This window comes from Monodon monoceros, unplaced genomic scaffold, assembly GCF_005190385.1.
Source record: "Monodon monoceros isolate NGI ecotype Baffin Bay Population unplaced genomic scaffold, NGI_Narwhal_1 Super_Scaffold_11, whole genome shotgun sequence".
In the NCBI taxonomy this organism is placed as follows: Eukaryota; Metazoa; Chordata; class Mammalia; order Artiodactyla; family Monodontidae; genus Monodon; species Monodon monoceros.
This window is the reverse complement of record NW_021703767.1, coordinates 120331860-120579993: the sequence shown is the minus strand read 5'-3', so window position 1 is coordinate 120579993 and position 248134 is coordinate 120331860. Positions and strand designations below refer to the sequence as shown.

At 36.9% G+C, this 248134-nt stretch overlaps 3 protein-coding genes across 8 annotated transcripts in view; 1 reads left to right on the top strand and 2 right to left on the bottom strand.

Annotated features, from left to right (window-relative positions):
- Positions 1–23604: 23604 nt before the first annotated feature.
- XRN1 (5'-3' exoribonuclease 1) lies at positions 23605–124877 on the bottom strand. Of its 5 annotated transcripts, XM_029214097.1 has the most exons (43): positions 124639–124779; positions 116832–117064; positions 113249–113346; positions 111963–112072; positions 111762–111872; positions 109729–109811; positions 107384–107471; positions 107133–107301; positions 106156–106223; positions 105700–105837; positions 103937–104003; positions 103621–103726; positions 100258–100347; positions 98067–98223; positions 96149–96268; positions 91274–91443; positions 89938–90058; positions 89740–89838; positions 85508–85611; positions 82981–83112; positions 80106–80268; positions 79215–79328; positions 76791–76889; positions 74252–74367; positions 73592–73738; positions 67711–67800; positions 67189–67324; positions 56299–56355; positions 56027–56159; positions 53398–53467; positions 50629–50836; positions 48986–49081; positions 42359–42461; positions 39353–39414; positions 37340–37462; positions 36764–36923; positions 34231–34412; positions 32275–32388; positions 32078–32180; positions 29751–29789; positions 29229–29389; positions 28448–28752; positions 23605–26665 (listed from the first exon to the last, which is right to left on the bottom strand). In XM_029214097.1, the coding sequence occupies exons 1-42, from the start codon at positions 124711–124713 to the stop codon at positions 28453–28455; spliced, it is 5115 nt and encodes a 1704-aa protein (XP_029069930.1). In that variant the 5' UTR covers positions 124714–124779; the 3' UTR covers positions 23605–26665; positions 28448–28452. The 5 variants fall into 5 exon arrangements, with proteins under 5 accessions (XP_029069930.1, XP_029069931.1, XP_029069929.1 ...); XM_029214098.1 differs by lacking the exon at positions 23605–26665 and having other exon boundaries at positions 27697–28752; positions 36776–36923; positions 124639–124877; XM_029214096.1 differs by lacking the exon at positions 23605–26665 and having other exon boundaries at positions 27697–28752.
- A 1181-nt stretch (positions 124878–126058) lies between these two features.
- Positions 126059–229184, bottom strand: ATR (ATR serine/threonine kinase). Of its 2 annotated transcripts, XM_029214126.1 has the most exons (47): positions 228971–229184; positions 218884–218975; positions 217603–217752; positions 215281–216158; positions 214285–214463; positions 213483–213674; positions 211939–212132; positions 211082–211234; positions 210150–210342; positions 209654–209916; positions 207940–208130; positions 207707–207807; positions 206889–207060; positions 206090–206260; positions 204298–204492; positions 202540–202725; positions 197904–197996; positions 196273–196403; positions 194721–194864; positions 192555–192648; positions 191433–191558; positions 183923–184129; positions 182735–182848; positions 178457–178572; positions 174644–174764; positions 173155–173292; positions 172113–172323; positions 169894–170072; positions 167877–168041; positions 166719–166810; positions 164197–164288; positions 163783–163960; positions 162420–162599; positions 161817–161976; positions 159472–159651; positions 155070–155212; positions 143846–143943; positions 143023–143255; positions 141952–142086; positions 140232–140432; positions 138723–138866; positions 136327–136477; positions 133542–133698; positions 133274–133427; positions 131888–132039; positions 127559–127664; positions 126059–126320 (listed from the first exon to the last, which is right to left on the bottom strand). In XM_029214126.1, exons 1-47 carry the CDS (start codon positions 229027–229029, stop codon positions 126147–126149), a joined length of 7938 nt encoding a protein of 2645 aa, XP_029069959.1. In that variant the 5' UTR covers positions 229030–229184; the 3' UTR covers positions 126059–126146. The 2 variants fall into 2 exon arrangements, 1 of the variants encoding a protein (XP_029069959.1); XR_003792307.1 differs by lacking the exons at positions 126059–126320; positions 127559–127664; positions 131888–132039; positions 133274–133427 and having other exon boundaries at positions 133608–133698; positions 138723–138862.
- A 13470-nt stretch (positions 229185–242654) lies between these two features.
- PLS1 (plastin 1) overlaps positions 242655–248134 on the top strand; it is a 105231-nt gene continuing 99751 nt past the window's right edge. Inside the window, exon 1 of the mRNA XM_029215411.1 lies at positions 242655–242713. The gene's annotated coding sequence lies outside the window, so the exon portion shown is untranslated. The remainder of the gene's footprint in view (positions 242714–248134) is intronic.

Sequence of the window (248134 nt, the reverse complement as noted above, 5' to 3'; positions counted from 1 at the left end):
TGAACATTCTCCAGCCCTCTGGTGGGGAAGAAGGGACAAAGCCAGGGGTGGCTGTTTTTACCATCAAGCTCCACCCCAACGACTGCCTTCTCAGGAACATGAAAGTCCCTCAAGGGCCCTTTACCTTTCACTCCTGCCCAAAGAGCGTGGGCTCTTCCACGCAGGGGACAGAGAAGGAGGCCTGCGGAAATTTCGAGTTTCCTGCAGCTCTGGTCACAGCCTCGAGCCCAGGGGGATTCCCATGGGGTGGTCCTTATAGGCGGGGAGTGCAGAGGCGTTAATGCCTGCTTCAGCCACCTTTCCACCATCACCACACCAGCACTCCAAAAAAAAAACAGTTTCTGAAAATATTCAATTTCTTCTTTTTGTAAAATTATGAAAGTAATATGGATATGTGCTCTTTGTGAAAAAGTTTCTCAGTGCAGAGTGGTATATCAATTAAAAAGTAAGGAAAAAAAAAAAGTAAGGGATATTCATTTTGAGCCAAATCGTTCTTTTGAACAATTTGTCATGTTAACCCACTTGCTTTCAGCCCATTTGACCAATGGCCTTTGACCAATGGTTCTTTGGCCATATTACTTGAAACTTGGAACAAGCACCTGGAAGAGTATGGTTTTTGTTTTTGTGTTTAATCTTTGTCTTTGTACCCTGTAACTCTCTAATAGTACTCATTCGTTCCAAATGGCCCTAGGACTGCCTTCACCAGTGGTGACCATTTTGGTGAGTCATATATACTATGTTAATCCCCAGTATTGTAATTTTGAAATAAATGACTAATGAGTCACGTAGTCTGGCCAGAGTTCTCCAGAGAAAGAGAACCAATAGGATAGAGATTGAGATTTATTTTAAGGAATTGGCTCACATGCTCGTGAGGGCTGGCAAGTCCCAGAAATCTTTAGGGTAGGCTGGAAGTCTAGAAATTCATATAAGAGTTGATGTTACAGTCTGAGTCTACATTCTGCTGGGCAGTAGGCTGGAAACGCAGGCAGTGTTCCTATGTTGCAATCTTAAGGAGAATTCTTCTTTGGGAAACCTCGATCTTTGCTCTTAAGACCTTCAACTGATTGGGTGCGGCCCACCAACATTGTGAAGGGTCATTTGCTTTACTCAAGGTCTATTGATTTAAATGTTAATCACATCTAAAAAATATCTCACAGCAGCATCTAGATTGGTGCTTGCCCAAACAACGGGGCACCTTTACAGTGTGCCCACTAGCTTAGTCAAGCTGACACATAAAATTAACCATCACAGGTCCCCTTTCACAAGAGAGAAAGCTGTTTTGTATTCCTGATATGAACATTTAGCATATTTCTCAAAGTGATAATTCTTGGGCTTCTTGGGCACCTACAGTAACTTCTTTTGTGATTCTTTTTATACATCCGCATCAAGTGATCTTGAGCATTATCAAAGAATCATAGACTGTGAAAACAGGGAGCTTAGCAACCACTTAGTCTAGTGTTTCTTAATCTGTTTCTGATCTTGAACAACTTTGAGATCCTGATGATGCTATCTTCCCAAGAACATGCTTATATACACAATACTTGGCATGAGGTTTCAGGTGGGTGTGGGATAAACTAAACATAAAGATCTCAGATTAAAAATCCAGAGTGAATTCCCTAACCTGGACAGACTGTTGCCTAGGAGAGGCCTGGGGGAACAAAGGGATACTGTGTTTCCTCCTCCTTCATTGTTCTCTGCTAGCGCCTCTCACCCTGCTCCGCCCTCAGGGAAAGGAGCAAGTGGCTACAGGGCACAGAGCTCAGAAACTCTGAAAGTCCCTTTGCTAGTGGGTCGGTTCATTGTTCTTGATTCAGAGGCCACTGCTGCTCTGAGCTCCATCACCTGATGGCCTTGGTCTGCCTCTGGCTTGCCTGCTGCTTCCCTCAGATTCTGGGCTTGGCCCAGAGGTGGCCACTGAGGCTTTCTCCCAGGCTCCTTCCCCACCACTGTCTCTCCTTACCCTTTCTCCTCTGGCAGCAGGCCCAGAATTACAACTTGCACCAGCCTCCCAGGCTCTTGAGAAACGTGGATGCGGTTACTCAGGGCTGGATCAGAAAGCGTGTGAGGCCAGCATTCCCTGGGACTCCCTGAAGGGAAATGGATGGTGCTTCAAGGCTGAGTCCAGGGACCTCACTCGATGCCCTCCTCCCTCCAAGGAAACAAATCACTGTCCTTCCCTCCTAGGGTGACCAACTGTACCTATTTGCCAGGGACTGAGGAATTTCTTGAAACACAGGACATTCAATGCTAAAACCAGAACAGTCCTCCTCACAACTCAGAGACTCTTGGGGTCCACAGGTGACTTCCTTTGGGATGCTGGCTGCTTCATGTTTAGGTGTCAGACACTGCTTTTAGACAGTGAGCTCCCTGAGGACAGAAACAGGGCCTTAGTCATTTTTCCTCCAAGAGGCACAAAGTAACTGCTGAATGACTAAATGAACAAACAAGTTAATGTTTGCAAGTCCTTATCAGACCTTACCTTCTGCCTGACGTGGCCACAGGACACAGAGGGCAGTGAACCCTTCCTAACGTCTGCTTTCATCTGGGCTTGTCGTCATCTGACCACCGATGCAGCCCTTCTGATGTGGAAGGGAGGTCAGGCTGCCTGCCCTGAGCCTGGCGCCTGGAACATCAGGACTGAGCCCCAGATCCCCACGTGAGCGTCAAACCACATCCTTTCTTTTCACCTTTATTTCATGAGCTCAGCTGAACTTGGGTTGGACTCCCTCTTCGGCTTCCTGCTCTGTAGCTCCACTCCTGACTGCATCTGCAGCCCTGGCCTCAACACAGGGGTAGACGTACCGTAGTATGTCTTCACGTCCCCCACTTTGCATGGGCTCCTACCGAGGCCCTGAGCAGAGCCCTAGCAAACTGTTCAGCATCCTGTGCTTTATGGCATTTGCAAAAGTGGATTCTTTCTGTATTATTTTCCTAAAGTGGGCCCTCCAAATTGTACAAGCTTCGATTCCCACAGGACCATAATCCTCCCACCAGGAGGGAAAGCGGGCAGGGGAGGGATAAATTGGGAGATTGGGATTGACATATACACACTACTATATATATATAATAGATAACCAATAAGGACCTACTGTATAGCACAGGAAACTCTACTCAGTACTCTATAATGACCTATATGGGAAAAGAATCTTAAGAAAAGGGTGGATATATGTATATGTATAACTGATTCACTTTACTGTACACCTGAAACTAGCACAACATTGTAAATCGACTCTACTCCAATAAAAGTTCAAAAAAACCCAAACACCGTAGCCCTCCCCACCTTTCTATAGTCCTCAAAGCCAGGAAGACTTCCTCTCTGGATCCCAGTGTGGTGGTCCGGAATGCCGTCGGCATGCACTCTGAGTAACGCAGTCCCCAGTTCACCGTTCGGAGCCGCCTGAATACCGTCATCAGCTGATGAAGGCTGTCCTCCCTACACAGCTCTGGGTAGTCATGGCTACAAGCCCTGGCCTCCTCCATCTGGGCCAACGTAAGGTCCAGACCCTGCCCATTTCTCACCATTGTTCTGCTGAGGTCCTTTCCAGAGCCACAGCTGCCACACCTGCCCAGGTCTTTGCTCATCTCCATGCCCTTCTGAGGCATCCAGTGTCAGAAACATGAGCTGGCTCGTTGCTCCGTGTCTTAACTTCTCCCCTCCTGAAGTGGATTAAGTGACAGGAAATCTTTTCCTTCACTCACCTGTCTGTATACATTGTGGGAGGGGAAGAAGCCTTATGTGGCCAGGTTTCTCATGTTTGTGAACACCCAGAGGCTGCAAAGTTCTGAAGAGAGGCCATGGCTTAAAAGGAGCATCCTAGGGCTTCCCTGGTGGCGCAGTGGTTGAGAGTCCGCCTGCCGATGCAGGGGAGACGGGTTCGTGCCCCGGTGCGGGAAGATCCCACATGCCGCGGAGCGGCTGGGCCCGTGAGCCATGGCCGCCGAGCCTGCGCGTCCGGAGCCTGTGCTCCGCAACGGGAGAGGCCACAACAGTGAGAGGTCCGCGTACCGCAAAAACAAAACAAAACAAAACAAAACAAAAGCATTCTACCTCCCTCCTCATCCCAATCATCCTGTTTCACTTGTGGTCAGAAGCCTTTATTCAACTAGGGAGATTATAAAGTCTCAAATGAATGAGTTCTGTGAGTTAAGATTTAAACCACATTACAGAATGGCTGAAAACACTTTTGAATTCATGGATACAAATAAAACTTTGTTTTTTGAGGAAAATTTTTGAATTTTTGTACAAGGCAATTTTAAATCCAAAATAAAGAATGGTACTGTGGAAGAAAATGTAGAAAAGTAACTGTTACTACTTTTGAGGTAAGTTTTCAAAAATAAAGATTTCTGTCTCGGCCTTTTGGCTAAGAATAACACAGAATAAAGAAGGAAACATCTCCTTACATATTGCTTAGCCTCTGTTGGCATTATTTTTTCCCCAGATCCCACAGGATTCTTTTCTTGAAGTCATACTTATTGAGATGCACAGTTTTATGACTTCTGACAAACATATGCAGCCCTGAAACCATCACCACCACCATTAATATAGAAAATATCTCCATCACTCTAAAAAGTCCCTTTTGCACACAGTACTCTGAATCCTTTACTATGAGCATAAGGTGATGTCATCTGCATACGTAACTCAGAACACTTGAATTTAGCAGATTGATCTCAGTAATTTGAGATGCAACCCATCCCAAAAGAAAGTTGCCCGTTCCAGACTGACTGTAAATGAGCTTGGTCCTCGTGACATGTGGGCCAGATTGTGGACTTGGGGTTTTCACCAAATGACATGCTTACATAAAGCTAAGTGTAATAGCTTGACACTTCCTGGTTCCTTTATATGTTTTGAGTAAATCCACACTACTTGAAGTGATTCTAAGCAATGAGAACATTCAGTTGGCAAGCTTACATTTTATCCTGTCAAGGAAGGAAAAGCCCTGTTTTGAAATACAGTTACTACAGGTTGTATTTCACAAATTGTAGCTCTAGATAGTGTGCCTTAATAATCTCTATTATGCTTTATTAATAAGATAGATCCTTTAACTATAAAGGAGATGAAACTCAGAATAAAATCTAATTAATTCAGAACACAAAGTAAAGAAACTAGAAATAAAGAGCCATAAAAAAACCCAGTAGATTTTGTTAACTGAAAAAGAATTACAGTTGACTCTCATTATTTGCAGTAGTTACTGTTCTATAAAGTTATGGCCAACACAATTGGCAAATACCGAATCATTTTTGCTGGAGGAAATATAGGGTTAGGCTCCTGCAGCCTCTGGTCACATTTCCAACAACTGATCAGTACGTAACCTTGTTCAATATGTGTTTCTATTTAAAGACATGTTACTTAATATATATTGTTGATTCATCAACATTGAATCTAGAGCTGACAGCACTATAATTTATGCCTGAATGAAGCTTATCTAACACATGTATTCTCCCTGCAGGGCACATCGTGGCCTTCCTGGGCTTAGAAACACTTCAGAACATTTTGGTACTATGCCGGGGCCATTTTAAACATGAAATCACCAAAAAAAAGCACAAGCATGTGAGAAATGCGGCACTAAATAGACAGTAGAAAGGACATCTGTTTACAGTATGAAGGCTGAAAGAAGAACGCAGAATGTCATCTTATTTGAGCTCAGCTGAGAATGTGCACATCTCTCTGTCTCTCTAAGTCTCCGTATTTAGATTTAGCAACATGTAGATCAATTTATTTTCCAAGCATTGCCTTTCATATCTCATTCAATTTCCATCTTTCTAAGCCAGTTTCCTTTCTCTCAGATGACACAAGTAAGTAGTTCTTTTCAGTTAGGATGCTTGGGGAGTGAACTTCCCCAGTTTTTGAATATCTACACATATATCTTCACTTTTAAAAGATAGTTTGACATGGTAGAGAATACTAGTTTACAGCTTTTCCTTTTGCACTTTGAAAATATTGTTCCATTGGCTTTTGGCTGTAATTACTAATGAGAAGTCTGCTGCCAGTCTAATTCTCATTCTTTTATGGGTACTCTTGTCTTCTCTCATGTGCCTTTAAGATTTTCTATTCAGATTCAGTGTTCTGGTCTTCACAGGTGTGGTCTTCTTTTTAGTTTATCCTTCAGACTGAAGACCTGGCTCTTCAGTTCTGGAAAATGTACTGCTTTGTACATGTTGCCTCCTCCTAGCCTCCCTAGTTTCTCCTATTAGATATTTGATTAAAAAAATGATTTTGACACAGTTTCAGACTTACAGAAAAGTTACAAGATAGCACAAAGAATTGCTATATAGCCTTTACCCAGATTTCCCAAACACTAACAAACATTTTACCACATTAAGTTTATCTTTTTCTATTTATCTATTTACCTGTATGTTTTTCTGAACCATTTGAAAGTAAGTTGCTGGCATGATGCCCATTTGCTCCAAAATACTTGAGTCAGAACTTCCTAAAAACAAGTATATTCTCTTGTATAATCAGACACAATCCTGTTAGCTAATCTAGAGTTCTTATTCAGATTTCACTGATGATCACAACAGTGTCTCTTACAGAAAAAGAAAATCCCAGATTGTGTGCTGCATTCAGTGTCATGTTTCTTAGTCTCCTTTCACTTGGCACCATTGCTCAGTCTTTGTCTTTAGTGACAATGACATTTTTGAAAAGTACAGGCTACTCATTTTGTAGAATGTCCCTCATTTTTTTTTTTTTTTTTTGCGGTACACGGGCCTCTCACTGCTGTGGCCTCTCCCGTTGCGGAGCCCAGGCTCCGGACGCGCAGGCTCAGCGGCCATGGCTCACGGGCCCAGACGCTCCGCAGCATGTGGGATCTTCCCGGACCGGGGCACGAACCCGTGTCCCCTGCATCGGCAGGCGGACTCTCAACCACTGCGCCACCAGGGAAGCCCGATTGACATTTTTATAACACAACAATTTGGGTTCATCAAACAACCTAAATATGTCACTATGACCTTCCTCTCCCAGATTTAGTACCAATATGTTAAATGAAACAAGTGTGCACCCTGATTCCTGAGATCAAAAGAGGAGTCCATTTTTTCTTGCCCTGTTTCTCATCTCTAAGGCAGTTCTCCAGAAAAAATTTTCCTTTAGGCCAAGGAACCTCTCTTATTTTCTTAAAAGAGATTTTGGTATAAAGCTTAGTTGCACTCATTTTTCTAGACTAAATAAATTTTATCCTTGTTTACATGATTTCTGTCCACCTATTTAGCACTTGAAAGAAGTCTATTGGATTGCTTTGGCCTGTTTTTCTACTTTGAGAAATTGTGGTTTCTAACTGGGTTGAATTCAATTAGTATTTACTAGGAGTTAGTTTTCGTGTGTTCCCTGACTCTTGGGTGTTCGCAATTTGGTATGTATGTGAGAAGTTAAATCCCTCAGTTGGTCATGTTGGGTATGATTTTCCAGGTTATGATACAGTTTGTCTGATGCAGGCAAAAAAACTACCTAGAATTATAGAGGCCAAGGCCTGTTTTTTGATTAATTTTAATAGTATTAAAATTTAGCTTTCTTACTATAGCTTGATGAACTTTTGCCCACATTTAAAATATTATTTTGGAGGATTAATTAGGTTTAATTGAGGAGACTCATCATTTCTCCATTGTATTTAACATCTCCTGTTACGTTCAAGAGTAGTGTTTTTCACCAGTCAGAATGGCCATCATCAAAAAATCTACAAACAATGAATGCTGGAGAGGGTGTGGAGAAAAGGAAACCCTCTTGCACTGTTAGTGGGAATGTAAATTGATACAGCCACTATGGAGAACAGTATGGAGGTTCCTTATAAAACTAAAAATAGAACAACCATATGACCCAGCAATCCCACTACTGGGCATATACCCTGAGAAAACCATAATTCAAAAAGAGTCATGTACCACAATGTTCATTGCAGCTCTATTTACAATAGCCAGGTCATGGAAGCAACCTAAATATCCATCGACAGATGAATGGACAAAGAAGATGTGGCACATATATACAGTGGAATATTACTCAGCCATAAAAAGAAACAAAATTGAGTTATTTGTAGTGGTGTGGATGGACCTAGAGTCTGTCATACAGAGTGAAGTAAGTCAGAAAGAGAAAAACAAATACCGTATGCTAACACATATATATGGAATCTAAAAAAAAATGGTTCTGAAGAACCTAGGGGCAGGACAGGAATAAAGATGCAGATGTAGAGAATGGACTTGAGGACACGGGGAGGGGGAAGTGTAAGCTGGGACGAAGTGAGAGAGTGCCATGGACATATATACACTACCAAATGTAAAATAGATAGCTAGTGGGAAGCAGCCGCATAGCACATGGAAATCAGCTCGGTGCTTTGTGACCACCCAGAGGGGTGGGATAGGGAGGGTGGGAGGGAGACGCAAGAGGGAGGAGAAATGGGGATTGTATACATATAGCTGATTCACTTTGTTATAAAGCAGAAATTAACACACCATTGTAAAGCAATTATACTCCAATAAAGTCGTTAAAAAAAAAAAGAATAGTGTTTTTGCCACCTGTTCTGATAATAGGATAATAAGGTTTGGATTTCAGTTTAATTTAATGCCTTCTAATCAGGATATTCAGTTCTTTTCTGAAAACTAGAATAATGTCATCTGAAAAGTTGATCCTTTTACATAAACAGTGCACATATTTTGTTTAACCGTGCTTTTAAAAATATTGCATGTTGGAATAAGCAAACCTTTATCTTTTATTAAGTTAAAACTACAAACGCAGGCAATACCTCCTTTTATTGTTTACACTTTGCAGATATTGCATTTTTTAGAATGAAGGTTTGTGGCAACCCCATATTGAGCACGCATATCAGCACCGTTTTTCCAACAGCATTATTTTTTTTTAAATAAATTTATTTATTTTATTTTTGGCTGCGTTGGGTCTTCGTTGCTGCGCGCGGGCTTCCTCTAGTTGCGGCGAGCAGGGACTACTCTTCGTTGCAGTGCGCAGGCTTCTCATTGCGCTGGCTTACTCTTGTTGCGGAGCACGGGCTCTAGGCGCGTGGGCTTCAGTAGTTGTGGTGCACGGGCTTAGTTGCTCCGCGGCACGTGGGATCTTCCTGGACCAGGGATCAAACCCATGTCCCCTGCATTGGCAGGTGGATTCTTAACCACTGCGCTACCAGGGAAGCCCGCAACAGCATTATTTTTAAATTAAGGTAGGTACATTGCTTTTTTAGACATAATGCAATACTTAAGAGACTATAGTATAGTGTAAACATAACTTGTGTATGCACTGGAAAACCATAAAATTTATGTGACGCACTTTGTTGTGATATTTGCTTTGTTGCGGCGGTTTGGATCCAAACCCGCAATATCTCTGAGGTATGCCTGTATTGAAAATAAGGGGAAATTATTTAGAAAAAAGAAAGTTGCCTTGTGGAGTTAAGATAGATTTCATGCAAAAAGACAAAAAACTCAGTTTAGGAATGGGCAAAGGACTTGAATAGACGTCTCTCAGAAGAGGATATACAGATGGCCAACAAGCACAGAAAATGGTGCTCACTGTCGTCTGTCATTAGGGAAATGCAAATCAAAACCACAGCGAGGGCTTCCCTGGTGGCGCAGTGGTTGAGAGTCCGCCTGCCAATGCAGGCGACGCGGGTTCGTGCCCCGGTCCGGGAAGATCCCACATGCCGCGGAGCGGCTGCGCCCGTGAGCCGTGGCCGCTGAGGCATGGCCGCTGAGCCTGCGCGTCCGGAGCCTGCGCTCCACAATGGGAGAGGCCACAACAGTGAGAGGCCTGCGTACCGCAAAAAAAAAAAAAAAAAAAAAAAAAAAACCACACTGAGATACCACTTCATACCCACTAGACTGGTCATAATAAAAAGGTGGAAAATAATAAGTGTTGGTGAGCATGTAGGGAAGTTGGAATCTTTGTCCATTTCTGGCAGAAATGTAAAATCATGCAGCCACTCAGAGAATGGTTTGGAGATTCCTCAGTACATTACATATCACCCAGCAATTCCACTCTAAAGAATATACTGGGAATATACTTTAAAGAATTGAAAATAGGTGTTCAAATAAAAACTTGTACATGAATGTTTATAGCAGCACTATTCCTAATAGCCAAAAGGTGGAAACCATCCAAATGTCCATTACATGGATGAAGGAATAAACAAAATGTGGTATATCCAGACAATGGAATAGTATTCAGCCATAGCAAAGAATGAAGTAGTGACACATGCTACAATACGGATGAGCCTTGAAAACACTGTAGTCAGTGAAAGAAACCTGACACAAAAGGTTGCTGTACTATAATATTTCACAAGTGCTCTCTTGACCCAATTTGAGTCATGGTGAAAATTCTCATTTCCCCTTTGTGGGCAGTTTGCTAAGCATCCACCCCAACTACTTCCCTCTGGGGCTCTGACACTCCTGGGGTATGTACAAACATTCCCAACTGCCAGAGGCTCCCAGATACCTAACAGGGGTGACCTCTTCTTCCTTAGACCTACATAATTCTTCAAAATTCCCACTTCCCAGGTAGCCCATAAAACCAAGCTCAATCCCACCCTGCTTGTCACACCTGAGCTGCCTCCTACGGCTCCGGCTTCTTGCTGCCCTGTCCCCTGCCAACCCAGTGCGTTCCTGCAAGGAAGCCTTCTCTCATTTGGAGCTGTAAGTAACAACATGTTCTGCCTTTCATCTACCCAGAGTGTCTTTGTGTTGTGTCCTGGCAACCAAAGAGTCTATAGTCATACCTACTATCCTATAATCATAGAACAGCCACATTTTGTAGTATCCAATTTATATGAAATATCCAGAATAGGAAAATCCATAGAGACAAAAATCAGATTTGCGGGTGCTGGGGGCTTGGAGGAAGGAGAAGGGTGAGTGAAAAGTGGGGTTTCCATTTGGGCTGATGAAAAAGTTCTGCAGCTAGATACAGCGATGAGTGCACAGCATCATACATGTACTTAATACCACTGTGTTGTACACTTTAAAATTGTTAAAGTGGTAAATTTCATCATGTGTATTTTGCCACATTTTAAAAAAACTACAGAAAAACGACAAAAAAAATAAGACAGAGTCTAAGAAAAAAAGAGAGACTGCATGTATATATTTTAAAGTATGTCAATTTCCTGTGAGTGCAAGAAAGCAAAGTCTTAACTTCTCTAAGTGAGGGTACACTTTTTTTCTAAAAACAGACTGATTTTAATGGTATTAATGCGTTTATCAAAGAATAAAGAATACACACCAACAGAATGGCTCATATTAAAGACGAAGAAGACAAAGGTTGGTGGACATGTGGAATAAATTGAATTCTCACCCATTGATGGTGAAAGTACGAGTTAGTATGACCACGTTGAAAAAGTCTGACAGTTTCTTATGTAACTAAACATATGCATATCCTATGACCCACAAATTCCATTGCTAGGTATTTACCCAATATAAATGAAAACAAATGTCTAGGACTTCCCTGGTGGCGCAGTGGTTAAGGATCCGCCTGCCAGTGCAGGGGACATGGGTTCAAGCCCTGGTCCGCGAAGATCCCACATGCCATGGAGCAACTAAGCCCGTGCACCACAACTACTGAAACTGTGCTCTAGAGCCCAGGCCGTGCTCCGCAACAAGAGAAGCCACCGCAATGAGAAGCCCGTGCACCGCAACGAAGACCCAATGCAGCCAAAAATAAATAAATAAATTTATTTTTAAGAAAAAGTACATTAAAAAAAATCTTTAAAAAAAACCCAACAAATGTCTACAAAAAGCTATGTACAAGAACATTCATAGTAGCTTTATTCATAAGAACCCGAAACTGGAAACAGATCAGCTGTTCATCAGTTGGAGAATAAATCTTAAGCTATCTTCTTCACACAATGGACTACTATTCAGAAATAAAGAGAAGCAAACTACTGATCCACACAACAACATGAACGAATGCTAAAACATTATATTGCGTAAAAGAAACCTGGCATAAAGAGTATATACTCTATACTGAATCCCTATGTTGTACACCTGAAACTAATATAATACTGTAAATCAACTATACTTCAATTTTTTTTAAAAAAGAGTGCATATTGTGTTTTTCCATTGATACGAAGTTCTAGAGCTGGCAAAATTAAGTTTTGGTGAAAAAATTTCAGAACAATGGTTGCCTCTGGGCAGTTGAGGATTTATTGGGAGAGGGTGTGAGGGAATTTTGTGTGTGTAATGTTCCTGTTCTGTGCCTTGGTGATGATTTAGGTTGCATGTGTGTGTATATTTGCCAGACCTCATGGCCCACTTAAAATTTGTGCATTTCACTTTATATAAATTTTACCTGTAAAGAAACAAAAAGGCACCATAAAATATTGAATTCTAGTTAGTGATATGCATGCTGAAGTATCTGGGGGAAGTATACTGATGTCTGCAACTTACTTTGAAATGCACACAAAAACAAGATGGACCGGTAAATAGAAAGAGAGATGGATATAGGTAATATAAGTAATAATGTAATATAGGTAATAACGTAAGAATAGTAGAATAGTAATGGTAGAATTTAGGTGGTGTGTATATGGATGTTCAGAAGTAATTTTTTTAAGCATGTTTGGAAACTTTTTACAATAAGATATAGGGGAAAAGAATAAAATATACATCGTCAAACACACCCTTATTGTTTGGAGGCTTAAAACGTGGCAAGGAAATTTTTTAAAACTAGCCAAGTACCCCAAATTCTAAGAACTGTTTCTCTTTGTCTAAAAATCTCACTGGTGACCACAAGCAGCAACAAAGCTTCATTGTCTGTCTTGACTGCGCTGACTTTTGACAGCTGGGCCAAACGTTGGGAGCCAAAGGCTTACAAGCTTCTTAGTATCAATTACTAAGCTTTAATGGTCAATTAGAGTGTGAACTGATGAAACCCTCTAATTTGGTAGAATGGATTCTTTACTGCCTGAGAGGGACCACTCTGCAATGTCAGTGTCAATTTCCCTTTCCAGCCAATATTGGACTGTGGTCTTTGTAGCCTCCTGGTTTTCCCTCTTCTCCCCTTTCACTGCTGTTGGTGTTACCGTTCTTAAGAAAGAGCACAGATCACTGCACAGCGGTGTACTCACTATGCAGTAATGGCATTCATTAGAAGATGAATGATTCATGGTACATAAAGGAAAGATTATTGGAGCAGAAGTGCGGCCACCCTAGGCCTGGCTCCGCTGCTACATACGTGTGTGACCTTGGGCAAGTCACTTAACTCTGCTGAGCCTCACTTTATTAATCTCTACAACAGAGGAGGCAGGCTGAGAGGTTCTCCAGGCAAGTTCCAGCCCTAAGACTCAACTGCTAAACGTAAAAAGTTCCAATTTCCAAATGACACTTATCAAAATTGTAATGTTTCTCCTGTTGGCTTTTTTTTTTTTAATGTTTATTTATTTATTCAGCTGTGCCCGGTCTTAGTTGTGGCATGCGGGATCTTTTACTTGCAGCATGCGGGATCTTTAGTTGCAGCATGTGAACTCTTAGTTGTGGCATGTGGGATCTAGTTCCCTGATCAGGGATTGAACCTGGGCCCCTTGCACTGGGAACACAGAGTCTTAGCCACTGGACCACCAGGGAAGGCCCTCCTGTTGGCTTTGACTGATTTTATTTTATTAGTTTTTATCTTTATCAAGGCTAAATATGTACTATGTAGATATGTAGATAGAGCCCATGCTCAACAAAGCTTATTATGAAACAATACCCCACCAATCCCCACATTTGTCCCTCCTCAGAAGCATTTAAAATCTTTTCTTTTGAATCTGCAGAGGAGTTGAAAGAATAGTCTTCAGTATTCTTACCTGAAGAGTCCTCATCGAAAAGGCTATTGTTGACATCTGATCACATTCCCTCCTTTTCTACACTTCCTTTATGCCAGACCATCTGAAAGTGGGAGGCAGGTTCATGACACTTCACACCTAAATACAACACTGTGTGTCTTCCAAGATTATGAACATCTCCTACATAACTGAGGCATCATTGCTGTACCTGAGAAAACTGACCCTAATTCAGTAACATCACTCATATTCAAAGAAGCCCATTGAGCCATAAAGTGCCTCATAAATGTTATTTTTTCCTAACCTAGATCCAATCAAGGTTCACACATTGTATCTGACCATTAGTTTTCTTGAATCTCTCCCAGCCCTCCCTGCCCCCAACCTCCCTTGGAGAGAACAGGTCAGTTATCTGGCCCTGATTTATGCTGTAAATCCCACGTGTCTCCCTCTACTAGAGTCAGGACAAGCATTTTTGGCAAGAATACCACACTGGAGATGTTGAGTCCTCAACAACTGGCATCACTTCAAGAAGTATAGAATGTCAGTCCTTCCCTACTACTCTTGCAACCGTTGCCAAGCTTGACTATTTGCTTAAAATAGTGACTGCTAAATCTCCACACTATGAAGGTACATTCTCCCCTTCTGTACTTAATAAGTAATCCATGCAGTGATATTTTTGAGACTGTGAGAATCCAGTTTGTGAGAATCTTAATTTAGGATTTTTTTTTTTTTTTTCTATTCACGGCATGCGGGATCCTAGTTCCCCAACCAGGGATTGAACCTGCGGCCCCTGCATTGGAAGTGTGGAGTCTTAACCACTGAACTGCTAGGGAAGTCCCTAATTTAGGATTTTTAAATTTCTAATCATTCTTTTTTTTTTTTTTTCCAGTACGCGGGCCTCTCACTGTTGTGGCCTCTCCCGTTGTGGAGCACAGGCTCCGGACACGCAGGCTCAGCGGCCATGGCTCACGGGTCCAGCCACTCCGCGGCATGTGGGATCTTCCCGGACCGGGGCACGAACCCGCGTCCCCTGCATCGGCAGGCGGACTCTCAACCACTGCGCTACCAGGGAAGCCCCTAATCATTCTTGAGGTGGAGGTTTCACTAGTCAAATGTAGAATTTTCCACCTATGGACCATGAGAGTAATAATAATAAGGTGTTAGGGCTGAGAAAGACGTGAGAGGTCTTCTCGGTTAATTCTTTTATTGTTTTATTTCATTTTATTGTAGGCAGTTACATTAAATCTTCTTTTCGTATTTCCATTAGTGACATATTTTATCAGTTTGGGACATGATCTACTGACGTTCACCATGGAAGAATACACACACATTTCCATCCGCCACCACATATGTGCACCCTTTCCATCTTCCTAATACAGTTATAACATGCGTTTGTTTAGATGACTATTTGGCTTCCATTATTATAATCATATGTTTTAACATGGTTATTATAACCATAATCCACAGTTGACCCAGCGTATCAGTACTATGCTGTGTCTCTTCTGTTTGCCTTTCCAGATTCACTCTTCATCCTTCTCCATTCTGCTGTGTCTTGGGAGGCTGATCTGCACGTACTCCATCAAAGGGTTCCCTTGCCCCATGGTTACTCAGTTGGGTTTGACCAATAGAAAGCACCAGCAGGACACTGGAGGGAGAAACAATGAGGTCATAGTATATGTTCCCCAGCTCCTGCCCAACTAGGTGGCCATGGGTTAGCTGCTTAGTTCTACAAAAGGTCACAGCTCTTGTCGGGCAACACCCTCCGTCTCTTTGGAGTCAAGTAAGGGCATGTTCTTTTTGCCTTTTTTGTCCTGGAGTGGTAACAATTCTTATGTTGTTATTAGTCTTTTTAGTTTTCTTAAGTCTACCTACACCCTTACAAGTTTTTAGTATCTTTATTAAGGTCTCCTGAATTATGCTATCTATTTTCTGCTAGACCTAAATTATGAATATTTTCCTTTCCTGCAAAACTTTTCCATTTTCTCTGGAGTTAATATTTAATCTGATATTTCTGGTTTTCTATAAATTTATTATTAATTCAACCCAAGTACCTTTTATAATTTTCTAAATCTCCCCTTAGGATGTTCAGAAACATCAGGAATTTTCTCAGTTTCATTTTCTTAAAGCCATCTCTTCTGGGGCTTTCTAACTTTTTCCAGTTTGTACTAGTCAACCTCTAGACCTAATGGACAGCTTCCATACTGAAATCTCCGTTTTCTATCACTGAAGAAATTATCTTGTGTTAATTAGATTAGAACTTCTCTTTCCATCTGGTTTAAATCGTCAGTCTTGGGTCACATTCTCACGTTGTTAGTGCATATCTTCTAATAGTTTCTTGAGAAAGGACAGTTAAAAGTTACATTATTTGGGGCTTCCCTGGTGGCGCAGTGGTTGAGAGTCCGCCTGCCGATGCAGGGGATGTGGGTTTGCGCCCCGGTCCGGGAAGATCCCACATACCGCGGAGCGGCTGGGCCCGTGAGCCATGACCGCTGAGCCTGCGCATCCGGACCCTGTGCTCCGCAACGGGAGGGGGCACAACAGTGAGAGGCCTGCGTACAGGAAAAAAAAAAAAAAGTTACATTATTTGAGGGAATTCCATGGTGGTTCAGTGGTTAGGACTATGTGCTTTCACTGCTGTGGGTACGGGTTCAATCCTTGGTTGGGGAACTAAGATCCCACAAGCTGCACAGTGTGGCCAAAAACAAAAAAAAGTGTTACATTATTTGAGACTTTTACGTTAGAAAATGTCTTTATTATATCCTAATATTTTATCAATACTTCGGTTGAGTATAGAATTGTATGTTAGAAATTATTTCCTTTCAGTATTTTGAAGACTTTGCTTCATTATTCTCTAGGTTCTGGCACTACCTTTGAGATGTCTTAAATCATTATTACTCCTAACCCTTTGTATGTGATTTTTTTTTTCTTGAAAGCTTTCAAGAGCTTCTTTGCCTCAGTATCTTAAAGTGCCATGATGATGGACCCTAGCATATGTTCATTCATTGCTGGGTAGTTGAGGAAAATTTCAACCTGAGGTGGTTGCCAGGGGTTGAAATTGAAGAATTTCTAGTTAATGAGCATAAAGGGTTTTTTTTAATGATTTTTTTCAATATATTTTTAAAAAATTACTTATTTATTTTTTTGCTGTGTTGAGTCTTCATTGCTGTGCACGGGCTTTCTCTAGTTGTGGCAAGCGGGGGCTACTCTTCGTTGCAGTGCATGGGCTTCTCATTGCGGTGGCTTCTCTTGTTGCAGAGCATGGGCTCTAGGCACGCGGGCTCAGTAGTTGTGGCTCGTGGGCTGTAGAACACAGGCTCAGTAGCTGTGGCGCACGGGCTTAGCTGCTCCACGGCATGTGGGATCTTCCCGGACCAAACCTGTGTCCCCTGCATTGATAGGCGGATTCTTAACCACTGCGCCACCAGGGAAGTCCCGAGCATAAAGTTTTAAGTTCTACATGAATTCAGTTTAGAGGAATAAATTCTAGAGATTTGCTGTACAATATTGCATCTACAGTCAACAGTATTGTGCTCTATATTTAAAATCTTGTAAAGAGGGTAGATCTCATGTTGTGTTCTTACCACAATAAAAGAAAAAACTTAAAAAATGCCTTTCTCACAACACCGTGGTGAGAGTTAAATGGCAGGATGCTATAAAGCACTTGGTCTGTAAACAGTACTTACTATTGTTGTTCTTATGGACTGGAGTCTAGAAGCAGGAAAAAAAGAGGACCATGTCAATAGGCTAAGCTTGAGAAGAAGAGAACCTGCATTAAGGTAAGGTAACCATGAGGATGGAGAGAAGAGGACAGATATAGGAGATGACATTGCACCACGACAAGCGAAGTGCGTGTGGCGGGTGAAGAAAAGGAGGAATCAAAGATGACTCATGCAGTTGTGATCTCTATTATTAGCAATAAATGTAGAAATATCACATGATGGCATTTCAGGCCAAAATGATGACTTCCTTCACTTAGTGGTGATAAGGAAGTGTCATTGGGAAATTATCATCTGACAACCCCAGAGACACTGGTTAAGACTGCACTGGTGTTTGATTAAGCTATTGAGATGGGGAAAGTTGTTTGCGTGTGTTGAACTCAGGAAGCATTTATCTAGCAATGGTGAACTACAGCTTAAAGAAGAAAAGCAAAGATCACAAAAGCTGCATTAATAATTTATCTCATAGGGACTTCCCTGGTTGTCCAGTGGGTAAGACGCCCCTCTCCCAATGCAGGGGGCTGGGGTTCGATCCCTGGTCGGGGAACGAGATCCTGCATGCATGCCGCAACTAAGACAGGGGGCAGCCTAAATAAATAAATAAATAATGCTTTCTACTTTAAAAGAAAAAAAAAATTGTCTCATAGCTTATTCTGCAACGTGTGCAGACCTGGCGGTTTTAGCTCCCAGACTCCTTGCTATGGACACCCTCATTTGTCTGATACTGCTAATTTGAGCTTTGCATTGTATTCTCAGTCAAGTCCCCTTATGAGGACTCTCTGATATCACCCTGTAATGGTTTTTTTCTTTCCGGGGGAGAAACAGATGAAATCAGTGAGCTGTGACTAATATCTATTGTGCTTAAGCAAGCTCTGTGTGCTCTTTCCCCAGAAGAGAAATATACATTATTTTGCAGCAAAGGAAGAGAGCAAAATTCCCTATCAAAAGTCCCTCTTTGGCTGGAAATCATGTCAGCTTACTTTTAAATGTTCTGATTAAAAAGAGAAAAAGAAAACTGACCTTGAGGGTCCTGAATGAGGCAGTGGCCTTGTGTGATAAATACACAGTCACCTCTATGTGAAGGGAATAAAGTCTGTATGCTGGCTGAGTCCTGGCTTCTCTTCTCCTTCCTTTGGAGTCCTTCCCTGGAAGCCTGGGTTTCCTGACAGTGCCCAGCCCATAGCAGGCCTTCAACTAATACTTGTGGAACAATATCAAAGCATCTCCTTCAAGCAGTATAGGAAGTTTTCCCTTCTGCACTGCCAGCTCCACTAAATCTATCCCTGGTCCCTGCTGGCACTCCCTCCACTAATTTCTTGCCCTCTGCCAGAAAGCTCACCTCTTCTGGTGCCATATCACCCCTTGCATTCCTTGAGGAACACTTCTGCCTCAGCTATGTGTGGGGATACCACAATGGCCTGTCTGTTAGTACATGTCACAGGCCCAATAACCCGAGTCACAGGGGTGGGAATATACTCCTGGAATAAACCTAACTCAAGAATCCCTACAGACAAAACTGCAACCAGAATGCTGTATGCCCCTTAAGTTTTGCTGCAAGTAGGCAAAGCCAGCTTTAAGATAATGCTGTTTTAAAAAACGCTGATTCATTCATTCACTCTTGGCCACATTCCTTAAAAAAATATCTGCTATGGAGGGACACAAAACCTGGCAAGTTCGTACTTAGAGATCTGTACTGTCTTTACAACCTGCCCCACTGTACTGCACAGTAAGGATCTTGACCACAAATTTCCTCATGTCAAATGAAATATAGACTTACTGTCATAAATGGTCGTTCCTGACATCCTGGTGCTGCAAACAGTTGTCTCTCTCAGGGCTGTTTCTCCAGAGGTATGAGTTGGATAGGGGAAGACCTGGATCCATTTGGGGAAGCTATCGACCATGATGGTTTCCTTGAAGTCAGTCTGGATTCTTGATGGAGCTCTTGGGGCCGCCCTCCCGAAAAGTAGGGACCCAGGATAGTTTGCTTTGGCAGGCTGATATGTAATCCATTCTCTTACAGTCTTTTCAACCTTAAGTACAATTCTAGGCCATTTTGAGTGATTCCTTCAGTCAAATCGTCTTGGATGTCCTGCAGGATAGGTAGTTTCTCCATAAAAGACATCCTTTCCAGGATAGAGAACTCTGCTGACATCTAACAAACTGGGTTCCACAGGTAGTTTGACCACTGCTCCCCGCTCATCCAGTTAGGTGTCATATGGGTCATTTGACAACCTGAGCAGTGCTGATAGCTCAATGAGGTGCTTCAGGGAGCTCTGCTAATGTGGTTGGATGGATATGTAATAAAGCAAGTATAGTAATATGTTAACGGTAGAATCTAGGTATTGGGTATATGCATGCTCATTGTATAATATTTGCTCTCTATTAGAAAATGTTCATAACGAAATGTTGGAAAAAAGAAAAAAATTCCCTCAAAGTGTCTGGTGCCGTCAGTGGTGATCAGCTGAGATCTTCATCACTACCTCTTGCTCTGCCAGGTGTTCAGAGAAGCAGGTGGGCCTAGGAAGGGGAACAGCATGAGTGGCAGAGCAGGCCAAGTCTCAGAGATACTTGCTGAGGGAAACAGGCAAGTTTCAGAATGATGCCTAAAGCATGATGCCATTTATGTAAAATAAAAAAGCAATTATAAGTAGTTGTATGTGCAGATAGGGTGGCATCAAAAAAGGCTAGAAGGACACACACCACATGCTCACAACAATTACTTCTAGAAGGTGGTCCAAAGATTTTACTCTTACCTGCCATACTTTCAAAATTTGTAGGAAATGCAGCCATATGTTACCTAAACAATTAGAAATTAATTTCAAAAGAGAAAGTAAACTAGAACATGGGTTTGGGGATGCAACAGATCTCTTCTGAATTCCAATTCAGCTGCATATTGTATCTTTGGGCAAGTTAGCCATTTTTGTGTCTTACTTTCCTTATTTGTGAAATGAGTTAATACTATTCTATATTACTGTTGTTTTGAAGATTGAAAGTGTTATATAAAGTGGATGGTACCTAGCAGATAGCCCGTAAGTGGTAACTGTTATTATCACTGAGCCTGGAGCACAAACCTTCAGTGCTATATTCATAGAGACATAATTAATGATGTGACTTGTGCCTGTGAACAATACAAATTGCCCTGCAACCGACATAGTGGAGAAATTCCCAGCCTTGGCCATTATGCGAGGGATATCTCCATCAGTTTGTGCCCAGTTGTCTTTTGTAGAACATAATGTACTAACATAATGAGCAAAGAGTACCTACTGTCATTCAGGATTTTGTGATTGAGGCTAGCTCTGACTCCATGTGATACATTCTTGGTAAGAAATGGGAGTTTGTGGGACTCCCCTGGTGGTCCAGTGGGTAAGACTCTGTGCTCCCAATGCAAGGGGCCCGGGTTCGATCCCTGGTCAGGGAATTAGATCCCACATGCATGCCGCAACCAAGAGTCTCCATGCTGCAACTAAATCCACACACTGCAACTAAAAGATCCCGCGTGCCGCAACTAAGACCCAGTGCAGCCAAAATAAATAAATATTAAAAAAAGAAATAGTTTTTGCTCCTGCTAGCCACGAATATAGTTGCAGAAGTCATGTTTGTTTGACATTCTAGGAAGTGTCATCAGGCTGAGAGAGACTTCTTGGAAAGAGCTCATATTTCTTAGATACTAAAGTCAGCAGGTCATACACGGGAGGATGTGGGAGAACGTAATTGTCCTCAGGAAGGCTTGGATCTATTGTGTTGCTTCCAGACCAGCTACACCATGAATTACAACATGCCGGAGAGGATCTCTGGTAAAATATTAATGGGTCAGCCTGAGAGGGTGATGCTGGAACTCTGATTCCACATTTCTTGTTTCTCTTTGACATTCAACATACTGAACAATATAGGAGCTTCTAAGAGTTAGTGCAGCTACATCATTCTTACCTGGATGACTGAAACAGCTTTCTGTTTGTGTATGATTTCCACTCTCTCTAATCAATTCTCTGCAATGCCACCAGTTTTCATTTTGAGAGCAAATAACCCCTACTTAATTAAAATCATGTAATAGCTCCTATGAGAATAGCTTTTAGGGGTATCTTCACATCCTGATCTTTCTTGCTCCGAAGAACATCGCTCCACATGAATGGGCCTTGGCAGCCATGTTTGTGTTAGTTGATGTTAATTGCTTACATGGAGGTGGACACCTGATACAAACTTAGCCCATTTGGAGTGGAGATGGAGAGATGCTAGTCCGAGGCTGGTTGCTAGAACTAAAGCAATGTACAAAGGGAATATGGAAGGCTTGAGTGTTAAACAGAAAGGCAGAGGTAAGACTGGAGAAGTTAGGTATCTATGTTTCTGATAGCTTTCTTGCTCTTGGCCCAAGCCCCTTTGAAGCTCAGCCGTGTTTCTGCTTTCGGATTCTAGGTGGTTTCTGTACATCCTGGACTACGAGAGAAGTCCCTGCAGGCCTTCTTTTATGTATGAACTATGAGGACTGACTGTCAGCCCAGAATGTGGTTGTTTCTTAAGAGCCTACCTTTGATAGGTCCAAATTTCCTCATCAACCCACAGTTCAGCAGGGGTGGCCCCTCAAGGTGACCTGTCCCCCACCCCCAAATATAGATGTCGGAGCAAAGACCTGATCTACAGAGAGTCACAGACACTATAGAGCCCATGGCCCCATGGAGAGGAGACAGAAAGTGAATTGGAAGGTGACACCTCGACTAAGGTTCAGTTCCTGAGAAGCCTGCTTGGATTCTCTGAGATAGCCCCATATTCTTACAGCAAATTGCCTTTTCTTAAGCTAGCTTGAGTGGGTTTTGGTTTGTTTAGTTTTGATTTTCAAGTAAAAAAACTGACACCAAGGTTGGGGGAGCCCAGTGATGCTACAGAGTTGGGGTAGACAGGGGTGGTTACTGTGGGGGGCTGGCGGTCTGGGGGATGAAGTGGAAAAGCAGTTGGCGATGTCTCCACTGGAGATCCTAGGCCTCGTGCCTTCTGCTGGATGAAGGTGGCCCAACACCGTATCAGAACGTGACCACTCCTTGGGGTCTTGAGTAAAAGTACAACAGTAGAGAAAGACTCAGGTTGAAGGGGCAGAGCTGGAAGCAGATTTACTAGGTAGAAATTTTCTTCCCTCTTTAAATTAACCCTTTCTTTCCAACTCCTTCCCACCCCTACCATAGAGAGATTTTGGTAATATGCATAATAATGCATTGGAGTTATATTGTGAGACATGGCCAATTAGCAAGATGTTAGTATTGTAGGTTCCCCAGTCTTATGAGTAAGAATGAAAGCCTCTTCCAACATGGCTCTGTAAGAACCTTCCCCTTGGTAGAAAAGATAGAGGGGATCAATGGCAGGGAAAAGGAAGAACAGAAAGAGAAAAGTCTCCCAGATGCCTAAGTGAGGCATGGGGACTCTGCATGAATTGAATACTGGAGAGGGACTCAGTGGGAAAAGCACAGAGGTATTTGGCACCATACAGGACTCTGTGTGTTTGGGTTCATGTGACAAATCCTTGTTTACTAACATCTGTAATATACCTGCTATGTACCCAGTGCTTTAAACATATTAACCATACAAGGGGTGTTGTTTTCTTCCTTTAGGAGATAAAGAAACTGAGGCTTAGGTATTACATAACTTGCCAGTCCTAAAATGAGAATGATTTATTTACAATTAGAAGTAGAGGTAGGATCTGAACAGTGGCCAACAGAATCTATAGTCTGACTTTCTCCACCAATCATGCTGTCTAGTTTATGCTAACTGACATAGTTTCAAAATACCAATATAAAAGGATATGGAGTTTGGGACTTTCCTGGTGGTCCAGTGGGTAAGAATCCGCCTTCCAACGCAAGGGATGCAGATTTGATCCCCGGATGGGGAACTGAGATTCCACATGCTGCAGTGCAACTAAGCCCGTGCGCCACAACTATCGAGACTGCATGCTCTGGAGCCTGCGTGCCACAACTAGAGAGAAGCCTGCACGCTGCAACTAGAGAAGTCTGTGCACTGCAATAAAAGATCCCACATGCCGCAACGAAGATCCCACGTGCTGCAACTAAGACCCGACACAGCCAAATAAGTAAATAAATATTTTTTAAAAACTTGCTAAAAAAAAGGATATGAGGTTTAAGTGAATACTGTAATGTTTCTGCTTTTAATATCACTGCAAACATACAAGAACAAACAACTTATGAAATCATTCTCAAAGGTTTAATTAAAATCCATATAGCATTTAACATGTATAGATGTTTAAACTCTTTCAGTGATTCATATATTTTAAAATCCTTTTGCACATTTTGAGGCTAACTTCATGCTAGAAATCTACAAATGTACAGCTTAACACAAAAATACATTCGGAGTCCATTCCAATGCAAGTTTAAAACACTTTAATTGCGGACAATGTAAAGATATTTATAAACCAAAAACTACAAAATGAGCACATAAAAGTCTTCCCTTTTGAACTTTTAATAAAATACTGCTCTGTATAAGATCTAATGAAAAATTCCGGTTACTTATAAAATACTTATGTGAGGAAAGAAAGGAATTAAGATATATATGTATGAGTTATACTTACTTACATTGTTTAAAAGAACAAAACGTTGGAACACTCTGATGATACAGTACACTATCTATTACTCATATATCAAAATAGATGAAAACACTCAAAGAAGCATCTGGGTGCAGGCAAAAGAAAATGTATGACACTTCAGGCAAAAAAAAGCCCCCAAGCTCCAAAACAAACAAAAAAGTCCTTTAACTGTAAGGGAAAGAAAGGAATAAGAGAACTTAAAGCAAACTGAGGACCAAATTCTCATTCTTTATGGGAAAACAGTATGAGGATTTGGCTCGAATTACTAAAACATCTACAGAAATTTAATTATTTGGCCTGGGCAATTTAATAGTATACCAATTGCTGAAATAATAGCAATAGGTGTACTGTTGAAAAAAATTAATTTTTACAGGTTTAACTATGTAAAACTTTATCTGTTGGAAACCAGAGTCTCCATCATGAATTGCACTTGAGATGGCTGAATGCGACTGAGCAAGGCATTACTGCTGGTTCACTCTCTCTCTCTCTCTCTCTCTCTCTCTCTCTCTCACACACACACACACACACACACACACACACACACACACACACACACAAAAGCAGCTATGGATTGTGATATTCTTAACTATGAAAACTATTTTATACCTGTTTTTTCTCTCCCTCTAAACAAAGGATCAGTGGTGCTGGAGTTAAAGTCAGTGAAACTTCCGCCTGCCCCCATTCTGTCTGTCTCGCCGCTGTCTCATACTGCTCCCTGGCAGAAGATGGAGTGGTCTGATGGAAATTTGAACCAGCTCTGTCTGAAACACATTCATTTCTGGAATTTTAAGCATTATCCTAACTAGGAAAGGAAGCTCCTGCAAAAAAACACTGTTTCACTGACAAAACTTATGAAATAAGAACACTGCCAGTTTGAGTTCTATATCACTGTCTCTAAAAAAAATAAGGGAATTTCTGTGATTCATTTCTTTTTAAAGGTTGAGAATGTCTGTCATGGTCATTTCTCTCCAATAAATTAATTCTCCTCCACAGTAAAAACACAATTTGGAAGCCAGATGGTACTAAGAAATATAGCAAACTCAAAAAGCTGGGAGATTGTACACAGTTGCTTTAAAAAAGAGGCTCTGGACAATGAGATGAAGCATATTACAATGAACTTCAAAGGAGAGCTGGACAGTCCTAGCTATCTTAAAGGTAAAAATTAGACAACCACTATGAAAATGTATGATTTATTAATACAAATAAAACAGATGGTTTAAAAGTGAGTGAATACTAATATGTATAAAATAGATAACTAATAAGAACCTGCTGTATAGCACAGGGAACTCTACTTCACTTTGCTGTACAGTAGAAACCAACATAACGTTGTAAAACAACTATACTCCAATTAAAAAAAAAAATCATAAAAAAAAAGTGAGTGAATAAAAAAGACCCTGCAACTTATCTATTTCCTTGAGCTAGAAAGATATAGTCTAAAAATGCAGTGTTGGATAGGTCTTATTTAACTGTTTCCTTCTTCCAACTGCCTCCCTCTCTGACCCCTCCCCCCAAAACCTAGATTAGTTGGAAAAATATCAGTCTAAAACCAAAGCAAGCACCTGATTATAGAAAAGGAAATAAAAAACAAAAAACCTGCATCAGGAGTTTTTCATCTCTCCCACCAACAGGAAAAAAAAGATCTCCTTATCTTTTTAGTTCTAAAAGAACTACTTATCCCTCTGAACAGCAAGGAAAGTCTTAAACTGAAACCAAGATACAGAGGTGAAATTAATTTTTCAGGCAACTGAGTCTCAGATGTTTAAGACGTGAGTCTACATGATGTTTCAGTCAATTAATACAGTCTATCTGTAAAATTATAAAGCTCAGGTAATGCAGGAAATGGTGAAAAGGAACAATGAGACTGAAGGACCAATCTTCAAAATTCACTTAATTTGCTCAAAAAAAAAAAAGAAAAAAAACTTTATTGAACAAGGATATTTAGAAATAATGTTTCAGCGAGGAGAAGAAGGTTTAAATAGATTTAACTGCTCTTATTACGTGGAAACATGAAGCATTTTGGGGAATCTGATCCTCTGTGCCCTGTACAACCCATGGTTTCCACAGAAAGGCCACAACAGATTCAACAGTTGAATGGGTGTATTTCTAAACTTCGGGGTATTCTGAGTCTGCACCATCCAAAAAAGGAAAAACTGTAAGTTTCCCATTCTATTAGTGGATCTAGTCTCCTCAAGATTGTCATGAGAGATTAAAAACAGTCTCTGCCTCTTACATCCTCCCCAGGGAGGGCACATCTACTGCTCTCAGGCCCACATTTAGAATAGGTGTACAAGGTAAAGAGAATACAGATGAATGCCTGACACTATCTAGTCATTATGGAGCTCTCTCCCATTTTAATCTCTCTTTAGTCTTGACTTTTAGAATAATACATTTTTTAAAAAGAGAAGAAAGAATGAAAAGAAAACATTTTTACTGCCTATCCACCTAGAATTGTCAGCTTGCTTTGCTTGAATACTGAGGAAACATCCGTATATGGGTTCAGCGGCACTGTGCTTACCGAAATTTCTCTTGGAGTTTTCAGAAGACGGCACGTGCTCCTTCTTCTGGGCTTTAAAAAAGATGTGGGCTGTACATTGTTTATAGAGTGGTCACAGAGCAATGATGAGTGAGGCAATTCTTGAATGCTGGAGTTTGTAAAGTTACATAAGGTGAAAAATATTATACACTTTAAAGTAGTAAGAGGTTGACATAATCTTATCGTCACAATTTAACTTTTTTGTATTGTATGCCCCAAATAGACGTTCCCTTAAAAAAAAAAAAGGTCGTGAGGCAATAAGGACAAACACTGAGAATTCCTTGAGCCTCATTACTCAAGATCCCATTACAGAGAAACAAATATTCCCCAAAAAAGAAATTCTGGGAACCAAGGAACATCTGAATCTAGGAAAATTAATAGAAAATAAAATCACAGAAACTCACATGACTGTGATAAATGACAGATAATGAACATTTATCTCTTACACTAAAGGCACGACTAATATACAAATATCCTATTAACATTTAGAGAAACTCTAACATTTAGCAGTTAGAGAAAGAAATCCATTGAATTCAGTACTAGCATTTTTAAAAACAAACAAAGACTCATGGCAGAGTTTTCAATGAGCCAAATGAAACTAAATATAATAATAAGCAGTTCCATACAAAGGCTGTTGTTCGTACTTTTAAAAAAGTATGATAACTTACTTCCTTAAAAATACAAGCATATCACAAAAATGAAAGCACAAACATATATATAAAAACTCAGGCCCTGGTACCACTGAGACATTTTCATAAACTCTAAAATAATTTCAACAGCTACAGCTTGAACAATACACACCCACACATGACATGCAAAGACAAAACGCCAGAGTCCCTGGGCAGTTCAGCATAAAGCTAAAAATATGGAACGAGAATCAGACGGGCACTTGTCACATAAATAATGTACAGTATACACTGATGGTGCCTGTGCACACCTAGGCATTTTTAAAAAATTTAGAATTTCATCAGTTTCAGGAAGCACTACACGTGGACCAACAACGGAGCTCTCATGTATGTTTAAGTAAGCAGGTAAAAAGCTATACAAATTGATAACACAATTTATTTTAACATGATTAATATTTTGTACTTTATTCTATTAGAAGATTAATTTGTAATCATTATATCCTGTAGATTTTGAAACTTAATTTTATTAGAAATTACTAATGCTGGTTCTTGAATAATCTAAAAAATTGTAATTATTTACTCAAATCTAGATTGCTATTTATAATTCTAAGCAGTTAAATGAAATATTCTGATCAGTATTCTGAAGTTGCTTTGGTACAAAATTGAGAATAAAGCAAAACTGGCAGCACCACCACAAGTGTGATCACTTCACAACAGGTCCAAAGGACCCTCAGATATAATAAAACGTAAGTTAAAATACCTATAAATAAGAGCCATTCTCCTGACACTTCTGTTACATCATTAAAAAGAGAAATAAAATCCACATTCAGTAAATTATACTTGAGGCCCAATTTTCATGCTCCATTTAATTATCCCTCAATGATAGTGTAAAAAATGTTTATAATTATTGCAATATGATGTCTAATTCATAGTTTAGGGTGCTTCTAATGATGAGGCCAATGATTAGAGTGGTACATCTGAATGCTTAGTCCGTTGATATTATTTTAAAACAAGGTTGAATTTAGTCTTTTTTTACAGCTTTATTGAGGTATAATTGATGTAAAACAAATTGCACATACTTAAGATGCACAATTTGATGTATAGTCTTTTAAATAGCATGAAAAGTGCCTGACAACTAAAAATTTAAAAAATTTTAATTGAAATATATTGTTTTAAAATAGTACACTGTAATTTTTTATGAGACACAGATATGGATTTATAAAAAGGTGGGAGGAAAGGAATGAAATTAACTTAATTCCAAGTACCAAATTTATTCAGAAGGTTTAGAAACTCCAAAATTGACAGCCAGTTTTCTTGATTTTCTTCTTGAGGAGCTTGGTGTTGACTTATGGTGAGACATACTATGGCCTGCAGAGGCAGCTTCAACTTGAAAAGGAGACGCAAGTTGAGTAAGCTGAGGGGACTTTAAGGAAGCTGATAAACTCTCCTGTGGAATCACTTCGGTGACATCAGAAGATGCTGACTGGCTAGTCTGAAGTAGGGTGGCTTGACAACTCTGGGCATCCTTGTTCTCAAAGTTCTTTTTGTTTGCAACCCTTTTTTTAGTTACCTTTGAGGAATAAAAGCATCATTAATTAACAGTGTAGACCAAAAAAGCTAGTGTCAGAAAATACCATAAACCATGCTGCTAATACTTGTCAATCACTGCTGACTTGTGACTTCCACTTATAACCTCCAAACCAGACTTTAGAAATTCAAGGAATATGGTTACAAATAAAATATTTAAAAATTATCCATAACTTAAAGAAAATTGATATTCCTGATTTTAAATCCCTTTGTTCTAGAAAAGGATGTTATTACTTGTTGCAATTATTATTATCTATTAGAACACAAACTCAGATAGCAGGGAACAGGTCAGACTGGTCACCACTGGTCAAAATATATTCTCAGTACCCAGACCAGTACTGAATGGACCTCTAGTTGGCACTGAATAATTACTGAATAAACAAAATTTTATCAATGGTCTTTGAGCAGTGAGAGGCTAATTCTGTTAAAAAAATATAATAATTCTCCTTCAGGTCTCACCTGTAGAGGTATGAACTGATTGTGCACACCAGCTGGCATTCCTCCAGCCATGGGCATGGTCCCAGCGTATGAAGTATGATGGAAGGGCTTCCCAGGAACTGGTACTGGTGGTGCCCATGGCATTGAGCCAAAGAGATGAGATGATGAGGGCATTATATTAGCTGTTAAAAATTATGGAAAAGCTGTTTTAGTAAAATGGTATCATAAAAGCCTTGAAATTTAAGACCTCCTTCTGCTACCCTTTTTTGGCTTTTTTTGCTTTGGCAAAGGGCATATACACTTAATTTCTGATTACCCTTGCTTACAACGTTCAACCTCAGGAGCCCCTTAAGGACTGTGAATCATCTACAGAAGTCAGCTTATCATTATGCTGTCTGGCATACGAAGGCCAATAGTACCATATACTGATATAAGCTTTAGGAATATTTGTAATAATATTTTAAAAAATAATAAAAGGGTCATGAAACTGTCCCTTGGGGGAGAAAAGCCAGGGCACAAAGAGAGAAATCTTAAGAATCTCACCTGCCCCCAATGCTAAGTTGCTTCCATAGTGATCCCAGCCTACAAAAAAACCAAAAAAGCTCAAGTCTTGAAATCTGATCACTTTCATATAACAGTAGAATCTTTCTCCCTATCCTAATATTTGTAATTCAAGAATTTTAAAAAAATTTACATTTTCTTATTAAAAGCACATTGAATCAGTGGTTCCCAAGACTGATTTGTGTATCTGAATCACATAGGGAGCTTATGAAATACAGATTCCTGGGCAAGGCTCCAGACCTAGTACATCAGACTCTGAGGGGCCCAGTAATCTGTATTGTTAATAAGCTCCACAGGTGATTCTTCCACAGTCAGCACCAGTGCAACATTTGGGAACTACTGCACTAAACAATGACAATCGAGACACCAGCACATTGCCACCAAAGAAGGTATGTACTGTGCTCAAACCTTCTTTTTAAAGAGATAAAAAGGCAGCCAGAATTATAAGACAGTATAGCTTAACTAAAACTCAGCTACTTAAAAAATGTTTGGATCAGGAGAGAGAATCATAATATATTTCAATGTTATGAATTACACATGTAAAAATTCCAGGATAAAGAACAGTCTTAATACAAAACACACTAGTAAGATTTAGAAATTTATGTGCAAGTTTGGTGGCAGTTATAAGACTAAGAAGATCTATTTAAAAGATGCTACAGTAATCTTATGCATAGGTCAACTCAACAATTTCCCAAAATCACTGTCCTAAATATAAAATATATTTTTCTCCATTGGGACCCTTTCATACCGTAAAGTGGAAATCTACAAAATAACTTTAAAATCTTAATCTGATGCATAAGTTGTTTTCTCCTGATTAACATTCAAATCTCATGGCTTTTATATCATATATTATTATTGGAACACTGGAGAGCACAAAACCAAAAGAACTCCAATTAAACTTTAAAATTCTTGGTAGGTATGAATACACTAATAAACATGATATAATAATGAACGTAAACATAATAATCAACATTAAAAAGGTAAAATATCAAGCTATAAAATATCGATAATAAATGGGAAAACAATCATTCCTTTTAGATAATATATTCTCATAAGACAAATCCTTTTTGAGAGAAGCTTGTGGGTAGACCTTTAGGTAACCTGCATGAACTAATTACTTAAAATTAATTGATATATAGTTGCTGGATTCATTTTTGAAAGTGAAAAAGCAGTTAAATTAGATTTTCCAGGTTATAGTGGACTTACTACCTTGGGCTATATGAAAACTTCAGATCCACTGTGTCATAAAAATTTTATGACTACACATTGTTTATACAGGCAAAGGAATGCCAGTGTAGTACAGTAACAAAATTGTGGGCTTTGTAATTAGATATATTTGCTTTTGAATGCTACTCCTGCTACTTAGTAACTTATGACCTTAGACAAATTACATTTTTAAACAAATCAAAGTAAAGATAATTATACACATACATATCGTAATAAAAAGGGTTTTCAACATAATATAGCAGTCATCCGGTCCATCCCAGGTTTAACTGTTTTAGCTGTTTATTTCCAAACTGTTCAATAATTTGCTTATACTGCTAGTTGATTTTTCAATTTTAGGCATTTTTAGACTTCCTGTTATGATAGATCAGAATTCAGTTCTTTCATACCACCCCTCACTACTTACCCTGTCCTCCCAATGTAAGTATATTACAATGTTTGTTTAAAATTATAAACAGTGTTTATGATATGTGACTGTATAAATATTATTACTGCAAAGCCAAGTAAGGTACTCTGATTATGTTTTTTTTTTTGTAAAACTTAAAAAAAAATTCTTTTAAGAGTAATTATCTTTTAAAAGCTCTTTAGTCTTCTATGTACCTATCCTTAATGTGAGAGAATATTAAGAAACATACATAGAGTAAGCTCAAAATCCCCTCTGCTCTTCATTTCCCTCATCACCAAGGGCAGTTTCTTTCAAATCCACAGCTTCTTATTCCCTTCATCTGTTTTTTCTTCCCACACCTCCCCCAACTCCCTACAACCAACCCCCGCCCCCCCCCCCCGCCCCCCGTCCCTGTGTTTTTGATGTCTACCTTAAACCCAAATTCATGCGTTGGCAGCTACTGGGCTGCCCAAAACGGAGAACAGTCCTACTCTATCTAGCCACACTAGAGACTGTAGGAGGGCAAATGGTATTTAGATGAACCTGCAGGCTCTGGTTTCAGGCTTACTTCTCACAACTCCTTAAATTACCTAAACATTTAGGTAATTTTTTTTGTTTCCTCAAAATGATGCTTCTTAAAAGAAATTTCTAAAAACAATATAATTCAATAACTAATATTGAGAAGAGCAAAATACCTTACCAGTAGGTTGGGGAAAAACTGGAGGAATGGTTCCAGGTGGTACAGCAGGAGGATAACTTGGAAATATTGGTGGAGGCAAAGGGAAATTCACTCCTAAGGAGCCCTATGGAAGTATTTAAAAGTTATAAAACAATGCAACAAAAACATCCAGAGGGATTAATTAAAGAGTTAGTAGAGAATTCATGGACAGTTCTCACCAATTGTTGTAAAGCAAAAAGTGCAGCTTTTTCCTTGGCTTCATTTTCAGAATGGCACTGTGGCCCATGTACCAGTAAGCCGTTAGATAATTTTACCTGGCAAACTGTCATTGTCTAAAAAAAAGAACATGAATGGTTATGAAGTTATCTGTCCAGGAAGTCGACCTCCTCCTCCAAAGCTTAGTTTAAACAAATGGAATAATTTCATCTAACATTTTTTAAAAAAAAATTTAAGAATTCAAAAAGGGACTATCAGCTTAAGTTCTGGTTCATGATGCAAAAACTTTACAATTGTTGCCTTATCTTTCAATGTTTACAAAGTTAAAATGATCTCTAAGCTAGCTGAAGGACCAACCATCATAATGTAAATGAAAGCCAGCAAAACTTTTTTCTTTATATCTCGGATCAGGAAACTAGGTTTTCTACTTGTTTTGTATGTAAGATTTTATTGGAACACAGCCAAGCCCACTCTTATGTATCACCTATGGCTGTTTTCATACTGGAATTGTAGAGGTGAGTAGTTGTGACAGAGACGATATGGCCCACAAAGCCTAAAATATTTACTATCTGGCCATTTATAGAAAATACCTGCTGACCCCTGCTTTCCACCATCCTTTACATAGCACATATTTCGCTAATATGAATTAACTGCTAAAATTTAAAAGACTCAGAGGTTCTGACTGATTTTATATTTACATTTAAATGATAACTCTTTACAGTATGCGCTTTTCTTTTATAAAAAAGATTTTTAAAAAATGTTACTTTTTCAAAAGGTAGCCATTTTTATGTAGTATTATTAGCTTAATCATGCTTTCTGCTTTAGGTGAGAATGTGTCAAGAATCTGGATGTAAAAAGGAGAAAACAGCCTTCCTGCTGTGGTTCTCAAGGTGCAGTGTGGGGATCCTGGAGGTCTCTGAGCACCTTTCTGGGGATCCTTGAGGTTCAAACTATTTTTATTATAATATGAAAATGCTATTTGCCCTTTTCACTCTCATTTTTTCATAAGTATACAGAGAACAAAAAGTTCATTGATATAATTTCAGATTCTACATTGCCCTAACTTTTAAGAAAATACCATGTTTTAATGTAGTATCAAAGAATATCCACAGTTATATGAAAAGGCTATTAAAATTTTCTTCCTTTTTCCAACTATCTATTTGTGTGAGGCCAGATTTTCTTCATGTAATTCAACCAAAACCACGTATTACAAGAGATTGATAGTAAGAAGCAGATATGAGAATCTAGCTTCTCTATTCAGCTAGAAGATGGATAAGACTTGCAAAAATGTAGAGCAATGCGACTCTTCTCATTAAATTTTTTTCCAAGTCCTTTTTTTTTTCTTTTTTTTTGCGGTACGCGGGCCTCTCACTGCTGTGGCCTCTCCCGTTGCGGAGCACAGGTTCCAGACGCGTAGGCTCAGCGGCCATGGCTCACGGGCCCAGCCGCTCTGCGGCATGTGGGATCTTCCTGGACCGGGGCACGAACCCGTGTCCCCTGCATCGGCAGGTGGACTCTCAACCACTGTGCCACCAGGGAAGCCCTCGAAGTCATTTTTAATTAACAACATTAAAAATTTTTTTCAGTTTTAATTTTTAATTTGGTAAATATGGATATAACACAAGTAAACAAAAGTTCTTTGGGGTCCTCAAAAAAAAGATGGGGAGTTTCTGAGACCAAAAAGTTTGAAAACTGCTGCTGGAGACCAAGATCCCTAGCTCTATCAGTCTGAAGAATCTTGCGAGGCTACCTGCGGCCCAGGTTCCTCTACCAGTTTCTCTGAGGGGTCTGGTTATGCATAAATGGAAGACCCAGAGTGAGAGGTATTAATCTATGCTGCTCATAAAGTCAAAAAAATCAGCTCCACTATATTATTTCTAGCCAAAGAGTTTCAGTCAATTTATTTAAGCTCAGTGTTCAATAAGTTATGTAAATGGAAGAACGGTAATATACAATACCTGTGGTGTTCTCAGAAAGGAGAAATCTGGTTGTGGCATTCCAACAAGGGAACAAATTCGAGAAAGTTCAGTTACTGGTGTGGACACAGGAGGAATCTGGCTGGCAGCAGGCCAGCACACACTGTCCATAGACTGAACATTACAGTACTCACTAGCACTGTGAGGCTTGTTCATATAAGATGCTGCCAAAAAAGAGAAAAGGACATATCCACATTAAATGATATCTCAAACTATGCAATTATGGCAGGGCTTTACAGAATAGCAAGGAGGACATTGTTAAAAAGTGAGAAGAGGAATCTCCCATGAAGCAAATATAAGAACTATTTAGTTTTGCCTAAAATGACTAAATTCAATGAAGATTTTAGATGATTATAATTAATTACTGATATATAATTAAGACAAAGATTTAAAAATATAAGTAGATGACTGCCAAAAATTAGCATTGTGAGAGATTAATGACTACTTAGTTATTTACAGGCAAAATCTACACATGCAAATGGCTTTCTTGAGCTGATTTACAATTAATTCTTAAGTTCTGAGGCTTTAGCTTCAGTCTTCTCAAAATTCCATCCTATTTTCTGAGACACATGGATGAATGTTTCTTTTGCTCTAAAATAATGCTTCTTAAAAGTTTTTCTGAAATTGAGTCTTTTAAGTGCCTTTATTATGATATAAAAACTCTGAAAGTTCACATTCTTTATAATCAACAAACTCACCAACAGAACAAAAAGCACACCCCAGTGAAGAATGAATCTAAACCTCTTACTGTTATAGATTAAAAAAAAAAAGTGGGCTTCCCTGGTGGCGCAGTGGTTGAGAGTCCGCCTGCCGATGCAGGGGACGCGGGTGCGTGCCCCGGTCCGGGAAGATCCCACATGCCGCGGAGCGGCTGGGCCCCGTGAGCCATGGCCGCTGAGCCTGCGCGTCCGGAGCCTGTGCTCTGCAGCGGGAGAGGCTACAGCAGTGAGAGGCCCGCGTACCGCAGTTAAGTGGCTTGCCTGAAGTCACACATTAGTTCTGTTACATGAGCTGGATTCCGAGTTCTTGACTCTAAGGTAGATGATATTTTTTACTATACTGAAGTATAGTAAAAGTTACTTGTTTTTGACAGTGGGACCATATTTATCCAATATTGTTTTAAAATTTTATTTTGCTCTATTTCAAGAGCATATCTGTCCCTATGATAGATATTGTTTCCTGATAGTTACTGGAATTTAAAATTATTTATCCCAATACTCAGTGGAGTATAAATGAAGTTAGGCTCTGATTTTGATACTTAATAAACACAGATTAGCTTATTTCGAAATGTCTTTTACCTCTCTGAGAAACTTCTGTCCCCAACCTACTTTTACATGAGTCATTTTTCCTGGTAGGATTTTGCAGATAATTACAGTCAAAATATTAAAGTACAGGGGATGCAGAAGGTAGGGGTAATGATGGACATCTACTGAAATCCAGCTATGTGCCAGATGTTATGCTATAGGCTTCTTAGACTTTAGGTAAGTGCCCACTTTCCAGTGTGTGTGCCTCCATTAATTATTTTAAATTGATTTTACAGCTTCTTCAATTTTTATGTTGGTCAAGTTATTTTAACGTAATACTAATATCAATTATTCGCACCTATGATGTGTCAGACACAGTGCTAACTGCTTTATATATGTCATACAATTATCACAACCGTCATTTGCAATGTTATTTTATAGATAAAAGAATTTATAGAAAAGTTAAGTAATGTATTTAAGTTACATAATCATTTTTAAATTACTGAGAAAAAGCTAAAATGTGAAAACCTTTCCAGGTTTGGGATCTCCAGAATGAATATCTGTAATAGTATAATTTAAGTAGTCACAAGGAGGGACTTCCCTGGTGGCACAGTGCTTAAGAATCCGCCTTCCAATGCAGTGGATGCCGGTTCGATCCCTGGTCAGGGAACTAGATCCCACATTCATGGAGCCCGCTGGTCGCAACTAAGGAACACACGTGCCACAAATAAGGAGCTGGCGAACCGCAACTAAGGAGCCCGCCTGCCACAATTAAGACCCGGTGCAACCAAAATAAATAATAAAATAAAATAAAATTAAATTAAAAAAATAAACTTATTAAAAAAAAGAAATATTGAAAAAAACGTAGAAGACATTTAGGGACTACAGACCTATTGGTTACATAGTTACATTCTTATATAAATGACACAAGTATAAAATTGTACTCTTATTTGTTACTCTTTTTTTTTTGTGGTATGCGGGCCTCTCACTGTTGTGGCCTCTCCCGTTGCGGAGCACAGGCTCCGGATGCGCAGGCTCAGCGGCCATGGCTCACGGGCCTAGCTGCTCCGCGGCATGTGGTATCTTCCCGGACCGGGGCACGAACCCGTGTCCCCTGCATTGGCAGGCAGACTCTCAACCTCTGTGCCACCAGGGAAGCCCATGTTACTCTTAATTATACTTAATTATCTTTAAAAATCACATGATTAAAAAATAAATGAACTGGATTTTTGAAGTGATTGGTTATTAGTACTAGTACTTAGCTTACTTACTTAATTTCTTACTTTGTTTAGGCTGTGAGGAAGATCCATATTCATCTCTTCTATTGGAGGAAACAGTGACTTCATTACCAAATTGTTTCGTCTCATTCTTATGGTCCACAGTGTCAGAGCCATCAATTTTTAGAATTTCTTTAAGCATCCGAGTTCCCTTCTATTTTGAAAATGATTGGTATGGAGATAGTAGGGATAAGGGAGAAAAGTTAAAAGCTACAGACCTTACTGATGTTTCTTTTAATAAGTTCCATTGTTAAAAATTAAGATGATAACTACATTCAGATAGAGAATAAGGAAAATAAGAGTTGAAAAAAAAATTCACATTTCCTGGCAAAGAAACAATACTTATCATTCTGCTTAACTTTTGACCAAATTGTCTAGTGGCAATGTTTGAAAAGCAAGGGAGCTATGGTGGCTAAATTGCCCAGGGCAGCCCGATCTTTCTCACAGGATGACAATAATAATGCCACACACCAGTCTACATAAGAGAAAGTGTTTTAACTGTTGCACAGGGTATGTGTGGCTAACAGTAATGAAATTACCATAGTGTACAAGCTCTTTCAAAATACGAACCATAGCAAATGACTGTGGTGACAAATGTTCTTCGCTTGGAGGCTCTTCATGATAAGATGACTGTACTTCATTTTCTTTGGAGATATTCAAGGATGCTAAGAAGTTCTCAATTCCAGGATTAGGCTAAAAGAATAAATATTTTGTGCATGAAGATGAAAGTACAAGGACACGAAAATAGCTGAGAGTTTTATGTACAAAAATGATCATTTAATTTTCACTCAATCTTCTTCCCAGGTGTTAAAGTTTGGGAAGAGAGCTTGTATAAACCAGTCTTTTAGCTTATCAATGGCATTTGGATAACTAGTTTCAACCTTTCAGTTTTCTGAGACTTCTGCACTCTCATTTCTCTTCAAAAGCTTAACATTACATTTGGCAGGCCCTTCAAACGCCTGTAAGAGAGTACGAATGAGTTTTTGTGCAAATAAAATTATAATGCCGACTTAACAGTATTCTAAATAAATTGCTGCAAACTTTTTAATGTGTTATTTTCTCTTTTATACCATGAGAAAAAAGGGGGCCCATAAACTTGACGAGGGAAAGAATTCCATCTTTATTTTCATTAATTTCTAAATGAGACTTAGTATTCCCTTCAATTATGAATGTAGGCAATATAACACAATGGTGGTGATTCCAATGGTATTTCAATATTACTGGTTTTCTTTCAAATCTTATGTATTTTACTGTAGCATTAAAACTATTATTCTGAGAAAGAGTCCATAGGCTTCACCAAAGAGGTCCACGGCACAGAGTTTATGAACCCCTTCTCTAGAAGAAAGGAAATTATAGCATAAGAGTTGCAGAAAGAGATGACTCTGAAAGTCATGCAATTCAACCCTTTATTGGTATCTAAAAATTAATGGGCTGAGAACCTGTTATGTGCCAAAATATCTTCTAAGGTATCTCTTTTTTTTTTGCGGTACGCGGGCTTCTCACTGTTGTGGCCTCTCCCGTTGCGGAGCACAGGCTCCGGACGCGCAGGCTCAGCGGCCATGGCTCACGGGTCCAGCCGCTCCGCGGCATGTGGGATCTTCCCGGACCGGGGCACGAACCCGTGTCCCCTGCATCAGCAGGCAGACTCTCAACCACTGAGACACCAGGGAAGCCCTAAGGTATCTTTTATAAATGTAATATATTATAGCTTATAAGAGATCTAATTTTTAAGAACTTTGTGTTATATAATATGCATATAAAATGCACATAAGTATACATAAATATTTTTAGACTTAAAATGTTTTTTTGATTATAAAATATATACGTACTCCTTATCAATCAACAAACTATATAAAATAAAACATAAATGATCTCAGTTTCCCCCATTAACCTAACTCCACAGAATTAACTGTTAACTTTGCCATGTTGGTCCATATACTTTCACTGAATATACAAACATACTTCTACATATTTTATATATATAATGTACCCACATATATTCATATATGTAGGTATGTTTGTATGTATTTATGTATATACAGACTATATATAATGAGAGACACAAGTGATATATTTTTATCTCCATTTTAAAGATGAAGAAATTGAGGCTGTGAGAAGTGTAGTGAACTGCTCAAGGCCACCCAGCTGTTAAATGGCAGGACCAGAACTTCAGGTCTCTCTAGTTCCAAATCCTGGACTCTAGCTGTACAACCTCCCATCCAAGTGACTGACAGGCTCAGCAACCCTCCTGTCATGCACTTTATGAATCTGGCTGAAAGGGCTGCAAAATTCAGTCAGATGCCACAGAGCCACCAACTACAATAAAAAGTGGGCTACTAGCATAGTGCAGGGAGATCAGCTCGGTGCTTTGTGACCACCTAGAGGGGTGGGATAGGGAGGGTGGGAGGGAGGGAGATGCAAGAGGGAAGAGATATGGGGACATATGTATATGTATAACTGATTCACTTTGTTATAAAGCAGAAACTAACACACCATTGTAAAGCAATTATACTCCAATAAAGATGTTTAAAAAAAAAGAAAAAAAAAAGTGGGCTACTAGAAATGTGATTTTAAGAAGCTTACCTGCCTATTTGATATTTTTTGTGACCAACTCTCAGTTTTAGGACTCTTACACTCTTCTTTAACTAGAGACAAGAAAACAGAAATTTTGTTAAATGAAATTTGCTGCACACCAATTAAATTTACCAAGTATTTACCATAGCAAGGCACTGTGTAAAAAATTCACAGAATTCCAAGGAGACAAAGGCCCTGATCTTGAGGAACTTATAATTTAGATGAGGGTGAGAAGAGAAACTCACAGATGACAACAATAAGGGAAAAAGAAAGGTGGCATCTAACTGAGCCTTGCAGGACGGCAGGTTTCCAAAGGGCAGAATAAGAGGCTAAGTACTCCAGCAAAGGAAATAATAGGAGAAAGATAAATAATAGTAGAAGCAGAAAGCAAGGAATATTTGTGGAACTAAAAACAGACCAGTTCTGCTGGAGGTTGAGGAGTATAATGCAGCTTAATTTAACTAGAGAAGCAGGCTGCAGCCACAATCTGCAAAGGACTGAAGACTACGGAATTACACTGGCAGGCAATAGGCACAATCACAGAAAGGTTTTGAGCTGGTAGGAATCTGATCAGAATTGTGCCTTAAGAAAATTATAATATGGCAGTGGCTTATTAGCTAGGTAGAAGGAGTAAGAGACCAAGTAGGACGCTATTTTAGTATTCCTGTTAAGGGGAAATGACGGGAACAGAAAGAAAGTGAAAAGGATGGATTAGAAGAGGAAGGAGGAAAGGGAAAAAAGAAGAAAACAAGGAAGGAAGAAAGGGAGGAAGAAGGGAGAGAGGGAGAGACAAAAGAGGAAAGAGGATGAGGAAAGAAGTAAGAGGGAGGGAAGGGATGGAATGAGAGAGGAAGGAAGGGACAAAGATGGGAAGGAAAGGGAAGAGAGGGAACAGAGAGGGGAAAAGAAAGGAAGAAAGGAAGGTAAGGAAGAATTCTTGCAAAAAGGAGGAAAATAAAAAGTGACACCACTGCTATTCAACACTGTACTGGTGGTTTTATCCGCAGCAATTAGGCAAGAAAAATAAAAGGCATCCAGATTGTATAGGAAGAAGTAAAACTATCTCTATTTGCAGAAGCCAAAAAAATTAGGGCAAATAAGTAAGTTCAACAAGGTGGGAGGATATAAGATCAATATACAAAAGTCAGTTTTATTTCTATAAGTAGTAATGAACAATCTCCCCCCCCCCACCAAATTAAGAACACAGTTCCACTGACAATAGTATTACATAGAATAAAATACTTAGAAATAAATTTAACAAAAAAAGTTCAAGACTTGTACACTGAAAACTACAAGACATCACTGAAAGAAGTAGAAAGGCTTAATATTGCTAAATGACAGTACTACCCAAAGTGGTCTACAGATTCAATATGATCCCTATAAAAATTCCAGCTGCCATATTTGCAGAAATAGACAAGCTGATCCTAAAATTCATATGGCAATGCAAGAGACCAGAACAGACAAAATAATCTTGAAAAAGAAAAACAATGTTGGAGGATTCAAACTTCCCGATTTCAAAACTGATAACAAAGCTCTGGTAATGAAGATGGTGTGTTGTTCCAAAAAGATGTCATATAGATAGGTGAAATGGAATTGACAAACTAGAAATAAACCCATACATCTATGGTCAACTGATTTCTGACAAGGGTGCCAAGACAATTCAATGGAGTGCAAAGAGAATTCTATGGGGAAAGAACTGTCTTTTAGCAAATAGTTCTGGGACAACTAGATATCTACATGCAAAAGAGTGAATACGGACCCCTATCTCATACCATGTATATACTTATTCAAAAATGAAAAAAGGACCTAAATGTTAGAGCTAAAACTATAACACTCTTAGAAGAAAACATAGGTGTAAATTTGTGTGACCTTGAATTAGGCAATGGTTTCTTAGATGATACCTAAAGCATAAGCAAACAAAGAAAAAGTAGAAAAAAACAGATAAATCGGACTTGATGAAAATTAAAAACTTTTGTACTTCAAGGACACCGTATAAAAAGTTAAAAGACAACCCAGAGAACAAGAGCACATATTTGCAAATCAAATATCTGCTCAGCATATAGGATATAGAATATAAAAAGAAGTCTTACAACTCAAGAATAAAAAGATAACCCAATTTTAAAATGAACAAAGGATATGAATATATATTTCTCCAAAGAAGATATACAAACAGCCAATAAGCACATGAAAAAATGTTCAACACTATTAGTCATTAATGAATTACAAATGAAAACCGCAAGGAGACTCCAGTTTACATTCACTAGGATGGCTATAATAAAAAAGATGGATAATAACAAGTGTTATAGAGGATGTAAAGAAATTGGATCCTCATATATTGCTGGTGGGAATGTAAAATGGTACAGCTACTTTGGAAAACAGTTTGGTAGTTCCACAAAAAGTTAAGCGTAGAGTTAACACATGACTCAATTATTCCATTCATTCATATATACCCAAGAGAACTGCAAACATACGTTCACACAAAAACTTGTACATAAACATCCACAGCAGCATTATTTATTACAGCCCAAAGGTGGAAACAATCCAAATGTCCATCAGTGGATGAATGGATAAACAAAATATAGTATTCATACTATAGAATACTGTTCAGCTGTAAAAAGGAATGAAGTGCTGATACATGCTACAACATGGATGAACCTTGAAAAGATTATGCCAAGTGAAAGGAGCCAGTCTCAAAGGTCCCATATTTTATGGTTCTGTTTACATGAAATATCCAGAATAGGTCAATCCACAGAGGCAGAAGTAAATTAGTGGTTGCCAGGGCTAGGGGAATCACTACTAACAAGTATGGTATTTCTTTTTGGGGAGATGAAATTGTTCTAAATTTAGACAGTGGCACTGGTTGTACAACTTTGTGAAAACACCAAAAAACACTGATTGTATACTTTAAAAGGATGAATTTTATCATGTATGAATTATAACTCAATAAAGCTGTTAATTACAAAAATAAAAGGAAGCAGTTAGCACCACAAGTATACTTTCTAACTCATAACTTACATTTTCTGTGAGGCTCATGTTTTCTTTGCTTAACACTGTTCTCATTAAAGCCAGATTTGTGATGTTGAGTTACTTGACTTATTTCTTGAGGTAGAACTGCACCCTGAAAATTAAAATTCTTATAAATGATTTAAACAAACTCTTAATATTAAAACTACTTCTCTTCCTCAATGCTTAATAAATACTTTATTATTTTTATAAAAGTTATAGAGCTCACTAGAAAAAGATTTAAGGAATGCAGAAAAGTATAGAGAATTTAAGAAAACCACTCAAATTCTACCGCCCCCAAAATAACCATTAACATTACGATCACCACTCCAGACGTTTCTCTATGCATTAGTTAGATAGTAAGGTACACAGAAAACAATCATTTTACAAAAATGCTTTCAATAGAAATAATTCAATCTAATTTTGTTTGAAGTTAATACAGAAACTAAAGATTAAACTTTAGGTGAATGTTTCTTCATAACAGAAATATCAGCCTCTAAAGATCCCTCTAGATTTGCTTCAGAATAATCCTATCTCTGGGGTATGTGGGGATAGGAAATGAATAGGTATCATGGAAGAAACAGAACTGGACATGTTCAAGGTAAAGGATGGGTACATGTAGATTTATTATACTATTTTCTTGACTTCGTGATTTTAAAAATTTCCATCAGAGTTTTAAAAAATTCATCATTCCTGTCCCTATGTTATAAAAGTTGAGGATATTATTAGCCCTTTCACATCCTTTCCCCTAATATCTGATTTTTATTAATTAATATTTATAATGTCAAGGTTTTCAAATGCTGGAAGACTATTACTACTACCAGATAGCAAGACTGATTATAAAGCTGCTGTAATTGAGACAGTGCATGAATGGACAAAATTAGCAAATGACATGAGTAAGTTTCATATAAAGATCACAGCAGATCCTTTTGCTTTCTGATAGGGAGAAGAGACCTGAAGGCAAAAAGAGACAGATAACTTGCCACAGCTTAAGTGGGAAGGGGAAGCAGAAGTAGGGGCTGGAGATGTTCAATACAAATTAATCACTTTACAATGATTACACAATTTTGCTTTTGGTGGGCTCTATTTAATTTTTTCTGAGCACAGACAAATGAACACTGGGTACATGTGGGCTCTTTACTAGGGCTCTTTACTCTTTTAAAAAAAGGGCTCTTTACTCTTTAAAAAAAAGGGCCAAGAGATTTCCATCCACATAGCACAATGGCTTGTGGGGGATTCTGACTCTAAAGAAGGGAATTAGAACAGCAGGTTCAATAAATTGGTGTGAACGAATACTGTGTGTCTATTATGTGCCAGGCATGGTTAAGATGTACTTTGCATCCATTATCTTAACATCATTATAATAATGCTATAATCATAAAACTGCTATGGTGTATTTTGATTCCATGTTATAGAGGAGTAAACTGAGGCTCAAAGTGATAATGTAACTGGTTACAGAACTAAATAGGAGAGCTGATATCTGAGCTCTAACTCTAAAACCCATGTTCACAGTACCATTTCAGAGAAAAAGTGCCCTAAGTTTAATTAGAAAGAAAATATCCTACTTTTAAGTATGTTTTTTTGAGTTCTTCTGTTTGATGTCTACATAAAGCTATTTGTGTCACTCACATTGTCATATTCTGCTAATAAAGACTTGAATATTTTTTTTAAACACTTTTAAAAAAAAATAAATTTATTTATTTATTTTTGGCTGTGTTGGGTCTTTGTTGCTGGGCATGGGCTTTCTCTAGTTGTGGCGAGCGGGGGCTACTCTTTGTTGCGGTGAGTGGGCTTCTCATTGCGGTGGCTTCTTTTGTGGCGAAGCACAGGCTCTAGGCGCGTGGGCTTCAGTAGTTGTGACACACGGGCTCAGTAGTTGTGGCTCGCGGGCTCTAGAGCGCAGGCTCAGTAGTTGTGGCGCACAGGCTTAGTTGCTCTGCGGCATGTGGGACCTTCCCAGACCAGGGCTCAAACCCATGTCCCCTGCGTTGGCAGGTGGATTCTTAACCACTGCGCCACCAGAAGCCCTTAAAGACTTTTTGAAAGAGCAGTTTTAGGTTCACACCAATACTGAGAGGAAGGTACAGAGATTTCCCCTATACCTCCCGCCCCACACATGCATAGCCTTCCCCATTATCAACATCCCCACTGGAGTGGTGGATTTGTGACAACTGATGAACCTACAATGACATATAATTGTTACCCCAAGTCCTTATTTTACATTGGGTTCACTCTTGGTGTTGTATATTCTATGGGTTTGGACAAGTGTGTAACAACATATATCCATCACTATAGTATCATACAGAGCATATTCAATGCTCTAAAAATCTTCTGTGCTCCACCAATTCATCTCTCCCATTCCCAATAATCTCTGGCAACCACTGATATTTTTACTGACTCTATAGTTTTGCCTTTTCCAGAAGCATGAATACCTTTTTTTATAAAAAAAAATCATGTTGAGTTCTCTATAATTTGCTTATCAGATGAATTCCAGGCTGCTTATTAAGGCTTCATGGATATAAGTGTTATATGTGGTGGCTCATAATTCTTAGAATATACAAGAGATAAAACATGGGAGTGTTCAGCTGATATAAATAATGAAATAGCACCTAATAATAAGAGATGCATACAGAAGATTCTGAGGAAATATAATATCAAGTGTGGCATTCCATCTCAAGGAAATTGGTGGTCATAGCTAGTAGACTTTTTGGCAGTGAGAGAGGAAAGGGCATCCTAAGTGGAAGGAACAATGCAAACACATAATCTGAAATGGAAATTACCTGTTTATGGGAAAGGGAAAGTTAGGAGACCAATCTGATTAGAACAGACCATTTTACCAAATAGTTGACATACTTTATATAAGAACTAGGCAGAGTTGGATTATAGAAGGCCTAAATATTAGTTTGAGTTGAGGTTGAATTCCACTAGTATTAAACAGGAAGCCCTATACATTCTAGAGTATTTGAACAACACTATTTGAGGGCTGGAAAAGACCTCAGAGTTCATCTAAGTCCAAGCCTTAATTTTATACACGAGGCCACAGAAGCCCAGGGAAATCAGATTTGTGCAACTTGAGGCACAAAACCCGATTTCCTGATTCTGAGTCTAATACCAGATTTATCTTCACTACACTGCCACAGGGCATAAACAGTTCAAAAGCAGGAGTCCGTATTAATTAGTAGATATGTTGCTCAATTATGCCATGATTGAGCAACACTGGTGAAAGGCTCTTTAGGAAAGATTAGGTAGGAAGTACTATGTAAGAAGGACTAGAAAGGAAAGACATAAGAAATAGGAAGCACAGATAGGAGGTTAATCTAGGGCTGGGATGACAATTTAAGGTCCAGTTGTAAAAACTGAGAAGGGGTAAAAAGATTTGGGGACTCAATGCAAAAAATGTTAGAGAGAAGAAGCAAAAATTTTTGACTTCATGCTTTTCAGATTATATGCCTGAGTAAATGGTTGTGTTAGAAAATAAGGATAAGAGAAGAGGCTTTAGATGAGGTCAGTTGTGAGATATCCTGAAGTTGAGGTGATGGCGGAGCATCCATCTATACCTGTCTTCTAGAAAGTTGGAGATACTGGGTTAGATCTTGATTGAAAGGTTGGAATTAGAGACATAGATTAAGTGGTAATTAGCAGAGAAGAAAGACCCAAAGTCACCAGTCAAGGAATAAGGCAAAAGGGAAAGAAAACTGTTGCGTTTTAGGGAACAGCCCCCAGTGAAAGGCTGGAAGAACAGAGGTTAACAAAGAACCTGAACAAATAGGGAAAGGAAAGAGGAGAGACTCGGGGTAATGTTTTCTCTTAGAGCAAAACTCCTTGAAAGAATTACCCATATTTGCTGCCTCCAATTTCTCTCTTCCTCTTTTCTCTTAAACCCACTCAAATCAGTATTTCGCTCCTATCACTTAACTGAAACTGTTCTCGTCAAGGTTCCCAATGGCCTTTGTGTGCTAAATTCTGTGCATAGTCAATTCTCAGTTTTCATCTTAATTGATCCATCAGCAGCGTTTGACACAGTTGATTACTCTGTTCTCTCTGACGTCTGTTCTTCACGTGGCATCTAGAAACCACCCTTCCCTGGTTTTCTTCCCGTCACCAGCCATTCCTTCTCAGTCTTCTTTGTTAGTTCCACCTAGTCTCACTGACTCTTGAAGGATGGAATGCTCTAAGGCTAAGTTGTTGAACTTTTTTTCTATCTATCCACTTTCTTGGATATAGATAAATATAGATATATACACATATATACACACACATATGCATATATACACACATATATGTATATGTGTGGGTGTATATACATATATATGTATATAATGATTCCCAAATTTCTCTCTCCAGCCTGGACAACATTGATGACCTTCAGACTCAATGTCCAACTCTACGTCTCCACTCAAATATCTCACTCCAGTAACTCTTCTTAAATGTTTAGTATACATCTCAAACTTACCAAAATTGAACTCCTGATCTTCCCCCACAAACCTACCAGATCTGCAGTCATGCCCATCTCAGTTAATAGCCCCTCTATCCAGACCTTAAGAGTCACGTCCTTTAATACATTCTTTCTCTTTTACCCGCATATCCAATTCATCATCAGCTGGAAATCCCTTCCAAATATGTTTAGAATTTGACCACTTTTCACAGGGTCCTACTACCCTGGTCCAAGTCAATATCAACTCTATCTTGATGATTTCAGTAGTCTCTGAACTAGTCACTGTTTCCACCTTGGTTCCTCTACATTCTATTCTCAAGATAGCAGGCAGAGTGATCCTATTAAAATGTAAGTCAAATCATGTCACTCTGCTGTGCAAAACCCTCTGCTGATTCCCTATCTCACTGAGTAAAAAGCCAATGTCCTTATAATGGTCCAGGAGGTCCTACATAGTATCAATCTCTTACCTCTCTAATTACATTTCCTACAACTCACCCTACTGATTCAGCCAAATGGTCTCCTCATCCTTGTGTATGCCAGGGGTCACCACCCCCAACAGGGCCTTTGACTTTGTCTTGAATACTCTCCCCTCAGATATCTGTATATCCACTCCTCATTTCGTTCAAATCTTTGCTCAAATGTTACCTGAACATTCCACTTAAAACTGCAGGGCATTTCCCTGGTGGGGCAGTGGTTAAGACTCCACACTCCCAAGGCAGGGGGCCCGGGTTCGATCCCTGGTCAGGGAACTAGATCCCACATGCATGCTGCAACTTAGAGTTCGCATGCCACAACTAAGGAGTCCATGTGCTGCAACTAAGAAGCCAGTAAATCGCAACTAAGGAGCCTGTGAGCTGCAACTAAGGAAACCGCCTGCTGCAACTCAGAAGCCCATGTGCCGCAACTAAGGAGCTGATGAGCTGCAACTAAGGAGCCCACCTGCTGCAACTAAGGAGCTGATGAGCCGCAACTAAGGAGCCTGCCTGCTACAACCGAGACCCAGCACAACCAAAATTAAAAAAAAAACCCAAACCAGAAAACAAATCAACAAAGCAAAAAAACAAAAACAAACCCCCCCTAAAAAACCAATAACAAGAAAACAAAAACAAAACCCTGCAAAACCTTGCCTTCCCCCTCCCCAAAATTCCCTATCCTGCTTCCCTGCAATTTTTCTCAAACTTATATTATCATCTAATATACCATTTTTTTTTTTTGGTCTTATTTATTGTCCTTTCCTCCCTACAGTACTAACTGTATGAGAGCCAGGATTTTTGTTTTGTTTGCAGCTATATTCTCAGTGCATAGAACAATGCCTGGCACATGGTAGGCACTTAATAAATACATGTTAAATGAATGATAAAAAAGCACTCTTGAGGAATTAGCCATATTAAATAAATAAGAGAGGAAAAGAGGGTTAAAAAATCTGGTTATGGATTACATTTATGTAGAAAGATTTATGAATGATCTAAGGAAAACTTAAAAGAGCATATTGGCAGAAGTGACCTGTGCGTTTTAACTCTCACTTTTTTTTTTTACTTTGTTTAGATTATTTTTCCCACTTTATTATTATTTATTTAAAAACTGAAGTACAGTTGACTCACAGTGTTGTTGTCACTCTCACGGTTCACGTTTACTTTACGAACATTCCCTTTGCTATTTTCCCCTCCCTAGCACTGATGATGCCACCATCACGGGAGCACATTAGAATAAATGAGGCCCTCATGGTGCAGGCTACTGGTTTATAAACCTGAGAGGACATTCCTTTTTGACCTAAGCTGAGAAGTTAGGTTAGTAATTAGCAAAAAATGTAGTAGGAATTCATTCCTTTTCTTTTTCCTTTTTTTTTGGTGCCTGAGTCTACTCTTTTAGCCGAATTTCTTTCCTTTTCTTAAACTCTATCAAGGAATGTGAATTTGCTCATTCACATCTAAGACAACCAACTGCCGGCATAAAGCTATATATTCAAGTGGAAGTGAGGAAGTTAATGAGTGCCATTAAAGCCTTTATTAAAAAGAAAAATTGTCTACATTCTTACTCATTAGCCCAAAAACACATGTAGCCTAAGAGAATTATGAAAATTCAAGATCAAAGTGTTATTTCTATTTTATGAGATTTCAGGAGGAAAATTAATCACTGTATACCTAAAATAGAAATATAAAATAAATTAAAAAAAATTAAATGTCCATCAAGCAAGGTATACTAACCTTCTCTTGTAGAGGTGGCTGAAAGTGTTGAACCTTTCCAGATCCCTGTAAGGATTGCCAAATGTTGCAAAATTCATCATCATCTTTAGCAGGTACCTGGGAAAGTACAAAAAACTTCTTAAGGAAAACTGAAACATGAAAAAATAAAGATTCAGACTAAAAATCAAATAATTTATTTATTAAAGCTATTTAGCAGTAGACAGGATATTTAAATTTCATTATCTGTTATCTTAGTTCTTTTTTTTCTGGAGCTCTGTATAGTAACCATAAAAGTATACTGCTGGAGTGAAAATGTTCTTCTACAGATGTAATTGGTTATTAAAAAATATTTAAAGCATAACAAATGCTATAAAAGATTATACTGAATCAATATCCCACCAAAAGATTTTTTTTTGGTCTTCCAGTGTACTGGCATATTATCTTATTCAAGCTAACATTTAATAATATTTATTTAAAAAATTTTTGGGACTTCCCTAGTGGCTCAGTGGTTAAGAATCCACCTCCAATGCAGGGGACACAGGTTCGATCACTGGTCCAGGGAGATCCCACATGCCGTGGAGCAACCAAACCCGTGCACCACAACTACCGAGCCTGTGTTCTAGAGCCCATGCACTGCAACTATTGAGCCCACGCGCCGCAACTACTGAAGCCCGCAGGTTCTAGGGCCCACGTGCTGTAACTACTGAAGCCCGTGCACCTAGAGCCTGTGCTCCGCAACAAGAAAAGCCACTGCAATGAGAAGGCTGTGCACCACTACAAAGTAGCCCCCGCTCGCTGCAACTAGAGAAAGCCTGCGTGCAGCAACGAAGATCCAATGCAGTCAAAGATAAATAAAATTTTAAAAAAATTAAAAAAATTTTTATCTTACACAAAAATAATCTGATTAAAAAAATCAGCTATTACTTATGGAGAACTGATTTCATGCAAATTAAAAATCTAGAAAAATATGCAACAAAATTTGACAGTGGTTACCTATGAGATTTGAGAGGATTTTTGCTTGTTTCCTTTGTTATCATCTACTTATCTGTTTTCTAATTAGTCTATAATAAACATGTGCTATTTGGATTAAAAAGTTTGGCTAAATGTAAAACAGATAGCTAGTGGGAAACAGCTGCATAGCACAGGGAGATCAGCTCAGTGCTCTGTGACCACCTAGAGGGGTGAGATAGGGAGGGTGGGAGGGAGGCTCAAGAGGGAGGGGATATGGGGATATATGGGGATATATGTATACGTATAGCTGATTCACTTTGTTATACAGCAGCAACTAACACAACAACGTAAAGCAATTATACTCCAATAAAGATGTTTAAAAACAAAACAAAACAAACAAAACAAAAAGTTTGGTTAAAATTTGGGGCCATGGAATTAAATAAAGTTAAGTATCTCACACAAAACAATTCAAGTTTTGCCCTCAGGAAGATGAAATAAAGGAAATCACTCATGAGTTATATGGTGGGAATTTGAAAATTGCTTTTGATAAACATGATATAGTCCTCTCCCTTACCTTTCAAATTAATGTCATTTTGTAGGAGATAATATAGGACATTTGGGTGATATAAGACAAAATAAGTGTTAGTCTACCAAGTAAATATACAGAGAGAAAACAGATATTTTCAAGATCATTATTTAAATAAAAGTCTTACTTGAGTAGGAACAAAAAGTGATTGAGGGGAATGGTTCAGACCTCCCAAATGCCCAGATGAAATTGATGAACTTGAGCTATAGTGATTCACAGCTGGCTGTGGTTTCACAATGGCTGTCAACTTCTGATTTCCTGTTTCAGAGCGACTCCCATGAGAAAGGTTCACCAAGGCACTTGTTGGCAGTCGATAACCTCTACCAGGTGAGCACCTAAAGGTAAAAAGTTTTATCAGGGTCAGAGGAAATTAATACTAAAGGGAGCTAAAAGAATCAAATAATTTTGGGGTGGACACTCCGTAATCCTAATTAAGAAATATTACTTTTAAATTCAGTAGAGGAACTTGAAATCATAGAAAGAGCTCAATTTATAAGATTTCTGAAAAGTTTCCGAAAATGTTCTAGAGGTATAGTTGTATGTGTAGAGGTGTGTGTGTGTTAGTTTGTCCTCAGAAGGCTTGCAACATAATAGCTGAGTTAACCAAAAATTCATGAATTAAATGTCAAACTTCTTTAAAAGGTTATGAAGCTACCCTGTGTGGAGCTAGTGTGGCTCTACCTATGCAACAGGGCAAATGTTAGCTTTGATCACTTTTGTCTCCTGATCAATTGTTGAGTCCAGCTCTTTTTATCCTCATCTTCCCATCTTAATGTTCCAGAACTGGGAAGCCTAAGAGACAAGTATTTGCGATTTCCTTCCTTCCTGGCCTTGATAAAAGTGTTCAGATATTAAAATAAGCCTTCTCTGGTCAAAAGTTTTCAACTCTATCACCTCTTTAGAAAGTAATTTTCTTATATTCTGAGATCACGGGGAAGAATTCCTTCATGAGAAATCTTTGTAAGATTTCTAGAAAATATTTTTGTGAGAACTATAGTTTAAGATTCTGCATTACAGAAATGAATATATGGCAGGCATGTAATCTTTTACACAGCTCTCAGTCAGTCAAGAAATCCGGTGTCTCTACCTAGGAGAGGAAAAAAAAAACCCTGAGAAAAAAGTTAATCATCTTAAAAATATATCTCAAAGTTATTTTGCCTGAAGTTATTGGTAATCAAACATTTTCATGAAAAATAAAATCAGATATGGGATCCAGACCCTGCTGCTGCATTTAAGAGTGCAGACAGTAGGGCTTCCCTGGTGGCGCAGTGGTTGAGAGTCCGCCTGCCGATGCAGGTCACGCGGGTTCGTGCCCCGGTCCGGGAGGATCCCACATGCCGCAGAGCGGCTGGGCCCGTGAGCCATGGCCGCTGAGCCTGCGCGTCTGGAGCCTGTGCTCCACAACGGGAGAGGCCGCAGCAGAGAGGCCCACGTACCGCCAAAAAAAAAAAAAAAAAAAAAAAGAGTGCAGACAGTAAAGTCTTTGGGTAATAGGCACATTCAAGTTGCAAAACAATAATAGTATTCTGAATGTGATCACTACTTGTAAGGACTGAAGATTGTGATTTTATGCAAATAGGCTAAATAAGAGTAATTAATTTTTTATTTTAATTACCACTAATCAAAACAGAGGAGAAAAAGAAACTAAGCTAACTTCAGTTCAGTTTTCCAGTTGGTGTTTAGAAGGGAGAAAGGAAAACTGGAAAGGATTTCATTTAACCCTCACAATCACCTAGTGAAGTGCACATCTTCATTATAGATGAGGAAATTGAGGGTCAGAATGCTTTTAACTAACCTACCTAAGGTAACACAAAGGTTAAGTGAAAGAGCCCACACTTTCTAATATTCCATGGCACCTCTCATTCTAACATGATCTTTTTCCTATAATTTTAAACTTTCTTTCTATTAATGCTCCCCAAAATAGATTTGAACAAGTCTCTGCCACGTTAAATTAAAAACAAACAATCCAATCCTCTTCCTTTAAACCTCCTCACCCCCAGTTATCTTTTCTCCCCTTCATGGTCAAACTTCTCAAGGGTCAGCTCAGTTTCTTGCCTCCCTTGTTACACCTGCCATTCACTCCTCAAACCAACCCAATCTAGCTTGAGCACCCACAACTCCACTAAAACGAATGACAAAGACTTAAAATGTCACTCAATTCAAAGAACATTTCTATTCCTCAAGTTATTTAACCATAAAAAAAAATGCAAATCTGATCATGTCCCATTTCTGATTTTGATGGCTTCACATTGCTTTAATGATAGAGACCATGATACCAAGATCCTTAGCATGTCCTGAAAGTGGCTTACCAGTTCCTGCACAGTGTGGTCCTTGCTCTTCACGCTTACTCTAATCTTACACAGTTGCTGAAGTTGACACACCTGCATTCTTTTAGTTTTTAAATGAGTGAAAATGTCCTCTGTTGCATATGCTATTCTTTCTTCCTGACCACTTGCCACTCTTCCTCCAGTTACCTATTCTTCATGTCCCATTTTAAACGTCACTGCTTAAAGCCTTTCTAGAACTCTCAGGACAGATCGCACTCTTACAGACACCTGAAATACTTCTTCCCAGCACTTGTCACATTTTAATTAAAAAATTAATATTGTAGTAAGTTAATTATTGGGTTGGCCAAAAAAGTTCGTTCGGGTTTTTGGTACCATCTTACCAAAAACCCAAGCGAACTTTTTGGCCAACTCAATGTATCCCCCCTACTAAAATGAAAGCTCCATGAGGGTAGAAACCATGTCTGTCTTATTCACTGTTACACTCCTGGTAGCAAGTATGATGTCTTGTACATACTAGGAACTGAAATTGTGGACAAATAAACAAGTAATGTAGTTATTGGCCACATGGGCATATTTACAAAGTATAATTATCATCTGGAAATACAAACCTTATTGTTAAACCTCCAGGAAATTCTTCATCAAATAACACTTCAAATAGTACATCAGCTTCTCTATTAGCTGTTTAAAAAAGAGAGAGACTGAAAAATCATACGATAAAAGAAAAATCAGCATGTAAGTTTTTGGGGGTATAAGAAGCACTACAACCATCAATACAGAGAGTGAATGAAAAGAAAATAAGCTCACAGAGTAAAATAATACTTTTAAATTAGATGCTGTGAGAATTAATTATATTTTTCTCTCTGTTTTGGTGTATGTTGGAAATTATTCATAAAAAGGGAGTTAATAAGAGATAACTTTGGAATTTGCGGTTTAGAAGGTCTTACAATCAGACAGAGGAAATGAAGATTTGAAGACACGGCAGTAATGAAAGGAACAGAATGGAGAGAACGGATATACTACTAGATAGAACTGGCAGGAGTTTGTGACCTGTGTAGACAAAAAGAACAGAGATGTCAAAGACTACTCCAAAGTTCTGGCTGAGATGACTTGGTAGATAATGGATGGCATGACTGAGACATGAGACACGTGAGAAAGACTGTGGTGCAATAAACTTAAGGAGGAACAGAAAAGAATAAATTTTGGCAGAGAGGATGATGGGATATAACTGGAAAGTTTAAATTTACTAAAATGCCAAGATAAAGTGAAATAATTAACTATAATAATATTTGAATTCTAAGCCCAAATTAATAAAAGAGTCTATCACATAACTTCAGAATTGACTCTCTCTCTCTCTCTCTCCCCATCTCTAACCCCACCCCTTTCCATGCTATTGGTTCTGTTTCTCAGGAGAACGCTAATACCATACCTGATACTATGTTAGGGGTTGGGGGATGTTTCCCTCATTCTTGGTCCCTCATTGCCCAAATGAAACCAGGCCTACAGAGCTTACTCATTCTCCCCCATCTGGCTGTACCTTTCACCTGACACTTTTACCTAAAACCTAAACCCAAGAAAGTGGGGCTCAATGGGAGGTGGGAGTTTCTCCTCTGAAGGCTTAAGGTCCACTTTCTAAGTTCCTGTTTCCCGTCTGAGGGAGAAGCCACTTACTCAAAAGATTATTGACAAGAGGATTGTTCACCCCCTTTAGTGGAGATGACAACGGAGATGAGGTATCAGCTGAAGGCAGTAAGACAAATATTTCCCTTTATATTCCATGTCCATGGCAGACATGGTTAATCAATGACAGAGCTTTTTCCACTCAGAGTAGATGTAGCTTTAAAATTTTTGTCAAGACAAAATTCCAAGTGGTCACTACTACTGATAGGGGTTGTCAGAAGAAAGGAAACTTCTATGCTATCAGAGTCCTAAGGCTTTTTCAGGACAATCTAATTAGAGTACAATCCAATAAGCTCAACATTTGAACTGCCAATGCCTAAGGCTGAACAGATAGCAGCAGGAGGGTTGCTTCATTGCACCCATCTGACCCTTACCATACTTAGCCTGGGCTTAACCTACTTAACCTTCCCGCCTCCATTTTCAGCACCAGAAATGTATCCAAAAAAATTCAAAGAAAAATCAGGGAAGAAAATTCTCTTTTTAGAGGCAGACCCTAAGAAGATGTGCAAATGTGGAGAACCACTGCTCAAAGTTAGAAAAGAAACAGGGCACAGAGTTCAAATCCCAGCTCTGCCACTTATTTGTGTAAATTCGGGCAAGTCACATAAACTCTTAGGCGAGGAAATAATATCTCCCTCTCAGGTGGTTGGGAGGGTTAAATGTAAAGTGTAAAAGTGCCGGGCACACTGTTGGCAATAAATAAGCAGCTCTCTTAGGCTCATGGCCTGTCTGCTCTTCCTTCTTTCTGGCAGTGAGACCAAGGCTGAGTGCCTGGGATATGGAGGGAGAGTGCTGCCAGCGCTCTGACCTCTAGGTACCTGATTTGCTGCTTCATGTTGGGTTGACTTTTTTTGGAATCTATGCTGCAAAGCTACTCGCTCCAGGCATCCCTTTGAGGCATTTTTAGATCCTTAGCTAATTCTTCCCTTTTCTTTCCATACTCTCATTTTTCTTTCTTTTTCTTTTTTTGTAAAAAACATATAAAATTTATCATTGTAACCATTTTTAAATGTATAGTATTGTAGTGTTAACTATATGCACATTGTTATACAACAGCTTGATAGGTCTGTTTTACATACAATATCTAGTTGTGTTCATAAAATTCAAATAAATATGCAAATCTTTTAACCACAAATAAGCTGATGCATCATGTTTGTTTATTTCTCCACAGATATCAAGAGATTACAATGACAATTAAGGTAAAGCCCTGAACAAGGTTAGATGAAGCCCGATGAAATGTTTGTCTTAGTTTCATGAAAACATGAGTATGTATTCTAAGGTTTTAGATAATTTTAATGTGCTACACATAAGCTACCAAATTTTCAGCAGCCATTCCTCAAATTCCCCACGTTTTAATCACTTCCCAGATGATTACACAAGATAGAGAAGAAGAATTTTCTCTGAAAACCTAAAGCTGGAAAAAACTTAACTAAAACATAAAAGGATTTAGTGTTTTTCCTGATTTATAGTTGCTTACTGCTTACGTATAAGACACACAAGTTTGTGTTTCACTCTACAATATAAACGCAGTTGGAGACACGTCAAATATTGAGTTATTACCCCCTTTAATTCCTATGATGGTGCCCCGAAGGCCAACTGGAACGGAAAAGTTCTCTCTCACATTTACAACTCGGTCAAAGAGACGAAACTCTGCATCCCGATCAGGAATGACTCCATGTTGCTGTTCTAAAGGCTGAAGAGAAGAAAGATTTAATTATTATTATTAACTCTAATTTTAAGAAGTTTTTCTACTAATGTATTGAAAACATTTTGTTCCTTCTATACTTTCAAAGCAAAAACAACAACTTTGAATTCTCTGACAGGAAACTTACTCTGTATAGCAAATGGGGCTTCACTGTCACTCGAACCTTCTTATTATTCTTTCTTTGCTGAGGAAAGAAGAATTTGAAAATATTTTTAAAATATTAAAATTTTAAATTATTTTTCAGTATGTGGACATGCCTGAATGTTAAAAAGCCAAAAGAAATGAGTAATTTTAAGATTTGTGAATTTCTTTAGATGCAAGCAAGGATGAATAAATTCTTACATTTTTTAAAGTAAAATTTTTTGTTGATATATAAGACATATAGAAAAATGCAAACTTATAAGTATAAAATCTGACGAATTTTTATAGTATGAGCATATGTATGTATATCCACACTCAGTTCAAGAAACAGAACACTACTAAGCACAACATAAAAGACCTTGAAAAAAGAAATTAAAAATAGGGAACCCTTGTATTGTCTTCCAGTTACTACCCCTCCCCAATGTAACCTTATTTCTAACACTAAAGATTATACTTGTCAGTTTTGAACTTTATGTAAATACTATCCTATTCAAATGCCTTTTTATCCTAAGAAGAATTGTATATAATGGTCAATAAAGATTAATAGTAAAGGAAAAACAGGTATAAAGTATTGATCTATGTCAATACTTTGGGTTTTGTGGCTACTTATAAAAATTAAGGTAACATTCATACAAAGTCCTTGCTTTTGGAAACTGGCTTTGGTGTTTAAATTTTTGACTATCTAAAAATGCCGGAAGAAGAGTTTTCTCCTCTATTTGCTACTTGTTAATTCTGTGACCTCACACTTAAGCACCAGCTTCCTTCAATCTGTAAGATGGAAATAATATTACCTGTTCTACCTAATAAAAATGTGAGAATAGGAGTCAAGATGGCAGTGTGGGAAGATGCCAAGTTAGCATCGCCCCACAACTAGGGTGCCTGCTGGCCACTGGTGGGGGACCCTGACGCCCAAGGTGGGGGAACTCAGGGGGGAGGAGAAGTGGAGGCCTGACAGGATGGGTGCCTGAGGCCAGGGAGATCAGGAAAGGCAGGCAGGAGGGGCCCTCCAAGAGGAGCAGGAAAGGAGCAGAGGGCGATCACCCGGCCCACTCTGGCCCAGGGAGCCTGCTGAGCTCCCAGGCCGGTAGCCCCCCCCACCAATGCCTCCTTCAGGTCACGTGGGTCCTAGAGGCATAGGAGGGAGGCTGGGGAGAGCAGGATAGGCAGGAGGGAGGGGCCCTCCGGGAGTAATGGGAGAGGAGCAGAGGCTGTTTGCCCCACCCATGTGGGCACAGGGAGCCTGCTGAGCTCCCAATCTGGACCCTGCTCTCCAAAGCCCCCTCCAGGCTGTGGGGGCACAGGAGGGAGGCTGGGGAGATCAGGCGAGGCAGGCGGGAGGGGCCCTCCAGGAGGAGTCGGAGGGGAGCAGAGGGAGTTTGCCCCTCCCAATCAGGCTCAGGGAGCCTGCTGGGCTCCCAGGTGAGGCCCCTGCCCACTGAGACCAGGGGTGGGGGGTACACCTGGGTCCCTCCTGTTCCTTTGAGCCTAAGCCCCACCCCCCACCCCACACAGCCCTGAGGGCCTTTTCCGGCCCTGTGGATCCTGAGCACAGGCCCCACCCACTGCCCAAACCTTGCCCTTGCTTAGGCCCTGCCCTCCACAGCCAAGGCCTCCACCCCTGCCTTTTTTTTTCCCTCTTTTCCCTCCGCCTCCTTTTTACAATTGTACTGTTGTACCTTCCAGTTGTTGATTCATCTATATTTTTATTTTTATATTCTTTCTAACATATCTGTTAGCTTCCTAGTCTAATTTTATCTTTTACTTTGTTATTGTTCTCTCTTTTTTTTTGCCACCCCATTTGACTTGCGGGATCTTGGTTCACGAGCCAGGGGTCGGGCTGAAGCTCCTGTGGTGGGAGTTCTGTGACGGAACCACTGGACTAACAGAGAACCTTAGACCCCAGCGAATATTCATTGGAGTGAGGTCTCACGAGTTCCTCCTCTCAGCACCAAGACCCAGCTCTACCCAACAGCCTACAAACTCCAGTGTTGGAAGCCTCAGGCCAAACAACCAGTAAGACAGGAACACAATCCCGCTCAGTAAAAAAAAAAAAAAAAAAAAAGGGAGAGAGAGACGGCAAAAACATATGTCACAGACGTAAGAGCAAGGTAAAAACCTACAAGACCAAATAAATGAAGAGGAAATAGGCAATTTAGCTGAAAAAGAATTCAGAGTAATGATAGTAAAGATGATCCAGAAGCTCAGAACCAGAATGGAGGCATGGATTGAGAAAATACAAGAAATGTTTAACAAAGATCTAGAAGGACTAAAGAACAAACAAACAGAGATGAACAACACAATAACTGAAATGAAAAATACACTAGAAGGAATCAGTAACAGAATAACTGAGACAGAAGAACAAATAGGTGAGCTGGAAGACAGAATGGTGGAAATAACTGCTGAGCAGCAGAATAAAGAAAAAAGAATGAAAAGAATTGAAGACAATCTCAGAAACCTCTGGAACAACACTAAATCCACCAACAATCGAATTATAGGGGTCCCAGAAGAAGAAGAGAAAAAGAAAGGGTCTGAGAAAATATTTGAAGAGATTATAGTCGAAAACTTCCCTAATGTGGGAAAGGAAACAGTCACCCAAGCCCAGGAAGCAAAGAGAATTTCATACAGGATAAACCCTAGGAATAACACACGAAGACACATACATACTAATCAAAGTAACAAAAATTAAATTCAAAGAAAAAGTATTAAAAGCAGCAAGGGAAAAACAAAAAATAACATAAAAAGAAATCCCCATAAGGTTATCAGCTGATTTTTCAGCAAAAACTCTGCAGGCCAGAAGGGAGTGGCAGGATATACTTAAAGTGATAAAAGAGAAAAACCTACAACCAAGATTACTCTACCCAGCAAGAATCTCATTCAGATTCGATGGAGAAATCAAAAGCTTTTCAGACAAGCAAAAGCTAAGAGAATTCAGCACCACCAAACCAGCTTTACAACAAATGCTAAAGAAGCTTCTCTAGGTGGAAAACACAAGAGAAGAAAAAGACCCACAAAAACAAACCCAAAACAATTAAGAAAATGGTAATAGGAACATACATATTGATAATAACCTTGAATGTAAATGGATTAAATGCCCCAACCAAAAGACACAGACTGGCTGAATAGATACCAAAACAAGACCCATATATATGCTGTCTACAAGAGACCCACTTCAGACCTAGGGACACATACAGACTGAAAGTGAAGGGACGGAAAAAGATATCCATGCAAATGGAAATCAAAACACAGTTGGAGTACCAATACTTGTGTCTGATAAAACAGACTTTAAAATAAAGACTGTTACAAGAGATAAGGAGGGACACTACATAATGATAAAAGGATCAATCCAAGAAGAAGATATAACAATTATAAATGTTTATGGGGCTTCCCTCATGGCACAGTGGTTAAGAATCCGCCTGCCAATGCAGGGGACACGGGTTAGAGCCCTGGCCCGGGAAGATTCCACATGCCGTGAAGCAACTAAGCCCGTGCACCACAAGTATTGAGCCTGCACTCTAGAGCCCGTGAGCCACAACTACTGAGCCCATGTGCCACAACTACTTAGCCCGCAAGCCTAGAGCCTGTGCTCCACAGCAAGAGAAGCCAGTGTAATGAGAAGCCCATGCACCACAACAAAGAGTAGCACTCGCTCGCCGCAACTAGAGTGAGCCCGCTAACAGCAACGAAGACCCAACGCAGCCAAAAATAAAATAAAGTAAAAAAAAATGTTTATGCACCCAACATAGGAGCACCTCAATACATAAGGCAAATGCTAACAACCACAAAAGGAGAAATCGACAGTAACACAATAGTAGGGGACTTTAACACCCCACTTACACCAATGGAAAGATCATCCAAACAGAAAATAAATAAGGAAACACAAGCTTTCAATAACACAATAGACCAGGTAGATTTAATTGATATTTATAGAGCATTCCACCCAAAAGTGGCAGAATACACTTTCTTCTCAAGTGCACATGGAACATTCTCCAGGATAGATCACATCTTGGGTCACAAATCAAGCCCCAGAAAATTTAAGAAAATTGAAATCGTATCAAGCGTCTTTTCTGACCACAACGTTATGAGACTGGAAATCAATTACAGGAAAAAAAACTGTAAAAAACACAAATACATGGAGGCTAAGCAGTGCATTACTAAATAACCAAGAGATCACTGAAGAAATCAAAGAAGAAATAAAAAAATACATAGAAACAAATGACAATGAAAACACGATGACCCAAAACCTATGGGATGCAGCAAAAGCAGTTCCAAGAGGGAAGTTTATAGCAATTCAATCTCACCTCAAGAAACAAGAAAAATCTCAAATAAACAATCTAAACTTACACTGAAAACAATTACAGAAAGAAGAATAAAGAAAACCCAAAGTCAGTAGAAGGAAAGAAATCATAAAAATCTGAGCAGAAATAAATGAAATAGAAATGAAGAAAACAATAGCAAAGATCAATAAAACTAAAAGTTCATTCTTTGAGAAGATAAACAAAATTGATAAACCCTTAGCCAGACTCATCAAGAAAAAAAGGGAGAGGATACAAATCAGTAAAATTAGAAATGCAAAGGGAGAAATCAAAACTGACACCGCAGAAATACAAAGGATTATAAGAGATTACTACAAACAACTATATGCCAATAAAATGGACAACCACGAAGAAATGGACAAATTCTTGGAAAGGTACAATTTTCCAAGACTAAACCAGGAAGAATTAGAAAATATAAACAGACCGATCACAAGCACTGAAATTGAAACCCTAATTAAAAATCTTCCAACAAACAAAAGTCCAGGACCAGACGGCTTCACAGGCAAATTCCATCAAACATTTAGAGAAGAGCTAACATCGATCCTTCTCAAACTCTTCCAAAAAATTGCAGAGGGAGAAACACTCCCAAATTCATTCTACGAAGCCACCATCACCCTGATATCAATACCAGAAAAAGATATCACAAAAAAAGAAAATTATAGATGAATACACTGATGAACATAGATGCAAAAATCCTGAACAAAATACTAGCAAACAGAATTCAACAACACATTAAAAGGATCATACACCATGGTCAAGTGGGATTTATCCCAGGGATGCAAGGATTCTTCAATATACGCAAATCAGTCAATGTGGTACACCACATTAACAAATTAAGGAATAAAAACCATATGATCATCTCAACAGATGCAGAAAAAGCTTTTGACAAAATTCAACACCCATTTATGATAAAAACTCTCCAGAAAATTGGCATAGAGGGAACCTACCTCAACATAATAAAGGCCATATATGACAAACCCACAGCAAGCATCATGCTCAATGGTGAAAAACTGAAAGCATTTCCACTAAGATCAGGGACAAAGAAGGATGTCCACTCTCGCCACTCTTATTCAACACAGTTTTGGAAATCTCAGCCACGGCAATCAGAGAAGAAAAAGAAATAAAAAGAATACAAATTGGAAAAGAAGAAGTCAAACTGTCATTGTTTGCAAATGACATGATACTATACATAGAAAATCCTAAAGATGCCACCAGAAAACTACTAGAACTAATCAATGAATTTGGTAAGGTTGCAGGATACAAAATTAATGCACAGAAATCTCTAGCATTCCTATACACCAACAACAAAAAATCAGAAAGAGAAATTAAGGAAACAATACAATTTACCATCACAACAAAAAGAATAAAATACCTAGGAATAAACCTGCCTAAGGAGGTGTAAGACTTGTACTCAGAAAACTATAAAACACTGATGAAAGAAATCAAAGATGACACAAATAGATGGAGAAATATACCATGTTCTTGGATTGCAAGAATCAATATTGTGAAAATAACTATACTACCCAAAGCTATCTACAGATTCAATGCAATCCCTATCAAAGTACCAATGGCATTCTTCACAGAATTAGAACAGAGAATTTTACAATTCGTATGGAAACACAAAAGATCGCGAATAGCCAAAGCAATCTTGAGAAAGAAAAACAGAGTTCGAGGAATCAGGCTCCCTAACCTCAAACTATATACCACAAAGGTACAGTAATCAAGACAATATGGTACTGGTACAAAAACAGAAATACAGAGCAATGGTACAGGATAGAAAGCCCAGAGATAAACCCACGCACATATGGTCACCTAATTTATGACAAAGGAGGCAAAAGCATTCAATGGAGAAAAAATAGCCTCTTCAATAAGTGGTGCTGGGAAAACTGCACAGCTACATGTGAAAGAACTAGACTACAACACTCCCTAACACCATACACAAAAATAAACTCCAAATGGATTAAAGACCTAAATGTAAGACCAGACAATATAAAACTCTTAGAGGAAAACATAGGAAAAATACGCTTTGATATAAACCACAGCAAGATCTCTTTTGATCCACCTCCTAGAGTAACGGAAATAAAAACAAAAATAAGTAAATGGGATTTAATTAAACTTAAAAGCTTTTGCACAGCAAAGCAAACCATAAACAAGACAAAAAGACAACCCTCAGAATGGGAGAAAATACTTGCAAATGAAACAACAGACAAAGGATTAATGTCCAAAATATACAAACAGCTCATGGAGCTCAATATCAAAAAAACAAACAATCCAATTAAAACATGGGCAGAAGACCTAAACAGACATTTCACCAAGGAAGACATACAATGGCCAAGAGCCACGTGAAAAGATGCTCAACATCACTATTAGAGAGATGCAAATCAAAACTACAACGAGGTATCACGTCACACCAGTCAGAATGGCAGTTATCAAAAAATGTAGAAACAATAAATGCTGGAAAGGGTGTGGTGAAAAGGGAACCCTCCTGCACTGTTGGTGGGAATGTACATTGACACAACCACTATGGAGAACCATATGGATGTTCCTTAAAGAACTAAAAATAGAGGGCTTCCCTGGTGGCACAGTGGTTGAGGGTCCACCTGCTGATGCAGGGGATACGGGTTCGTGCCCCGGTCCGGGAAGATCCCACATGCTGCAGAGTGGCTAGGCCCATAAGCCATGGCCGCTGAGCCTGTGCATCTGGAGCCTGTGCTCCGCAATGGGAGAGGCCACAACAGTGAGAGGCCCACGTACCGCAAAAAAAAAAAAAACCAAAAAACTAAAAATAGAACTACCATATGACCCAGGAATCCCACTACTGGGCATATACCCTGAGAAAACCATAATTCAAAAAGAGTCATGTACCAAAATGTTCATTGCAGCTCCATTTACAATAGCCAGGACATGGAAGCAACCTAAATATCCATTGACAGATGAATGGATAAAGAAGATGTGGCGGGTTTCTCTGGTGGCACAGCGGTTAAGAATCCGCCTGCCAATGCAGGGGACACGGGTTCGAGCCCTGGCCCGGGAAGATCTCACATGCCGCGGAGCAACTAAGCCCGTGCGCCACAACTACTGAGCCTGCGCTCTAGAGCCCGCGAGCCACAACTACTGAGCCCACGTGCCTCCCACGTGCCTAGAGCCCATGCTCCGCAGCAAGAGAAGCCACTGCACCACAACGCACACCACAATGAAGAGTAGCCCCCGCTCGCTGCAACTAGAGAAAAGCCCATGTCCCAACAGAGACCCAATGCAGCCAAAAATAAAATAAATAAATTAAAAAAAAACAACCTTTCACTTTATAAAAGAAAAGATGTGACACATGTATACAATGCAATATTACTCAGCCATAAAAAGAAACAAAATTGAGTTATTTGTAGTGAGGTGGATGGACCCAGAGTCTGTCAATAGAGTGAAGTAAGTCAGAAAGAGAAAAACAAATACCGTATGCTAACACATATATATGGAATCTAGAAAAAAAAAATGGTACGGATGAACCTAGTTGCAGGGCAGGAATACAGATGCAGACATAGAGAATGGACTTGAGGACACAGAGGGGAGGGGGAAGCTGGGGTGAAGTGAGAGTAGCATTGACATATATACACTACCAAATGTAAAATAGTTGGCTGGTGGGAAGCAGCAGCATAGCACAGGGAGATCAGCTCGGTGCTTTGCGATGACCTAGAGGGGTGGAATAGGGAGGATGGGAGGGAGGCTCAAGAGGGAGGGGATATGGGGACATATGTATGCATATGGCTGATTCACTTTGGTGTACAACAGAAACTAACATAGTATTGTGAAGCAATTATACTCCAATAAAGATCTATTAAAAAAATTAACAGGGAAAAATATACTGTGTAAAAAAAAAAAAGTGAGAATACTTTATAACCATTGCAATCCATTACTACGATCTACATTAAATATTTTCAAAAAGTGAATTCTTACCTGATAGGAAAAATGGCAGCAGTTTACTTGTAATGATAGTTTTTAGACTGATATTTTTAGACTATAGCTTATGGACATAAGTACAAAAGGGCACAAAACAGCCCTAAGCTACAGAGTCCATGTACTATAGAGTTCTTGTATTTATATACTGTAAAATGCTCCAGCCTTTAAACAGAGTCTATTTTCTTTTATTATAGAGATATTTCATTTCTATCTATCAATAAATATTTACTGAGTTCTATTTATGTGCCATTTATTGATTTACGTACTGGAGATAGAACAGTGAACTGTTTTTTTATTCTAGTTGCGGGAGACATACAAGAAACGAACTAAGGGAAAAAAAATAGCATGTTTGAAGATAAAAAGCATAGAGGAATATAAAGCAGAGAAGGGGGATCAGCAGTGTGGGGAGAGACTGAAATTTTAAATAGGGTGAAAAGTGAAGGTCTTACTGACAAGGTGTCTATGTTTCCAGGGCATAGCAGACTAGAAGTACTGATAGAGTACAACTGGTGCCTACTGACAATAGCAAGAAAAAGGAATATGAGAAAAGATTTAAAGTAATTTAAAAAAGCAGACCCAAGAACTGTGCCTGGAGGATTGCATATGAAAAAACAATCCATATGATCTAACACATCCCTAGGCATTATTACTATAATTACAGCATTGATTAGAAAATATGGCATTCAAACCTGACTCATTAGGCAAATTAATAGACTAGGGCATTTTCACTATAGGCCCCAACCCACAGCTACTAAAATGAGAAGTTCTGGGGAATGACTACTGAAAGTGTGATCACCTGGGAGCTTGCTAGAAATGCAGAATATCAAGAGCTGCTCATCCTAGAGCTACTGAATCAGAATCTGTATTTTATCAAGATCCCCCAGTGATTCATTTGCAAAGTTCAAGAAGTACTGCTCTGAGGGTGGAATCCAGAATGCATGTTTTTTAAAAAGCTCCTCCAGTAATTTTGATAATTAGCTGCGTTTGGGAACCACTATCAATAAGAAAACTAGGAATACTTTTAATGATGACCCTGCATTAAAAATAAAAGTTTAAATTATATTCAGAATGTTATGTTCATTTTTTAGTTTTTTCTCCTTCTTTTCTTTATTACTCTAATAACATTGTAACACTGAAAAGGGAAAAAAAAAAGTCACTCATAACTGCTCCTCCTTGACTCATTAACAGGTTTAATAAAAAAGTCCTGTCTTATCTATATGTACATACATTTTAAAAATGTTGTAATCAAAATAATAGACTACAACTTTGTATGTGTATCTTCAGGTTGCAAAGTAAGGGGAGAATGTGTAAAACATTTTAGAAAGCTCTGCATCCAAATGGGTTCAAATAAAATTTGAGGGCTTAAAGCTATAAACTTTTGTTAAGTGGAAAACTCATTTCAAAAACCATACTGGACAAATAGACTTTACATTGAAAGACAATTAAAAAGAAATGCAGGCTTTCTATTCTCAGCTGAATATCATTAACCTTTCAAAATATCAAACTCTTGGCTCTGAGCCTTACATTTTTTCTTAAAGAGTCATCTAGTGGTGATTTTCCAGACCGAATTCATAGCTCTTGAGCATGTGATAAGAGAATTCAAATAATAATAGCTAAGTATTATTAAGCATTAATAATAGCTAGGCATTATTAGGAGTTTATATGTATTAACTCAGTTAATTCTTTTGAGGACTATATGAGGACTATTTTATTCTTATTTTACCAATCAGGAAATGGAGGCATGGAAAGGTTAACTATCTTGCCTAAGGTTTTAAGTACTGAAAGAGGGATGGGGGAAAATGACGTGAGAGACCAGTTCTTAACTTACTCTGCTATTAGTTCAAACAAGAGAGCACTGTGTTAGGAAAGCAACATCATTTTAATAAAAAGGCAGATATATGAAAAATAAAATTGTAAGTTAAAAAAAGGAATAAAATTAACCCATTTTCTATTGCATCAAGATTGGGAATCAAAACAGATAAAACAGTTAAGCCTACACAGGTTACTGCTTTTTAAAATCAAGACATAAAGGATAGTTTAAGTGGGATTTCAAAAATACTTAGTAACTGAATGAGTTTATCAGTGGGAAATAAAAGTGAAATAAATATAATTTTTATGTTCTATAAAAAGATGAACTGTATCTTTTAAAGAACTTAGAATAGGAAAGAATAGGGAATTAACCTTATTTCTCAATCACAAACTTTCTATTGACTAGACTCAAAAAATATTAATTCTTAAAATTAGAAACACTACAAGGACATAAAATTTAAATGCTATGGCTTTAGGGACTTTCCTGGTGTTCCAGTGGTTAAGACTCCATGCTCCCAATGCAAGGGCCATGGGTTCGATCCCTGGTCGGGGAACTAAGATCCCACATGCCACAGGGTGCGGCCAAAAGAAAAAAGATGTGCATTTATATTTATTTAGACAAACTTAATGGACACTGGAAAAGGCTGGAATATTTTTTTAAATTACAGAATATTTTGACATAATTTAGAATCACTGAGTATATGTTTTATCTGATTGAAATACAAATAAATTATTTGTAGGATAACATGTAGTTCATTTAACTTCAAATCTCATCAGTAATCTTCGTTATTGAAAATTAGTACCTTGCACTTTTCAACTTCTTCTTCAATTTTCTCAACAATAGCTGCATCCAGAATTTGTAAATCACAAGAAGAACGAGACAAAGTACTGACAGGATGTCCCTTTAGCCAAGTAATAATTTCTTGAACTTTCTCAGCACTATATTAAAAACAATAATTTTTTCACATTAATTGAAACTTTCTGAGGGTTTATATAAAAGGCCTGATATGAACTTTCTGAGGGCTATGAATTATAAAAGATATCAAATATATAATCAATCACACCACTTAATTGGGGCTAATTATGAATCCAATATAAACATGGACATGTTATTTCTCAGTAATTATAAAGAAACACAAAAATTAGTTTAAAAGTACTTTACTGATATAAATGAAATAAAAAATATTAAGATCTTAAAGCAAGAACAAAACAATACAAAACCCTCCCCCCAAGAGTAATATAAATTCTTGATAAACTAACTACTACCCTTCAGTAGAACCACTAAGTTGAACTATGCGGCAATAAATCTCATAAATTTTGCTTACCCGTTCTCATTTTCTCCAGGCCAAATGTCATCTTCATAGAACACATCCTCTTGGCTATTTTTGGCTATATAACTAAACAGTTCTGGAGCTCTAGCCGAACAAACAAACAAAAATACTGCTTTTAAAAATATGGCTAATTTCATATAAACTTCCTATCAAATTTCTGGATCCTAAGGGGATATATTAAATATACTGAGGACTAATTATGTACACATATAAGGGATAGAGACCAAAAGATTGAAAGTATTCATAGCTCCTCAAAAAAAGATGAGGGAGAAATGATTCAATTCTTAAGTATAATTAAACTATGATTTTTATAATTGAAATTTTTATAATTGAAACTATGATGATTCAATTACTGACTCTATCCCTCTTAGACTATAATGACAGGTGATAAATGGACAAAAATAATGTATACAGGTTCATTTTCTAGTTTTCACAATAAAGCTAGAGCACTCCACAAAAGAGCAAATGAAAATCCATTAAAAGTTTCTTCTGATATTCCTCAAAATTCCACTGTTCTCTAACAGTGTACTGTAGTACTTTCAAATACACGTAGCAGACTGAACACATGTGCTTATTTCTGCTCCCTTCCCAGCCTGCTAAAAGAATAGTAAAGTAGAAAAAAGGGCATGGACCTATAAAGACAGATGAAGAGAGAAGCAGAGAATCTGATAGTACATGTTGAGTTAACAAAATTTTAGAAACTGAAAACTGAATAGATATGTATGAACTGACTTGACAGGTAGGAATAAGCTGTACCCTAAGTCACCAGAGTGGGAAGTCAACAAGAAGCAAGTTGATGTGAACTGTGGAAGTCTGCAAAAGCTCAGGAGATATGGGCTCCGTACATTTTGATGCTGCAGTATGGGGTGGGTTTAACAGGCTTTTAGTTGAAAATTTTGTATAATAAGCAGTTAGGCAGTCACCTCCACCTCAGCGTAAATCATGTAGTTTACTTTCAGAGAGGCTAAATGGGGGCTGCTCGAGCCTTGGGTAATCCAGGCACAGGAAACTGGATGGGTGGGGCATGAGGAAGAGAGGATAGGTGCCCTACTGAAAACAGGGGATCAGTGAAAATATTACTATACAACATGCCACTAGGAAGCAGGCTAGGAAGTATAACATCTTTAAGAAGCAAACTCTGAGATGGAGATAAACATGGAAAAAGTTTATTAGTGTGTTCTGTGGAAATAACGCCTGTGGAAGGGAAAGAAGGAAGGGGAATTGGGCCCAGGGAGAAGTTGGGCTGTGGTTCAATCTTAATGAACTCCTTGGCCAGTAGCACAGAGATCTCAAAGTAGGATGGCTCCTCAGACTTATCCTGAACTGGGGCAATCAGGTTGGCTGAGCCTTTACATCTTCTTGTTGATGAGGTACTGGATGTGTGGCTGTTGTGGGAAAGGGACATAACTTTAGGTGAGGCAGTTCTCTTCTGTCGGGCAATTCCTGAAGAGGGCTCACTGCTGAGGGCTGTGAGACAGCAGCATTCCTGCTGCCCAGGGAACAGGTCCTGAGTCGTGAAGAGACATCTGGGTGTGTACCACAGTATCCACTATGTAATGAGACCCCCTTACTCTAGTTAATTTCCAGAACACTGGAAGTCAGTTTTGTTCTCCATATCTGTCCTCCAAGAAAAAGGCTGCAGAATACCTTTCTAGGAAAACTACCCAGCTCAAGAGAAAAGATATACATATAGGTAGTGATATTTGGAGATGCTCTGCTGAAACAGCCAAGTCCCACCAGAGAAGCCTCACTGAAGCACATTAAATTTCCAGTCAGCATTTTTTTTTTTTTTTTTTGCAGTATGTGGGCCTCTCACTGTTGTGGCCTCTCCCGTTGCGAAGCACAGGCTCCGGATGCGCAGGCTCAGCGGCCATGGCTCATGGGCCCAGCCGCTCCGCGGCATGTGGGATCTTCCCAGACCGGGGCATGAAGCCGTGCCCCCTGCATCAGCAGGCAGACTCTCAACCACTGCGCCACCAGGGAAGCCCATCCAGTCAGCTCTTTAATCACTGAATAGTAAATATGGTAAGACACTAAAGAACCACAAGACCAAAAAAAAAAAAAAAACTTTAACATGAAAGGAGAGATCAAATCAAACACGAAAGGAAAAAAAAGCAATTTGTAGTAAACAGAAAGTATTAAGAATAGAAGAAAATCTAGATTACTATCTTCAGAGAAATAAAAGAAGATATTTCATTCATTATAAGAACAAGATGCTACAAAAAAAGGAATGCCAGAGAATAAGGAAACACTTCTAGAAATTAAAAATGATTAAATAAAAAATAGTTAAAGCTGAAGAAATCTCCCACAGAGTAGAACAGGAGTATAATACAGAAAACGGATGAAAAGAGATAAGAAAATTAGGAGAATTAATCCAGAAGGTCTAACATCTATCAAAAGGAGTCCTAGGGCTTCCATGGTGGCGCAGTGGTTGAGAGTCCACCTGCCGATGCAGGGGATGCGGGTTCGTGCTGCGGTCCCGGAAGATCCCACATGCCGCGGAGCGGCTGGGACCGTGGGCCGTGGCCGCTGAGCCTGAGCATCCGGAGCCTGTGCTCCGCAATGGGAGAGGCCACAACAGTGAGAAGCCCGCGTACCGCAAAAAAAAAAAAAAGAGTCCTAGAAAGAGAGAATGACAACAACAAAATGGTGAGGAGGAAATTATCAAAGAAATAATACAAGAAAGTTTCTCAGAATGGAAGGGCATCAGTTTCAAGTTTGAAAGGGCTGAACAGCAAAATGAAAGAAAAAAGATCCATTCCAAGGCACACATCTTCACATTATTAAATAGTATTGGTAAAGGGAAGATTCTAAAAAGGTTTCAGAAAATGAAAAACAGATCATGCACAAAGATTAAGAATCAGAATAACACAAGACTTCTTGACAGCAAAGGAAACATGAGAATGGAGCAGCGCTTTTCAAATTCTGAAGGAAAATAATCTGCAATCTAGGATTCTAGACCCAGGCGAGCTATCAACCAAGTATCAGGGAGGTTTAAAGAAATTTCCAGACATGTAAGCTTTCTCAGGAAGCCACTGGCATAAGTGCTCCATCAAAATGGAGACATAAATCAGAAGGAATAAAGCATGAAAGCCAGGAAATAAAGGAATCCTATACAGAAGAATGGTGAAGGGAATTCCTAGGATGAGAGTAAAGAGAAACTTGAATGAAAGCTGTACAACAGCCCAGGAGAGCAATTAGTTTACACTGAAGCAGGAAGAAAGACAGTTTTAAGAGGAAGTATACAAGAAGAAAATGGAACTGAGAGGTCACATGACCTGTTTGACTGTATTAAGTTTTCCAGCTATGGCACAGAGTTTGGGGCCGCATTGGTTACGTGAACATAGATAAGAAACAAATGAATAAACAACACAGAAAAGAACAAAAATGTGTACAAGAAAGGAAATGCAATACTCTACAAGATCCAGAGGTGACCATTTACATTTACCTTAATCGACTAAACCTTAAGAACTGATTTAATTTAAAAAATTGTGATAAAACTATAATGAGAGGGGAAATGTGTTCATGTGTGTAGGGAGGTAAGGGAATGGGGAGTGGGGCTAGTAAAAGAAAGCTAAAGCTTCATCATTCATGGTATGAAATCAATGCATATGTCAAGTTGAAAAATCAAGAAAAAGCAGTCTAAATATGACATTTTTAAGGAAACATGGAGGTAAATAGAAGAAATTATCTAAATTTTTAGATGGTAATATGCAGTTGAAATGTGTCTCCCCCACCCCCACCCCAACATAAGACATAACTGAAGTCCCAACTCCTAGTACCTCAGAATCTGACTTTATTTTGAAATAGGATTTTAAAAGAAGTAATCAAACTAAAATGTCATTAGGATAGGCCCTAATCCAATATGACTGGTGTCCTTATAAAAAGGGGAAATTTGGGCACAGAGACAGAAACAAAGGAAAGATGATATGCAGCAAAGGAAACCATAAACAAAACGAAAAGACAACCCTTAGAACGGGAGAAAATATTTGCAAATGAAGCGACTGACAAGGGATTAATCTCCAAAATACACAAACAGCTCATGTAGCTCTATATCAAAAAAATAAGCAACCCAATCAAAAAATGGGCAGATCTAAATAGACATTTTTCCAAAGAAGACATAAAGATGGCCAAAAAGCACATGAAAAGATGCTCAAATCGCTAATTATCAGAGAAATGTAAATCAAAACTAGAATGAGGTATTACCTCACATGGGTCAGAATGGCCATCAGCAAAAATTCCACAAACAGTAAACACTGGACAGGGTGTGGAGAAAAGGGAACCCTCTTACACTGTTGGTGGGAATGTAAATTGGAACAACAACTATGGAGAAGAGTATAGAGGTTCCTTAAAAAACTAAAAATAGAACTACCATATGATCCAGCAATCCCACTCTTGGGCATATATCTGCAGAAAACCATAATCCGAAAAGACACATACACCCCAGTGTTCATTGCAGTACTATTATTTATAATAGTCAAGACATGGAAGCAACCTAAATGTCCATCAACAGAGAAATGGATAAAGAAGATGTGGTACGTATGTACAATCGAATATTACTCAGCTATAAAAAAGAATGAAATAATGCCATTTGCAGCAACATGGATGGACCTAGAGATTATCATACTAAGTGAAGCAAGTCAGACAAAGACAAATATATGATATCACTCATATGTGGAATCTAATTTTTAAAAAAATGATACAAATGTACTTATTTACAAAACAGAAACAGACTTACAGGTATCCAAAACAAACTTATGGTTACCAAAGGGGAAATGTGGCGGGGAGGGATAAATCAGGAGCTTGGGATGAACATACACACACTACTTATATAAGATAGATAACCAACAAGGACATACTGTATAGCACAGGGAACTCTATTCAATATTCTGTGATAACCTGTAAGAGAAAATAATCTAAAAATGAATGAATATATGTATACGTATAACTGAATAACTTTGCTGTACACCTGAAACTAACACAACATTGTAAATCAACTATACTCCAATAAAATTTTAAAAAAAGATGATATGAAGACACATAAGGAGAAAACCATGTGAAGATGGAAGATTGGGGTGATGCATCTATAGGCTAAGGAACAAAACTCGTGAGGCTACAGGAAGCTAGGAGACAGGTATGGAACAGGTCCTTCCCTAGCACCTTCAGGGGAGGCATGGCCCTATCAACATCTTGATTTTGGACTCTGGTGTTCAGAACTGTGAGACAATAAATTTCTGTCGTTTTAAGCCAACCAGTTTGTGGTATTTTGTTAAGGCAGCTCTAGGAAACTAATACAGGGATCCTCAAATATAAGAAGGTTAGAAACCAGTGGAACAATGGACAGAACATTCAATTGCTAATCAGAAGTACAGCATTTCCTATGAATCACTGACACTAATTCAGTAAATCTTGGTACTCAGATTTCTCATTTTTATAACGAGGAGCTGAGACCTGTTGATTTCTTAGACTATTTATTTCAGCAATTAAATTCAGTGATTCTAGGATAGTAATCTATTGTCCAGCTGGGGTTTTAAGAAAATTCACTATGCCAAGAGTTGTTTTGTTTATCCATACCAATCCTCTTACTACTGACACAGACATGCAGAGTAGTGAATAACTTACGATAGTAAGTTAAGGAAATTTTTAATTAAAAGGAGGCCAATTCTCATCATCCTTTTTAATTTTGAATAATATAAGTACAGTATTTTTCTACTCTATTGTAACTAGTGGCTATGATGCTTCATGACACTAAATTAAGTTTATATTAACATATGTCACATTTTACTAAAGGAAACATTTTTCTTATCAGCAAGGCAAAATAGTTATCACATTCCTACGTTTTTGGATGCCTAGCAGGATCTTGCTAGGCACTTACCTCTCCAAGTACTCTGCAAGAAGTTGTTCTGCTGCAGATGAATACATCCATTCACTTCCAACTTTCTTAGTATATCCAGGTACCTCCTCATTTTTTTTGTTGAACTTGAGATTCAAACCCACATTTGCTTTATGGTCTCCATGAGGGCTGAATTTAAACCACACACACACATACACACAAAAGTTTTAAAATTTTGTTCAAAGAATAAAAAGCTTTGCTTTCAATTTTCAGAAAAGTTTAGTCTTGATTGGTTTTCTACGTTTTAGTTATCATGGTTATTTCCAAAGTAGCAGTAGTGGAAAAACTAGAGGAAAGGCTTCAAAACCCAAGTCAACAAAGCATACAAATAGATTATGTAATTGAGAGGAGAATGAAATAAGGAAATGTAGGGAAATATATAATTGAGATTCACACACACCATCTGATACCTTTTTTCAAGGTTCAATTTGTTAGCTGCTAAAAATAAGAACTGTCTTTCCAACCACCTAAAGCATGTGCCATTTAGATAAAAGATCACCATCAGAGGAATCTATGCATGATTTTTAAAGAAAATTCAGAGCAATTAATAAGAGAAAATAAATACTGAAATATTAACCATTTTATCTTTATTATTTAATTTTTTTCTGCCACTTTAAGTAAATTTCTCTAACATAAACTTACTTTCTCCTAGATCCTCTTCCAATAAAAATACTTCCTGTAAACCTTGAAACAAGGTATCCACTCACTCCAAGGCGACTGGCCAACACATATCCTGGGTTGTACTTTATAGAATATTTCTTTAAATATAAAAACAAAAAGGTCAATTATGGAAACACAAAGCATTAAAGCAGCATTTCTTTACCTTTAAAATCTGGAGATAAGACATCACTAACATTTTGGATTGTGGCAATGTAAGGATTCTCAAAAGTAAGTGACCTATTACCCCCCACCCTGCTTTTTGTTAAAGGATTTATAGGAAGAATATTTCTGCTCCTCTCTCTCCTTAAAGAACAGAATTCCCAAGGATGAATGAAAGGGGGAGGAAACATACAGTTTGTGAAACTCCCTCAAGAAATAAACTCTACAGTAAGTATTAAACGGCAAACTCTGTAGGCAAGAACGATTTTTAAAAAATTAATTTTCATGTTCTAAGAAGGACCTGGTAAAATACCTGGGAAAAATTGAGGTCTTGGTAATTATTACATTGAATTAAAACATGAGTATGTCATCAAAATAGTTGCTACTGAGCAAAAGTGAGTGTCCTTCATATATAGATTTAAGTAATATTTGTTTCCCCGAATCATTTATCATATGAAAATAAGTATGAATAGGCTCATAATTAATACATTGTTAATATAATTCAGTCAATGAAATGTAACCTTTATTTGTGTACTTACGGGAAGAAACTATGAAGACAGTCAAATTAAAAAAAAAATTACCAGATCATACAATTTTTAACCAGGAAGTAAATTACTCACAAATCCAGTACCAACTATGGTAAGCTACCATATACTCCTAACATTATGTATGTAATAATAATAATACATACTTATTTTATATGGATTTCATATACTATGTTCATGTAAATGAACATATAAATATAATAAATATACTATATTTAATAAATTATACAAATATTTTATATTCTTATTTCATGGGAATGTAAGGATATTTTATCATCAGCAAACAAAATTTACAGAGAATGGTAAGGAATTATTTTCCACCATTATTTTTTTAATGATCATGTCTACAATGACCCCTAAATGGATAAATTTTTTTAGTGGCCTGGTACATAAAGTCACTATTAAAATACATTAATATGCTAGTAAAGAATGCAACACAATCAAAACTATTATCAGATATAGAAATAATTTCAGAATATAAAGGAAGAATTAAGGCAATAGTTCTCTATCACAGGTAGTACCACTTTTCTAATAAGTATCTGAAAATGTGTTGAGGCACATTCAGTTACAATAATTGACACAGGTTAAGAACACTTAGTGTCCAGGCACCAAGATGCCAATTGTCTTGCCATATACAGGGCAGTCCTATTTAACACACAGTAGTCCTGCTCAAAATACAATTACTACTCCTTTTGAAAAATATTGGATTATGGTATAGTTAAAGTTAATTAAATCACCACAAATACCCTAGAAATTATAAAATAAAAAGTAGAGAAAGAAGGCTTGAGTAAAAGATAAAGAAAATACGTAAAGAGAAAGAAAGTATACTGGAGAAGGCATGCCTAGCAACACTGTACCTTTAGAATTGGGTAGGCTCTGTCAGATCTAAAAAAAGCCAGGGATGAAGCAACAAGTTCTTCTGCCTCCACTGACTCCCAAACAGAGTTCCAGCTTCTTCATCTAAAGGAACACTCTCCGGATTTCCTGACTATGCCTTCTGAATTATTTCTCCAAAAGAGACCTGACGGCAAGATTTTAGGGACTTCTCTGCTTTCCATAAAGGTTCCTCACGGGTATGCTGATGCCTAATGCCTTAAACTCATTTCACAGGAAACGAAGTTTTAGATTTTTACTACTAGCAAAAATAAAATATAAGTAGCAACGTCTGGCTGAATGTGAATTAATTTCAGTCAAGTTAATTATCTAATCAATCAATAAAAACAAATGATAGATATCGGGATTATCCCCTTACTTTAACAGAGAAAAATAAAAGGGTGCCATGAACTTAAGTGCAGTTTCCCAATTTTCTCTAGGGACTGTTCATCTTTAGCTGAGTAGAGACATATAACCTTTGCAAGAAGGTCATTTGTTACTTGTAACTAAAAATGCAGACCTTGATTAATTATGAAAGGTTTAAAAAAACCCAAGTCTATTCCCAGAGGGTATGCTAATCAATGTGCCACTGGGAATTCCCTGGCGGTCCACTGGTTAGGACTCCGGGCTCTCACTCCTGAGGGACTGGGTTCAATCCTTGGTCATGGAACTAAGATCCCACAAGCCACACTACCAACAACCATTAACAACAACCATTATAGATTAATAGTGGGATCTCAGCAGTTTTTTCCCCCAAAGATTTGCATGAAGTTTTGAGCACAGATTCCACTTATTTTTAACTAATACTAGATGCAACTGTGAGAGAATTTAATCAGTGTTAAATAAAATATTTGCAATAATTCAAAGGAGGTACCAAAAATATCTTTCTAACATTTTTAAAGGTAATCAATTCTAAATTAAATCACATGGACTATAGTACTCACATGCTGGTTTTGTATTAAAGCATCAAGATTGGGTTCACATGGAATACTGAAAACCACACGAATCCTGCCTTCTGTAATCACATCCCCTGAATCCTGAACCTTGGAGGGAAAAAAAAAAAAAATCACAGTATGTTTTAGTCTCTTTCACTACATTTTATTTACTTTTCTACTTATTTGAGTAGTGTTTAGTATTTCTGAAATACAGTAAGACAATAAAAGTAGATAGTGGAAATTTTCTTCAAATTTGTAAGTGGATGTACTTATAAATTTGAGTCATTGTACCTTGCTTTAACCAGTTGTTAACCAGCCTTTTAAAAAAAATTAACTTTAATTTGCAAATAATTTCAAACTACCAAAAAGTTGCAAAAATAAAACAAGTCAAAGAACATTTACCCAGATTCACCTATTATCGACATTTAACTCCATTTAACATTTGTGCTCTATGTGTGTATTTACATACACATAATTATTTTTTGAAACTTTCTGAGGGCATATTATATATATCATGTCCATTATCCCTAAATACTTTGGTGAATATTTCCTAAGAAGAAGGATATTTTGTTATATTACCACAGTACAGTTATTAAATACATAAATTTACGACACAATACTTTTATCTAATCCACTGTCCATACACCAGTTTTGTCAGTTGACCTAAAAGTGACCTGTATTTATAGAAAACTCTTTACTCCCTCTACTACAGGATCAGGCTAGGATCAGATATTGTATTTAGTTGTCATATCTCTTTAGCCTCTTTTAATATATCCAGAGCCTTTGTCTTTCACACACTGACATTTTGAAGAATATAGTTCATTCCTCCCTCTCTACCCTGACTTTTTTTTTTTTTTTTTTTTTTTTGCGATACGCGGGCCTCTCACTGTTGTGGCCTCTCCCGTTGTGGAGCACAGGCTCCGGATGCGCAGGCTCAGCAGCCATGGCTCACGGGCCCAGCCGCTCCGCGGCACGTGGGATCCTCCCGGACCGGGGCACAAACCCGTGTCCCCTGCATCGGCAAGCCGACTCTCAACCACTGCGCCACCAGGGAAGCCCCCTACCCTGACTTTTTAAAAACATTTCTACATTTGGGATTTGTCTAGTGTTTCTCGTGGTTAGGTTAATGTTATATATCCTCAGCCAGAATAGTGCACAGAGGATGTATCCTTTGTAGAGTACCCCATCTGGAGGTACATGATGTTCATCTGTTCCTCACTATTATATTAATTTTGATCATACAATCAAGATGTTGCTAAATTTCTTTACTGTACAATTATAGTTTTTTGTTCTCCTTGCAACTAAATAAACAATCTGTGGGGAGACACTTTCTAAGACCATGAAAATATCTTGCTCCTGATCAAAAATTCCCCTTAGATTTAGCTTCCAATGATGATTGTTGCCTGATTCAATCTGAATCATTATGCTTGTTAAATGATGGTTTTCCAACTCCCTCATTCCCTCCACAATTATCCCTGACATGATAATATAGGCAAAAGTCTTTCCTTTCTCCATTTATTTACCTATTTATTATCACTATGGAATCACGCATTCCTATTCCCCGCCCCTGATGGTTTATAATTCAATATGTACTCGATTACTTTGGTACTTAAACAGTCCCAGATTTGGCCGGTAGGAGCCTCTTCAACCTGCTACCTGTGTTTGTCATATGCTCACATCATTCTTGTGAGTACCTCCTTGCTTTCCCGCATAACTAGTAGTTCTAGGCTCATCGTGTACTTATTCTGCCTCAGCCCTGTAATCAGCCTTCTCTGAGAAGGCCAGTTCCTTTTTGTGGGATATGGTGTTAGAGATCAAGATCAGAGTGTTACATGCTACCAGGGTATCTTTGCTTCCAATCCTTATGAGCAAATAGGGCTAGAAAATATATGTACGTATAGGCACATATGCATTCATATATCTACAAACATACATAAATATACCCATATACATGTGCCTATATACATACACATACACACGTATAAAGTATTTTAGCAATCATGAGTTCACATTAATACCTCCAATTCTAATCTGTCCCCACAGGTCCTTTCTTGCATTCTCCTGTTCTATACTTACAAGTACCTTTTCCCATGTGAGAGCTGGAGTTCCCCAAAACATCAACACATTTATCAATTCATCAGCCCAATAATACATTGAAAATAATTTCAGAATTGCTTCATCCATACTACAATAAATAAACCTATGAAAAAAGAGATTAGAACCTGAATTCTTCTTCCACCACCTCCTGATCTCAGTGTGCTCAACACTAAAGATATATAGCCAAATATTGTGTTTATAAATTAGATGAATGAACTCTTTCTTTTTTCCCCTTCAGTATTACATTTTATTTTATGCCTAAATGAAGAGAAGTTAAATAACTGTATTAACTTGAAACCATAAAGAAATTTAATAGTAAAAATAACAGGTACTAACTTCTCCAGTGCATCCATAATAGGGTGTTCCCAGCATAAAGACCATACTCCTAGGAGGAAACAAGTCATCCAATGTTTTAATATTGGAGAAACGGGAGTCAAAAGCTCGGATGTCCTATGTAGAATGAAATATAAAAGTGATTCGTTACAGTCAAAATTTCTATAGACTGCATATCAAGATTTTTTCCTATGGGATTATGACTATGCTGTCTACAAATGTCAAATGTAAAGATTTTCTACATAACAATACCAGAATCTAAAATTTATTATCTCCTTATATGCCAGACACTCTTCTAGGTACTTTACACATTTATTAGTTCATTTCCTGAAGTTCATTTCATTAGTTCATTTCATTAGTGAACTTCACTAATGAAGTTCATTAGTTCATTTTATTTTCTTCATATCCTGAAGACAACCCTCTGTGGCAGAGACCATTACTAGCCCCACTTTATAGATGAGGAAACTAAAGCACAGAAAGGTGATCTTGCCCAAGGTCATATGGCTAAGAAGTCAACTCAGTCAGTACTCTTAATCACTATGCTATACTGCTTCCCCCAAATTACATGATCACTACATGCATTTAAAAAAATTTGCCCCCTTACAACATCTAAGATCACGAACACAAAAGCAAATGCTTTTTGTATTTACTAATTTATTTAAAGCAAACTTTTTGTGAGAATAATAAATAAATACAAAAGAAAAGTTTCCTAACCATGCACAGAATGAGTGTCTGAGCATGTTATACTCCTTTTAAACACTACAGTATTTTGCAAATTACATTAAATAATAATATCTATTATATATTGCTGCATATTAATATGATACAGTGTTTTCTTTATACAGTGTGCAACAGTGTACGTTAAGATAGAATTGAGACCTGAAGGAGACTTACTTGGACAATAGTTTGATAAACAAATGGAAGAACTTGTTTTGACCACTGTTTCTCTAGACGGACTTCACCATTTTGATTTACTTGATATTTACGACCTGTGAGTAACTGACCATATACAACTGCAGATGTTTCATTTATTATTATTCCTTTTCTTCTCAGGTAGCTCAAAGAAAAAATAAAAAATAAATATAGATGTGTATGAGTGTGCATATATTCTAAGATGATAACCATCATTCAAACTACCAACTCATAATCAAATGCTTAAATAAACTTTAAATAAATATGCTAGCAGTTCTGAGTACCTAACTTAAGACTTTTTGCATTATCCTGTGGCTAACTTTCCCAAAGTCTGTAAGATTAAATAAGAACTCACAGAGTTATAAGAAACTCCTGTGTTTCATACCCACTAGGCTGGCTATAACAAAAAACTGAAAACAAGAAGCGCTGTGGGACCTCCCTGGTGGCGCAGTGGTTAAGAATCAGCCTGCCAGTGCTGGGGACACGGGTTCAAGCCCTGGTCTGGGAAGATCCCACATGCTGTGGAGCAACTAAGCCCCTGTGCCACAACTACTGAGCCTGTGCTCTAGAGCCCGTGAGCCACAACTATTGAGCCCGTGTGCCACAACTACTGAAGCCTGTGCGCCTAGAGCCCGTGCTCTGCACCAAGAGAAGCCACCACAATGAGAAGCCCGTGCATTGCAACGAAGAGTGGCCTCCACTCGCCACAACTAGAGAAAGCCCACGTATAGCAACGAAGACCCAACGCAGCCAAAAAAAAAGGGTTGGAAAGGATGTGGAGAGACTGGAACACTTGTATACTGCTGATGGGGATGTAAAACAGTGCAGCCACTGCGGAAAACAGTTTCACAGTTCCTCAAAAAGTGAAACAGAGAACTGCCAAACAGCCTGGCAATTCCACTCCTAAGTATGTAACCAAAGAACTGGAAACAAGTAATCAAACAAATATTTATAGGCCTATGCTCATAACAGCACTATTCACAATAGCAAAAAGGTGGAAAGAAGCCATATGTCCAACAGATGAATGCATAAACAAAAGGTGGTATATCCATACAATGAAATATTTGGCCATAAAAAGAAATAAGTATTGACATATACTACAATGTGTATGAACCCCCTAAACATGCTAAGTGAAAGAAGCCAGACACAAAAGGTCACATATTATGTGACTCTATTTATATGAAATATCCAGAATAGGTAAATCCAGAAAGACAGAAAATAGAGATTGACAGGGAGGGGCATTCAGTGGGCCTTTTCAGTCTCAAGTAGAGGTTGGCAAACTATGGTAACGGGCTAAATCCAGACTGCCTCCTATTCTTATAAATAAAATTTACTGGAACACAGTCAATCATTTATTTAATATCTATGGCTGCTTTTGTGATATAACAACAGAGTTGAGAAGTTGTGACAAAAACTGTAAAGTCTACAAAGCCTAAAGTATTTACTATTTGGCCTTTACAGAAAAAGTGTGCTGATTCCTGATATGAAGATGCAATCATTCTTCACGTGAGGGATATTTTCTTGTCTCCTCTCCATTTCCTCTTTCTAGAATTCCTCTCAGCTACATTTCAGAAATTCTGACTACACTATTTTCATCTCTTTGTGTACTATGTGCTGAAGGAATTCCTCAGCTTGATCTTTTAGCCCACTGATTCAGTTTTCAGTATGCCCATATTACTATTCAGACCATCTACTGAGCTCATTATAGAAATCATAATTTTATTTTCGTATGTGTTTATAAAAAAGATATGTATTATATAATATACGTTATATATAGTTACATAGTATATAGTTAAATAACATTATTATATATACATATATTTTATATAGCAAAATTAAAATTATGGTGAAAAAACCAGATATGTTCCCTACCCTTATGGAGCCTACTATCTATGAAAAGAGTCTTAAAGTAACCACATTCATAAATTTATTATTATGATTCTATTTATGTGCTATAAAAGAAAATTCAGAATGATGTGAGCTATGACAGGGGTATCTAACTTACACTATTGGGAGGCCAAAAATGCTCTTCTCCCCCTGACAGCTGTGTTCATCTCCTTTTATGTTGGATAGCTTTTCATGGCCTTTTAACATATTTCCTGTTTAATCATCTTTGAATAAGGATACTATGGCCTGGTATTAGCTCCTATAATTGTAGAAGAGGTGTCTCCTTGAGTTCCCATTTATCAATGGATGCTACTACAGTATGAACAGGAGGGCTGACGGATATACATTTATAACACCATTTCACGTGCCACTGCCAGCTTCTATTATTCTGTTTTGGTTTAGGGAATTCTAGTGTTTGGATGAAAAAGGAGAGGTACTGTTAGGGTGGGATCATGGGACACAAAGCACCCTGAAAATTAGCATTCCAAGGAGGGTTAGCTTCTTCTTTACTTAGTTGGTATAGACCTTGCATTTCTGAATTCAGAGCATAAGGGGCTTGGGCGTAGGGAGGAGGGGAGTAGGGAGGAGGGAAGGGTGAAGAACAAAGGAGAGTATGCCCTCCTATTTTTATTAGTTACATGTGGCCAAGAAATTCAATGGCCTTATGGTTAGTGAAATTAACTCTCAAATTCAGGCAACTTATGAACTGTGTATTTCTAGTGTAAGTGATTAGGTCTTTTCTTTTTTTTTTGTACATCATGAAGTATTTTAGTGACAAACTGGGCAAGGCTCTAACTGCTGCTAACCAGATTTTATTTTAAATTAGAACTCATTACTTTTTTAGACCATAAAATGAAGATGCAGTCAGTATTCAGAGTAATCACACTAAGTGGAAAATAAGTTAAAAAATAAGTACATTAGACCACCACATTCTAGTTCAATGACATTAAATACTATTTATGACACTCACTATTCTGAAATTCCTTGTACTTCTTTTGTCCAGTTAGATTGTTCTTTGTCTCCAAGATGGACCACTTTAGAGGGTGGTGCAGTTCTTCCCAAATAAAGCTTCTGTGTTCCTGCAGGTTCTTCCAAGTAAAACCTTAAAAATTAAAATTATAGTACCCGCAAATTTGTGGTTTAATATAGAGTTGTAGTAGTGTGAGTCTTCAAAGTGAAAAGATTTCTACATGGTATAATGGCAAAAAACCAAAAGCCTCCTTTTTTAAAATTGTAATATGAATTTCAGAACAAGCACTTGTAAAAAATTTTAATCAAAATTTAAAACAAATTACAATTCTTTCTCTATAAGAAATTAAACTAAATACATAATAAAAATATAAATTTTTAAAGAATTAATACTCTCAAATTCAATAAAGTAGTTTTTTTTTTTTTTGGCGGTACATGGGCCTCTCACTGTTGTGGCCTCTCCCGTTGAGGAGCACAGACTCCGGACGCGCAGGCTCAGCGGCCGTGGTTCACGGGCCCAGCCGCTCCGCAGCACGTGGGATCTTCCCGGACCGAGGCACCAACCCGTGTCCCCTGCATCGGCAGGCGGACTCTCAACCACTGCGCCACCAGGGAAGCCTCAATAAAGTAGTTTTGCTAAAAAAGTTTAACTTGATTCTAATCAAGCCACTATACCTAACTCCCAGTTTACAGGAAATATGTGGGATGGAGGACCAACTTAAATGACACTAAGAGGAAACAACTAGGTAAATTCAGAATTCTAAAAAATAACTGGCTTGGACTTTAAGAAAAAAGGCAGGGAAGTAAGTTTAGCCAGATCCTAGGATATAAAATCAACATACAGAAATCAATTATATTTCTATATACTAGCTGGGGAAACTGAAATTGAAAACATAATACTATCTATAGTTGCTCCAAAAATTTTTAAATACTTAGGTAGGTATAAATCTAACAAAACATATATAGGTTCAGTATGCTGAGGAAACAAAATAGTGATAAAAGAAATCAAAGATTAAAATAAACAGAGAGATAAATGGATCTTCATTTATCCATTTGGATCAGAAGACTCAACATAGTAAAGATGTCAAATCTCCACAAATTATAAGTTTAGTACAATTCCTATCAAAATTTCTCAAAGATTTTTATAAATATAAAAAAATTTATTCTAAACTATATATAGAAAGGCAAAGGACCAAAAATAGTTAAAACAATTTTGAAAAAAAAAAAAAGTAAGGAATCGCTCTACCTAAGGTTAAGACTTACTACATAGCTACAGTAACAAGACAATGTGGTGCAGGCATAAAAAATAGACATAGAGACAAATGCAACAAAACAGAGAACCCACAAGTAGACCCATACAAATATGCTCAACTTATTTCTGACATAGGTGTAAAAGCAAACTAATGGAGGAAGGAGAGTTTTTTCAACAAATAGTACTTGAGTTAATTCAATATTCATAGGTAAACATATGAAACTTGACCCAAACCTCATACCTTATATAAAAATTAATTCAAAATGGATCATGGATTTAAATGTAAAAGGAGAAGGTAAAACTATAAAACTTTTTGGAGAAAATCTTCTTTGGGACCTAGGGCTAGGTCAAGAGTTCTTAGACCAAAAGCATGATCCATAAAACTAAAAACTGATAACTGGACTTCATCAAAAAGGCAGGGGAACTGAATTTTGATGATTAAAAAAGAATGTTCAATACCAGTTCATACTGGTACTGACTTCTCATCAACAAAATTATGCAACAAAACACAACTGAAATACGTTTGCAGAGACCTAAGGAAAAAGGATTAGGCCTCTAACTCTAAACCTATGAAAACAACAAAAAAAACCTTTTGGATATGTAATAATTCAGAAAACATTAACATCCTCACATTTTCTCTGAAAAAAAAATTACTTTAGAAAGTTCTAGACATGAAAAATAACAAAAGAACAAGATATCAGACCAAGTAAAAGATGACAAAGAATAGCTTGTCTAAATAATCACTGATAAAATGATTGTGAACTTGAATAAAATGTTAAGAAATTATTTTTAGAATAGAAGATACGTGTTTTTTAATATATTATTTAAATGAAACCTGGGAAAGGCATGGAAAAGGTAAGGTTACATATGCTATTTATTCTTGTCAGAAAGAAATATATTTGCTAATTTATATAATGATAACTGGTAGAAAAGAATTAGGATATAGAACTTCCAAGCTATTGAAAGGAAAAGAAGGCAAAAGGGAAAAAATAATATATGCATCTAAAATATGCATCTCAACATTATAAAGCAACTATACTCCAATAAAATTTAATTTAAAAAATAAAATAAAATACTAATAAAAAATATGCATCTCAAGGTATGTACAATAAACTGTCAATAAGTGGTTGAACCTGGAGTGGTATGATTAGAGGACTTTCATTTTCACTATAGAGTGTAAATATTTTACAAATATTATATCAGTTAAAATGTATGAATAAAAGCCAACAAATAGCAAAGCACATATAAACTTTAAAAATTATAAATAAAATCTTACTTAGTTTCTCCATCTGATACACCAACAACTCTAGCTTCTTCAAGATGAGGCCAATTAACAAAGAGAGACTTCCCAAGCACTGATGAAGCTATATTTTCTACACTCTTAAAGTAAAAACAGAAAAGTTCATTCATGTTTTAGGTCCAAGAGAGAATTTTACAGAGGCGAAATTAAATAATTAAAACTGGCTTGTGTTTATAAGTGTGTTTAAAATCTATAAAAACCATGCCTTAATAATTAAAACAGATATAAAATATTATTTGATGGCTCAGGCCAATTATTCCCTATTAGTAACTGCTCTTCTCAGCTTTATTCCCACTTAATTATTCCATCCACTTGAATTCAGTTTTTAAAATTTCTCTTCTCTAAGTTGTGCCTTTATTGCCAACTACTCTCTGTCTTTCTAGTACATTTTCCAGGATTTCTGTTCTTTTAGATTTTTGTTTTTTTCCCTTTCCTTTAAGTTTATTTATTTATTTTTGTTAAAAAAATTTTTTTGGCCACGCCACGCAGCATGCAGGATCTTAGTTCCCTGACCAGGGATTGAACCCTAGCCCCCTGCAGTGGAAGCGTGCAGTCTTAACCACCGGACCACCAGAGAAGTCCTCCTTCTTAAAAAAAAATTTTTTTTCAGTTGTTTTTACTTATCTGCCTTTCTTTATTCTTTAATTTATTATGAATCTGTGTAAGTTTACCAACTTTACCTTCCCCTCTGCCAATCTCTTCTTATTAGAAGGGAACTATGACCAACTTAAAAGTAATTTTCTGCAGTATAAACATCTCAACACTAGGAAGCTTGCCTCCTCATTTTTTCAACAGCACTGGCAGTTATTAGTGAAGGATGGCCCACTGATTTTAATCCTAAATGAAATTACTTGGCGAGAAAACAGGTTTCAGTAAAATCAAACAGAAGAACACTGACCTATAATGTGAGTATTACTGTTCACAATAATAGCCAACATTAGTAGAAATAATGTTCAGCAAGAAATCTAGGTTCTTAGTTCTGCTGCTAACTAGCTGAGTGAATGTCCCTTTTCCAATCTCCATTTAAGTTTTTTAAATTGTAAAATTAATGAGCTGGATTAGTTGCCTCACAAAATTCCATCCAGTTGTAAAATTCTATGATTCTATTATTCTCATGATTATCAGCTTATTTTTCTCATGGAAACTGAGAAAAGTGAAAAGAACAGCATAGATGTCTAGAAAAGGGCTACTATTATTTCATATCAAATAATCAGATAGCATAAAACAGAATCTAAAATATGTAATTCATTTCAGTTTGTGGCTGGTATAATTAAATAAGAACACTAGACTTATTTCAAGTTAGAAACTATGGGTCCAAAATTGGGTTCTGCCTTTGTTCAGCTATGGACTCTTAGGCAAATCCTTTAATCCCACTGAGTCTCAGTTTTCTTTTATGAGAAGAAGTTATAACATCTACCTCACAATATTTATTTAAGGATAAAATAATATACACAAAAGCTTTTTTAAACTATAAAACGCTGCACAGTTGGCCCTCTGTATCCATGGGTTCCACATCTGCAGATTAAACCAACTACTGATGGAGAATATTTAGAAAAAACTCCAGAAAGTTTCAACAAATGCTGGCAACTATTTACATAGCATTTGCATTGTATTTACAATTATTTATACTGTATTAAGTATTATAAGTAAAAGAGATGATCTAAAGTATACGGCAGGATGTGTGTAGGTCATATGCAAATATTACACCATTTTATATAAGAGACTTGAGCATCCACAGATTTTGGTATCAGTGGGGAGTCCTGGAACCAATGCCCCATGGATACTGAGGGACAACTGTATAAATATTCTGTATGAAATAATACCTTAAGTAAAAATTCTTAAAAGGAAACATTATTATTATTATTACTGTTGGTAAGACAACAACTTTGTGGTAGAAACTGAAGTTGAAATATAAATTTTGATTCACATTTTTTCTTTTCATTATGCTTAATCATTATTAGCAAATACTTCTTTAACAAATAGAGATGACTATTTTTAGACTATTTTGGGGGTAACTTTTTATTTTATTTACTATATTTAGACATCTCTTACAGTGAACATATAAAAGAATAACTATTCTGATAAATAAAACAAGTTTCAACATTAGAACTAGGCTCCCTTAATTATCCTTTTCCCTTCTTTCCTAGATTAATCCTTTCCCGTAAGCCCTAGAGGCAATCCACTTCACATCCTTTCCCTCTACAGTGCCTTTAAGAGCTCCTTTCTTCTTTAGCTCTACCTCTCTTCTTTTGTACGGATTTGCTAAATGAGCTGCCTCTTCTTTACCTACAGTTATGTTTCTAACCCTCTTTTCAATAATAAACTTCTTAACCAAGGGCTTAAGACTTGCTACCTCGACTTCCCACCTAACGAGTCCCTGATTAGTACTTAGGAATTGGACTTCTGCCTCCAACAACCTATGGGAATGGAATCCTCAAAGTCCAGTAATGATGCCCAAAGGACAAACTCACAGACCTTATTTTAGTTTTCACTTTTCTTGAACTGTATGTACCATCTACTCCATGCTTCTGTGACACTACTAAACATGGAAATTATTCTCTTTCTTCTCTGAACACTATGTAACCTTTACTGGTTCCTTTTCCACCCTTTCCACCCATGGGTACTTCCTCATGCTGGGACCTTGAACCCTGAGAATCCCCTTTCTTCAAGGAAATGAGCCCCGAGGCCCCAGCCATCACTTCCTTGCTAATGCCCTACATATCCCTATTGTCTTACAAGCTCTAGCTCCAGGTATTCAACTGTGTATAAGTTGCCTTTCTTTTTTAATTAATTAAATTATTTATTTATTTTTTCATTTATTTTTTTCGGTACGCGGGCCTCTCACTTTTGTGGCCTCTCCCGTTGCAGAGCACAGGCTCCGGACGCGCAGGCTCAGCGGCCATGGCTCACGGGCCCAGCCGCTCCGCGGCATGTGGGATCTTCCCAGACCGGGGCACGAACCCGCGTCCCCTGCATCGGCAGGCGGACTCTCAACCACTGCGCCACCAGGGAAGCCCATAAGTTGCCTTTCTTGACTGAAGTTTTTCATCTGAACCACAGAACACAAAAAACAATTTGACTATGTATTTCCCCAATTCTTCCAAGGATGGTACATAACTAGTACCATTCTAAATGCACAAAAGGTAAATTAATCTATTATAAATGAATGGATGACTTAGGGCAAGAGGGCTTAAAACTCTTGTGGAACTCTGTTGAGAAAGGCTGAAAGGGCGGCTCCAGTTAAATGTCCTAGCACCAACTTAAAATTCTATTACTGATAATTAATCCCCTCAAGCCAGTGCCTCTCCCATTTTAACTTCTTTATTCCAATAAACAGTAACTGTTTTTCAGTTAATTAGTCTGATATCTAAGAGTGATTCATATTTAATATTTTCTTTTTCTTTTCATCCCCTATTTTTGAACAAATGATGAAACTTGTGAATTTTATTTAGTCCTGTTCATCTAGATCTATTACCACTCCCACAGTTTATGTCCTTATTGTCTAAGGCTTCTATAACCACAACCTCAACTTGCAGGCTTTTCCATTTTTTTGTATGCACTTTAGTCTACTATATTGCCACCAAATTAATCTTTATGAAAATACCAATTTCAAGATAACAGTCATGAAAAATAAGTCCAAACTCCTTAGCCTGGTATTCAAGGTCCTCCATAATCTGGCCTCAATCTGTTTTTTCAACCTTAATGTCTACTATTTCCCAATACAAGTCCTCTGATTCAGTCAGGTTTATCTATTCCTTCTCAAATACATCACATCTACTCTAAAAAAAAAAAAAAATTCAGACATACAAAAAGGTTAAAAGAAATGATAATGTATCACATTTATTTTTTACTATAACTCCCAGCTCATGTTATTCTTTTCAACTGGAATACCTTTCCCCTCCTTTTTCCTCTTTGTGATAATCTTTCTTTTAGCACCCAGCTCAAGCCTATTTTCATTTACAGATCTGTACTTAATCTTTAGCTCACACAGCTCATCTCCTCTTCAAATTCCTACAGCATTTTTTTTGCTCATTATGTCACAATTATATATGTCCTTTAATTTGTGTAAATGTTTCTTTACTTCATCCTTATTTCCTGTGAACTTCTGGAGTTACTACATGTTATACCACTTTGGAAAACACGTTGCAGCTAAAACAGTTTTATGCATAATAAGCACCTAAGAAATATATAATGAAGAAAATACTTACAAGTTCATCTGATTCTGCATTCACTAATATTTCCAACATCATGTTTTCTCCACGACTGCTTTGCTGGAATACTTGAACCCCACTTTTCTTCAAAAAAAACTTTAAAAGAAGTCATAGAATTTAATTTTAATTTTTTCTCCATAATCACTTCACATTCAGTAAAGTGAAAAAATTTTATGAAAATAAATAGCCACTGACTTTGTGTTTGATGTGTTTCAAAGTAGGAAATCCACAGAAATATAATGCCTTTTGGTCAACCCTGGTTATTTTGTTTTTGCTTATGTCTACACGCCAAGCATCTAATGATATTATTCTATACCTAGAAAATAAATGGAGGCATTTAATTTAAAATTCATACATTACAAGCAATCACAGGTTTTCAGCATTCCCTTCAGTATTTTGCCAGAGTCCTCCTTGCTTTTAACAGGAGAATTAACAATTCGTCCTTTAAGAGAAAGAAAATATAGAGCAGCAGATTCTTCCTTGGTATTGATCCAGACACAACCATGCCTGTAAGATACTGAGTGGACGTCCTCCCCATTAATTTAAAAAATATATATAATATATAAAAAATATAATATATATAAAATATATAAATTATATATGTATATATACATGATTTTTATACTAAAGGAACATACAAAACGTGCTACAAATCTCTGTATCGTCCATGTTCCAAAACCCAGAATGGAAAATAAACATTTTATAATGTCTATTTCATCTTTCTCTTTGCTTTAACAAAAGGAAAAATCATAACTGAGAAACGTTTACTTTATCTGCAACACAACTGCCATCTAGATATTATTTGCAGAGAAGATGAGAGAAGAGAAAAAACAAGGAAGACATCTTAATGAAGAAGAGAAAGTAGAAATAGGTTTGAGGCAAGAAACAGAGGAGCTCTTTTTTTTTTTTTTTTTTGCGGTACGCGGGCCTCTCACTGTTGTGGCCTCTCCCGTTGCGGAGCACAGGCTCCGGACATGCAGGCTCAGCGGCCATGGCTCACGGGCCCAGCCGCTCCGCAGCATGTGGGATCTTCCCAGACCGGGGCACGAACCCGTGTCCCCTGCATCGGCAGGTGGACTCTCAGTCACTGCGCCACCAGGGAAACCCCCAGAGGAGCTCTTTTATTTCTTGTTCTCCTTCTTTCCAGTTGGGTGGTTGGGGAGTATAAGAGGCAAAGTCATAGCATGTCAAATAATGCTGAGAGCAGACACTGGCAATGGAAACAAAAATTCATACAACTTCTTGAGGGACAGAACAGATATATACGGGGGTGGGACAACTTTAACAGAAGACGAAAACAGAGAAGCAGAATTGGACCAAAGCAGAGAACTACAGAAACAACTGTGAGAGAGAGAGAGAGAAAGAGAGAGATGTTATGATTCTTGGCAAGTTGAATGTAATTCATTATCAATTGACTACAACTGTCATAAATTATTTGTTAATTCTCCAAGTAGATATTCAAAAGCTTGCTTTTTTTTTTTTTTTTTTTTTTTGAGCTCTCTGTTGTTGAAAAATTACCAAACAACATTACCTTGCGCAGCATCGTCCTATGGCAGGGAACTTTTCTGGCCATGGAGAGGGGTACGTGAACTCTGTCTCGCTATCATACCAGCACATTAGGCACTCACTATGTTGGTTTCTTTTCCTCTCTTCTTTTTTCAGGGAGTGGTTGCATGTCTCCATGGCTTCCAACAATCGCTTCTGAATATAAAGATTGGAGAGAGGGGTTAAAAATACAAAAATTCTGTAATCTCAACATACAGAATAAATATTTTCCCTCAGAATACAGAATTACTATTTGTGTTCTTGAAAAACAAAAATCTTAACTAATACAATTCTTTTCCATTTCATTACATGAAAAACTGATGTGCTATTCTTGTTTCAAAGGGCCCTAGAATATTGCTTGTCACTACAAATTCCTCTGAAACTATCACTCCAACAGCAATCACTAACGTGTGGATAAAATCAGCAGAAAATCAAAATTTAAATATGAATTGATCGTAATTATAATTTATCTTAATTCACTGCTCATTGATCTCTTACTTTACAAATTGTACAATGGTATAGGTATGTTCATCTTTCCAATTATCTTTTGTATTTAACATAATTCCAATCAAATCACAATGGTTTAAAATACTTGTTTTTAAAGGACAAAATGATGTTAGTGTTCATATTCGAAGGATGAATGTGTGAGCTGCACAAAGTTACCAGGAACTTGTCTTACCAGATCCTATCACTTTTTATAAAACTACCTGTAAGTAAAACATTTAAGTATTGACACCACAAGAGACCCACAGACCAGAAGAACAAAACAGAGTTCAAAAACAAATCCAAATCTACGTCAAACATGGTATTTCAGATATTTAAATAATGCTTTTGTCATAACTAGCTATCCAGCTAGGAGAGAAAGCACATATACTTTCCAATATCATACCGTATACAAAAGCAAGTGTCAGAGTAATGAGACAACAAAAATAATGGGAAAAAATCTAGGAGATTATTGATAATTTGGAGTGAAAAACTCTTAAATAAGGCAGGAAAAAGCTGAACAGCTTTAAGAAAAAAGACATTTTTCAAGTAAAAGAAAATGTATGTGATAAAAGATGTCACAAAAAAATCAACAGGCAAATGCCACACTGGGGAAAAATATTACTAATATAAAAAGAGTTGTTCAAAATCAAAAAAAGAAAATGAGGAAAAGGATATAGACAGACAATTTACAAAAGAGAAAATGCAAAAGACAAACGTACATCAAAATATACTTAAATTAGGAATCAGGGAAAAATAAATTTGAATGAATGGCATTCTTTATCATCAGTAGACTTTATCATCAAAATTAAATAAAGCAATAATATTCAGGACTAGAAAAGCAGAGAAGTAGGCACTTAAATATTGCTGGTGTAAATTAGACCAGTCTTCTTGAAAAAGAAGACTGGTAATATTCATTAAAACAAAAATACACATTCCCATTAACCAAGCATTCCTGCTTTGGGGATTCTACCTTACAAATATAAAATCTCTGATATATAAGAATGCATTAACAACAACAACAAAAAAGAATGCATTAACAAACAAACAAACAAAAAGAATACATAAACACACAAGTCCTTTTTTCATAGCATGTGTACAGTGGCAAAAAACATTAAGATTCATAAGAATTTGCAGAATTAGTATGGTGTGTTCCCATGTACCTTTCAATGATAACATCTTACAGCCACAGTACATCATCAAAACCAGGAAATTGACACTGGTACATCACTACTACAGATTTATTCGGATTTCACTAGTTTTTATATCTAAATTTTGTGTGTGTATACAGTACTATGGAATTTTTATCATATGTAGAGATTCATGTAACCACCACTAAAACTGGAATACAGAACTGTCACATCATCATAAAGAAACCCCTTCATGTTATCCCTTTATAGTCACACCCTATCCCCAACCCTAACCCCTAACAACCACTGACGTGTTTTATACTACAATAATTTTGTCATTTCAAAAATATTATATAAATGGAACTATATAAAACCTTCCAAGATTGACTTTTTCACTCAAATGAACTTTTCTCCATCCGTTGTTTATATCAATAGTTCTTTTTATTGCTGAGTAGTATGCCTTTATATGGATGTACTACAGTTTTTTTACTCACTCACTCATTGAAGGATGTTCGAATTTTTTCCAGTTTGGGGTTATCACAAATAAGTTGCTCTGAACATTAGTGTACAGGTTTTTTCAACATATATAGCCAGCTGTTTCAGCACCAATTGTTGAAAAGCTTTTTCTTTACCCATTGAATAGCTTTGATGTCTTAATTGAAAATTTATTAACTGGACAAGTATAGATCTACGTTTGGACTCAATTCTGTTCCACTGATCTGTCTATTGCCATGTAAGTAACATACTCCCTTGATTACTTTAGCTTCATGGTAAGTCATGAAATCAGAGAATGAAAGTCTTCCAGTATTGTTTTTCTTCCTATAGATTGCTTTGGCTACTCTAGATTCTCTGCAATTTCATAAAGACTTTAGGATTTCTGATTTCTACATAAAAATCTGCTGGCCTTTTCATTGGGATTATGTTGAATCCAAAGATCAATTTGGGAAGAGGGTACATCTTAACAATACTAAATCTTCTATTCCTTGAACATGGTATGTCCCTCCATTTATTTAGGTTTCTGTATCTCAACACTATTGTAGTACTCAGTGTGCATGCTGTTAAATTTGTAACTGTATTTTATATATCTTAATGCTATTGAAAGCAGAATAAAAATCTTTTTATTTAAAAAAATTTATATTTTCCAATTGTTTACTACCAGTATATAGAAACAATTGAATTTTGTATAGACTTTATACAGATTTTGTATAGATTTTCTGTGACCTTGCTAAATTTCCTTATTGATTAGAGTATCTTTTTGAAGACTGCTTAGAATTTTTAATATATGTAATAGTGCTATGTGCATATAAAAACAATTTTTCTTCTTCCTTTCTAATTTGCATGCCTTTATTTCTTTTCCTTGACTTAATACACTGGACTTCCAGTACAGTAATAGAATTGGTTAGAATAAACATCCTTGTCTTACTCTTGATTTTACAGAGAAAACATTCAAAATTTTACTATTAAGTATACTGTTAGCAAGTTTTTTTAAGATGCACTTTATCTGGTTGAGGAAGTGTCATCTTATTTCTAGTACTGTATGTTGAGCATTTCTATTAAAATTGGATGTTGAATACTGATAGTGTGGTAAATCACATCGCAAATCAACACTGTGTTTCTAAAATAAATGACATTTGGTTATGAGTATTATCCTTCTAACATATTATTGGATTCCATCTGGCTTTATTTTGTTAAACGTTTTTGCATTTACTTTTAGGAGGGATATTAGCAAGTAATTTTCTTTTCTTGTAACATCATTTACTATGGGTATCTGCATCATGCTGGTCTAATAAAATATACTGGGAAGTGATTATTCCTATTCTATGTTCTCAAAGTTTGTGTAAAATTAGTATTATTTCTTCCTTGAATGCTTGCTAGAATTCACAAGTCAAGACATCTGAACCTAGAATTCTCTCTGTGAGAAGATTTTAAATCATGAAACTAAATGTCTTTAAAAGATATAGGACTACTCAGATTTTTACATGTTTTTTGGTCAGTTTTGCTAAACTGTGTCTTTAAAGAACTGTGTTCATTTCACTTAGGTTGCTGAATTCGTTGCCATAAAATTGTTCACAATATCCCTTACGGATTCTTTTAATAGCTGTAGAATTTATAGGACACCTCTTCTTTCATTCCAAATATTGGCAATTTATGTGTTCTCCCCTCGTGCTCTGGCTTTTCTCAGCCTTTCTTGATCTGTCTAGCTAGGATTTATCAATTTTATTAATCTTTTCAGAGGACCAACTTTTGGTTTCATTGATTTTTCTCTATTGTTTGCTCATTTTCCATAGATTTCTGCTATTTTTATTTCCTTCATTCTGCTTAGTTTGGACTTAAATTGCTCTTGTTTTTCTAGCTTCTTATGGTAGGAAGCTTAATTTATTTTAAAATGTCTTATTGCTTAGGATAAGCATCTAGAACCTTAAGTCTCCCTTTAAGCCTTGCTTTAGCTTTATCATAGATTACGATACGTGTTCTCATTATCATTCAGATAAATATTTTCAAATATCCCTTTTAATTTCTTTAATCTATGGATTATTTACAAGTGTGTTATTTAATTTCAAAATATCTGTAAGTTTCCCAGAAAGTTGTTACTGATTTTAAATTTAATTCCATGTGGTCAGAGAACATTCTCTTTATGATTTCAACCCTTTTAAATTTATTCAGACATTTTTTTTTTTTTTTTTTTGCAGTACGCGGGCCTCTCACTGTTGTGGCGTCTCCTGTTGCGGAGCACAGGCTCCAGACGCGCAGGCTCAGCGGCCATGGCTCACGGGCCCAGCCGCTCTGAGGCATGTGGGATCTTCCCGGACCGGGGCACGAACCCGCGAACCCTGCATCAGCAGGCGGACTCCCAACCACTGCGCCACCAGGGAAGCCCCAGACATGTTTTATGTCTCACCAAATAATCTTGGTGAATGTACTTTCACTTAAAAATGTGTATTCTTTAGTTGTTGGGCACAGTGTTCTACATATATTAATGAAGTTGAGTAGGTTTACAGTGTTATTCAAGCCTTTGATTTCTGGTAATGCTCCTTGTTCTGAAGCCTACTTTGTCTACTATTAGTAAAGCAATGCCAGCTTTCTTATAATTAGCATACCTACAAGTTTGGATGCACATAATGAAGATGAGAGTAGTTAAAACTCATTAAAAAAACACAACTGGTGATTAAAATCCACTGCTTATTAATTTATGTGAAATAATATCTGATTAAAATATACATGTATATATAACTATTTCATGCACTGACCTCATCAATGAAAGGTATTAGAACCACAGCTTCCCATTCCTGTTGCTTCCCATTTAGGTCAGTTTTAAAATCAGGTGGATAATATTCTATAATTGGCGAGTCTTCATTCGTCATCAAATGCTGTGAAAATATAAAATAGCGTAATAGAAATGTAACAACTAATATCAATGTAGCTTTTTGCTAATATATTTATAATATTTCCTCAATTGTAACAGTTTAAAATTTCTAAGCAAAGCAAAAGTAAATTTTCACATCTTAGATATGTTCTAATATACTTGTTATATTTTGATTTTCAAGTATGAGGCTTCTAATTTCACCACCGTTCACCACTTTCCTGTTCCACTAAGCTAGTTATGTAGCAAAACTATCTTTACTCTGAATTTTATCATTTCTATCTTCTATTGTCTTTTCACTTTACAAGGCCTATCTAAATTGTTTTCCCATTCAGACTTCAGTTCATTTCACACACTCCATTTTTAACCTTAGGCAATTTATTTTCATGTCCTAATCAACTGATTTTATTAAGTTATATAAGAACTAAGATAATTAAAAAGAAAAAAAATCCTAAAATCCAAAATCTCTTTACTACCAATAGCAAAGATAAAAAGTTCAATACGACGTTTTTATTAGAGATTTTATAACAGAAGTAGATAAAGAAAGTTAAAGATGTCTTCTAGGAATAGAATATGGAAGATTATGATATAAAAAATTTAAAGAAATAGCATATTTCTCAAGGTCATATTCAAAGTATTTAATAATCAGCAAGTCATGAGCACAGAACAATCAAAACAGATGTGGCTATAAAAACCTGCATGGTTACTGGTCCAGAGTGGTTGAGTATCAATCCTTAATGTATGTGAAGGTAGGAAAAAACCATCAAAGAAACTTAAGAAAGAAAGGCCAGGGGTCAGGATGAAGGACAGGTTAAGTTTCAGAAAGATACAGAAGGAAGCCTGATACTGTTCAAGCAGTGAAGGCAGGTGTGTGTATTTGTGTTTATATGTGCCTATTCCAGTTCCTTGTACCAGACCATGGAATTAGAAGAAGAGATTGATGCTCTAGAAGAACTAAATGAAGTTTACTCTCAGAATCAGCTTAGCAGGCTTGGCATAATTTTGGTGACTCAATCACCCCTGAAATATCTTTTTCCTGTTACGTGAAACACGTTAACCAGAGAAAAGCCTTTTATTCCACAATTTGATAAATGAAATGCTTAAAATCCAAATATAAATGGAGGTAATACTTTTGTTGATATAAATAACTTATTAGAATCATCCGTATTCTAATAGGTAGAGGGTAAAAGAGAACTGAAATGAAATCTGTAAACGTTTGGACAAAGTAGATGGCTTCGGATTTTGCCTGGCTCAGTTTACTTTCATCAGTGCAGAGACAAATTGAAGATGTGCTTAAAGATACTGAAAATAAAGAAGCTATGCTCTGAATGGCTTATGAAATTTGTTTGCCTTTTTAAAACAAAGCTAACTTGGGGACTTCCCTGGTGGCGCAGTGGTTAAGACTCCACGCTCCCAATGCAGGGGGCCCAGGTTTGATCCCTGGTCAGGGAACTAGATCCCACATGTATGCTGCAACTAAGAGTTCGCATGCCACAACTAAGGGGCCGGGGAGCCACAACTAAGGAGCCCACCTGCCGCAACTAAGGAGCTCACGTGCTGAAACTAAGGAGCCCACAGGCTGCAACTAAGACCCGGCACAACCAAATAAATAAAAATAAAATATAAAACAAAGCTAACTTTAAATCAAGAAACTACTTTTCAAGGGATTTGTTTAAGGAATCCTGTATTTGAAACTGAATATAAATATATTTAGCTATTAAAGAAATTTGGGTATGATGTTTCTAAGTTTGCAGGAGCTCCTAAATATTAAAAAGACCGTAAACACATTTAATTCTAAAACTCACCTGGTAGCATGTAGGAAGTAAATTTTTGCTAGCTGCTGGAAGTACAGCAAGAAGCTGTTCAAATGGCTTAAAAGGTTTTCCTAGTTCAAAATGGATTTTGAGTGTACTGATGTTGCGGATATCAGATAGGAAAGGTGCATAATGGTACGGATAAAACCTATAAAACAAAACTGAGTTTTAAACAATTGGCAATTTTATGAAACAGGTCAATGGTAAGCATATACTTCTCCATATTCTATTTTAACAACACATGGCAATAATTCTAAAGACAAAAAATCATTCATAATTCTGCTACTTGAATATAAAAAATCAGCAATGTTGGAGAATTTAGGTCATTTGATGGCAACAAATATTCTATTTCCTTAATTTTTTAAGTGCAGTTTCACACTCAAAATCTGGATGTATGCAAGGATATATATATTAATAATATATAAATATATATAATATATAATTTATTATTTATATATATAAATACGATAATGGCTGTTCAGTTTCGAAAATGTTGACTGTGAGTCTTCCAAACAATAGGTTCTTAGAATGAAGTAATGAGGTAGTCAGAAGACGTTCAGTTAGCTCATGTGGGCCTGAGCTTCTCTTGTAAGGACAGAGGGAACAGTGAGTCTGAGCTCATATGGTTGTTACTAGTCAGTTCTAAGAACTTTTATCTTTGCATTAGTATATATATATTGTGTTCGTGGTAAGGATTAAACCACTTATCAATCATACACACCAACTATTTTTGTTTTTAATACCTTCCCATATTTAACTACAGGAAAAATATTTTTACAAAACTTGAAACATACAATTTTAAAAAAACTTTCAATGTTCTTAATGTTTGACTAAAGATACCAACAAAACAATGAAGAAATTTTTTTTTTTTTTTTTTTTTGCGGTACGCGGGCCTCTCACTGTTGTGGCCTCTCCTGTTGCGGAGCACAGGCTCCGGATGCGCAGGCTCAGCGGCCATGGCTCATGGGCCTAGGTGCTCCATGGCATGTGGGATCTTCCCGGACCAGGGCACGAACCTGTGTCCCCTGCATCGGCAGGCAGACTCTCAACCACTGTGCCACCAGGGAAGTCCAAGAAATATTTTTATATTCCACAATTATGTCATACTTCAAAAGGGTGGGAAAGTTTAGGAGGCAGAATGGCATGTGAGACAAGGCAAAACGTATAGACTTTGGGAATCAGATAGCCTTGGACTTGATTCTTGGGTATATGTCATCTTGGAAAGATTACTTAACCTCTCTAATCCTCATCTGTAAAAGGCAGAGAACAATGCTTACTTTAAATAGTTGTGAGGATTATATGAGAACATGCTTTTCAAGTGCCTGGCCTTAACGCCTGGTAATATAATAGGGATAACTTATACTCACCCTCTTAAAAAATGGCAAATCAAGGATTTTTGTCATAGAATACTCTTCAGAGACGCCCTGAGAATCATGTTAGTTATTGCAAAGATTTGTAAAGGCTATTAGTAAGTGAAATCATGTGAAATTAATGCCACATTATTTTGCACTGGTCTGTTTTGCTGTTGGTGCTTTAAAACAGAGCCTAGCAGGTGTTCTGAAAACAAAACAAAACAAGCTATCTCATCACTTAAAAGTCTCTGCTTTTCCCTGCAGCATATTTTGGCTTGTTATTTTTTCTATAACAAGTGGATGGTTTGGAAATGTAGATGGAACTTGCTGGAATAGGAAACGAGACAAATTATTATTATTTCCAGGAAAAGCAAGTAATTCCTTTCTCCTTTCTTCTTTACCCTTCCCAGTCTAACATTCATATAACCCATTCTTCAATAATTACTCCTGATAGAAAAATTTTTTCAAACACATAAAAATGTAGAGAAGAATATAATAAACAATCCCACTTAACCACTGCTCAGACCCATTCATTATCAAGACTTTGTCACACTTCATTCATTATAACAGAAAATTTTAAATCCTTAGATTAACAGAGAGCTTTTATTATGGGCCATCTGCTATAGCTGGAAGTATCTTTGTTATAAAAGGGTCTTTTTAAAGTATTTTCATATAAAAAAAGATTACCTGTATTTCATTTAAACTTGGCTGTATGTATCTTTTAAAAAATACTATCATAAATAGAAATAAAAAGAAAAGAGATTCTCAAATGAGCTTACAGTAGAATGAACCATTATAAAAGACAAAACTTTTTGTTTTTATTCCCTCACCAGCTCCAGGACTGAACTCCATGATAGTAATAATGCAAAATCCACTGTATTGCCTGAACATAACATGCAGCTTGATCAGCCAGAAAGTCACTGAAAACAGAAAAGAATATTTTCATTATAACATTATTTTTAGAAGACAGGCCATTGTGTTTAGAGCATATCTCCTGATATCACATTCTGTCTCACGTTTTAGTTAATCAATGAATAAACCAAAAACTGCAATCAGAAAAACTCCAAAATATTATTTTTTAAAAATTCCATCATGCCGGATTAAAGGTTTGCCTTATAGTTTTCCTAAACCAACCATCAGAATACTTAAACATGCTGTGCATATTTATTCAGTCAATGTACTGTGCCTTTGGTTTAAAGTTTGAGGATTTAGTTAATGAAACTTTCTATAATGTGGCACTACCAATTCCTTAAATATTCAGGGTGTGATGAGAGATAGGGATGGGAATCTTCTTTATTTGGGAGGATGCCTGACAGAATCACAGGAGGAAATCAGAAGATCTTAAAATCTGGTTATAGAGCTAGAACACACTTTGAAAAGTGCGATATCCACTGAACAATATTCCCTCTAATCCCTTTTTCTCAAAAACCATCATTTAAGGTAAAATAATGACACACACATTACACACGCGCACACACACACAGAGCAAAAAAGAGCACTCTAGGTTAAACCCCAAAGTAGCTATAAACCTTGTTAGTGTCTGTTACCAAAATTCAGGTAGAGATACACTTAGAAATTCTAGAATCTACATTATTTCTGGGAACTACGTTTTTTTTAAAAAAAATAAATTATTTTATTTATCGATTTTTGGCTGTGTTGGGTCTTTGTTGCTGCACGCGGGCTTTCTCTAGTCGCGGCGAGCGGGGGCTACTCTTCTTTGCAGTGTGCAGGCTTCTCATGGCGGTGGTTTCTCTCATTGTGGAGCATGGGCTCTAGGCTCGCGGGCTTCAGTAGTTGTGGCACGCGGGCTCAGTAGTTGTGGCTCACGGGCTCTAGAGCACAGGCTCAGTAGTTGTGGGCTTAGCTGCTCCGCGGCATGTGGGATCTTCCCAGACCAGGGATCAAACCCGTGTCCCCTGCATTGGCAGGCAGATTCTCAACCACTGGGCCACCAGAGAAGCCCTTTTTTAAAAAAAAAAATTTTATTTATTTTTGGCTCTGTTGGGTCTTCGTTGCTGCTCGCAGGTTTTCCCTAGGTGAGGCGAGCGGGGGCTACTCTTCACTGTGGTGCACAGGCTTCTCATTGCAGTGGCTTCTCTTGTTGCAGAGCACGGGCTCTAGGCGTGCGGGCTTCAGTAGATGTGGTGTGTGGGCTCAGTAGTTGTGGCTCACGGGTTCTAGAGAGCAGGCTCAGTAGTTGTGGCACATGGGCTTAGTTGCTCCACGGCATGTGGGATCTTCCCGGACCAGGGCTCGAACCCATGTCTCCTGCATTGGCAGGCAGATTCTTAACCACTGTGCCACCAGGGAAGTCCTGGGAGCTATGCTTTTTAAAATGAAATGCATTACTTTTTTATTATAAAAGAAATATTTCCTCATTACTGAAAATACAGATAATGACAAAAAGCATTTTTATCACCTTATAGCAATCACTATTACCTTTTGGTATTTTTCTCAATCTCTTTTCTATGCCCAGGTTTTTTTTTTGTTGTTTTAAGTATTAATGAGAGGATACTGTGCATTATTTTTGTATCCTGCTTTTAAAATTTGTACTTAATGATATACTGAAAGTATCTTTCTGAATTGTTATGAACTTTCCATAAGTACCAGTTTAACAGTTCCGCATATTCTGGAAACACTGGAAATGGCAGAGATAGTGACTAATGAGGAGGAGGTGGAGACAATTATGATGAACATTCTTACTGGACATGTACATTGTTTCTAATTTTTTACTTTTAAAAATCTTTGTAATAAACTTCCTTGTGTATAAGGATCTTCTGTGTTTAACTTTATATTTTTAAGATATTTTAACAATTAGAATTATTGGGTCAAAGGGATGACTATTTTAAAGGCTTTTGGATATGTAGTTTCCAAAATAATTTTACCAATTTATATTTCCACCAGTAATTAAGGGAAGAAATCTACTACCACTCCTGGACTAACACTGAATATAACAACTTAAAAAGATTTGCTTATTTGCTAGGCAAACAAATAGTATCTCATTTTCATAAGTCTATATTTTACTATATAAAAGGAAAAAGAAATAAAACAGAAGACTAGTTTCCTATCAAATTAAGCATTTAATGTCAACTGCATGTACTACAGTTCTATCTAACTGTAATCAAGGAAATACAAGAACAAAGGAAAAAAGGATTAAAAGCATAACTATTTTAAATATGTTATTTCTCAAGTCTCAGAAGTCCTACTTTCTAATGTAATAAGGGTACATAGCATTTCATGAAACTCTTATTTCACTTATAGATAAGCAGCCTCATCTGGTGGTTAAGCATAGGCTCTGGAGCCAGACTGCTTGTGTTTAAATCCTGGCTCTCCCACTCACTACCTATGCATGTCACTTCAAGCAAATCACTTAAACCTCTCATTCCTTAATTTCCTCTATTTTAAGGTAATAATAATTCTACTTATCTTAAAGAATTATTGTGAGAATTACAAGTTAACATTTTCATGTTATATATATATATATATATATGTTTATATTATTAAAATATAAATGAGTTAATATTTTTCAAATGTTTAGAATAGTGCCTGGCACTTGGTAAGCACTTTATAAGTGTTTGTTAATTAAAATAAATAAAATACGAATATATGTAATTCATACTGTGGGCTGTAGTTTAGAAGTGTGGACCACCATTCTAGAGGTCAAGTTGTTAAGGAACTTTTGTACTAGTTATTAACCTGGGGCTGAGCTAGGTGCCCTTTGAGATCCAAGTGTGATGTGAGCTTTTGAAGATGGGAAGCAAAACACTAACCATTTTCTATTTGGCAATTTTTATCATAGGACCCTTGAACAATGCAGGAGTTAGGGGCGCCAACCCTCTGTGTAGTAGAAAATCCACCTATAACTAGTTGGCTCTCTGTATCTGCGGTTCTGCATCTGTGAATTCAACCAATCGTGGATTCAACCAACTGTGAATCATTAAGTATTTAGTAAAAACAGTCCGTATATAAGTGGACCTGTGCAGTTCAAACCCGTGTTGTTCAAAGGTCAACTGCATAACACATGTCAATTAATGTTACCTTGTCCAAAACGGTACTAGTTGAAAGGCTTACAATAATTTATGAAAACAAAAAATCCTTTCCACCCATTACCATAACTATCAAAATTATGTTGTTTTCGCTGCAAAGTCTAATTTTTTTTCTACTTTAAAGTAAAAGCATTGGCAAAAACGTACTCAGAAACTACGTCAACTCCCATCTTTGTCATGTAATATGTTCTTTTATATTGTCTGAACTCGGTTTCAAACAAGTCATCGTCTTCAGTCTCATCTTCTAAATTGTCTGGAAAAAAGACACAAAGACAGTGGCTGACAATTACGAACATTCCGTTTTTACATCTAATGCTTTGATACATATCAAAGCAGATGCTTATAAACTACCACAGACATCTACTTCATCCAATATTATTGAAATAGTACTAATAAAGGAAAGATATAACAACTATTCTGTCAAAAAAAATTGCATCTATTAAAATACATAGTTTGTACTCACCCTTAGAAGTTACCACTTCTTCTCCATTTTTGTCTAAAGCAGCCCAACATATTGAGTTTTCCTGGCCCTATACAAATTATAAATCAATATAAAATTAAGGCAGGATATACTTTAAGGTGAGACATTTAACAGGGAGATTTAAAAAATACTAAAGATAACTGAATGATCCTTCAGTGACACACTGCAAAAGTTTGTTTTAAAAATATTCCTCAAATGCTGTGTAAATGCTTTTGGTTTTATATCACTGTTTCCTGAAGCTATAAATCTTTATTATGTAGAACTTAACATTCAGACCCCTCAATGATAAATAACAAGTAATGTTCACCAATATAAAAGATAAATATATTTAATTATATATGTGTTCCAAAAACAAAACACTTCAAGAATATTTCATTTACTTAGAGAAAAGTACACAATCAATATCAAATTCTTTCAACTTTAACATTTTTATATGTCAAATTCTGGGCTATTGTTAACACAATCTGTTTGTTTATGATTGAATCCAATAACTACAAACATTACCTATTTTTTTGTATCTCTGGATCCCATCATTCCTATGATTCTACCAGCCACTTCTAAATTTTCTTCCATGTAACTCATCTGCTTTTCTAAAGTTCTTCCATTTCATCACATCCTTCATATCCTGCCCATCTATTCTTCCTCCTTGTGATTTCATCCTTTCTCTCCTCTACTTCTAACTGCCTATCAACTGCCGGTGCCTCTCATTAGTTCTTCCTACTCCCTTATTCCCAACTTCCTTTTCCTCATCCAAGCTAGGGCCTCTGCCAATTTCCTGCGTCTGGGCTGTTTCTCCAGCTCCTTTCAATCTACGAGTGTCTCTAATGTTAACTACACACCCATGGATGACTGGTGAAGCTTAAGGACTGAACTGAGGTGGGCGGAGTCATGGACTATTGATATTTAAGTTCGTGGGTATGGGTCCCCCAAAAGTTGCAGAGCCTGTTTTATTAAGATAAGAAACAGAGTAGAATGCAGGCTGACTACTGCTAAGCTCCACTGAGGAAAAGTTAAGCAATTAGAAAGACTGCACTAAAGAAAATCAGGACAGTTGCCCTTCCTGGAGCAAGAGATATTGGGCTTGAGCCTGAATAAAACCAGTACAGCAAAGAGAGTGCAGGAAACTCATCAGTTTCACCAGAATCCAATAACTATGGGTTAGCTGAGGAAAATTTCAGAAGAGGTTTATTTTCCAAGCTAACACACATAAGACATTCTTTAGGGCTTCTTGGAGGTGCTTTACAGTGTACTAGCATATTCTAACTGACTCTAGTCACTTATTGAGGACCTAACAGTTACCACATATTGTGCTATTAACTACTCTTAGCCTAGCCTATCACTGTATTTTACACACGATTTTATATATAAATTACTTTTAGAGAAAAATCACTGATCTAGTTAATGTCTCATAACATTAAATGCTATAAATATCCACACTTTAACTAATTTTCTGGCCTCTTATATTTAGAAATGTTTTATACACTTATTAATAGAGTGGAAGAACAAAGAAAACACAATGTTCTTCGATGGTAAAAATAAACTGATTTTTAAAGATCAGATTTAAATGATAGGATCTAATAGAGAAAAAGAAACCAAAACAATTTTTAAAATGTCCATAGAGGAAAAGAAGAAATGAAACTAAAATGAGGCAACCCTAAAATCATAAGAAAGAAAATGAGAAACAAGGAATATCAGTTTTACCTTTACAGCTAAAAAAATGAAAGGACATCTAAAAAAATGGACACCTTTGATTTTTTCTTTTCCTTGTAGTTCTTGGCTTCTTCTGCTGCGACACCTGCTGCTTCATTGAGGTACTTGTTACCAACTTTGCTTTCAAACCACTTTAGGTCCACAAAAACTTCACTGAAGTGCTCTCGATCAAACTGTACAGAAATATTTACATTTAGTTTAAAATAACTTAAGTATGTTTAGAAGAATACAGACCAAACTTTTAACAGTGACTACTTCTAGGGCATAGGAAATCAGAGGATATTACTTTTTTACATGGGGACTTCATCTATTACTCTGAAAACTAAAAATGAAAAGCAAATAGAAATGAAAATAACTTAGGTGAAATTACTTATACAGAATGACCAACCTGAGTAGAATCACAAAAACTTTTTCTTCTGGTATTATGTAAATGGTTACTGACCATTTATAGCTACCCTGGGACAGGAAAACAAAAACTTCTAGTTACTTACATCTGATAGTTTCACAAGGTATTTCTCAAATCGAGGTAAGTTGAGATGTCCACTTTCATTAATATAACCTAAAAGGAACAAAATCTAAACTTGTACTAAAAGCTGACATTATTTTTTCTAAACAATTCTACAAAAGTTTTACAAAACATTGAGTTTTGACATTCTACTAATCAAGAAAAAACACTCAGTGTTGGACTATGTAAGTGGCCCTAGTTTCTATGAACTTGATGTTACTATAGTACACAGTATGTAAGAACTGAAGGAAAATATAAAAAATTCCAGGTTTACATAGTAATAATCTTCCCAAATTTCCAAACAACACTGGGAGACAGTTAATTAAATTAAATATGTTCTAGAATCTATCTAGGTCATTCATTTGATATGTTAACTTAAGAAAGAAAAGACTAATGTCCTGCTACTCTGTTGATTGACTGATTGATTAGCTGATTGATTTGCTGTGCAGTGTAACTTGCCGGATCTTAGTTCCCTGACCAGGGATTGAACCCGCGCCTTCTGCAGTAAAAATGCGGAATCCTAACCACTGGATGGCCAGGGAATTCCCTGTCATCTGTTTTATTCAGCATCACCACTATCTGTCAGTTTCCCATTTTAACTTGAAAATCTCTCCCTCATATTAAATACTCTGATGATTATCCATTCAGGAAACTAAATTTCTATGCTTAAATACGAAACGAGCTAAGTGAAACGAGCAACCTCTGCTGGCTTTCTTAAGCCATTTAAGGTGGAGATTAGTTAGGTATCAATAAATGAGACTGCTTAACTGGCGTCATCTTCTTTGCTTGTGAACCATTGAAAATTACAACTTTAGAGAGCTTGGCACCTTAGACTAAAAGAAACTCCAAATTCTTTTCCTACTTTAGTTGTGCATGCCATAATCTAATAAACTGAGTGACATTTTTAGGGTTAGTTGAGTGCTAACTTAAAGTAGCTTCAAACAAATATTAAACTTTTCTTACCCCCAAGTTCTGGCAGGATGGTAATATATGTTCCATAAAGAAGAGGCAGTGCATCATGATTAATATGTAAATGAGGTAGATGAGGGATAAAATCATTGCCAACAAGAAATCCCATCAAAATCCAATCATCTATTATCCTTTCAATATCATATTTAAATGTGATCTTGTCCTATGCAATATGAAGAGAAGAGTCAAATCCTATGGAAATTTCTGCATATTCATCTTTGGCCCATGGTTATATTAATACTTACTTTTAATGCTGAAAACTCATAGTCAATATACTCTCTCATTAAAGACAAGTGTAGAAGGTGAAATGTGGTTTCTTCTGGTGCGCATACCCTGTAATTAGTCAGATGATCAACACAGAGCTTATTATATTTTTAAGGTTCAAGTTTAAAAACGTAGCTTAAAATAGAACATCATTAGAAAATAGTTAATTCTTGTCATTAAGGCATGTAATTTATAGGCAAGCTGCAGGGTAATGTTAAGATAAAAATATAACTACAATTACAACAGAGATAAAGTTCATAATAATTGGTTTACAATATGCTTTCTGTGGAAGGACTCTCAGAATTGAGAAAGTCTAAGTAATACATAATAGATGTAATAAACCAGTGGGATCTGGTCCATTTAAGGCTGGCCACCAGCAGAAAGCATATAGATAAGTGAGTACATATACTTTTATATCTACTGCAGTACAGTCCAAGGCTTCAATGTTGAGGCACCATCACTTCCTCCTCTTACCTTTTCCGGGCTTGGTATAGGGGTCTATATTCCTGGTTGTGGCCTATACTCCAGGATTAATTACAAGTAAGAATATAAGCTGTTAACAGCATATTAAAAGCATTTATACACCATGAACAAATGGGATTTTCTTCAGGAATGCAAAAATAGTCCAACATAAGAAAATAAATCAATGTAATACACCATATTAATAAACAAAGGGAGAAAAACCCCCGCATAATCATTTAACAGAAAAAGCATACGTCAAAATTCAACACTCTTTCATGATAAAAACATTCAGCAAAGTAGGAACAGAAGGGAATTTCCTTAATGTGATTAAGGGAATTTATGAAAAATCCACAGTTAATATCATAATCAATGGTGAAAGACTGAAAGCTTTCCTCCCAAGGAAAGGAATTCTTGTTCCTAAGATCAGTAACAAGACAAGGATGCCCATTTTCACTATAGTTATTCAACATTACGCTGGAAGTCTAGCCAGGGCAAGTAGGCAAGAAAAGAAATAAAAGGTATCCAAACTGCAGAAGAAGAAGTAAAACTCTATTTACAGATGGTGTAATTCTATATGTAGAAATCCCATAGAATCTACAAAAAAAAAAAAAATACTAGCACTAAAAAATGAATTCAGCATAGGTGCAGGGTATAAGGTCAACACAAAAATCAGTTGTGTTTCTACATACCAGCAATAAACAATCCAAAAAGGAAATTAAGAAACAATTCCACTTACAATATCATCCAAAAGAATAAAACACTCGGAAATAAACTTGACCAAGGAAGCAAAAGAAAAAGCCAGAGGCAAAAAAACTGAAATCAAAGATACAGAGAACAGACTGATGATTCACAAAGGTAGGGGATGGGGGTGGGTGAAATGGGTGAAGGCGATGAAAAGGTATAAATTTCCAGTTATAAGATAAATAAGCTCTGAGGATGTAATGCACAGCAGGTAACTATATTTAAAAACATTATTTTCAACTAAAGGAAAAAAAAGAAGAAAGGAGGCAAAAGACTTGTACACTAAAACTACAAAACTGAAAGAAATTAAAGAAGACATAAATGAATGGAATGACATTTTATGTTAACAGACTGGAAGACTGGATATCAAGATGTGAATGCTACCCAAAGGGATCTATAGATTCAATGCTGTCCCGATCAAAATCCCAACTTTTTTACAAAAAAACCCAGAAAACCTATCTTAAAAATTATTAACCTCAGGAGACCCCGAACAGCCAAAATAATCGTGAAAAAGAAGAATATAGTTGGAGGTCTCACCCTTCCTCATTTCAAAACTTACTACAAAGCTACAGTTATCAAAATACTTGTGGTACTGGCATAAAGACAGACATATAGACCAACGGAATAGAATACAGATCCCAGAAACAAACCCTTGCATATATGGTCATGTGATTTTTGACCAGGGAGCCAAGATCTTTCAATGGGGAAAAGACAGTTTTTCAACAAATGTTGTTCAGAAAACTGGACATCCACATGCAAAAGAATGAAGACAGACCATTACCTTACACCACATATAAAAATTAACTCGACATAGATCAAAGACCTAAATGTTAAGAGTTAATACTTATAAAACCCTTAGAATAAAATGGGAAAAGCCTTTATGACATTGCATTCAGCAATGATTTCTTGCATATTACACTAAAAAGTACAGGCAACAAAAGAAAAAAATAGATTGGAATTCATCAAAATTAAAAATTTTGTACATCAAACGACGCTATCAACAGAGTGAAAAGGCAACCCACGGACTAGGAGAAAATATTTACCGGTCATATACCTGTTAAGGGATTACTATTCCTAATTTAATTTCTGTTCTACCTTCTGATATATAGGCAGTATGATTTACCTTTGTGTCTTTTTGCCACCAAACCGAACCTCTTCTCTTAAAAGAGAGAAATGTGCTTCATGACTTGTTAATCCAAGCATAATCTGTTGAAAAATGATGAAGAAATGTTTCTATTCTCTCATTTTTTATAGCATCGGGTTCACAAAAGCAATCAAAAAACGTTTCTATATAGAGAACATGCTTATTTAAGGAAAATAATTCATTAGCAAATTAAATGTATAAATATCAAAATATGATACATTTACAGGTTATAAATTGGGTAAATTCTGTGTACTTTTCTAAGAAAAAAATGTTCACTTTAGACTCACATAACCTTTATAACCACCCCACTGTACCCCTATAAAAAAATCCCAAAAATGTTCTCTTGGTTTTTACACCTTTCCACTTGCCACAGAGGAATGGGTAAGGAATTAGGGCAACAGCATTTCCATGACAGAAGAATACAGGACTCTTCTGGAGGCCAAGATACCTTTAGTATGTGAAAACTCAGAAAAAACTGGAAAAGGATATTTTCAGTTAATATTCTCACATAGTATTCTAATCCCCAAAGTAAGTCAAATAGTCTAGTGAGCCATATCAACTAATTGCAATGTATATTGTTTATTTTCATTTAATCCTGATTCAAAGAAAATAAAACATTTATGAAGCAATCAGGGAAATGAGAATACTAAATGGTTATTTATATATTAAACAGTGATTTGTTAATTTTTGTTTTATGTGGGATATCATTGGGGTTATCATTTTTAATATTCTCCATCATGAAATATTTATAGATTAAATAATACATGTCATATACTTCAAGAATACAGGGGATGGGCTTCCCTCATGGCACAGTTGTTAAGAATCTGCCTGCCAATGCAGGGGACACGGGTTCGAGCCCTGGTCCAGGAAGATCCCACATGCCCTGGAGCAACTAAGCCCGTGCGCCACAACTACTGAGCCCACGTGCTATAACTACTGAAGCCCACGTGCCTAGAGCCCGTGCTCTGCAACAAGAGAAGCCACCGCAATGAGAAGCCCGCACACTGCAACGAAGAGTAGCCCCCGCTCGCTGCAACTAGAGAAAGCCCACGCGCAGCAACGAAGACCAACGCAGCCAAAAAATAAATAAATACATAAATTTATTTAAAAAAAAGAAAAAAAGTCTTAAAAAAAAAAAAGAATCCAGGGGAGGAGAAGGAAGGAGACAGATGATTAGGGAAAGGAGCTGAAGGTTACTGAAGACAGATGAAGGACACAAGGAGGTTCATTATGCTCTCTCCTTTACATCTGTTTATATTTGCAAATTTCTGTAATAGAAAGTTAAAACAAAAAGAGTCTAGCAAACTTGGGTTATGGAGTCATCAGATCAGGTGGTATTAAAAATCGTGTATTAAGAATGAGGGTAAAAAGGGTCCTCTATCCTGACGTCAGCAGAGTATTCATAGCACTAGGGTCAGTCAGGTGTGAACACTAACTATAGAGACCTGTTGATCATAAACTATGGCAAAAGAACTCCTTTTCCAAATGTTTTAGAACTTTGGTAATAGCAGAAGTAGCAATCATTATTATATCTCTGATATTTGTTCCCATAGCCAGAAATCTTCTTAAATGTTTTTTTTAATTTTTTTTTTTGGCTGCGTTTGGTCTTCATTGCTGTGCGTGGGCTTTCTCTCATTGTCGCGAGTGGGGGCTACTCTTCGTTGCGGTGCGTGGGCTTCTCATTGTGGTGACTTCTCGTTGTGGAGCACAGGCTCTAGGCGCACGGGCTTCAGTAGCTGTGACACACGAGCTCTAGAGCTCAGGCTCAGTAGTTGTGGCTTGTGGGCTCTAGAGCACAGGCTCAGTAGTTGTGGCGCACGGGCTTAGTTGCTCTGCACCATGTGGGATCTTCCCAGACCAGGGCTCGAACCCACGTCTCCTGCATTGGCAGGCGGATTCTTAACCACTGCGCCACCAGAGAAGTCCAGAAATCTTCTTTTATTAAGACCAAGTTTCCTAGATATTTTAACTACAATGGCATAAGATTAGAATACAATAAACATTATACCTACCAAGTCAGCATCTAAGCCATAAAGACAGTGTCTGGTGTTTGGATCATGATCTGGCTTTGCCTTCTCGGATCTGATAAATTCCATGATTTTATGTTCTCCTTCTCCAGGAGTCTAAATATAATGTTTAAAAAAAATGCGGTAATATGCTATATTTCTCAAGATTAAATTTAAAAAACTCTTTAAATAAAATAAGATAATAACCTCATGGCCTGAGAAATAGATGGTAACTCCTTGCCACGACTTGTCTGTAGAAATTTTCATATTTACAAAATACTTCAGATGTTCGTGTAACCTGGCCATGAATTCAGTCCCTAAAAATAAAAGGTTTTTAAAAATTTAATCTGAGAGAGATATAAAAACAGTGAGTTCCCAGTGACAACATGAAATTGGATCTGGGTATCCAGGGAATAGCTAGGTATAAGATCTCCCAAGGAGGTCGAAAGCTCTCTTGCTTATCTTGAAAAGCGAGTAATGTTGTATCTTTCCCAACCAAATATCACAACTATTTCCAATTTTACCAGGCACCCCAAAATGAAGTTAATGTCAGATGGGGAAATTCAAAGAAGGTTACTGCTGCCTCAGGACTATGCTTCAAATATTTTCACACAAGGGCAGGGTTTCAACACTCCAACAAACTTCAATCTTCTATTTCTCTGCTGGATTCTAAAGTTTTTTGTTTTTTTTTAAGGCATGTAGCTTCAATAAGATTGCCAGTAACAACAACTATTATCATTACTATTTTTAACCTGAAAAATTACTATTAATCTGGAAACTGAGTCTACAATGATTATGTTTCAGGAAGAGCCCAGATAGTCAATAGTCAAAGGCAATAAGTCTTAAACTGTGTAACGATAAAACTGGTTATTAAATTGGGCAATGTGTCATTAGGGGACTTAATGAAAGAGAAAACTACCATAGTAAAAATTAATGAGATAGTATGATTATAAGATTTTTTTTCAATGTAAAGAATTATAATAATGTTAGACAAAACTCTAGGAAGGGCAGACTGTGCTGTTGCATATAAGATTAAACTTGTAATACTGATAAATTAATTCTTCCTTAAAGTCACAGAAATCTTAACAGCCTCTGAGAAGAAGAGTAAGCACTCTAGACGAGGAAAGTGGGTTTCTTCTCCTGAATACAAGCTAGCTCTATGAACTTGGGTGAACCACAACCTCATTGAGTCAGCTTTCATACAAATAAATGGCAGGAGTAGGACTGATCTTGTAAGTTCCTTCTAAGTCAGGAATTTTGTGCATCTGGGAGAGTCCTGTCCATAGGTGCCCTTATCAGCATCTGTAAATCCCTACAGTGGGTCTCCATAGGAGCATTTATGACCAAGGTGACCAAACCATCTCATGAAGAGACATAACTGGGAAAATAGAGCAAATATAATCCTAAGGACAAAATAAATAGAGGTTAGAAAAGAGAAATAAATTTACATTTACATTTTAAATCTGCCAGAATTTTTCTCTCAGTGAATTTACCTGGTGTAATGCAGTTGGAATCAAATCTGGCCTCTGTAGGAAGAGTTTCTCCTTTTTCTATTGCCTTTTTAATTTTGTCTTCTGCCTCCTTTGCTGACCTTAAATGTTAAGGGGGAAAAGAAGTGCTCAACTTTCTGGAAAAAATAGAGATCTCTACATAAAGTAAACGGTTATTTAGAAGTTTTTGTAACTAAAATACTAATTCTTCAATTTTAAGTTCAAAACATGTAAGTTTTGAAATGTCTATAATCAATAAAGATGAGCCTCAGAATTGTTTCTTTTCATTTAAAGAACTGAGTTTTTCAGCTAGGGACTATAGAAGTAGAACATTATAACAGTATAAAACTGACAAAGAATGTTACAAATACTTATTATAAAGTAATTCTTTTCTAATCACAAATATACAGCATATTAGTTCTAGAAATAATTTCAAAAGTATAGCATAAACATTCATTATACACACTACATTTAATAATATCAAATAAGTACATCATTAAAATGATCTCTAAGAATATTATATAAAAATAATTATAAAATTGTAATGTATATCTTTGGGTTTCCTCATGAAAACATCTAAAGCGAAAGCCTAATAACATTAATGACATCAGTAGCCAAAATGATCTCATTTTTGAGGCAACAGGATTTACTAAGAAGAACATGATTTTTAGAGTCCGATAGACACAGGTTTGAATACTGGCATCCCAATTCCAATCTGGCTTCTCCAGTAACCCATGTGTGGCACACAAATATGCCACATGGCATACAAGTTAGGAAGTCCTGCTTTATGTACATTTTCTACAGCCTTGTTATTAGCTCTATCTACTGTGCCCTGTGGAATTCTATTTCTGCGATAAACAAACTCTTCTTCGTATTTAACCTCTCTCTCTTACCAACCTCTTCAATATAACAAAGACTCTGAAGATATCAACTCATTTGTAATCTCTCCAGTGGAAGCCATTCTTTCCTCTTTTCTCCCCTTCCTTCTTTGACTGAAGAAATGATTATTCAATGTTACTATGTGACAAGTTCTTGGGATACAACAAAAAAGAAATGATTCCTCTTCTCGGAATTTACACTCTAGTGGGGAGACAGAAATTAAACAGCCATAATGTCTAACGTAGCTGCAATATAGAGAATGTTTGGGACAGGGGCAAGGCAAAACTATTAAAGTAATCTAGGTAGAAGATTATGGTGGCCTAGGCTGACAGTAGCAGTAAAGGTGAAAAGAAGTAAGTAGATATGACTTAGATGTGAGGAATAAGGAAGAGAGAGAAGTCCAATTACTCTTGGACTTTGGAGTTGAGCAGCTATTTACATGATGTTATTCACGAAACATAGAAGGAAGGCAGGTTTGAGGCAAAGATGAGTTCAGTTCTGAATATATTAAGCCTGAAATGTATCTATGGAATCCAGAGGAGGCATTTAGCAGGCATTTGGATGTATACAAGCTCTGGAAAGAGATATCCACCAGAAAGATAAGTTTGGGAGTCATCAGTACAGATTCAGTACTTAAAGTCATTGGATAAGATATCTTAGGACCCAGGACGGAACCTTAAGAAACATCAATATTTGAGACAAAGCAGAGGAAGAGAATATAACAAGGAGATTAAGAAGGTACAGTCAGAAAGAATTCCCTGGTGTACAGTGGTTAGAACTTGGCACTTCCACTGCCGGGGCCCAGGTTCAATCCCCGGTCATAGAGTATAGTTACCTGAAGGTCATGGGAAGGAAGTTCAATAAAGAAATAATGGTCAACACTGCTAACTACCAGAGATAAATGAAGTAATGTAAAGACAGAATTACTCTCTACATTTAGCCCCTTTAAGAAGTCTATTAATAATCTTGTAAGGAAGTTTCAGTGGCACGGTGGGGATGAAAGACAGATGGCAGCAGATTTAAAAGATGGCAGAGATGCGAACTGATGAGGATTAAAGGTTATGAGCGAAGAAAACAGTCGCCATGGAGAATGAGGAAAAGCTGACTGGGGGATTTGGAGGAAACATGGCACACTCGATGCCGCCACAGTACCGAGCGAACGCTTGTGGTGGTTAGGGTCAACTGGCCCTCGACGCCCATTCCTCTCTCCTAGTCTGTCTTCTGATACTGGAGAGGTTGGAAGAAAGCTATAAAAAAATTAAACTCTCAGGCTTCCCTGCAGCTAGGCTTCTGGATATGACTTAGCTTCTTAACCTCTGGATCAGAGCTAAAGGAATAAATTCCTAGAACTACCTGTTCTGGTCAGGGCCTCTGAACTCCTCACCTTCCTGAATGTTGCAGTAGTGATGCCATCAGTGGGTGAGTTCTATGGTGTTGTTCTGGAAGTCATTCTTAAAGGCTAACCTAAATGCACAACCTTTTGGCTTTTACAATGACTTTTATAAGCACCCAATTCTCTGTATTATACTTCTTTCTGCTCAGAATAGTTAAATTTCTATTACCTGCAACTGACTGACACAGTGGGCTTATATAACCCTTTCTCAACACTAGATTATCTAGCCCAGCAGCATCCCAAAACTAGTTTAACAAATACCAGGGGAATCTGGTAAACATAGTTTCCAGGGCCTAGTTTTTAGAGGTTCAGATTAAGTAAGTCTTGGGTGGTACTTGAGAATCTAAATTTTAGTAAGAGATGGCCCTTGTCTTCAAGGATTTCACAGTTCCAATATCTTCAGTATCTTTTCTCTTTTGATATTTAAATTAGTAGAGTTTACCATCCTCTACCCATTCTCACTGCTAGCCTTCTCCAAGGTACTCTCCCACCTTCCTTGATGATTTCCACATCTGATTCATAGGTGCCCTTTCTACTTCTTTACCTGTCATTGTGATGAAAGGAAAGGATCTATTAGGCTAATGACCTGTCAAACTCACTAGACTCAGGGTTTCTTTCCTTCAGTTCCAACAACCCTCTTAACTTTACTCCTGTTACTCATAACAAGGACACTGCATGTTTTCATTGTTATTTAGAAATATTCCACAGGTCCAGGATTTTGACTTTAAAATCCTCTCTGTATACAACTCATTTTCAACCTTTTGCTTCTACTACCCAAGTCATACACTGGGCTGATAATATCTCTAGTGTCCTAACTCAGTTCTCTTCTCATACTCTATCCATCCCCTTCTAATTTAATGTGCCTTTCTACCCAGTGGGGACCCATGTTCAAGCAGGGTCAGCATCTAGCCCAGGGTCAAATTAAATGTCAGTGATATTCTCATTAGAACAATCTCTCAGTTCACTCTGCAGTTCCACAGCTCAGGATGAAATACTCTAGGAACTTTCTCTACTACTACCATTTCCAAATTACCAAGTTTTAGGAAGTCTGAAAAATTTGTGACAGAGAACAACAGAGTAACTTTATACAACCCATCATATACGTTGAGAAATGACACCTCATTTGAATTCCTAATTCATTTACTTGATTGATAAAACATGACATTGTAAGTCTGAGATACTTCCACTTCTGGGGGGAAATTTAAGCAGAAAAGAAACATGAATGGGAGATGCACTGTGTTAAGTCAATTACCTTTGAAGTAGTATATTTTATTAATCTAAATAGTGTTCTAAAATAAACCATAAATGTTTTACCTAAAACGCCTCCCACGCTGTTGGTTCATCTTTGCTCGAGGAGCCACACCGTCAACGGCCATGAAGAACACTTTCCTAGGTTTAATAATGCGAAACAACACCTCCAAGTAGTGAAAAATATCAGTAAAGATTTTATCATCTGAAATTCTGAAGTGAACATCATCATCATTAGGATGGGAACACTGATGTATAATACCATTCATATCCAGGTATAAGTTATCAAATTCAGGAATCTAAAAAACAAAGAAAAATGATCAAGATCATTATTATAATCAAACACAGATACCTAGACATCTGATCAAAAGCAGGATATAGGGGCTTATTCTTATTATATAAAAACTGAGTAAACAATCACAGTTGAATAAAGAAAGTAAACAGGAGGAATAAGTAAGACAGAGACATATTATGTGGTTACATTATGCACCAAAAGCTTGATCACATTTACTGTCAGGAAATTATCTACTTATTTAAAATAAGATAACCTGAGAAAACACCAAATAAAGCTCTTGGTTGATTTGGTACTCAAAATATTAGTTTCCTTTCTTCCTACAATTTGACATTAACTCCTCAAAGCCTCAATTTCCTCTATAAATGAGTAACATAATGCCCATTTATATCAAAAGGCTATTTGTACATGGTCATTAAAAGGTTTTACAAGTGATTTAAAGCCTTATTGTATATCTGGTTTCACTGAAACAGAATCATTAATTTGGTTATATTAACTTAAAAAGCTTAGATTATGCCAAGAAATTTAGGAAACTTTGAAAACTGATTTGTTTTTTATAGGTGGATTAAATAGTTTCTAAACTTTGGCTAACAGGCATCTACTTTTATAGAAAGGCCTTCATGGTTCTGACTCTGATTGACGTTTCCTCTATTTAAATGTCTGTGAACAAGTACTGGGAACACTACTGAAACAAATATAAACTAACAAGGAACTAAAATGGGCACAACTTAATACCTAGTGTAATTAAGGGATCTGAGAGTAGTCTGCCTTACAAACTAATTGAAGAAAAGTATTTTGAATTTTCAAACATAAAAACATAATGGGCATTTTTGTATAAACTTAATGAAAACTATCTCTGAAACAATTATTCAAATTTTACCATATGCATAGGTAACAATACATTTTCCTGTTACTGAGAAAATAACATGCCTTTGAGTTTTAGGAGTAAAAAGTTTTGGTCTTTGAATCAATGAACACCATAAAAATACATTTATAAAACACCTATTTACATAGGATTGGACTAAGTAAAAAAAATTTAAATGCCCTTAGTGAGTATTAGACTCGAATGAAATGACAACTGTGATCATGAGGTTTTAAATGTACATTCAAGATTTACTGTTTGTTTCAAGAAATCTAAAAACCTCAATCAAAATCTCAATGTGATTTTTTTTTTGAGGGGGTGGGGGTACTTTACAAAATGATTACAAAGTTTCCTTAGGAGAATAAAAATAAACATGTAACAGAGCATATTAAAGGGAGCGTAATGAAGGAAAACCTGCCCTATATGATATTTTTAATTATAAAATAGACAGTTTAATTGAACCAAATAGTTTAGAAGTGGTCCAAATGTACACAGAAATTTAGTATATAAGAGACATTTCAAATCAGTGAAAGAAAGGGATGGGGCACCTAGGTAACTATTTGGAAACAAAACTGTATTTCACCTTATAAAAAAATAAATTCCAGAAGGATTAGAAATTTTAATGTGAGAAATGTAAGTAAAACAATTATATACAAATATTTTGGCAATTTTCACGTGGGAAAGTTAGAAATCATAAATCAAACAAATGATGGAGTTGGCTACCTAAAAATGTATTTTTAAAATCTTGTAGGGAAAAAATAGTGCCATAAACAAGCCCAACTGAAAATGACAAAATGCAGGAAAATACTTGCAAATTAGGACCAAGTCAACATTCCTAATGTATAGAACAACCCTCAAATATCAAGTAAGAAAAAGAGCATATGTTAAAAGTAAGTATGGAAAATGCAAAGCAATTCAAAAGAAGAAACACAAAAGTCTAAATGATATGAAAAAAATGTTCAACATTCCCAAATTTCTAATTAAAATGATACATCATCTTCCCCATCATGTTAGCAAAGATTAGAAAGATGGATGTTACCCAATATTGGTAAGGATTTGGAGAAATGCATATTTCATGTTATTAAAAGCAATAGCTGGCATTTATTAGCTTATTAGGTGCCAAACATTGGGCTAAACACTTACATTCATTCTCTCACTTAATTATGATAACAATCTTAAAAGAGAGATATTTCGATTCCCCATTTTATATTAGAGGAAAATCACAGGGCTAAAAGGGAGAGAGGTGGCATAGACATATACCCAATAATCTCAGATGGGAATATAAACTGGTGTAACTAATATGAAAATATATATCAAAATTTGAGGTGTGCACATCTTTTGTGTGTGTGTGTGTGTGTGTATGTGCACATCTGTGACCCAGGACTTCTACTATTGGAAATTTATCCTGAGAAATAATCAGAAATGTGCACAAAGACATAAGTACAAGATTATTCATGGCAGTATTGCTTGGAAGAGATAAAAAATTATATTATGTAACAAATGGGAAAAGAATTTGAAAAAGGATACGTGTCAATATATGTGTAACTGAATCACTTTGCTGTACACCTGAAACTAACACAACATTGTTAATCAACTATACTCCAATATAAAATAAAAAGTTAAAAAAAAGAAAAGATAAAAAATGAAAACAATGCCTAATAATAAAGAAAATTGATAATGGTACATCCACACAAGGGAATACTACAAAGCAATTACAAATTATAATATAGATTCATATTTGGCATGGGATAATGTACATAATACATATGGTCAAGTGACAAAAGTAGTTTATAAAACAGCAGGTAAATTATTATCCCACTTATTAAAAATATTTATCTACATATGTATCTGCATAGAAACTGGACCATAGTGTATGGGCAATTTGTGGTTTCTTAGAATGGTAAATGTTATTGGTCAGAGGGTTTAATTCTTTTCCCCCATCTACCTCCAGTAACCTAGGACATTGAGTAAGCATATAGTAGACGTGCAACTTCCCCTTGGATTTTTTGTATTAGGCTTTGTTTTTTGTTTGTTTGCTATTTTATAATCTTTCTGTAATTTCCACATTCTGGTCTAGTCTATTGTCCTCAACTTTAAGGAAAGTGCTTTTTTAAAAAAATAATGTTTTGCTTGGTTTCATCCCTCCTCCCTCTCCTTTCCTTCCTTTCTTTCTCCCTATTTACTTATTTACTTAACTCCTTACACTCCCAAGCCTTCACTGAACAAGAAATACGCTAACAGTAAGATAAGACTGCACAAAGTATTATATATCTCCGTATTTTTGGATCCTATGGTACATAATTTTTATATTCAATACAGATTTATGAAATAACTATAATTTTATAGTCATAATATACTTCTACCAAACTACTGGACCACTTGAACAAGGCATCAAAAGTAGTTCTAGGTGTGTACACATTCAAATACCAATATAAGTCTTGTATGTACTATCCATGTCAAGAATTCTCTAAAATAGGAATAGAGTTAAGCTCTACTATTTGTTTGTGTCACCTTTCTTTCTTTTTTCTAATATTACCAGCCATTGGTGCTTAATGCCTATTTCTATTAACTTATTTGAGGTTGCAAAATGGTGATATTCTATCACTTCTTTTTTTATTAATTGTAATACTTTTATAAAGGGGATCATTCTGCCTCTTGGTTACCCAGTGGTACAGGAAAGGTTTTCAAAATTGGGAACTGTGGAGCTTCCCTGGTGGCGCAGTGGTTGAGAGTCCGCCTGCCGATGCAGGGGACGCGGGTTCGTGACCCGGTCTGGGAATATCTCACATGCCACGGAGCGGCTGGGCCCGTGAGCCATGGCCGCTGAGCCTGCGCGTCCGGAGCCTGTGCTCCGCTACGGGAGAGGCCACAACAGTGAGAGGCCCACGTACCGCAAAAAAAAAATAAATAAAATAAAATACCCTTTAATTAGGTATTTATCATATCACACACACGAGTTTCAGAAAAACAATATTAATATTACCACTAATATGATTAATGGTAATATAATTTTTTTGCATAACTTTTCCCCATTCTCTCTTACTCCCATTTATTTTATAGTTGTGCTATCTAAACATTGTCAGAACACATAGCCATCATATACTAAACTCTCTCTTCACTCTTATTTTGATTTTGTTCTACAGGAAATTATATTTAATGTTCAACACTGGTATTTATGTTGATATTTCCCCAGTCCTTTTGATCGTCTGAAGCTCATTCTCTAGCAGATTCCTCAAGAAAGTGCTCAAAGGAACAATATTGCCTGACTTCTCCTACACTGATCATTTGACCCGCTTATCGTTTATACTTAAAAGTCAGTTGAGGGCTTCCCTGGTGGTGCAGTGGTTGAGAATCTGCCTGCCAATGCAGGGGACACGGTCCTGGTCTGGGAAGTCCTGGTCTGGGAAGATACCACATGCCATGAAGCAACTGGGACCGTGAGCCGCAACTACTGAGCCTGCGCGTCTGGAGCCTGTGCTCTGCAACGAGAGGCCGCGACAGTGAGAGGCCCGCGCACCGTGATGAAGAGTGGCCCCTACTCGCCACAACTAGAGAAAGCCCTCATACAGAAACGAAGACCCAACACAGCCAAAAATAATAAATAAATAAATAAATAAAAATTAAAAAAAAAAGTCAGTTGAGTATCTTTATGTTACTCCACTTTTTTCTGGCATAAAGCACTACTGTGAAAAACTATGATGGGAACCTGATTTTCTTTCCCTTACAAGTCATATGTTCCTTTCTTGTAGGTGACAAAAGCTTTTTTCTCTTTTTCTTTAAAGTCCATGAATTTAACTAGAACATGTCTTGATGTTGGTCATCTGAGTCAATATTCTTGGGTACATGGTATATTCTTTCAACATGGCTTCAATGTTTTTTTTTTTAATTTCAGGAAAGGTTTCTTTAATTATAGTTTTAGTATTTGTTCTGTTATATTGCTTTGAACCTTTTTATCTTCTAAAATTTTCTCTTATTTCCACCTTCTATCTTTTTCTTATGGCATCATTTGTTTTTGCCTTGCTACTACTTTAGGCTTCACTTCTGACGTGATTTTGCCATTTATGTCTAATTTTCTTTAGGTTCTGTCACCTTATTCCTGAGTTTTTGTAATTGATATATGTTGTTCTTTCATGTCTTATTTTCTTAATGCCTTTAGCTCATTCTGAAATAGTAGGTTGTAGTTTTGGTCTGTTATGTGTGCATGTTTTTATTGCAAGCTTTTACTGTCTGTATGAATATTATTTTGTTCCCCTTTTCCCCCATAATAACTTTGTATACTATTTGACCTTGACACTTTTCTATCATTCATTTTTATGTAAACTTAATTTTCCTGAACTTTTGGAATGAGAAGGGGTTCAGGAAAGCTTTAACTTTACAAAGCTCCCTCTTCTGCTATTTTGGGGTAGTATTAAAAAATATGGTGGCTTGCCTGGTTTGTTTTCTAAGATTTCTTGACTCTGTAACCCTCCCTCACTTTTACCTTGACCTTCTTATCTCTCTTGTCCCCTTCCTGATAAAATTTTATTTCACTCCCAGCACTTTCTCCTTAGGGTGGGCTCTGCCTTAGAATGGTACCTTGCCAAGTCAGTTTTGTGGGTTCACAGGAGTTAGACTGCTCCTGCCCTTTAAAAACCCCCAGTTACAGCTACTGCTATCTAATAGGCCTGTAGAGCCTTAGTGAATATTCTGGAGTTCTGCTCTCAGGTTCATCAGATGTTGCCCCATTTCTCCTTCTTCCTCTTGCACACATGCCAATACCAACTGGGTCTAGAGGCTATCGGTAGTCTGTCCCCACCAAATTGTATCTTGGGGTTCATGGGGATGCCCTGTCACATGGTTTTGTTGTAATTGTTCTATGGATTTTAAATTTAGCTATCTAGTTTCTCTTTCTGTTTTCAAATGAGGATTCAGAGAAACCAAAAACTATGCTATGTCACCACTGCCACCATCTTCCCAGAACCCACCCCTCCATCCAGTCCCTTTCCCCAAGGACTAGCTTTTGAACTGCTGTGACTTAGGAACTACCATGTTTTAAGTACTGCTTGAGAGAGTAGCTGGTGATTTCTTTTTGAAAGACATCACTTTGATGAACCAAGTTTTAAACCTATTGTTAGTGTTCGTGTCATAAAATTGCCTTAAAGCCATTATTTTTGTTCAGTAACAAAATTCCTCAAGATGGAGAAAATCCAAGATCCTTACACCAAACCACATTCTGTGCCAAAGAGTACAGAGTAAAAAGATTACTGAACAGATTGTGCATTGTCAAGTTAGTCTGAATTTTTCAATTTAGAGATAAAGTGCCTGATGCATGGCAGGTACTCAAATATTTGAGTGAAGGATCCAGGAAACGCCTAAGTTAGTTGTCACCATTTTTATCCTCTTCTCTAGAAAGAAATGTTTCCCTAAATCTAATTCAACCCATGCTTCAAATAAATTAAAGACAAACCACCATTCTGGAATTTTTGGTAAGCTTTTCCTCATATACCAAACCTGACTGGAATCCAACAACAAAGAATCGTTTCCAGAAGTTTAACCCCATCTTCATGCTTACAGTACTTTTTAAAAATAATAAACCATAATTTAATAGACAGCATGATGGTGTTCACTGTATTATTTCCCTCCATGTTAATACAATGCTATCCATCTCAACTAACTCAATTAGCTGTACAAATTTCAAAAATGACTTTGTGTGTGTGTGTGTGTGTGTGTGTGTCAGAAGTGGGATTTGAACCCACGCCTCCATTCGGAGACAAAAATGACTTTTTTCTGTAAAATATAAAATGGGCAAAAGAGCTACCAAAACCATTAAATGTGACAAACACTAGACCCAAAGTCCACTTTACCTAATAGACGACTGCTTACTATTTTTTTTCCGCAGTTCCAATACCTAAACTACATTTTTGAAGTCTGCACATAAACGTTGCCCTGGGGTCATTATATACCGAATATTACTATTCCTAGTATTAGTGCTCTAACAATCTGTTTCTCTCTCCGTTCACCCCACGTCTCCTTCCTCCCTCATCTCCTTCCTCCCTCTCCCTTCTCTCTTTCACACACACACACGCACATTCACACAATGAAGCTTCCAAATAACTGCCCCGGCCCCGTCCAAATGTATTTTTATTTCTTTTGGAACAGGGGATTGGTACGGTCCTTGGGGTAATAGAAAAAGAGTAACGAACTGTATCATAAATATGAACCATCAGCCACGTCAAAAAGTCTACGCGTTGGGGGTAGGGCGGGATGCAGCTCTAGATAAGGGAAAGTAAACAAGGGGATTCAACTGCGTTGGCCGATATTATTGTTTGTACGTAGGCCTGTTGCTCTGGCTGGGGATTGGGGGAAGGTCCTAGGAGGACAACCATCCCACCTCCAAAAAGAAAAACGAAACCTGCAGCTCCCTGGGGAGGAAAGGGAAGCACTCCCGAAAGCGCTCCTCCCCGGGACTTGATTGCGAAGTCGCGGCAGGCCCGGGCCGGGCAGAAGCTGTCAGAACAGCCGCATCCCCGCCGCTCTGCCCACAGGAAAGCGACTTGCGTCTTCGCCCCCACTCAGATCACCAGGGTGTCCTCAAACGTTCTGCTCCCCTCCCTTCGCCACTCAGCCAGCTGACGACGAGCAAGAAGGAGGCGGCGGAGAGCCCCGGTACCAGGGTGGAGAAAGGGCCGCCGAGCCCCGGGTCCTCCGCCTTCTGGGCCTCTGACCTCTTGCTTACCCACCTGATGCTCCTTCACCACTTCGCTGAGGCAGGGATACCGCTCCGAGATCCATCGATAAAACTTGGGGACTCCCATTTCAACCGTCAGTACTAACTCAAGTCAGGGCCAAACCGAAACCAAACGCCCCGCCGGGGCCTACGCTGCCCCCTCCGGCCGTCGCTCCGCAGATGACAACACACCGCCCGGCCAACCATAGAGAGCGGCCGCCGGGCCTAGAGCGGCCGGCTTCGAGACTGCATCTCCGGGGCGGGGCTCTAGCCCCGGCCCGAACTCGCTGCCGCGGAGCTGCTTGGTTACATTTAAGAGCGCCAGGTGTTTTTGAACGCGTGTGTGAAATTCAGTTCTGAAAATGTCAGTTGACAGACCTGAGCGCTGTTAAGTGGATTTGGAAGGGGGTGAAAACCTCACGAGACGACTGGAAGAGTCCTGGCTGCTTCCGTCTTATGGGATTACTAATCTCTGTTTTTCAACACAGATTTGGAAAGGTCTGATGATTTATTTGGTTTAGTTTGTTTTGTGAGCGGAAATTTTTTCTTTCAGGATACAACAAAAATTTCTCTTAAAAACGTTCTTTTCCAAATTATTTGCGTAAAATGATTTCCTAACTCCCCTCCACCCAGCTTCCTCTTTAACTCTTAACATTAGGCCTTCGATAGGAAAGTATACGTTTAGTTTTCACATTTATACCTCTTGGGTTATTATATTTTCCCCCATCACACTTCAGCTGTACAAAAAGGCAGAATTTTGTAAGGTAAACTTAAGTGAAATTATCTGTTACAAAAAGATTATGTTTTCATTTATTTGTATGTAATAACCTCTTTGCTTTGGAATTATTTTAAATCTTCTGCAATAAAATGTACCCCCAAATTTAACGTTAAAATTTTTTAGATTATAAAACCTCATGAAATCTTAAGTAACGCTGTTTCCCCCAACCACTGGATTCTGCATTCTGGTACACTTAGTATGGCAGCATCTTTAAAATTACAGAATGTTTATATAGTTTTCATATTCATGTTAATTGGCTAATTTTTTTTCCCTATCACATTTTCAACAAATACAAAAAGAGTATTACTAAGTGAACTTAATGATGTGCTATTTATGTTTACATCTCTCTTACTAGAAAGTTCCCAGAGGGAAGGGGATCCGTGCTTTGTCTACAGTATTTATTCAGTATGATTTTTTGTTCAAATGAATCCTTATGTTAGTACTTAAAATCAACGAAAGTTGTAAAATGAAATTAGGCTGGCTTGTTTCTCGCAAATACATCTTTTTAAGAGCATAAGAACATATGATATTCCATTTCTCCAGTTATACACAGTATATGTTAAGAAAGCAGTTTATTTAACAACATATATTATTTTAAATATTGTTAACAATCAGAGAGAAATATCAGTTACTGTGAGAACATAAACATGTTGTACTTTGGAATTGAATAGATACAACCACAGATTAATGATCCAAGTGCATTAATTTTAGATTATTAACATATTCTTTGAAGTAACTCCATTTCACATATATGGGGTCCAACCAAGGTACATCTGGCATAGCAAGTTTTCATCAGTTGCTTCTTGTATAAGGTAATGCACATGTCCTTCAATAGATAACGGCAGTCCTGTCACTCTATTTCGGGTCTTGATTACACCTTGTAGTCTCTGCTCAATGTCAAGAACATGGGTTTTGGCCTAAAAAGAAATTGAAAATCATAAGGACTAAGGACCCAATGACATGTAGATGTTTATAATTTGGAATTACTGCCTTTCTTTTATCTAACAAATATTAATGCCATTTTACTGATCATTACCCCTTTTGTAAGAGCAAATGCAGACAAAGGAGAGAAGCAATGAAACAAATACAATAACTTGAGATACTGATCTCGAGGCTTGCAATGTTGATCTAACATCAACTGTCTGGACATTTTTCAGGACTCTGAAATACAAGGGAATCTCTTCCATGTTAGGAGTCTAGAAAAATAATAATATAAAAAAATCTACTCTGAAAAATGTTTAGGACTTAAACATTTGAATATTAGTATTCTAATAACAGCAACAATACTCTAATGCCTAATGTTTAGATTATGTTATATGCAAATGGGAGTTCTAAGTGAGCTACTTGGAATTCTACATATTTTTCTCAATCAAGAAAGCATATCAGAATGCAAAAGTGAGAATGATGTAATTAGAAAAACAATCCTCAAATCTATTCTAACTTATTTAAAATAACTATCTGGAAAATTTGAGGATTCGACTAATATAGTCAGCTCTCTGCAGCCAATGATTCAACCAACCATGGACTGAAAATATTCAGGGGAAAAAAATTCCATAAAGTTCCAAAAAGGAAAACTTCAACTCGCCATGCACCAGCAACTATTTACATAGCATTTACACTGTATTTGCAACTATTTACATGGTATTTACATTGTACTAGATATTATAAGTAATCTAGAGATGACTTAAAGTATATGGGACGATATACACAGGTTATATACAAATCCTACAGCATCTTATATACGGGAGTTGAGCATACCAGGATTTTCGTATCCACAGGGGGGTCCTGGAACCTATCCCTCATGGAAATCAAGGGGCAAGGGACTACTTATGTTAGTAAAGAGTTCTACATATTGAAGCTGAGACCTGCTGCTCTATAAATTCAGGCAATTTGTGTTCAAGTTTTTCCCACTCTATATCATAACTGTGATTTGTTTATGGTTAAACAAGCATGTGTTGAACTCTGTTTTTACTATACTAATGATAAGAATGTTAACATTAGTAATGACAATAAAGAAAACTTATGGCATTGTCATACTAGACAGAGAACTAAATTTCAGAGTATTCAATGGTCAGTCACTGACAGTATTTAGAATTAGTTCCCATTTGTAGAGATATACAATATCAGTTCATATCAAGCTACACCTTCTACTAACCTTTTCGTTGACAACTTCCCCTGTTTCATTCAGTGGTGCTTTGGAATGCCCTTTCACTGGTTTACTCCATTCCACAAGAGGATCATGTAGAAAAGTCTTTAAGACACTAAAATGGAAACAAATATTATGGTAATAATACAATGTTATCTTTGTAAAAAGAACTCTCATTAAAGTCAACACTTAGGTGAAGGATAACTACTGAAGGATGAGAAGCTAATGGTAATACTCTTACAAAACACATTACTACCGTTTCAGAAAATGCTATGCTTCCTCCTTCAGAGAACTTGCCTTTGCCTACATCTAACTATCCAATGTATTCTACCATAATGCCTGGTAGACAGGTTTTAAATAAAAAAGTGAATAAGTGAGCTTTAAATGTCCTTTCGAAAAACTACTTCCCACAGCTAACATCATATTTAATGGTAAAAGACTGGCTTCTTCACCCCTAAGATTAGGAACAAGACAAGGATGTAGATGTCTCACCATGGCTATTTGACATTGATCTAGCTAGGGCAATTAGGCAAGAAAAAGAAAAGGCACTGAGATTAGATCAGAAAAAGTAAAACTATCCCTATCTACAGGTGACCTGTTGTTGTAGAGAGAAAATCTTAAGGTATCTGCAAAAATAACTATGACAACTAACAAATGAGTTCATTAAGGTTGCAGGATACAAGATCAATATAAAAATTTAGTTATATTTCTATACACTAGCAATGAACAATCCAAACATGAAATTAAGAAAAAAATTCCATTTAGAAATACTTAGGAACACATTTTAAAAAAGTTAAATACAAGATTTGCAAACGAAAAATTATAAAACGTTGAAAGAAATTGAAGAAGACTTAAATAAATGGAAAGATATCCTATGTTCATGGATCAAAAGACTTAAGATGGCAATACTCCCTAAATTGATTTACAGATTCAATGCCATTCCTATCAAACTCCAGGCTGGCCTTTGCAGAAATTGGCAAGATGATCTTAAAATGCATATGGAAATGCAAGAGACTCATAACAGTCAAATAGTCTTGAAAAAGAAAAAAAAGTCAGAGGATTCACACTTCCTGACTTCAAAACATACTACAAAGCTATAGTAATCAGGAGAATGTGCTATTGGCATAAGGTTAGACATACCGATCAATGGAATAAAACTGAGTATCTAGAAATACACCCTTACATGTATGGTCAATTGATTTTCAACAGAAATGTCAAGACAATTAAATAGAGAAAAATAATCCCTTCAAAAATGGTGCTGGCAAAAACAGAAATACAGATCAATGGAACAAGGTAGAAAGCCCAGAGATAAACCCATGCATATATGGTCACCTTATTTTTGATAAAGGAGGCAAGAATATACAATGGAAAAAAGACAGCCTCTTCAATAAGTGGTGCTGGGAAAACTGGACAGCTACATGTAAAAGAACAAAATTAGAACAGTCCCTAACACCATACACAAAAATAAACTCAAAATGGGTTAAAGACCTAAATGTAAGACCAGACACTATCAAACTCTTAGAGGAAAACATAGGCAGAACACTCTATGACATAAATCACAGCAAGATCCTTTCTGACCCACCTCCTAGAGAAATGGAAATAAAACCAAAAATAAACAAATGGGATCTAATGAAACTTAAAAGCTTTTGCACAGGAAAGGAAACCATAAACAAGACAAAAAGACAACCCTCAGAATGGGAGAAAATATTTGCAAACGAAGCAACTGGCCAAGGATTAATCTCCAAAATTTACAAGCAGCTCATGCAGCTCAATATCAAAAAAACAAACAACCCAATCCAAAAATGGGCATAAGACCTAAATATACATTTCTCCAAAGAAGATATACAGATTGCCAACAAACACGTGAAAGAATGCTCAACATCATTAATCGTTAGAGAAATGCAAATCAAAAGTACAATGAGATATCATCTCACACCAGTCAGAATGGCCATCATCAAAAAATCTACAAATGATAAATGCTGGAGAGGGTGTGGAGAAAAGGGAATCCTCTTGCACTGTTGGTGGGAATGTAAACAGATACAGCCACTACGGAGAACAGTATGGAAGTTCCTTATAAAACTAAAAATAGAACTACCATACAACCCAGCAATACCACTACTGGGCATATACCCTGAGAAAACCATAATTCAAAAAGAGTCATGTACCATAATGTTCATTGCAGCAGTATTTACAATAGCCAGGACATGGAAGCAACCTAAGTGTCCATCGACAGATGAATGGATAAAGAAGATGTGGCACATATATACAATGGAATATTACTCAGGCATAAAAAGAAACAAAATTGAGTTATTTGCAGTGAGGTGGATGGACCTAGAGACTGTCATACAGAGTGAAGTAAGTCAGAAAGGGAAAAACAAATATCGTATGCTAACACATATATATGGAATCTAAAAAAAAAATGTTCTGAAGAAACTAGGGACAGGAAAGGAATAAAGATGCAGATGTAGAGAATGGGCTTGAGGATATGGGGATGGACATGAGGATATGGGGATGGACATCTCACTGGGATGAAGTGAGAGCGTGGCATGGACATATATACACTACCAAATGTAAAATAGATAGCTAGTGGGAAGCAGCTGCATAGCACAGGGAGATCAGCTTGGTGCTTTGTGTCCACCTAGAGGGGTGGGATAGGGAGGGTCGGAGGGAGACGCCAGAGGAAGGAGAAATGGGGATAAATGTATATGTATAGCTGATTCACTTTGTTTTACAGCAGAAACTAACACACCATTGTAAAGCAATTATACTCCAATAAAGATGTTAAAAAAAACAAACAAATAATCCAATTAAAAAAAACGGGCAAAGGATTTAAATAGACATTCATCCAAAGAAGTTATGCAAGTGACCAATAAACATGTAAAGATGCTCAACATAACTGGTCATTAGGGAAATGCAAATTAAAACACAATTAGATACAATTTCATACCCAGCAAGATGGATAAAATAATATAGATAGACAATAACAAGTTTTGGTAAGGATGTGGAGAAATTGGAACACTTAGACATTGCTAGTGGGACTATAACATGTTACATCTGCTTTGGAAAACAGTTTGAAAGTTCCTCAAAATGTTAAGCTTAAAGTTAACATATCCACAATCCTACTCATAGGTATAACCAAGAGAACTGAAAACATATATCCACATAAAACCTGTACACAGATGTTCACAGCTACACTATTCACAATAGCCAAAACAATCCCAAATGTCCATTAATTGATGAATGGATAAACAAAAGGTGGTATATCCATATAATAGAATATTATTTGACAATAAAAAAGAATGAAGTACTGATACATGCTAGAGCATAGATAAACCTTAAAAACATCATGCTACTGAAAGAAGACAGACACTAAAGGCCAAATGTTGTATAATTCTACTTATATATGAAATATCCAGAATAGGCAAATCTATAGAGACAGAAAGATTCATGGTTGCTAGGAGATGGTGGGGAGTAGAGTTAGGGAGTGACTGCTAATTTCTTTTGGAGGTGATGAAAATGTTTCATAATTAGATAGCAGCGATGGTCACACAATCTTGTGAATATACTAAAACCACTGTAGTATGTATATTAAAAGACCAAATTTTGGACTTCCCTGGTAATGTAGTGGTTAAGAATCCGCCTGCCAATGCAGGGGACACGGGTTTGAGCCCTGGTCTGGGAAGATCCCACATGCCATGGAGCAACTCAGCCTGTGCACCACAACTACTGAGCCTGTGCTCTAGAGCCTGCGAGCCACAACTACTGAGCCTGCATGCTACAACTACTGAAGCCCGTGTGCCTAGAGCCTGTGCTCCAGAACAAAGAGAAGCCACTACAATGAGAAGCCCACGCACTGCAAGGAAGAGTAGCCCCTGCTTGCCGTAACTAGAGAAAGCAGCAATGAAAACCCAATGCAGCCAAAAATAAAGAAAAAAAAAAAGACTAAATTTTATGGTATGTAAAATATATCTTAATAAAAGCTATTATTAAAAAACATCTACTTCAGGGCTTCCCTGGTGGCGCAGTGGTTGACAGTCCGCCTGCCGATGCAGGGGACAAGGGTTCGTGCCCCAGTCCGGGAGGATCCCACATGCTGCAGAGCGGCTGGGCCCGTGAGCCATGGCCGTTGAGCCTGCGCGTCTGGAGCCTGTGCTCCGCAACGGGAGAGGCCACAACAGTGAGAGGCCCACATACCGAAAAAAAAAAAACAAACCCCAAAAAAACCCCCCAAAAAACATCTACTTCAACCAGTATAAAGTAGCTCTATATAAAGAAAACAACTTAGAAACCAATAATCACATTCAAAGTTACTACTGTTTACGAAATATAGATGATTACCTCATTAAAGGTTCTCTCTGATCTCGCATCAGCCTCATTGTAACTTCACAAGCTCTTCGAAAAAGACCTTCTGTTCCCATAGGACCCATTCCATTAACCATATTATGAGTCATGCGAAATGGAACAATTTCTGGGACCTCAAAGGTTTCTCCCTTAAAACAATGCATTTTATTAAAAAGTAAAGATGCTGGAATTTAAAAATCTTTATGCAAAACATTAAAAGCTTTTAGGAGAGAGCAAACATACCCTCAAAATATTTGTATGTGCAACTTATGTTAGAGGCCTACATCCTGAAGGAGCCATATGACTCTACCTTTGCTTTTGAGGAGCTGAAACACAACTCCTTGTATAAGATCTAGAGGATGGATGGATTCATCTTTCACTGAATTACTAAAGTAATTATAGAGAATTATAGAGCAATATTTATGCATTCAATATTTAGCCTTATATTAACTCCCTTAATATCCTTCTTGAATAGTATAAAGTACAAACAAAATACTCTCATAATTTTCTTCTTTTCTTTAAGACTTTCACTTTAAAACAGGACGGGAAAAGAAATAGCCAAGTGTTAGATGCTCACAATCCCTGAGACAGGAAATGTAACATGTAATATAATGAAGTCCAGTTCATTTATTTTCTTCCATTCTCTAACACCTGCCTTTCCTAGGGCTTTTTCATCCCTCCAATCAGTTTCCCTAAATTCCTCTCTTGTATGAATCCCCTATACCAGTGGTTTATCTTTGATTTGTTTTCAGTTGGGTCTGTGACCTTTCTTGGTTTCCTGTGATAGCAGACGGCAACCCATAGAGAACTAAGGATGAAGGAAAAAATGGGTTTAATAATTAGTCTGCCTTTCAGGATCATGACATTGGAAAACTGGAGGGGGTCCTTAAGGAGAGCTAAATGACCTCAATTTATTCCCAGACCCCAGCTGGACCTACACAATCTGAATTTCCTGTGATGTTTCCTAGGTACCTGCATTAAAAAAAAAAAAAAATTCTTAGATGCTGCTGCCAGGTTTGGAAGCAATCACATTAAACTACTCTGTCTCTCTAAAACTGAGTCTCAGTAAAATGAACTGTTCATATATTATATGAACACCCCATGTTCATATAACCAAGAACCAATAAGTCAGAACTTGGATCTATGCTTTTGGACTTCAAGTTCAGTGCTAGTTTTCCTATATGACTCTTCTGAGTTCTCTCCAACCTAAGTTGCTTTACTGAGGGCTATGGGATCCACTGATCAAAACCAGTCAACACACTCTCAATGTGACTCAACTGTGACTATAGCTGCTACTAACAGGTATGTCTAGGAAGAACAGTTGTTGTGGAAAGGAAGTTAGGAGAAAACATACAATTAACTACAGTAAGTCATATCATATACCTTATTGAAGAGACAGTTGAAATCCACATGTACACATTCACCAGTCAAAGAATCAAAGAGAATGTTTTCACCATGACGGTCTCCAAGGCCCAGGATATAACCAACCATTGACATAACGGCAGTGGAACGGCAGTATGCTGATCTGCTGCTGTACCTAAAGGAAACACAATGCCTATCAAGTATCCTTGTATCATATGGGGTCACATACATCTAAAATATTTTTTAAAAAATCTAACCATAACAATGTATTATATTTTTGGTAACTTACCATGATGTAGGATCAGGGAATGTTCTCAGAAACCACTCATGAAAAACAGGAGGATGCCTGGGCAGGAGAAATTCTTGGAATACTTTGAGTTTTTCAGACAAAGCTGCCGATTTTGGTAGCATACACTGGCGAAGTTCCTTCCCTGTCATATAAACTCCTGCAAGGTAGAGTGATTTCCATTAATCACACAAGCCAAATGAGAAAAGGGGCAATGTATTTTTTTTTTTGGTGAAAATAGGACAGGAAATATCTACTTTTATTCAAAAGCAAGAATAAATGGAAACATTTCAATTATGCATAGGTAAACTTTCTTCTGATACTATATGAAAATAATAAACACATTATCTTCACTTAATACTCATCTAGAGTGAGGCCTCTTGATGATAATCAGTGCCAAGTAAGACCACACATACCAGAAGATGCCACTCAGAATAAATCCAATGTGAATAGTGCCCCTGCATGTAAAAATGCTACAGCCCTCACTAAATTTACAGTGATCTCTCTGTTAATCAGCAGGCAGTATGGGTCCACACTGAATCATTACTAAGAAACCTACAATGGTGCTCTGAAATAATTTACTCTGTGTGAAGGCTAGCCTATAAGATTCACAGGATACGTGATTTTAAAACTAATCTTGTACAATTCAAATCATAAGTGGAAGCAGAAGAAATTTTCCTTCTGATGTATTTGTGAGTTCATATTATATGGTTGACATGACTCCAGTCTATAAAGTGCCTTTTAGGCCCACCTTGGTTTGGTGCTTTTTGGACCCAAGGTTCAGCTAAAATTTCCATAGACAAGTTTTGAGATTAGAGATTTTTAGCCTCAAATGTTGCACAGTTCAACTATGTTCATGATAGGATGGAAAATATATATATATTTTTAAAAATCCAATAGCAATAACTAACACTTATATAATATTTCATCTTTAAATAAAATAGTCAATAGCAAGTTCCTTGAAATCAGATTCAAGTGTGCTTGAACTTCAGCTCTACAACATATTAGTAACTTGGATTAAGTTACTTCACTGTCCAAAAATAGTGATAATTAGGCTTGTTAACAATAATAAAAAAATGATATATACAAAATACTTAGCATAATACCCATAATATAGTAATTTATCAATATTACTTAATGCTATGGGTTGATTGTATCCGTCAAAAAAATAACCCTTGTACCTGTGAATGTGACATTATTTGAAAATAAGGTCTTTGCCCATGTAATCAGGTTAAGACGAGGTCATTACGGTGAGCCCTTAATATAGTATGACTGATATTTTTATTAGAGAAAACAGGGACATACAGACTTAGGGAGAATGCTGTGTGATGACAGAGGCAGAGAATGGAGTGAAGCATCTACAGCCAAGGAATGTCAAAGATTGCTGGCAACACCAGAAACTTACAGAAAGGCATAGAAAGGATTCTCCCCTTTGGCCTTGAAAGATATTGTAGCCCTACTGACACAGTGATTTTAGACTCCTTGTCTCCACAACTGTGAGAGAGTAAATTTCTGTTGTTTGTGAACAGTTTGTGGTAATGTGTTATGGCAGTCCTAGGGAACTAATATTTTTTACTTTACTCTAGTAACTTGATCTATTTGTTTTTAATGTATTGCATCATAAACATTTTTTTATCATAAACATTTTTAAAACTTTTTATTTTGAAATAATTTTAGTCTTACAAAAAATTGCAAAAAATATACAGATTTCCCATATATTCATCAGCCAGATTTTGTCAGTGTTCATCTCTTTCATAATAGAATACAATTACCTAAACCAAGAAATTATTTTTTCATAGTATTATTAACTAACTTTCAGACTTTATTCAACTGTCCCACTATCATCCTTTTTCTGGGTCAGGATCCAATTCAGGATCCCTTACTGCATTCAGTTGTCATGTCTCCTTAATGTCCTCGAATCTGGGAAATTTCTGTTTTTGTCTTCCATTACCATGAAATTTTTAAGGAGTTCTGACCTGTTATATTTTTGTTTCTTCATTGTAAAGTTACTACTTTTTCCCCTTTGTAATTAATAAGTATCTGGTGGAGAGATACTTTGAGACTCTGCAAATAACCTATTTTCCATCATACTTTTGCCAACGAATTTCAGCAGTCATTGCTAATCACTGTCTGCAACAATTATTACTGTGATATTTACTAATTAGCAATTTTCTGTTTTCATCATCTCTTCTACATTAATTCATTGTAATTCTACTCTAAGGAAGAACTTGTTCCTACCTTCCTACTTATTTATTTATTAATTCAAGTACTTGTTTACATAAGTGTGGACTCCTGTCTATTTTATTCCATGGGTTATAATCTAATACTATTATTATTTATTTTGGTGCTCAAGTTATCCCAGGTTTGGCCAGTGGGAGACTCTAACTCTAATCTAACACTTTCGGTTTCATTCTAGCTTTCCCTTTCTTTTTCTTTCTCTAATATGAAAAACTAGCTCTCATTAGCCACAATGTATTTGCTGAAGTCTAGTTTACACATAAAGTAGTTTCAGAATTGCTAACCAGTAACTCCTAGAAAAACACATTTTCATATACATTTTTGTAAGCTACCTCAAATTCTTTCGGGATAAAGATAGAGAAAGAATTAAAACGCAAGGAAGGAAAGAAGAAATCACTTAACTACTTCTGTATGTATCAATAGTACCAAGAAATTTTACTATGGCTTATACCCCCAAAATGTACAATGATAATAACCATTATACCTATATTATGTTAGCAGCTATTATACACATATTACATACTTATATTGTAAGAATTAATTTTAGTACCCTTTTCCTTATACAGTTTGGTCAGAATAGGTCTCAAGCCAGCAGTGTTGTTAACCCATTCAATAATCCCACATTCATCATTCAGTGGAATAACTGCATATGTTCTAATATGAAGTTCTCTTCTACGAGACTCAGCATCTTTTCTTAAGCACTATAAAAAAAAAACACACATAAACTTAAAAGTTAAAAATTTCTAAATGTTATATCAAACCTATCTAAAGATTGTTCATTTCATAGCAAAATAATGTCCATAAAAGCTTATTATGTAGTATAGATGAATAATTCTTCAGAAAGGTAGAGCAGGAAACTACTGGGACAATATCCTTAATTTATTTCCAAATCATTAAAAATGCCTTGGGTAAGTACTTCTTTTAATTATTCAGTACTAATGTGACAACAATACTGGGTTCAAAAATGTTATAGTTATATATTTAACAATGACAAAATACTCTTTAAAAATTGCTTCTAAGATATTACTGAAATAGTAAGTCCTTGGGCGCAGGGAATGCTGTTTAATTTTATCTAAAACAATGCATGAACAGAAAAGTATGAGTCTCATGATATCCCCAAAACATATATCTTATTCTTACAGTTTAATATTATAGCTTCATTTGAAAAATTATCTCCTAGCAGAAGAAAGCTTTACACATCTCATCTGATTAATCCTGAAATATACTAGGTAAGGATAAACAGTATTTTGTTTAATTCTGGAACTGTATGAAATAAACAAACTAAGCACACATCTATAATTGTAACCTGTCAAATTTTAAAGCACAATCACTGACCAAAAATACATTTTAAACTTTAGGAATAGATAGGCTACATAAATGTCAGCCAAATAGTATGGCATGAGAATCACATGTAAATATCAGTATACGGCCTCCTAGACCAACGTAATGAGAAGAGTTTTTCACAATCAGGCTATTTTATTTGACCATGTTAATGTGGGGGAAAGGTAATGAAACAACTTAATTGGTAACAAGGCTGATTAAGATAAATTTATAAATTAAAGCCAGGCCACTTGATACTCCCAACTAGAAAAACACTCCGGGAGCTTTGGGAATTAAGTTACCAATTTACCAAACAACATTTTAAATAAAAATATTCTTTCCCTTAATACCTATGAAATGGGTTTTTATTGTGGTATTAATTTTTAAATTACTTTTGGTTAAACTAAGCACAAACCATAATTCTCCTTTTTAAAAAATGAACTCATCTGCTGCTATTTATTTTCTATGTTAAAGGTCCATAACTTTTTCCTGTTAATAAAAGAGGTACCAGTAAAATGCAGGAAGGGGATAGAGAGGCAGAACAAAGAGCTTATAGGAAAACAATAAAGTTTTCACAGTATGGTTTAATTTTTTACCAATGGAAAAACAGATGCTATGCACTTATAAATACCTGGCTAGAGAATAATTCAAAACCCCTAAGACTATACATTTATAATAACCCTTTAGTGAGATTTCTCATATCATCTCTAAGATAGAAATCAAGCACTTACCAACAGAACTGAAAAAAATACTAATGATCACCTCTAAAAAGTGTGTTGGTAAAAACAGAACCTAACATTTTTTTTTCTGGCATCAAAATATAAAACATAAATCTGATAGAAAAAGTATATTATAGATAATTTAAACATTAAATAGAAAATATTTTCCTTTGTTAATATGTCTTATACATTTTTCTCAATATAACAAAAGTATCTTATTTTTTAAAAATTAAGTGAAACCAGCAATTCCACTTCAGGGCACATATCCAAAAGATTGAAAGCAGGGACTTGAACAGTTATCTGTACACTTATCTTCATAGCAGCAATATTCACAATAGCCAAAAAGTGGAAGCAACCCACATATCCACTGATGGGTGAATGGATAAACAAAATTGGTATACACATGCAACTGTATATTATCCAACCTTGTAAAGGAAAGAAATTCTGATGTGCTATAACATGGATGAACCTTGAAGACATAATGCTAAGTGAAGAAAGCCAGTAAAATACAAATACTGTATGACTCCACTTATACAAGGTATCTAGAGTAGTCAAATTCATAGAGACAGAAAGTAGAATGGTGGTTACCAGAGCCTGGGGGAAAGGGGAATAGGGAGTTACCGTTTAACAGATATACAGTTTCAGTTTGAGAAGATGAAAAAGTTCTGGAGAGGGATGGTTGCACAACAGTGTGAATGTACTTAATGCCACTGAATTGAACTGAACACTTAAAAATGGTTAAGATGGTAAATTTTATGTTATGTATATTTTATCCCAATAAAACAAATTAAGTGAAAATGAAAAAGGCAGTGTACTTCATTTCCTCTTTTTAAGAGAGATCTATTTGCCCATATCTCATTGATAGTAATTATGGCAATTCTAAAATAAAAGCAAACTATATCCAAACCTTATTAATCAAGGAATTGAATTCCATTAGTCTACAATCCTTTCTCAAGTCATCTTTTGGCTTACACATCATAATGTAGAACTTTCCATCAGATCCTTTTAAAGAGATCTTCTTTGGTTTCTGAAGAGAAGCAAGAATTTCTACCTAAAAGATGATGAGTTATATATAAATAAAGGTCAAAATTCTTTGTTTAAACTTCTATGTGTATTATAAATATTGTGTTACCTAACACAATAAAAAGGAAAATATAATAACCTATATTATGTAGCAAATTTACTATTTTAATAATTTATCTTAATTATGATCTATGAAAAGAATGGTTGGACATAAATAGAGAAACATTTTCACCCATTAGAAATGGCTATTGAAGTAAAAGGATTACTCTGTCTGGGGCTTCCCTGGTGGCACAGTGGTTTAGAATCCGCCTGCCAATGCAAGGGACACAAGTTCGATCCCTGGCCTGGGAAAATCCCACATGCCATGGAGCAACTAAGCCCGTGCGCCACAACTACTGAGCCTGCGCTCTAGAGCCCATGTGCCACAAGTATTGAAGCCTGCGCGCCAAGAGCCCGTGCTCTGCAACAAGAGAAGCCCCGACAATGAGAAGCCCGCGCACCTCAACAAAGACCCAACACAGCCAAAAATAAAAACAAACAAATAAATAAATAAATTTATTGAAAAAAAAAACCAGGGTTATTCTGTCAGCAGTGTAAGTAAATATATACACATTCAAATTTAGGCAGCCTCTTAAAGCAGCCGTAATGTATAAAAGATTTTTGAAACATTTTCTTAGGACTTTTCTGCAGAACCTAAGATGGTTTTTAATTTTCTTTAATGGTAAGAAATGTTTATCAATGGAAAGTAATTTTATTTTTGACAAAAGAAATGCCTCCAAAATCATGTCCAACTAAAGATGTAAGTAAATAAGTTGAATAATATTAAGTTAAAAACAAAGCATGACTATAAGTAACGAGAATGATTTTATTATGTGGCTTATTAACTGGTCTGAAGCAGTTAAACAAATGTTTTGAGCCACAGAAGTACTGGAATAAATACAGAGTTTTCAAAAGTATTTACTCAGAAGTGCTCTGGTACCATTTCTTTAAGATAGTAACAACAGCAACAAAAAAGAATCAAGCTCTTCCTAGCTGAAATTCACTTCCTCCCAAAATACAAATTACAAACAAAAATTGTATTTCGTTCTCTTTCTGTTCCCCATTTTTAGGACAAAGATGAATATGGAAAAATCAAATTATGGAAAAAATAAAGATTTTAGTCATATTAAAACAATATGAACATCTGAAAAAATCAAAATACTAGGTTGAACATGAGATTTTTATCACTTAATTTTGTCCCATCACTATATAGTTTTACTTTTCTGTATTTCCAATCATTTTTTCTTTGCAAATAAAATCCACTTAGTCTCTGAGAAAAACACTTTTAAACTTAATTTGAAATTTCAACTTAATTTTAAAAGCATAGTTACAGTTATATAAAATTGCAGTTTACCATATCATCAAAGCCTGCAATATAGGCCCAATGCCCAGGAAATGGCTCATGGTTAGCATGGGCTCCCGGAACTGATGGAAGAGTGGGTATCATGACTGATTGTAAAGGAATGAGGATTTCACTAAATGTTGCTTCTTCTACCAGCTTTTTAAGCATTTTAAAATGAGTGCTCATGCTCAGCGTGGAACTACTTCCATCCACCTGGGGGGGAAAAATAGTACATTTTAATTTCTCTGTTTACCTTGAATTATAGAATGCTTACTTTTACTCAAAACAAAAATTTCACTTCTATAATATCTTAATTACAATAGCTCAGCAGTCTGTACTTTTCTAATTTTTAAAAATACATCACCTCATTTAAACCTCTCTGTACTCTTTTACTTATCAATAAATAGTACCTACATTATACGATGTTAAATGACTAAGGTAGGTAATAGCGGCCTACAATTTGTTATCACACATTACAAATTCCAAAGAGCTCTGTAAATCAAACTTTTTTTTTTTGTACCAAATCTCATTTGGCAGCAAAAAGATATCTGAACTTCTCACTTAGTACAAAGATTAATATGTTTCACTGAAGAAATAGCTATGTATCTGATTACAGGATACTCTACCAGATTACTCCTAGTGATGATACTTAATAAAAAGTACATGTACTGCATTACCTTTAAAAATCTAAAAATCCTGAATTTCTAAATGTAGTTGGCCACAAAGGTTTCACATAGAGAACTGGAAGTTTGTACAAGTAAAGCACTTAGAAAAGTGCCAGTGTTTAATAAATGTTGGCCATTATCATAACACTATCTTTCATAATGTCAAGAGTGTCAGGGGACAAACAGGATTAATCCAGATAGCAAAAACAGATTACTCTTTCAAGATGTTTATTGGAAGGGAAGGTGAGAAATAGGGTAGTCTCTACCTTCTCACCTGTAAATAGATGATAGAGTGAATATTTGTAAGGGAAAGTCTAGTTATTTACCTTATAGAGTCTGTCCCTCCTTATAATTACTCCTACCCCCACTTTTACCCTTCCTACACATTCTTCAGGATTTTTTCCCCTCCAATTTCTTGGGTAGAATACTAGTTCATTCCTATAAGCATGTCTATACTCTAGTCATAAACCTACTGAAAAAAGTAGTTATACAGTATATGATAACCATCTGAGTGGCTTCCTATGAGACTGTGAGCACTTCAAGGCAGGAGAACATGTCTTACTCATCTTTGTTTCCCTTAGGCACAGTGCTTGTTCCCTGGTAGACAATGAAATGTTACTGAAAGGATGAAACCCAAAACTCCAGTCTTCTTTCCTATCATGTATGTAGGTTAATGTATATGAGCTTTGAAAGTTCAAAGATAAGACAGAAAACAATCACAGAGAGAACTTTAACTGAGTATCTTATATTCTTATATTTCATATCCTCTATTTAAAAAAACTTCTAATAAATATGGATAATTTACTCTCAGAAGAATTTACATTAAGAAGAACTTTTAGAAATTTAGAGGATATTTGAGAGAGGGACATATGTTAGAAATTTTAAAAACAGCTTTATTAAGGTAAACTGCACGTATTTAAAGTGTACAATTTGATAACTTTTGATATATGTGTATACCAACATATATGAGAATTTAAATTTAATTAATCAAATGAAATACAACCAGCTGAAATCATATAGAAGTTTCATCCAACTTAGTCTATAAGTAGTAAGATTTATGATAGTACCGATTTATTGCACAATTCTAGAAGCTTATCTGTTAGGCGAGTTGCATCTCCAACAAACTTTTCTAAGGATTTTTTCATATGAATAGCTTTATTTAGGATTTCCTTGCATCTGTTTACACGCATGGGATAAGAAGACTGTCATAAAAAAAAAGTTAAATGCAATTGTTAAAAGATAACAAAAGTTCTGATTGACAAAAATCAACTTAAACAGTATGCATGATGAAAGTTTACAGTGATAGAAATTTCCTGGAAATCAATTTGGCAATACTATCAATAGCCATAAAAATGCTGCTATCCTGCGACCTGATGAGTTCCCTTCTTAGGGTCTATCTTGAAGGAATAATCAGAAATGAGAATAAATATAGATGTGTCTAGATGTTTTGCAACAGCAAAGAAAGTAAACAACCTTAATGATCAACAGCAGTTAAATAAATTATAGATGGCTAACCATTATAGAATTTTATAAAATTTTAAAAATTGGTTCTTCAATGAATATTTAACATGGGAACATGATTATGGTAACAATTTTAGGTGAAAAATATGAAATTACATATCTATGCAATACAAGTTTAGTGTTAAAATATGCATAGATAATAAACATACAAAAATACATCAAAATATTAATGATATAAACAGTGAATTTTAATTTTCTTTTTTATATTTCTCTGTATTTTCTAAATTCTCTAAAATATTTATTAATTCAATATATTTACCAATTTGTACATTCCTATTAATAATGCAATAAAATTTTCTAGTATTAATAGTTCTGATACTTTGGATTAAAAAACTTGGAAAAAAAATAGGTTACTGTTTTATACCAAGCACTAACACTTTACTATACTTCATAAAGAAAACACATGATAAATCCTTCAATCTTAAACATACTAGTCACTTCATTTGATACAGTAAATATTTCTAAATCTTATAATGAGACATAGTACTATAGTTTCTTTTTAAAAATACTTAAAATTTATCTTCTTGCTACAAATCTAACATAAGAGAGAAAACCTGGAACTTGTATCTACATATTAGCATTAAAATGGAAAGACACTATTGTGATTAATATATCACCTTTGACACAGCTGTCATCATCCACATTGCTTGTTGAGGATAGGCCAGAAACACTTTGGCTATAATTTCCATCAAGACAACAAAAACTTCATCATGAGAATGACAAATTCGGGAGATCAATTGTGAAAAGGCAGTCAAAAATTGATATGGAGCTAAGTGATTTGTGTGCTCTGTGATAACTTTGTTTATCTTAGCTAAATCATTTCTCATTTGTACACGATCAGAGCGGCCAGCTGGAAAAAAAAATCAAAGTTAAAAATATCAGTAAAAAAGTATATCAATTTCACAGAAAAAAAATTTTGTTTTAAAAACAGCTTTAAGATATATGTTATTCCCATGTCCAAAGCTAGATCACTTGCCTATTTGTGAAAAGATGCTTTTCTCTGTCCAGGTAGGAAAAAATATTTAAGTCCACTGAAAATCTCAAGGCCCATTTCTTTTTAAAATTTTTTAAACAGACTTTATTTATTTATTTATTTAACATCTTTATTGGAGTATAATTGCTTTACAGCGGTGTGTTAGTTTCTGCTGTATAACAAAGTGAATCAGCTATACATATACATATATCTTCACTAGAAGCAAACAGAACAAGCCACAATCCATTGTAATTTTTAACGTAAATTATTTGGCTTAAACTAATATTTTTCAAAATGTGTTAGGTTTACCAAGGAACGAGCAGGTTTACACTTCCAGGCCCTGCAACTCCAACTACTTTAAAAAGTCTATGCTTAGTCTTTCTCCTCTTTTTTAACATTTCGTTTCTTGCTCTCACATAAATCATAATTCTTCTCAGTCCCTTAAAAATTTTACCAAAAAATTATACCTTTTTCCCATTCATATGCCTTAGCACCAAAATCAAGCCATAGTGATAACATTCGTGGCATTGATTGATATATGAACTGATTTCCATACTGTAAAGACCTGCAATTACATAGAAAATATATTAACGTAGTATTCTTTCTTACATTATATGAATTAAATATAAAGATTTAAACTATCACTTGAGAAATATATGGCCTCTGAAAAAAATTTTTATAGCATCAGTATTTCTTCCTAGTACACATTATCTTTGACTCCTCTCTCCCCACTTTTTTCTTTCTTCACTCCTCACTAACCTCTATAGTATCAATACACTGACCAAAAATAATTCAAGTTTTGACCTGGTCAAACTCCTGTCAGTACTTCTTTTAAATTGTCCTTAGGATCTGTGCCTTTATTTGTATTCCATGGTCATAAGCCTAGGTCAGGCCCAATCACTCAATTTCTGGGAAATTACAGTAACTTGGTCTCCCTAATTCCACATTTCTTCCCTTCAATAAATTCCAGGCTACCATTTCTGAAATTCTAGCTTTATCATACTCCCCCCGTTTAAAAACAGCAATCACTTACCTTTAGATTAAGACTATATGAATGACTCTGCTCGGGATTCAAATATATACAACCCTTTTTCTTTATAACTTTGCAATCTTAGTCTCTCACTATTCACCACATACATCTTCCATCAAGTTCAATTTCCTCGCCATCCTCTCAACAAACCACTCAACCCTGTGTCTCTGCCAAATCTGTGAAAAGTTAGTACAGGCATACCTCGGACATATTGCAGGTTTGGTACTGGACCACTGCGATAAAGCGAATATCACAATAAAGGGAGTAACACGAATTTTTGGGTTTCCCAATGCATATAAAAGTCATGTTTACACTATACTGTAGTCTAATAAGTGTGCAATAGCATATGTCTAAAAAAAGCAATATACATACCTTAATTGTAAAATACTTTATTGCTAAAAAATGCTAATCATCACCTGAGCCTTCAGCGAGTTGTAATCTTGTTGCTGGCGGAGGCTCTTGCCTCGATGTTGATGGCTGCTGACTGATCAGGGTGGGGGCTGCTGAAGGCTGGGTGGCCGTGGCGATTTCTTAAAATAAGACAACAATGAAGTGTGCTGCGCTGACTCTTCCTTTCATGAATGATTTCTCTGTTGCATGCAATGCTGTTTCATAGCATTGTACCCATAGGAAAACTTCTTTCAAAATTGCAGTCAATCTCTCAAACCCTGCCACTGCTTTATCAACTAAGTTTAGGTGAGATTCTAAATCCTTTGTTGTCATTTCAACAGTGTTCATAGCATCTTCACCAAGAGTAGATTCCATCTCAAGAAATCACTTTCTTTGCTCATCCATAAGAAGCAGCTCCTCATTCGTTTTATTGTGTTTTTATCGTGAGATTACAGCAATTTAGTCACATCTTCAGATTCCACTCCTAATTCTAGTTCTTCTGGCTACTTTCACCACATCTGCAGTTCCTTCCTCCACAGTGGTCTTGAACCTCTCAAAGTCATACATGAGGACTGTAATCAACTTCTTGCAAATTCCTGTTAACGTTGATACTTTCACATCTTCCCGTGAATCACAAATGTTCTTAATGGCATCTAGAATGGTGAACCCTTTCCGGAATTTACTTTGCTCAGATCCTTCAGAGGAATCACTATTTATGGCAGCTATTACTTGTGGCAGCTATTACAATACGAAATGTATTTCTTTTTTAAAAAATTTACTTTCATTATTTATTTATGTTATTTAGGTTAACATTGGTTTATAACGTTATACAAGTTTCATGTGTACGTTACATTTCTACTTCTATATACCTTATAGCATGCTCACCACCAAAAATTTAGTTCCCATCCATCACCATACGGTTGATCCCCTTTACCCATTTCACTCTCCCCTTCCCCTCTGTAACCACTACTCTGTATCTACCTGTTTGTTTTTATTTGGTTTGTTTTGTTCATTTGTTTTGTTTTTGTGTGTCTTTGTTTTTTTATATTCCACATATGAATGAAATCATACGGTGTTTGTCTTTCTCTGTTTGACTTATCTCACTTAGCATAATACCCTCAAAGTCCATCCATGTTGTCACAATGGCAAGATTTCATCTTTTTTTAAGGCTGAGTAGTATTCTATTGTATACGTGTATACACCACAACTTCTTTGCCCACTCTTCTGTTGATGGGCACTTTGGTTGTTTCCATATCCTGGCTATTTTAATAATGCTGCGATGGACATAGGGGTGCACATACCTTTTCAAATTAGTGTTTTCATATTCTTTGTATAAATAAATTCTTTGTATAGTGGAATAGCTGGATCATATGCTAGTTCTATTCTTAAATTTTTGAGGAATCTCCATACTGTTTCCACAGTGGCTGCACCAATTTACATTCCCACCAACACTGTAGGAGGGTTCCCTTTTCTCTACATCCTCTAACACTTGTTATTTCTCTTGCCTTTTTGATAACTGTCATTCTAACAGGAGTGAGATGATATCTCATTGTGGTTTTGTTTTACATTTCCCTAATAATTAATGATGTTGAACATCTTTTCATGTGTCTGCTGGCCATCTGAATGTCTTTTTTGGAAAAATGTCTATTCAGCTCCTCTGCCCACTTTTTAATTGGGTTGGTTTTTGTTGTTGTTGTGTGAATTCTCATATATTTTGGATATTAACCCCTTATTGGATATACCATTTGCAAATATCTTCTCCTTTTTGGTAGACTGTCTTTTCATTTTGTTGATGGTTTCATTTGTTGTGCAGAAATGTTTTAGTGTGATGTAGTCCCATTTGTTTATTTTTGCTTTGGTTTCCCTTGCCTAAGGAGTCATATCCAGAGGGATATTACTGACGTGGATGCCAAAGACTGTACTGCCTAGGTTTTCTTCTAGGAGGTTTGTGGTTTCAGGTCTTACATTAAAGTCTTTAATCCATTTTGAGTTGATTTTTGTGTATGGTATGAGATAGTGGTCTAGTTTCATTTTTTTTTTTTTGCACATGGATGTCCAGTTTCCTAACATCATTTATTGAAGAGACTACCCTTTCTCCATTGTATATTCTTTGCTGCTTTGTTGAATGTTAGTTGTCCATAGAAGCCTGGGTGTTTTGCTGGTCTCTCAGTTATGTTCCACTGATCTATGTATCTATTTTCTGCCAGTACCATGCTATTTTGATTACCACAGCTTGGTAATATAGTTTGAAATCAGGGCATGTGATACCTCCAACTTTGTTCTTTTTTTTTTTCTTTTTTTTACGGTACGTGGGCCTCTCACTGTTGTGGCCCCTCCCGTTGTGAAGCACAGGCTCCAGATGCACAGGCTCAGCGGCCATGGCTCACGGGCCCAGCTGCTCCACAGCATGTGGGATCTTCCCGGACCAGGGCATGAACCCGCGTCCCATGCATCGGCAGGCGGACTCTCAACCACTGCGCCACCAGGGAAGCCCCTGTTCTTTTTTCTTAGGTTTGCTTTGCCTATTTGGGGTCCTTTGTGGTTCCATATAAGTTTTAGAATTTTTTGTTGTATTTCTGTGAAAAATGTCCTTGGGATTTTGATAGGAATTGCATTGAATCTGTAGGTTGCTTTAGGTATGGGCATTTTAACAATGTTAATTCTTCCAGTCCATGAGCATGGAATATCTTTCCATTTATTTGTGTCTTTTTCAATTTCTTTCAGCAATGTCTTATAGTTTTCAGTGTACAGGTCTTTCACCTCCTTGGTTAAATTCACTGCTATGTATTTTATTCTTATTACTGCAATTGTAAATGGGATTGTTTTATTAATTTCTCTTTCTGCTAGCTCACTGCTAGCATGTATAATAGAAATGCAACAGATTTTTGTATACTGATTTTGTATCCTGCAACTTTACTGTATTTGTTTATTATTTCTAATAGTTTTTTCGTGTATTCTTCAGGCTTTTCTATATAAAAAATCATGTCATCCACAAATAGTGACAATTTTACTTTTTCCTTTACAATTTAGATGGCTTTTATTTCTTTTTCTTGCCTATTTGCTCTGACTACGGCTTCCAATACTATGTTGAATAAGAGTGGTGAGAGGGGGCATCTTTGTCTTGTTCCTGATTTTAAAGGGATAGCTTTCAGTTTTTCATGGTTGACTATGATGTTAGCTGTGGGTTTGACATACATGGCCTTTACTAATTTGTGGTATGTTTCTACTATACCCACTTTATTGACACTTTTTATCAAAAATGGATACTGAATCTTCTCAAATGCTTTTTCTACATCTATTGAGATGATCATATGGTTTTTATCCTTCATTTTGTTAATGTGGTGTACCATGCTGGTTGATTTGTGTATGTTGAATCATCCTTATATCCCTAGAATAAATCCCACTGATCATGGTGTATGATCCTTTTAATGCATTGTAGCAGCTGGTTTGCTAATATTTTATTGAGGATTTTGGTGTCTATGTTCATCAGAGATATTGGCCTATAATTTTCTTTTTTGTGTGTTGTCTTTGTTTGGTTTTGGTATCAGGGTGATGTTGCCCTCATAAAATGAGTTAGGAAGCGTTCCTTCCTCTTCAATTTTTTGGCAGACTTTGAGCATTAAATCTTCTTTGAATGTTTGGTAGAATGCACTGTGAAGCTGTCTGGTCCTTCTATTTCTTCATGATTCAGTCTTGGAAGGGTGTATGATTCTAAGAATTTGTCCATTTCTTCTAGGTTGTCCAATTTGTTCATAATATTCTCTTACAATCCTTTGTTTTTCTGTGGTATCCGTTGTTATTTCTCCTCTTTTATTTCTGATTTTATTTATCAGACCCTTCTCTCTTTTTTTCTTGGTGAGTCTAGATAAAGGTTTGTAAATTTTGTTTATCTTTTTAGAGATCCAGCTCTTATTTTCACTGATCTTATCTACTGCCTTTCTAGTCTCTATTTCATTTATTTCCACTCTGATTGTTATTATTTCCTTCCTTCTATGGACTTTGGGCATCATTTGTTCTTCTTTTTCTATTTCCTTTAGGTGTAAGGTTAGATTGTTTGAGATTTTTCTTGTTTCTTGAGGTAGGCCTGTATTGCTATAAAGTTCCCTCTTAGTACCGCTTTTGCTGCATCCCATAGATTTTTTTGGTATGTCATATTTTCATTTTCATTTGTCTTCAGGTAATTTTTAATTTCTTCTTTGATTTCTTTGTTGACCCAATAGCTCTTCAGTAGCATGCTTTTCAGTCTCCATATACTTGTCATTTTTCTACCTTTCTTCTTGTAGTTGACTTCTAGTTTCATACCATTGTGATTGGGAAAGATGCTTGATATGATTTCAATCTTTTTAAATTTATTGAGATTTGTTCTTTAGAAAGTTCCACGTGCACTTGAGAAGAATATGTATTCTGCTGCATTTGAATGTAATGTTCTGTATAGATCTATCAAATCCATCTGGTTCTGCTGTTTCCTTGAATTTCTCTCCAGATGATCTATTCACTGACACAAGTGGGATGTTAAAGTCCCCTACCATTACTGTGTTGCTGTTAATTTCCATTTTCTTGGTAATTCCTTCACTTTCAGCCGATGTTTGTCTTTAGAGCTGAGCTCCTGGAGGCAGCATATAGTTGGGTCTTGTTTTTTTTAACCCATCCAACCACTTTGTGTCTTTTGCTTGGTGAATTCAATCCATTTACATTTTAGGTGACACATGAGGACTTAGCACTGCCAGTTTAGCTTTTGTTTTCTGGTTGCTCTATATATCCATTGTTTTGTTTTGTTTTGTTTTTTCCTTGTGTTTCTGTCTGCCATTTTGGTTTGGAGGTTTTCTGTTTTTTGTAGTTTCCTCTTTTTTTATGTTTCATGTCTCTACTCTATATTTATGTTTTGTGGTTACCATGGGGTTTGTATGAAATCTCTCATAGATAAAATAGTCCTTTTTCTGCTGGTAGGATCTTACCTTCATTTACCTACATAGGTTCCATCCTTTTCCTCTTCCCCTTTTATATTTTTGTTGTCTCAAATTATCCCATTTTATGTTGTGAGTTTGTTACTGAATTGAAGCAGCTATATTTGTTTTTTCAACATTTTCCCTCTTTAACCTTTACGCTATAACAAAGTGTTTAAAAACCTGTTGCGATAAAGACTTGCAACTTTTGATTCTGTCTACTTATCACCTTAGTCAAAGTTTTGTGTACTTTTTGCCATTCTGTTTCTGGTAGAAAAGCTCATTTCAACATTTCTTGTAAGGCAGGTCTAATGTTGATTAACTCTCTTGGCTTTTGGTTGTCTGGGAAAGTCTTTATTTCTCCTTCATATCTGAATGATAACTTTGCTGGATAGAGTATTGCTGAGTGATGACTTTCAGTATTTTGAGAATGTCACTCCACTTCCTCCTGGTCTGTAGAGTTTCTGCTGAGAAATCTGATGGCCCAATGAAGTAGCTTTGTGGGTTACCATCCCTTTTTCCTTAGCTGCCTTTAAAATTCTTTCTTTGTCATTGACTTTTGACAATTTTAATACAATCTGTCTTAGAGAAGGTAATTAGGTGTTCTCTTAGCTTCATGAACTTGTATACCCAGTTTCTTCTCCAGGTTTGGGAAGTTCTCAGCTATTATCTAAATAAATGCTTTGCTCCCTTCTCCCTCTCTTCTCTTCGGGGATACTCATTACCCTAATGTTGCCCTTCCTAAAAGAGTTGAATAGCTCTCTAGAATTTCCTCGTTTTTAAAATATCTTCTCTTTCCTGTCCTACTTGTACCATTTCAAGTTTGCTAATTCTCTCTTCCATATGGTCTGCTCTATTTCCAATGCTTTTAAATGTACTCTTCATCTCATTTATTGAGGTCTTCAACTCGAGAATTTCTGTTTGGTTCTTTTTTAGAGTTTAAGTACTCCTTCTGTTCATTAATTTTATTCCTGAGCTCACTGAACTGCCTTTCTAAGTTTTCTTGCAGCTCACTGGGTTTCTTCATGACAGCTATATTGAATTATCTATCAAATTGCAATATTCTGCATCTTTAAGTTTGGTTTCTGGAAAATCATCATTTGCTTTTTGTGGTACTGTCACTGTGGTTATTCATGGTGCTAGATGAGTTGTTCCTCTGCCAGTACATCTGAAGTAGGGACAGGTTTGAGATTAGAGGCCTTTCTTTTGTTTTCCAGTAGGTGGCACTATAGCATAGGTTTTTGGTTTCTTTTACCTGAGGTGCCTCTGGCTCTATTTGAGTCGGCCCTTTCCACCTTCCACCTCCTCTGTTAGAGGTGTGACTCCCTGCCCTCATTATCGCACCTTGTGCCTCTGGAGTCGATGGTAGCTCCTTCTCCTACTGTCACTGGTGTTGCTGCTTGGTACATCTAGATGGTAGGCTCTGCCATCTCATCTGGGATCCCATGAATTGCAGGCTCCACTGCCATGGGGGGAGGGGAATGAGGAGAGTTGGGAGGTGAGCTGAGGTTGCATGGGCGTCTCTGCTGTGTCTGGTATTGTAAGGTTCATGGGGCTCTGCCACAGTGGACCTGGAGTTGTTGGCGCTTCAGTGGCTGGAGGGACAGGTTCTCAGGCCCCACTGCCACTGTTTCCCAGTTACCCGTGGCCACAGGAGCTGCTGGGGCCAGGAGGCTAGAATCATGTGTACCTCCCTCCTCTGCCACTGTTGGGTTCTCTGGGGCTGCAGACTCAGTTGCTGTGGCTGGAGGGCTGGGTTTTGCAGGCACCACCTCTGCTGATCCCTTGTTTTCAACTTCTCTATGTGTTTCAGTACACCCACCTTTAGATGTACCAATGTGTGGATTCTCCGGTGTGCTGGTGTATTGAGCGGAAGTACCCTTGCTGTACTGTGGATGTTTTACTGGTTGTAGATTGATGGGGTGAGACAAAGGTAGCTTTTCACTCTGCCATAATGCTGACATCACTCCAATCACAAAATGTATTTCTTAAACAATAAAACTTGAAAGTTGAAACTGCTCCTTGATTCATGGGCTGCAGAATGGATGCTGTGTTAGCAGGCATGAAAACAACATTAATCTCACTATACATCTCTATCAGAGTTCTTGGGTGACCAAGTGCATTGTCAATGAGCACTGACATTTTGAAAGGAATCTTTCTTTCTGAGCAGTAGGTCTCAACCGTGGGCTTAAAATATGTAGTAAAACATGTTGTAAACAGATGTGGTGTCATCCAGGCTTTGTGGTTCCATTTACAGAGCACAGGCAAAATAGACTTAGCATAAATCTTAGGGCTCTAGGATTTTCAGAGTAGTAAGTCACTAGCTGCATTAGGCCCTAATAAGAGAGTCAGCCTGTCCTTTGAAGCTTTGAAGCCAGGCATTGACTTCTCCTCTAGCTATGAAAGATGGCATCTTCTTCCAATATAAGGCTGTTTTGTCTACATCGAAATTCTGTTGTTTAGTGTAGCCACCATTAATGATCTTAGCTAGATCTTCTGGATAATGTGCTGCAGCTTCTACATCAGCATTTGTTGCTTCACCTTGCACTTTTCTGTTATGGAGACGGTTTCTTTCCCTAAACCTCATGAACCAATGTCTGCTAGCTTCAGACTTTTTTTCTGCAGCTTTCTCACCTCTTTCAGCCTTCTTAGAATTGAGGCAAGTTAGGGCCTTGCTCTGGATTAGGCTTTGGAAATATGGTGTCCAATTTGATCTCTGTAAACTACTAAAATTTTCTCCATATCAGCAATAAAGCTGTTTCACTTTCTTATTATTCATGTGTTAACTGGAGTGGCACTTTTTTTTTTTTTTTTTTGTGGTACGCGGGCCTCTCACTGCTGTGGCCTCTCCCGTTGCGGAGCACAGGCTCTGGATGCGCAGGCTCAGTGGCCATGGCTCATGGGCCCAGCTGCTCCATGGCATGTGGGATCCTCCCGGACCGGGGCACGAACCCGCGTCCCCTGCATCGGCAGGCAGACTCTCAACCACTGCGCCACCAGGGAAGCCCTGGAGTAGCACTTTTAATTTCCTTCAAGAACTTTTCCTTTGCATTCATAACTTGGCTAACTCTTTGGCACAAGAGGCCTAGCTTTTTGCCTGTCTCAGCTTTTGACATGGCTTCCTCACTAAGCTTAATCATCTCTAGCTTCTGATTTAAAGTGAGAGATGTGTGACTCTTCCTTTCAACACATCCTTTGAACACTTAGAGACCATTGTAGGGTTATTGATTGGCTTAACTTCAATATTGTTGTCTCAGGGAATAGGGAGGCCCAAGGAGAAGAAAAGAGATGGTGGAATGGCCAGTTGGTGGAGCAGTCAGAACACACACAGCATTTATGGAATAAGTTCGCTGTCTTGTATGGGTGCAGTTCATGGTGCCCCAGAACAATTACAATAGTTAACAGCAAAGATCACTGACCACAGATCACCATAACAAACACAATAATAATGAAAAAGTTTGAAATATTGCAAGAATTACCAAAATGTGAGTATACAGAGACCTGAAGTGAATAAATGCTGTTGGAAAAATGGAACTGATAGACTTGCTCAACACAGGGTTGCCACAAAACTTCAATTTGTAAAAAACACAGCATCTGTGAAGCTCAATAAAATGAGATATGCCTGTAAGGTCCTCTCTTTTTTGAATTTAATTACCTTTTAAATCCTACCTCCTTCACAAGGCCTACCAAACTTCTCTGGCAATGCAGTGCAAAGAGATACTTTTGATATCATGAAGCCAGTGGTTTGAGTTTTGACTTCAGATTTGCCCCAAATCCATGACTCCTGGACTTGTTTGGTTCATTTTTGGTATCTTGCTAATATCAAAAAGATATTTCTAATATTTGTACCACTTATTTTGATATTTGATCACATTCTACTATGTACCATTATTTAAATATTTTGTGTGCTAAGGTTTCTCTACCCAGTTGGACTGTAGCTCCTTGAGGGCAAACACTAATGCTTAATTAGCAATAACACAGTAATTCAATGACTCAGAGGAAAAGCATCGATAGCTGAGCTTATTTACTCCTTTAAGCATCCATATGTTTTATTTTAACTACTATGGATAAAATATATTCTAAAATAGTCTTACTTTCTTAAACTGTACTTTTAAAAATCTCACACTATACCTAATAGTTTTATGCATATCAAGGACTCCAAATAACTCGTTTTAGAAGAAATGTATTAAATAAATTCTGTATACCAATGCATATATGTCAAGACTAAAGAGCAAATGAGAGGTATTATTCATTTTAGAAAAGAAAAATGAATTTAATAACTGTCCTCTGCTTATGCTTCCATTTCAAAATGCCAATATGCCAGGAATTCTTCCTCAATAACAAGTCATTAATAATCAATAATAAATTAAATTAGGTTTGGATTTTATAAAACTTGAATTCCAGGGAGTTCCCTGGTGGCCTACAGGTTAGGATTCCGGACTTTCACTGCCGTGGCCCACGTTCAATCCCTGGTTGGGGAATTGAGATCCCACAAGCCATATGGCACGGCCAAAAAACAAACAAACAACAAAAAAACAAACAAGCAAACAAAAATTGAATTCCATTTTGGGAAGAAAGGCTTGGCCAAATCTTGCAATCCTAACACTGCTGATGAACAAAAATATATTGCTTTGATTCCTGAAAATATTGAACTGAGAAGTCAAAATACCTGATAATAGGCAACTTTAAATAAATTTATTAGTATGAAGTAAGTTATTCATCAGTAAAGCAATGGTCCACGAGTATGACAAGAAAATAAGTGGAACGTTATTATTACTTCTTAGGAATTAATAACTTGTGATAATATAAACAGTAGGCATGAGACAATACACTATTTGACTATAATACACTAATATACGAAATTAAGTTACATTTCACCTGTTACCTAGTTTAAGCAATAAGCTCTTTCTACAAGTCTAATGTCAAAACCATTTTTATATATACTACTTCTTAGAGAATGGGCTGGAAGGAAACATTCCACAGCAATTAAATAAAACCATTAAATGTACTAGATTTAGGGTCTTCTGGAATTCTAGGGAAGGGGACTCAGAGGATGAGGGTCCAGAATGGGAAGGACACTTAATTTTCATTGTATATTCTTGGTACTACTGAATTAAAAAAAAAATGCATATATTACTTATTCCATTAAAATAGTTATTATTTAAAGGGAAGGAAAAAATTGTACAAAGAAAAAATTTATATCTTATCTAAGGTGATAATCATAAAGCAGAAAACATCCTACATATGCTAAGATCTGTGATAATAGTTCAACATCAACAGAGTCACCTTGATATATTTAATCAGCAAACATGCAGTTCTCACTCTCACCTTCCAAAGTGAAGGACTATATACCGAATGAGATCACCCTGCTTTTCCATTTTGTTGTCTGTGACCATGGGCATCAATTTGTCATAGTACTTGGCAAGGTAGAAATGCCCATCCTCCCACTCTGGCAGGAACAAGGTCACATCCTGTAAAAGATAACAGAGAATATCCACTTAATAAAACCCCCCACTATGCTGGGAAGTAAAGTATAAATAGATAATTAGGGATCAAAAGTATGAGACCGACATCTAGGCAGAGCAAAGTCAAAGGCAGACTGACTCTGGTGTAAATAAGGAATAGCTACTTTCTTACAAAGGTTTTCTCAGGATAGCTGGTGGGTTCTGGTGGGTTGCCCGCTGATCAACATGTCATGCTAATTTGCTATATAGGGAAAAACACTCCACTTACATTGCCACTTTACATGATACATCAAAATAATTTTCAGATGGATTAAGGTATTTCATGTATGTGTGTACAGGTATATTTTTATTGTTTTAAAAAAAAACCTCAGAGAAAGAAGAATATCAAATCTCTGAAGAGGACAGGACTTTAAAGGCATTCAAATATGGTTTAAAAAAGAAATCACATATCATTTTTCTCTAAGATCTACAAGTTATTGCCCTCTCTCTCAACTCCTTCATAATCAGGCTTTTGAAAAGAATTCTCCAACTCACTGTCATTCCTCAAACTATTTCTTTTTGGTTCAGTAGACACCACTCCACTAAAGTAGCAACTTAAACAGACATACTTTCCAATTCTGATCTCACGTGAGTGACCTCTCTTCAGCATGTTTCTGTTGTCCATGCCATTTCTTCTTTGAATCACTTTCTTCCTTTTGCTTCTGTGAGGCCACAATGTTCCAAGTTTTCTCCTACCTTTCTGGCCACTCCTACTCAGTCGCCTTTGTCATTTCCTCTCCCTTTCCTTTATATTTGTATATTGTGTGTGGTTTATTAATTTTTAATTATATTACTTGAAATGTGATGGAAAATACATAGAACAGCTGAGTAAAAAAAATTTTTTAAATACAGCTCGACTCTTAATTCAAGCAAATTTGAGAACACAGTTTAGACCAGGAACCTTAAAATGAGATTGTAAGTTTCCTCCAAATCTACTCCTAAAACCTTACAGATACAAACCTGCTTGTGGATAGAGGACAGAATGACATGATTAGATATATGGAACAGATGCTGGATTCATGTGCCTAAAACGGGCCACAGGGACGAGGCTCCCAGTGTGCTTTTCTCATCTAGTCAAAGGAGAAGCAAATGGAATGAAGGAAAATGCTAATTAAGATTGCTTCTAAAAAGATATTTTCAATCTGGTTTCATCATCTTTCTATCTCCCTTCCTTTCCTTTCTTCCTCCCTCCCTCTCTCCTTCCTTCCTGGTTTAAGTTAAAATTTTATTTTAGAAAATAAAATCTACATACAGAAAGATAAATCTTATATGCAAAGCTTGCTCAATTATCACAAAGCGATCACACTTATATAAGAACTCCAGAAACACGAGCCTCCCCTTTTGCCCTCCCAAACACTACTCCCTTTGTTCTCCTCCCAAATAACCACTACTACAGATTAAATATTTGTGTGTTGTCCCCCCTCCCCCCTCGCCCAATTCATATGTTGAAGCCTAATCCCCAATGTGATGGTATGTGGAGGTGGGGCCTTTGGGAGGTGATTAGGTCACAAGTGTGGAACCCTCATGAATAAGATTAGTGCCCTTATAAAAGAGGCCCCAGGGCCCTCCCTTGCCTCTTCTGCCATGTGAGGTCATAAGGAGAAGATGGCTGTCTATGTAAGCAGGGCCTCACCAGACTGAATCTGCTAGCACCTTAATTCTGGACTTCTCAGCCTCCAGAACTGTGAGAAATAAATGTTGCTTAAGCCACCCAGTATATGGTATGTTTGTTATAGCAGTGCATATGGACTAAAAACAACCACTATCTCCATTTCTGATACAATAATTTTGTTTTGCTCATTTCTGAACTTTATATAAATGGAATCATACTACATGTATGATTTTTTCATATGACTTTTTTCCTTCAACATTAAGTTTGGGAGAACCATTCAAGTTGTTGGATGTAACTTTGGTTTGTTGGTCTTCATTGCTATACATACAGTATTCCATTATAGGGATATGTTATAATTCGTTTATCCATTCTATAATTGATCGACATTTCTACTTCCAGTTTAAAATCTACAAATAACGTTGGTATAAACATTTTTGTACATGTTCTATGGAGACGTGTTGAGCATTGATAAAGTGGCTGTCACAGTATTATCACCTTTAGGAGAAAACACCAAACTGTTTTCCAAAATGATTGTAATAACTTATACTTCCAGCAGCACTGTATGAGCGTCTAAATGCTCTATAGCCTTGCTAACACTTGAAAATATCAATCTTTTAAATTTTAACCATTCTTGTAGGTATATAGTGTTAGCTCATAATACTTTCCTTTAAACTGAATGGCAGTTGATTTATAATATTGTATTAGTTTCATCATAATACTTTTTAAATTTGCATCTATTCCTGTCTACTACAGTGAAGATATTTTCTTTTTTTGGGTCATTTATATATATCCTTCTGTTAAGTCTTCTATTCAATTTTAAAATTGAGTTGTCTGTATTTTTCTTATTGACTTTTAAGAGTTCTTATTATATTCTGGATATAAGCCTCACCATTTATGTATTGCAAATATCTTGTAATCTATTGCTTACCTTTACATTCTTTTAAAAAATATTTATTAATAAATATATATTTTTATTTTTTAAGTAAAAAATAAAAGCTGATGTACAATATGTTAGTTTCAGGTGTACTACATAATGATTTGACATTTGCATACACTATAAAATGATCACCATGATAAGTCTAGTAACCACCTGTCCCCATACTAAGTTATTACAATATTATTGACCATATTCTTTATGCTGTATGTCTCCATGACTTATTTATTATATAATTAAAAGTTTAAACCTCTTAATCCTCTTCATCTATTCCCCCCTACCCACCTCCCGTCTTTCTTGCCTTTACATTCTCAATGGTATCTTTTGATGAACAGAAATTCATAATTTTAAGTTAGTCAAATTTATTAATCGTTTCTTTTATAGTTATTGTTTTTGATCTGTTTAAGATGTCCTGAGCTACCTCTAGGTTTGAAGATACTCTCCTATATTCTATTTTGGGACCTTTATTATTTTGCCTTTCACATTTAGATCTACAATCTACCTGAAGTTTATTTTTGTTTATGTTGTAAAGAAGGGATCAAGTTTGACTTCTCCTCCCATAAGCTATCCAAATAACACAACAATGTTTACGGAAAAGATCATTCTCTCAACTCTACAATACCACTTAGAATCTGTTTCTGGGTTCTCTCTTCTGTTCTACTGGTTATTTGCCTAGCCTTACATGAACACAACATCATCTTAATTTCTATACCTTTATAATAAGTCTTGAAACACATCCTGGTTATTCTCAGTTTGCCCCTCTAAAATACACTTGTCACTCCACTCTTTTCTGCTCTATAATCCAAAAGATTGACATTGTTGATTTCTATCAGTAGGCCTATTTGCCTTCTGGAAATTGTTGTTCTTATAGTTCCCCCATGATTGTTCTTTCCTTAGCAGCTGTTTCCAGCGGGGCCTCATAGTTTTGAGTTATGCATGTGTATCGTGGTATTCAGTCAAAGACTCAGTGGTGATTCTAATGCAGTCTAGATCTAGAACTTTTTGTCTAACTCCTTTTTCCAGGTTAGTCTGCTTCACAATTCTAGCCATCCACTCTTATTTTATTATTTTGTATCTTCTATATTCCATGTTTTTAATTTTTTTTCAGTTCCTTTTCTAACTCCTTGAGATGGATTCTTAGCTTATTAATTTTGAGCCTTTATTTTCTTCTAACATATGTAAATAATACTTCAAATTCCCTGTAAGAATGGCTTTAGCTAAATCCAAGTTTTGCTATGTCATATTTTTATTATCATTCAGTTCAAAGTATTTTTCAATTTCCATTGCAATTTTTTCCTTGACCCATGGGTTACTGAGAAGTATCTCTTTTCTAACACCATCTATGTAAGGCTTAATACGTAGTAAGGAAAGTATATACTGTGTTTGTTCAAAAATTTTCAGGCCAGACTGTGGTTAACTTTGGGAAGGAGGATGAAAGGGTGAGTTCTAGAGCATTAAGAACATTCTACTTCTTGATATGGGTGGCGGTTTCATGACTATATTTTGTGATAATTCCTCCAACTATACTTATGTTATATATTCACTAAAAAGTCAAAAAAGCTTCCTGGCTATTTTTATACATGTGCTCTTCCCATATGGACCTTAAAATAATTTTATCTATTCTCAAAAACAACAAAAAAAGTGAGTTTCTAACTGAAATTGCATTATACATTCACTTACCTTATATTTTTTCATAACTGCATTGCTTTCAAAGTTAGCTGTTTCTTCCATAAAACGGCCCACTAGTAGCATAGCTCGTCCATGGATTAACATGTTCTTACTTTCAGTTGGGGTTTTATTTTCAGGAAAACATAACTCAACACCCTTCTGAAGAACAATTAGTGCCTGGTGAACATCACCCTGAAAGAAAAAAGGCAACAACAAGCCTTTTAATTTAAGACCATATTTCCATTTTCTGAAAAGCAAATAAAATTGTTAGAATTTAAAGTTCATAAGGTATTTTATGTATAAATCTATTTGTAATTTCATGCTCATCTCTCATTTTCCTCCTATGAAAGTAAAATCCTAAACAGGAATCATTGCTTCATTTCATATAGAACTCCTGTATTCATTCATTCACTTGTTTTTTACAGTCAGTCAAAGTGCAGGGAACTGAAGATATATGTAGGTGATTAGGGATAATCAAACATAAATATGTCAAAATCTCTAGCTTAAAAAAGTTCACAGTATGGGCTTCCCTGGTGGCACAGTGGTTAGAGTCCATCTGCCGATGCAGTGGACGCGGGTTCGTGCCCCGGTCCGGGAGGATCCCACATGCCGCGGAGCGGCTGGGCCCGTGAGCCATGGCCGCTGAGCCTGTGCGTCTGGAGCCTGTGCTCCGCAATGGGAGAGGCCACAACAGTGAGAGGCCCGCGTACCGAAAAAAAAAAAAAAAGGTCGTAGCCAAGTGAGGAAATAAACTATAAAACAACAACACAATGTGCTAAGTGTTATTAACAGAAGAATATACATGCATATTATGTAGGAAAGAGAAGACAGTCTGCTAAATCTACCTGAAGATATAGGAAAATGGAGTTGAGCAGTGGTCAGGCAAAGTAATCACGTAAGGAAAATCTAAGTTAGGTCTTAAAAAATGAGTAGAAATTTTCCTGGCAAAGAATTCAGTGAAGGACACTCTTGGTAGAAGAGTGTCTCAATTTTAGTTGAGAAAAAGGCAAGTAGTCTGGTTTTAGCTGAAGATTAAAGGGTTGTGAGATAAAGGGTTTGTGAAGACCAAAGGGTTTGTGAATACTAAAGGGTTTGTGACAACTGAACCTGAAGAGGTAGGCTGAGACTCGATGAGAAAGGGCCTTGTGTACTTTCTAAAGTTCTGACTTAATCCTAAAGCCATGAAGAATACTTTGAAGGATTTTAACTGGGGGAGTGACATGATTCAGTGTACATTTTAGAAAGATGACAGACTGCAGTAATGAACACCAAGAAATGGTGAGACCTCAAAAAAAACTTAATATTGCCAGAGGGTGTAAATGCTAAGGGCATGAAGGAAAGCAGCAAAGATAAATAAGAGGGAGAGGATTCAAAAGATATTTCTAAGGTCAGTTTAGTCTCCAACTTGATGTGGAAAGTGAGGGAGAGGAAGAAGTTCAAGATGATGCCCAGGATTACTGTCATAAATGAGAGGATGTGATAGAGTCCTACTCAGAAAAATAAGGAATATGGGAGGAGAAACAGGCAGTGAATTTTACATGATGAATTGCATTTTGAGCATACTGAATTTAAGGTATTACAATACATACATGTTCTAGCACTAGCTCTGAAAATGACCTGACTAATGCGGGCTGAATTATTACTTTCATCTCCCATCCAGGAAACATCTCCTCCCCTGTCCTTTCTTAGCCACCATAAAAGTTGGTTTAATCACAAATGGCACCAACTATAGTTGCTAACCGTCAATTTCAGAACATGCTATGCCTACTACTAATTCTAGACTGGTGGCAAGCATGAGGAGATATGAAAGTAAGAGTCCTTTAAATCTGTGGCATGAGCTTTTCAAGGAGTTTGTGTATTTTAAAGCCCCCTTCTTATAACTGTAGCTTTAATCTGAGGATTGCTGAGGACGTTTGTTCTGAAGCTAAGCCCTTTCTGACAGGCTAGATTAGAAATGGATCTTTACAGCAACAGTGGCAAGTCTACACAAAACTAATTATCTGCCAAGAATGTAATAAGGACAGTGTTATGTTCACCTAAACATTTCTTGAGTGCACTCATGTATATATATATGTGTGTATATATATATATATAGTAAAAAAAAAAGGAAAAATTGGTCATTTCCCTCAAGAAAAAAATGGAAGACAGATGAAAACAGAGAGAACTGCACTTTCAGTCTTGAAATTGGGGACTTCAGGATAGAAGGAAGTTTCTTCCAGATGATAGTAGATAAATGATGCAGAAAGGTGACAGAAAAAGAAGGTTCTGAATTTAGATTAGGGATCTAATCTCTGTCATGCCTTTGTAGGAAGTACCTATGATGGAAGTACGTACAATGACGTCCCCTTGGCCATTACCTTGGACCACAGCCACTTTGCCCTTTCCACATACAGTTCAGCAAGTCGTGATTCTCCAGCATTAAGGAGAGCATTGTAGGCTGTCTGGTGGTGACCAGCCTTTCGAGCTACTCTGGCACTCTGTAGCCAGCATTCTCCAACCATGTCTTTGTAATCTGGTCTAAAGGAATGTGACAAAATGGGCGGGGGGAAAGAGCATTTTTAAGTATATTCAACAGCTTAATTAAAATATCTCTTCCTAACATGGAACCTTCTCAATATATCTTTTCAAAGGAATCAAAGAATATTTATGTTAAAAAACTAATTTTAATTTTCTTAAGAGTTCTCCATTGTTATCAATTACAAGCCTATGAAGACCTTACTATTGACTTATATCTGTACCTCCCCCAGATACGTTTTCAACATTAAAAACATGATATATTGCACATAAAAGTAATTTTTAAGTTCTAGGCTCATTTTAACTATACAGTGTAGACTTGACAACTGACAATAGAAAAATACAGATTCAGAGAGAAAATTAGGAAAGATAAATACTCCCAAGTAATATGCAAATATAACACTGAATTCACAATAACTGACATGCAAAAAAAAAGTGTGTAAAACCTTTTGTTGAGGCTTAATAAAGCTCTCCGGAGAGCCAGTATGGGCTCCTTTGCTCTGTAGGAATTCTGGGTCATTTCTAGTCGAGCTACCCAATTTAGTGAATCTTCTTGAGTACTGTCACCTGGAGACTGGTGAAAAACTGGTTTGACGCTATGCTCCAACTCACACAACATGTGCAATCTGAAGACACATAGAGCCTATGTTAATATGTTATAATAGTCAGCCATATTAATCTGACATATAAAGCACGTACTTTAAATTAACCATAAAGAATATGAAATGTGCAGTTTTCTTTGGAAGAACTTTAACCAATATATATTCTTGGTATATAAACAGTAACATTTAAAACTTTTCAAATTGGGTATAAACACTAATTTATGTTGATTTGAATAGTTAGTGCTTTGTTATGATCCCTAGACCCCTCTAATTAAATTGGAGAAGGGTATATAAAACTAAATTCAAATGTATGAAAGCCAGACTTTACCACCTGTATAAAGATAAAAGAAAATATAAATCAATGTAAATATTTGTATATATTGCTGGTGCTATTGTAAGAGGACCTGGCATAGTAGATGCCAGTAAAAAATTGTGAAATGAATGCAATTTTAATTTTTTTTTTTCCTAAGGCTGATGGAAACATTTGTGATACATTCAAATTAACTTTTTCCCATGCCTACAACCCAGTGTTCAAGCATGCAGTTGAGTAGCTACATAACTGAATTAATCCCAGTGGTCCAATCTCTGGTTTCATTAAGCTGTTACCAAAGGGGCTGATACAAAATATAATTTAAAAAATAGCGTATTTTTCTTTTTAATTTACTGTTGTTCAATTACAATATATGTTTTATTCTTTTCTTCAGGTAAATTAACAGACCTAAAATGTTTTCCATCATTTTCTTCCTTACCTCTAAAAATTAATATTACTTGTGAGTAATATTAATATTACTTGTGAGTAATGTAGTACCTACATTTGAGGGGGGAGTGGGAAATGTCAAATGCATTTCTCAAAGAGAAAAAGGAAAGGGAACCAACAAGTACTGAGTACCAATGTGCCAGGCAGAGTAGACGTCTAGTTATTTAGGTTATATAGAAAATAAACTCTGACATCACAACAAGACAAATGTAAGATATTTTTGCTATTTTTTAGAAGTCTCATATTTGCCTTTCTAATTAAAAGGATGTATGTTAGGACATTTTAAAAAACTATAGATAGGGTGATTGTGAGGTAAAAAAATGAAAAGAGCCATTTTGTGAGCTCTGCGTAACACCAAACACACTATCACTTATTTAGCGAGCACAAAATTCCAAGCCTGTCATATGACACCTACAGACCAGGAATATAAAAATGGAAACCTCAAAATACCTCACAATATATTCATATCCTCGTTGGTAAGAGCCTCTTTCAAAGCTTGCAGCTGAAAGAGGCACAATTTGTTCTGCTCTCACTAGTTTCAATGTGTCATAAAAAGCTGTGATATCTTTTTTTTTAGCTGATAATAATAACTGTCCCAGTCTGACACTCCATGTTGTAGATTTCCCATCTGAAAAACAAATGAAGAGTCAAGGCATGCCATGATAGCTGGATTCCAGAACAAGCTTTATTTCATTTGATAAAATGGTCAACAGAAATCCGGAACAGATAGTTTCATTCCACTTTGAACTTAAACAAGGCAATCATAAAACAAGCTGAGAGATTAATTACGAAAGTTGCTTAGCTACTTAAGTCTAAATATTTATGGCATATTAAAACTGCTTATATTTTAAGAAGTAATTTTACCTGCTGCCAAATAGTTTTCTACCAAATCCCACTGTGACAATTTCCAAGCTGCTTCCACTCTGTATGTGTTTAATTCATCTGTCCATTCAGACCTGTGAAAAGAAATACGTATCACTTAACCATTTATTTAAAGTGGCATTTAGAGGTTTTTTCATTGGTTTAGATACTCTATTTATTGTAGTTATTTATTGCTCTATTCATTGTATTTGTATGGTATTGTATTTTGTATGTAGGTACAAAATAATTATCTCTAGCCAAAACAATCCCCCAAATTTTAATGTTTCCAGTCCCCCAAAACATTTTTTTCAATAATTACTTCTGATACAGCCATTTAAAAATGCCATTTTTTTGGACAAATTTGTCATATATTAGAGCAGAATTAATGCCTGGATAATTACAAAGAGCAGTTGTAAAATGAGTTGCATGCTTAACTTGAACAAAGAGCAGGGAGAAAAAAGAGCCAACTGAACATACATGCATTCAGAGGTAAGCAATTCTAATAACTTGGTATTTTGAATTAAATTTAAGACAAAAAACATAGAAGCTGGTGGGGTAGGTTGAGTACTGGGGTACATAGGACACTCAATAATAAAGGCATAACAATGTTACAAATTATGTGTCAATAGTATGACAAAGGATACAAAATTAGCTACCTAAAATACATAACTATTCTTAAATTATTTTCAGTTACTTTAAAATTGGGGTTTTTAAAAGCAGCATTATATAGGTAATTATTTTTTCTAAGTATCCTACTTATGTGACACTAAGATGGCTAGTGATGTTTAGATCATGACTGTATAGAAGAAGCTATACTTCCCCATGTTTCTTCTTTATTAAATCATATCATTTGAATACCTGCTATATACTAGACCCTCAGCTAGGCACATTTTTCTATTTAATTACCTAATAATACCAAAGGTACACATACTATAAATAAGGTAACAGACTCAGGGAGGCTGGGATCAATGCCCTTAAAAGCCCTCCTTGTTCTTTCTGTAGTAAAAACACATAAAGAAAACATAACAAATGAGTCAATTAATTTTTATTAAAAAAAACTAAAGTAGTAGCATAAATATCGAATATTCTCTAATGTCTAAATACCACCAAGAACAATTTAGAACAAAGCTAAAAGAAATACAATAGAAATATAATTTTCAAAAGTCCAACTTTGAATAACTTCACTAGCTTATCACTCGATGCCAAAGTATCAAAATTTTAGGATACAAATCTGAGTAGAATTAGCAGGAGTTGCTCTCCAGAGGGGATATATCACACCAAGAAGTACCAAATGGCAATGAGGATCAGGCTGTGAGAACTTACTTCCATAAATGTATTAAAAAAATGACTGTGTAGGTTAAGCACAGTCAATAATTTTGGAGAAATATTTGTTTAAATGCAAATATTCTCCCCAAAGAAAACTCGTCCCCTCAATGACCATTTGCTTCAAGGATACAGTATCCTTCATTGAATATTGAAACTTGCCTTTCCACAAATCGAACGATCAGGAGGCTCTATGTATCCCAGATCCAAAGAGAAGACTGTGCAGTGTGCATCATAAGGAAACATGACACCTCGGCTTGAGCTAAAACAAACCTTCCCAAATTTCTGCAACCCCTTTATTCACAAGGTCTCTCAGTTAATCTGGAGACACATATCTAAAACATATAACAAATCTTTCCTTGCTTCTGTAAAGCTTCTTTCATCATTTCGTAAATCCACTAACCATCCAACTAACACTGAGCTTCTCTACTCCCAGACACTGTAGAACAGTGGTCTTTAATAAATCAGTTTGGAATTTATAGAAATTATAGAGCTGTTTTCAGCGTGAACTAACTAAAAACAGTGGCCTGTGCTCTTTGGCAAACTAAGATCCCATCACTTTTGACCAGATCTCACTGTCCAGAAAAGTCAACTGGGGTCTGGTAAATACATTAAGGAGTAAGGCTTTTTCAAGAGCACAACCAACCTTCCTAGTAATTCTCTAAACTAGAAGAACCATGCATGTCTTAATCTCTGCCACATGTAAGTACTTTTTTGGTGGGTATCGTTTGGTTTGCTATAAGAAACCATTTTCTTTAGGAAAGGAAGGCTAATTTCATTTTTACTAGTCTTTTAGGAGAAAATCAACCCACACATTCTAGAGTGGTATTCCTTAGTTCAGTCACAAAGTTTCCCTCTCCCCAGCACAGAAAATAACTGGTGCTGATAATGTAGGCAGAGGTTAGATAATCTTCTGGAAATACTAATATGAGCTTCACCAATAGTAGGTGAAGTCTTGCAGGTTCCTGTTATAAAGCAAATTTAATTCAAGGATGACTCTTTGCATAGATGATAAGCTGTTAAATGCTAGATTGACTTAAGAGACAGCAGGAAAAATTATTTTTTGGTGTTTATCTCCAATACCATGAAAACAAAAAAGATTTCACTACTTTAGTAAACATTACTTCAACCCAATTAATTAATTAAAAATTTCCCATTCCAAACTAACAACAAAAGAAAATCATTCTTTTAAAAAACATTACCTGTTAGCATGCACTCCATTCACCTGAGTGATTACAGTAGACAGCTGACCAAGACCTAACATGGACTTCACTACGCCATGATAGTGAATGATCTGGAAATTTAAAAGTATTTAAAATAGCAACTGTTACTTCAAATACATCTTAGGAACCAAAAAGTGTTTAACTGATATTCATTAAAAAATGCTATTTACCTCACTGAGCCTACCTTTCTTAGTTTAACAACTGACTTGCTTGGCTATATGGCAGAGCCCTCTAGTGATGTCCTAAACACAACTGAATTTTTTTTTTTTTTAATGGAGATAACCTATAAAAAAATCTCAGATTGCATTCATTATCTTTTCCAGATACGGTCTGATTTTTGGTTCAGATCAAATATAAAAGTAACAAGTACTCCTTAATACTTTGTTTAAAGATTATTTGTCATATTATTTCTCACCTAAAAATTAAAACTCAAACGTCACAATATTATTAATATCGATTTTGGGCTTCAGTAACTGAAAAGTTAAATAGGATTGTGAAATATTCTTTAAAATTGAAAACAAGCCTGTGAAAAATAAAGGCCCTACACACTGAACTTCTGAGAAAATGAACATGTCAATTATGACAAAAAGGAATACCCCGAGATTAGAGAGGATCTAAGTCAAGATTATAAATCAATGATTCTAAACCCCTTTCCTGTTCCAACATACATGAGATATGCAACGTCCCCCCGTTAGCAACTGTAGCCCAGTGATTCTAAGGGACCATTTCAGAGATTCCCAGATGGTGATAGGGGGCATGTGTAATCTGAAAAAGTTTCTTAGGCTGTAGAGAATCACTATTATTATTAAAAATTGATGCAAGTCTTATACTTTTAATAGCAATCTAAAATTATATCAATTTTAGAGTAATGCAACATAGAGTTTAATGTAAGTATACTTCACAGTAAATCTCATTTATTTGGGAGATTTGTAAGGTCACAGAAATTTGGTATTGGAAGGGATCTCTGAGATCCTCTAGCATGTCTCTAATTTTATCAATCAGGAAACTCAAGTTCAGAGACGGTTAAATATTTTCCAGACACACTGTGACCCTGGTAGAGACAGTATTGAAATTAAGGTTTCCAAAGTTCCTAGTTCAGAGTTCTTTTTGTTACAAGGCCTTTCATTTATCTCTTACCTGGTCTGGTTCTAACTGAATAGCCCTGTCATAACAAGCAGTGGCATCCCTTAGTAAGCCGATGCTTTCATGTTCAAGGATCTGTTCTTTTAGAGATGGTTCTGCCTTTCGAATTGCACTTACTCCAGCCACTCCATCTGGTTCATGCATAGCAGCATACAATTTCTTTGTTCAATCATTAAAAAACAATCAAGGGAGGAAAAAAACACAACTGGAAATAAAACTATAAAGCCACCAGTTTATGTAAAAAAATATATAAGAATTTTTTTCTCAAAGCAACAATATGTATTTGTTTCAAGATAGATTCACAGTGAAACTGCAAACTTATTTCCAGGCATTCTGTTCCACTTAAATATACTCATATTCCGCTTAAATACAAATCTATACTAATAACTGTTATTGATAATGAGAGCTGTAAAGAACCTCAAAGTCCTGAACTCTTTTAAAAATCCAATATATAATAAATTCTGTTGAGTATAGTTTATAAGTATTTTATTGCATTTTAAAACTTAAAAACATTTTAAACAGCATTTTAATATATTCATATTGAGATGCTTTCAAGAAACACAAGAGACTAAATCTGGGTTCAAAGGAGATATTCAGGATGAAGATAAAAATTTGGGAGCAATTAGCACAAAGATGGCAGGGGAAAGGATGAAATGATTTAGGAAATGAATAGAGGGAGAGAAGAAAAGAGGACTGGGGAAGGACATCAGAGTACCTGTATATTTATAGACAAGGAAGAACTAACAAATGAAACTGAGAGAAGCCAGAGTAGTTTGAAGAAACCTGGAGAATGTGGTATCCCAGAAGTTGTGAGAGAAAAGAAAATACCTTAATAAAGAAGTGGTCAAATGATGCCATGAGATTAAGAAAATGAGGACTGGGAAGCATTTATTGGATTTGGTAACATGGAGGCCACCAATTTTCTTAGCAAGAGTAGTGTCAGTGCAATGGAGAAAGAACTCTTGTTGGAACGGGCAAAGAGTAAATGGGAAGTAAAGAAGGAATACAGAGAAGATGGGCAATTCTTTTAAAAACTGACTGTGAAAGGAAACAGAAAGATGGGAAGTATCTGAAGAAGATACTGTAAGATCAAGGGAATTATAAAAAGTTAAGATTTTTTACAGGCGACACCAGAGCATGTCTATATGCTCTATGTACTCTGGTTGAGAAAGAAAAATTAATGATATTGGAGAAAGCAGGAATATCTGAAGGATTGAAATCAAGAACAAAAGTAGAAGAACTGAATTTTGGCAGGAAGGGATCCTTCCTTAGGAACAAGAGAAGGGAAGAAAGAGAATATGGTACAGAAGCCAACGTATTTTCAGATTTGGTAGACATCTGGCTTCTACTTTCCTAATGAACAATGAAGCAAGATCATCTCAACAGAGTAAGTGAGGTGGAAGCAGAGAAATGAAGAGAAGGTAAGAAATAGTCATCTTGAAGAGTGCGAAAGTAGTCTTTACTAGAGAAACATAGAGTGACTGAAGGCAGTGTTAAAGAGTCCCACTGATGTTTGAGATTATGAGTTGAAAGGAAAACCAGTTAAAAATCCATTGTGTGATTTTTCTCCAGTGATGTTCAGCTGCTTACATGCAGACACTGGGAAAGCAGATGGGTGAGTTTATCCAGCACTGGAGTCTTACAAAGTGAATACAACACAGAGGGAGAAAGATGAGGGAGCTGAACATCCTTGTAAAGGAATGACTTTAACAATGAACAAGAGACTCAGAGCTAGACAAGGGAGAAAAAGACAGGATAGGACTAATCATCCAAAGACTACAAGCTACTCATTTTCCAGTTCTCTCACCACACTCTGCTTTTTGACCTGAAAAGAAGCCCAACAATCTTGACCTCTTATTTAATCCATTGTATTAGGCCCACTGGCCCTTACTTTCTTTTCTTCCCTACACAGTCATAGTATTATTGTCTAAACCAATAAAATGAACAATCTAAACATAAAAGACTGGCAATATTAAATGTCATTATTAAGTTCACTATACTAATATCAAACCTGTAAAAATCCAAGATGCTCTTGAATATTTTGCTTCTTTTCTGTAATAAATGATTCAAAGTGCATTACAGCTCGTGTGTATGCTTTGGAGCGAAAGGACGCTACTGCCAGAGTATCCTGAGGTATGAGGTCTAGAAAACGAGTTACACTCTGATAGTCTTCATAATCCACAGTAGGTACTAGATTATAAAAAGATAATTGAGTAATTAAAGACTGAGAAGATGAAATTTTAAAAGTATCCGTTTAAATTTCAATTTATTTATTTTTAATTTATTTCATGAAATAAATTAATCTAAATGTATTAGGGTATCTTACTTAGAATGTAACTACCAACAAGAAGATTGCTCAGAAGATTCCTGCTCCAACAGCACCATTATGACTTATTTTGCCTTGAACAGTCATTTAACTTATTTGAGCTTCTGCTTCCTCATTTATAAAAGGGAAATATTAGTATCTGTCTTGCCTTACTTAAAATTCTGTTGTGACAATTAAATGTAAATTTATATTAAATGTTGAGGAGATATAAAGATGATACAAAAGATACAGAGATGAGTTATTTATTATTAATAACTATAAAAACACTGATAAAGTATAGCTATTAGTAGGAAAAAAGCAGAATTATAGAAATAGCCTTCTTTTTAATTTTAAAATTATTTGTTAACAATCTATTTTTTTCCTGTGTTGCTATATATACAATATTAACTAATACAATGGAAATAAAAAGTAAAAGTACCTTTCAAGTAAAATCACAAATACTTTAAAATGGTAATTTTTTTAAAGAGTCTAAGAAAAGATCTAACTGAGGAGCTTCTGGACTATCCAGTTTAAGAATTCTTATTTAAAACTTATAAATTTTAATAACGACTCATAACAGCATGTAGAAAACAGGAAACAAATAAATTTCATAATCAAGATAGTAAATTTAAAAGAAATTATATTTAAAATAAATTCTTTACTTCCATCAAAATTTGTAAATCATTTCAAATTATGAGAAATGTTAAAGTATTGTACTTTTGAAACATTACAAATGTTACTCTTAAAAGCTAGAATTTTCATTACTATGTTAGTAAGAAATGGTAATAACGGAGTTCGCGTTTTATTTTTTTGTTATCATTTTCACATGCAGAAACAGAAACAAACATTCAATTGTTGAAATAATGTAAAATATATCAATAATTAGTCTCACTGCAGAGAAAAACATTCCCCTAAACATAATTATTTGCAAGTCCAAAAAATCTTAGAAAAATAACAAACTGTTGTGCTTAACAACAGGAATGTATGTGCTTCCACAGATATAGGAACAAGAGGGAAATGCTCACAAACTGAGAACTTGGTGTAAGTGAAGGCCTCTTTAAGGGTCTTAGTCAGTTTTTCCAATTAGCCTCGAAGCTTTGGGGGAAAATCATGTGATCCCACTAAATGGCTAAAGTATACAAGAAGCAGAAGTATCATATACTTTACCCACTTGCTGCAAGAATGAAAAACACAAAAGTTCAAAGACATTAAGAGTATCTATTAATGTCTGATGAATATAATTCTTCTCACCAAGTGCTTGTATCATAGGGGCAAGTGTCATTTTAAACTCTAATGAGATTCTTCTTTTAGACACCTTTGTGGGAGTTGTAATATCACAGGGAAAGAAATAGCACGATAGTAGGTGTAGCAGAGTATAGTATAGTAACATATATTAAGCATATTTGGAGAGCCTGCTGGATACCAAACACTACCAGAGAAAGGGAAAGAATAATAAAAAGAATGAGATGAATTTAAAAAAGAAAAAAAAATAGGCCATGAAATGAATGAAAGTAAACTCTTTGAAATTTAAAACTTAAATGTGAAAAAGACTGCAAAGAGTATCTTATAAGTGAAAAAGTATAAAGAACACTTCACTATTCATATATATACGCACTTAATTTATATCATCACCATCCCAATTAATCCTCAATCTTCTAAGGGAGATAAAATCAACCCTATTTTATGCAAAGAAAAATTAGGTATATGTTTTGCTTAAGGAAGTGACAGTAAGAATTTAAAGAGAGGTTTTCTAACTATAAATTCACTGCTCTTTCTCAGTAAAAAGGCCATCTTAAAGGGGAAAAAAAGGCATGCAAGAAAACATAGGTCTTTTAAAAGCTAATGCTTAAATTACAGAACTGATACAGAAAGGAGCTAACTTGTTAATAATTAAGAGAAGGAAGTATACAGAAGTTATGACTTACTCATGGAGTCCACCTTATTTCTGATTGATTTGCCTTGTGGAAATTTTTCAGCATTCAGTGCCTGAAATTTGTGCCTTGCCCACTGTGTGAGATGGTCAAGCATGGAGAACACAGTCTGTGTACTGAGCTGACACAGATCAGATGCACTGTCTTGGGTACTTATGGTATGCTGATCATCATGCTTTAGAACTGCCATAATTTCTGCATAAACCTAAGAAGAATCATTTTATGGTGAATAATATGTCTGCATAATATCATTTTACAATTACCTGACATATAAGACTAACCACTTTAAGGCAATAATTTTCAAAAGAAAAAAATCCATCATACATTAATAATAAATCATTTTTCTCATCTATAATTAAGCCAATAAAATGTTTCCCTGAAAAGAAAATATACTGTAAAAGAGTCACGAGAGTAAATATAAAAATATTTTAAAATTCTTCTAGATTATTCAATAAATGATCACGAAACTACTTGTTAACTAGTAGAAAATAAAATTTTAAACAATATCTCACAGTATCTGTAAAAATCAATTTCAGAGTAATTGAAGGGCATGTTAAAACAAAAGGATCAAAAAGATGTAGGAAAATATGTTCATGACATTGGATAAGAGAAGGCATCACATAAAAGGTTTAAATTAAAAAGCTATAAAAGATTTATAAATTTGGCATTTATATTTAAAATTTCTGCATGGCAAAAGGTATAAACAAAGGTTAAAAAGAAAACCACTAACTGGAAAAAATTTCTGTGAGATATGACTGGCACAAACTGGAATCCAGAATACATATCAAACTACCAATTATTTAAAAAGGACACACACATACACAACCACAAATAGGTAAAGGATATGAACTAAGCATTATATAACTCTTTGATAAATAAAAGTATAAGAAAAGGATTTTGTAAGCATTTTCATATGTACTTACATATTATAGCATACCTTGATCTACATTTCCTACTAATATGTAGCCTTTTTAATACTAATCATATTGCATAAATGTTTGGACAAACAGAAACCAAATAAAATGATATTTCTTACCTCCTGCTGATCTTCTTGATTACAACCCAACAAAACATACACTAGAATATGTGGAAGAAGATAGATGGTCACCTTGAAATCATGCTTCATCATAATGCTACAGCAGGTGAAGATTTTACTGGCAAGATCATGCCGCACCTATAAACTCCAATGGTTTAGAGAGAGTAAGTAGTTTTATTCATTTTATTCTTTTGATTAATGCCAAAAAATAACATGTGAGCTAATTTAACATTGCAGAGTGGGTATTCTATGGAGAAATGCACTCAAAGCAGGGAGAATTTCAGATCACCATCCCTTTGGTCAAGTGCCTGAACTGCTGACACCCCTACAGGCAATGTAGCTACCTGGGCTGCCGACTATCTCAGCAAAAATGGTCTTTTCCCCTTACAGTTCATTTTAAAATGAATCACGTTTTGTTACAGATTAACTTCCCTAAATACAGTATATTTTACTTAGCTAACTTTAAATTTAGTATATTTATTCCTTGAGCACATAGATGAGGAAAGTAACCAGAAGGTATTCTCTGGGCCAGCACATTAAGTACAAGATCACATTTTTATTAAGTAATAAACAGTGATTAACTATAGGAAACAAAATGAAAGAAATAAAAAAATTAAATTACTTGGTGTTAGAGTCAAATTTTATTGGTATAATCTAACCTTCAATTTACCAACATTACTGTTCTCTTATAAAAATTTAAAGGCTTTTTCTTCTTCAAATACAAATCCTTCACTTAAAAAAAAAAACAAACTAAATTACAACTAAATAAAATATTCCATAGCTGAAAATAATTAAAGAGTATTAATTTAATATTTCACATATTTTCAGTATGTTCATTAAAAAACGAGAGACACTTTCTTGAAATTACCAGGTACAAATTATAGTAATATTTTAAAACACTAACAGAAATATGAATTAAAAACAAAAGTTGTGAAATTTAAATACACCTTAAACATTTTGGGTGAACACAGGGTACCTTTTTGTTTGTCAGGTATGTAAAAATTTCATATTAGGAAAACGTCAGAAATATACCTCTACTTTTCCATGAAATTTCATTTTTAAAAAGCCTCTACTTTTATTTTGGAGGAAGTTCAGATAATGTATCCTCTTTTAGAAGTAGCCACTAAGGGATAATATTATCTTTTTATTACCTAAGAAATCGTTTTATTATGTAAAAAAGTCTGATAAAGCATTTATATCCTTTTAAACAGTATTATTTTACAACCTTAAATGAACAGACATAATAGACATTTTACAAACACATGAAGAACATAGCAATTTGCTTGATAAAACAACTACCTTCTTACTCAGAAACTGTTACTAGTAACAACAGAGAAATTGTTACTCTCTAGTAGTAAACATTTCCTATGAAAACTTCTATATCAGCACAAATATTACAATTCCTACTGTGTGTACTATGCATTCAGATAGATGTTCTCGCTTCCTTTACAATTTCTGTTCAGTTAAAAATTCTGAACAGAGTTCTTACCTTTGTTATAAGATAACCTGCCCAAGATGCTGACCATTCTGCAAAGTTATTACCTAGTTTACTTAAGTAAATTGGCTTCTTTACTCCAGACCAATCTGTTGACTTCTGCGAACTCTTATATCTGTAATTTTAAAAATTGTTTATTAAAAAAATATATATATTTTTTATAATATAATATATATATATATATCCATCTGTTTAGAACTTTAGTAAAGAAAGCATAAGAAACGACATCAACTCTTTCACTGACTACCTCACTACTGCCTTGCCTTTATTGAAATCTGGCTAAAGACATTACTTTCCCTAAAGCCTTCTTAATGGCAGGGCAGTAGGTCATTCACGCACACCCCAAGTACTTCAAAGGATTTAAGTCTGCTTCCTCCCTTCCTCAATGCTCCTTTCAGATCCTTCCAACCCCATCATTGTACGAGAAAGATCTGTTCCTTTGAGGTTCAAGCCACCCAGGTATATATACTATTCTCTACTCCTCATTATGGGCATCTACTAAACCCATTGATTACCAAACTCACTGATAAATTTAGTAAATTGCTCTGCATTTTCTTTCTTCACCAAGTTTTATCATCCTGAGTGACTTCAATGTCTGGCTGGACCATCTAGTCAAAATGAAAACTTCTCAATGACTTTCCCCTCTACTTCTTTATCGGGACTCCCTTCCCAATACAGAGAAAGTTCTTTACTTCCAAAATGTACTATTTAGACCTCACTTTATGGCCAGTTTCCCAAAGTTCCAGTTCTTTTGCTCAGTTACTCTGACACATCTGTTCTCTCACTGAAACCTTTTGTCCCTTGGCTCTGCTAAACTCTCCTGATCTATAATACCCTCCTTTCATTACCTCTCTCCCTAGCCAGCTTGGTCTCCACAGTGCTTCACTTCAAGTACTCTCTTGGTAATATCCTGTATGCACTCCACTCCCACATTTTCTTTACCAGCTGTACCCATCCACCAAGCTCCCAACCTTGGATCAGTCTAAATGCCTGCCTTCACTGAAATGATACCTAGGCCACTGCATTGATAGAGGAAAAATCATTAAATTGCTTATGAGATTAGTACTACTACATATCTTAGTCTTCAACCTCAACGGACCTCTACGCTGCCCAGAAATCCTTTTAAGTTTTCCTTATCAGCTCTCTCTTCTCTTTCCACAGTGGCTATTTCAAATCATCACCGCTCTCCTTACATCACCTATACCAACTCCACTGCCACTTTCAGCCAATAATCTCATCTCCTATACTTCTTACTTCATGAAAAAAAAAAAAAGAAGAAACCATTAACACAATCCCACAACTAAATCTGTAAAATTTGCTGAGTTCCATCCATTATTTTATCTTCCCCTATTACAGAGAAAGAGATTTCACTTCCTCTAATCTAATCTCCCATTAGATATATGGCTACCATTTTGGATGCCCCTCGGGGTCCCTATTATATCAATTACCACTTCTCTCTTCCATAACTTCAACATGATCCTTTCTATTTGCTCCTCAGTGTTAACACTTAAACATGTTCAAACAGGTCTCATCTTACCCATGTGTACAGCAATTTTTTGAGGTGAGTGGGTTCCTTTTTAATCACCAATGCAAGGTTAGGAAATGACAAATATAATTAATGCCCTATACTCAAGGTTCTCGGCAAACATTATATATTTCACTGTATCACAAATTGCTAAAAACTGAAAAACCCAATAATCTCTCAGTTAACCATCACTATTTTGAATCTTCATGAATTCTCTAGATGATTTTACCAAGTTTTATGGTAAACTTAGTTAGAAAACTACTGATATTGGGGTACAAGTCAGGTTCTGTCAAGACACATCCTGATATTTTCTCCTAAAATTATTTCTGTGGCAATTTTGAACTGTAGTTGATCTATCTAGTTCTAAAAATCAAATCTCCCAAACATAGCCATCCCTTTGACCTAGGTTTAGTGACTGCGTATAAACAGCCCAAGTGAAAAAAAAATAAATTAGAGTATAGGAGTGTAACTTTAAAGCAGCAAAAACAAGGATATGGTTTTAGGAAGTCTTTTATTTCTCCTAGGCCCTGTGGAGAAAATATCAAGCAGTCCAAGCTATAAAACTGCCCTACAGGCTAACCTGGTATCTTGGTGTTTCATACGAAAGTGAGTCAATTCCATTAATATTGCTCTCTATTGACTTCTTACATTTATGAGGTGGTGATTTCAATGAGCAGATTCCAGCTAGATAAATTGAACTTCTACCATTGAGGGACCATCTGAGAGGTTCCTTCAAACTCCCAGATATAAAAGTAGAAGGATCATAAGAATTCTCATTGCTTTGCTAAGATCACTCTTATAAATGACCACTTAAATATTCTTCTTATGAAAGAATAAGAAGTTGGCAGAAAATGTTGGCTTCTTAAGAAATACTAAATTGAATAACAAGTGGGCAGAAATGGTGGCTTCTACTTCACATGAAGTAGGGAATAGCCACACTACCCCTTCCAAAAAAAAGCAAAATTCAACAAGCTGACATTGAATAAGCATTTATTATTGAGTCTAAGTCAAATGTCAGGCACTCTGTTAGGTACTTTTTAACATTATCTTCTGTATTCCTAACAATCATATAACGTAAGTAAAGCTATCCACATTTTCAAGATGAAAAAAACTGAGACTTGGAAATATTAAGTAAATTGCCCAAGATTTTTAGAGTGAGCAAATGCAGTGTCAAGATTCAAATTTCGGGGCTTCCCTGGTGGCGCAGTGGTTGAGAGTCTGCCTGTCAATGCAGGGGACACGGGTTCGTGCCCTGGTCTGGGAAGATCCCACATGACGCGGAGCGGCTGTGCCTGTGAGCCATGGCCGCTGAGCCTGCACGTCCGGAGCCTGTGCTCCGCAATGGGAGAGGCCACAACAGTGACAGGCCCGTGTACAACAACAACAAAAAAAAAAAAAAAAAAAAAAGATTAAAATTTGGGTCTACATGACTCTAAAAACCATAAACTTTCCACGAGATCACAGAAACTCTTAAGCATCAATATGTGCTATAAAATATAGATAAATGGAGAAGTATGGAATCCTCAAAAAAGAAAACACAAACATTTATTTTACATCTTTAAACAATGCTCTTCCTAAGAAATAAAATGATGTTTAAAAGGTTTCTAAATATTAAAGGGTATCTAGCAAATAAGTATGCATACTTAAGGGCTTTTATATAGGATTTTACTACATGTCTACTAAGGCTCAAAGACTACATTTATGCAAGGTCACATATCCAATAAGCTTGTGACTTAGACTACCTAAAATTAAAGTTTCTAACTAAAAATTATTTATGGCCTTCAATCAGTCCTAACAAAGTTATTAAAATGGGGAGGAAAAAAGGTAGAAAATACTTTTTTTAAAAGTAGAAGGAGAAAATATTTTCATGAGGAGAAATTGGTAGGGCTAAAAATCTCTAATCTCTAACCGGGATTACTAAAGGCTTTGGGACTAGCTTTAAATTCTTAAATTTCTGTGTTAATTAGACCCATCAAAAATTTCAACTCACATTCAATTTAAAGTAGATTTTTCAAAGTACTACTGACAGTTGAATTAAAAAAAAAAATCAATCCTTTCAGCTTCAATGAATTTGTCTAAATACTAAATAAAGTTACAGAATTTAAACAATGAGCAGACTATACTTCTCATTTTGACAATATTATAAGCATAAATCTTAGTGCAAAACACATATTAGAACATACTAAAAATACTTTTAATGCTAAAAAGTTATATCAAGGATAACATTTAGTTTATAAAATTAAAAACAATTTTATGAAAATAGTTTTAATGAGTCTACAGACCTAGTATTTAGATGAGGTTCCAGTATTTCCCGAACATGCTCGGGAAATCTCTTCCACAATTGGTGACCTGGGCCATCGGTCTGCATCTCTCTACAGTCATAAATAGAAAGCAACTCCTACAAATACATATTTTACAGTTGTAAATCGTCAATGAAACAGATAAACCTTTACATCCGTCAACATTCTTCACATTACAGCCATAAAAATACATAGAAAAATACATAAAATGATAAAATTTTGGAGTTGTCTCAATGCTTAAAACCATTTAGGTGACTTACTCAAGGTCACAAAGCTGTGGTAATATTTGAACATGCAATTTCTGTGTTGTACATAACATGTATTGAAACAAATGACTAAGCTATTTGGAGGAAAAAATTGGAATTTTCTATATTTGTAGAATTTTTAGAACTTAACCTTTTCTGAATTTTAATGAATGTAACTACAAATCCAAAATAGTTCAAAAATTCAAGATATCTCAAATTCTATATATAAAGTACTGAGCTTAAAATTCTGAAAATAAGATGCAAATGTTAAAGACCAATTTACTATTCAAGTCCATCAATGAAATGGTTATATTTTACTTTCCTGAAAATAAAACAAGTGGGATTTTATAAAGAAAAAAAAAAATCTTTGTCTCCAATATCAATCTTTAAAACAAGACAAATATGTTAGGGTATTATATCTCCCATCATCTACTATTCTTTCTTTCTAATTTCACTGAAAAGGACCACATGCAATAGATGTATTCCTAATAATTACAAAGTATAAATACTGTCTAATAGAATATGTACTTTATATTTAGCATTTTTTAATAAAAGTAAGGAAGTTTATGAAAGTTCAAATACAGAAATATTCAAAACATTTTCATTTAACTTTAAAATGTTATTAAAATTTTGTTTGAAGCCAGCTTTTTCTGATGCTTGCAAAGTCACTCTGGCTACAGAAGTCCTCATAATCAACCTCCAATAACAGACTTAGTAAATCAGCAATCGGCTAACTTTTTGGTCTTGGGACCATTTATACTTTTAGTGTTAGGGGAGGGGAATTAGATAAAGGCAGTCAAAAGGTACAAACTTCCAGTTATAAATAAATACTAGGGATGTATTGTACAACATGATAAATATTAATTAACACTGCTATATGTTATATATGAAAGTTGTTAAGAGAATAAATCCCAAGAGTTCTAATCACAAGGAAGAATATCTTTTTTAAAATTTAATTTTGTATCTATATGAGATAATCGATGTTCACTAAACTTATTGTGATAATCATTTCACAATGTAAGTCAAATCATTATGCTACACGTCTTAAACTTAGACAGCTCTGTATGTCAATTATATCTCAATAAAATTGGAAGAAAAAACAAAAAACACATATACTTACAGTTGTAGATCTTGCTTCCTATTTCACTGAGAAAACAAGCAATCACAAGAGATCTCCACAACTTCCATGCTAATATCTCCCCAGCCTGGCAATATCAGTATCAGTGCTTATATGCTCTGCTTTCTCTTTTGTTACTACAGATGAGTTGGTTTTTCCTTTTTAATTTACTCTAATTTAATGAGTCACAATTGTATGTTTTATTTTTTAATTAATTAATTAATTAGTTAATATATGGCCGCGTTGGGTCTTCGTTGCTGTGCGTGGGCTGTCTCTAGTTGTGGCGAGCTGGGGCTACTCTTCACTGCAGTGCGCAAGCTTCTTTTTTTTTTTTTAACATCTTTATTGGAGTATAATTGCTTTACAATGGTGTGTTAGTTTCTGTTTTATAACATCAGCTATACATATGCATATATCCCCACATCTCCCCTCTCTTGCATCTCCCTCCCACCCTCCCTATCTCACCCCTCTAGGTGGTCACAAGGCACCAAGCTGATCTCCCTGTGCTGTGCGGCTGGAGGGGGAAGGGTAAGCTGGGACGAAGTGAGAGAGTGGCATGGACATATATACACTACCAAAGGTGCACGGGCTTCTCATTGCGGAGGCTTCTCTTTTTGCAGAGCATGGGCTCTAGGCACGTGGGCTTCAGTAGTTGTGGCGCATGGGCTCAGTAGTTGTGGCTCGTGGGCTCTAGAGCACAGGCTCAGTAGCTGTGGCGCATGGGCTTAGTTGCTCTGTGGCATGTGGGATCTTCCCGGACCAGGGCTCAAACCTGTGTCCCCTGCACTGGCAGGCGGATTCTTAAACACTGCACCATGAGGAAAGTCCCTTGTTTGTTTCTTTTTCTTTTTAAATTTTTTTTTTTGGCTGCGCCAGGTCTTAGTTGCAGCATGCAGGCTCTAGTTCCCTGGCCAGGGATCAAACCCAGGCACCCTGCATTGGGAGTATGGAGTCTTAACCCCTGGACCACCAGGGAAGTCCCAAATTGTGTTTGTTTTTAATTAAGGCTACTCTTTCCACTGGTACACTATATTCCACATCTCTTTACCTATTTAAAATAGTATTATACCAATTCTCTTATACAACAACGCTGTTCTCCTCCCACTGAACTGTTCCCAAGCAACAGATAAACATGTTGTTTTTTTGCCATCTTTACGCCCTTTCCTCCCCAGCTACTATCTCATTCTTTCGCTCTCCTTGATAGCAACACTTCTCAAAAGAGTTTCTGTAATTTCTCTAATTCTCTCTTCCCACATGTTCTTAAAAATACTCTAATGAGGCTTTCTAAACTACACTGAAACTGCTCTTGTCAAGGTCACCAATGACCTTTATGTTAATACAGCCAATGGTCAATTCTCAACCCTGAAATTATCAAACCTATGATCAGCATTTGGATCACTCCATACTTCCTGAAACACTTTGTCTTCCAGAACACCATATTCTCCTACCTTATTGGTAGCTCCTTCTCAGTTTTCTTACTTTTTCCCTCTTCTCACTGAGCTCTCATTTTCCAGGCCTCAATTATTAGAAGCTTTTAATCTATACATACTCCCTCTCTTGATCATCCCATCCAGAATCACAGTTGTAAATGCTATTTCTACTATGAACTATGAAAACTTCCAAATATGTTTAAATCATACCTCTAACCATGAATTTCAGACCTGAATATCTAACAAAATAAAAAATCTTTTAATTAAAAAAAATATCATGAAAAGGGGCAAAAAAAGTCAAACTGGAAAAATATTCATTACACGTATGGTAGACATAGGGTTAATTTCCACTACATCAAAATAGGTCTTAAAAAATCAGTTAAGGGCTTCCCTGGTGGCACAGTGGTTGAGAATCTGCCTGCTAATGCAGGGGACATGGGTTCAAGCCCTGGTCTGGGAGGATCCCACATGCCACGGAGCAACTAGGTTCGTGAGCCACAACTACTGAGCCTGCGCATCTGGAGCCTGTGCTCCGCAACAGGAGAGGCCACGATAGTGAGAGGCCTGCGCACCGCGATGAAGAGTGGCTCCCGCTTGCCACAACCAGAGAAAGCCCTCGCACAGAAACGAAGACCCAACACAGCAAAAATAATAAATAAATAAATAAACTCCTACCCCCAGTATCTTAAAAAAAAAAAAAATCAGTTAAAAAAAAGACCAATACCAAGGAAAAAATGGGAAAAGATCATGTAGAGAAAATTCACAAAAAAGCAACAAATGTATAAAAGATGTTACACCTCTCTCATAATTAAATGTAAATTAAAATGAAACAACATCATTTTTTATTTGTCACTGGCAAAGACTTAAAATTTTAATTAAGGGCAGGTTTGTCAAGGGAATATAAACTGGTGAAACTTTTTTGATGAAATCTATCAAACGTAAACTCTGTATCTGCTCTGAGACATTTTAATTTCTGGATATTTATATTATTGATATATATTCACTCAAGTACTTAGAAATTATGCATGTTTTCAAAATCATTTTTTTGTAAAAACAAAACATTGAACACAACCTAAATGTGTTAAATAAATTTCTTAAACAAATTATGGCACGTTCATACTGAATATTAAGTCATTGAAAAGAATGAATTAGAGATATATGTACTGACATGGAAAATTACACAAGATAAGACTATTAAGCACAGAAGAAAATCAAGTACTATGATCTGCTTGTTTGGTGGAGGAAACATATATATTTGTATATGCATAGAAAAAACTTCAAAGTACATATAATAATCTGTTAGGAGGGTACACTTCTGTACTCTTTGAAATTTTTGTTTAGAACTTGTATTACTTTGATAATAAAAATGACAGTCAAAAAAAAATAGGAGTTTCTAAAGCATAGAATTTACAACTTTCTTACTAGAATTTAATAACATAAAGCCAGTAATGTCTATATGCACTCTTACCTGAATGGCATAAGCAGCTGAATCTTGAGCTCGGCTGTTATCTGCATATGCGAGGTAAGCTCTTGTTAGTTCCATCAATAATCCATAGGCAAAGTTTGCATCTTCTACTCCAGTCTCAATAAGAACAAGAAAAAATTACAGGCTAATTTGTATACATTTTCTTAAACTGTACCTCATTCCACGGTGAATTTAACTTAGTCACCTAAGTCAATTTAACTTAGAAAAGGAAAGCTCAGTAAGGTTTAAACAAAGTTTGGTACCAAGACTAAAATATAATCTGTAGCTAAGAAGCCAAATCTAAGGCTTTTCAGACCATTTATAAAGTGTTAGACTCATTCAACTTTTACATAAATCCAGCAATTTGCATTTTTTGTTTTTTACCTCTTAGAAAGAAAATTGTACATATAGAATTTCCTAACTTGCATTCTGTAGAACCTTGGTCAGCTGAGAAGCTCCAAAAAATAATTTTCACACACTCTTCTCTAGGAGATTCATAACATTCCCCAATATATTAAAAGTTCTGTTTAATTTTGTTTTACAAGATTTCCCACACTCATTCGACTATGGAAACATTTTTATATACACGCTATTAAAACACCCTGGGAATCAGTTTCCCATGGAGACACTTAGCAATTGTGTTTAAATAGTAAAATTTAAATAATTAGATTTTAAGTATCTGTCGTGATTAGGTTAGAAAGCTTATTTTTTTTGTTTTATTTATTTTTGGCTGCGTTGGGTCTTCGCTGTGGTGCGTGGGCTTCTCATTGCGGTGGCTTCTCTTGTTGCGGATCATGGGCTCTAGGCGCGGGGGCTTCAGTTGTGGCACGCAGCCTCAGTAGTTGTGGCACACGGGCTTAGTTGCTCCACAGCATGTGGGATCTTCCCGGACCAGGGATCGAACCTGTGCCCCCTGCATTGGCAGGCAGATGCTTAACCACTGTGCCACCAGGGAAGTCCCTAGAAAGTTTATTTAAAAGAACATAGCACACTAGACTGGACTCCAACTTTATAGTTTTTGGCTAAAGGTCTCTGCAATAGTATTAAGGAATAAACTCAGAAATTATCTAAATTGTCTAGTTTAGATCAAGCTGCCACTAAGGATAACCTGAACAGTTTCTTGTAAATGCAATATAGAAACCCCATTAGGCCAGTGAACTCTTCTGGTCATTCCAAATTACCAGAACTTACCACAAATGTAAAATCTTTTCCTTGGGTTTCAGTGGTTGAGAAATCTAGCCGACCTGGATCTATTGCTCCCAATTCCCCTAAGCATTCCCCACAGAGCAACCGAGCTTGAGAGTTTGCATCTTGGCAACCTTTCAAAAGCACTGTCACCAACTGTGAAATAACAGGTTCCACTGTTTCACTATCTGTTGCATATCTGATCAGTTTTTCCTAAAATAAAAGTAGAAAGTTTATATATAACTTCTACAAACTAGTATATTGTCCTAACCAGAAAGCTTAAAAATATTAAGGAATATCTGACAAATATTGACAAAATTAAATTACTATATCTTTAGTCTTTTCACCTAGTTTTTGCTGAGTTCACATAATATAGTCCACAATATGTTCTGTGGGATTAGAATCATTAAGTGTGCTTAAAAGTTTTAATCATTAATCCATTAAATAAAGTTACTGAGTATTATTACATCAGTATACAGAAATAAGACATAGTCTTATCCCAGTGAGTTTATAATCTAAAGGGAAAATAAACATGCAAACGAACAGATAAAATATCATACAATATGTACAATAACAAATATGTGTACAAGGTAAAGAAGAAATGAAGAAGATGAAAAAGAGCTCAGAGTATATTTTCAAAGATAATAGATATTTTAGTAAATAAGTCAATAAGGAAGAGCTATTAATTAAAATAAGAAAACTGAGGAGTGTATAAAAAGCTAGTACAGCAGAAAAAGATATGGGAAAAGAGTCCTGTGGGGATGATTTTAAAAAAAAAGACGTAGGAAGAAAGAGGTAGGCTTTATGAAAAAATATGTTGGTTCAAGTAATCTTTTTTCATCTATCTACTGAGGATGCTGTAAGAAAAACTGTTAGGCATAAGAAATGACTATTCTCAAGCCAGTTAGATTTAGATATTGTACCTGTGTGACCACTTTAGAACTACTTTGTTTACATAATTTTCCTTCTAGCAAAAGTAAAGCATATACGAGCATCTCAAACTCCATGTTAAAACTGATTCAAATTAGAGTAATACGTTTCAAAAGAAAAATAAAAAGACATTTTATGTCATCCAGAAACTTCAACATTAACTCATTTAAATAACATTACAGGTTTATTCAGGCATACTTAAAATAGATGAACTAGTAACCAATAAACAGCAAAACTAATATAATTATAGACATACATTACCTTGCTAAAACCAGAAAACAATAAGGAAAAGAACATTTTAGTTGGCAAAGATAAATGCAGTTCATACTCAAGACGATAAATACATGAACACTAAATGAAAGGTAATTTTAAAATATACCTCTCTCCTAAGTGCTTAAAAATGTTTTTACTTCACTTCTAGGTTAGATAAACTGGGTTTCATTTTTCAGCAAAAAATATTCAATTCCAAAAGAATTTATAAAATGAGTGTGTGTGCAATAAATAAAGAAAGAAAGCAAGAAAAGAAAAGAAAAAAAACAAATCCATGTTTTTATCATGTCCTAAATGTCCATATACACTTGGGTCTATTTCTAGACTATTTTTTTCCCACTGGTCTGTCTGTTTACTCATGTACCAGTATCACACTGTTATATAGAGGCTGTAGAGTATATTAATGTCTGGGAGGGCTACTGAACTCCCACAGTTGCTTTTTTTTTCAGATTTTTCCTAGCTATTTTTTACATGTTTGTTTTTCCATCTTAACATTAGTATGAACTTCTCTAGTTAAAAAAACAAACAACTTGGCATTTCTTCGGGATGGCATTAAATTTATAAACTATCCTAGGGAGAATTAAAATCTTTGTAATATTGAGTCAACCTACCCAATAAATAAGGGGTGTTTCTGTTTGTTTAAATCAATTACATTTTTGTGTCTTTCAGAAGTGTTTCAGTTTTCCTCTTATTGGTTTATACATTTCTTGTTACGCTTACTCCTAAGTATATTATCTTTTTCTGTTACTACTGTAAATTGGGTTTTCCAACAAGTCTTCCAACTGGTTATTGTTGCTAAATGAAGATTATGATTTTTATATTCTCCTATCTTACTGAATTTGTTTGTTGTCTGAGCTAGTTTATTGATATTTTCTAGAGTTTTCCAAGTATATTAGCATGCCATCTGCAAATAGAGATAGTTTCATGTCTTTTCCAATTCTTATGCCTCTGATTGTTTTCTCTTATATAAATTCATTGGTCAGTATTTCCAACTGAATGTTAAATTGTAGTGGAGATAATGAGCAAGCTTGCTTTCAGTGGGAATGCATCTTATTTCCCTATCAAGTGTGCATGCGTGCATATGTGTGTGTGCACGTGTGTATGCAGTATACATAAACACACATATGTATATGTATACATTTATAATATATTAGTACTATCCATCGATTCCTATTTTCTTTAGTGTTTTTATCTGAAATGGATAGTACAGTTTGTCAAAGGCTGTTTCAGCATTTATGAAAATAACAGTATGATTTTTTTCATTAATTCTATTATTAGTTCACTCACCATTTCCTCCTAACCTCCCAGGCCCAGGCAACCACTAATCTATCTTCTGTCTCTATGGGTTTGCTTGCTCAGGAGTATATATATTCATAATGTATCATCTTTGTAAGTTCCATATCTTCTATTGTATTTTTGTGAATTACGGCTTTTAGTATTATAAAGTACCCTTTGTCACATTTCATACTTTTTGGTTTCTATTCTACTTTGTCTAGGGGCAGAATCAGAATTCTTGCTTTCTTATTTCAACTTAAAAATCTGCTCACTCCTTTATTTTTAGCCTTTCTAAATAATTTATTTTATACGTGTGTATTACAAACTGCACAGAGTTGTTTCCTGCTTTGTAAGTCAATTTGTAATATTTTTTCTTTTAAGGTCTTTCACATTTATTAATATGACTGATATGCCGGGCCTCAATTCTATAAGTTTTTTAAAATTATAATTAGTTCCTAAAAATTAATTTCTTTTGGTATAGAAGAAAATTTATACTTTTGTTCTAGAGGTGCCCTTTACACAAATATCTTTTGTAATGTCTCTGGTCTCTTTATTTAACCTTCTTTAACTGTTTACCAGTTTTAAATAGTATATTTTGATTCCTAGTTGTTGCCTACGCAATAGTGACTAAGCTCACTTAATTTATATCTTAGTCTCTTCTTCTCCCATTTAAAAACTTGCATAATTTCTATTTTATTAAAATATATAGCATTTACATAGAATTCTCCCAAATTTGTCCCCACCGTTGTTTCAGTTAAATATATAACTAGTAACCATAAGTTCTTTTGCCAAAGTCTCCCCAGTCATCTCTTGATTGAGTGAAGCCATTCTCTAGCATACCTCCTAGGAAGGGCTTGCTTGTGAAACTCATATTTCTTCAATTCTTTTTTTCATTGCGGAGAACAGGCTCCGGACACGCAGGCTCAGCGGCCACGGCTCATGGGCGCAGCCGCTCCGCAGCATGTGGGATCTTCCCAGACCAGGGCACGAACCCGTGTCCCCTGCATCGGCAGGCGGACTCTCAACCACTGCGCCAGGAAAGTTCATTTCTTCAATTCTTGTATGTTAAAACTGTGTTTCTTATCTGTGATATTCTAAGGACAGCTTGGCTTATTTTTGTGTCCCTTACGTTTTTGAAAATGCTGCTATCCTCTAGGCTCACTCTGTATATTGCTGTTGAGAATTCTGATACTAACTTACTTTTCTTGCCCTTTTAAGTGATTTTTAAAAAAATATTTCACCTGTAGGTCCTGAAGATTTCTTATTATTAAAGTCTAAGATATGTCTCAGGGTTGACTATTCTGGCGTCAATGTTCACAGGTACACAATGGATCCTTTCATTTTATGAAATGAAAGTCTTTTATTTCCAGAAATTTTTCTTGGATTATAGTTTTAAATATTATGTTCTATTGTTTTATTTTTCTTTTTGAGAAACTCTATTTGTATGTGAAATCTTTGCCGAACTTCTATTTCACCTACTTCTTTGATCCTTTGTACTCCTTTCTCTAATCTCATTTTTGTTCTCTTGATAATTCTTCTGCCTTTCGTCAATGCTCCTTACTAAAGTTTTAGTCATATATATTCTCCCCCCATGGTCCTTATAATTTAATGTTCATTTCTTCAATTTCTTCAGTTCAGTCACCTCTTGTTTCATATCTTGTTTTTTTATCCATTTCTGTTTAAATTTCTCACTTAATTCTTTTTTTTTTTTGGCCACGCCACACAGCTTGCAGGATCTTAGTTCCCAGACCAGGGGTTGAACCTGGGCCCTCAGCAGTGCAAGTGTGGAGTCCTAACCACTGGACTGCCAGGAAATTCCCTTAATTCTTTTTTTACATCTGCAAATGCTTGCTTGAAATATTTAATTCAGGTTGTAGTGCTAAGTCTAGTTTACTTATGCTTTATGATTGGTTTTGGGGTAGAAATTGTCATCAACCAAAGATTTAATTTTCATTTTCTGTTTTTGTCTTATAGTAACTTAGTATATGTATAGAACACATATTTTTTTCTATTTATATTGTGGGCCCTTCATAATAGCTGTATGCAGTTAACAGTAAGGATTTTGTAGTGGCTTACAAGATTCTGATTTTGTAAGTACTCTTTTCTGTCAGCATAGCTCAGTGTAATTTTTTTCATAAGTAGCTTTTACTGGCAGGAGAGTAGTATGGGGAGGTATATCTTTGATTTTGTGGATTTCTTTTTATTTCTGCAGGACCCTTAACATTCTCTCTCTTACTTTCTTCCTTCTGTTTACTACTGTCTCCAAAAAGTGCCTTCCCCTACCTATTCTTTTACTTCTCCCCAGAGATAATAGCTTCCAAAGACTGCAACCTTAGGATCTACACACTTTCAAGTACCTTCCCCATAACCAATTCTCTGATGTACCACATCTTAGGCCAACTTTCAGTATCATTGCACCTAGAGTGGGATCGTCTCGGTTGGTGATTTTGTCTTTGCTTTATCATCATCCATAGTTCCTTCAGTCCACTTCTTTTTCATAGGGTCTCCTCGGAATCTAACTGCTCTCAACACAAGCTTGTGGCATGAGCTCCAGAGATAGCTCTGCTGATTACATGTAATTTGAAGTTCATAGTATTCTCAGTCTCACAGTTGTGCTGAAGGTGTGACTTATGTGTGGTTTTATTTGCTCTCCTTTTTGCTATTTATGACGTTTTGCAGGGTATACAGAGATTCACATTTAGACATCCACCATTATCCTAGGATAACTTGGAAGTCCCTAGCAGCTTTATTTTCAATGGGCTCATTCTCAGATTTTTAATTATTAGTAAATATATCTTTTTATTATTTATTCTGCATTGTCATCCAAGTTTATTTTGGTCTCAACACAAACAACTTGTCCTTCTGGGATTTTACCATAGGGATTCACTTCAACCTGAACAGCATCAATTTTCATAAAGTGGTTATACGGTTGCTTAGTTTGATCTATAGCCTGATTTTTTTTGACACAGAAGTTAAATTTTTCTGCTATCCACTGAGCTTAGCTGCCCTCTATTCCTTCAAAAATGTATATTCCTCCTTAAAAGTAAGGAGTAGAAGCTGTCATTTCTTTAATGTCAATGAGCCTCTGGTGACTACCCCAGAGTACAGCACTTTTGCAAGGTCAGTCCATCAAAATAGTTACGCATCCAAGGCTACATTAGCCATCACCTTATTAACTGTCAAACCATCTTTAAGTGTGCTTTATTACATTATACCAAATTATTTGTTTATACAGTTATACAACTTTAGATCTATTTTTAGATAAACACTGTCTTTCAACGCACTCCTAAAGTATCTTTTCCTTTCTCTGTGGCTAAGATTTGAACTTTTAAAAGAATATCTTTTGTGTTTGTTCTTTCACGGACTCTCACAGCATCGCTACAAAGACTCTCTTGATCTCTAACCCTGTTATCTTACATCATTTTCCTACTCTGGTTATTGCTGTAGGTTCTTCTAGAGCTGCACTAAGATAGTCCAATAAGATAGCCACTATCCACATGCAGCTGTTTAAATTTAAATTAAGCAAAATTAAATAAAATAAAAAATTCAGTTCTTCAATCATACATTTCAAGTGCTCCAGAGAGCCACATGTGGCTAGTGGCTGCAATACTTATACAGTGTGGTGCAGAACATTTCCATCCTCGCCAAAAATTCTTTTGGATAGCACTATTCAAGAACTTAACTGAACTGCTTTCAACTTTGATGTTACCTTCTTGCTATAGTTGGAAAAGAAACCATTTCCTTCTCTCTTTTTTCCTAGTGTTTTGGGCCAGTATACTGACTGTATTATCTACTGATAATCTAGATCTAAAGTTAGGAGGGTGTGAAACCTACAGTGAAGGAGATTCAAGGCTCCTCACATGTGGTAGGATCATCTCCATGTTGGCTGTTTCCCACACTGGTTACACAAGTGCACTGACTCTGAAGCATGTACTTGTTACCATCATGTATATCTTTTGTCCTAAGTAAATGCTTCCTTCTATCATGAAAACAAATATAACACAGTTTTGCAATTCAGTAACTCCCGAGGGTCTTAGGCTCTCATATCTTATCATATGGGTTCTTTTTCCTTTTTTTAAGATTTTTTTTTTTTTTTTTTTTTTTTTTTGCGGTACGCGGGCCTCTCACTGTTGTGGCCTCTCCCACTGTGGAGCGCAGGCTCAGCGGCCTCCGCGGCATGTGGGATCCTCCGGGACCGGGGCACAAACCCGTGTCCCCTGCATCAGCAGGCGGACTCTCAACCACTGTGCCACCAGGGAAGCCCTAAGATTTTTTTGATGTAGACCATTTTTAAAGTCTTTACTGAATTTGTTACAATATTGCTTCTGTTTTATGTTTTGGTTTTTTGGCCACAAGGCATGTGGGATTTTAGCTCCCTAACCAGGGATTGAACCCGCACCCCATGCATTAGAAGGCGAAGTCTTAACCACTGGCCCACCAGGGAAGACCCATCATATGGGTTCTTGATATGCAAAAATGAATACCTCATTTAAAATTTTTCCACTTTATGATTTATAGTCTATAGTGATCTGGTATTTTAAATACCAATTCTCACTCTTACCAAGGTTAGGGATAATCTACATTATGCTGACAAGGAAAAGAATAAAGTTCATGGTCCCATAAAAAAGGAAATTTAAAAATTTAGCTTCATTAAAACACAGTTAATTCCATCAAAATGTAAAATGGCATAATTACTGAAATTGTATACGAAAGATAGCTACAGGAAGTTATATGAGAAAACTCACAAAAACTGCTGCTGTACAAACACAAACAACCCTTCCTCAGGAAGATGCAGTAAACCTAAAATATAACCGCCAAATCATGACAATTCAAAAACAACAAAAAAATACGCAAAGCTCTTCAGTCTCAAAGGGTATCTCATGAATTACTGATTCTAAGTCACATCTGATAATCTTGGTAAAATAAAAATCACTTCTTTCATTGAACCTACTGAATCTCAAGCAAATACACCAATCGGTCATCTTTTCTTTAAACTTCCAACCTTTCTTTTCTATAGCTCTTTAATTATATCTTGGTATACCTGATTTTTATACAAGGTTTCCTTCAAGCTTGTAAGAGCATGAATACGAACATCTACATTTTCATGTTGAATTGCTTTCATTGATAGCTGAAGAGTTGTCTGAAGATCAGTACTCTCAGAGGTCTCCTATATAAAGAGCACAGAGAGATACACCTTATCAATTAACCACTTCAGGAACCATTTCAGAAGGCCTGTATTTCCTACATAGTTACCATTAAAGTAGTTAAACTGTACCCCAATTGAAAGCAGTTTTAAAAAATAATTTCTATCTCTTCCTTTGTATAGCATATGAACTTTTAGTAATTCTCAGGGAAAGGGATTTCATTCAAAAATCTTTAGATCTGGAGAAAAATTTTATTTCAACTAAAGACTTTACTTATCCAAAATAAATCCTTCTTGGTAAGAAAGGCAAGTTTCCCTTAATTTACAAAGGGCTACACAATAGCCTTGAACGAGGTCTACAGATTAAGCAGATAATTCACCCCTTATTTTGACTACTTACTTTCTTATGACTGATGATTTACCCAGTAAAAAAGCATATAAAGTCCTCAGAATCAATCTTGCGATCTGTAGTCAATACATCTGCTATTCTGACCCAAGGTCAGGTATCCCACTTCCTGCCCTAAAATTCTATGGAATCATCACTAATATTTTTATAATTTCAGAGAGTTCACTGAACTTCAGGATGTTGGAACTACAGATGATTCCCCTTGTAATCAGATCTAAGCTCAGAATCAGATCTGACACTCCCATAACATGGTTTGTAGCACAAAAAAATTGGAATCCTCCCACAGCTTTTTTTCTTTACTCAGAGTATACAGCTACAGTCACTTCTTTTAGGGACTGTAAGTAAGAACATAGTGATCTGGGTAGTAAAGGCATAAGAACTGTATCCTTTGCTCTCTGTTCTATCTAATCCTATTACATCTTTGATCTAGATGAAAACTTCCTTCTAAAAATCATGGACTCAAGATAGGATTATCTAGTCATCAGAAATTACCCACCAGAATATGACTATAATATCCTTAGATATGATTCTAAAGAATCTCTACTCAGTGCTCTGGAACTCAGGAATAATTTTGTATCAATGATCTCCTAAACCATACATAAAAAATTAAATACCTTTCTGTATTCCTGTAGAACTGCTTTTATTTTTTTTAATTCTGGATGATCAGGTAAAAAATATATTTCATGAAGAAAGTCTTGCACAGCATCCCTAATAGTTAGGTGGAAGAAAAAGAATTACTTGCCAAATATGAAATAAAAAAAACCACAAAGCAGAGGTTGAAACTAAGGCCAACTTAATTCACACTTGAAAGTGCTAGTTGACTGTTGACATGCAAATTATTTTTCCTAACCATGTCTAGGATTCTCAGGTAATAGTGACAAATAATCAAATCTAACAAAATCACCCTGTGGCAGTCTGCTACATTGGTGGCCCTGAATAATCTCTATGTCTTGGTATATACTCCTTTGTGTAGTCACTTCACCTTCAATTTGGGCTAGGTGTGTGACTTGCTTTAAAAAACAGAATGTGGCAGAAGAGATGTTGGGCCTATTTGGGGTCTAAGTGTTAAAAAGGTCTGGAAGCTTCTGGTTTTGTCCTCATGAGAGTCCTGAGTCACCATGTAAGAAGTCTGCCTACCATCAGAGACAGGTTACATGGAGACAGAGAGAAGCTCTGAGACTAAATGAAAGAGGGAGAAGCCCAGCCAAGTCTACCTGCTGGCTGACTGCAATGACCATTGGTAACAACAGCAAAGGAACTGACCAGCTGAACCCAGCCCAGACTGCAAAATCATGAGTAAATAAAAATGCTTGTTGTTTTAAGACACTAGGTTTTGGAGTGGTTTATAATGCGGCAATACAAACCCAACCCCAAAACACAAATTCTCACAAAGATATACTAGAGAAAAATACGTAAGTAATTCTTACTGAGGCTGCAATTTTTAACTTGCTTCAAATATAAAGCCCTAATATTTCTGGGTCCAAATAAAAGTGTTTCTAAATTCTAGTCTTCATTAACTCATGCAACAAACAGGTATTAAGTAACTACTGTGTGCTACTATTTGCTAGAAACTGGGGATGTAAAAATAAAGAAAGCTGCGGTAACTCCTTCACTCAGAGAGCTTAAGGTCTTCTATCTGGCAGAGTGAAAGAGAATTTTTTTATTATATGAAAAGGCAGAGAAATAATTCCTCTAAAATAAACAGCAAAGATATGTTATTTGCTTAATAATCCAAAAGGTATTTAAAAAGTGATCTAGATCAGTGATTATATTGTTCCATTATGTACAAAATACCAAAAATAAGAGTATTTTAATTGGAAAAAAACTCCATTAACCTTTTCTTCTGTATTTTCTCCCTGATTGAACAGTTACAGAAAATGATTAATGGAACTGCAACAGAATAAGGATAAGTAAGTAAATAAATAGTACTTAAATCCTAATTTTTCAGAAGTAACTATGACATACAACAGTATGTGTAAAAATGGACAAAAAAAATTTCAGTGTATAGAAAGACATTCCAGGCTAAAAAGCAGCCTGAGTGAAAAATAAAAATGGGAAGGAGTAACGTATATTCTTGCATTAGCAGTCTGGATTGGCTACAGCCTAATATCTGCTTTGAAAAATCTTGGGAAATGATTTTAAGAAATAAGATGTGGCCAGATTTTAGAAAACCTTGAATATCAAAATAAACAATTTGGAATTTATCAGCTAGGAAGCGGAGAAACACAGAGTGTCTCTGCACGCTGAAATGATACAGATAAAGAGATGTTTTAAAATATGAACAATATGAAGAAACATAATAAAAGCTTAAAGGAAGGGAGGCTGGTTAATGCAATGAAGTAATAAGGGTTTCAACTAAGGTAAGCTGTAGAAAAAAAGTTATTAGCTCTCCTAATCTTTCTCATGCATTCAATTGTCTGCCTTTTAACTGTGAGAAGAAAGGTAATATTAGTCTCACCCCTTTCAAAATTGATGAAAAATAATTTTGAGTTATTGACATACTAACAACTAAGCTTAAAATATAATAATAATAAAAGCCATGTCACAACTGAAAGAGCATCAGTTTGGTATGTACTGACTTAAAGCATGTCAGTTACTTCTGTTTATTAACGGACTCTAAATTAAAAAGAATGTGAACAGTTCCACACTACCAACAGTAACCTTAATACCCTGAGACACAAAAATGCAGTAATAGAAAGCTGTTATCTTTATTAATTTCATTTAGACATAAAAATGCAATAATAGAAAGCTGTTATCTTTATTAATTTCATTTACAATACCTGTTTTCAATTATGAGGTAGTGAAATATAGCTGCAGTTTCTTTAGGCTGGATGTGTATGAGAGGTAACAAAGCTACTATTACATGACTGAGAAGGGAGCCTAGATAAGCGTGATCCAGGCAACGAACAAAGCAGTCCCAAGCCCTATGTGAAAAAACAAAAGTTAAAAGTCACATCATTTTTATTATTTGCAAAGCTCCATCAGTTAATTATTAGATGAACAAACAATGATACATACAAGCAAAAAGATTACAAGGCAGCTGTAAAAATGGAATAAAGATCAGTACTGTATACTCAAATAGAATGATCTCTGTAATACACTAAGTCAAAAAAAGCAGGGTGAAAAACAATGCTTATAATATGCTACCTTTTGGTGCAGGGTTAACATGAAAAAAAAAGTATCTGTGAGTAAGTGTGCATTTGCTTATACTTTTAGAAAGGGGGGGATTATACAAAAATTAATAAAAATAGACACATCTATTTTTAGCAATTCAGGAATGAAGGCTAGATTCTCTGAGTGTTACTTGTTACATAAATTTGAATTTGGGACAAAGTAAATGCTTTATATGATTTTTAAATTAAATAAAATAGAAGGAAAAAGCAACCTCTAAAAATTTTAAGCAAACTTAAATTGAACCTAATAATACCAAGTAGATGGCACAGCTATATAGGAAAGAATTCTTTCACATGACTTTAAAACATATTATTTTTAAAAATTCTTTCTAATATTCTTTTCCATTATGGTTTATCACAGGGTTTTGAATATAGTAAAATATATTATTCTGACTGTACATCTCCAATAAAATATAGTCAAGAACAAAAAGAAACTCTCAGAAGCTTAAACTGCATTCAGTAGTTTTATTGTTAGCAGTATTACTGAAATTAAATTAAATTAGCAATCAGCTAAATCCTACACGCCAAAATCTCAGTGGCCTAAAAGAAATGTGGAGAGGAGACTTAAGGGACGAATCTGTTTCTAAGAGTTACTTAGGGGGTCAAACAACCAAACGTGTGACATGTGCATCTTATGTGGATTCTAATTCAAGCAAACCAACATCTTTGGGAAAAAACATCTTTGAGACAATTGGGGAAAGCTGAATTAGATAATATTAAGGAATTCCTATTAGTTCTGCTAAGTATAATAATTTATGATGGTTATATAGTTTTTTAAATGTCCTTATCCTCTAGATACATCTGAGGTATATTTAGAAGTACAATGATATGATACTGGGTTTTCTTTAAAACATTCCAAGTAACAATAAAAAAGGTAGAGGTGGAAAGATTAAATAAGATTAACAATATTGATAACTACTGAGGCTGGGAAACGGGTATATAGGGGTTCATTATATTATTCTATTTCCCAATATATTAAAATACTTCACAGAAAAATGTTTTTAAAGAAGGAAACACAGTCCCTTTTCAATACAAATAGCCTTTCTACCTTAACTATTTCTTATTTCTGGTTTGAACCCAAATTCCCTCAAAGAGATGAAGAAATCAAGTTAGTATTGGGAAATGCAAAAAAATCTAATGAACTCAGGCAGTCATTTACCTGCAACACAATTCAGGAAAATCATCCTTGAATCGAAGGCCAGTTCTCAGTGTGGTCATCATCTTCACCCTCACAGAACTGACATGTTTGGGTCCCATTAATTTCATCAAAGACATCAAACTGTTCAAGGCCTATAAAATAAGCAGGGTTTCAAAATAAAGCCATAAAGAAGCTGGCAGGAGCAGATGAGCCTTAAGGACAAGTGCTTCCCACACTAATCTCAGAGTACCTATTCTCTGGCAACACAAGGTCTAATAAATGTTGGCAGTTTATTCTGTCCAAGTGCTTATGTAAGAGTTATAAATTTGAAAAACACGAGTTGAGTTCTTTTTTTTTCCCTCTTTGAAGGTGATTTGTTATTTTGGTTCTGATGGTCCTCTTAAGCAGTAATTTTCCAATTTATTAAGAATCTAATACCTACTGTTTAATCTTCTTCATATCCATCCCAAACTGCTATGCAGCACATGCATTTTTGTCCTAATGGTACTAAATTCAACATGCTCTAATTTAGTAATAAAACAAATAGGTAACTAATGACATACTCAGAAAATAATACACACATTTGTATTGGTGTGGAATACAGAATCAGACTTGTATGAATAGCTCCAGATTCTAATGAAGAGGTAAAGAAACTCTCCAGTCAACCTTAACTATGTGCCAAAATATGCAAACTCTTTATGGTTTAAAACTAACTCTAGTATTCTTAGATTTGAGGTTATTCTCTCACTTGGGATAACAGTAAGAAAGATTTCACATAGATATGAGTTATTTGGGGGATTAAATTTACCAGTTGACACCAAAAGGACAAGTATTGGTTGCTGAAATTTTTAGAGGTTAATTAATTAAGAGAAGGGAAGTACAGACTGAAATAAAAGCTTCCATTCATGGGCTTTCATTATAATTTTACTGACTGAAGAGTGGAGACAAATAAAAAGGGAAATTTAATCAGTACCTAAAATTCTATCCCAATCTACAGACAAAAATTTCCAGGGGTGACCAATTGTGACAGCAATCATAAGGAAATTTCACCGTGCCAAATGCATTTAAACATACACTGACAAACACTGAAGTTACTTTACTTTCTGTAACTTAACATTTTTGGTATTCAAAAGCACCATGGGCCATGACTCACATGAGACCAATTTGGGCCAATGCATTCAATAATGCAACTTCTGTTTGAGCTATCAGGGAGTGCTGGTCTCTTTTCTTCCCACTGAGCTAGATGTTGTGACGATGTGAGCCTGAAGCCGTTGGGGCCATCACCTAGCACTTAAGTTAGAGACAATCCAAAGGAATTTGAGCTAACTGATTAATTCTGAGAATACTGTGTCCAAAATCAAGCTATGCCCGAAGCTATATTATCCTTACACTTTTAGTTACAGAGCCAACAAATTCCTTTAAGCCAGTTTGGGTGAGTTTTCTGTCCCTTATAAACAAAAGAACAGTAAATGATATAATTTTTCTTTTTAGATTCCCCGAAAGCTTATGTGAGTTGTTCAGGAACACAGAATATCATGTGTTTGATTATTTTTCATCTTTGAATGTCTGCAGCTAGAAGGAGAATTCATGTCTCCTGCATATTCTATATGAATTCTGTTCTGGCACTTTGCAACTCAACTATCACCACCTACCATTTTCTTATCTTCAATGCCAACACTGGAGCTCAGTAACTGCATGTTAAAAAAGGCCAAGATGCCCAACAACTTGGGTTGCAAATAATCAGCCTAAGGGAAAAAAAAAACCCACATAAAAAAGGTACTACATAAGTTTTATACAGATCAAATTTCATAAATCAACAATTTATTTATATTATTTCTATTTTATCTAACTATGTTAGAATATTGGAAATAAACAGTCGGTGAATTAAATTTTTCCCAAAGCATATATTTTCACATGTAATACTTTAAAAATTAGTGAAACTGATTTACAATCAAAATATGATTAAACAGTACTGTACAGTGAGAAAATCATAAGCTTTTGAATCACAGTTGAGCTATGGTGGGATTTTCAGGATCTGACTCATGTCAGCATCCAGAGTGGAGAGGATATTTATCTTAAGGAGAAGAAGAATAGAGAAAGACAAGTGAATGTCCTTATCTAGAGCATTTAGAGCTAAGGTGGAAAAAAAAAAAGTACTTGATTACGGAATAGGTACCCTGCCAGAATGAAGGTCTGACATAGAGGTCAAATCCACTGATGTAATAGTAATAAAGGGGTACAAGCCTTGGGCATCAACAATTACAGGTTAGGTATCACTGTCCATGGCACTTTGGGTCTCCTGAAGTGGACAGGGTTAACTCTTTCTTGAAAAAGGGTCCTAGAGGAGTGGGTATGGGCTTTAAAATCAGCCAAACCTGGGTTTGAATCCCAGTTTTGACACTTCCTAGTATTTGATGCTGGATAAGTTACTTAGCTTCTCTGGGTCTGTAAGATGGGACAATGAAAGCACCAACTGCATAGTTTGTTGTAGAGATTAAATAAGATATCACGTGTTAAGCCCTTAGAATATAGTAAAGTGTTAAATAAACTTAAGTTAGTATTATTAAAAACTGGGAATGTGAGTACTCTGCAAAGAAGAATTTCCCCCTCTTTAAAAATCTTTATGTATAGGCAAGAAAAGGGACCAAAAAAAAAAGCGGGGGGGCTGGGGAGAAGTAGCAATTAGAATATTTTCCAACTCCAGGAGAAAGTTGCATTGTTTGGCATTGAGGCACCTAATTTAAGTATCTCTAGGTTACACACACTGCCAGGCTGGGGTCGGGGGGCAGTAAGAAGGGTGTGCACTACCTCACAGTAGAGAGGAAATTAGGTGTCCAACATGTTCTCCAGGTTAGATGTTGGGATAAACTTTTTTTCTCTTCCAAAGCACAGAGAATCATCAGTTTTACCAAAGCATAAAATTACATTTAATTTACAAACTTCTGATTTGGATTAAGACTCAACTTAGGTTTAATAAGCCATAATTCATTAATCGCATGGTTCCAGCCCATTCTTAAATGAAAAGCAGATATAGATGATACTCACATAGTCCGTGTCAACATTCTAATTTTAAAGCTCTTATATTTAGACAAATAGTTCGTTCATCTGCCACTCACCAAATATTTATTATGTATGCCTAGAATACTGTGCCAGGTGTACGAGATAAGCTCTCCCTACTAGTTTACATGGGACACTGATATGAGAAGAAGACATTAAACAAGTACATACATAAGGTTGTGATAAGTGTTATAAAGAAATAAACGTGATCACATGAGAGAGAACTGGGATGAGGTGATCAGGAACTTAGATAGGGTGATCAGGAAACTCTGAGATCTAAAGAATGAAAAAGATCCAGGATAATATTCCAAGTAAAGAAACTACGTATTGCAAAGGCTGTAAAGCAGGAAAAAACTTGACATGTTTAAGAAACACAAACAAAACAATGCTGAAATACAGGGAGAAAGGAAGATAAAAGTTGCACAATATGGGGCCTCCCTGGTGGCGCAGTGGTTGAGAGTCTGCCTGCCGACGCAGGGGACGCGGGTTCGTGCCCCAGTCCGGGAAGATCCCACATGCCGCGGAGCGGCTGGACCCGTGAGCCATGGCCGCTGAGCCCGCGCGTCCAGAGCCTGTGCTCCGCAACGGGAGAGGCCACAACAGTGAGAGGCCGCGTACCGCAAAAAAAAAAAAAAGTTGCACAATATGAGGGTGGAAAGATATACAGACCACGTACAGCCTTATAAGAGCAATGAAAACAACAGAAGGAATTTAGGCAGGGGATAATGTGAGTATAAGTTGTAAGAAGAGTACTTCAAATGCTGTGTAAATAACTGATTAAAGATGCAGGAAAGGAAGAGCAATAGGAGAGAACTGTTAGGAGGTTTTTATAGTATTCCTGGAGAAAGATGACGGTCACTTGTATAAGGGTGGTGGCGGCAGAGATGGAAAGATATATTTTGGGGCTAGACTTGGAAGGACTTGTTGCTACTCAATTTTAAAGGATATAAGAAGTGAAGGGCTCATGAATACCTTCCAGGTTTTGAAGCAACTGAGCTTCTAGGTAGACACTGGTACCATCTCCTGAGAAGGGAAGACTGTGAGAGAAACAGGTTAAAGGGAAAATAAAGATTTTTTAACGGACATGTAATGTTTGGAATTGAGATGTTTAAAAGACGGACAAATAGAGATTACAAAGAGGAAGCTGGACAGTCTCTATCTGTCATCTTCCCTCATCCTCAGATCCATTCTCTGCTCTTTCCTGCCTTGCTATGTGCCTAGGAGGCTAACCAGATTTCATCACTCAAGGTATCTTTCCCTCTGTCTTCCCACTAAATTCAGTCAACAGGAGGCACCAACAAGGGAACAAAGGGCAGGAGGAGAGCATGTGGTATTTATACTTCCTGTTCTCTCTGCGTTGTGAGGTGGCCCTGGCAGTGGTTATATACAATGAGAGCCCTTCCCCCACACCATGATTCTAGCTCTCAACCAGGCTCTGGTAATGCCATTTCTTCCTGCCCAGGACTAAGGGGAGCATATGTTTTCTGCCGTTTCTAGTCCCTGGGCTCCTTAACATTCCATGCTGGTTCTCTTAACCTTGCCCATATCAATGAAAATAGTCCCTTCATTAAATTCTTTTCAGTGAAACATTTTTGTGTATTCCATCTGTTTCCTGCCAGGACCTAACTTGCATAAGCCCAAAAGTCCAAAGCTCAAGAGAGGTCTGGACTAGAACTTCCACTATGAAATCATCAAAATGTAAATCATATTACAGGACCAGATGAATTCAGATTCTTTCTCATTTAAAGAGAGAATATTTATAGAGAAAAAGACCCAATTACACAGTACTGAACCAATCTAACATTTAGAGGATAAAGTAGATAAAGTAAAGATTAAGAATGAGTGGACAAAAAAAAGAAAAAAAAAGAATGAGTGGACAATCAACAGATGAATGGATAAAGATGTGGTACATATATACAATGGAATCCTACTCAGCCATAAAAAAGAATGAAATAATACCATTTGTAGCAACATGGATGAACCAAGGGATTATCATACTATGTGAGTACTATGTGAAATAAGTCAGAAAGAGAAAGACAAATACCATATGCTATCACTTACATGTGGAATCTAAAATATGACACAAATGAACTTTATCGACCAAACAGCAACAGACTCACAGACATAGAGAACAGACCTGTGGTTGCCAAGGGGGAGGGGGTGGGGGAGGGATAGATTGGGAGTTTGAGATTAGCAGATGTAAACTATTATATATAGAATGGATAAACAAGGTCCTACTGTATAGCACAGGGAACTATATTCAGTATTCTGTAATAAACCATAATGGAAAGGACTATGAAAAAGAATATATGTATGTTAACTGAATCACTTTGCTATACAGCAGAAATTAACACATTGTAAATCAACTATACTTCAATAAAATAAATTAAAAATAAAGAATGAGTAGACAGTGAAGCAAAAAGAAAACCAAGAAAATGCAGTGTCACAGATGCCACATAAGAAAGGATGGTCAGTTGTACTGAATGCTACTGGAAGCTGAATAAGATAGGAAAAGAGAAGTGACCATTAGATGTGATAGCAGGAAGACTGCTTTTGACCTTAAGATGAGAATTTCAGTAGAATATTTAGAACAGAGTCAGGCTAAAATAAGCTAAAGAATGAATGGGAAATGAGAAAGCAGAGATAGAAACCTCTCAAGATATTTTGCTGATAGACAAAATATCAGCAAAATATCAGCAAAATTTGAGTCTCTTGAAAGAATGAAAGCAATCAAAAGAAAAAATAGTAAGCCTCAGGATTTATGTTTTTTCAGGTGAAGAAATAAAATAGTAAGATGATTTCAGATACGAATTTAAGACAAGGAAAGAAAAAGGAATAACATATTTTCTAACTTATCTTAAATCTAACAATGGATTTAAATATAGTTAGAAGTGATAAAGTTAGCATGTCATGCCACGGAAGGGGTAGCGCGGGGAGCTACAAACACACTCTAATCTACAGTGAAAAAGTGGTGAAGAAAAATGAACATTTTTACCGAATGAAAAAATAAAGTCTAAGATCATATGAAAATGCATATTTTTCAATGCTAATATGTATGCTGTGACCATGTAATTTAAATCATCAGCCTTTTCAAAATAAAAATCCCAATCGAAAATTTAAATAAATCTCTAGCATTTGGAAAATATATAAAACACCTGTTTCTCCAATTTCATAATTAAGCTACAAAAAGGAGAAAAACCAAGCAAAAAACCCATACAACATATTCCTTACCATTAGTTCGGGTGACGTGATATCTCTTGGGCCCTGATATGGATCATCACTAGATGCAAATGAGGCAAGTATTGACAAACCATTGAAAACCTGTTGATAGTGTTCTCCAATACGTAGCAATAGTTCATTATGCAGTCCTTGGAAATCTTGTCTCAACAGGCTCCCGAGTTCAATTTCTGTTTCATTCTAACCCAAAGACACATTTCAAAAATTTAAGAAAAAAGTTTTTTTTTCTCCATACTAATACCTTGGAAATAAGTATACTGATTTTAATACACTATTAGTTAATCAGGAGCTCTAGATCAGGTGACAAGAATTACTAATGATATAAAAAAGTCATTGGAAAAGGATTCTGACCTTGATTTCTCCTGGTAGGTCTGCCATGGGCTACAGGTAATGAAAACAAGTGATCAGACTTTATTTTGAAATAAAATTTTTAAAAGGGAGTCTAGTTTTCTATAAAGGTTCAAAATGTCATTCACTCATTATTCATGGAAATGTAACCCTGACAGGAAAATCAGTGGCTCAGAGCACAGTCTTTCTGGACAGACTGCTGATATCTAAATTCCAGCTTTATCATTTATTAGTTGTGCTGTGACTTAGACAAGTAACCTAATCTGACCTTCCTCTGCCTTAGTTTTCTCATCTATCAAATGGAAAAATAGTACTTTTATCTCACTGGGTAACTGTGAGGAGTTATCCAAGTGAAATGATCCATAAAAATTGTTTAGCAAAATTTCTGGCATGTAGTAAGAAGCACTGAAATGTTATTATCATTCCACCTTTACAATAAAGATTTTCTTTCTCAAAATGAATAAATATACTCAATATTCAAAAAGTCTCATGTGGAAAGAGATCTATAGCTGGCATATCATGAAATACGTGAAATAAATTAACATCAGAGAAAAAGAGTAGAGTTACATATGCATATCTGATAGGTTCTCTTGTTCCCATACAGCCTCTTATTCCTCAGATATTGTTGCTACTATAACACCAAAAAAAGAAGCACAAGCTATAATTTTAAATTTGAAAACTAGCAAGAAACTGGGCCAAACTGTAATCAGAGCACTAAGTAACTAAACTCAGTGCCAACACTGTACTACAGTTGAAGGATACTGCCTCTTCCAATAGATGTAATTACTTGCATATCATTAGTCATTTTACAGCTCCAATCAATTAATAAATTCTAAAATGAAATTAGCTGGGACTTCCCTGGTGGTCCAGTGGGAAGGACTCCATGCTCTCAATGCAGGGGTCCCAGGTTTGATCCCTGGTCGGAGAACTAGATCCGACATGCATGTCACAACTAAGAGTCCGTGTGCTGTAAATAAGAAGCCCACATGCCACAACTAAGAAGTCTGCATGCTGCAACTAGGAAGTCTGCATGCCACAGTGAAGATCCCGCATGCCCCAACTAAGACCCGGCACAGCCAAAATAAAAATAAATAAATAAATAAAATTAAAAAAAAAAAATGAAATTAGCTGAGAATCTGATCCATGAATGGATGACTACCTATCATATACCATTATGGTAAAACAATCAAAGAATATAACAAAAGAATAATTCTATTTAATACTCTCCTTGGCCCAGGGCAAAGCTTATTTACGTACCATTTGAACTTATATTACCCTAGGATAGATTATAAACTACGGATAGACTACAAACTACTCACTCTATTTCCTATAAGAATGTCACAACAGCTTTCCTATAATGCTAATTTAAACAAAAGAGTAAAATATAAACAAATATTCAATTACCTTTAGATAATGAAGGGCACGTTCCAATTCATCCTTGGAACAGGAACAGACCAAATGGGAAAAAATATACTTGAAATTATTTATTAAAATCTCTCTACGATTGACATTTAATTGTTTTCCTAAAGTTCGAATGAGAGCAGAAGCTGCAGGGCTTGCTTTGGCAGCAAGGTCAGGTAGCAGAACTTGTAACGTTCTCTGAAAAAGAAACACTACAATTACTAAAAAGTACATTTGTCCAGGTGATAAAATATTCATATAAGCTATGTTCAAAAATAATTTAAAATGCCACACAAATTTGGAGTCCACATACAACATATCTGAATTCAGATATACCATTTATTCATTCAACACATATTTAACGAGCATCTATTATGATTCAGGCACTTCAGATACAGCAGTGAAAAAACAGACAAGGTCCCTGATGGCACAGAGTTTACACTGCAGAGGGGGAGAGACAGACAATAAATAAGCTAATGTACAAGTAGCAAAGAAAATAATTTCTCATGAGTATGTGTTAAAATATACTCATGCTCTTAAGGCAGTGGTTCCAAGCCTGATTTACTATTTGAGCTAACTATAGTATTTAGACAATAAGCAAGAGTAGCCATAAATGCAATATTTTAAATTTTTTAAATTAAAAAGTTGATGCTGCAAAATTAAAGAAAACCTTTTTAACACACCCACCATTCCAACATGGCAGCAAATCTACTTTGATTTTGGTCTGTTTCCTTTAAGATCTCGTTCATAAAATAATACACAAAATTCCAAACATAAAATGGTTGATCTTTCATTTATTATGTATCTAATGAACAACTACTACATGTCAGCCACTATCCTAGGCACCGAAGATGTGACAGCAAATAACACTCAGGCCCTGCCCTCAGAGACACTTAAACCTTATTTCTGTTATGCCTTTCAACTTAATATTAATCCTGTAAGACTGTTATGACATTATAAGGTAGTTTCTCTAAAGTATTTATAATTATTATGTTAAGGTACATAATATTCTAGGACCTAAATATTAGACACCTAGTTTCTTCTCTGGGTTTTGTCTATTTGCTACTTGGAAAATGTTGCAATAAACATCTGTGCTTTGGGGCTCCCAGATGGAACTACTGAGGGAAAAAGTAAAAATATCTTTGTGGTCCTTAGTGTATAGTATCATATTTCCTTCTAGGGTTTGTCCAATTTACATGCAATTTAACTTTGTTAAAATATGATAATACTGTAGAGAAAAATTCTGCATGGGTCACTATTATAATATTAACTAAGAAAAATAAACTTTGCCTTCAGGAAAACATAAGAAGATAATCTACACCATCCATCTTTCAAACCTCAGCCCCACTAATGACTTTTCAAAGGCTTCCCAAACTACTTCATACTACAAACTCTATCATCTGAATTCACAGGTCATCTATAGCACTAGTTTGTACTATATTACTCCAACTCCTTAGGGCTAGGTAAGATCATATTAGACTTTCCATTACCAATGGAACCAATCATAGCACTAAAGACATAAGGGCTCAGTAAACTGAACTCATTAGCATTAATTAAATAGTATGAACCTTTCAAGATAGCTAACTCTATAGAGCAATGACTCAAATCAACACGCATTTCACTTTTATAACATAAGTAATATTATCATATCAAAGTCAAAGGAAAACATGCAAATTTGAAAATCTATGGTCTACATTGTACTTGCCAGATTTTATTTTAAAAAAATCTAGAATGGAATAAACACAAAATATTAAATTGAAAACCTCAATTAAGTCAACTATACTTTGCAACTTACAGTAAGGAAACGATTAAGATCAGGAAAGTCAAAAACATTGGCAATTTCAGACAAGGTATTTAAAGCCATTTCTCTCTGGTGAGCCACATCTTGTTTCCGCATCTCAGCATTCTGGCATGGAGTACTAGGAAGCACTGTCATCTGACTGGAGTGGAGGGATTCTACCAAAAACTAAAGCAAAATGATTTATTAGTTTTCACACAAGGAAGAACATTTAACTAATATGTTTTAAGTTAACATAAAGGACAATATTGGACAGTGTTCTAAACATATTACCTAAATTAGTTCATTTAATTTTTGTAACAACCTTAATGAGGTAGACTGTGCATATGCTCCCTTTTACAGATGAAGTAACCAGGCTTAGTTAAGAAACTTGAATATCTTGCTAAGGATTACACCACTAACACAGTGCAAAGCCTGTATTTTAAACATATCCTTACTTTTCAGCCTTGAATCAACCTTTTTTTTTTAAAACAAAGTGCCTTATCCATAATATCAAGGCATAAAAAAGTTTATTATCACTAAAAGAAAGGCTAATACAGAAAGGCTTCTCTTAACATATTAACAATAGAGAGTAACAATTATTATAAGATGATTTTTCCCCTCTCCCATTTATAAACAATATCTTCAGACCAAGATACGAAAATATAAAAATGATGAGATTTACATTCTTTTAAATAAACCATTTTTAAAAATACCTCTTTTTTAAAGCAAGAAAAGTAAAACATATATGTGTTCTTTTTTTAACTTTTGCAAAGTAATTCTATTTCCTATAGTCAAGGCCAATGCTGACTCTCACCTGACAGATGGGTTTCTTATACTGGCTGAAAAAGTTTTGCAGTTTAACACTTTTAGCTGCAACCAGAGCTCTAATTTCTGTGTATGCTGCTCCAGAGACAGAAGCTGACTTGGATAATAAACAATGCAATAAGTGCAAGAGTGCAAAAGGTACCAAATCCCCTTTTGCTGCCCTAAAATTATTAAAAAAAAAAAAGTTACCATCAATGTTTTGAAAATAAATGGAAATCCACAAATAAATGCATACTGATATCACACTTCTTCCTATAACATTACATCTCTCCTAATACCATTTCTTTTTTTTTATACTTGAAAATCTTTTATTAGTCACCTCTTAAGCTTCTCTGCAACAAAAATGTACACAAATTAGAATTTTAGCTGTTTTATGTTCTTGATTCTTTTTTTTTTAACACCTTTATTGGGGTATAATTGCTTTACAATGGTGTGTTAGTTTCTGCTATATAACAAAGTGAATCAGTTATACATATACATATGTTCCCATATCTCTTCCCTGTTGCATCTCCCTCCCTCCCACCCTCCCTATCCCACCCCTCCAGGCGGTCACAAAGCACTGAGCTGATATCCCTATGCTATGCAGCTGCTTCCCACTAGCTACCTTACGTTTGTTAGTGTATATATGTCCATGCCTCTCTCTCGCTTTGTCACAGCTCACCCTTCCCCCTCCCCATATCCTCAAGTCCGTTCTCCAGTAGGTCTGTGTCTTTATTCCTGTTCCTATCACCATTTCTAACAGCAGGCAAACAATAAAGGAAAATGGCCAAAATAAATAAGGAAGTATACAAAAGCTGCCAAACATACCTTCCAATATCCCCTGTTGTAAGAATCAAGGTATCCTTCAACTCATTATTTCTTGAGATCTGAGCATGTGTATATGCTTCCTTCATTCTTAAGACAAAAAGCTAGACCAATAAAATTAACTAGTTAAATTTTTAAAGTCAGGTTTATGAAAACACACACAAAAAAATTAAATAAAATAAAATTTTAATAAAATAAAATAAAATTAAATTAAATTTAAAATAAAAATCATCAACCTCTTTTATAAATCCATCTTCAGCATCCAAGGATTCCAATATATGCTTGATATTTCCACTAAAAGCCACTCTAACATCCTTGTCTGGATCTTCCATTAAATTTAATAAAGTTCCAAGAACCACTTTTACATCTGTTTCATCTTCTCTAAAATCAAGGTGCTTACAAAGATGATACAGATTATCTATGAAAGCTAAAGGGCAAAAGCATAAAATACTTAATTTAACACAGTAAACAGAAAAGTTTTACTATAAAAATACTGTCAATAAATAATATACTACAAAGAATGCTAAGCTGTCTAATAAAGTCAATATTTAGTGTTTAAATTTGTAAAGCACACAGAATTCTGGAGGATTAAAACGAATAAATACTGAATACTTATAAAACTGAATACTTTTAAATTTACTTTTACTTAATAAAAGTTATACATAGTTTAAATCTAAAATAAATTCTAGAATTTTTTAAAGTTTTAAAATGACTAGTCACTTAGATTTTGTAGATCATTATATTACTGGGATAGATTTAAAAGCACATTTCACTAATCTAAAGAACTGTGAATTAAGGGCAAGCTTAGCCTTACTGTTAATCTTACTTTGTTTTTACAGATTTATTTATTACTTATTTATTTTATTTATTTTTGGCTGCGTCAGGTCTTAGTTGCAGCACGCGGGATCTTTCATTGCAGTGCTCGGGCTCTTCGCTGTGGTGCACAGGCTTCTCTCTAGTTGTGGCATACGGGTTTTCTCTCTCTAGTTGTTGCGCGCAGGCTCCAGGAAGCACAAGCTCAGTAGCTGTGGCGCAGGGGCTTAGTTGCCCCGCGGGTGTGGGATCTTAGTTCCCTGACCAGGGATTGAACCTGCGTGCCCTACACTGTAAGGCGGGTTTTCTACCACTGGATCACCAGGGCAGTCCCTGTTAATCTTATATTACATTACATTACATTACTAGATTTAGGGAGTCCTAGAAATCACCTATCATACATTGCTTTGAAAACTTGAGGGCAAGTTGTAATTTATTACACAAACAAAGCAATCTTCCAAGTATGTGTATAAATCTCATGCTCCCAACAAATCCATACACCATTACCATCGGAAAGCAGCAAAGATACAATCCATACTCCTCAGCTGGGCAAAGTATCTAACTATTTGAAGTTTTAAGGTCCAAAGTAGTGGCAGGGGACACATTAACAAGGTCCCTGAGATCACTGAAGAGGATACAGAATACTGAAACTCACAATATTGAAACAAACATCAGGTATGCCCCATTATACTGTCAAATCACAAAAGCATTTAGAAAATCTAAAAATTACTTCCATTGTTAGTTCTGTGATACAGTCTAATACCAGACATCCCTTTTATGAATGATCATTACATAAGCATTGACTCTATCAAGCAAGTCTAATTTTTTAAGGCTTTAGCCTAATTCCACCACTGATTTTAAAAACAGAGCTTAAATAGGTTTTTTTTGTGTGTGTGTGTGTGGTATGTGGGCCTCTCACTGTTGTGGCCTCTCCTGTTGTGGAGCACAGGCTCTGGACGCGCAGGCTCAATGGCCATGGCTCACGGGCCCAGCCGCTCCGCGGCATGTGGGATCTTCCCGGACCGGGGCACAAACCCGTGTCCCCTGCATCGGCAGGTGGACTCTCAACCACTGCACCACCAGGGAAGCCCTTAAATAGGTTTTAAAATATTAAATAAATCATAACAAACCACTCACCAAGTTTCACAGGACTAGGTAATTTTTTTTTCAGTAGGAAAAGGAATGGCTTGCAAACAGACACTTTTAGTCGAGAAGATGAACATTCATGTTGAGAAGTGACTTTTAGGCTCTTACATAAGAGGTCAATACGTCTATGTTCAGAGAAAGGCTCTGATAAAGAACTTGTCAAATAAAACATGCCATGAAGTGTACAGACAAGCTGACCAAGTATAGATGCAAATTCTTTCTTGACAATGTCAGAATCATCTTTGACTTTATCTCTATGGGGAAAAAAAACAAAAAGTACTAAACGTTCTTGCTTAATTTTGTGGTCTAAATAGTCTTGTTTAATTTGAGGCAAAAGTACTGGTAAAACAAAAGGTAGAAGGAAAAAAGTTTTAATTCTAAAACTAAAAGCAATGTTTGTTCTATATACCCAGCAATAAACATAAATTTGCATATATGATATCTGTCCAATCAAGTTGTATATTCAAATTAAAATATTAATACATACATAAGAATCTTGGGAACTCTGTTATAAGAATTCTGCTGCTGTAATAAGATAAAAAATCCATTAATACAACTTGTCCGGATTACTTCATGGGAGCTCTGCAGGGCCCAGCTGTAAACTGCGGTTCTCCACTCAAGGTATATTCTTCTTGGAAAAAGAGTTAGAAGAAATACGCATCGTGACTGTGCCTGTGGTGCTGAAAAAATTAAGTCTATTAATCAAGATTTCTAAGTGTTAATTTTATATATATATATATATACACACACACATATATATATTTACTCTCTGTTGTAAAGTCAATAACATTTAAAATACATATAGTATTTAATTAAAAGCTCCTTTTCCAAAAATAAAGCATGTGCACTGAAAAAGGTCTATGCCCAATCTTACTAGATAATCAGGGAAATCCAAATTGAAACACCCATCAGATAGCAAAAAACATATGTTTGTTTAGGTAGTTATGTCTCTGACATTCTTGCTTTCTTTTTTTTTTTAGCCGCACTGCGTGGCTTGTGGGATTTTAGCTACCTGACCAGGGATCGAACCTGGGCCTTCTGCAGTGAGAGCACAGTCCTAACCACTGGATGGCCAAGGAATTCCCTCTTTTTTTTTTTTTTAAGATAACAAAATTTTAAAATTTGACAATGCCAAGTGCTGGTGAGGATATGAAACAACAGGAACTCACATATTCTGCTAACAGAAATATAAACTGGAATGACATCTTTGGAGAACAATGTTGGCAGAATAGAGTTGAGGATGTACAAATCCTACAATTTACTCCTTTCTATATGTCTAACTCCTTCTTTTTAAATTATTAAAAAATGTACCTTCTCTTCTAATTATTGAAAAAATAGAAATGATAAGTGTTAGAAGTCCTATATAGAGATAAATGAAAAGAAAACAAATCACACATATAGAATTTTGTGACCACTTACAGTAGCTATCTGAAATCCTCTGGCTTACTGTTAGAAGGCTGGTGGCAAATGTGGTCAACTTTAAAGAGTCATCATCAGAATGGGAACAAATCCATGGAAGTGAGAGCATTCCACATAAGTCTTCCAGGATATGATCTTCAAATGAAGTTTTTACTACAGAAATACACAATAGGTGATTAATTATACCTTTTCTTTAATCATATTTACCTGTGTCTTCTTTCAATAAAAAAAAGACATTCTAAACATCTTTTACAAGTGGAATTACAGCAAACATTCAATAAACAGGGGTTCTTAACACAGAGATGATGTTCTGAGGTCTGTGAATTCAAAGGAATTAAATGTGACTTTATAAAAATATGCATTTACAGGGGCTTCCCTGGTGGCGCAGTGGTTGGGAGTCCGCCTGCGATGCAGGGGACACGGGTTCATGCCCCGGTCCAGGAGGATCCCACGTGCCGCGGAGTGGCTGGGCCCGTGAGCCATGGCTGCTGAGCCTGCGCGTCCGGAGCCTGTGCTCCGCAATGGGAGAGGCCACAACAGTGAGAGGCCCGTGTACCGCCAAAAAAAAAAAAAAAATGCATTTATATGTGTTTTAGGAGAAGAAGCATAGCATTCTTCAGATTCTCAAATCAAAAATTTTAAAGTTATAGTTTCTATTGACTGAAAAAGAATAAATCAAAATGTTAGACAAATAAATTTAGAACTTACAAATTACTCAGCTTAATAGAACTAAAGTCAAGAAAAAACTTTTGGGTAGTCCCAACAATTGCATATTTAAGCCTCAGGCAAAAGAGAAAACCTATTCTATACTGATTACCTTTTAAGGTTATTTTGATCTATTGGGTTTTTGTACTCACCTTGAATATACATCAAAGCATCATATATTTTTACCACTTTGTCAATAATTGTCGCCAGGTCAGGTTTCTGAACAGATTCTAACAAAGTCCTGCAGCTCTTAAGCACTTTTGTGTAAAAATCCAAAGACATCCAAGTTATCACTACTGAAGGTTTCTTCTTACATTTCTGTTGACAGTCCTTGAAATCACAGTAGCTGCAGTTAAAACATTTTTTAAGACATAGAATTAAAATGAATTTTGTTATAGTCAAAACTAGTACCATAGTAAGCCAAAAGAAACTTTCAGTATGGGACTTCCCTGGTGGTGCAGTGGTTAAGAATCCGCCTGCCAATGCAGGGGACACGGGTTCAAGCCCTGGTCTGGGAAGATCCCACATGGTGCAGAGCAACTAAGCCCGTGCGCCACAACTACTGAGCCTGCACTCTAGAGCTCTCAAGCCACAACTATTGAGCCCACATGTCACAACTACTGAAGGCCACGCACCTAGAGCCTGTGCTCCGCAACAAGAGAAGCCACTGCAATGAAAAGCCCGCGCACTGCAAGGAAGAGTAGCCCCGGCTCGCTGCAACTAGAGAAAGCCTGTGCGCAGCAGAAGACCCAACGCAGCCAAAAATAAATAAACTAATTAAAAAAAATTGTGAGTATGAAACTAACCTATAACTTTAAACTAATTCAAAGTAAATGTGCATATCAATGAATGTATCATTATTATTTTAAGTTTAATCCCTTTATGCCTAAATCACTCAGGATTTGGTAAAGCTAATCTATGATACCTAAATGTGACACCACCAGGCTTTAAAATAATAGAAGATATGCCTGTGTAAACCGTTTCTTAATTATATGAGAAAGGCAGACTTCAACCTAATTAGCTATTCCTTCAAGTTATCTCAAATTCCAAATTTAATGCAATCTGAATTAATATAGTTTCTTTAAAATCTCCTTCATAACTTTGTATTAGCTAGTTAAGAGTCAGAAAATACAGAATAAACGATTATGTAAAAAATTAACAAGGAGTGTTCGTCTATAATGTGGCAGTAAAAATAAGACCAAATCTTCAGAGGGGGTTCACACTTTGTTTCTTCTGATAATTAGCCTATATTAAGAATGCTAAACTGAAAATATACCTCTAACGAGTTTTAAATTCCTACTTTTATGATCAAAGGGCAAAGTTCTCTTGACGAAACGTTTGGCTAGAAGAGCAGTGGCTTCTGAGTTGTATAAAAATGTGTTCTATTTTTCTGCCCAGGAAAGTTAGTTTAGGCTTCAGACAAAAACGAGCCTCAATTTCTCTGAGCCTCAATTTCTAGTGTGTAAAGTGGACATAATAGCATTTACTTCACAGAACTGTTGTAAAGATTAAATAAGATATGTACAGTACCTAACACAGTATCTGGCATTTAGCAGGTGCTCAAAAAAAAAATTTCTATTTCACTGAAATGTTTGTGTTCTAAGGTCACAAAAATCAAGTGAATAAAGAGGTCTTCTAAAACAATAAATTCAAATTTATTACACAAAACCCACCCAGAAAATACAAGTTGTTTTACCAGTCCATGTTTTGATGAGAACAATGAACAGTACACAGAGCAGTCAGTTGTAGGATGACAGCGATTCCTTCTAAAGTCTCAATAACAGGATTCTTCAGGTTATTGAATTCAAGGAAAACCTGAAGGGACTCAGCCTTCTGTATCAGTGCACTCCATAATATGCTCTTTTTGTTCATATCCACATGTTTAATTCTGTAATTAATTATAACCAGAGTATAAAGATATTCATATGAACTTATATAATTTTGCTCACATATGAAAAATATTTAAAACAAAAGATAGCATGTAATGGCAACTACTGAAATTTTTTTTTTTTTTGGCCACACTGTGTGGCTTCTGGGATCTTAGTTCCCCAACCAGGGATTGAACCTGGGCCACGGCAGTGAAAGCACTGAGTCCTAACCACTGGACTGCCAGGGACCCTACAACTACTGAAATTTAAAACAACTTTTATAGTTGGCTGAAGCATGGGAATTCTTTGGCTACATTACAAAAAAATAGTTTGTTAACATTTTTTAAATTGCTTATAGATGTAAAGTCTCAGAGATTTTTCATGTATTAAAAAGTTAAATTAGGCAAGTAAAGACTTAAAAAGTCTTTTAAGTAACCATATTTAGCCATGAAATCTCTTATACTAGAATAGACTACAAGCACTATTAAGATATTTTAAGCATTCCTTTGACTACCTATAGAAAGAACAAATGTTCTTTGTGTATTTAAGTCAAAGCACTTACTTAAAGATGATTTTTAAGTGACTAAAGTTTTATTAAGTGGCTAAATACAAACTGAATGAAGGTCATACTCCTCTGTCTGTTTTGGTGCTCTTTTGGAAGAGTTAAGAGATGAGCTGAGTCGACGCCTTTTGGGTGACAGTCCATCGCTATTACTGCTGAGGTTTTCCTGTTGAATTTGGCACTGAACCTCCTCAATGATTTCCATACTTTCCATTTTTAAGGCTGCATAAAGTGGGCCCAACAAATACTGAGAAAGCAAAAATAATTTAAAAAACTAATTCTTAGAAAATAAGTTTATATTATTCATAGCAAAAATGTATTAGGTATTAAGATGTCAAATAAGGTAAATTATTTTCAGAGTCTCATCAGACAAACAAAAACCTAAGTTAATCTATATTATTTCACAGTCTATACATCGACATATGTATAGTTCTATATCTAGAACTATGGTCTATAGTCTTAGAAGGCCTAAGACAAATCCTTCTCTCTATAACCTGTTTTTCCCTAAACCAAAATGACACAAAGAAAAATTCTACAAGGGAATTACTAACTTCTTTTATACTACAAATCTAGCAAGACTTACAGATAAAATAAACTAAAATATTTAATCAATTTATTGTATATCTATTTTATTGTAGTGTCTCCCACAGTCCAAATAGAAAAAAAAGGCATAATTTGGCATGACTAGTACTATATACCCATAGGTTTTCTAGAAGTGACTGATTATAACCTGTCAAAGAAAAATCTATGTGAGTGCTCAAAGTTTTTGCAATGAAGTTGATAACTGGCTCCTTTTTAATTAATAATGCAACGAACATGTTTACACTTCACAAACTCTACTTTAAAACTCCATTGGCAGTTCATTACCAATGTAGTGCACAAATGTTTCTAAAATCAAATTAAAAATCCATAATAGGAAGCCAAAGTACATTATGAAAATCATCCCATTCTGAATGTACATTATTAAAGATATTTTATTTTCTCATTATTAATCTTGCATATATGCATACACTTAAATTAAGAACAAATTACATGCTTAACAAGTAACCTTACAAATGACTTACCTCTGCATCTACCTGAGCTCCAAGCACATCCACAAGAGCTCTACAAATATTTCTCACATGAACCTTCCTGACTTGTAAAGCAGATTCATACCCAGCTGGCACATATCTAAGGAAATACTGCAGTAAATGGCACAAAGCTGCTTTTAGCAAATCAGACTTAAGCTGCATAAGCACACCATCTTCAAACATGACACAGAGTTTTTCTAGCAGCATATTTAAATAGACAGGCTCAACATTTCTATAAGCTTCTGCTTCAAAGGGGAATAGTGTCTTTATCAGCTTTGATAATGGCTCTTCATAGAGTTTCAATTGGTCAGCATCCATTTCTACAAGGTGTTTTAATAATTCCAAAAATGAGCTGAAAAAAGTGCTGGCTGGTTGTGCCGGTAGTCCTCCAAGCTCAAAGAGTTCAGTTAAAAGGCTAATTGCTAAGGATTTAACTTTTGGACTACCATACTCTAGCAGAACACAAACTATCCGCCAAAGTAAGAGTTCTTGCCTTCTAAAAAACACAATTGCAATAATACGAATAAGAACCGTTAATAAAGTGACTTCGATAAACTCTAAATTTTGCATGTTCATGAACTGCAAAGGAGCTGGTTGTAAATACCCTACATGTTCATCTAATTGACTTAAAAATCGGCTAACTACCACTGGCCATTCCACAAAGTGTCCCGTTGCATCTCTTTCGTGGAGGTAAATCAAATCTTCAAAAAGATGTAATAATTCCTTCGTCAGTACTCCAAAAATGGCAGGACTCTTGCTTTTAAAAAGAAATAATAATGAGCAGATGACTTCACAGATTTTTTTGTGTAACATGTGACAGGATGGAGTTGCTGCAATCCGTAGAAGTCTTGTTATGATCCAGTTACTGAATTCTTTGAAATAAACAAACAAAAAAGATATTAAATAAATAAATACATAAGAGTGCCAATCAATTTGCTAAATGCTTGATGATTTATTTTTAAAGTGTAAACTTCACTAACAAAATAGTCTAAAACATTCCCTACACAATGGAAACATATTATAATAATTTAGAATACCAATTCTGGTGTCAGACAAGTTCCTAGCTCTCCACTTATCAGTCGTGTGAGCTTTTCATTTCTCTAAACTTCTGTAACTTCATCTATGAAAGGGGAATAATGACACCTACTTTATATGCTACCCTGATCAAGTAAGATAATATATTTGAAATTCTCAGCATAGTGCCTCAAGTTAAATAAAGGCTCAATAAATAGTAATTATCACTCCTTCAACAAATATTATTGAGTAGTGACTCTGTCTCAGATGCATAAGAACAAATCAGTCATAGTCCTGTCCTCCTGAATCCTATAATATAGTTTCTCAAACTTCTTAACTGCAACTAAGAGATATATTTTATATCACAATCCAGTATACATATACATATTTTAAAAATTTAAATATGTGAAACAAAAGTTTCATGTACCTATTACATGTACATTGCATGTACTTATTACATGCAATGTACTATGATATTTTCTAGTCAATTATATTTAATCTTCAATACCCACTAAATGGGTTATAACCTGTTTTTTAAAAATCAGTGTAGCAAAGAATATTAGACAAACAGGTATTTATAATATAGTTTAAAAACTACTATGATAGAAGAAATATAGAACACTCTGTACTAACAGCATAAAGAAAGAACAACTAAGCCAGTCCTAGAGTAGGCAGTCAGTAATGGTCAGAAAAGACTTTTTAGAGGACATACTATCAAAGTTGAGTCTTAAATTCAAGCAAAAAAATTTTTAAATACTCTATGCGTTGTACAGAAAAAGAAAAAGCTATGTGCTTTACACCTCTTTATGAGGAAGCCAATAAAGAGACAAAAGTAGCATTTTAGGCTTGAGGGCCATATGATCTCCATGTCCACTACTCAGTGTTGCCTTTGAAGTAGTTGCAGACAATAAGTAAACGAATGATCATGGCTGTGTTCCAATAAAACTTTGTTCACAGAAACAGGCGGCCAGCCTGTGGGCCATGGTTTGCTAACGCCTGATCTAGAAGAAAGAGATTACCAAAATCAGAAAAAAGAAAACTTCTAAAGTTTTCAATGGCATATGAACATATTCAATTACTTCCACTCCATTCTGGGTACCTAGTTCATAATAAAAGAAAGCAATAAGGATGCATGAAATAAAACGAACCATTACCATTTTGCTCCCTCAGTTTATACCAAATTTGACGAAAACATGTGTAACAATGTGTATATTGTTATATTTATAATGTTATATTTCAGAAGAGAAGAGGGTAGAATTCATAGAAGAAACTGAAAATGAATGCACAAACAGCAGGACTTACCAATACAACTGCCTTTGGCCTCATTTTGTCCATGGCTTCCATTCACATTTACAAACATAAGTGGGGAGGACTTCATGATATGCTGGATGAAATCAAGCAACATCACAGAGGTTGGCTGAGAGTCAGTCTTCTTTACAAGTTCTAGAGCAACTAAAACAATAAAAGATTCATTTTAAAGAGTCATGACAAATTAAATGGCAGTGCTTTTAAGAAACTAAACTTTGGTGACAAGAATTATGTCCAACACAGTGCTCATGATAAACCGATGGGGCTAAAAACACACTACAATCCTATCTTTCTAATTTTAAATGTTTAATAATCACATGTATTCATCTGTTATATATCCATTCACCAAACATGTGCCATAGGCCTACAATACGCCTGGCACTGTGTGAAAATCTGATTAAAAAAACCCTCAAAATCAGGTGAGGGAGTCAGACAAATAAACTAGTCATTATATGTAAACTGCACTAATCTACAAAAGAGGAAACAAGTGTCTGGGAATATGCTTGAAGGAGTTGATTCCTAGATGATGAGGAGTTGGTCAAACAGACAGGGTAAGGACAAGTGGTCTAAACAGATGGAGTACCATATGAAAACACATCCTGCAAGTATTCAGTAGTCATTTGTTATTTTTCAGGAACTTATAATTTTACTGATTGAAAAAGAAAGGCTAAATGACTATTGTTAAGTCATGAAATCTGTGTCAAATTTGGAATTAAATTTATAAACCATGAGCCAAATGCCACTCTGTATTATCCCTTCCACGTAATTTTAACAGACATGACACGTATGACACCATCTTGCCAAGTTGCTAATATTTGTCTTTTAGATTGCCACAAACAGGAAATAGTTGATTCGACAACTCACAGAATCTTATTACCTCCCATAGACAAAGGTGCCAACCCTTATTTAAAGAGTTTTTTTTTAATGGCATTTGCTGTTTCTCAACCACTGACACAAGACCTAGCTAAAACAGAACTGGCCAAATATTTTTACCTATAATAATATCATATATCAAAGAAGAACTCATAGCAAGCAGCAGAAAATCTAGATAACAAAGAGGAAAACAGAATTACTTTAAAAGCCTAAATCACATTAAGCCTAAATCACATTATGTAACAAGTAATATTGTAAAGAACTTGCCTGAAAATAGTAACTAACATAAACACTAACTATATATCTAAAATTATATGGAGAAAAATGCTAGTATAATATGTATACATGGAAAAGAAAACAATTTAAGTTATAAAATTTATACCAGAAATAATTGTTTCTTACCAACATTTACATCTGTAAGTATTCGGTCAATGAACTGACAAAGAATTTGTCTTGGCTTCTGTACAACGGTATTATATTCCTCTGGACTGGAACTAAAATACAAATAAAATGTTTTTAACCCTTAAAGGGACTCACAGTGTCATTTGTAAAAAATTCTCTAAAGTTGAACTTATCAAATGTGCTTAGTTTTAATGTTGACACTGATAGTATTCTTCTGCAAAGTATCCAATCTGCAAAGTCTAGACCTGCCCTGCGCAATATGGTAGCCCTTATCACATGCTAGTGAGAACCTGATATGTAGTTAGTCCAAACTGGGATGTGCTACAAGTATAAAATACACATTGGATTTTGAATATTCATTACCCAAAATGTGTAATACCGCATTAATAATTTTATATTAATTACATGTTGAAATGATAATACCTGGATATACTGAGTTAAATAATATACATTGGGTTTTTTGTGAGGTTTTAAAGTTTTTCTTGTTCTTTTTTTACTGAAGTATAGTTGATTTACAATGTTGTGTTAGTTTCTCATGTACAGCAAAGTGATTCATATTCTTTTCCATTATGGTTTATTACAGGATATTGAATATAGTTCCCTGTGCTATACAATAGGACCTTGCTGTTTATCTAGTCTATATATAATAGCTTGCACCTGCTATTCTCAAACTCCCAATCGAATCCTCCCCTCCCCCACCTTTGGGCAACCGCAAGTCTGTTCTCTATGTCTGAATCTGTTTCTGTTTCATAAATAAATTCATTTGTGTCATATTTTAGATTCCACATATAAGTAATATAATATGGTAATAATATATATTGTTAAAATTAATTTCACTTACTTTCTTTTTGTAATGTAGCCACTAGAAAATTTCAATTACATACATGGCTTGCTTTATATTTCTATTGAACAGATCTAGACTTTTAGAAAATCAAGAGAAAACAGTTTCTTCAACAAAGAAATTCCAAGGGAAAAAATAGAGGAGGAGAAACCCATAATGAACTTAAGGGCCATATCAACCAATTATAATATATGACTCTACATTGGATTCTGAATCAAAACTAAAAATAGCAAACTATATATGACAATTGGGAATATCTGAACACAGACTAGATATCTGATGCTATTAAGAAATTATATTTTTAGATGTGATAACGGTATGTGGTACGTCAAAAAAGTCTTTATCCTTTAGAGATAAATACTGGTATTTATTGATAAAATGATGCCTGGAATTTGCTGCAAAGTACTCTGAGGAGAGGAAGCGAGCCATGAATTGATCATTATTAGGTGAAATGGGAAATCAGTTATACCATTTTCTCTTTTTTTTTTTCTTTTTTGCGGTACGCGGGCCTCTCCCGTTGCGGAGCACAGGCTCCGGACACGCAGGCTCAGCGGCCATGGCTCACAGGCCCAGCCGCTCCACGGCACGTGGGATCTTCCCGGACTGGGGCACGAACCCGTGTCCCCTGAATCGGCAGGCGGACTCTCAACCACTGTGCCACCAGGGAAGCCCCATTTTCTCTTTTATTGTAAGTTTGAAACTTTCCACAATAAAAATTCAATAAATGTTAGGGAAAAATACACATATTGAGTCTTAAGAACAATCATGAAAAAATAATATTAAAAGGAGATAGGGCCTCCCTGGTGGTGCAGTGGTTGAGTGTCCGCCTGCCGATGCAGGGGACGCGGGTTTGTGCCCCGGTCCTGGAGGATCCCACATGCCGCGGAGCGGCTGGGCCCGTGAGCCATGGCCGCTGAGCCTGCGTGTCCGGAGCCTGTACTCCGCAATGGGAGAGGCCACAGCAGTGAGAGGCCCGTGTACCGCAAAAAAAAAAAAAAAAAAAATTATTAAAAGGAGATACAATAATTAAGCAGAGGAAGAGTATTCTAGAATCCTGAATGAACTCAACTTGAGTTCCATGATTTGTGTAAATAACCAAGGAATAGAACATAATAACAGAAAGCCTGTGTTCCACTACATAATGAGGAATCATACAGTTATTCGTGTAATCAACAAACATTTACTGAGTACCTATAATGCACCACACAACACATCAGAAGCTACTGTTGGGAAGGTGAAAGACAGTTTAATGGAGGAGACTGATAAATCAATCTAGCCCTCTATCCAGGCTGGATTATGAGGCCATTCACCCAAACAGTTAACACAGGTGGAAGCACACATACGGGAAGAAAAGAAATTCAGTTTTAGAAATACTGAGTTTAAGGTCTCAAGGGAACAACTAAGTGGAATGTCCAAAAGATTTTTGTAATTACAGTTCTAGACCTCAAGTTCTAGCCTAGAGATATAGATTAACTTATCGATATATAATAGTATATAACAAGCAAGGCTAAACGCATTGTATTATTTCATATTTCACAAGAAATAAGAGGGATATTAGACCCTAATTTGCATATGTGGAGACTGGTGCTTACAGAGATTATATAATCTACCACTATTAGAGCTAGTAGTAGTGGAAGCCTTGGATATGAACGCAAATGTAATAAGTAATAAGAAAGCCAGAGAGAACCCAAAGTTAAGGTTAGTAGAGGCACGAGGAGAAAAGGAAAGGGCCAGAGAAACAGAAAGAAAAACAATGAGAGATGTGTTCTAGAATCCAAGGAAGTTAGAATTTTAAGGAGGGAGCTGTCAACACAATCAAATAAAATTAGTTTGTTAAAATGTCCTTTGGATATTTTTTTTATTATGGTAAAATACACTTAACATAAAATTTACCATTTTAACCATTTTTAAGTGTACAGTTCTGTGCCATTAAGTACATTCACATTATCCTACACCATCACCACCATCCCTCTTCAGAACTTTTTCATCTTCCCAAAGTGAAACTGTACTCATTAAACAATACCTCCCCATTCCCCCTGCCGACAATTCTGTCTCTATGAATTTGACTACTTATATCTACACGTTGAATCCTATATTTGTCCTCTTGTGACTGACTTATTTCACTTAGCATACATCTTCACTGTTCATCCATGTTGTAACGTGTCAGGATTTCCTTCCTCTTTAAAGCTAGATAATAGTCTACTGTGTTTATACCACATTTTATTTATCTATCCATGTTTCCATAGACACTTGGATTGCTTCCACCTTTTGGCTACTGTAACTAATGCCTCTATGAACATGGGTGTACAAGTATCTGTTTCAGTCCCTTTCAATTATTTTCAGTATATACCTAGAAGTGGAAATGCAAGATCATATGGTACTTCCATGTTGAGTTTTTTGAGATACTGCCATACTGCTTCCATGGTAGCTGCACCATTTTACATTGCTACCAACAACTTACAAAGTTCCAATTTTTCCTTATCCTCACCAACACTTGTTGGTTTTGTTGTTGTTGTTGTTTTAAAATAGCAGCCATCCTCATGGGTCTGCAATGGTATCTCATTGTACTTTTGATTCACAATCCCCTAATAATTAGGGATGCTGAACATTTTTTCATGTGCTTTTTGTCCATTTGTCTTTCTTCTTTGGAGAAAGTCTATTTAAGTCCTTTCCTCATTTTTGAGAGTCTCATACTCTACTGACCCTTTCCTCATTTTTAAATCAGGTTGCTTTTTGTTGTTGATACTGAGCTGTAGTTCTTAATATTTTGGGGATATTAACTCCTTATCAGATATATGACTTGCAAACATTTACTTTCATTCCATAGGTTGTCTTTTCACTCTGTTGATACTGTCCTTTGCTGCATAGAAGATTTAAATTTTGATAATTTTTAATTTTAAATTTGATCTATTTTTTCATACGTTGTCATGCTTTTGGTGTCATAGCCAAGAAGTTACTGCCGAATCTAATGTCGGGAAGCTTTTCCCCTAAAAGTTCTCTTCTAAGAGTTTTATAGTTTTACATTTAGGTCTTTGATTCATTTTGAGTTAATTTTTTTTGTCCTTTGGATTTTAAAGTTTTAGTGTAGAGATAAAGGCAGAAGCCAGATTGCAAAGGGTGAAAAACAGATGAAATGTGAATATTGAGAATAGCATGCTCTCTCTAAAGCTTGACCATGGAATGAAGAGAAGAATTGGGAGTTAGTGGTAACTAAAGGAATATATGAGGTCAAGAGGGTTTTGTTTTGTTTCCCTTAAGATGGAAAGACTTGAACAATTTATTCTTGAAATTTGGCTTTCCTTCCTGGGACCATGTATAAGTAAAGAGGTAATCCTTGGACAGGATGATTATCAGTAATCCTAATGACAATCATTAATATATATTTATTAATACAGGAGGAAAGGATGAGTACAGACTTTAATAATACAATAAATTCAAAACACAAATAAAGCCAGATGCCCTGCTTCAAGGAAGTCACTGGGGAGAGGGTAAGAAAGCACACAAATAATTTTAATCAGGTGTCATATACACCCAAAGCAGGAAATAACTAGCTCTGCAGAGAGGATTCATGGAAAGTTGTGTATAAATGATTAGCTCACTCCATCACTTCTACTAACAAAACAGCTGAAGATATAGTAACTGGTAAGCTGGTTATTTACACAAAATAAAATTACGTATTTCATATAAATAACAACTTATAACATCCACATAGTACTATAAATGTACATATGTTTTCCCACTTAAACAATGCTAAAAGAAAAAATGAGAAGGTTAATTATTTTCTTGATTATTCAATCACAAAGTCCAATCCTAATTTATTACATACAGGATCCAAGGCATCTACAGCTAATAACTGCCATGATGGAAATGGTCCTGGTACATGGTAAACACTCCAAAAAATTTTGCTGAATGAATGAACGGTTCATAAGAATCTTTCTGCATCTTGTGTCTCCTTCATCCTTAATGTATAAACTTTTTCAGACCTGTGGAATATCTATCTACCTGTTCTCTGCCACTAGACCATAGGCTCCTAGAGGTGGAGACTATGTTTTATTTCTCTATGAATTCCTGCAGCACCACTAGACCATAAGCTCCTGCAGGAGAGAAAATGTGTTTCACTTCCCTTTGCATCTCCTACACCACACCTAGAACTGTGTCTTGCTTGATAGAAAACAACTAAGTTACTGAAGTTAATAAATATTTGCAAGTAATATAAACTCTAGGTGTACAGAATCAAAGAACAAGTAGTTGTATTTATACGTGAAAGAGAAAAAATTTTGTGTTTCTTATCTTATTTAAACCAGCACTGACCAATAGAAATACAATGCAAGCCACATGTGTAGTTTTAAATTTTCTAGTAGCCACATTAAGAATGTAAAAAGAAACAGGCAATTTTAATCCCAATAATATATCCGAAATATTATCTGAACATGTAATAATATAAAAATTATTAATGACATTGTTTACATTCCTTTTGGAGGGGGGTGGTAATTAAGTCTTTGAAACCCAGTATCTTACATTTAGAGCACATCTCAGTTTCGATTAGCCACATGTGAAACGCTCAGTGGCAACATTTGGCTGGTGTCCATAGTAGGTTATAGGACATCACAGATTTAAATATAACAAAAAAAATTTTAAGTCTGAAATTACAAGATAACATGAATTGTTTTAGACAAAGTCAGGAGATTTTGTCATAAACCAAATGTAATTTGACGAGTGTCATTTAAAAATGTTAATGAGGAGGTTTGCGGTGGAGAGGAACCAGGATTGTGGCTGGTGGTCAGAGTTTCCTATAAAGTAACTCTGTAAAAAAGGTTATGCATTCATATTTCATTTGCATAATTTTTAAAAATCAGTTTTTTTATAAAGGTGATGTGATTGTCATTTATTAGATGTACTATCAGAATAAAGAAATTCATTGAAGAGTAAGGATTTCTTATTTTGCAACCTCTACCTTGGAACTGAGCTAAGAGGGTATACTTTTTCAAAAGTATACAGTAATATTTGGGTGGTAATTTATCACATAAAGTTTGGATACATTTAACAAACACTTGAAAACCTCCCGTGGGGCAAGTATCAAACGCCAGGAAAACCAAGGTACCATATATCTGCCCTAAAAGAATTCGTAGTTTAAAGGACAAAAAAGTAAGCAGGCAGTTTTAACACAGCATGGTTAAGTGTTAATAGAGCCAATATAGAACGTAAGAGGGACACTCAGCCCTGAGCAGGACCTATCAGTCAAGGCTCCCTGGAGGAGGTGACACAAAGCTGAGTCCCTAGGGGGCTAGGCAGGTAAAATAAGGGAAGGAAGGTGAGTATTCCAGCAGAGGAAACAACATGTGCAAAGGGTCAGGAACAAGAACATAAGCTGCTCTAGAAACTGTCAGAGGTTCTACATGGCCAAAGAACAGGGAGGTATATCTAGAAATGAAGCTGAAGAGGGAAGATAAGGTCAAAGCGCAAAGGACTAACGAGTTTGAATTTTGTACTGAAGGCAATAGGACACTGAAGGGTTCTAAGCAGGTGAGTGAAGGTTAAACATGTTTCTAAAACATGAATTCAATTATGTTATTTCTCTATTTAAAACACCCCAATGGCTTCCCACTGAACTTAAAATAAAATCTAATTCCTCATTCTGCCCTATAAAGTGCTAAAGGATCTGGCCTCTGCCTACTCTTCCATCCTTAATACTACTCCCATCTTTGCTCCCTATGTTCCAGGCTTCTTCCTCCTCTTTAAAAAGTAGCCTCATTCCCACCTAGAGATCTTTGTATTTTCTATTCCATCTCAGACACTTCTCCTCCCAGTTTCACATGACTGGCGGCTTCTCACCATCCAAACCTCCTCTAGTGGCTAATGTTGCTGCTCCCCAGCCCCTCATCTCCCTCTCATTTCCCATTTAACATTTTAATGGCAACTATCACTGTTGGAAAAGATCTTGTGATTACAAAGTAATTTTAAACAGGAAGGTCAGAGAAGGTTCTTGGAAATGACATCTGAATGGAACTAGCCAGTGTTCAGAGAGAAGAAACGAGTGCAAAGGAATGAAGGCAGGAATGATCTTGGTGTATTAAAAAAATAAAGCGAATGTCATTGGAGTAGAGTGAGCAAGGGAGGGATGAGGTAGGCAGGATGAGCAAGGCCATGAGGTCAGAGGTAGGCAGAGGCCAGATTATGGCAGACCTTAGAGGCCCTGGGAAGGAATTTGGATTTTATTCTAAGTATGTTGGAAAACCAAAGGAAGATTTTGAGCAGGGGAGTAATGTTATATAATCTACAATATGATTTATAGTTGTAAAAATCACTTTGGTTGCTAAGTGGGAAATCCACTGTAAGTGGGTAAAAGTGGAAATGGAGAGATCAGCTGAGAGGTTACTGTAATAGTCCAGATAAGAAATTTTGGTGATAGCAGTGGAGATGGTGAAAAGTGCTTTTTTTTTTTTTGGGGTACCTGGGCCTCTCACTGTTGTGGCCTCTCCCGTTGCGGAGCACAGGGTCCAGATGCGCAGGCTCAGCGGCCATGGCTCACAGGCCCAGCCGCTCTGCGGCATGTGGGATCTTCCCAGACCGGGGCATGAACCCGTGTCCCCTGCATGGGCAGGCAGACTCTCAACCACTGCGCCACCAGGGAAGCCCAAAAAGTGTTTTTAAAGGTACAGTTGACAGGACTTGCTGATGGATTATTAAGGGGTAAGGGAAAAAAAAATCAAGGATAATTCTTAGGCTTTTGGTTCCTACATTTACAATAAGCTGGGGAAGGAACAGGTTTAAGGACAATAAATCAGCAGTTCTGCTTTGGATATGTTAATTTTCATTTCTGAGTATAGATGTTGAGTAAGCAACCTAATATATATCTCTGGGCTAGAGTGATAAATTTGGGAGTTATCAGCATATAGATGGTATTTTAATTTATGGGACTAGACAAAGTTACTGAGGAAGAGAGTGAAGATTGAAGGAGGACTAATGATATAGCCCGAAAGCACATATGGAGTCAAGAATGATTCTTAGATTTCCAGTCTGGAAAAATAAGTGGACACGGTATCATTTACTGAGATATCCCTACCTCAGTGAATAAGAGGAATTAAAAAAAAAAACCAAAAAGAAAAACCGCTTGGGATATGCAAAGAATTTAAATTGGATACATTGAGTTTTAACTGCATATAGGACACCCAGGGAACAAATGGGTTATACTAACATAGTCTGCCAGTATACAGTTGCATATATGGTTCTATATGAAAGAAACATGGCTTGGAGACACGGATTTGGAGTCATCAAATAGCAGGTGGTAGTTGAAGGCAGGAAGAGTGGATGAGATCACCCAGAGAGACTAGACAGAGAAAAGAGTGCTAACAGAAAAAAACACTGAAGCAAAATTTATCCCTGAGAGACAGAGGAAGAAGAGCCCACACATTAAAACAGTAACATCTTACTTTTTTCAGAAATCTAATTGCCATGGTCAATGAAGAAAAAAAAAAAAAACTGAGGAGACAAGGTCTTGATGGCTTGAATCTGAAACCCAGCTCTAATACTAACTGCTATCTCTCTGACTTTGGTACTTCAATTCCTGTGACTCTGATTCTTAATAAACAGTGATAATATTTGCTCCATTCTATATCATGGAGATACTGTGAGACTGAATAAGCTTGAATGAAGCAGTTGCAATGAAAAAGTCATGACAATTAAAAACTATTATCAGACAATTCACTACGGGTCAGTTTTTCTATTCCATCTCTTACAATGGCTACAAATGAGTGAAAGGTAACTATAAGCTCTGTTGATGAAAGCGACTAAAAATAAATCCAAGATCCTATTATTTTTACTAACAAGTATCACAGAGAAAGAAAGAAAAGGGAAGAGAAGTACTAATAAGCAAATTCTATATTTAAAAGCAAGGTGGGAAAAGTACACTGAGCTTCACATCGAGCCTGAAAGATGAAATCTGTACATCAACTTCCTATATGAACACTTGCCTTCATCTTCTTTTAGAAAGGTAGATGTTACTTTACAAACTGTTAACACAAGTATGCTTGCAACATTCATACAAAGTGGAAAAAAAATCATACACACAACAATATGATGATTCAGTTAAGACAAGTATGGTCCCTTCATTTATATCCTCTTATGTATGTAATCGAGGAAGACTAAATGTCAGTGTCTCTGTACGGTCAACAAGTGGAGATGGACACAGCTGCACTGCAAAAAGAAAGGGAATTAAATATCCCATGGGCTTAACATCAGTTGTGGCTGCGTGCTAAGTTTCCAACCAGTTCAAGAAATCGGAAAGCAACTATTCCAATTGATAGTTCAACTGCAGCAGTGGTACAAGCTCACTTATTTTCTGTTCACAGTGGGTTACAAATATTTTTTTTTTAAAAAAGCAAACAAACAAAAACCCTGCCTTCTCGTCTTAAGGTCAGGTTTAGGAAAGGCTGTGTGTGTCCTGAATGGGGGCAGCAGCCATCAACATCTACCTACTCTCTTCGGGCAGAATACTGGTTTACACGATTTTACTCTTGGGTTTACAGAAAGGAAAAAAAAAAAAAAAGAGCTTTTGCAAATGGAACATTATCTTCAAATGTTGGCAATACTCTTTGCACATTTATATTCTGTGGACTTTGTGGCCGATCCCTGGGGTTTCTGACTAAAATAACGGATTGAGGACTGGATGATCGATACGAAAGGGGTCCCATCTCCAGAATGGCATATGGTTTCACTTAGAAACGAACTCTTCCTAGCAACTGGCCTTCCTTGACAGAAATCAGAACTAGTGATTTTTCTTCCGAGGGTAGTTTTGGGTCAAAACGTAAAGGTAAAAATCAATCCCTCCACCAGCGATCATAAAGCACAGAAACTGGGGAAAGTCCATGGGTCAAGTACTCCATGTAAGGGAAGAGGCTTTCAAGAAGCAAATGAATGTAGGAAAGTGACCAGAAAGTGTTCGGAAGGGACCTTTCCCTCCCGCTGCGGAGGCAATCCCCCTGGGGTTTGGGGCGGGGGGGGGGGAGAGGGACGAGCTCCCCGGCGCCGCTGAGGTAAAGTGGGGCCAGCCGACTACCCCTCCCCTCGGATCCGCATCCCGCAGGTTTGCGGCGACGCCCCGCGTCCTTTCAACGGCCTCTCTGAGGGAGAAGCGCTCAAGTCAGCGGAGGAGCATCTCCACAAGGGCCGCGGCCTGGGTTAGGGGATCGGAGCCGGGACGTCCGTGGCTGGGAAGGGAGAGCACGTGAGACGCCGGCCCGGCCCTACCTGCCCAGCTCCCGCAGGGCCGGGATCATAGACGCCAGCTCCAGGCCATGCTCGCCCATGGTGAGGACGCGAGGCACTCTTCAACCACGCCGAGGCGGGCTCCTGGCGTCTCCTCAGCTCTCTCTGGTGAAAAACCGCGGCGCCCGACGGGGGCTCGCAGGGCCCAAAACTCCTCCCGGAAGCCGCGGCCGATCCGCTCTCCAGGCCAGAGTTCTTTTCCGCGTAGGACTCGAGGGGGCGGGGCAAGGGGCGGGGCAAGGGCGGGGTGCGCTCCGGTCAAATTTCCAGCGTCGGGGGCGTTCTGAGCCGGGAAAGCTCGGCAGGCGAGATTCGCGAGAGTTTTGGTTTTTTGCGGTCCTGCTCTGTCACTCACTCCCAGCCTGAGCGGCTCAGATAAGCCTGACCCCTGGATCTGGGGAGGAAAGGGGCGTGGTGGGCAGCAGCGCAGAACGCCTCGCATCACAAATGTGAAGACTGAGACAATTCAGCAACTAAAGGCCCAGCATTAGACCGCAGGTCTCCCCGCGGAGTCACACCTCCAGGTCCCTCATTTTCTACCACTTTCTTGGCATCCTTTCTGAGAGATACGGGGCAAAAGATGGGCTCCTCCTTGTCCTTTTTGTTTCAGCAGGGTTTTTTTTGTTCCTTTGTTTTTCCCAACTTGAAGTCTCCCTTAGGTTTCCTTGAGGATTCTCCCAACGTTTAATATTTAAAAAGAGGGTTGAATTATATTTATTTGTGTCTCATTTAGTCAGCAGCAGTACTATGTATTTTTATGTCACCATTACGGGCATCTATTACCTATGATTTAATTTTTAAAGTAAAATCAGTGGCTTTTGGCTGTAGACATTTCCTACCTCAACCCAGTTTGTTTATACGAAAAATGGTCATCATAAGAAGCTGTTAACATGTCAAAATTATGTATTTAATGAGGCAAGGCCATGCAGTGTGCTTACACTGGTTCCTTACACATGAGAATAATCGTTATACAGTATGCTAAAAAAAATCAAAGTGATGGAGTGACAGCCAAATACGCTTCTGCCTCAGGGATTTTACATTTGCTGTGCCCTTTGCCTTGACCTTAAACACCCCTCTTTCATCACCCCTCTTCAGATGTTTGCTGAAATGTCACCAGAGAGCACATAGACTAGCACACTTACACTCACACTCTTTTCCCCTCCATCCTGCTTTATTTTCTTCATAACACGTAGAAACAAATTATATACTATTTTATTGACTGTCTCCTCCAATTAGAATATAAGCTAAAATCCTGAGAGCAGGATTTTGTCTGTTTTATTCACTGCTTAGATACTCGGGACCTAAAACAGTGCCTGGTACATAGTTGGTGTGTACTAAATATTTGTAAAATTGTGGAATGCTATAGTGGGAAGAACATGGGATTAGAAGTTGAAGCCCTGTGCAAGTTCTCATTTCACCTGCTAGCAACTATAGTTACTAAAGTTACTCAGTAAAGTTACTTAACCTCTCTGTACTTCAGTTTTTCATCTATAAAATGAGATTAGTAATATCTATCTTGTAAGGTTACAGTAAAGATTAAATAAGAGGGGCCTCCCTGGTGGCGCATTGGTTGGGAGTCCACCTACCGATGCTAGGGGACACGGGTTCGTGCCCCGGTCCGGGAAGATCCCACACGCCGCGGAGCGGCTGGGCCCGTGAGCCATGGCCGCTGAGCCTGTGCGTCCGGAGCCTGTGCTCCGCAACGGGAGAGGCCACAACAGTGAGAGGTCCGCGTACCGCAAAAAAAAAAAAAAAAAAAAGATTAAAAAAGAGCTGGTAGTGCCCTACAGTGGAATACCATTTCTTAGTTAAAATGAATGAAGTATGAATTCTGAAAACGATGTTGAGTGAAAAAAAAAGCAAATGGCAAAGGGATACATAACAATATTAAATCACATACCATTTTAAAACCACAAAATAAGACTTTTAGTGAGTGAATTTTGTATACATACATACATGATAAAAGTATAAAAACATGGTTGGGAGGGATATATATCAACTCCAGGAGAGTTGTACCTCTGCAGAGGGAGAGAAGGGAATGAAATGAGAAGGTTTCAACATATCTGTGAAGGCTTTCTTTTAATAGGATTGGATTAACCATGACAAATCTACAATTTGTTATATTTGGATGACGTGCTGATCTCTCCCAAATTCTTCCTTCTGTTCAGATCTCTCTCTGAGCTTTATATTTCATTATGTCTTCCTTTCTACTGAATTACTTTCCCTTGAATTTTTCCCAGGTATTTTATTTTATTTTATTTTATTTTCTGCCATGTGGCACGTGGGGTCTTAGTTCCCCAATCAGGGATCGAACTCGCACCCCCTGCGTTGTAAGCACAGAGTCTTAACCACTGGACCGCCAGGGAAGTCCCCCCAGGCATTTTATTTTTGTTTAAATTTTTATTATGGAAAGTTTCAAATATATACAAAAGTAGAGAGAGTAGAATAAGGACCCCCTCCTTATGCCCATCATCCAACTTCAACAACTATCAGCTTATGACCAGTCTTTGTTTCATCTGTAACTACCCCTCCCATTTCCCCGTCTCTAATTGGATTATCTTAAGGAAAATCTCAGACAACTCATCAATTTATCTGTAAACACTTTATTTTGTATCTCTTAAAGATAAGGACTAAATTCTACCTACTAAATATCAAACCCATCCACTTCCCTCCAAATCCCATTATCACCATTCTAGTTTCAGACCATTGCTGTCTTGTGCCCAGATTACTTACATGACATTCTAGCTTGCCTTTCTTCCTTTGGGCTTGCTTCCCCTCCAATGTATTCTCTACACTGAAGTATTACAACTTTTTTTTCTCTTCAACAGTATTATTGAAAATTTTTAAAATATGCACCCTAATATGTGCATATTTACTAACCACATATATTTAGTAATATATCCTAATATGCATGGACATAATGCAGCTGTTGATTGCTTCCTGTCTTCCTCTCACCCCCTCCCGGTTTTATCATTTGGGAAGTTGAGTGTGTCGGGAGAGTGAAGCAGGAAGCTGAGAGGATGAGGTGGGTGGGTTCCTATGTCCTTAGGACCTTGGTTTCCTAAGCCCAGCATCTCAGATCAAGTTGACAACAGGGCACCAACCAATGTCCTGGAAGTTTCAGCCGGCCTGTGTGTATAGAATTGTCCCCAAGGATGATTAAACTAGAGTGGAAGGTGACCACCAGGTGGCACCACAACCCAAATGAGACCAAGATGGACTTCGTTCTCAGTCAGATGCCCAAACCCCTGGCTGCCTAGCTCTGCAAGTTCCATTGTAATGCATTGGATTTTTTTTTTTTTTTGGCTGCGTTGGGTCTTCGTTGCTGTGCGCGGGGCTTCCTCAAGTTGTGGCGAGCGAGGACTACTCTTCGTTGCGGTGCTCGGGCTTCTCATTGCGGTGGCTTCTCTTGTTACGGAGCACAGGCTTTAGGCGCAAGGGCTTCAGTAGTTGTGGCGCACGGGCTTACTTGCTCCGCGGCATGTGGGATCTTCCCAGACCAGGGCTGGTACCCGTGTTCCCTGCATTGGCAGGCAGATTCTTAACCACTGCGCCACCAGGGAAGTCCCTGGATTTTTTTTTTTTTTAACTCCATTTTGTCAGGATTTTACTGTGTACACTAAAATAGAAATCTTAAAAGAAATGAGATTTAAAAATATAAACAATTTTCCATGTTCCTTTCTACAACTGAATGGACTTCAATATGCACCTCCTTGGTACGCACACACACAAATTTTCATTTTAAATAATGTTTAATAACTTTAATTTTTAATAATTTTTATTTATTTATTTATTTGGCTGCATCAGATCTTGGTTGCGGTACCTGGGATCTTCGTTGAGGCATGTGGGATCTTTCGTTGTGGCGCGGGCTTCTCTGTAGTTGTGGCATGCGGGTTCTTCTCTCTCTAGCTGTGGCTGTGGGAGCGTGGGCTCTGTAGTTTGTGGCACACGGGCTTTCTGATTGAGGCGCATGAGCTCTGTAGTTGTGGCGCGCAGGCTTAGTTGCCCTGCGGCATGTGGGATCTTAGTTCCCCCACCAGGGATCGAACCTGCATCCCCTGCATTGGAAGGTGGATTCTTTATAACTAGACCACCAGGGAAGTCCCTCATTTTTAATAATTTTAAAAGTTATTTATTTTTTATTATTTAATAATTTCAATTGTTAATAGTTTTTAAAACTTTGCCCCTAGATGATGCCAGTGTTGTTTGGAATTGTTCTACATGGCAGACAGAGCACCTTTTCAAAACCCAGGTATGATTATGCAATTCCCCTGCTTCAGTAGCTTGACTGTGTATTGAATATTGTCAGATTAGTGGGTAAAAAGGGGCACGTGTCTAATGGTTTTCATTGGCTAAAGCCTCAAATAACAGACCAACATAACCACAAGTCAACATTCTGAAACTTAATAAAGCAGAACAAATGATCCTGTACAGCCAAACTGCATTAATGAATAATTTAATTCTATTAAACCCATTTAGTAGAAACACTGAAAAAGCCCATTATCAAAAAACACCTAGTTGTCATAGAGGAACTTAAAATATTGAAGAAACTTAAATGTAAAGCTATTTGTCTTCCTATCCATGTGGCAGTTTCACATCTGCTAAGGCTGTATTTTGGAGAAGAACTCCATTGTATTTGGATACAATTCAGAAATGACATGGAGTACCTTTGCATGTGTCCAGGAGATTTCTATCTCAGTAATGAATTATTGGCACTTACATTGCTAAGGTCTCAAGCATGACCCTAAGCTTATATCAAATGTGTTTAAATGGTAATGATTATTTGCATTTGCAACCATTTTTTTACTTTTCTCAAAATCCTTTCATCTGTTTCGTCTGCTGTTATCCTCCCAGTAGCTCTGTAATGTAAATAAAGCTTGAGGAGAGGTTTCTGAGTTCTCGAACTTGAGCATGCAGCAGAATCACCTGGAGGGCTTACTAAAACAGATTTCTGAGCCCCAGCCCATTCGGATTCAATGGGTCTGAAAGAGAAGGCAATAACTTGCATTTTAACAAGCTCTTAGGTAGTGCTGATGCTGCTTGTCCATGGACCACACTTTGAGTTAGCACTGTTATAGAGTAGCATTTCTTAACCTTGACTATGCATTGAAATTATGTGAGTGGGAAGCTTTTTTTTGCGGTATGCAGGCCTCTCACTGTTGTGGCCTCTCCCGTTGCGAAGCACAGGCTCGGGACGCGCAGGCTCAGCGGCCATGGCTCACGGGCCCAACCGCTCCGCGGCGTGTGGGATCTTCCCGGACCGGGGCACGAACCCGTGTCCCCTGCACTGGCAGGCAGATTCTTAATCACTGTGCCACCAGGGAAGTCCCCCCAATCATAGTTATTTACAGAGCAACTACTGATGAGAAAGACTGGCAGACTAGCAGAAAAGATCTTCTACAACTAAAGATATAAAGAAGGAACCACCGTGAGATGGGTAAGAGGGGCAGAAAGACGGTATAGTCAAGACCCAGGTGGACAGCCCACAAACTGGAGGATAATCACAACTGCAGAGGCTCTCCCCAAGGAGTGAGGGGTTTGAGCTCCGCATTGGGCTCCCCAGCCTGGGGGTCCTGCACCAGGAAGAGGGACCTCAGAAAGTTTGGCTTTGAAGGCAAGTGCGGGAGAGCTAGAGGGCTGGGGGAAAAGGGCTACTCTTAAAGGGCGCACATAAAATCTCACACGCTCCAGGACCCAGGGCAGAAGCAATAATTTGAAACAAGCCTGGGTCAGACCCACCTGCTGATCTTAGAGAGCCTCTCAGAGAGGCAGGAGCAGCTGGAGCTCATCCTGGGGACAAAGGCACTGGTAGTAGCCATTTTGGGGAGCACCATCTACCCCATGGACACTGGAGCTGGCAAATGCCATTTTGAAGTCCTGACTCTAGCTTATTAGCACTAGTGCCCAGCCCTGCCCACCAGCCTTTTGGCACCAGTACTGGAAAACCTCAGGCCGAGCAACTAACTGGATGGAGACACAGCCTCACTACCAGCAGGCTTGCTGCCCTAAGACCCCTTGAGCCCATAGACACCCTAACCCAACCCCACACAGCAGAGGGCCCGGGAGAGTGCACCAGCACTAGCCCTGGGACCCCACAGCCCTAGAGCCAGAGACCCTGGGATCTGGCTCCATCCACCAAGGGGCTGGCACTAGCCCAAGGTCCAGCCTAGCACACCAGTGGGTAAGCACCAGCCCTCGGACCCCTTGGGCTCCAGCCCCACCCACTGTGGGCCAAAACACCAGCTCCAGGACCCCCAAGCCCTACAACCAGAGACCCCGGGATGCAACTTTGCCCACCAGTGGGCTGGTACTAGCCCTAGGACCCACCCTTACTCACCAGTGGGTGGACACCAGTCCTAGGACCACTACAGCCCTGCACCCTACCCACCATCCTGCAGGCCAGCACCAGCCCCAGGACCCTCTGGGTCCCAGTCCAGCCCATGAGCAAACTAACACCAGCCCTAGGACATCCCCCACCCAGACACTGACCCTGCCCACCAGCAAGCCGATACCAGCTTTGAGACACATTGTACCCCTCAGCCAGCTGCCCTGGGATCCAGCCACACTCACCAGTGGGCCAACACCAGCTTTGGGACACCCTATATCAGGAACTGGCCTCACCCACCAGCAGGCCAATACTAGATCCAGGACCTACAACCCTGTAATCTCATACTCCAGAACCTGACCCTGCCCACCAGTGGGTCAGCACTAGCCCCCAGACCCACCAGGGCACCAGAGCCAGCAGCCTCTGCACAAGGCAGGACCTGGCAACCAACCAGACCAGGGACCAGCCATGCCTAACAGACTGCCCACAGTAGTCAGCCCTCCACAACAGAAGGGCCCATGCAGCCCAAATGGGGAGCACCCCTAGAATATATAGGTCTGGTGGCCAGAGGGCAGTGTGTTGTTGGGATACATAGGACATCTCTTACAAAAGGCCACTTCTCCAAGGTCAGGAAACATAACCAACCTCCCAGATACATAGAAATAAAAGCAGCCAATTTGGCAAACAGAGGCAACAGAGGAATATGTTCTAAATGAAGGAAGAAGATAAAATCCCAGAAGAAGAACTAAGCGGAGATAGGCAATCTACCTGATAGACGGTTCAAGGTAATGATCATAAAGATGTTCAAAAAACTAGGGAGAATACTGGATGAACAGAGTGAGACAGGAGAAGTTTTTTTGTTTTTTTTTTTTTCAGAGGCCACTATGGGCTCTTTTTTTTTTTTAAAACAGTTTTTTTTTTTTTAACGTATATTTATTTTTGGCTGTGTTGGGTCTTCGTTTCTGTGCAAGGGCTTTCTCTAGTTGTGGCAAGCGGGGGCCACTCTTCATCGCAGTGCGCGGGCCTCTCACTATAACAGCCTCTCTTGTTGCGGAGCACAGGCTCCAGACGCGCAGGCTCAGTAGTTGTGGCTCACGGGCCCAGTTGCTCTGCGGCATGTGGGATCTTCCCGGACCAGGGCTCAAACCCGTGTCCTCTGCATTGGCAGGCAGATTCTCAATCACTGCGCCACCAGGGAAGCTCCCATGAGAAGTTTTTAACAGAGTTAAAAAATATAAAGAACATAGAGAGATGAAGAATACAATAACTGAAATGAAAAGTATACTAGAAGGAAGCAACAGTAGATTAGATAATACAGAGGAACAGATTAGCAAGCTGGAAGACAGAGTAGTAGAAATCACTGAAGCTGAACAGAAAAAAGAAAAAAAAAAAGAAATGAGAACAGTTTAAGAGACCTCTGAGACAGCATCAAGCATACTAACATTCACATTACAGAGAACCCAGAAGGAGGAGAGAGAAAGGGACAGAAAACATACTTGAAGACATAATAGTTGAAAACTTCCCTAATAGAAGTTAGGAAACAGACAACCAGGTCCAAGAAGCACAGAGAGACCCAAACAAGATCAACCCAAGTGGGACCACACCAAGACACATTGTAATTAAAATGACAAAAATTAAAGATACAGAGAGAATATTAAAAGCAGCAAGGGAAAAGCCACAAGTTATCTACAAGGGAACTCCCATCAGCCTATCAACTGACTTTTCAGCAGAAACTCTGCAGGCCAGAACGGAGTAGCATGATATATTTAAAGCAATAAAAGGGAAAAACCTACAATCAACAATACTCAAGCCGGGACTTCCCTGGTGGCGCAGTGGTTAAGAATCTGCCTGCCAATGCAGGGGACATGTGTTCGAGCCCTGGTCCAGGAAGATCCCACATGCCACAGAGCAACTAAGCCCGTGCGCCACAACTACTGAGACTGTGCTCTAGAGCCCGTGAGCCACAACTACTGAAGCCCACACACCTAGCACCCGTGGTCCACAGCAAGAGAAACCACTGCAATGAGAAGCCTGCGCACTGCAACGAAGAGTAGCCCCCGCTCACCACAAATAGAGAAAGCCTGCGTGCAGCAATGAAGACCCAATGCAGCCAAAAATAAATAAATAAATAAATAAATTTATTTAAAAAAAAAAACCTCAAGCTGGCAAGGCTTTCATTCAGATTTGATGGAGAGATCAAAAGTTTTACAGACAAGCCAAAAGCTAAGAGTTCAGAACCACCAAACCGACTTTACAAAAAATGTTAAAGGGACTTTGCTGAGCAAAAAAGACCACAACTAGAAACGTGAAAATTATGAAAGGATAAAGCTCAAAGGCAAATATACAATAAAAGTAGTAAATCCACCATGTATAAAGCTAGTAGGAAGGTTAAAAGACAAAAGCAGTAAAATCATCTATATCCACGATAAGTAGTGAAGGGATACACACACACACACAAAATGTAAAATATGATGTCGAAAACAGTAAGTGTGGGGTGGGGAGAAAAAAATGCAGGCTTGTTAAAATAGCTTTGAACTTAAGGGATCAGCAACTTAAAATAATCACATACATATGGCTATGTGTAGTGTGGGATATATAGTCTATGACTATGTAACATCCTTGTATGGTGACGTATCATAACTAGATTTATTGTGGTGATCATTTTGAAATATATAGAAATACCAACTCACTATGTTGTGTAACAGGAACTAATATAGTGTTTTAGGTCAGTTATACTTCAAAAATAAACAAACATAGAAAAAGAGATCAGATTTGTGGTTACCAGAGGAGAAGGGTTGGGGGAGGAGGGATTGGATGAAGGTGGTCAAAAGTTACAAATCTCCAGTTATAAGTAAGTACTAGGGATGTAATGTAAAACATGATAAATATAATTAACTGCTATATGTTACATATGAAAGTTGTTAAGAGAATAAATCCTGAGTTCTCATCACAAGAAAACAAATTTTGTTTTTATTCCTTTAATTTTGTATCTGTGAGATGATGGATGTTCACTAAACTTATTATAATAAACATTTCATGAGGTATGTTAGTCAAATCTTTATTCTGTACACCCTAAACCTATACAGTGCTGTATGTCAACTATATCTCAATAAAACTGGAAGAAAAAATTATAAAATAATATAAAAAATAAAAAGTATCTGGGCATTCCCAGAGATTCTGATTTGATTTGGAGTAAGGTGTATATATATATATACGCATTTGTCTACTTACCAACAAGCTCAAGCATCTACGCATATGTCTATTAATCATTTGGATTTTGTTTTCTGTTAATTACCTACTCAGGACTTTATGAGTTTTATTTTGGTTTTATCTTTTTATTGATTTATAGGAGCATTTTAATATATTATGGACATTAACCCTTTTCTGATAGATACTCTGAAAATATTTTCTCTTTGTCAGTTTCTTCTTGTCATACAGAAATTTTCATTTTTATTGTATCAGATCTGTCCATATCTTCCCTTACGGCTTCTGGGTTTTGAGTCTTGCCTAAGAAGGTTAACCTCAAGGTTACAAGTGTTCTTTTGTACTTTTTACTAAGATTTTTGTATTTGAGTTTCCTAGTATTCATTTTCTCATTTATTTACTGATCATTTTCAAGTAAGACAATGTGTTTCCCAGATGGAACATGCATTTGTCAGTATCAAAGTCCCTTTTGCTAGTTTAAGAATAAAGACGTTTATTACGAGATGCAGATAATATATGGAATCATTGGGAGAAACAGACTTCATCATGAGAATCCAAGAACTCCCCAAATTACCGTAAAGGCAGTTGCTAACTCTGACAGGATCAGGAAGCTGCCAGAAGAGGATCATGCTTTCCCTCTCTCCTCATGCGATTCAATTTTCAACCAAAGTCTTACATGACCTGATGAAACCTAAATCATATCTGGAACTATACCTACAAGTACATCTGGGAAATGTAGTTTTTGGCTTTCCAGTAAGGGATTCAAGAAGCAAGTTAGGGCAATCCACAGTGTCTGGTTAATGTTTTATCGACTAGTCCATCACTTTCCCATTATTATTATTATTATTATTTTTTGTGTGTGTGGTACGCGGGCCTCTCACTGCTGTGACCTCTCCCATTGCGGAGCACAGGCTCCGGACACGCAGGCTCAGCGTCCATGGCTCACGGGCCCAGCCGCTTCGTGGCATGTGGGATCTTCCCAGACCGGGGCACAAACCCGTGTTCCCTGCATCGGCAGGCGGACTCTCAACCACTGCGCCACCACGGAAGCCCTCCCATTATTTTGATGTATCATCGTTTTCATAAGTACAGCACAGATGAAAAAATATTTGAGGACAATCAGTCTTTGCCACACTCCACAGCTGTTTTCCTATTTCCCATCTGTTTCAGTTAATGTTGTACATGAGTTTATTTTTTTCAACTAAGGATGGGCAGGGCGTGGAGGGAGGATAAAGAATGTAGTAAACTGCCCCAGATCATCTTTCTATGCCCTGAAGCCGTTTCCCTGCCATTGCCTGTTAGGCTGACTTCATCCTGAAATAACTCCTCAGCTTGATCTTCCAGTCCCTACCTGCTCACCATCTGCGTCTTTTCTGAAACCTGGATCATCCATTTGCTTCTTTATCTCAGTCACCAAAGTATTAAATTCCCAACTCTCTGGTCAAAATTTCTGTACTTGCGACATCTTCTCATGATTATTTGAAGGTATTAATTATACTTTCCAAATGTCATCTGATGGTTGCCTAGCTCTGTTTTCTCTACTGTTAGTTGTAGAGATGGTGCTTCTCTCATAGTTGTTTTTTCCTCAAATGTATGATATAATGTTTAGTTATCTGTTCAATTTTGTATTTTATTTTATTTATTTTTATTGAAGTAGTGTTGATTTAACAATTTTGTATTTTAGAACCTCTGTTCGTTCTACCTTTTTATTCACTGTAGCCATCCTTTGCCAATTTGGGGTAAGGAACAGTACTCGAGAGGCCAGGATGTATTGGCAGCTCACCCTCCAGGTATGGGAGACTCGTGTTCTTCCTGGAAGTCCGTAGCTACCAGGACCACAGTTTAGACCCGGCTGCGGAGGAAAAAGGTGTTGACTAGCCTAGCTGCTCTAAATCTCTTTCCCCAGTTACTCTCTCTGACCAGTGCCTCAGTGCCCTCCTTCCATTTCTTGATCTGTTAGCTGAGTTTGCACGCCCTTCCCCCAACTGCTCCATCCTTTGCCTTAGCCTCCTCCTCTGTATGATTTGAGCTGAACGTTCCTTCCATCTTCGTTCTCTGAGATATGATCCTCTCTGTATTTTGTCTTTTCTCAACATTTCTGGTTTGTTCATGGCAGTTTTTCTTGTCTTCCTGGGATATTTTTTTCTTTTAACAAGTATCTTGCGGACTTCCCTGGTGGTACAGTGGTTAAGAATCCGCCTGCCAATGTAGGGGACGTGGGTTCGATCCCTGGTCCAGGAAGATCCCACATGCTGCGGAGCAACTAAGCCCACGCGCCACAACAACTGAAGCCCACGCGCCTAGAGCCCGTGCTCCGCAACAAGAGTAGCCACCGCACTGAGAAGCCCGCGCACCGCAACAAAGAGTAGCCCCCGCCCGCCTCAACTAGAGAAAGCCCACAGGCAGCAGCGAAGCCCCAATGCAGCCAAAAAAACCCCACCATTTTTTTCTTTACCTTTATGGGGAAATAATTTATATAAAATACATTTAATAAATTTAAAGTGTACAATTTAGTTTTGACAGTTGGAGACTCCTGTGAAATCTCCACTATAATCAAGACAAGATTTCTTTTCCATCGTCCCCAAAAGATTTTTACTGCCCCTTGACAGCCTATTCCTCCCTTTACCCCTGGCTCCAGGCAATTACTGGTTTGCTTTTTGTCACTTTAGGTTAGTTTGAACTTTATATAGATGGAATCATATATTTGTCTCTGGCCTCTTTCACCCAGCATAATAATTTTGAGATTTATCCATGTTGAAGCCTATATGAGTAATTCTTTCCTTTTTTTTTTTTTTTTTTTTTTTTAGTATTTTTTCTTTCCGAAGTTATTTTTTTTAAATTTTTTTTTTTTTTTGCCTTTTTGGTGGTTTTTTTTTTTTTTTTTTTTTTTTTTTTTTGCTGAGTAGTATTCCATTGCGTAGATGGATATTGCACAATTTGTTTATCCATTCACCTGTTGGTGGGCATTTGGGTTCCTTCTGGTTGGGGCTATTTTGAAAAAAAAAGCCGCTGTGGACATTCATATTCAAATCTTTGTGTGAACATGTACTTCTCTTGGGTAATAACTACGAATGGAATGCATGGGTTATATGGCAGATGTGTGTTTAACGTTTTAAGAAATGTATTGTGATAACTCACAACTCCTTTATATCTGGGCTCAGATAAGGATACTTAAGCCACTGATTTCTCTAGGTGTAAGGCAGGGAGATATCCTTATTCTCCTCAGCCTTAGCCCACGTACTTCCATCTTTAATTGATTATCGATTCTGTTGGGTTCCTAAAATAATTCCAACATCCTTCTTTTTCATCTCTCAAGCCATACTAATATCATCTCAGGATTTCTTGGGTACCTATTTTGTACCCAGTATTATGCTAGGCGCTAAATGGTCACACAGGACTTTGAGTTAAAGGGGCAACAAATTAGGGCCCCCTCCTGTTGCGTGGACACAGCTGGAGACACCACAACCATAGGCTATGCTACAGGCAAAATACGTGAGAACTCGTTGCATTCCACTTACTTGATTCACATGCTAGAGGAACTATCCCACCTTTGCGTGTGCGCTGTAGTTATTTATTTTTTAAGCAGGTGTGGCTGTTAAATGAAGAGGAAGTGTTACGTGAAATCCCAAAAAGAGGGAGAAGGGGAGAGAAAACTTTCCTCTTTTAATACCAAATATGTATATCTTTTCTTTTGACCGGAGGTTCGCAACGTGTGGTATCCAAGTTAGTAGTACCTGTTTCCCCTGTGAAAATGTTAGGCATGCGAATGGTCCCACACTTGAGTGTGGGAACTGTGTTTCAACAAGCCCTCCACGTGCTTCAGATCCACACTCAAGTTTGAGAAGTACTGTGCTAAGATCATTCCAATTGTGTAGATGGTCATCTTTAGGCTTGGAGGAAGGTGCGTCCTGGGTAGCTTTGGGCAGTAAGGATAAGGTTGCCGCAGCGCCCCTCCACCACTCCCCGCCTCTCCTCTCCCAGCACCTGCAGCTCCACTTCAGCTCTTGGCCTCAGGTCCTTTCCGCTGGGAGCCGCAACCAAAACCCGGCAAGTGGATTTCAAGTTTGCTGACCCGGGTGCCGGCCGGGCATGCGTAGTGACGCGAGCGCAGCAGCTAGGCGGGCGCGGCCAGGGTAGCCGCAGAACTGACCCGCGGGTGCCTGGAGCGGGAGCGGGAGCTGCGGACTGGAGGGCAGGTACGCGGCGCGGCGGTGGGGTCCGAGAGGAAGCCTGAACCGACAGGCAGAAAACAAAGCTTTACTTCCTCGCAGGCGCTCCGCGGCGGCTCCAGGGGAGTCTCTCCGGGTTTCCCTCGCTGGAGAGGTGGCTCCCGGAGCCCGCTGTGCAGTGCGGCGCCCGGCGACCTCAGGGCGCGCTCCTGCTCAGTCTGGGCAGCGTGTAGTGCGGGCAGGTGTTAACTCGTGTATTTATGCTATTTACCCACTAAGCCTGAGTACTGCATTATGATTCTCTGCATGAAGTTAGGCATTGCGTTAACTTTTCTATTTTCCTCTCTTTTAAACTTTGAGTGGCCGCTGGTGAGGCTTTCTGATCCAGCCTGTTTCGCTGGACTTCTGTGACTGGTTTATTTGCCTTTGGTCTTTTGGTGCATAGGATCAGCAGGACTAGAGTGAAATCAGCATCCGTGGTTTCTGGTTTTGGTGCCTTTCCTGGAGCAGGGGGTCCCTGGATGCGGCATAAAAAAAAAAAAAAAAAAAAAGCTAACTTTCAGCGCATTTCAGTGCCCAAAACTTTCTGCATTTCAGCTGCATTTTTAAGTAGAGACTTCGTAAAGTTGAAGATTCCCCCCCCCCTTCCTTTTCTACATTACTGTTATTTCAGGCATCGTTTGGTCTTAAAAGGAAGCTGTCTTTTATTTTATTTTTTTAAATTAATTTTTATTGGAGTATAGTTGATTTACAGTGTTGTGTTAGTTTCTGCTGTACAGCAAAGTGAATCAGCTCCACATGTACATATATCCATTCTTTTTTAGATTCTTTTCCCACATAGGTCATTAAAGAGTACTGAGTAGAGTTCCCGGTGCTATACAGTAGGTTCTTATTAGTTATCTATTTTATATACAGTAGTGTGTATATGTCAGTCCCAATCTCCCAATTTATCTCTTCCCCCCTTACCACTTAGTAACCATAAGTTTGTTTTCTACATCTGTGACTCTATTTCTGTTTTGTAAATAAGTTCATTTGTACCAATTTTTTGGATTCCGCATTTAAGTGATATCATATATTTGTCTTTCTCTGTCTGACTTCACTCAAAATGACAATCTCTAGATCCATCCATGTCGGGAAGCGGTCTTTTAGATGAGTAACAGAATTCTCACTTTTCTCCCCTTTATTTACCCTGTCACATTTAATAGTTCACAGAGATATTTTACCCTGGGGCTGCGGTATTGGCAACGCGTGTACGAGGTTAAGGTTATGCTGCACAAATTTCTTGGATAACCTGTAAGCCATAAACAAAATTTGGGGACCCCACACTGAACATTCTTTAAGTGTTAAATTTATGATGTGGGAGGCGTGTACATAGAATTAATAAGTTTAGGGGAAAAAAATTTCTAGTTCAGGAGGAGAAACCTATATGGAAAGGGAATACAGATATCTGCCTTTTCCTTCACCCTCCTCCTGCCCCCGCCCATGATGAATGTTTTAATGGCAGAAATAATATACAGTTGGTTTAGTTTTGGCCAGTGGAGACCTTCGAGGTCAGCCAGTTCAGCTGCTTCAGTTTACAAATGAGAAAACTGAAACCAAGGAGGTTAAATGACTTGCTGTGGCTGCTGGAGCCCCTCCTTGGCAAAGCTGGGCCCAGGCCCCAGGTTTTCTGATTTGCAGGGCTCTTTTTACCATCCCTGGCCAATACTCTCCTCAGAGTTTGGTTAGATTATTACACTTTCTTTTTCTCTTCTACCTCCTTATACTTTGTAATCTGGCTTAGGCAGAAGATTAGCTCTTCCTGCTACTAAGCTTGCTAGTACCTTGTAAACTCCTTTCAAAGAGTACCCTCTCATTCAAGCCCCACCTAACAATTGGCTGGTCTTGAAGACGCCCTCCTTCCTTGCCTCAGAATGCTTGTTTGCCTCCCTCCATGTTGAAATCCTGCGTATGCTGCAAGGTGTAGTTCACGTGTGCCTCTTCCTAGAAGGCTTCCTTGATTACTGCAGCCAGAAAGTAGCTCTCCCCCTTCTGAACCCTCTAACGTTTATTACTGTTGCCTGTGCTAGTATCCCTCGTCTTTAGTATCCAGGATTGTTGAATTTTAGTACATAACCCAACTTCCTGACCAGTGTGTGTAAGCTCTTGGAGCTTCAAGCCTATGACTTAGACAACCCACCCAGAATTAAGCACCAGTAATGTTCTTGGTACTGTTTGTGGGAGGGAGGAAGTGAAGTAGGGACGGTTTGGTAAAGGGATTTGATGTGGATGTTCTGTGAAATGAGGGAGGCCACCTTAGAGCTATAGCAAGACAGTGGCCAAGTCAAACCAGCCTGATGGGATGATTCTCATATCTTCGTGAGAGGTCATGATGGACCATTTAGGGCAGTTCTGGGGACAGAAGTCAAATCATAACAGGGGAGAGTTGCCTAAGGCCTGGACTTAAGCATATGATTCTAAATGCAGAGTGGAGGGCACAGATGTGAGAAGTGTTGTAAAGGGGAAAGCATTTGTAAGAGACTAGATGCTGGGACTTCCCTGGCAATCCAGTGGTTAAGACTTTGAGCTTCCACTGCAGGGGGCACTGGTTCAATCCCTGGTCGAGGAGCTAAGATCCCGCATGCCGCGTTGCCAGAAACTAGATGCAGAGAAGAAAAGATACTCTGAAAGTTGCTTTAGCTTCAGGTTTGGGGTGTTGGTAATGTTCTTTTTATTTTATAAATAACCTCCAACGGTGACATTCTCTCTTTCTGTTTCTTACAGCTGTTGATGTGGTTGTCTCATTTGCCATTCTAGATGATAAGTTCTTTGGGAGATGACCTTTAATCCCTCACAGTGCCAGGCACGTAGCTTTGCAGTATTAGATACTCAATAATTATTGCATTAATAAATAAACAAGTGTACTTTGACATGGGGAGGGTGGGAGTTTAGGATCTTAGAGCTATAAGGTAGCACTTTATCCAGACCATCCCCTCATGATGTAGAGGTGGAGCTGAGATGTGCTTAGCTAAGCTAGTTAGTGGTTTAGCCAGAGCCTCTGCCCTAGTTTCATTGCTACTAGTCCTTAACTTTTCGATTGATGACCCCAAGATTAATTTGAGTTGGAGATGTTCTGTGGATCAAAAGCTCTCAGAGACCTAATCTAAAGAGGGGAACTTGGTGGCCAATGGGAGGATGTCTGTGTCATTGGAAGAGATGACACACAAAGGATGACTGGCCACTTCAAGGTTGAATGAGGGGCAAGGCTGCAGACCTGGGGATCTGGAGTCGAGGAGGAGTCTGGAAAGGACATCGTGGCTTAGCTTGTCAGTGGCAGAAGATACAAACGGGTGGGCCCCAAGTCCGTGGACTGAGAGTGTATTTGGGAGAGATATTTTACACTACGGGGAGGTAGTGAGTGATGGCCGTGGTGTTTATGACCCAGGAACGTGAGGTAAGCTTGAGAGAGAGAGAATTGTGATCAGACTCTCCACCTGGAAAAACAAGACAGAAGGCAGGGCTTCCAAACCCCAAATCTTGGATCAAGAAGTAGTTTGGTATATTTGTTTACTTGGAACAGATGTTGCAAATAGCCGTTTTGCAAATCAAAACACAACCTTTTCACTGAGCTGCACACAGCATTGAGGGAGCTGTTGGAGGGCACACGCCCTTTCTGTTGACAATCACGCTGTAGTTGATCACCATCTTCAACTGGCAGTGATGCCTCTTCTTATGAGTCAAGAAGAGAGAACACTTGGGAGGAGATATGGAGTTTGAGAGATGATTACTGGGGGGGCAGGGAAGGATTGGCTAAGTATAGAGGAATTACTTTTTTTTTTCATCTTGACGTTAGTCCAAGTTGATTGGACAGTGAAATGCAAGATCAAGCAGTATGTTGAAGTTAATGTCACATACAGTTAACACTCAGGTATTAAATTCCAGAGTAATGTATCATAACCCTGTGTAAAATGACTGTACTATGTAACTTTCTCCAAATAATAATAGTAATATTAGTAGCTAGTATTTTAAAATGTTTTCCACGGATCAGACACTGTACTAAACACTTTAAAAGCAATATGTCGTTGAATCTCTACAGACCATCCGATGAAGTTGGTGCAAATGTTATTCCCATTTTACAGCCAGGAAAACTGAGACTTAGGTAAAAATCACATTTCTGAGGTCACATCATGGACAAGTGGCTGAACTGAGCTTGGATCCCAGACCCACCTGACTTCAGGCACTGAGAGCTAAAGTAACTTAATCAAATAGCTTAACAAAATGCAAAATGGATAAATGTGGTAACCCTGACAGATGCTTCGAATGGCTACAGATTTTATCTGGTGACACTCCCAACATTCATTGAGCCAGACTTTCATAAGAGAAACAAAACAACAGTGATGAATCTTTCTGGGTTTTGTTTTTAAAATTATTCCACTCAGTCTTTATCTCCTTTTCACCCTTGAAGCCTTCCTGGAGGCAGAGACAGCAGCTCTTTCTCTGGGTGCACCATAAAGCTCTTTTGGGGTGATGGAGGTGAGTTGGTAGGGATCCAGGAGATGCCTCTGGAGTTGGGGGGTGAGACACTCACCTTGTGTATAAGCCTAAGGACTCTAGGGTGAACAGTTCATAAGGATTTTTTCACCTGGGGTGGCAGGATCCATCGTTGGGAGCTCCTGGAAGATCTGTGGGTCCTGACCCTAACCCTGATCTCAGATCTTTGAACTGTGGTCAGAATCCCCAGGCTGAATCCAAACCTGGACACTTCCGCTGGGATCCTTCAGTTCAGGGAGTTCTGACGTCAGTGTGGACACGTTGCAGTTGGAGGTGGGTGTCGATACCTCAGGGAAGGCCCCGGGGTCAGAGACAAGTGATTTAGGGTCAGGGCTGGCAGGCGTCAGCCTTGACCAGCTGACTTGGCTGTGAGAAAATGTCCCGTACCTCCCTGCTTGGTGTGCCACATTACTCTCTCATGGGAGTCTCAGAATAGAATCCAGCTGAGGATGTTCCTCTCCTCCCTGTACTGCCTGAGCCCCTCTGTCCGTTTCCTGCTTCTGCCTGTGTGCTGGTTCTGTGCATTCTCAGGGCCTGTCTCTGGACGCGACAGGAAAGGCCGCCGCCTGCTTCAGGCCCTTACCCATTACGTGTTTCAACATCCAAATATCCAAATCAACCTTTTGATGAAAATCAGGGAGAAAGAGGCCTTTGTGATGCCTGCCGGTTTATTGGTTATAAAATGGTTATAGAGTTTTGATTGCTGGAACTGTTGCTGACGTATAAAGTCACATGAGATGTGAGGCTGTGTTAACTTTGATCGTCTTATTTCTTTTCAGTACTACCGTGTCTGAAAGTGCCTACTTACTTTTTCTGGTGAGAAACATGTAGCGTGGCTTCTGTGAAAATGAGTTGCTTTTTAGTAATGCTGTGGGCACAGAAAGGGCGAGAGAGGACTGATCAGGAGAGTTTTTCTCT

Coding starts and splice junctions, on each gene's coding strand:
- XRN1 (XM_029214097.1), bottom strand. CDS start 124,713: ATGGGAGTCCCCAAGTTTTATCGATGGATCTCGGAGCGGTATCCCTGC. Junction 36,924..37,339: donor CACCACAGTCATTTGCTATG/GTTCGTATTTTG, acceptor TTTTCAAAATAG/AAGGGAACTCGGATGCTTAA. Junction 29,390..29,750: donor CAACTTAGCATTGGGGGCAG/GTGAGATTCTTA, acceptor AATTTTTAACAG/CTAATATAATGCCCTCATCA.
- ATR (XM_029214126.1), bottom strand. CDS start 229,029: ATGGGCGAGCATGGCCTGGAGCTGGCGTCTATGATCCCGGCCCTGCGG. Junction 216,159..217,602: donor GGCCAAAGGCAGTTGTATTG/GTAAGTCCTGCT, acceptor TTTATTTCAAAG/AATTCAGTAACTGGATCATA. Junction 207,808..207,939: donor AAGATGGATTTATAAAAGAG/GTTGATGATTTT, acceptor TTATTGGTCTAG/CTTTTTGTCTTAAGAATGAA.